At 40.0% G+C, this 203,858-nt stretch overlaps 3 protein-coding genes across 6 annotated transcripts; 1 reads left to right on the plus strand and 2 right to left on the minus strand.

Moving 5' to 3' along the window:
* Positions 1–589: 589 nt before the first annotated feature.
* lhx9 (LIM homeobox 9) lies at positions 590–15,835 on the minus strand. 3 transcript variants are annotated; one of them, XM_084723788.1, is made up of 6 exons: positions 15,681–15,835; positions 11,871–12,111; positions 10,723–10,925; positions 9,239–9,597; positions 4,109–4,311; positions 590–3,501 (listed from the first exon to the last, which is right to left on the minus strand). In XM_084723788.1, exons 2-6 carry the CDS (start codon positions 12,048–12,050, stop codon positions 3,247–3,249), a joined length of 1,200 nt encoding a protein of 399 aa, XP_084579914.1. In that variant the 5' UTR covers positions 12,051–12,111; positions 15,681–15,835; the 3' UTR covers positions 590–3,246. The 3 variants fall into 3 exon arrangements, with proteins under 3 accessions (XP_084579914.1, XP_084579915.1, XP_084579916.1); XM_084723789.1 differs by lacking the exon at positions 15,681–15,835 and having other exon boundaries at positions 9,239–9,594; positions 11,871–13,158; XM_084723790.1 differs by lacking the exon at positions 15,681–15,835 and having other exon boundaries at positions 590–871; positions 11,871–13,156.
* A 5,855-nt stretch (positions 15,836–21,690) lies between these two features.
* On the minus strand, positions 21,691–32,571 carry c7h1orf53 (chromosome 7 C1orf53 homolog). Of its 2 annotated transcripts, XM_084723792.1 has the most exons (4): positions 32,111–32,571; positions 27,043–27,144; positions 24,092–24,179; positions 21,691–21,731 (listed from the first exon to the last, which is right to left on the minus strand). In XM_084723792.1, the coding sequence occupies exons 1-3, from the start codon at positions 32,387–32,389 to the stop codon at positions 24,108–24,110; spliced, it is 453 nt and encodes a 150-aa protein (XP_084579918.1). In that variant the 5' UTR covers positions 32,390–32,571; the 3' UTR covers positions 21,691–21,731; positions 24,092–24,107. The 2 variants fall into 2 exon arrangements, with proteins under 2 accessions (XP_084579918.1, XP_084579917.1); XM_084723791.1 differs by lacking the exon at positions 21,691–21,731 and having other exon boundaries at positions 22,084–24,179.
* Positions 32,572–40,995: 8,424 nt separating this feature from the next.
* dennd1b (DENN/MADD domain containing 1B) lies at positions 40,996–197,375 on the plus strand. The gene is made up of 23 exons (XM_084723793.1): positions 40,996–41,311; positions 41,894–41,958; positions 74,072–74,115; positions 101,555–101,604; positions 104,133–104,252; positions 110,640–110,709; positions 112,560–112,640; positions 115,012–115,071; positions 119,912–119,965; positions 121,604–121,714; positions 134,218–134,318; positions 137,427–137,472; positions 140,628–140,729; positions 153,179–153,304; positions 159,347–159,448; positions 170,997–171,087; positions 173,200–173,240; positions 175,852–175,887; positions 176,389–176,445; positions 179,574–179,663; positions 193,413–193,498; positions 193,879–194,101; positions 194,704–197,375. The coding sequence occupies exons 1-23, from the start codon at positions 41,295–41,297 to the stop codon at positions 195,553–195,555; spliced, it is 2,625 nt and encodes an 874-aa protein (XP_084579919.1). The 5' UTR covers positions 40,996–41,294; the 3' UTR covers positions 195,556–197,375.
* The last annotated feature ends 6,483 nt before the right edge of the window (positions 197,376–203,858 follow it).

The raw sequence follows: 203,858 nt of genomic DNA on the forward strand, positions 1-203,858 counted from the left end.
GCAAAATGAGAAATCTCTTCTTTATCTGCTTTGTTTTTTTTTTTTCACTTCCTTCCCTCGGTACAGCCAGATGGCAAAGCTCCAGCTCTGCAGTCCTCTTCATACACTCATCATATTTGATGGGCATCCTGCTGCCGAGTTTCAAGGAGGCCATGTGTTTACGAAAATGACACTCGTGACAAAAGAAAACTTCCATTTAGCAAGCTGATTCTTGGGTGGGGTGCATGGGGGCAGCAGCGTGTGTGTGCAGTCGTGTGTGTGTGTGTGTGTGTGTGTGTGTGTGTGTGTGTGTGTGTGTGTGTGTGTGTGTGTGTGTAGAAGAGAGATTGTGGAGATGTATATAGTGTGCTTACATAGGAGCAAGGCAGTGGGAGAAAGGTTGTGTGTGTGTGTGTGTGTGTGTGTGTGTGTGCGTACCAGTAACATCCATACGGTCTCTATTTCACACTCCCGCCATGTTGCTGTCTTGATCTGTGATTTTTTTTACTATGTTACAATACATTTTATTATCATTTTTGTGCATTTATCATTCCAAAACAGAAAGATTTTTTTTTTCACATTGATATCATAAATATCATACATTGTGGGGGGGGGGGGGGTCTCCTCCGTTGATGGATTCAAACACTCAGGACAAACTTTTGCTTTTTTTAAAAAAAAAAACAGAAAATCATCTGTTGTACATTTGCAAACTGAAACAGGTTGTTTTATTGTTGGTTGTTTATTTGTTCTCAATATGCTATCATCTTATCCTAATATTGTCTTTGTCTTCAATGGTGAGGAATTCCCATCAAAGTTTTCCCCTTCTGTTAATACTTTAGGGAATTTTCAAACGTCGGGATGTATGGCTGTAATGCCCCAAGATTTGTTCTCCCTGAAAGAAATGATAGAGTAAGAATATATTAACTACAGAGCAACCTGGCTTTACGGGGTCTGCATTTACTCTTACTTCATTTTAGGTTTACCAATATGTTATGCATAAATATATACTATATATGTATAGAGATATCAATATATGCTTTGCAGCATTCCCTTGATTTAAATTTTAAAGCCATGTTCATGCATTAAAAAGCAATTTCATATTTTTTGACTGCAGGGTTTAGATGCAAATCCATGGGGCATTACATTAAAAACCATAAACATCATAAAATAGGAAATAGAAATTAAAAATGGAGGCAAAAATGAGGACGTTTAGCTGGTCATTAATAACTGAATGCTTTCTCGTTTGTTGATGTGATAAACGAAAAACTGTATTCAAGATAGAGAACACAAAAAATGGCAAGTGTAATGAAAAATAAAACCCATTTAAAGCAAAGTATTTTTTATTCACACAAATTTAATAAGATATATAACAACCGTTTGGTCCATAAATATTTAAGGGGAAATAGTTTCTATACACCATCTTTATCAAGAAACAGGGAAACATGGACAATCTTGATAGAACACTTACTGTACTCAACTATTAACACGAAGATCAATATATAAGGTTCTTGGATTTACCCAACTATATCTGAAAGAGTGCACAAATGCTTTCTATGACATCGCTGCCCCCTTTTTAACAGGATACACCATAAAAAGATCTTCGGAAATAAGATGCAAAACAGTACAAAACTAGTGAGGCGTCAAAAGGATGTGAATCAGTTAACAAAGAACACATATATCCTGAATTTCACAAACTTTCTCCCAAGTTATAGCATAAGGCACATAGTAGAACTGAGTTAGGCATCTACTTCATTAAGTAGATTTGGAGTACCACTTTGTTCTACAATAGAACAAATTGTGACGCTCACAATGAAATGTATCAACTCCATTGAACTCTTTCTTTTCTCTCTATCTATCTTTCAGCCAGAAGAAACATGTTTTTGGTCTGTTCAGTGGCAAGTGTCATTAAAGAAAGTATAAATATGGCCAAAAAGGAGAACACATGGACAACAATGATTTCCCACTGGCTGCCTCTTCACGACTCCACCTATCTGAGGTCATTTGAATGTTCATGTCAGCTCTACAAATCTAGTCTGCAGCGTCGCAACCACTTCAATTTCTCACCCCTTAACTCCTTTTTCCCTTTTTAAAAATCGCATCGTTACCCTGAGCAACATGATAAAAACAATAATGCACTTTTCACTGGGCAGTATATTGTCACTGTGCAATCGAGTTTATCTGTGGATCTATGGATATGTTTCCGAGGATTTATCCATTTGTCTACGGTTAATCTATGAGGCCAACGAATCTGAGAAAGTGCTCCGTCATGAAAACAATCGATTACAAATGTCCATAAACTGTTCTCCGATCAGAATTTCTCCCGCTGATTTCTAATTATTATTATTATCATCATGTGACTGCGTTACATGTTGAACAGTTACCACTGTACAGATTTTAAGATTTGCTTCTTTCTCTTTTTCACAGTAGATTTGTGAATCAAGACAAAATATGTGTGTGGCTTCAGCGTCTATACCTGCCATGTACAGTACGAGCTGCAATGGTTAGGTGCTTCTAATGCAATTTCGATGTTTTACATGTAGCTCTGTGAGATATTTCAATGTCTGATTCCATCCAACTCGGTCTTAAAGACCGAAACATTCGGAAATAATTAAAGCCTGTTTTCTGGAGTTATTATCCATATACAGAACATTCTACAAGTTTATTTCCCAAATTATTCCAAAACAGAACAAAAAAAATCTTTAAATCGGATAGTGCGAACACAGTGCATACATATACAGGTTTCTGAGGGCAAAATATTCATATTATTTTAAAATTTTAACCAATTAACCATAAATTAGGAAGGGCTTATTTGATCATAATTCAATACAAATGTACAAATAAAGTCAAATCAAGTCAAAAAAAGTCTAGTTTTCCAGACAAGCTTCAAGTTTAGTAATTTTTTCCAATGAAATTGTGGGATCCATGACAATTTTCTAATGCCTTCAACTTGAAAAATGTCCCGTTCCAAAAATCAATCTCTGCATACTGTAAGTCGACTACAGACACGGCTGCCATGCGGTTTCAAATGCTACACATTAAAATGATTTCCTTGTGTTTTAATGTGGTCGCTGCTGCTCTTTTCTTGCTCTTGTTGTTCTTGTTTGTGTACACAGTACAGCACTTTCTGTTCCAAGGAGCTGTCTCTGGTAGATTTAAAGGTGTCACTTAAAAAAATAAAATGTAAATTGAGGAAAGGAAATAAAAATAAAAAACAAAACAAAACAAAATCAGATAGAAAAAAAAAATCAGTCTGCTAGAGATAGCTTGTTAGAAAAGGTTTGTCAAGGTAGTTTGCGAAGGACTCCCCGAATCATGGCTGTCCAAACTAGAGGTGACGGAGGTCACTACAGTGATAGAGGGGTTTGTCAGGTCTGTTAGTGTGGCCGCGCTGGAGGGGGGGGTCAGGGCCCCACTGTCAGATGAGGGTGGAGGGAGTGAGGTGCCATCAGCCTTATCAACACCTCCATTCTCCTGTCGCAAAACGTTCCTTCTGAATTTGGCTCTTGCGTTTTGGAACCAAACCTGCAAACCAATCCCAATGTGGCTTTTACTTTTTGATTTTAAGATTAATTTTTTAAAAAGAAATCACTTGTACAGTCGTTTACATATCAAGTTAGCACAACTATCAAGTTGCCCTCGCCTTATGTACTGCATATAAATCTTTATATGGCAATTTCATACATTATTTTGAGCTCATGGGGCAGATAACAATGAACCAGTTAGCTCCTGAACACTGAATATAAGAATGTGGATTTTCAAATCAAAACAATAATCCTATCCTTTTAAATTTTTCATCTGTGAGAGCTGAATTACACCCTTTTCTGTTCCACAGATAAAAAGAACACGTGCACTCTCATTATTAATAATCAGCTACAATTTTAAGAACGACTTTTCTCCTTTCTGTCCCAAAAAAAAATAACATTTAAGAATCTGCAAAATTTCAGATTAAAAGCCCCTGGATATACATCTAATGACTAAATGGACCAACCAAACAAAGAAAATCAAAGAGATGACTTCAATGATAATATTGGTGTGAAATGAGGGGGACATGGAGGAAGACGTGGGGGTGCAGACACAGATTATGGGGGGGGTGATCAGATCAGTAGAAGAAGAATGGCTCTCTGCTTACCTGTAAAACTCTCTTAGTGAGGCCTGTTTTCTGGGCCAGCTGCTTTAAGTCCTTGGCATCTGGGTTGTGGTTGATGGCAAAGTAGGATTTCATTGTCCGCAGCTGATGGTGCTTGAAGGAGGTCCGCATGCGTTTGGTCTTCTGTGTTGGAGGGTAGGCCTGCTGGTCCCGGTCCAAGTGGTCGGTGTCATTCTCGTTACAGCCTGAGAGGGCAGAGAGCAGAGCACAGAGGAGGCTCAGAGTCCGGAGGGAACAACAGCAACTCATTTTGTTTCCTGTTTTGCTTTTGTTTTGTGTGTGTCTGAGTTCATTTCCACTGCGCTCAATTATTTCCTTGAAAGACGTGATGGACGACTAACTGGCAACAAAGCGGATCACTCCTCGACTATCAAGATAACGTCATTCAAATCAGCTTAAATCTAATTATTTGCTACTAAGACTAATGAAATGTTACCCTACGTTTACGGCTCGATATTAAACTGAATATCTTGTTATACAGTCTGGCTTTAAAGGGAAAGAAAAGACATGATTAAGAGCATTAGATGAAGGCGATCACATATGGACTTGATTGTGTGGGTCATACATTTCCCCTGACCTGCTCTGTTAACAGATGTATCATATGCTATCATGATGAATAATCAAAGTTTGGTTCATTTATGATATCAAATTAGAACATGCAAATAAGAACAGCTTGAAAAATCAGACACTGACAACAATAATATCTTGCTTTTTATTACTTTTTAATATCACTGCAAATACTTTTAGTTGATTCTCATCTTGCTTTTATTGTTATTCTATTTGGGAACTGTTTTTTACATTTATTCCTAATAATAATATTTATTATTCTATTTTGATAATCGATTCATTGGCTTTAGTAATTTTTTTAGAGAAAAAAGTCTACCTTCTCTGATTTCAGTGTCTGGTTTCTTTACTCCTCTCGGACGGTAAACTGAATATCTTTGAGTTGTGGAGAAAAAAAAAAAGATATTTGAGGACGTTATCTTGGGCTTTGGAAACACTGATCGACATTTTTCTTCATTTTCTGACAACAACTAATCAATTAATCAAAAATATGATACACAAATTACTGATAATGAAAATAATCATTAGTTGCAGCACTACTGTTGTTTTATTCTTGTTACTGTAATTATTGGCACAAGAATTTCGTTCGGGATTATCTTATCTTATCTTATCTTATCTTATCTTATCTTATCTTATCTTATGTGTGACAGTCAAAGTTGTTGAATTGACAAAATTAATTGAACCTCTATATATATTGTAATGCATTGTAAGTGATTATTGTGATTTTAATATAACCTGTGTTATAGAATAAAAAAAAGAAGTTAAATGATGTATTTTAACTGTACACTGGGACCGAGCTAAATTATTTCTGCTTGTGTTTGCAAAGACTAATAGGCCTAATGGGCCTCATTTGTCAGGAGCTTAGTACTGCATGTGCAAAATACTTAAAGATGGTGAAATGCAAAAAAAAACCAAACAAAAAAAACAAACAAACAAACAAAAAAAATGGGTCTACTAAATAAAAAGCATGTTTGGCTAAACAGTGCTGCTGAAACCTTAAGCGCTGCATTAATAATAAAAAAATAAAAAAATAAATAAAAAAATCACACTTCACTTTAGTATTATGAGGTTTTTGATTTTTGCAGAGAAATTTCCAATGACAAATAAATACTTGTGAGGTAAATGTGCATATGTAAGTGACTGTTGATATATATATCATATGCTTCAAACTAAAATATAAAACAAAATGCAATTAATTATAGTTGATTGTATACTGATTTTCATATTGATTACATTCATGTTAGAACAGGTCTCTTGCTTGATTGCAAAATGAGAGGAAATATATCCTGCAAAGAATAAGCATAGGTTTTCTAAATTATATAGTAGGTTTTTATTGATTTTCATGTCTCCTTGTAACCGAAATGCTGACCAGTTATTTTTCTCAGAGGCTGATAAAATATCAAACGATTTAAAGTAACATTTCTTCATTAGGATGCAAAGCAAACACATTCTCAAAAGATAATTCTAGGGTTAAATCACAAATCAGTCTGAATAAGGCAGGTAGGGATTGAATAAACTACGGGATTCATGTTTTCAATTTGTTATGGCATGAATTATGTTTTCTGTTATTTGAGACTTCTTCTTTGAGACACTTATACGCACCATTAACATGACAATCCTTGACATGTATGCTCCTCTGTTCCAGCCTTCACTGGATTGTGTTTCACTAGATATTACCCACTAGGGGTCTCTATATCCAAACAAGACCCAACTTTACACAGTGGTGTGGAATACTCAGTAGACCCACACCTTTCCCTGGTGAGAACTAACATGAATGTGCTCGCTAAAGCAGAAACAAAACCTCAAACAAAACCTCATCCTATTTGTCAGGAGTATGAGTCTCCTGATCTGCAGAGCGATATATTAACCCGAACAGTCTGAGGCTAATGGGAAGGATTTCATCGCTGTGTTTGGGAAAATTTTTAGCACAAAAGAGACAAAAGGGCAAATTTGTCAGTTGTCACCTGTTTTAATTAATTTTATTATTTTTTTTATTTTATTTATTCTTTTTAGTTGTAGGGCTGACTGATGTAAGGCCAGAAATTCATCACATAATTAGTGTTTAACATCACAATTTCTTCAACGTTAAAATGTTTTTTCTTTATGCTTTCGAGGGTCTGAGGGAGTGTCCCTAATTTAATTACTCTTACTTTTTATTTTCCATTGTTTTTTATTTAGCTTTGGGGTTAATTTAAATGTTGTAGGACATAAATTCAACACATAATCAAAACATGTAACGGTCCATTTTTTAAAAGGATTTTTTTGGGGGGGGTTTCGCTTTACTCTTTCATCTACACGACATGGGGTGTCCATTAATTTCATTAATCTTATTTTTTCTTTCCTTTTTTTTATTTATGAGTTAATTTAAATATTGTAAGTTCATATATCCATCACATAATTAGAATATTTGGTTTCTTCTTGAGGAGAGATTTTTTCCTCACCTTTTTGAGGGGGTGTCGCAGGCTGTACAGATTGTAAAACCCCCTGAGGCTGATTTTGATTTGTCATATTTTGCTGGATAAATAAAATTTGAACTGACATTTCAAAAATTACTCAAAAAAGCCATCACTTCAGCTGAAAACCCTCCGATATAAGCCTTTTTAAGTAAAAATATCCCAAATGAAAAATATAATATTCCCACTGTGACCTTTACTGCCTGTGGTGCTTAATAATGTCATCTTATTGTATTTTCTCTGTTAGATTTACGTCTGTGGGATTTTTTTTATACCTGTTGTGGCTGCATTATATTTAAGGCTTTGTTGCAAGAAAAAAAACAAAAACAAAAACAAAACACGGCGCTAAAACGGTTAATTTTCCATTAATGAATCCATGTGAACTTTAAGATTTGCATAATCTCTCAGAATTGTGTTTGCGAACAACAAACCGGAGCGCTGCAGCCTGGCTGTACAGTGCAGGGTCTGAGTGTTAGGGTGTTTGTGGAGCCCCTGCAGCAGGCCCCCTCTGCACGGCGCTGCTGGCTCTGTCCCTGCATGAGAACTGTGCTGACCGCCGCACAGGAGGCCAGGGATTCCAACGTCACCTTCAATTAACGGAGAACAATTAACGCGCAGATTACCCTTATTCCTCCCTATTCACCGGGAACAAGAGGAAACTTGGCGCACAATGACAAAGTTTCTCAACCGCGCACTAATTCGCAGAAAGCGACAACAAAATGGGGACGCTGCGGGGGGTGGGGGGGAGGAGGTCGGGTTATAACATTCAGCGATTCAGTGCAAGTTTTTTTTTTTTTTTTTTTTTTTTTTAGATGAAATCTACAATTAACAGCAGCACTGCGATTACACTTTTTCTGTCTTCAAACAAAAAGTCGAAGACAAAAACACGGTTTCACCATTTTTTACGCAACATCCACGCCCTTCACTGCCTTTCTACGTGTTTATTTTGCCCCAAATTAGTCTTAATTATAAAAGTCGATGAGCAAGTTGACGGCGAGGTCAAATTTCGATCATTCCCGGTGCAACACACGCACACACATTTTACAGCAACCAAAAAAAAAAAAAAAAAAAAAACCGTAAAAAACGCGTGGACAGAAAGCTGCAGATCAATTAGCCACGCACGGCTGCGGGCTCAATGTTCACCTACATTTGCATCGCCTTCAGGACAGATGTGTTCATTTCAGACATGTAAGGTGGAACCCACGGCTGGTACAGCTGTGGCACTGAGGAACCGTCTGGATTTAAAAGCGAGGAGGAAAAAATAGCCTGATATTTTTTTTATTATTATTTGTTTGTTTGTCAGTGATTTGATTAAATAATTTCGGCTGTCGCATTCAATAAAGTAGAATAATAAATCTGGCAACATTTTTGTTAGAAAAGCCTGACGAAAATGTAGATTTTGATGAAGAATACGTAAATCACTTTGCAGCGAAATGTTCCAAAACTAGGGACAACGAGCCAACCGGGGTGCAGAAGGGTTGAACCTACATGTGGAGCAGTTTAGTGTTTCATTTCGCAGTAATTTCATATTTAAAGGGAGATAAAAAGCTCAGTGTGTTTCACTGTCCTCTCTATTGGGCCTGTCCATGCATGATGTAGGGCAAACACTGACAGACACAATCAGTTGAATTTGTCCGAGGTGTTCACCAACGCACCAGAAAGATAGTTGATGATTGAGTCTCATTTACATGGCGTCAGATATTGTGCCTTTAAATGAATTTTAGTGAATACGACACTTTAGTCAGAAAGATTTGACTCGTGTAGATTTTAGTGAAGACTACAAGAACCACAATGCAGCAAAATGTCCCAAAACTGAGGTCAACTGACCAAACTGTCTTTGTCTTGGATTAAACCTTCATGAGAGGCAGGTTAGTGTTAAATATCGCGGTAAATTCACATTAAGGGGGAAAGGTGACGTAGTGTTTTTGCTGTTCACTGTCTCTTTGCAGTGTCGCTCTCCTCTCCATGAGGCCTGTTCATACGGTAAATGTAGGGCAAACAGTTAAAGGACGTGGCTACTTTTGCACCAAAATAACTTTGTTATAATATTTAGAGATGATTATCTGCTGCTCTCTGAGTGTCTGTGCTGTCTCACCTGAGTTGTAACTCGGTATATCTATCCCCATGGCCGGGCTCTTCCTCTTCCGCGGCCTGCCCTTCTGTGCCGTCCCGGTGCCGTTGAAGTACGGTAACGACAGACCGCCGCCCTTCGCTGCCAGCTCGGCGAAGTTGAGCTGCGGGTGGTAGTCCGGTCCCTGCACCAGAGTCTCGAAGTGCAGGCGGCAGTACACCAGGCTGTCCTTCATGCCGAAGTGGTCCCCGGTGGTCAGCGTCTTGTTGCAGGTGGTGCACGTGAAGCAGCTCAGGTGGTACACGGAGTCGCGCGCCCGCATCACCATTTCCGAGGCCGAGATCCCGAGGTGGCAGCGCGCGCACCTCTGCACGGAGAACCTTCTGGAACAGATAAATCGTCAAGACTCCTCATACACAGAGACAAAATGAGACAAGGACAGAGACAAGAGCACTGGACACGTCTGACATAAGATAACCTGCGATGTCAGTGGATAAAAGGCGGTATTTTACGGGGTATTTGCGCTTCTGTCGTGTATTTCAGTTACAAATGTGTGTGACACAGCTGTAGTACATATGGCACTAACAGGCCTATACACTGAGAATACATGTAACACATCTGGCCTACGAGTTAATGGCGGCTGATCGATAAATAAGCCACATTTTGTTTTATTGGTACTTCTATAAAAACCATCTCACCCTCTTGCAGCATTTGTCTTTGAAAAGAAAAACATGTTGTCTGAAAGCGAATATTTTCGCTTTTAATTAAGTCAGTATACATCGTCAGTGATGAAAGCTATAATTGCTAAGTGCAGCTGACATTAAATACAAAAGAGGACAAAAGCTGTAACTGTAATGTTAGAAACACATCTCGCATTTAAAATAATCTTTTTTCTTTTACAGTTCTCTGTACATGGCTTTATATGTTGCACATGCAATATATGTCACTTTATGGGACAACATGTCTGTCCAATAACATCATTTTATCATTGGTTGTTTTCCATGCAAATAAAAGTCACTAAATAGTTTATTTATATAAAAAATATTTTTTAAACGATAAAAATGTACAAATTCGGAACAGGCCAAATCCTTTGTGTCTGAGAGGGTGACTCATACTTTAAGTTAATGTAGTTTACATTACACTCCGAGCCAGCGAATAAAAGTACAATCTCATATCATAACTTATTTCCAATTAACACCACGCAGGGCCCCTGGGAGGCTGTTAAGATTTTACTCAGACAAGAATGGGGCCTAATTGGACCAAAAGGCTTCAACGTAATTCCAGATGAACAGTCACAGCCTGTTGAATCAGGGATAACAGCGGCTGTTTTTCCAAAATATTTTTTTTTTCATTTTTGTAAGAGTTGAAAATGCATTTTCCTATAAATCCGGAAGCATAAAAGCACCACAGTGTGAATGGGTGAGTGGGTGTCGGCTTGTGCGTGACAGACTGAATATTAGACTAAAAGCTAAAATTATAGCTGCATGATTAACCTTAATTTTTCTTACCTGTAGTAATCCTCCTTGCAATAGATACTCCCATCCTTGGCAAAACACGTTAGCTCCGACTCCAGCGCTAGTTTACATTCACAGCATTTGAGGCACCGCAGGTGCCACTGTTTGTCCACGGCCAGGAGGTAGTATCTATCCGAAATCTTGCCGCCACAGCCGGCACACAGAGCAGGCTTCTCCGGGCTCATTGAAGGCATGGTCTGATTCAGAGAGAGGGAGAGGAGGAGAGCTCAGGGAAACTCAGTCCTTCAACACACATCACGCAGAGACAGAAACAACAGGCCTGAAGTGGCTTTATGGCCGTGAAATTAAACTTTTTTTTTCTCCATCTATCAAAGCGAGGCCTTTTGAAGAGCACTTTAAACACGCTGTTAAACAAACGCAGGCTCGGTGCGTTCACGGGCCCCCTGAAGGAACAACCAGCATCTATTACACAACCGTGTGTTTCTGAATTTCACTGGATATCGAGGGGAATTAAAGAAATCTGGTCTGCTAAACTAACATTTCATTTGTTTAATTTCTCTTTTTCTTACAAACAAGCAAATTTACTTCTGAGGAGAAATATTGTTTTTACTTAAAATATTATAAATGAGCCTATTAAGAATATAGATATATATTTATTCTTGCCTAAATAAAAAAAGGGTAAATAATTCAGTGTAAATTATATTATTATTATGTGATATTAATAATAATACTTCACTATGTTTTTGTCCATAGTTAGCATATTTGTAGATGTGTAATTGCCTGTAATAAAATATGACTGCTCTAATGTACAATGTTTTATTTGATTTAAAGAGTAATACCGTGTGTTTTTAATCTATTTACATGCAGCTGCATGTAAAGTTGCAGCCAGTTTATTTCTAATTATTTTGTGCAGATAACTGAGCAGCTACTTAAATCATCTGAATTTTAAACTATTAATATCCAAGTGAAAATTAATTTTGGATAAAGGGATAGACTAAAATATTTTTCCATAATTTAACACAAAGAAGTGAGTGAGAAATCCTCCTCCCCTGATGTCCTACTTACCCCAGAACAACCGTGCGTTTCCTGGCACGTTCACGGTGCCACAGTGGTGGTTTGTGCAGTGACGGTGAAGGTTAAGTTTTAACATGAATTCAGACACAGCTCGACCGGGATCTTACCGACTCTCTCCCGTTCAGCTGCATGCCCTTCGCCAGGCGCGACTCCGTTTTCGACCTCCTCTCCATCTCCTCCATGATCCCTTGGATGTGATCCCCGGAGATCCCGTGGAAAAGCATGGCTCCCGGTCCTGGACGCAACGTGCAACTGCCTGCCTCTGTCTTGCAGCCCACAACTTCCATATACTGTAACTGCAGCGCTGCGCCCCGCTCTCTCAGCGCATCCAAATGTTGCTCTGAGGCTCTGAGAGGCAAAGAGGCACACAACAACAACAACACAAGCCCAGAGATTCAATTTAGATCACCTCCTCGATCAGGGTGCAACTGGAAGAAGAAGAAGAAAGAAAAAAAAAAAAAAACGAAGAAAAAGCTACAACATGGGTGGGACAGGAGGAGCAGGAGGAGTGCAGCTTTTTCCTTCTTCCCGTGAATGCCTCTCCTCCTCCAGAAAAAATATATAGTCCAAATGATGCGACAAACCGGTGTGGAAGAAGTGGTGGTGGTGGTGGAGGTGGTGGTGGGGAGGGAGGAGGGGAGGGGGGGGAGCTACAATGTGAACACTCGCCAAAAATAATGACACAAAGTTTTTTTTGTTGTTGTTGTTTCTTTTTGGTGATTTCTCTCTCCTTCCCGATTCTCCCAGTCAGTCAGTCAGAGGGGTTCCTTGGTGCTTGGAGGTCAGGTTGGGACTGCCTGGATTTGAGAACCGTGTCCTATTTGTGAAGAGCCCGCAAAGCCTGCCCAGTCTGAATAATTTGGTAGGAGGAGTTCCCCTCTCTCTCTCTCTCTCTCTCTCTCTCTCTCTCTCTCTCTCTCTCTCCTCTCCTCTCTGTCTCCACCTCTCTCTCCATCGCCACTGATTTCTATTCACCAACAAAGAGCTGTCACTCTTCCCCTCAAAAACTCCCGATTCTGGCTGCGCGAAGGACCACTATTTTATGGTATTGACATTTTCATTACTTTTATTCCCCCCATTTACAGGAGAGGATGGAGGATGCTGGAGTCAGAACACGCGTAAAGTCAAATGAAATGGGCTTAGAGTAAATTGGATGTAAATTTTTATTTATTTAACATGTCTTAAACAAATAATGTGCGTCTAAAGTACAATAAAAAAAACGCCTTGGAGTTTTATTGAAATGGTCAGAAACAGGCGTGACATATGAGGACTATTTATCTTGTTTCATTTGGAGCTTTTATTTTGAAAACCTCACAGTGTTAGTGGTTTAATTCTTCTTTATCAGGCTGCTTGTCCCAGAATAACATATTAACTGTGTGTGTGTGTGTGTGTGTGTGTGTGTGTGTGTGTGTGTGTGTGTGTGTGTGTGTGTGTGTGGTATAAATGTATTGTTTGGGGCGGGGCAGTGATCAGTGATAGGCTGGAGGGCGGGGACAGATTGTATTAAACAATTTTGAAAGACAAGGAATTTTTAACACACAAATGAATGAGATTTTTAGTTTAAAAAAATAAAAGCATCCCACGCCGTTACAACCTATCAGCTTGTTTTTTTTAACATATAGAAACTCTTTAGATAATAGACTTAATTGATTAGGAGACGAAGCAAACTCTGTTCTTTAAAATATATAAATATAGGCCACTGGTTTCTGTGCAAGGATCAATATTCTGTTCATGAAACAGGACAAAATCACTATCGCCTCTTGTCTTTTTTCTGTCTCTTAAATTAGGCCAAAAGCTTGTTTACTTGCAGGAGAATTAATTATAAACAAAATACGTAAATATATATATATATATATATATCTGTATATATATTTTTCATTAATCGTATATGCTAAGCAGCAATATCGAAATTGACGAGCTAAAAAAAATATAATTAAAAAAATATAAATTGTTGGTCATCAGAGGGAAAACAGCACCAGTTCTAGTATGTTTCCAGAAATTCACCTCCTTTAAATTCTTTATACTTGTTATAATCTGCGTTGTGGAGGCGACTGTGAAGCTCCAATAAAGATCTGTGTCAGTTTTAAAGGGTGTGAAGTCTCTGTCACGCAAATAAAAAACGCAGACTGGCTTTACTGTCCAGTCCACACAGGCCAAATATGGTGACAACAAACCAAAACGAGCCAACTCAAGGTCTGTATTTTTTTTTTTTTTTTTTTTTGACTTAACACAACAACAGGCCTTTAAAACGAGCCATGCATGTCGACTGCATTTATCCACAGAAACAACAGATTTGGTCCCATCACGTTAATAGATTTAGTGATGCTGCAGGAGGGGGTGGTGGGGGTGGTGGGGGGTTGCAGGTGTGGATGCTTCATCTCAAGACGTGTTATATTATCATGTGCACCCCCCTCCCAGCCCTCCTCCCTCCACCCCTCCACCGCCATGAAGTTGTGTTGACTTTATAATTGGAGGCCCCTTGATAGCAGCGCTATGAGACAGACGAGGCTTGGACCCTCCTGGACGGACTGACTGGACCTGCAGCTCAACGTTAATTTGCGCTCTGCCGGTGAAAAGAGACTCAAAAAAAAAAAAAAAAAAAAAAGGACACGCGGATTTCATTTCACCTGGACAAAAGACACCCTGAGAGGAGTGATCAGCTCAGCTCTGTGTGATACTTCATCTGGCTGCTGTTTTTTTTAACCTTCTGCTTCTTTTCCGAATATTAAAAAAGACGATTTCTGGTGTAAAAAGCAGATTCATCCAAATAGTAAAATTATAAATACTGTATGTGCATCTATCATATCGTTAATGTCGATAAAGGCGAGTGTTTTGACCCGTTGCCTCCAGCAGTGACATTTCATTTGACTGAAGAGGGTTTAACAATGTGTCAGTGAACACTAAAGGGACTGAGGGAATAATGTCTTTTGTGTTGTCGTTTTGTTTCCTTTTCTTTGCATCTAATTACCTGCAACTAAATATATATTAACGAGCCGTTTTTTAAGGATATTTCTATTATTTCAATTAATTAATAGTGTGTCATTTTGAGACAGTCTGCAGAGATGAACCAAAGCCAGAGCACGAAATCACGCTTTTACTTTTTTCCTAAAAACTAAAAAAAAAGTGACTTTTTTACTTTGGAAATAATAATTGATTTGTATAAATACATCATATTAATTAAGCATTCTAGTTGTCTATGTTACCCATCATATTTCATTACCGGCTTTAAATAAATTGAAGAAGATTAATCTGGGCGATTGTCTGTCATTTTTCGTTAGAATGATTTGCCCTAATTTAAGATTTGCGATCTCGTTTGACTAAATCAAAGCTTTAAAAGCACATAATGATGGCTGCTTATTCACGCACCGCACTGAGCTCCATTTCAAACGTTTTACGCTTTTTAAAAATGAAATAAAAACAGTGTTAACAACCACGTTTAAAATGGCGTGTGAAGGCAGGATGGCTCAGTGGGCCAATGACTTTTGTCATATAAATAAAGAAAAGAAAATTCCACGTCTCAGCCTCCAGTATAAGCAAAATTATTTACCCTACATTTTAATAAAGGCATCATATTTTTGTATGTCACCGGTGTACCGTTCAAATTGCATGATTTTGATAGACTGCCACTTAAAATATCTTGTATATGTGCACACAATTGAGATTGTGCGAATAAAAAGATTTGTTTGCAACATCCCGTAAATAAAAATAAAGGGAAGAGAGAGTTTAAATGGCTTTACCTTCCAACACATCCCTGTTTATCCCGCTGAATATCACCCATGCAGCCTGTTTGTCATGCATCAGATCTGTCGCGCATTGCTTCACGCAGTCTCCTCCGTCTCTTTCTTTTTCGTTAACAACACAACCTTGTGGGCTGTTATTATATTTTCCAGTGTGAGACATATAGAAAAGGGTCTTACCTGAGGCTGTGCTGTGCGTGAGATCCCTGTGCAGCAGCGTGCAGCAGGCTGAGGAGCTCCGGACTGTGCAGCAGCAGCAGCAGCGCGCCGAGGAGACTCACAGAGGAGACGCTGCCGGTAGATGGGGGCTGTTCCTCGTTTCTGAGCTTACACTTCGAGTTCGAGCGTCAATTAAAACACAAGACATTTAAATATTCCTCTCCCGTATGCAGGCAAGGCAGCCCTCAACACTGCACAACACACACACACACACACACACACACACACACACACACAAATGGGAAGCCGTGAGCCAGTGGCCTACTCAGCATGTAGGTTAAAATTAAAGGAGGTAAACTAAATAATCTGGAGTCAAATCATCGCCAAGTGGAAAACAACTAGCATTAGATTCAGGAAAAAAATTAAACACCACGTCTGCTTTTGGCTCTTTTTTTTTTTTTTTACAGCTCTAATGTGAATCCAGAGCCTAAAGTTTTATTTTAACGCAAAAGATGAAAGTTACAAGCGAGTTCAAGCACGTTTAGCCTTTAAAAAAATATAATCACAAAATTTACAATCATTTATCGCACATACATGAGTTGATTTAAGTGAAATGAGTGCGGTCTCAGCTCTAACTGTGAGGTTTGTGTGAATTAATAATTAGATATGTCTACAGTCAAAGTAGATCAATCAGTCTGACAGATATGCAGCACTGCAACACAAAGCCTGCTGAAAAAAGGATTTGGTGTTGATGCCAAATCGAAATCATATTTCTAAATAACAGTGCTAAACCGTTTATGAATTTTTACGTATTTTAATCACGTGGATTTAATGATTTAAACCAATCAGTTTAAAAAGACTGGAGATTTTTCGTCAATTTCAACCTCATTAAAACAGAAGGGTTTTTTTTGTTTGTTTGTTTTTTTTAAGGGATACATTTAATAATAAAAAAGGTAATTCTTATCAGAATGCACAACCTCTATTTAGTCACTGGTTCTATTGAATTAATCCTTTAAAAATATAAACAATATTAAGGTTCTGTGATGTCTCCACATCTGGAGAACCCAGCTGACAAACTTCATATCAATTCACTGCAGTATTGAGTGTGTTATTATAGTCAGGCAGGAACCATTCAACAACACACACTTGGCTTCATGTTGCAACATCTAATGAATAAAGGAATTTTGTTGATGAAAAATTTACCACTATTTAATAATGTCAAGTTTGTGGTAAATATTAATATTGTTTATGCTTTGAAGATGCATTTGATTGTGCCTGGCCTCTAATGAGACTGTATTCATCACCTTATTATTATATAATGTTCCTTTTTAAATTTGTAGTGCTGTAATTTCCTCATGCATTTCTGGATTATTATTCACCTGACAGGTGAAACAACACGACTACAAGCTGTTGAATAATAATAACAGTTTAAAGTGCATGATGCCGCCACTTGAATTTTATATTTAAAGGACAGGTCATCCAGAAGACAAGGACGCTGAGGTTTAGATGGATCTCAATTGACAACAAGTGAGTGAATTATTGTGTGGGGATGAGAGCAAAGGGTGACAATTAATTACACCTCTGTGCTGCTTGCATAAATGATCACGTGCCACACTGCTAACAGTCATTTTGCTTTGCTCCTTCCGCCCGGGCTGACATCACAATGTATCTCATCAATAATGCAACGGCACTGAGATCCATTTCACTGTGTACCACAACGCGTACCGTGCACACAGCGTTTTCTGAGCATGATACCCAGACAGGCTCTGCAGCAGCATGCAGTGAAGCCAGCATCAACCCGGGATGCCTGCCTGCCTGCCTGCCTGCCTGCCTGCCTGCCTGCCTGCCCCCCTGGCTGCCTGGCTCCTCCTAGGGCATGGTGGTTAGATTACCACACATCCAGGGTTCATCTGGAGTTATCATTTCTGGGTCACCTCAAGTGACACTCAGTCTCGCAGAGGGAGCTCTCAGAGCATGGCCAGAAAAAGGAGGTGGCAGAGGGAGGAGGAGAGGAGGAGGCGAGGAGTCGAAGGAGGGAGGAAGAGGAGGAGAGGAAGGCTCTCCCAGGATCCACTGTGGTGCAGGGAACCACGGGCTAAACACTGACAGAATGAAGGAGAGGAGTGGGGAAGGGGAAGGGAGAGGAGAGCGGGGGGGTTTGAGGAGGAGGAGGAGGAGGAGGAACAGAGGGAGGAGTGAAGCACTGTAAAGCTGTATCCCAGTCACATGTATCCCAGTCACATGAGCCAGGGTGGGTGGGTGGGTGGGTGGGTGAGACATCCTGGAAAATATTTACAAACACACAGTGGACATGGCTTCATAATTATTGGAGGGAAGGAAATATCAAAATTCACATAAGCATGGGTGAAATATGACCAGAGCGCTGTTTTTATAGCTGATACCTAGAATTAAAATGTCTAACAGTGATTTATAAAAAGTAATGATAGACAGAATAAGCCTATAAATAGATTTTTGAGGCGTCTCAATCCTCATGTATCCTGTTTTTCATTTCCATCCTTATTTTCTCTCTCCAGGTCCTCACTTTTTCCCCTCTCCTCCTCCAACTCCCCGCTTCTTCTTCCACTTTCTCTTTTCTGTCTCTTCCAACCATTGCCTCCCCCCCTTCACCCCCTCCACTACCTCTCACCACCACCACCACCACCCCTCCCCTCCATCCCCATCCCCTACCTCCCTCCACCCCTCCTTCGATCTCCTCCCTGCTCTGCTCTGCTGGAGCTCAAATCACAACCCCGGTCCCTGGCAGATGGAGGATAGGAGAGAGAAGCTCTTAACTAGCCAGCCTGAGCCTCTGCTCTCTGCACACCAACTGCTGCCTGCCTCCCCTCCCTGCCTCCAGAACGGCTCCAGCAGCACACCGCCACCTCCACCCGCCACCCCCCCTCCATCTCCTCTGGGGACAGAGTATCCTCCTGGGGAATGGTGCGCATATTAGTCCATATCTGGCCACACTAGAAAGGACATGGAAACATAATAGATGGATGTTCTTTATCGCTATTCTCTACTTGCACAGTGTAGTGTGACGTATATCCGTTTTACAAGCTGCACGTGCCTGTCAGTGTTACAGCAACATTACCTTCACCCACAAACTTTGTGATTTTTCATCTTTAGGTTAGTTACTTCACTTTCTACAGTTAGCTTGACTCACATTGACTCACAATACTATTTACTGTTCCTTTTGTGTGCAGTGTTTTTTTTTTTCACTAAGATAACAATTAGCAATGTTAGCTGCCTACCTGGGATAATCGTCTTCATTCAAAGTCAATAGAAACAAAATAAAACTTGCCAAAAACATCTTGGCCTGTCTTTTCCAACAATCAACAACTCTGCTCTGGTCAAAATAAACCCTGAATTCACAGGGTAAGGTATGAAAATATTCTACACATCTGTTTACTTCCTATCAATGCTTTAGCAACGTTGCCTTTGCCTCAAAACTCTGATTTTTCATCCTTTAGTAAGTTACATCACCGTTCACAGTCAGCTTGGCCAATAGTCTTAATAGTATTTAATAGGGTTGCATCATTTTTTTATACAAAATAATTCCAAATGCTTCTTTCCCTGTCGTTCAAAGCATATTCTCTGACAGCATCACACAGCCTATGAAACATAAAGATGTAAAGGCCTACATATTAAACACATGTACTTGAATATTAGATGTAGGGAAAATGTGGAGCGCACTCATAAAAATAATCTTTATTTGATAATAGACTGATTGAATCTTACTTGATCCATCAAATTTTCAATGATTATTAATCAATCCAGTCATCCCTAGTATTAACCATCCTTTTCATAAAGTGTTTTTTTTTTTTTGTTTTTGTTGTGTTTGGTTTTTTTGTTTTTCAATGTTATGTTACCTCCACCAGCACGCTTTGCGTTTTTTTATCCATAAGTAAGTTATTTTATGTTTTCACAGTTGGCTTCCTACCTATTGTTAATAGTTTTGTGGAGTTGTAGGGTTTTTGAACATTTCTTTATACTCTGGACTGTTCAGTTTTTATAGCACCTAGCACCGTTGTCTTCATTCAAACTGGACAGAAACAAAATAGAACTCACCAAAAACGTCTTGACTCGTTCTTCCAGTGCTCCAACAATCACCAGCTCTGGTTTTGGTTGAAATAAACCCTTGAGTCACCGTGTTAGATGTGAAAATATTCTGGCTGTGCGTGCGGTTTCTTGCAGCTGCTTCCCTGGTGACCGACCTCCCTCTCGTTCCTCTCTGCAGTGATGGTGTGGTGAATTAAGGGATTATTTGGACCAAACCTGAGTCGGTGATTGTTGGAGCAGTGGAAAGATGAGCCGAGATGTTTTTGGTGAGTTCTATTTTGATTCTGTTGAGTTTGAATGGAGCTGAAGATGCTAGCGAGCTAGCTCATGTTGCTAACAGTTACCTAAGATTTAAAGTGAAACACTATGTACAAAACAATATGTTAAGGTTGACAGGATGTAAACAGACAGATATATGTACTTGTTATAGGAGTAGAGATATAACCTCATGAATCAAAGCAGCTTTGAGGAGGAGATGCTGGTTTAGGTGATGTTTGTGTTTGGTGTAATACTGTCAAACACTCTCTTTCTTCCCATATCAGCCATTCATTAAAGACAGAGGAGAGCATAATGAATAAGTCAGAGGTTAGATAGTGTAAAAGCTAAAGAAAAATCACTTACATCACTTGTCTTTAAAGTGTAGATGAGAAGTCACAGATATGACTGCATAACCAGGAGGGAAATAAACAGGCCAAAGTGCTCCTTGGGCACTTAGGTGCCTGTGACTTGCCCCCGACTCTCCTTTTATCTGGGCTCATCTGGCGGCCACGACTTGCCCTGGCATGAGCCTGACCACCAGTTGCGGTCCGAGGGAGAAACTGCTCCTCTGTGCTATTTGCAGCCCCGTCTGTCCAAAGGAATCTGGTGCGCTGACTGTCACTCAGTGGCCATGTGTGTTTTTTTATCACTAATTCTACCACAGGGATCGGGTTGTCCATATGACCACTGTGGAAGCTGCTGCCCCGAGGCGAGCTGACATTGTCTGTGTAGAAGGACCAGACGTTGATGTAGGGGCTGCTCAAATGCTGCTTGAATATCAAGACACACGTGCACGAACGCCCACATGCACGCACACACAAACGTACGAAGCAGTGCTCGGCCAATTGCTGAGACTGATGTTCCTTTCAACCATCATACGGCTGACACTCAAGTTGTTTTTTTTCCCCGCCAACCCTATGTCAGTTCCTGGCTGGTCTGGCCAGCAGTGATGGAGACACTGTAACTGACTGTGGTCGGGGCCATTGGCCGCAGGGCTGCTGTGCTTGTTTGAGACGGAGGGGGGTGGTGGGGGGTGGGGTGAGGAAGGAGGGGCGGCTGGCCTGTCAACTGGTTGTGACTCGAGTCTGTCTGGTCACAGTTCCAAACTGGACAGCTCTCTCTTTCTCTGCGGCTAGTGCCACCGTCCTGTAGAAAGGCACACAGTATAGAGCTGCCACTCTGCTCCAGCACAGCATATGCTCCGGCTGAAGGTCAGAGATGTTCAGTCCAAAATGCCTGAAATAAACACCTCGCATGTCTGTTGGCTGTTGGAGCTGGGGAGCACATCTGCACTGAGGGAATACAGCTGTGTGTGTGTGTGTGTGTGTGTGTGTGTGAAGACCTACATATTTGCTTATACTGAGAAAGAAAATTTCTTCATTTTTCATCATTCTACTGGCATTGCATAATACAGACAAAAAGAATTTATTCATGAATAAAACTTTTCTGTCATTAATGTTATGAACATGTCAAATAAAATTAAAGTAGCTATGATTAACTAAAAACTGTGTATCACAAACAATTAACCGTAAGATAAGAAAAAACATGGATGATCAGACTTTTAGTTTAACGTTCCTTCATTGTGGAAGTTGAATAAATACTCAAGGGCACAAATGAAGAAAATATATTGAGACAAGACTGTTTCAAAATAAACTTTAATACAATTACAAAAACTCTTAGGCACTCTCTTTTAAAACAATAAAAAAGTCTTTATGGTCATGGATGAAATCAGCCCATGTTGGTACTTTAGACCTGTATCATGAGATAATAAGATACTTATTAACATGAATATGTGTCAATAATCACATAAACAATGTGAGCATTTGGTGTGCATTTATTAACAGTTAACTATGCATTTTGTGGGTACTGGATCTAAATTGTGAACCATGCTTACTAAGATTAATTGATGCTTTATTATGCATTAATTAACAGTTAATTATTTCAGTAAGTTAGTAGTAAGCTGCAGCTACCGAATGGAATTTGAGGTGTTTTTTTTTCTTCCATTAACAAATAAATGAAAATGTTTCAAAGGTTAGTTGAGTATCAGGGGGCAGCCCTTCTGGTTAAAGGCATCAGCTCTTCTGTCAGTGAGTCAGAAAGTGTGTTTTGTTTTTTTTTGTCTTTTTCAAAGAGTCTAAGGCTTGAACTGAAACCTGTTTGTTTGTTTGTTTTAGGGCCTAACATCACACTGTGACAAGAAAGGCATGTTAATTGTTTTTTTGTTTTTTTTTTGTGATGTTTGTGTACACATATATTCTCATCCAAAGATCCCCTCAGACAGACTCAGTTTGAGTCCAGGAAGTGTTTTTTGATACTTTAATATAATGATTGACCAGCCTGGTGTTTGGAGGAGGGGTCGATTTTCAAGTAAATTTCTCCATAAATCTGTCGAAAGGATTTCTGTGCTGTTTGTGTCTCAGTCACCAACTGCTAGGCTCGAACATGATGATAAGAAAAAAAAAAAAAACATTTCAAACTGTGCCATCACTGGATTGGGAAGACATGGAGGGATGAGGCAGACATGAAAGTTGGCCTATTTCATGGTCAGGCTGCGGGACCGCCGAGGCCCTGAATGGCAATGCATCTACTTTAATGTGACAGACAAGTCCCTAGGCAAAACCCGCAGAGCCGCGGCAGGCAAGCGGGCCCAGGTACTTGATGAGTGTGACACCTTCACCGTCCCGCTGTAGAAATGTTGCTGCCGCACGCTCCGCTGCCTCGGTTTAGAATAACACCAAATAAATTCGCCTCTCATCCCGCCTGACGACGCGTCCCCGAGAACCTGTCCTCCCCAGCACTGTTGGGATCATGAATCTCCTTGTAGCCGCTCACAGGGCTTTGCTCCGATCACTAAGCACTTGCCTTTGGGACCCACCTGCCGAGGAAAATTGTGGCCGCGCCAGTAGGCGGCTGCAACGGAATTCCGCGGCAGACACATCCTCTCATCCCGACGCTGTTTGCCCAATCAGGCGGAGACAGGAGAGTGTGTGTGGCAGGTTCAGAGCCAGTGCCTGAAGGCATCGCGCTGCCTACCCACATGCACTCACAAATCACAAATCAAGTGGCACATCTTTCCTCAACATCTCTTGCACGCACAGGTAGTGCTGCATGAGCGCTTGACCTTACCTTGTACTATTACTGTGGGCTACAGAGTCTGGTGTTTAGTGCAACCTTTATTCTATATTGGCCTATTAGGAGCCACAGGGTGTTGTGATGGAGGAAGCCTGCCTATGCATGTGTGCGTCTAAGCCTGAGCTGATCTATTGCAGTGCTGGGATAAGAGGGCCCAGGAGTTCATTAGGCTGCAGCTCAGGAGAGCAGCCGCAGGGAGCTGCGCTGTAGCCAAGTGTTGCCAGGAGGCTGAGCGCCGAGTCCGGTGGGGAGGGCTGCTGTTGATGTCCATGGCATGTTTGTTAACAGCCTGATTCCATCAAGTGGTGTAAAAGCAGAGCAGCCAAGTGTAAGGGCTGACCCTTGGCCCCTGCCTATTTTTAACAACACAGCGTTTCAGTCAAAGGTAGACAGTTCAGTCGAGCACTTGTGGAGTGTAAATGATGCTAATATTCATGCAGTTGTACATTTGGGAGAAAAAATAACAAGAGATGCAAAGCAAAAGAGCACCAGACTCCATCTGACTATCTACGGTTACTTTCGCTTATATGCCCTTTATCTTGAGGGCAAAGATCTAAAATGCTCTTTCAGTTTTCATCTCCATACTCCCACAACCCTTGTAAATGCATCAGAGGAGCGGAATACCACGAAATATTAAATACTCTTAAAGAGAAACGAAAAATGAAGCTCAAGGCATTTTCATTGGACATTCATTGGAAGAAAAAATATCAGAAAAATACAGCAAAACCAAAATGAGATAAAAGACTATTTTACATGAGGTTCTAGTGAACAAATCCTTTCTCCCTACTTGCCTGTCTTATGAGAATGAAAACAATCCTGAGAATAGTTGTGATTCATAGGAGGGAGGTATTGCACAGACACTACCCATATTTCATCATTTAGTACACTGCTAAAAAATGACTCTCAACTAGTCCAAATAATGACAGGCGGGAGATAAGCAACGTGTGACGGCTGGGTCCCGTTCTTCACGGGCGTTTTACCTCCGTCATGTCGGGCCTATACATAAAACAGAGAGTTAAACTGTTTCTTCATGGCAGGGTCCTTCACGTTGACTTGGCCATATGGACACTAGAGGGGGGAAATGAAATAATTAAATGGTGCTAAATGGCAGCATGTGGAGCAGAACTTCAGTCACACAGAGAACAAGACGCGGACATGTGTACAGAGCGACGCGCGCCAGAGGAGCGACACTCAAAACAAAGGAGAACAGGATGGAATCAAATCAGGACGGAACCACGGATGAGGGGAAGACGGACCGGGGACTGGATTGGACAAGGAAGGACAGCAGATGAGACAAGACTGGATTGGATGCAAGAAGCAGAACAGGGACCTGAATCTGAACGTACCCTGAGGCTGAGGCCATCAACGTGCATACAACTGCAAAGATTAGTCAATTAATCGATGAGTCGATGGAAAGAAAACTAGCTGCCAACTATTATGATAATAGATTCATTGTTTCAGTCATTTCTCAAGCAAATACATCAAATATTTTCTGGTTCCAGCTTCAGTAATGTAAGGGTTTGTTGCTTTTTTTGTTATTTATGATAATAAATGAAGAGTCTTTGGGTTTTGGACTGTTGGTTGGACAAAAGAAGCAATTTGAAGATTTCATTTTGGGCTCTGAAAATTTTCCATTTAGCTGTGAAATTCACAGGTAAGAGTTTGTTTTGTTTTTTTCACAAATTTTTAACATTTCATAGAGTGAATGATTAATCGACGAATCATGAAAAGCTGGAGCTTTAGGCGTGTGAAGGAGGAAATGAGTGCAGACGTCGAAGAATTTGTTTCTTTAAGTCTGTTATTTGTGTGCCTTGATAAATAAAGTGGTTAAATTCAATTTCTTTTGGTCTTCTTTCTTTTCTTTTATTAAAAATGGGTCATTAGTGTTCTTAAATAAAACATTTCATTGTCAGTTTCTTTAGCCGTGTCTTTTACTGGACTTCATTAACTTATTTGTTTGTGTGTCCTTTAAGTAAACAAGCTGGATTTTTACCTGCACTTCTTTTAACGTCACAACATCTGGTCAAAACACCTCTTTTCTTGATTTTTCAGCTCCCATTGCTGCTTTTTCGTTTGTTCTAGTTGTGTTGCTTTGCGAGAGAATTTCTTATAAAACTGACAATTTAGCAAAGAGGGTGTTAATTCAGGAAGTGTAATTTGACAACAGGATGACAACACCTGCATGAGTAGGTGATACTGCTCTCAATCAGGAACGTAAAGAATCCTCTATTTAAATTTTAAATTGTGATTTATGCTTGTGGGCAACATCTGGTTTCAGCAGCAGCCAAATCAACGTTCTAACACTTACGTCCAGCAGACAGAAACATGTGTCACACAGCACGCTGGAAGTGTTGACTACATTAAATTATTATGAAATTAATAATAAATTATTAATTTAAACTAAAAATATACAGTGAAATTAGCCTTGTTGCTTAATTAAATTAATTTGCAGTCCTTTTCAGCACCATGGACAGCTGAAGATCTGTGTTTTGTTCTCGTTGCTGGTACCAACGTGTGGCGTAAACGCACAGAGGAATGTCCAAAGTTTTTTAACACCATCTGTATTCATCGATCTTCGTTTGTCAGGACCCAGTAACCGTTTATCCGCAACGCTAGCAGAGACCAGAAAAAAAAACTTCATGCCACCTGAACTGAAGAGCAAACCTGTTATGTTAGCTCCGCCTACCCTGTCAGGTGGACCAACCACTGCTGGGCGAAGAAAAACGTGTCGCCACCACTGATACTTTCATCAGTGGGTCTTCTGTTTCCCTGTTCGGTGACAGATTTTCTTTATTAAAGGAAAATCTTAAGATTATTACTTTAAGAAGCAAGTCGGCGCGTGTAAACATAACATGAATAAAACTTAATTTATATTTTCTATTATGTTCATCATGTTCCTCTTGTTACACTGTTTTCATCTTGTCAGGTCTTTTTTACAGTTTTCACCTTGTTACTCGTCTCTGTTGTTCTCGTTATGTTCATCTTGTTATGTCCTCTAAAGTGCTTTTCTTCTTGTTTACATTTTTTACGGTGTTTTTGTCTTGTTACATCTTTTACGTCTTGCTACGTCTTCCACGTCGTTTTCATCATGTTCGTCTCGTTATGTCCTTTACTTTGTTTTCATTTTGTTACGTCTTTTACGTCATTTTATGTCTCATTACATCTTTTACGTTGTTTTCACCTTCTTACGTCACTTTTGTCTTGTCATGTCTTTTTTGCCTTGTTGTTCCATGTCTGCCTGAGTCACGTCAGATAGATTTCAGCCATGGTGGTTCTTTAAATGTGAAGAAGACATTCCCATGATCCCACGCTGCTTCTCAGTGTCATCAAACTATGTAGTTTATTACTGTTTCACTGTCAGAGAGCCCTAATGGCAGAATTTACATATTTTGCATTTATTGAAATTAATTCACCATCCTGGACAGCTGATATTATGATGCTCTTAAGTCATGCACTTAAACATTTTATATGGAGTTTTGGGCAAGAAAGAACAAAAACATTTGTCATGATTTCAATAATCATCTTTCTATCACAATTTTCTTTTTCATTGAAAAAAGTATTACAATCGTGAGATGTGACCTTTGTTGGAGTCTGTACCAAACACACGTTTTCTTACATCTGCAGAAGAAGATGTGCAGATCAGAGCATCTCTGCAGCTCTACAGAACTTTACCTTTATCCAAAACTGCAGCTTCTGTGATTTGGATATTGCACCTTGCCATATTGCTATTTTGACAGTATTTCAATTAATTGTGCGGCCTTACATCTAAGGTAAATTATCACTGGGGGAAAAGGACCTAGAACAGAAAAGAAGTGGAGAAGATGGGACAGGACGAAACCAAACAGCCAAGGCCAGATGAAGAGAAGAAACAAAAAAAAATGAGAAAGTGAAGAAAAACACAACCTGGTGCAACAGAAAACAAAGAGCTCACATGTCTGCAGGCGCTGCCACAGCATTTCCCTCTCTGAAGGTGGGCATACTCTGTGAACACCTTGTACCCACTGGAAGGGTCGACGTACATCTGCTTCTTTGCCTGAACATAATGAAGAATATTATTATTTAATTAGCATGACATACAAACACGTATGCTGGTGTGTGACCCCTGCATACATAACCATATACAGTACATATACACGCCCAAACACAAAAGCACCGGTAAGCATAATACTTAATATGAACATATACGTAGAGACAGATTGCTTTGGGTCGAGGAGAAGAGGGAACGGATGACCTCTGTGCATAGAAACAGATGTAAGACTAAGTCTAACTCTTATGATGTTTCTAATTAATTAGTGCTGTCCTTTTGTGAGCAATTCAGTAGGTGAAAATCTGCAATGATTAATCAACTGGTAGCAGAGGAGGCAAAAGTAAACAATCTTTACTCAAGTAGAGGTAAAGAACCTGATTAAAAAAACATGACTCTGGTACTGATTCAACTTATTTACTCAAGTCAAAGTGAAAAAGTCCAGACTGTGAAATGTACTTAGAGAATAAAAGTAATAAGATGTCCACTGAGGGACATTTTGACCAGCTGTTTCTGAGCGAAGCAAACTGAACCTCACCTTTTCTCTGCAGTCAGGTCTCCCTCTGTTTCACTCTGTTGCATTTTTTACATAGTTTTGTCTTCTTACATCTTTAATGCCTTTTTTAATCATAATCATCTTCTTTTACATTGTGTTCATTGTGTTGTGTCTTTCATGTCCTTCTTGCCTTTTTACATCTTTCACAGTTTTCATCTTACATGCTGTTTGTAATTTTCATCACACTCATCTTATGTCATTACGTCTTTCAGTCACTTTCATCTTTTACATCATTTTTATCTTATGTAATTTTCATCTTGTTGCATCTTTTACGTAGTTTTTGCCTCATTTATTTCTTATTTGCCTTGTTACGACATGTTAAGTCTTTTATTTAACTTTCATCAAACTCATCTTGTTACATCTTATTATGTCTTTCAGGTGTTTTCGTCTTGTTACATCTTTCAAGTCGTTTTTGTCATTACACCTTTGACATTTTTTACCTCACTACCTTTTTTTTTTACCTTTTTGCTTTATTACATCTTAAGTCTTTTAGTCGTTTTCATCTTGTTTTGTCTTTCAAATCATTTTTGCCTTGTTACCTCTTTTATGCATTTGTGCCTTCTTACATCTTGCACGTTGTTTTCGTCCTGTTACGTTGTCTTGTTATATCTTTTACATCATTTCTGTCTTGTTATGTTATTATGTTACTGTGTGTTATGTGTGTGTTCTTCATGCTCACTTTTCATCGTTTCCCCTCTTGTTGTGTCTTATATGTTGTTTTCATAGTTACATTTGTTGTCCATGATATGCACTGATGGACACACCAAGAAATTGTCTTCTTGTCTCATCTTTTTTGATTGAAATCGATCATCATGTTGAGAAAGACGCGCACAATGCAATATAAAAATAAATCATAATGAAATAAATAAAAATAATGCACTAAAACTAAAGTAACAAGCCTGTTTTGAAACTGTAGGGAGTAGAAAGTACAGATATTTGTGATAAAATGTCAGGAATAAAAGTGAAAATAAATACTCAAGTAAAGCACAAATATCTGAAAAATCAATTTAAAAACAGTAACAATAAGTATTTGTACTTAGTTACTTCCCATCTCTGACTGGTGGTATTGTGTTAAGTTTTATATTTGCTGCATATTTGCAAGATGCTTAAAAATGCACATATTTTAGACACAATTATTCTTTCATGTCGACCAATCGTTCATCTTCCACGGACACACAAACACCTTCTGTACGTGAAAAACACTGAACTCCTCTGCCGTCCCTCAGGAAGTTAGAAAATGTCATCTCTCAGTCTGTTTCAAACTGAGAGCCCACTAGCTGGTGAGCTTTGACAGGCCACAAAGGGAAAAAGGCCCGGGGCCCTTTGGTGACACGGCCTGTCATTTCACATGGCAGCGCAGGGGCACACAGTGAAGCTGGCATAGCTGGGCCCCCTCTGTATTGTGCTTTTCCCACCCAGGTCCTACCACTCTCCTCAGGTCGCGGCCAACTTGCCTCAATTTCATCCACACTCAGAAGCACAATATTTACAACAGATACGCCTAAAGGCACGCAGATGACACCCACTCACTGCTGTCATCAGCACAGAGCTCACTGGCTCAGTTTGATGGAAGAGCAGAGAAGATTTGGTCAATGTGACGGATCTGACAAATACAACAGTCATCTTTACTTATATGACATGAACTGTATATATAAGACTATACCTGTAAGGAACAATGGAAAGAAAACTGGTAAAGAAAAAAGATATCTTCCTAAAATATCTTCAGGCCACCATTTGGTGATTTTTTTTTTTTTTGCTCCACATTTGCCTAATCTACCCACAGTCTTTTTCATACTGACTTTTAGTAATTAAAATTACGATAAAATTTGACTCTGCCAAGGACCAACAGGGAACCCTGCCCCGGGGACACGTGGACTCTGGAGGAGCACCACAGCTGGCATATTATCACACTTTATGATGAATATCAGCTCAAATAAACAACAGTCTTGTTGGTCCAGTCCAGTCAAATGCACAATGTAGTATGATTGATTATTAATAATAATCATTTTACATCAGAAGTGTGATTTTCACTGAAAAAAACTATTAAATCATGATGATGTGACATTTGTTTCCTTCTGCAATTTGGATGTTGCACTTGGCCATTCTGCAGGTTTAATAGTGTGTCGATTAATTGTGCATCATTATCATTACATATATAAAATATATAAAGCACTGGGTGGCTGTTCCTCTCATTAAAACTGGAAGAAAACTGTTCAAAAAATTGAATCTTCCTAACATTTCTTCGGGCTACCATTAAGTTGTTGTTTTTTTTCTGCACAGAATTATGTGTAATCTACCCACACTGTCTTTGACGTTGACTTTTGGTAATTAAACTGACAGTAAAGTTTCACTCTGGCACACAGGGAGTCCTGCCCTGGGGACTGACAGGTGGGCTCTGAAGATGCACAACAGCTGGCATATTATCACACTATGAAGGATATCAGATTAAATAAACAATGATCTTATTGGCTGAGTATTATTTACACTATTGTGGACTTAAGACTGACATTAGGTTTATCTTTTTTTAAGTAGCATGAAACTTACTAGAAATGTGAACATGTTGGTCTTAATAAACATTTAATTACCTCAGTCATGTCTACATGATTATTCTGTTTTCTATTAAGATCCTCAAAAATTGATCTTATTCAAGCATGTACAGTGTAGAATATTAATATAATTATGGATGCACTACTTGGATTTTGTTCAGCCGATATGATGACTGATAATTTCCTGCTTCTCACGGCCGATGCCGATTAGGTAACTGATAATTTAACATTTTTGAATTTTAAAAAGAAGTTCATATAACCTTGTCCACAGCTCTGACCAAAACAAGTCTGACATCATTACTACAAGAAAAACAAAGTCAGTTCTGACTCTTCAAATGTTCAAATCATCGTTCAGTTAATCAAAAAATGCTTAAGCTTTTAAAAAGTATTTAGCCAATTAAGTCAAATTAAAATCATTTACATAATCTTTCAAAACAAATATTGTTATGGCTATATTTTCATCATTTAAATAATAAATAATAATACATATTTCCCATTATGGGCTGTAATCCCTGAATATAAATACATAATTGGTAATTATGTTAGAGAAAACACTGAAGATTTGAATTAGCTAAAAAAATCTTAACTCTGTGAGTGTGTGTGTGTGTGTGAGAGAGAGAGAGAGAGAGAGAGAGAGAGAGAGAGAGAGAGAGAGAAACCACCCACATGTTAAATTTCTTTGGCAAAACAGATTCATCTTGTGTAATTAAAGGGACAGTTCACCCCCAAAATCAAAAATCCATATTTTTCCTCTGGCCAACATCAGCAAAACTCCGCAACTCACCAAAAAAATTCAAAACTGATAAAGAGCGCTGCAGGCCAGAGTTAAAATACATGTTTTTGATTTGAGGGTGAACTGTCCCTTTAAACATACATATATTATACTTTAATTGTAGCAGTGAAGGATTATTTTTACACTGTGATATTGCTATTCCATTTTATGCTACTTTATAATTCTACTGCACTACGTAACAAAGAAAAAAATGTCATTTTTAATCCTCTGACAGCTTTAATTGGTAGTTTGCAGCTTCAGATTATTAATATAAAAAAAGCAAATCAATTATACTATGTTTATATATAATAATGATAAACTTAATGTATAAAGCACCTTTCATGCAGGGGGTGTGCCTTGCAACAAAGAATAAATAAAAACAGGAAAACAAGTGCAAATACTGGACAATAACAGCGAGCAATCAGATGAATAATTAATTAAAAAGTCTGCAAAGGGCAGGAACAGGTCTGCTAAGAGAAATCAAACATGTAAACAGAATTAAAACACAAAAAGACACAAACCAATCAACATAAGAGCAGCAGTTAGTAAAGAGTGATGCTGAATAAAGTGTTGAACACATTAATACATCAATAATATTCATCCCTCAGAGAATCAGACATTTTCTGGTAACTGTACTTCACTTTTACTCCTTGTATTTTAACACAAACATCTGTACTTTCTACTCTTTACAGTTTCAAAACAGGCTTGTTACTTTAGTTTTAATGCATCTGAAGGGAATTATTGATGATTTTTATTTTGCATCATTGCTCTCCGTTTACATGATGGAAGACGATTCCTTGTTGTGTCCATCAGTGGACATGGTGTGACAGATGTGACAAGATAAAAACGATGTAACAAAACGTAGTACTAAAGTACTAAAAATACAAGGGAAGTATATTTTGTTGATAATACTCATGTACTTTTTACTTAAGTCAGAGTATTTCTACACTGCAGTACTTTTATTTAAGTAATAGGAACCTGCACCACTACAGTATACCAACACGTGTGATCGCCTGGTTGTAATTAATCATCCATAAGTCCAATAATGAGATTGAACAGGACATGATTTGATTTCAGATGTGTGCAGTGATCCATCTTTACCTCACACGCCTCTCTGTGGATCCTGTGGATGTTCACCTCCTCCTCTGTGAACTTTCTTCCACTCTGCTCTTTTTCACCTCCCATGTCGCTGCTGCTGTTTGTCACATCAGTAAAGTCTGTTTCTGCATCGATCTGCGAGCCGCTGCTCGTCTGTCGCTTCCAGCTCTCTTCTTCTGACAGAGTCGCTATCGACATCGTTACAAGTCGTTTATTAAACCGAACATGCAGGAGAATCAATCTGCTGACAAATGATTTAGTCAGGTGTTCCCGGAGAAACATGATCCTGTAAAACTCCTAATGTGTCTGATATTTTTTTACAAAAAGATTCCAGACTTCTTCATTTAAATAAAGTGAAGACTGACTGTATCATTAACTCTTATCAAAGTCTGTCTATCCTGCATGTTTACTTTCTGCCTCCTCCTCTCACTTTTCTCTGCACAGACATGAGTTCCACTTCCTGGTTTGCCTCGTCACAGTGGTGGCACGTGACCAGTCGCTGATCCCCGGCGCGCGCACACACACACACACACAGCGCCCCTGCTGTCACACAAGAGACACCAGGGAGTCACTGCTGATGTGAGGATATCTACATTTTACTCAAAGATAACAGAAACAATATATTTATGGATAAATATGATGTGAGATTCATTATTACTGTTTTATTATTATTTTTATTACAGTGACTGATCAGCAAAAATAATTAAAAAAAACTGCTAAAAGTTACAGACAAACATCCATATTTTTAAGAATTAATACAAGCGTTATTTCTCTCTAAAATTAGATATTACACCAGTTTGACTTTAATTAAAGGGTCAGTTCACCCAAAATGAGAAAAAATAGTAGGGTTATCTTGTCATGCAGATAAGTGAGAATAGTTCAGAAGGAACAGTTCAGTTAGTCATTATCGACTCACCTCATGTTGACTGAAGGTTTCACAAGAAAAACTGTGCTGCAGTATCTTCCAAACAATTTAAGTGAACAGTGACCAAACAAAAAACAAAACAAAAAATAGCTGTTTGAAAACTGGTGACTATTCACTTAAATTGTTTGGAAGATTCTGCAACACTGTTTGCAGATTGTGCCATTTTGTGAACTAAAAAACTAAAACCGACCTTCAGTCAGCATCAGGACGGGTAGATAATGACTGTTTCTTCGTTTTTGGGTGAACTATCCCTTTAAGGGTAGGTTAAGGTAATGGCTAGTCAAATAGTGGTTATGGTTATAGTTATGTAAGTCCATGTAATGTCCCAAAAATGACAAGTAAATGTGTGTGTGTGTATGTGTGTGTGTGTGTGTGTGTGTGTGTGTGTGTGTATGAAGACATAACACATGCAGGTCCAGATTGTACAGATTTACACTGCATCAGTTTCTATAAATTGTTTTTTCTATAATGTTACCATCTTTCTACTGTATATAATTCTTACGCAGCTCTGACCACATGACTTAGCACAATATGGCAGGAATGGAATATAAGTTTTGCAGAATTTAAGCTTGGAGATTTGCGGCCTACAAGGGAGGGTGAGGTTTTAGGTGAGGTGTTTGCAATCTGCAAGCTCATTGCTATATTCCACTGAAACCTGCTTACTGGACCTTTAATAGTCATATAATCCTGTAATCATATATGTGGATAAACTACACTGCCCTCTTTAATGCCTGTAGTGTTGCTCTCCTTGGCTGCAGTGACACTGCAGCGCACAAACACACTTTCCTATGATATTAAAGTAATATAGTGACTTGGGCCGAAGCACTGAAAGGTTGATGAGTGGACATTAATGAGTCCTCTCAAGGTTATTCACCGCTGTAAGCCACCTCTGATGATGTGTCTACTGCAGAATTCTGGGTAATGAAACCTGACAAGTGTCTTTTGACTGACATTGTGGGGTCAATTTACCCACAGACAAATTACACATCACTGGTAAAAATATATGCAGGCTTAGTGTGAAAAACACTGTGCATGGAAACAGAGCAACATTTACAAAAACAGATTTATAATGAAATACTGCAAAAGCAACCTGGAAATGTAAGATAACACAGATGAATGGTAGATTTACAGTTTACTTTACTGCCTGCAGTATTTTCTCAAGCTAAAAAAAAATACTTTGTGTACTTTCTTGGGAGTGACATTTCAGTTTGATAAGATAAATCATGTGCACCAGAGCTAAGTCAAATGTTTGAAGCCATTCTTAAATATATTGTCAAGGCCTCAGAAGGACAACAGGACGCTGTATTCTTCTTATTTCACTGCTGCGTTCTCTTAAATGAGCATAATCTGGGACTGTTTACTGTTTACATTTCTCTGAAATGTGAAACCTCACTGGTTCCCAGTGCCCACAGCTCACCAGAGCTTTGTGTATGTGTCTCTTTGTGTGTACGTGTGTCATATTGCTTCTTTTTTTTTTTTTCATGTTAAGGCAGCAGCCCTGCCATTATCATTTCATACGGATGCCTGAAACAGCATGCCCCAGTCTGCTGCCACTTAATTACCTTCCAGTCAGCCTGAAGAAATCTGGCTCTGATCCAGACAGACTCTCTGGAGAGGGGAGAGAACTACATCTAAGCCATTGGTTTCAATTTACCATGGGACAAATATTGCTTAAACATGCAAACAATAAAAGGAAGGTCCACCCTAAAACTAAATTTGCATTGCACTGAATATCCATGATTTGTGCCAGTAACGTCATCGTCTACTAAAAGACAAGTATTCCCAGTAAAAAGGGGATAAAGAGCATAATGGTAATTGATTATGTCATCAGGTGTCACTTTAGGGAGCTGTTCCATCCACAATTAATTTGTTCCGGACTCCGTGGGCTCATATAATCTGTGGTTGAAGTGTTACATCTAAAAAAGGGTTGAACTTAATGAAGGTTTACAGCATCAGAAGGGCAGCGCCAGGCCACCGCCAGGCCACCGCCGTGTCCCTACAGCAGCCCAGAAAGGACAAACAAAACACTGGCTCTATAGGGTTTTTCACATTTAGGATGCTTGGAAGTGGAGGATGAGGTGATGTGTTTACAGTCTGAAATTATATCCATCCATCCATCCATCCATCCATCCATCCATCCATCCATCCATCCATCCATCCATCCATCCATATTTCTGATTTATATTGTTGAAATTGAACTTATTTTCCTTAATACATCTCTTTCTTGAATCCTTACCCTGTGAATGTTTTCAGATTGTGTGACGCGTTATTACAAAAAAGGAGAAAAATGATTATGTATAGGTTATGATGCAACGGTTTGACACTCTGATCTAGATGCTGCTTTGACCACTTTGGCCCGTTACTACTAATATGTCAATGTTGCCACCGTATTGGACCGGACAAGACTGTCCTGTAAATAAATAAATACATGTAAATGGGGGATTGGCTGTTTTTCTGGATAAAAAGTGCTATAACATTTCTCAACCAGTTCCAATGTGTCATGTTATATCAAGTTTATACACACAAACTGCAGCTCAGTTGTTTACAGCGTTGACATACAATCCAAAGGCCAATACGCCGTCTACATATCTAAATATGTACACATATCCATGCCTGAAGCAGATTACAGTAGTCACATACATACAGTAAACTCTTTCTATGGATGTTTTGTGTGTTTGACACAGACAGTTTATCTAAAAGCTTATGTAACTGAGTTATGTGTTGCGATTTCAGCATTTATTTTATGCATGGACTACTGTCGCCTAACGTGGTTACTCTAAGTAGCATTTACACACGACACACTGTAATTATGCAGGATAAAGTCAGAAAATTGTGCCAGTCTTTCCACCTCAGTCTGATCTGTTGGCTGCACTGAAGCATTGAAGCTTTGCTCAAATGTACTTCAAACAGGCAAATGTTACTCTTTCACTTTCCCCCCACAGATCAAGTCAACAACCCAGGGGTTCCCAGACTTTTTCATGTCAAGGACCCCCACAGTAGATGAATACCAGACCATGGACTCACAGTTCAAGATGATTTTGTCTTAAGCAATGCCAATGTTTTATTTCTAAGGTTTTGAGATAAAAAAAAAAAAAAAAGATCTAAGGCTGCACATATAATCAAATTATTATTAAAATCACAATATAAGTGCGTGATCCAAATTGCAGAAGCTGCATTTTTTGATAAAGGAAAACTTTATGACAAAACAACATTACAATGAAGTATCATAATGCCAGAGATGCCAACAAATGTCACATCATCATGATTTTAAGATTTTCTTCAGTGAAAATGAAAATTTGGCTGCAAAAATGATTATTACAACTAATCATGAACCATATCACATCGCATTATCTGTCACAATAATTAAAATATGGTTTACCAAATTGGGAAACCCCCCTATAACTCACTCAAGGACCCTTGCTGCTTTAGGCCACCAGTTGGAGATGAAGTGCCTTGCTCAAGTGCAAGTTAATACTGTTTAAAAAAAAAACATCTATCCTTCATAACCTCCTATCCGTTGTTGGGGTTACATGGAGCCAGTCCCAGCTGACACTGAGCCTGGACAGGTCGACAGCTCATCACAGGACGGATACAGACTCGCTCCTGCAGCAGGATGTCTAATATCACCAATTAACCTGCATGTCTTTGGGCTGTGGGAGGAAGCCAGAGCACCAGAACATGCGAGGCGACAGGGCTAACCACTGCACCGCCATGCCACTCTGGTCAAGAAATACGAGAGCATTTATATCAATATCCCAAATCCTCTCATTAGTGGATTTTAACCAACTCTGTGGCCAAAAGTCTGTCTCCACAAGCTCTGAGCTTGTTTTTGTGGCTCATGTTCGATAAACTCTGTGGTCGTGGTCGACTTATTCTGTGACCAGAAATTAATTTGCTGTTGGGCTTCTGCTGCCCACCCAAACCCAGATACTGCCCTCTGTGCGTTGTGTATGTACCCTGTCACCTCACACAGCAGACAACACATGGCAGCCTCACCGTTTTCTGAGAGACCCAGAGGACTCCTGTGCTGGAACAAAGCTACAAGCTTGTCTAGGTATCCGTTTGTGCTAATTTAATTAAACACACCTTTAATTAGGAATATGCTGTCAACAGACTGCACAATACACAATTAAAATTAAATTAAAGGCACAATATGTAACATTTCTATGTAAAAAGGTCTAAAAATGACTGATTATTTTGTTGAGCTGTGTACTTATATTTTCACAAATGTTTCCAACAAATCCAAAGAATCTGTCATTTTATTCACAGTAAAAGTAGTAGCCGCTATTTGCTGTGTATTCTGTTAACAATGAAGACAACAGCTCCCATGATCCCAGCTACTTGATGATGTCATCAGATGTGTTTTTTATTGTTTTGATTTAGAAATCCAGAGACAGAAATTACACATTGAGCATTTAAGGTCCTCAAATTACATGGTGACACAGGGGCCCGCTACAAGAAGTTAATATTCAGTGATGCAGATTCTCTAACATATCAAATTTGGGCCCCTGGGAGCCGGGGACCCTGAGGTAGTATCTAATACAGTTTGTTGATGTGCTGAATGTCATATAACATTGTCACATATGCTTTATATTTTTACTCATGCACTCAGCAGTGTGGAATATTTTTATAATAACAATGGATTAAACAACTGTTTTGTGTGAAAGGGAATTATCAGCCAGCTCCACAGGTCTATAGATTGTTTTAGCTTCAGTCAGCTCATTGTCAGCTGGTGGTTTTCACAGCCTGAAACTACTGTTTTGCTTCACTCTCACCTCCGTCATCAGCTTTGTTCCCAGAGGCAGCAGGCAGCTTATAAACACAACCTGCCCGACGACAAACAGCAGACGAAGTTAGTGACCTGCTGGTGAGGAGAAGTTGGTGAAGCTCAACACGCGACTAAAAAGAGAGCAAATACTGAGTTTTTTTGTCAAGTGACCAGAAACCTGAGTCAGAATGAATTCTAATGTTGCTTGATATACTCTGCAGTGATGGCAGAAGTATTCAGACCCTTTACTGAGGTAAAAGTCCTGCATTCAAAATGGTACTTAAGTAAAAGCATGTACTATCAACAAAATGTACTTAATGTTTGAAAAGTAGAAGCAGCCATTATGCAGTAAAATGTCAGTGGTTGTTTACTGTATGATGTTTTTGGATTAATATTACTGCTGGATTAATGTGTACATTGCATTGTACTGCTCTTTAAGGTTGAGCTTATTTCAACCTTACTGTCTCTGTGACTTGTGAAGATATCGAGCGTAGAGATGTCTGCTTTCCTTTGAATGGGTGAGAGATTACAGCTCAGCCAAGGACCCTATTAATGTTTACATCCTGCACTTTCACGAGCACAAGCCTCCCGTCCATGAGTAGATACATGCTTCATTCCTTTTGTGATACCGTTGTCGGGTGTAATCCATTGTGGTGAAGATATTTCCTTCATGAAACTGCTCACAGCAAAGGATGTGGGTTATCTTGAGCACTTAGGTCATGATTTCCGATTTCTGAAGAGACATCACTGTTGAGTTTTTAAATGTATCTTGAGTTTTTAAATGTATCTGTATCTTTAAATTGTATCTGAGTACAATTTAGTCCCATTATATTTGAGTGAAGGCTGACATTTTTACAGCTTATATCTCCAAAACTTGGCAACTCACGTCAAAACAATCTAGAGGGATGAATAGCACTACAAGTAAGAAGAAAAATATGTGTTTCTGACTTTTGGGTGAACTGTCCCTTTAAGTACAGTACTTCAGTTAATGCACTCAGTCATATTCCACCACTGATCTGGGTGTCTGGATGTATAAACAGCCAACTGTTTACTATCAAGTTCACCATAACAACTTTATAAGGTGATGATATGTCGTGTTATGATGTGTTCAGCCGGCAAGCGGCCAAAAAGATCCATTAATTCTGGTTTAAACTGCGTCTCGTTTTGGAAGCCCTCACAAGGACCCCTGATGGTTCCAGGACCCCACTTTGGGAGCCACCGCTGAAGGCTACTGTTGCCACAATTATTGAACTAATAATGCAGTCTCATAGGGATACAGGTTTTTCATCAGAAGCATGAATCACACGGCTCAGGTCTGCTGTGTTACTCATCTGAAGTAGAAGAAGAAGAAAGATGCTTGCAGGCAGAAGCAGCAACATTTCTCTGTCTCTCTCTTTTTTTTTTTTTTACTTTATTTATAAACATAGTCAGACATTGCAGACATGTACTTAACAAAATGATATCCAGAAAAAGGGGCAAAGCATTTAGATAAACAACCAAATAAAAAAAAATTAAAGAATAAATAAATAATATAAAAATTTGCAAGTAATATATTCACTACATTGGTGTAAAATTATAATTAAAAAAGCAGGAAGGAAAAAGATAAACAGACATAATTGTCCACTGTCCAGTTGGATAGTTGTTACTTTTTTAGTCTCTATAAGTTGTAGAGTCTTAATATATTCTTTAAATTCATGTAATCCCACCTTTCATGTATGTCTGTGAAACTGCTCATGCAGAATCAATAGGTTTAGCATGAAGTCAGTGTTATGTTTGTTGTGTTTGCATTTAGCACTCATAATGTTTTTTCTTTATTGATCAAATACAACATGTCAAACATTTCAACAACAAAAGTCAAAACAAAATAAAGAAATTCACGAAATTCATACATTCAAATCAACTGCAAATGAAGTACATAAAAAAGTAAAAAAAAAGTAGTAAGTAAAAAAAATAAGAAGAAGGGGAAAAGTGGGAATATTAAAGGCACAGTTTGTAAAGTCATAGCCTAATTTACACACACATTTTACAGGCACACACACCTTCACAGTTTTTTTATTTAATAGTTTTTTTTTATACAGGCCTGTGGTTCAAAATCTTTGTAAAAGACAGGATGAATGGACTTTTGCAAAGTAAATAATCTATAATCAATAAATGTATGACATATGCCTTTAACAAAATAATAATAAATAATACAAAATCCAAATAATAAGAAAAGTCATATTTTGATTATTTTGACTGGAATTGTGATTGCAATGTGTTACATGATTATTGGGGATGATAATTTTTGCATTACCATTTTCATTTTCTCTGAAAAGAAAACTTACATCTAGAAAACAAATATTTTTAGGCCAGGGCATTTCTGCAGCAATACAGAAATTATAATGCTGTTTTATTGCACATTTCTCCTATCAAGATCCCTGTCAAACACGGCAGGGTTCTGCGATTTGGATATTACACATGGCCATATTACATAAGGGATAATGTACAGTGATGATGCAGGATCCTGATGCAAAACAAAGGCATCTGAAATCACCCTGAAGGGGTTTATTTCACAATAATGACCTGCTCACTATACATTATCCTGCTTATTACATGGTTACTATTATTTGGCACACATTTATGTGACACAGAATATAAATTTTAAAATGATTTTATGGCTTTATTTTACAATGGTGACCTCCTCATTGTATATTATCCTGCTTGTTACATGGTTATGTTTACAAAATTAAGAATTAGACACAAAATATCAAATTTTAGATTATTTTAGAGGTTTAACAATCAGAACTGTGTCCATAGCAACGGTCTGCTGTACATAGCAACGGTCTGCTATACGGAAATAACAGATTTGAATGCTGTAATTGACCAATCAGAATAAAGTATTGAACAAAATCATGTAATAAGATGAAACAAATGCTCCCACATGCGGTGTGAGCAGGATTAAACAAAGAAACTTCAGTTTGATATGAGGTACCTTTACTTAAAATCAGAGCCGTTAAGAGTAGATCTTCTTACCTAATAGTGACAGGAAGAATTAAATGTAAAATTAATTCATCATAGTTCACAAAATAACCTTAAGTTCAACACGTTAATGGCATTTATCATCACAGGAGGCTGTTTTATTCTCAGGCAGCAGCAGCAAGGTGCTCATCATCTGACGCGCTGACGTCACCAAATCTTTGACAGCACTTCCTGGAGTGGTGTGTGTGTGTGTGTGTGCGTGTTTGTTGTGGGAAATAAACGCCGTGCTGCTGGACTGAACTGGGGGGGACACGGGCTACATTAACGGCAGAAGGACACGGACACAAACTACGACACTATCCCGGCTCCAAGCATGCGGTCGCGGCGGCAGCTCGCGACCGGTATCAGATAACAGAAGAAGAAGAAGAAGAAGAAGAAGAAGTGACGGAAGGAGGACGCGGTGGAAATATATTCTCGGAGCAGAGCAGAGCAGAGCCGCCGACAGCACGGAGTTGTCGCGATGTTGTAGCTAAACCATGGACAGCAGAATAAAGTAAGACCTCTGAGTTTTCAGCTCCACTCTCCTCCCTGTCGCTTCTTCGTATAACCCTGATGTGTGCAGGCACGTTAGCGTAAATACGCAGGAATGTTTGGCGTAATTTGAGCCATCATCTCCAGCAGTGGATTTAACGGCCAGGCCAGCTGGCTCGACAGCATTTGGGTCAGTCTGTTGCTCCGTCTACTAGCTGACCACCAATTAGCAGCTCCGCTAGCCAAGCAGGCAGATTTGAGCAGGTTACATGTGAACACGACGCCCAAGTTAGTCCAGATATGTTGCCACAGATGGGAAAAGTTCTCATTCTTACACACAGGCTGAATCAGCTTTAGCTAACCTGCTGTTACTCACCCTGTCTGGTGCTGACAGTGTGACTCATGTAAAGTAGGACACGTCCACTATGTGATCGATGACAAATATTATACTAAGGTGCATGAAGTGGGATGTGACACCGTTGGTGTGTGTGCTAATAACGTGGGATACACACTTGTTGCCCATGGTTGTGTGTAATAACACAGCTGGCCCTGTATTTATTTATTTTTTTTCCCTCTGAGTAAAACAGTGTTTTGTGTTTTTCAGGGAGAATCCAGAAAGAACATTTGAGCTGGTTCTACAGGTGGCATGTCCAACATCTGAAAATGAGGGTAGGTGATGTTTCTGTCAGGTGTTTAATGACACATCGATCAGGACTGATCAGTAACTGATTGTGTGAAATGGACCCATAATATTGTCTGATATCGATTGCATACCCCTGTATCAGAAATTGCATTGTTGTCCAAGCAATGTTGTGATTTACGCTCCAAGTGCAGATAATGTCAGTCTGTAATCTGCTTAGTGCAGACAGGTAAACAAATAAGTTTCTGACATGCATAATTAATAGAGCTGGAGTTTGTGTCAAACTCAGTTTCATCCTGGCTGCTCTCAGAGGCCCAGTTGTAAATCTATCTACTTGTTATCATGTTACATAATTGCTTCTGCATTCTATTGATTTTAGTGATAACTCAATGATAAATACCCAGCTCTGACTGCAGACTTCTAGGATAAATAGTGGCTGACATTGAAGTGAAGAACTATTACATAATTTATTTAAAACAATTAAATATTCAAAGTAGTAAACGTAATAACGTCATGGGTTGTTTCAGTTTGTGTTTCCTACAAACACGGTTTCAAATCCAAGATGTATATTTGATTAAAATGAAATGTCGTGCCAGCTGGGGACGGCTAAATGATACTGAGATGCTAAACAGTGTGTACTTACCAGTAGCTCAGTATAACACAGATGTTTCCACTAGCTGGTAGTGGACGCTTTCAGTGCATGGATAACAAAATCAGGATGCATTCTGGGACATGAAGTTTATAGATGCCATACTTTGGTATCACATTATAGAATTATGTTGCACAAAATATATACAGTGAGGTTCTGGGCTGGTATGAGTTTGACACATGGATTGGCGCCAGTTTTAATAATCATATTACAAATAATCACATGACCAAAATTACTTAATTACATCATTATGTCATTGTAAATTAAATATCTTTGGCTTTTGGACTGAACAAGACATTTGAAGACGTCGTTCTGCAAAAGTGTGATGGGCATTTTTCACTGTTGAGCAAAAGTAGAACTGCATATTCATTTTAAATGATTAAATGATTTATCAGTGCTGAAATGATTAGTTCATAAAATGAATTGTCAGTAATTCTAATAATGGTCCTTTAAGTAATTAATCATACAAATCATTCTTGCATGATTAATTACTTATATGAAGATTTTCTGCTTTTCTCTGTTTCTCTGTAAATTAAATATCTTTGGGTTTTGGCTGTTGGAGAAACAACTGTCACTTTGTGTTTTAGGAAATTTCTTACATTTTATAGACCAAACAATTTAAAAAAAAAAGGTCTAGGTAGCTGTGGCTGTAAAATCCATCTTGATGAAGATGTTTATGTGCGTTTTGCAGTTGTATCTTTTTGTATGTGAGCCATGTGTTTGTAAAAATGATTGTTTGTAGTGTAATTACAGTAATTGTAAGGCTGCACAGCCAAGACGTCATGTAACGTCGGCAGCAGTGTTTACCAGATGCACTTGCACAGTATTTTAAGTCAGACAGCGAGCGTCACCGGCCTGCAGTGCATGACTGAGTTCAGTCTTGCACAATGAGAGCAATCATTATGTGTGTGGTGTCATTATGTGTGCTCCACAGTGTACGCACAGGACCAGAGAGGGTCAACACTGAGTTCAGCTGTAAAATTGTCAGAGATGTTAGCTGCTGTAACATCTTTGTTAGTGTTGTACATTCTTCATTTGTTTGACAGATTTCCCAGTCTGCACTTTTCTCTTATAAAGCCTGACCATAAGTTAACCAGTGTGGGCATTTCTCTTGTAGCCGTGACCCCACAAAGATTGCTTTAGAAAGATCACGCTTGGGTCAGCAAGCTGCATTAGCTGTTCTGCTGTTTGCAGTGGTCAAACATTCCAGCAGCGGTGGTCAGGACAAAAAGTGTTCAGACTAGCCCAGGAAATGACTGTGGCCAATGAAGAACAACACCATGTTCTACCTTTTATGAATATGGGAAATACAGTAACCTATATTTCACATCAATATCCAGTGTCGCCCATAAGTCAAATATCATGTAAAAACATTTTCGCTGCACATTACACCAGCTGTCTTATTTTGCCCACTTAGTTTTGACGTTAAAGAGGTGTTATGTGGACGGTTCACTTGTGCAGCTGCTGAGCTGACCAGAGTAGACTGAAAGTTGTCCTTGGATGTAATTCTGATATTGGATTTTAAACCAAACTCATAAACCGCCGGCCTGCGCTGTAATAACTGACTTCCCCCACGTATGATCCAGGGTCAGACTCATATCCGGACTCCTGCTCCCTGGAGCACAGCTACAGAGCAATGTTTGCACACCCTTCAGGTCAAGTGGAACATACACATTCTGCTCAGTCACTGAAGTGCTCTCTTTGCCCTGTGCCGAGTCCTGATTGGATGGAGGAGTGTCCCTGTTGGGGACGTTGTTATGATGTAGGTGTATACTGTCTGCCAGCGGGGGATAACGGTTGTGGTGGGTTGTTTTTTAAAGCAGTGGTTTCAGAAAACCGAACCATACGAGGGAAGAACCACTTCTCTCTGAATCTGATGAATTTCCTTTTCTTTAACTCGGCTTTGGCCGAAGTCTGCATGAAAGGAAGTGCTTCTTCAACTGTGCTGAATGGACTGTTCCAGCACATTAAGCCCTAATGGATCAATTGTGTGCAAGTATTATATATGTATACATGTGTTAAAGGGATAGTTTGGATTATTTGTATTACATGCGGTCAGTGTGCCTCCAGGAGAAGCAGAGAGGAGCACCAGCGTGGAAACTAAGCAATGAACTGCTATGGGCAGGGTCAGCAGCTAAATGTCTTTTAGAGACTTAAAAAAGGGTCCACCTAAGAAGAAGAAGGAAAAAAAACCTTATCAGCAAGTGTAAGATAAATAAAGAGTAGTTTTACTGCTTTACCTTGCCGTCAGCCTTTTCCTACAGGAAACTGACATAAGTCAATGTGATACGTCACCTTTTCTTTTAACAACGCCCAGTAAGTGTTTGGGAACTGAGGAGTCTAATTGTTTAAAATTAAAGTCTTTCATATTTTGCACGATGTACAACTTCAGATGTTCAGCAGTCCAGGGTCTCTGTTGTGATATTTTGCACTGCATAATGCAACATACATTTTCAATGGGAGACAGGTCTGGACTGCAGACAGGTCAGTCTAGTACCTGAACTCTTTTACTTTAAAGCCATGTAACATGCAGAATGTGTCTTTGCATTGTCTTAAATAAGCTGGGACATTCCTGAAAAAGACATCGTCTGGATGGCAGCATATGTTGCTCCCAAACCTGTATGTACCTTGTAGCATTAATGGGGCCTTCACAGATGTGACAGTTACCCATGATGCCGTGGGCACGAACACATCTCCATGCCATCACAGCTGCTCGCTTTTGAAGTTAGCGCTGGTAACAATCTGGATGGTCCTTTTCCTCGTCAGCCCGGAGGACACGACATCCACGATTTCCAAACACAGTTAGAAATGTGGACTCGTCAGACCACAGCACATTTTTCCACTTTGCATCAATCCATCTCAGATGAGCTCAGGCCCCAGAGAAGTCTGGACGGTTTCTGGATGTTGCTGATACATGGATTTCTCTTTGCATGGTAGAGTCTTAAATTGCATTCGTAGATGCAGGGACAGCAGTTTATTCTTTTTCTTCTGTAATTAATACTGACTGTGGATAAGCACCTTACATTACTTATTTGAAACAGGACTATCCCTTTAACACTTATATGTGACCTGTCTTATTGTAATGCATGCAGTTTTCTCAATTCTGTGGTGCTCACTTTTATCAGGAGCTGAAAGGGTTAATGCTATGAGTCATAACAGAGCTGCTTTGGTCAGCTATGAAACCTCCACACTCAGTCACCACAAACTCGAGCTGTTTCTTTCTCCTACAGCCAAACATTAGGTGCTTGGCCAAAAAGCACCACTTCACATTCACACATTATCTTCCCACTACCTCACAGAGGCAAACAAACACGAGTGCAACCATGATAGACTATAATTAAATTGTCATAGCAACATGGTGTAGGACATTTGAGCATTTGGAGAAGTGGCGGAAGGTTTCGCCTTGCTCATATTTCTCATATCTCCTCCTCACAGTTTAGGGAATACAAGTTTAATTTTAGGTTGATTTTGGCTGCATTTCAGTTGTTGTGTACTCCCTCTACCAGACATCCAGTTTTCAGTAGTTTGCTTTAAAGTGACTGAAAGGGTGTCCTCTTTGAGTGACTGCTGGGAAGCTTGGTGTTTGCAGGGTTTGCTGATGCCGCGCCGCTGTTTTGCCACCCTCACCACATCCTGGTCCTGCAGGTCTGAAATGAGATCCATGTGTGACAGCACGACACGATACCATTGTAGTATAAAGGGTAGTTTCCCTTCAACGTCTTGATCAAACAGTAGACAAAGCTGCACAGTAGTCCTTTATAGATCGCCAGGTCACCTGTCCCTCAGTTTCCTGTGTTAACCTTGCTTTCACACATTCTAGTCTGCACTGTGTGTGAAGACGACGCCCACATGTTTGCAGACAGGCCTGCACTAAGCTTGTTTTTTATTAAGTTGTTTCACAGTGAACTTTGTAAACCGGTGGTCTCAGAATAGATTGCTCACTTGTTATAAAGTTAACGTTTTGGCATAGAAACTGTCCACAACTTCATATAGGCTCCGTTAAGCCTACACCAAGTGCTGAATTAAGTTGATAATACTAATGTTAATAATGAATCAGCAAATAATTAATCACGTTAAAGATGTGACTCAAAAATGTGTCAACTGACTAAGAGCAAAATTGGTGCAGAAAGCCAGTTTCCTCTGTGGGGGGGTAGTTTCGGTGTCTGGAGCGATGCTGACTGCACCGTTTGCACCATTAGAAAACTTTATCTGAACCGGTGATGCAGGCACGGTGTGACAGCAGGGTGAAAGGTGTTGCTTACCTGGAAGACTTGTTGGACTTTGACTTGACCCCCCTGCAGCTTTTCTCAACAAGCCCGACCGGGCAAGTGGTAAAAAAAGGATTAAACTATTTTGACTTATCATGCAAAAATGGCAGAAAATACTGTTTTCCCACTCTCAGATATGGAGATATGGAATATGGTTTTCTTTATTATCATATTAAACTGAATAACTTTGGTTTTAAACCGACAAAACATTTCCTGAGAAACTGGGATGGACGTTTTTCACTATTTTCTGACATTTCACAGTTGTTGCAGCCCCAAATTAAACATGACGATTAATTTTAATAATTTAATAATTAACTCTTTGATGTTATTTATTAACCGCTAATAAAACAATTTGTTCAGGGGAAAGTAAAAATAAACTTTGGTAGATTTCTGACCCACTTGCCCCATCGATCCAGTGGAAAAAAAAATCTGAATATGCACATATTTTAAAATAAAAACCACTGACTGATGTCTGAGGATTGGGGATATTTTATGTATGTCGTTTTATGGTACAGGCCTTTAACTTTTTTTTTTTTTTTCAAATATTTAGCAAGTTGTGCTACAAGACAAGACCATTTATTACTGATAATTATTTATCAAAAATCTCATTGTGTTAATATTTTGTGAAAACACCTATAGCCATTACTGCAGTAATATCTCCCAGCCCTGCTGTGAGGTGGTTTGATCCTCAGCAGTTCTATAAGATCATCATATGTTTTCACATTTAAGAATGTGTGGTATGTTATGTTACATAAAATGTGTATATCGAGATATGTATTGTCTATTGTTATCTAGCACAAAAATATTTAGATATTGGTTATAAGCCATGCCGTCGAGCCCTAGTGTTAATACATCAACATATGTGGAAAAGTGCCAGCAAAGGTAGAGAAGAAGAAGATAGCAAGCTCAGGATCATGGATGTAAACAACACTGACTTTAAAATGCTTTAAATAAAATAGGCATTTCAAACACATTCAACACGTTTGTAAGGTCTGAAACTTTTTGCTGAGTACACTGAATGTAGACTTAACTTTTGTTTTTTGTTTTCTTAAGGAAAACTCTACAGGGCACCTTTTAGGGTCCTGCTTTAAATTTACATCCATAACTAAGCATTGTTGTTTAAATATGCAGTTGCAATTCATCACATTTTATCACTTAGTATTTCCAGTAACAAAAACCTGACAGTGGTCCAATCTGAAATCAGTTCCACTAAAATACACTCTATTTATCTGGTCTTTGTACTTTGTTGTGAAGTGCCCACACTGTACAGATCTGACTGCTGTTAGCAAGGTCTCGCAAGATTCTTGAAGATCTGTGATGTTCAGCCAAGAGGACCATTCATCTACTCTGAATGACACGGGCTTTGCTGCTATTGATGTATGACCTTTTAGCCCAAACATCAAACCCCAACACTCACAGGCATCCAGATCAAGTTTTTGTCTTGTTGTGGTCGAGGAGAATACTATTTGTAAGTGTGTAGCTAAAAGCACTTCATTTCAGTCTGCCGGTGTTTTGAGTTTGGACAAAGTCCCAATTATTGCTCCCATGGGTGGTTTTGATTTTTCCCTGTCTTTTGGCAAACACTTTTGGTAACAACATAACACCAGCGGCGCAGGTAAGAACAGAAAAATCCCTCACCTCACAGATTTGATTATAATAGAGGAGAGATTGAGATTTGACAGGAGCATCAACATTCCACAACAGAAGCGTTGTTGCGGAGAAAAACAAGAAAATAAAGCTCACAGCTACACTGGTGGCTGTGTTCATATCTGGACTTGGCCCCACACTTCTAACTGTGGATGTGTGCATAGATGACAGACACTGGCCCTTTTTCCTCATGCAGGTCCACAGAGACCTGGCCTCCCTGTTCAGCCTGAGCTCAGTTCCGCTTAGCTCTGTTGGCTCAGTGCTCTGTGGATGCTCAGGCTGCGAGTGAGTGTTGCCTGAGAGCGTGACTGGCATGCTAGCTACTAGCGGCCCTGGCTACATAAAGCCATATTGATGTGCTTCCAAGATGCTGCCAAAGCTAGCAGATGACGCTAACGCTGCCAAGGCAGTAGGTGGGGACAGATGCTACCTGTCCTCGCCCGCTCCCTCCAGCCAGATTGTTCCCAGTAACAAAGCAATAAACTTAATAGATCGGCATATCAATTTTATAGCAACATTCATGCTGCAATTAGGGGGAACGATTTATTGTTTATAAATAAAAAAAAACTCATTGAGGGCAGCTTGGTTAGCACTGATGCATCACAGGATTATGGTCTCGGGTTTGAAACCTGGCCCTCTTCTTCTCTGTGTGGTTTGCTTCGCGTGCTCTTTCTGCATTCCTCCCTCAGTTCAGACAGACTGCAGGTCAGATAAACTGGGAGCTATAATTCCTGTTTTCTCCATGTCTGACTCCAAGACTAACATTCTTTACCAAGGTTTCCAAGGATCCTTAAAAAGTTTAACATCCAATAATCTGAATTTTGGGGTTTAAAGTGTCTTAAATATGAATATGAGGTCTAGAAATGGATTGGATCATATTAAGATTACTTTTATAAAGTTTAAAAATTTCACTCTTGCTTCTAAATGTGCTCTTTGTGTTTGTATTGATCACGCTGTAAGAACTGCAAAACAGAACCAACGTGGAACTGGAGTTGGGTGATATGTTAAAATTTTCAAAACAATTACTGTCAGCCCATCCATCAGTGCTTGGCGATCATCGCCAGATTATTACATTAGCAAAATAAAATGACAAATATTTCCCTAAAAATCGTCCGAAAAGAGCAACTGGCAATGGATTCAGCCCATCGTCGATAGACCATATATTCGTCCAATCACCCAACCGTACATGGAACCAATAATTACTATTACAAAGTGTGAAGCCGGGTCAGAATTTATCAGAACACACCCACCTAATGTGGCATCTGCTCTCATTAAAAATAGAAGGAATCAAAACTGTTTCTGTTATGTTACTTTCATCTGATATGAGTAAATGCAAGTTCAGATCTGACGTCTTTGAAATTTATTGAAAACAACTAATTTGAAGCCTGTGCAACTTGTTCAAGCAAATGCACAAATTACTAACTTTGTTTAAATAAGAAAAACTTTAAGCTGCTGTAAAAAGCCACCAACAAACAGACTGACATATTTTTGGGAAAGATGCTGATATTAAATATTCAAAAAAAGATTCTGCTATCGATATATGGGCCAGTTTTCTTTATAAAGACTATAATATAATAAACAATATATAGAATATATGTACACATACACACACATGCATATATATGTAAATATATACTGTATATACATTTTTGCAGTGATCCCTCAAAAGTGGTTAACACTTGTGATGAAGATGTTGAGGCTGGATATTGTGCAGTTTAACAATAAACTATATTTATTCTATATGTAACTCTGTTCTGTGGACTGAAACTGTAACTTTAACTAGTATTATTTTTAATAATAAGAAATGACTATAAAGAAAAAAGAGACATGTATAGAGCAAAATATGCTCTGTGTATTAAACCTGAATTAAGAAAAGGATCAAAAGATAAAATGTTGTTTATAGAACTAACAAAAACAATCTGCATTGTTTTTTTCATAGTGGACAACATAGGTATATGCAAATATTAGTTTATTATTAGTAGTATATTATTAATATATAGACCGATATAGCTGTGATATAGCTGTGACTAATGTTGGCTGATCAATATATCAATCAGGCTTCAACATTTAATAATCCTACAGTAACTCTATGTCAGCCAGTTAATGTGAAAAATATATTTATTTTGCAAGTAATTCTGTGGCTTTTTTTTTTTTTTTTACCAGTTTGGATGTGAAATATTCCTTAAATTACATTAATAATACCTTCAAAAAGCCTTAAATCTAACTTTTTGAAACCTACAGAAACCCTTTTCATAATATGCACAACACTTAACACTCTTTAGTCTTAGCGGATGGATGAAAGCACTTGATCTTATCTTATTTCCATCTCATGCTTGTGCGTGTCAGTTGTATACCACCGAACACTATTTTGATTGAGATAAGTGTCAGGTTAATCGTCTGTTTCAGTATCTCATGAAAGCTTCTTGTATTAGAGCACACATCAGGAGGTTTAACTATTAAAATAAGACTGTACTTGCAGGGTTTTTAGACTCCTCCTTCAGGTATACTAACCAGAAGATGAAAGTAGACACATTCTCCCCCTCGAATCACGTGGCCTTATTGTTTCACTTTGTCCAACTATGAACAGTTACTTTTGTTCTGTAACAAGAAGAGAATATTTTCACTGAGACCCCGAGGTCTCACAGTGTCACCGACTGTTCGCTCTAGTAGTCATCAATCTGCTTCCTTCTCTGCCGTGGTCCCCCTTTAAGCAGCGGTGTGATGCTCCATTTTTTTTCCCTTTGGTTTTCACACCTTTTCCTTTCCACCCGTCGCATTCGTAGAGCAAAACTCCCGTGTAGTAGAACTTTTAGAAAAGGTTGAGCGTTGACATTCTGCAAAATGTCAGAATTGCTCCTTGACCCAAGCTTTGCCAGTTCTGCAGTCTGATTGGATTCCGGCTGTGTGTTGAGTTCACGGCGGGCTCACACTCAGACGGGAGGCCATTGGAGTACTAACAGATGCCATGGCAGCGAGGAGGGTGTTGATTGGTCATTAGAGAGGCCACACTCCTGCACTCACACTCCTGAGAGGACCCCAGGGTCTCACACTTTGTTTATCTCACAACCCTTCTGCCTTTCTCTTTTGTCTCACACATATGACTTTGCTAAATTGGCTCTTTTACGCAGAATCAGATATCGCCCACGTCTTTGTTGTCTTTTATCTGTTTCCTCTGAAGTGAATTGAGGAAGTCTCTTAACTTCCCTGCTATGGTACTACTACGAGTTAACTTTGAGAAGTCCCCTCCCACTCTGTGTCCTCAGACTGACTATAAGATCATGTCTGACCCTCGGCTCAACTATTAGCACCATAACCTCTTTTTTTCATGCATTCTGGGTGGAGTTTGGTGGATATTTGGGGTAGTTTGTTTGTGTGCTGATGCATGCTGACTTTTCTTTTGTTAACACTGTTACGGTGTTCACAGTGCCCTGCCATTGTGATTACAGATGAAGCTTTAATATTGATTGTCAGTATTATCATGTTATAAATGTTCAAAAAGTACTGATACACACACATATATAATTTCACCTCAGTGATTTGAAATGTCATGTGCTCACTGTTTTCTCTGACACAAAACAAACCTGTGTTTCTGCTGCACAGCTGCATCTGTCAGACTGCATCTGTTAATGGTTGATGCTGGGTACAATTTACTGTGAGAATATTCACATTTAAGGCTGGAATCAGAATTTAAAAACAAAACAAAACAGGACATTTAATGACGACATTTGTGGAAACACTGATCAACATTTTTCACAATTTTCTGACATTTTATGGACCAAACAACGACTCGATTAATCAGTAAAATAATCTGCAGACTAATCAGTAAGGAAAATAATGAATAGTTGCAGCCGTAGTGTAAATAAAGACAGTGGGACACAGCTGAGACTGCAGCCTGCATGGAGCTGCAGACACAGGCAAGACAGGAATGACTGAAACGCCTTTTTTAATTCGAGTGTTGCAATATAGGGGCATGTACCACTATGACACATTATCCTCTTACATTTTATAATGACTTGGGTACTTCTGTGTTGTTTTGGTGAAAATAACACAGAAGTAGTATAACACATTACTCTACACAGACAGTAATATCGTAAGGTAACTTATTACTTTCAGATGACAGTAAGTAGTAATATGGAATAGGTCACATTTTAACTTGCTCAACACTGTTGACAATACATTTGAAATATGGTTGACTTCTGTGGAATAGTTGCATAATATCACAAATCAAGACTAGACTTGTTTTGTTTTTCCACAGTTTCATCTCTGTGTTTTTTTTTTTTCTTGTGTACGGGAACAATAAGATGTAACCTAAGACTTGTTTGTATTTCCATTTTGGTTATTCAGAGGACAAAGTTGGCCAGCTAATGTTCTCAGTGATCTACAGCCTTGTTCTTTTGTTGGTGTCTGGAGTCATTTGTAGCTCCCTACTCACAGGCACTCATCCATTCAGTAAGTGTGTAGTGGCCTGCTGCTTACTGGGTTTAGTTCCAGCTCTTTTCTTATTTAAAAGAGATGGAAGCAAGTGTTGTCCTCACATTTCACCCCGGCCTGTTTTATTTTGTTTCAGATTATATGGTGAAGCTCAAACTTAAAATATATAACTTTCAGCATTGTTACCTCTGCCAAGGAGGTTATGATTTCGATGCCGTCTGTTTGTTTGTGAGCAGGATTACGGAAAAACTACTGGCCTGATTTCCATGCAGTTTGGTGGAAGAGTGTAGCATGGGCCAAGCAAGAACCCATTAAATTTTGGAGCAGATCCGAATCACGGGATGGATACTCGAATTATTTTTCACTTGTGTTAACATTGCAAGACATGCCCTGGTGGAGCTCTGCGCTCTCAGAGAGCCCTTCCAGTTTGAGTTGGCTTTTGGTCAGTGCTGACACATGGCTGGTGAGTTGTTATCCAGGTAAGGGCAAGAGTGAAATTCTAAGCCAAAAGTTTATAAGTATACAAGTTTTTTTCAGTCTCTATATTTTACCTAACCTACAAACATTACAATGCATTCTTAGAATTTCCTCCACCTTTAAAGGAGCAGTAATAATTACATGTCCAAAAATATCTAATGATCTATGGTTGAAGCAAGTTGTTTCTTTCCCAAACTGGAGGAAGCTCAGGCAGGAGCACGAGACGAGTGCATCAGTGCCGTTAGGTCCAACATCGTAAGATGATCAGCTGTTTTTAACTGTCAGTTGTCTGTCGATGTAAAGCTAAGCCCGTTATCCTGAAAACAAAAGCCTGTATCTCTGAAAAAACACACTCTGGAATTTGAGTTCAGTGACTGCCTGCCTTCTGCCTGCCAGACTCCATTAACATATTGCTCAATTTAACTGTAATAAACATTTACTCTTTCTAAAAGATTATTAATGATTTCTTACAGCTCAGAAATGGACAATAACTCATTCAGCGAACATTCGGCATTAATTTGAACTTTAATTAAAGTGAAACTCACAAACTTAAGCAGTTATTCTGTCCCGAAATTGAGTTGTCAACAGAGGACACAGGGGCTTTAACGCTGTTGTCAGAGCTGGTCGTATTTCAGGATGTTTTCTTCATTTCTGATGATGTTTCATGATTTATTACAGTAAATATATTAACAAGAGAATTCAACATTGTCTACAAAAAGTGAAATTGTAATGTGTAATCTGGTTTTGTTGGTCTGGCTGCAGAGTTTGTGTGGACACAAAACTCACTGTCGTCATTATCCTTTGTTCACTCATTTTGTCCCGGAACAGCTGCCTTTTTCACGCATCCGTGTTTTACTCGCATCTTGCATCTCCTCCTGTCTCTGCCCGTTCTCCCTCTTGCATATCAACTTTTTTTGTGTGTGGTCACATGCTGTTTGTACAGTCGCAAACAAGGTGCAATCCTTCCTGTGCCCCTTTCTGATTATCACTCGTTATGACAGGGACAGACGGGCCCTACAGGGAGAGCGAACAGGTCACTGGGACTTTTCAGGTGGTGCCATGTGACCTTGCTACAGTCATGTTTTGGCAACATGCATCCACCACGTTCAGGACAGCTGTGAGTGGACTTCTCTGTTGTTTCTTCAGAGCACAGTATTATTGGCCAAACCTCGAAGAACTGGAGCAAAATGAGACGGGGTGGGGCAGGGAGGACGGGAGGATGAAGGGGGTTGTGGATATGCTGATGGCAGTAGTCTACAAACTGAGAGGTGAGATACTGTGGGGGTTGACACTGACGCAGTCTTAAACTCCAGGGGCAAACTGTTTTTTATGTGCGTTTGATACCAGGTACATGTTTAAATGTATAGTGTGTGTTGTGCATATATGGCTGTGTGTGTGTGTGTGTGTGTGTGTGTGTGTGTGTGTGTGTGTGTGTGTGTGTGTGTGTGTGTGTGTGTGTGTGTGTGTGTGTGTGTGTGATTGTGCATGAGAAAGAGTCAGAAGCTGTGAGAGCTGCAGGAGGCTCATCTGAATTCACTAATGCTGCCAGACTGGGAGAACATGGAAAGACTTCTAGGCACTGACGCTCACAGGCTATTTTTAGACTTCCCCTTTCCACGGCGAAAAAGTGGGGGGAAAAGTAGGGACCCGATCAATGATTTAAAATGAGATGATTTTGATGAATGCAGAGGAGTTTCATCACATCACGCTCACTCCTCACTAGCAGCCTCACAGCATTGTTGTTGGTGGCTTTTTTGTTTGTTTGTTTGTGTGCGTGTGCCGTGCATCTTTGTGTGATGGCAGATGAATTTATTCCCTTGTGACCAATCTTAAGTTATGCTCCAGAGAGCTGTGGGAATTTTATGTGTTTAAAAATAAAACCTACGAAGCAAAGGCTAGGATAACGTCCAGCTGCATTTAGCTTCCAAAAACCAGCAGTGTCATCTTGATGCTAAGCTCTTCGTCCCGTGTATCCTGTCAAAGGATGACGGTAGATGACCAGGAGTCTATATGTTTAGCTCAGCAGATGGTACGAGCATGTACAAGCAACTACACATCTATGCACACCCCCCACAAATACACACAACCAATCATTGTGACTCAAAGAACAATGATTGGCTGGTTCTTATGCATGTAATACCAATGTGGCCTAGTTTAGCCCACAAATGAACAGGATTAGTGCAGCTCCTGCTTTAATGTAGCTTTGGTGATGCTAATCTGTCCTAGTCGGGCAAATTGGATTTCATAAAAAAGCTGTGCTTAAAAATATGTTGACTGTCGTGACTGTCATGTTGAGCAGATTTTTTATGACGACGGGATTTTAATATGATTTGGGGTTGATTCACTTCTCATGACTACATCAACAGGCCCACTTCTCCCGCCATGACGTGCAGCGGGAATGATAGCCATAAAGCTCATAAAGCTTTTCTTGTGAAGGATTCCAACCGTATTAAAGTAGACGCCACATTCTCTGAGATTTTCCCACAGGAAGCTGTAATGTGGAATATTAGAGCTGTGAATTGGCAAGAATCTGGTGATGAGATGTGCATCGCAATACAAGTGTTACAAATCAATATTGTGAGGTACTGCAACACTGTAAGCAAGGAGATATAGTGCTGTTTTTAATCAGGTTTTAGGGAAACTGTCCTAAAGAACACACCTCCTTATGAATAAAATCAAAGCTAAAAGAAGGGAACTTTTTTATGCAATCAGAAAAGTGAAGACCGATAACAGCACAACACCACATGAACCACTTCCATGAATCTTGAATGTTAATGTTAATGTGAATGTTGAAAGGTAGTTGTGTTTGATTATTTTCCTTCTTTTATTTAGAGCCTTTGTGCAAATTTCCAATTTAGCATGTAGCAAAACAAAATATTAATGTATGAAATATAGGGCTGCAACGATTATTTTTATTGTTCATTCACCTGTTGACTGTTTTCTCAAGTTGTTTGGTCCATAAAATGTCAGAAAATGGTGAAAAATGTTTTCCAAAGCCCAGGGCGACGTCCTTAAATGTTTTGTTGGATCTACAACCCAAAAATATTCAGTTTTCTGTCATGGAGGACCAAAGAAAACAGAAAATATTTACATTTGAGAAACTTGAATCAGATGATCTGGACATTTTATCTTAAAGACCCATTTATCGATTATCAAAATAGCTGGCGATTAATTTGACAGAGAGGCTAATCATTGCAGCTCTGCTAAAATATAAAAGGTGTATAGAGAGCTCTTTTAATCGGGTTAAAAGAGGTTAGTGGTGTGAGTCTGTTGTGAGGATCGGTCTGCAGCATCATTTGCAAAATACGATTTTCTGGTCCGTAGCACTCATTTCATCCGCAAACAATGTCAGTGCAACAACAACAGTCCTCCTCCTGTTCATTCTTCGTCATGTTCACTGTCCTTCATGTTTATTTGTGTTGCCTTCATACAGATTTCCTGCCTGCGTCCGAACTGTGTGGAAGAATGCAAAGCGCCGTCCAAATGATGAAAAATATTGCCATAAAAAGTGTGATTCATGACACAATGAACTAAATGTTGGAGCATAATATGAAACAATAATTTTTTTTATTTTTTTTTTTATCATTACATGATATATGTGGTCATATTGTGGCGCCGTAATCTCCTGCATTCTGCAAACTCCACTTTTAGACGAACGGACCAGCAGATAAAGGCAGAGGCTGTTACAAAGGATGCAGCCTCTGTGTTTGTGTTCTGGTCTCGCGGGGCTGCTGACACATAGACTGATGTAAAATGATCTAAAAGATGAACGATGAAAGGACAGAAATGTATTTTCTCCGGCAATTAAGGAAATCAACCTAGTTATTGACATGATATGAGTACTGGTATCCTGACATCTAGACTGTTGTCTTTTAGACCTTAATTTTGTGGTCAAGGCCAAACCCAAGTCAAGCAGAACTAGTAGCACTGTCTGTGCTGTCATCTCCGCTTCTAGCCTCACTATTTACATGTCAACAGCTCTGCCCCGAGGCTACGTCTCTCCACTCAGGGCTGCTCCCGTGTTGCCTAACACCACGCAATTACAGTGAGGACGATGCCGTTTACATGCGTGTAGTGGCCCTGCTGGCCCTTAATTTGGGTTCTGGCCTATTTTTCAAGACAGACAATATAGGTCAGTCTTGAAGTCTTCGTGAATGTCGAAGACCATTTATTGTTACAAATCATGTAATTCATCCACAGTGTCTTTGTTTTCATGGAGATGGACACACACACACACACACACACACACACACACACACACACACACACACACACACACACACACACACTTATGTCTCCCTCATCTTCGTGTGTTGACTTCTGTTGTTGAGTTTATTCCTAAATGTGGAATAATTTCTGATTGTCTCGCTCCACTGGAATGGGTTTAGATGAGGAGTTGTATAAACATGAGGAGTTGTATAATCATTTAATACCATTTCAGACGGACAGAGAGATGCAGGATTAACCTGTGTTTGTTTGTGGTCACAGTAAATAGGTTAACATGCTTTATTCAGCCAGGCCTTAGGAACTGCTTCTAACCAGGGTTTAACTGGTCTGGCACTACTGCTCTTAAATTTAGTCAATTTTATTTATATAGTCGAAAATCTCCAATCCCAAAATTGCTTCAAAGGGCTTTACAATCTGTGCTGCCAGGGCCGTAGTGGGACTCATTTTCAGCCTGGGAGTTTCATGCCTCAGACCAGCCCGCTTTTATTTTATGACCTATTATACTGGACACATATGTGGTTTGTAGGCATTATATGTTATTTTGTTTTGCATGCTCAACATCTTGGCACTAGACATTTTAGCCTAAGCAAGCTGCAAACTTGTTTTCATCATAAACAAGTTGCTGAGTTTGGCATCTTTGGCTCCATTAGCTGTTTTTTTTTTTTTTTTATTCTGGCCTTCTCAGCTTCCCCTTTTCTCTTTCTATTCTCCATCTCGTCTTTTGTGTGTCTTATTCACAACATCTACCAAGTACCCCTCACTGCAGTGTGCAGTTTGAGGCGTTCGATGTGAGTGGAGTCAAAGGTCAAGCGTCATAAATCAGGTGACCAATTTTAACCTCCTGGGATTCTGTGAGGTTGTTGGTTTATTACCATGAAATTAATTGATCAAAAATGTAGATGATTGATTCATTTTTGAGATCATTTATCAAGCAAAAACAACAAACATTCTCTGGCTCTAGCTTCTCAAATGTGAGGATTTGCTAATCCCCTCTGTTTAAAGCATTGTAAACTGACTGTCTTTTGTTTTTTTCTGGCTGTCGGTCGTATAAAACAAGCAGGTTGAAGGTGCCACCTTGTACCGTTTGAAATTACGGCCAGTTTATCAGCAGTTTTCTGATATTTTATACCGGTGTTCCTCCAGTTCTGGTCCATGGGGCAAACTGCCCTTCATTTTTTTAGATGTTTCTGTCTTCCAACACACCAGATTCAAATGATCAGCTCGTCATCCAGCCTCTGCAGAAGCCTGATACCAACTGGTTCATTTGAATCAGGTTTGTTACAGAGGGAAACCGTTAAAACAAGCAGGGCAGTTAGTCCCAAGGACCAGGGTTGGGAAATGCTGTTTTATACACGATCAGTTAAAAAGAATCCCAAAAATCACTAAAAAAAAAAATCAGTTCCAGCTCTAATTAGGTCTATTGTAATTTACTGGTTTAGCAGTGATCTCTGTAGAGCTCCAGTAGATCTGGGTCCTGTGTGAATGTTGCTGACAAGGAATTAAAGCTGTGAAAACAGTCTGATATTAATGAGTCCAATGCGGGTGGAATGTGTGTTTATTAACCCACATCAAACACGGGTTTGTGTGTGTTGAAAGTGGGTGTAGTTCTGTTGACGTGTCTCGGCCTAGTCCTGTCTGCTGAATCACTCGTCGGCTAAACCCATTTTTCAGATTCCTTTGTGATTCGGTGAACTCATGCTGATGAGGCGAAGTGAAATGACAATGCCTTGCCTGGTTCCACGATAATGGAGAATCCAATAACTTGGTCACAAAGTTGTTTCACCGTGTTCTTGGTATGCAGTGAAAATAACCAGCTTATGTGAACAGAAACTTCAATATTATTGTCCCAAATACAGCTTTCAAGTTCTTAGATAGAACTTGTGTATATTTGGAGCTTTGAATTTACTCAAACTTGTGGTCATTATTTACTAAAATACTTTACTATGATTGTAATTATGAGGGACGAGGACAGGAGCGGAGACTGTTTAGTGGTTGCGAGCATGTAGGGAGGTTCGGAGTCACACTCATCACAGCCCTGTGCTCATGGGGAGCCATTACTTATTCCCTTGGATGGCAAAGTCATGATCAGCCTTAGTCTCAAATATTGCTCATAGAACTGCATTTGTGCACGTGGAGTAGAAAAAAAATTATTTATTTATTTTTAAATACTCCCACAGATGGTTGCACTAAGACAAATCGAACGCCAGCTTCATTTCTGTTCTGTTCTTTATCAGTCTTTGTTTTGTTTTTCGGTGCAGCAGATGCAACATCTCCAATGAAGCAGCATTTGAATACTGATTTGGACATCGATTACCATGGCAACGGTAGACGCTTTAAAGCATCTGGGTCAGTCCTGGCAGATATATGATTATAAATTTAAGGCAGTTTGTCCAACAACTTGCAACACTGACTTTAATAATAATAAGTAATGATAAATGCTGCATTATTTACTAATGACTGCAAAGGTAATTTTCCTCCATTCATCCTAGATAATTCCTGTAGAAAGTATTGTTTTCCACTACCTGACATCCTCTAGTTTTCCTGCTGAAGCCAGTTAAATTTTGGGCATGGTTGTGTTTAAGTTTCTGTGGTTCGACAGTGTTTGCCCTGTATGTTTTCTGTCAGTATTTTATCCGTCAGTCCTACAGAGCATTCAGACCCCTGTGAATGTGTTTAGGATTAGGCACTGTTGTACGCTTTTAACAGATACAGATGTATTGTCATCCCTGTGGAAACATTGGCTGACTGACTGTCTGCCTGCCTGACTGAGAGCTGTCTGTCTGTCAGCCTTTGCATGTGAACTTCAAATCACAGCTAGGCAGCACCGAGCATGTAGCCGCCAAAGGCAAGGCTTTACACTGTCATCAGCACCACGCAGCTGCCTCTGGGTGCTGTGCCATATGACATTAACTGAGATCGATCCTCTCCCTACCTCAAGGAGCTGCTGTGCTACACAGTGTTTCCTCTGATGCTGCAGCCACCACCTCAAAGACTAGAAAAGGAACTCTCCCCTAAGCATGTGTAATTGAGTGACAATGACCTGCTCACCAGCGTTCTTCAACTTTACGAGTTGTTCATTCAAAAACTACATTTTGTCAGACTTATCAGACTCCCATTTCTGTCACATGAGACCGCACGAAAAAACATGGATACCAACTTGTCTGTAAAACTTCTTTTACACTCTGTAAATGAATTCAATCATAACCAACATGATGATTTTGATCAATATTGAGGTCACATTTAGCTGTCATGATTATCGCTCTCTGACTGAACAGTTTGCTTTTCAGATAAAGAAATAAAGTAAGTCAGAGGGATTAATTGATTTTGCTTTTTGCACAAAATGAAGATGACGATGAACCTAGCTTGCCACTCTGTGTGTTTGGAGAAACAGCTTGATTCTTCTGGGCATAGATGCATCACGTTATGGCTAAACTACAGGAGCTGGCGCTGAGGGTTGCCATTATACGCAAGTATCTTTCCGCTCAGTGGAGAGTACGCAGAGTCAGTTTTTTTTTTTGGACGTTGCATCAAGCTGCTCAGAGCAGAATGAGCGGGCAGGAAGTCAGATACAGAAACAACACAGACGATCCCATCAGTTTTCAAAATAATAGACCCTGTTAAGACTCACAATCATAAAAAACAAAAAATAAACTCTATAACTATGTAGCCTGCTTACCAATGGTAGAAGCACAAAAAGCAAGGAAAAAAAAAATCACAGAATCAAGAAAATCTGAGCAAGTCAACATTATCAGGCAGGAAAAACGCTCCTCTTCTGAAACACTGCTGGTGGGGCATGAATCTGTGCGGAGGTCGGATCAAAACCACGTCGCAGACTTGACGTGCCCAGTGGAATCAAGGAGTTAGTGTGATCTGTCAGTTGATCTGGAGCGTGCCCTCTGATGGAACAGTAAGTGGGAGGCTAACAGACAACAACATGCCGGGAGGTTGCTGTTTCAGGGAGCGTTGGCTTGAAAACAAAACATAAAAAAAAAAAAAAGAAAAGGTTTGTATTGAAATTGAAGTTATTTGTCTAGTAATTGCTAGAGTGATTGTTTTATATTGGCTCAGCCAGGTTTTATCTGATGCCAAGTTTACTTACAGACAGGTGACACATTTTGATTTCATCTAATCATTGTGAGTAGATGAACTGACTCTGGAAAAGGTGTAACCGTGCATGTCACTCCTCTACTCTGGGCTGACTGTAACACTGAGGGAACAGGCTGCCACTGCAGGATGGATGGCTGTCAGTTTAGGAAGTGCTTAATTTGATGTACGGCAGAGTTTTCTGTGAGGGGAGCATGCATTTTAAACGTCAGTATCACAGTCGATCATGTTCATTTCATTGTGTGATTAATTATCAATTAAACGTTCAGCCCTGGTTTGTGGTAAAGTTAAAGCTATGCCACTTTGCAAATAAGTCACACTCTTTTTACAGATTTTTATTAAAATCTTTTTATGTTGATTAGTGTAATAACAGAGTTATTAATTTGCTGCGCTTATATAGATGTTGTTTTTTGACCGAGGCAGATGGTTGGACCATATGGAGAGAGGTATGCGATTATTTGAAGAAGTTTTTAAGCCAAAGCCAGAGATGAAATCATCACCATTAACTTGTGCTGTTACAACCAAAACTCTGCAGTCTACCCTCCTTTTTCCTCCATCTAAATATCTGGGTCACATCTCAGATTTCAGGTTATACCTCAGATTTTAGGGCACATTTCTGCTTTAATGTAAGCGCTTGATTTTTATCATTCTGCAGCAACTGAGCATCATGCAGTGTAGCAAGAGTTACAGAGTAGTCTGTCTAGGGAGATACTGGTTTGTTTTTCTTAGCTTAGGAGGCTAACACTCCCCCCCCCTCCTCAACAAACACACTGTCTGTGTGTTGTGTTGGAAATGCAGTCATGCGGAGCCGGTGTTTGACATAATGTTGGACCAGTATGGAATCTGACTCGGAATATCAACGCTGATATGTGGTGATACACAGAGGCTGTCACAAAGGTTGCATCCATATGCTGTGCCACTCATTCGTGAAGCTGTGAAATTGGGTTGCATCCCAACTAGCCTGGAGACAGTATCGCTTTCACTTCTCTCTTTCCGTCTCTCTCTCCCTCCACCTCCTCTCTCCCTCTCTCAGCTCATCCCACTGAAGCATTTTTCTGGGAAGACGGAACAACTAATGTGGCATTAATAGGGTCACATCATCTCCATGCAGCTCTTTCTTTCTTCTTCTTCCAGTGGCTCAGGCTGTTGTTTATCTTTTTCAGATGAAGCTGTAGAAATGGCTTAGAAATCCCCCAGGCCAGCATCTCTCACATGTGAAGCCTGCCAGTTGATGTTTTTGGCTGGTTAAGCAGGCTCTACCTTTAGAGGTTGTTTTCCTTTTGTTTTATTCAAATTTTCAACCATTGGAATTAAAATGCATCTCTCCTGTGCAGATTTAGACCTATTTTAAACATAATCTAAACCAGTGTGATGATGCATTTGCTAGGGATGTGATTAGTTGGCTGTGCGATTAAATGTTGCTTCCAACACTCGTCGGCACCACAAATGCTAGTTGGTTAACCTACACCATTTGGGCTACAGCTCTGGCAGACCGCAGTCCCCCCAGTCTCCCTTCACTAATGCCAAGATGAAAGCCAGTGAGGACAGATACCATCTCTTCAAACCAGCGTGGTTTGGCAGTATTTTAATGTAGAAAATGAAAATGAGGTTAACTGGCTTATAATCACTCGATTGCAGCAACCATTCAGCACAGGCATGTGGACGTTAACCTGCAAGGAGAGCAGGCTGCTGCTGCTAACACAGCTAATGTTGCCACACTATGTGGCAGCTAATGTTATGACATGGTTTGTTTACTGTCAGCAGCTGTGATGCTGCTTGGTATGAAAAGATGTGGATGTGCATGTCGTGAGTTGTCATCATGTTTTGTAGGATACTGTGCAACATGCTCAAAATGCACAGCACAAAGTGGCATACATATCAGCAGCTTCGAAAGCACAATTTGATTATTGAACAGCTTCAAATTGCTCTTAATACACACAGTATTTTTTCAGACAGTGTTTAATCTTGTCAATTAATAAATTGAGCTCAATTTTGTAACAAGTTGAGTTGTCAAACTTAAAATTCCTGTTTCATCAACAGGGAAATTAGTTGCAGGGAACATTCCTAGCATTTGTTAGTGCCTTTTACAAGACATTAAAGGCTAACTCTCATAATGGTACATAAATATACTCTTTTGTGTATTTAGTATCAGTGTTTTCTGTCACAGTTTAGTTTTACGTACCAAACACAAATCTGTTCTAATTTAATCCAAGTAGTTTTGGATTAAACTGCAGGCTTTCACTTTTCCTGTCAGACCCCAGTCCTCATTTGTAACAACTTGGTGTGACCAATCAGTATTAGTAAACTTAAGGACCATATCATCGTTTAAGAAGTTTCTCTTTTCTAAAAACCTCTGCTCACTAAATCAGCATGAAATGTAATACCATTTGCAGTGTGCAGTCTGAGACTTGATGGGCAAAATGGGGGAAAAAAAGGTTTTAAACGTCTGTGAGTGTGTTTTTCTTTCTGCTGGCCTTTGAAAGATGCCAGTTAATCTGCTTACTCCTTTAATTGTGAGTGTAGGGGTTGGGCCTCCTCCCGGCCAGAATAAGGCTACTGATCCAGAAGTAAAACGATGACCACCACAGTTATTCCTTCCTTTAGGTTATGCAACCCCCCCAGTCTTCTTTAGCCACCCCTCGTCTCCTCCTCCTCCTCCACCGTACCCTCCCTCTGAGGGAAGAAAGCTCCTTGTTCTGACAATAGACATTTTTTGCCATATGTTGGCTTGACATCTTCATCAGGTTCACAGCAGGTTACCTTAGTTAACTTTCACTCCACTGCCTGATGGGATTTTCTCCCTCTGTTTCTCCAATCGGCCCAGGCTCAAAGTCTAGACGGCCTCCGAGGCAGGGTCCTTCCAGCCCTGTGTCCACAATGGCCGTATTGTGGATGCTTAGTAGCGGTAGCTTCCTCCCGTTACAGCGAACAGGCCAGTGCTAAAACAATGCTTTTGTCCGAGGGCATACGAGGGGGGCCTAATCCACTACATACTGTGAAATAAATCTCTCTCAAAGATGAGAGAGCGAGCGAGAGAAACGGAGTGAATGAAATCATTGCCAAGGAGGTTAGAGTGCAGCAGTTTAACCCCTGGCCAAGAAAGAGGGAGGAGAGGAGGCAAAGGGAGCGAGAGAAAGGAGGAACAAGGAGAGGCAGGCGCTACATCCCTTCATCTCCGGAGCACGGATGGAGGAGAGGGGCTGCCGGTGGCTTTCACAGCCTCTCTTCTCACCAGAGGAGCTGCTGTTCACCATATGGGATTTGGCCTCTCTTAACAAACAGGCCCCCTATTCACTCACAACACACATTCAGTCGTTCATGGAATAAGGTGAAAAAAGTGCATTTTTTATGCCTTTAGAACATTGGATGGCCATGAGGGCTCTAAGTCTGCGTTTGATTCACATAGTATAGAGAATTATAAACTAGAGGCTTTCATCTAAATGTGTATTCACACTGGATTTAGGGTTAGGTCTTTTTGTGTTTTACTGGAATCTCTCTCAGTCTAAAAGCCAGAACCATGCATTCAGGCCACTGTTATTGAGCTGCAAAGGTGATCCTATAGAAACACAACCATAGGCCTGTGCACTATGGGTGCATTTCATTTTGTCTTATCATATCCTTTTTCTACTTTTGCAAAGCCTATTTTTATACAGCTTTATGCCAGAGCAAGTTGGGTTTTACTTTTGTAGTTTAGTGACAAAATGGGTGAAGTTGAATAACTCGCCGTGCAGCGCTGGGCAGTGAGAGGTTTCTGACACACTGGTGTTATGCGCCAACTTTTTCTTCCAGCCAGAAGCATTAGGGCAGCATTAGGAATGACATCCTCTGCCAACAGCTTCTTTTTAGCCTACTTGGAAATCCCAAGAAGCATAGATGTATGCCAAGATGAAGATGCCAGCATTTTTCATTTTTAGCCTACTTGGAAGTGCCAGTAGAGATAGATTTATGCAGAGAATAGAAGAAATAAGAGATGAAGGGGTAGGCTTATTTCTCTCAGGTTTCAGCGCACATATATCTCGATAATTTATTCTGTTTAATCCCATCACGTTTAATGATCCACCTGAGGAGGTAAGAAGGAAGTGGTGTCAGTGGAGAGAGAGAGAGGCCGAGGTCTACCTCCCACTCTCAGGCAATCCATCCATCTCTTCCCTCACCTCATCCTTCCTCCTCCCACTCCTTCCCTGTTGCCCCGCTCTCAGTTCCCAGCACCCTTCACCTATTAACCTTCCTTTCTCCTCGCTTACTCTCCTCCTCCGACTTTTAACGACAGGCATCTCAGGAATAGCCAAAACATTGATTTTTGACCGTCTCTACCACCACCAGCCCCCCTCTCCCCAGTTTCTGTGTCATGGCTCAGGGGCTTCCTGCATGTTGCCCCCATCGTGACTGCTGGAGATCAGCCACGCTTGAAGCCCCCAGAGATCAATGGACATGCTACTGTACAGTAAATATTCACTCCTGAGCTTGTTATCTATCTGTAAACACACATGCGCTTGTACAGTACACACATGCACTCTGCAGACGAAGACCAGTGGTCACTCCTTGAGCTTGTCGTCGCATTTGCGCGCCCCCATTTCCTGGGGTGTGAATGGAGGAATCTAACTCTGGATAGGTGATTTCAATTCAATTCTCACCCACTGGATCTGTTTACGCTCCACCAGGGTGAAATATGCTATAGGTTGTTTTCCCCTTGCCACTTTACCTGCCACTGGTGTCACAATCAAATGGGCTGTTTTCATACTGTTTGCAACAGCTCTTTGTGGATTTTGTCAACTGTAAGAAATACAATAAACACATTGTGAATCCTTTGCATTTTTGGGTTTGATGGAGATAGGTGATGGTGATGGAGAAGCTAATGGCTAACAACTCATGCATACTGCAGGCAGACCCAGCAGAACATGGTGTGCAGAGCAGGTGCACGGACAAACAGGTAGCAGGCAGAAGGGCTGTGTATTGTTCAAAAATTACAATACCAGAAGTACCCTGAAAGTGATACTGATACCAGTATATATTTATATTTAATACCTTTTGTCCTACTTCATTAAAAACCCATCATGTCAGTGGAAGCAGGTGTGTAGTATAGCCATATTTGGGAACATTTTGGTGGCATCTCAGATATAACACACAGTAGGGTTGGGTGATGTCTACCAAACTGTCCGAAAATTATGTCTACAGAGAAACAACACAACAGACGATGATATCTTTGGTTCTAAATGGGTTTCTGCACCACATGTCCATAATTTACTTGTGCTTAAAAAGGAAATAATTGTGGCCCGGTAGCTCAGTAGAATTGGTCTGTTTGCTGTTGAAGAATGCTTGTGATGACTGGCTGTGAGCAAAAACATACCAATATGTGCCTTTTTCACTAACATGGAACTGCCCATACCAGTTCACACACCTACTTTGAACGTTTCTGTGTATTTCGCCAAAAATAAATTGGTTCAGAACACAAAAAGTTCCGAGCTGGAACAGAAAAATAGCAGGTTTTCCTTTGCAACCAAAGTGGCTCTGTCATATTGTGCAGGTCGTTGTCCATTGTGCAGGCCTCTCTGTTCATGACGTCCTTGATTGCATTGGTTCCACTCAAAACCGGTGGGCTGCTTTGCTAAACAGCACCAAGGTTCCAAGTATCCTGAACAGTCTGATTCAAAAACCAGAGCTAATTTGGCGGAAAAGGGCCAACAGTCATTCTTTTCTAGATGTGGCTACAAAAAGGATAGAATGTGGGTATGTTTAACAGGAGAAGCTTTGATACTGCTTGGTACTAGGTTATTTTATTTGATACCTTGAGGGTACTGAGTACTGATACTCACTTCTAGCAGACGGTGTAGGCAGATGTATAAAAGGACACGTAGTGTTAATTAGTCTTTCCAAGAATTAGTTCTATTTGTAAGGTAAAATAATAATATCTACAACTTAACTGCCTATGAAAGCACTGCATTTCTACGCTTTGATGGATTGCAGTTGTGTAGTTAGACTGTAATTGTGTGTGTGTTTGCGTGGCTGTGTGTGTGTTTTATGTGCTTGTGCTTGCATATGCCATTGCTGGTGTCCTCCAGAACCCCTGTGTCTCTAACTTTGTCATATTTTATTGCAACTGACAGCTACCATTGTCTGTTGCATGCGGAGAATCTTTTATGACCTTGTGAGCAAGCCAAAACATTTATACAATGCGCTTGTAAAATCCACAGCCTGTGTTTTTTAAAATGCCCCGAAAAGTCCACAGAGACTGCAGACAGAAATGTATTTACTGAGGGCTCATGGCTGGGCAAAGTCTCTGAGTTGCAAATTGAGTAATGAAAAATTTTGATGACATTTAAATGGAGAAAATTATGATCGTGTCATTTGCACCTCAAATATACTTTATGTTCCGTGAAGGAAATGGTTCAGTTCAAGCTTTTTTTTTTTTTTTTTTTTCAGATTTTACAGTTGACATTGGCATCACAGTTTTCAGAAATAAATTGTCTTATTTTTTTGGTCAGTGTCTTTGAGCTTGTGTGTGTATATGTGTGTGTGGAAGAAGGGGAGGGTGGATTAACCGGTGCAGGATCTGTCATGGTGACATTTGTGTCCCCTGGCGGAGCAGCGGGGGTCCTCTTCACCTCTGTAACCTTCAACTTTCAGCCTTAACCCCCTTCAGGCCCCCTCTTGTGTCCACCACACGCCCCGCACATCTGAAGGGAGGGGTGTACGAACGTAAGAAGAGAGTGAGAAAAATAGAGGTGGGGGGATACAGAAGTGAAGAGGACATTGAGCTGCAGGGGGGGGGGCGGGATGAAGAGAAAGAAAGGTTGTGGAAGAAATAAAAAAAAATTAGGCAAGCATGGGAAACAGAGAGAGGCGAGAAAGAGGGCTGGAAGTGAGGCAGAAATGGGAAAAAACAAGAAAAGACTGAAAAAAGAGAAGCAAGAGGCGAAATGATTGGCAGAGAAACGTGGAGGTGGAGCAGAACAGAAAGAAAAAGAGCCTGTAGGTTAGAAAGAAAAGTGCACACAGGATGCAGAGGAAAGAGGAGCTATGAACGGTGAAGGAGGGTGTTTGGTATCGCTCTGAAGTTCTCACATGTCCTCACCTGCATGAAAAAAGTATTTGTGTGTGTTGTTACAGCGCGCTGGTTTCTGCCTCCTGTGCTTCTCTTTATTCATGCCTCTCTCGTGCGCTCCACCACTCTCCCTCTGTGTGACTCCATACTGATGTGAACATACTGGAGTCCACACAGGTACAATGTTTGACTTTAAGTTTGTTTGATTGTTTGACATGATTTTATGTCAGTCTACTTGTACATGGCATCCCAAAACAAGAACTGTAAAAAGTTCTGTCAGCCAAAACTGGTGTTTTTTTTTTATTAGTTTTACCGACAGTCAAAAACTCATATTCTTCAATTTATAAACTTGTGAGATAATTGAAGAATGTCATCTATTAATTTTCTATTGCTAGTATAGCTAATCATGCTATACTTAGGTTTCTCCTTCCTCCCACCCTTTTCACAGCCGTTATTTTGAATCTTATAATAAATGTCTTTTAAACTGGGTGTGATTTTGGGCTGTGCCGGATGAAAGATGACCAACGTGAAAGAAACATGGTGATATCTTTGCTTGTGGCTCTAAAACGGTGGTCCTGTGTCGCACTGTGAGGTTCAAAGATGGCCAAGACCAAAGACAGCCTGTGACAAATTTTAGGAAAGCCATCTGACAATGTGACTGCTGTTACAACCTACATCTGCTAACCCAGTGGTTCCCAAACTAGGGGGCGGGCTCCCCTGGGGCGGCGCAGAGCTACTGCAAGGGGGACGTGGATGACCAGGGGAGAAAAATAGAGTCAAATGAAGTTAAATGAATGTGAAATGAACATGATTTATGTAGGAGAAATAAACATTGTTGCTGCTGACCTTTACTTCCCTGAGTTTAACTTATTATTAGCTGCTTCCCCAATTATTGTTAATAACTATTAATAATCATGAGGTGGGGAGGCATGAACCTTTTTTGGGTTCTGAACGGGGTCTTTCCAGAAAAAGTTTGTGCATTACTTTTGGTTAGTTATTGCAGTGGTTCCCAAACATACGTTTAAGTATGTTATTTTAGTATCCTTAGCATACTGCAAATACTTAATGTTACCACACAATCTGTAGTCGGCGTAATATGGAACATTTTATTTATATATCACCAAATCAAAGTGATAATTTGGAGTCTAAAGAAATAAATTTATATGCAGCAAACGGCTACATTTGCTGGTGTGAGATGAATGGACATTTGAACCATTGACTATATACATAAAATATGGACGGGTGTGACATCATCTATAGGTTTCTGAAGCGCCAGTGTAAAACTCAGGGTACATTGGCTCTGGCTGGGGGCATCTTGATAGTGACCGACTCCATTAACTCACTGCTAATTCAAAAATGTGCAAAGAGGTGGAGCGTGGGTGCAGCTGAGGGAAGCAGATAGCCACCTGTAACGGTACATACGTGCTGCTCAAAGTGGGCACACCCTTGCCTATGCATAACTTGAAGCCTTAATGTAATTTAAATAGGTGAGTTATGTGGAAATTCAGTTGTCATGAACAGAGAAATAAACTAGAGAGACTGGAACTTTTTTTTGGACGAGGCAGGAAACCAGTGGCCATTTGAGGTACTGCAAGTTTTGGTAATTCTCCGCTGACTTAATTTTTCAGCCCCGGAGGTTTCTGCTTGGTGATTGATTAATAATGACAAACAAACAACTGCTTTACATTTAGGTGACCCAGTTCCAGAGTCCTGCTCCTGTGCATGCTGGCTTACAGTTTAGTTAGGATTAGGCATGGAAAGCTACTTGGTCAGGTTTTGGAAAAGATCATGGTTTGGTTTAAAATACGTACATCGGTTGCGGTACAAGTTATGTTAGATTTGTAAGTATGTAAGCAAAGGACGACTGTTGTATAAAGAGCGATTCCCATGATTGTCACAAGAAACGGAAATGCGGATCTACTGTGTGAAAAAACCATCACATTGCAATCTTTTGCATAATAATTGGGTAGGGAGAACATGTTCTCACTCTGGAATATGGCCACAGCCGTGGCTCCAGGTTTTGCAGTGCTGCTGAAGCACCCATGCACACCTGGCCAGTCACTGTGGGAAGTAGACAGAGCTGCCAAAAGTTACAAACACTGCCCCCCCCACCCCGCCTTCCTCTCTTCCGTAACTCCTGTCCCTTTTCCTGTGTCCTGTATCACACTCCAGCAGCAGTTCCCATCCTCTCACCCAGTAAATCAGCATAAAATAGCCCTAACTGTGGCAGATCATAGGGTAGGGAGGGGAGGGGGGTCGTAGTTGGAGTGTAGAGCTTTGAGCTCTGCTGCTTTTTTTTTTTTCTGTGTCGCTCTTTTCAAGATGGGGCCCATGAAATTATCCAATAGGATTATGTAAGGCATGATGGATTCTGCTGCGTCCTGTCATCCGTTTGTCCATTGTACGCCTCGCTCTCTCAGGCAGCCTGGTGTGATAGCCATGAAGCTACTCTACACATTGTGTGTTATTGCATGTCCTCTTTACTAAAGTAGTGGTTCTTTCCTCTGGATTCATGAATGTCTACATTAGTCTTTGTGAGCATATGCATAAGGAGGGATCAAACCTAAATATATTAAAATAGTCATACATCTTTCAGTTAAAATACTTAACAGCCTCAAAGTTTTTACCTGTTGAACTCACATTTATTGTTTTTATATCCAAAGGTTTGATAAGCTTCTTCTCAGACAGCTCTGTTTAGGCACACACACACACACACACACACACACACACACACACACACACACACACACACACACACACACACACACACACGCACACATGTGGGGGTGCGTTCATGAGCCTGTAGGCCTTTTGTATGTCCATGACAGTGAACCTGGCATGTGAGAGCTCGTCTCTTCAAACCCTCGCTGTTCCAGCCGAGGTCACGGGGTGACCTTGGAGCTGTGGAAGCCATGTTTAGCAGAGACCCCCGTGTTCAGGCTATGGCTCGATGGCTGCTTCTTTTCAACCACGTGTTATAAGCCTGCAAGAAGCAAGGTTCATGTTTTAGCTTGGAAGCCAGGCTTTAAGAGAGATGCAAACATGAGTGACACTGAAGTGACAGTAGAAGCGGTGTGCAACTCATTAAAGTACATTTAATGGTTATTTTGTATAGTTTGGTATATTTGATGAATAATTTACATTTTATCTACTGTAATATAAAAATAACATCCTGACGTATTTGTTCCGTGTTCTCCGTGTCTTTGTTATTCATAACCCTGATACCAAAAAAGTTGGGACGCTGCCAACTATTTTGGAAAGTGTTGCAGGCATCATTCAGGATATGACAGTGTATGATTACAAAAAACAAAGTTTACCAGTTGGAACTTTTCATATCTTATCTGTGTACTGTATTCATTTAAATATGGGTGAAAAATGATTTGCAAATCATTGCATTCTCTTTAAATTTATGTTTTACAACATTACTGCTCTTTTGTAATCAGGGTTGTATATTTTACATTAACAACCTCTTTATGAATTCTGAATATCTTTTTTTTTTAACAGAAATACCCATCCTAGGTTACCGAGGACTACAACTAATGATTGTTCTGCTATTGATTAACATATTAATTCTTTTTTTGATTAATCAGTTAGGATGCAGCCTGTAAAATGTCAAAAAGAAGGAGAAATGCCTGTCACAGCTTATCGAAGAAAGACGTTTTATCTTATGAGTCCTTATTTTATCGGATCAGCTGCTTAAAAACCCAAAAGTATTTGATTTATAATTACATTTTTGAAGCTTTTAACTCATCTAATGTTCTGTATTTACAAGGCATTTGGGCCTGTGAGAGGCTGAAATAACAAAATTTCAACATTTTTTTTCAAATCAATTAATCGATTATCTAAATAGCTGATGATTAATTTAATAGGTGACAACTAATTGATTAATTAACTGATTGTTGCAGCTCTACTAGGGATCTAACGAAATGTTGAGTATTTCAGTGTCTCAATGAAAAAATGTCTTGATACTGTACCGGACTGTGATGATATCTACTGCGATATTACATGGTTAATTCTTTTATTTATTTATTTTTTTATTTTAATAAAAGCAGTTCTACTGGCTGCTGCATTTTTTTTGTTTTGAAACTGTACATACATCATTCAAGTAATCTTTGCACTTTTTGCACTCGGCTACTTTTATTTAAAGTAGGTGAAAAAGGAACTTTAAAGGACTTTAAGTTATAAAAAAAAAAAAAAAAAAAAAAAAAAATATACAAACAAAACTGCTGAACACAGCAGGTTTATTATTTAATAAAGGTCAGTTTTTCAAGTCCTCATTTTTCTTTGTTTTTTAATTATTTTTTTTTCTTTTTATCATGGTGTTATTGTACCTTGAGTTTCTGGTATCATTACATCCCTACTGTTGATTAAACTGTCTTTTTTTTGAGAAATGCTCATCACAGCTCATCACCACTTTAACTTATCAGTATCGGTTGATTTCCAGTTCATTTCGATCAGTCAACCAGAGCTGCAATGTTCAGTCGATTAATTGATGAGTCAGTTGAAAGAAAATTTGATAGTAGATTAATTGTTTGTCATTTTCAAGCAGAAATCTCAAACACTTGTTGTTTCCAGCTTCTTCAATGTGATGATTTACTGCTTTTCTTTGTCATTTATAGTAGTATATGAAAAGTTTTTGGATTTTGGATGGCTGGTGGGACAAAAAAAAAAGAAAAAAAATTTGAAAATGTCACTTTGGACATTTTCTCATATTTTTTAAAAATGTATTTTATAGACTAAACGATTAATTTTGATTATAACCTGCAGATTAATTGATAATCAAAATAATGTGTAGTTGCAGCCCTACAGTTAACTACTAGCACTGTTATATTAAAAAAATCACAAACCACTATTATAAATGATAAACCTTTTAGTTTAGGTTTTACATGTCTCCAGCAAACAGCGGGGCTTGTATCAATGTAGGAATAATTAAGCAAATGAACCAGAGTATGTGTTGATACGACTCTCTTAAACGTGCGTGATTTGGTGTGTAATATAAGCTATCATATCTACACTGAGAGTATAGATTAGCATATTTACAGCACATACAGCCTAGACACTCTCTCTCTTGTCTTTCACTGTGCGCTGCTCTGTGTGTGTGTGTGTGTGTGTGTGTGTGTGTGTGTGTGTGTGTGTAACTGAGTGTATAAGTGTAAGTGTGTGTGCGTGCGTGCACAGACTCGCAGCAGCCACCCTTGCCCCCACCCCTCTCATTAATATGTATGTGTTCTGAGGCAGCTAGCGAAGACGGTGTGTTTCTCACCCGCTGATTAATGCTGTCTGTCAATTACCTCTAGATCCAACCGTGCTGTGGAGCTTCCCCCAGGACCACACAGACCAGGTTGGAACACACTCCGCTTTTTCATTCTTCTCTCACTCTCTTCCTCTTTCTCTCACTCCTTCACTGTTACAGACAACCTCTACCTCCTCCTCCTCCTCCTCCTCGCCCATCTCCCTTTCCTTGCCTAATGCCCTCACTCACCCTGCCATCCTGTGGTAACCTCCCCCAACACCTATCACCACCACCACCACCACCACCACTCTCCTCCTCATCCCTATCAGTGCCTCCTCTCCTCCTCCTCCTCCTCCTCCTCTTCCTCCTCTGTCTCTCTCTCATTGTACGTCTGTTGCTGGTAATGAAAAGCAGTGAGCAGGTCTTCAATAACCGACGAATCAGTAATTATCATGCAACCGTGACAGGAATGCACACCTCTGTTTTCCCCTTTCTCTCATGCTTTTTCTCTCTCATTGTGCTCCTGCTTCCTATTGTTTCACGTTTAGAGCATTATTGGGTTCATTTTCAGTCTGAAAGCAAAATCTGCAGCTGTTTTGCACTACTTTTTGGCACACCGTGTTCTTCCTAAACCAGTGAGAGGTAAGTATTGCAGAGTTATAGACACACCCCAGTGTCTCCCACTAGTCTGTATTGTTTAAGAATCATATTTTTGATGGTGCAAAGGATTATTCCAATATAACCTGGGTCCTATTTTTGCACCATTGGTTAACATTTCTATTGATTGTAATACCTTACTCACACTCATAAAAGAAGTAACTGAGATGAGGGAACATGGAAATATTGCCATGGTAAAAAAAAGGCTTCATGCCTTTTTTATTGATAGGACAGCTGAAGTGAGAACAGGAGAGGGGAAGAGAGTAAGAGGAATGACAGCAAAGGGCCACAGCCAGGAGTCGAAACCCACAGCTGCTCCTGACTCACAGGGTCAGTACATGTGGCGCACGCTCTGCCAACTGAGCCACCGGGCCAGCAAACTAAATATAAGACTACATTTTCACTGTGAAGCCTTATTGTGTGTGTGTGTGTGTGTGCACAATTGTGCATAAGTTCAGCAGGTCAAAGTTTAACCAGGAGGTTTGTTTATAACCTGTAATGGATGTTTGAAACTTATAGTTTAAGATTTGCAGGGTTCAACATTAATATTTTGGGGGGTTCAGAAATCTACTTGTCTAAAGTTTTTTTTCCCCCTTAATTATGTTTTTGGGCCTTTTATGCCTTTATTCTGACAGAACAGACACGAAAGGAGGTGAGAGACTCAGGGAAGACATGTAGCAAAGGGCCACAGGCTGGAATCAAACCCGTGGCTGCTGCAGAGGCTTCAGCCTTGGTACACGGGGCACGTGTTCTAACATCTGGGCGATCAGGGCGCCCCAAAGTCAATTTTTACTTGTCTCTGTACAAATTGTTATTTATTGGTGGTCAGCAAATAATAACAAAGACTAAAGTTCATTTTCATGTTCAATCTGGGGCTGCAAAATGAAAAATGTCTGTGAAGCTCATGTTTTCATTTGTTCTCGCGGTCTGGCGATGTCAGGGCAGCACTGAGGCATAAAGATTTTACATTTGGTTAATAAGAGAGCTCTGTTATCGTTTTGATTGACACCTTGATCCGAAATAAGTATCAAAACGAGTGTCAGGAGACTAAGAGTTAGATCGGTGCATCCCCAGTTTTTTCTTCCAAATAAGTTTGTCCAACCCGGGGGTTCGTTTTAACCTAGCTGCTTGTTGCTGCTTGTTTATTGCTTCATCTGATTTGCCTCCAGTGATGCCAGTGCAGTAAATTTGGGGGGTACAGTTTTACTGTTTCAGAATTACAAAATAAGACCCAAGTATAAACCCAAATGTTCATTTAAAGGTCCGTTGTGTAAGATTTACATTGGTTTATGAGCAAAAGATGGAGGAACTTGAATATATGATGTTTTTGTTAGAATGAATTATCTTATCTATATCTGCAGAGGTGCTCTTCCATGTAGTCCACCATGTTGCACCATCAAGAATGATCAAACCAAACACTTGCTCTATTTAGGGTATTTTGCATCCATCATAGGATCTCCTACATGCTGGGGAGGGTGAGGCAAGGTAACCTGCAAGCTCACCATTAGATGCTACTAAATCGTACACACTGGTCCTTTAAGACAATCCCATCTGTCTCAGGGGGATGGCGTGCACACACTTGTGCGAAAAAAAAAAAAATCTTTGGGATAATTTAAATCGATTTAAAATTCCTTTTATTTGAAAGCCTTGCTCTTTACCCTTAGAAAAATACACCACCTCAGCAGGGCGTCTTTGTGTTTCCTCTCTGGCTTCACCTTCAAAGAACAACAGTCGAGACCCAACTTGATCAAAACGATCACACAGCCTGTAATAGTATGTGTGTTAATCTCTATGTTGTGCACATCATGCTGTAAGTAGATCAGGTTGCATCATTCTCCTGTTGTTGCTCCAACATGTGATGACTCCATGACTCCTGGTCTCTGCTGCTGCTGTGCCTTCTCAGGCAGTGTGTGTGTGTGTGTGTGTACGAGTGTATGAGTGTGTGTGTGTGTGTGTGTGATTTTTGTACTGGCAGTTAGTGTTAAGAATGACAGAAAACAGATTTCACAGGAAAAAAAAACTCATGCCACATGTTGTTTCTGTTCCAAAAGTCGCCACAGTGCAAAAAGAAAAGGTCCTAAATGACAGTGGACTGAGGTGGTAAAATGACAATTTTTTAAGAAAGAAAGAAGAAAAAATAAAGAAAGACAACAATATGTGCATAAGCTAACTACCTCTCAACACAGCAGCCATACCGGTGAGTTTAAACAGCTCTCCTGCCTCTCTGATCCACTTTGAGGAATAAACGGGCTTGTAGAAAGATGCTTGAGGCGATGTCTGCCTGCCCCACAAGAACCAGAGCGTGCTATCAGAGTAAGAGGTAGAGGGAGTGAGGGAACGAGAGTGTGAGCAAGAAATTACAGACTTGTGGAGGTAGGCGCTGGAAATGGAAGTGAGGAAAAAGAGCAGCTCGATCCAAGAGAGATGAAATAAAATTTAAAAGTGTAAACACAGTGTATGTGTTGACATGGGCCCGTCTCATCCTTCTTCTCCAGCACGGCTCTCCTTTCAGCCCCCCCACAACCTCACTTTTCTTTCATTCTGTTGTCGACCAGATCGTTTGTGTGGATAAGATGGCCCTTAAGATGGCTAGTTAGCGTGCTGTGTACAGAGGGATTGGCCCTTTCGCCCGTATACATAAAGGCTGTATTCACGGGCCTCATTACCAGGATTAGGGCTCCTTTCCTCCTTTGTGGGGCTGAAGGCTGGAGTCCTCTGTAGCCACAGTCTCTGTCTCTTTCTGCGGCCCGAGCTGGCCAGCATATGGCAGCAGCAGCCAACAGTCTCCACCGAGGGGCTCAGAGCTCAGAGCAAGGCCTCCTTTTGTTTAGGCCGTTATTGTTGCTCAGCGTAATGACATTTGTAGGCCGTAGGATCGGGGTGGAGGGGTTAGTCTACCCCAGGGGAGAGGAGAGGGGGAGACAGAAAGAGAGAGGGAGAGGGATGGAGGGAGGGGGGGGAGAGGCAAAGACATGTAGACAGACAGGAGTGTGGATTATGGAAATATGAATTGATTTTTTTTCTGTGCTGTGGTAGAATAGAAAGCTCAAAGGAGAACAGACTGCAGGCTGGCTGGCACGCCGGGGTGGTGCTGGGGAAATGTGAAGTGAGAGGCGCTTGCTCCCTCTTTCCCTTTCTCTCTCTCCTCTCTTTTTCTTTTTCCCCTCCTGCTCCCCCTATTTCTCCCTCAGCCCCTGAGACTCTTGATGCCCTGGTCATCCGCAGATGCCACTTGGATAGAGAGTGAGAGATGGAGAGATGGAAGAGAAAGAGGGAGGGCAAGAGAGAGGTGGCTAAAGCATATATTTGAATCGCAAGAAGGGCTTTTTTTTGCAAATGAAGCAGACAGATGGAAATCTGTCCGTTTCCTCTCAGATCTCATCCCAAAGTTGTGGAAAAAACACAGCAGACAGAGCACACACACACACACACACATACATGCTGTCACACACACATACACACGCTGTCACACACACACATAAAATGGTTCTGCCAGTTAATTCTAGCTAACCACAGTGTGGTGTATAGAAGGCCTGCTCCTCTGTAGAGAACAGAGGATAATATGATAAACACTCAGCAAGTTCCACAAACAGACGACCATTTGAAATCTTAGAGAGACCGTGAGCAACTCCACAGTATTTAAAAATGTGAAGTTTCTCACACAGATACACCCTTCTGCAAATTGCACAACTTCCTTGGCCAAAACTCTGCAGACAAAAACATATTTTTTTAAGGTTGCAAGCTATCATTTTATTACTTCCACCAGGCAGGATATGTTTTTGGCAACATTTGTTGCTTTGTCTGTCAGCAGAATTATGGAAAAACCTACTGGTCTGACTGTCATTAAAGTTGGCGTAAAGATGTAGCATGGACCAGGGAAGAACCCATTAAATTTTAGAGTGGATCTGAATCACGGGGCAGATACACAAATTATTTTTTACTTTTGTTGACATTGTGAGGTGGGGAAATTCAGCCTTGGTGGAGGTCTGCGCTCTCCATGTGCCCTTCTGGTTTATTATGCATTTTGATCATCTTTGATTTTCTAATATGTATCTCTCTCTCTGTTTATTCATTTAGTTAGCTTTGGGCTGTAACAATGTCATTTCACAAAAGAGATAAGAATAGAAACACCTGAGTCTGGGAAGCTCAGTGTGCTCGTACCTGCCAAGATACGTGTTAGAAAAAAACTGATTTGTTTGTTTTAATAACGCCGAAGCAGAAATCCATATTTACTGGGAGTGCTCATGCTGGAGGGAGGGTGTGGATTACTGGTTTTTGGTATTGTCCGTAAACTGAGCTTTTTTGAGAGAAAGTGGAGCATTTAATGTCAAGGATAGTGGATTTAACACAGATGTTTTGGTTCTGTCCCTACAGTACATTTTGAGAATATCCCTAAAAGTTTGTGTGAATTTGACGTCTATTTTCCTGAAGATCCTTATGGCTGCAAGTACAAAACTTTGGATCTTTAATATGAAAATAATCAGAATAAAAGCCTGTTTACGATCAAACTGCCTCATGTCACTCACCTTATTTGGAAGAGTCTGATCAGATCCAGCCTGATCCGAATGAATCTTCAATCTGATTTAGAGGGATGGTGTTAACTTTTTCATAAACTGATCAAAAGCAATAACATGTAAACAATAATCTGACCTTTTCTCTCTGATTGGAAAAATAATCTTTCCTCACGTTTACTCCACGTAAGAGTAAGTGACGTTTCTCAGAGGGACAGAAACATGGCAGTAGCAAAACAGAACTTTTCTGTTGGGAACGTTTAAAGATTTGAAGATGCTAATATTATTCCCAGGTTATGATGTGGGGTTTGTTTACTTGCAGTTCTTCATCTTCTGATATATTTTCCCATTTGATTAACACTTTGTGGCATGTAACCAAAGCTGAACACTTTATTTAGTGTCCATGCAAACAGTTTAATCGGATTTTATTATCAGAATTATTTCAGTCAAATTGAATAAACTGCCTGTGTAAACAGAGACTGCCATCCATCTGTACTGTGTAGAAATGGATGAAATGGATGTTTTTTCTGCTCTGATTACACCTCATTCTTACCTTACACTCCAGCTGTACACCTGACCTTCTATTTATACTTCATCTACTAGTAACTCTTCTCCTCACCTCTGTGTCTCTCTGCTCTGCTTTCTTGCACATTCCTTCCTTACAGTTTAGACTTTACTTGCATTTCATAAATGTACATGCGCTCACATGCATACACACAGAGAGAGATAACTCTGTTTGCTTTCTTGGCATATCAGTGTTATGAGTCATTCTGGTTCAACCTCTTGGTGCTCCTGGTAATCTTTCCCCTATTTTTCACTCTCTGTCTCCAGTCCTGTCTTTTACTTTCTCCACCTTCGTTGCTCAGTATCCCTCCATCCTTTCTGTCTGTCTCTTTGTGTCTCCGGCTCCCTGCCGCTTCATCAGCCTTCTAGTTTCCAAACACCTCATGTCATATTTCCCTTCAAAAGACGATGTTGCAGGAAATTGCAAATTACAAATAAGCCACATTTCTTCCCGACAGCCTGGTTACAGCGTAATATCCAGAGAGAAATAAAGGAAATATTGAATTATGAATAGATTTTACTGCACAACCTTCTCTTAGCTGTGAACTAAAGTTCATGTTAACTCTCTATGGCCATTCCACACGTTTTAATAGGGAACCTTTGATCTTCCTGCTGCATACTGCATGGAGTTGACCATATAACATGCTGCTTTTCATTTATGCCAAGGCTACAGTAGGTGTGATTTGATCCTAAAAGGAAATATCTATGCTTTGATATGAACATATACATCGCTATGTGTAATCAGTTTGTGATATTTATTGCATGCCAGGACTTGGCGTTGTGAAAAATGTTGTAATGTACTTTCCTCTTCGACATGAGTAATTTTCTTGCGACTTCCTACATTTTCCTTGTAGGCCTTTTTTTTATGAGCTTGTTGCGTGTGGAACATGTAGGTGGCGAAGAGAGCCATCGCTGTAGCACCGACAGAGTTTCCCCAGTTGAGAAGAACTGAGTCACACACCTTATTTAAAACATATCATGTGCTACATTGCATTTCAGACTAATTAACTTAGGTGGAATAACAGTGGTATCTTTTCTTCTTCCATTGAAGGAGATTTCTTTGTGTGATTGTTACAATTTACTGCAAAACAAGGAGCTCAGATGTTTAACTGTGGTTTAGTTAGCCTGACGCCATCACCTGATGTTTGCAGCTGGTGTTTAAAATTGTGAAAGTATTCCCTTTTATCAGTCTGAACTGTAGCAGAGCGGTCAGTGTCACCTCATCTGCTTTTAGCAAATTAAACACGAATAAGGAATTTTCAGCAGAAGTGTTATCATCCTACATGTAGTTCTGTTTTTAACAGTTTTAAACAATTTCTGGGCTGATTTTTTGTGTATTTTATAAATATGTTACTCAGATGTTCTGCTCTTATGTGTTGATTCCACTGGGCGTGGCTGCATCAACAGTGGCGTAGCCGTCAGTGATTTAAAAAAAAAAAAAAAAAAAGCTCGGATTGTGACCCTAAAATCGAAAGTCAAAATGAATGGTGGATTTGAAGAAAAGTTACACCCCTACTGCCTCGTCTACTTTTGATGGAAGCTGCGTCAAGCAAGTCAGATACAAGAAAGGCATAGAGCAGCTTCTCCGTTTTCAAAATAAAACCCCCTATGCAAACTTCTGATCATAAAAAAAGACAAAAAAGGAAACTATTTAACCATGTGGCCTACTTATCCATGGTAAAAGCACAAGAAGCATGGAAAAATGACCAAACCAAGTTAACAAAACCACGTCAAAGACGCAACTTTATAGATCTGTGCCCTGTGGAATCAAAACACTAGTGCTTATTTAGTCTAAACCACTGTCAACTTTTTTGAGATGCCATGAGTTCAGGCTGAAGTTGACTTATTTTCTGTTCACGTAGTCCAGTACATCCATCTCTGCTCAAAAGCTCAGCGTGTCATCAGCCAGACAGGGAGAGAGGGAGGGACAGACAAAAAGAGAGAAGAAGAGAGGCGAAGGGTCTCTCGAGGCTTCAACCTCGGCAACTCTGAGTGTTGCTCTGACACCATGCTCCATCAGGACAGGCTGCCTGACATGCTGTGATTGGTGGTGGCCACAGCTCTGGATCGCCCCGAGTGGGGGAGGCAGGAAGGGGGCCCTGTGGAAGAGAGGTCGATTGGGTGGGTGAGGCAGCAGTGGTCTGAGGGACCGAGGTAACGGAGAGGCGCCGGTGGACATGATTGGTGGCTTCAGCCTTGAGGGAGCTGAGTGTTGACCCTGAGGAGAGGAGGAGATAGTGGGTGAGAGTGGTGTTGGAGGAATCAAAGTGGGCGTGCAGAGGTTTGGTAGCAGGGAGCCAGACATGCTAACGTATAAACAATGATATGAGACCATCCATAGCACCCAAAGGTGAGAGCGATATAGAAAACCAACAGTCATTGTAAGAAAAGGAGGTGAAGAATGGGAAGTAGATGAGTTTAAAAGGAGATTTCTGGCAAAATAGGGTAACAGGGAAAGTTGGAAGGAGGTGAAGAAGTCATGAGATTTGAGGGATAGGAAGGTAGAGAGATGAAGGCAAGGTGAGAGGCGTGTGGAATGACAAGTGAGAAAGAAACTGAGAAAAGATGGAGGGCAATGAAAAGCAGAGAGACTGAGGTAGTTTGGTTGTGTGAAAGTTTTAGGAATGCAATGCTGTGTTTGCAGCTATCCAAAAATGTAAGTTTTTTTTAAAATGTAAAGTATACATTCTGTGGCCTCGGGGTCTACAAATCAGATATTAAATTTTATCCTTGCTTCAGTGATAAAGTTGATTTCCCCCCCACCCCCACCAGCGAAGTTGTTAGGCCCAGCGGCAAGTATCTTTTAACGGGGGGCTGGCAGCCAAATGCTTCTTTTGACAAGAGCACCAGACTGAGAGCAGAATTAAGGCAGGGCCCTATAGTTTCTGTGATAACACAAGTCAGGTGTGAATCAGTGATTTGAGATTTAAAAAAAAACACACATTTCACAGGGCTTTACGTAAAGTAAGTACTAAAAGCTGACTGGAGATTTGAAAATTTTCAAAAATACATCCCCTGAAAATATTTAGTTTAACTGACAATTAAGGAGAAGGCCTAAAAATGCCACCATTAAGTGATACAGTGAGCGATATCTTCAGTGACAAAGTAATGCAGCACATGGTAAAGTTTGTGTGGGCCGGGCTGAGCGCGGATGACGGATGAATGACGTGATGCTGAAGAGAAAAGTACAGCACCTCTGTCAGACCCCAGTCTTTTCACGAGGACAAAGCCAGCGTCTCCACCCATCCTGCAGAAAGATAAAAGTGGTGATGTTTTGTGGAGAGCTGTTGAGAACGAGCGTATTTTGTCAGCTCTTTTGGTGCAGCTACAGCCAGTTGTGTGAAGCTGTAACAGCACGGCACAACGTGTGGGAAACTGAGAGATTAAAAAAGAAAAGATGGAAATTCATACCTTTCTTGTGTTTGTGTGTGTGGAAAGGTATAGGCCTGTGTGTGTGTGTGTGTGTGCATGAATTTGTGTACATGAATGTGTGTGATGTCTCAGGGTGTCACCCGGTCTCGTCTTTCCCCTTCACTGCACCCTGACAGCAGTGTCAAACAAGGCCTCATATGATCTGTGTATGTCTTTGAGAATGTGTGTGTGTATGTGTCTGGGTTGATAGTGTTTTTATTCTTCCTCCTAACCCTTTTCACCTCAGATCCTCCGGGTGTTCCAGGGTCTTGCCTAATGGACAGTCTCGCCCCGCTAAGCTGGCCTTTGGCTCGGGCACTGAGCTGGACGCCTAACTAGGCCCCTTTGTTGCTCATGGGTCCTGATTACGCTGACCTCTGGGCTGGCTTCCTGGGAGAAGCAGGGTGGTGGAGAGGGAAGAAGAGAGCAGGGGAAGTGTTTTTACGCCCCGCTGCTCACATCTCTCCAGCATCACCCAGTGACTGGTGAAAAGAAAGCGGTGGTGTGTTTTGGCAGAGGAGTAAAGAGCTGCTGGGCTGCTTGTGTTTCCCAAGCTGCAGGTGGACAGCAGTGGCATCAGCTGCACATGTATCCGTTCTATGAGTCTTACGTGCTGGCTGCACTTTGGCTGTGCTGCCAGTCCACCCCCAGGACAGACTGTTTCAGAAACGAAGCACAGTAAATGGATGGTGATTGTGTATTAAACTGGCTCCTACCTGGTTAACAGCTCATTAGAGAGCTTAACAAAAGCAAACCTTTCACTGGGCTCATTTCACACCATCCAGTAGACAACAATAGTATATGTCAAGTTTTACTGGTGTTAGTCCAGTGCAATCAAATTGGGATGACAATAATGGACAATATGTCAACATGACACTACACTTAGTGTTGCATTCAAAACCAACCAAACCAAGACCAAGTCATGATCAAGTCATGACCCAGATCAGAATGTACTGTGTCAGGGACTCACTCCAAAGTTAAAAAGCCTCATTAAGAAATAACCATTGAACCCCCCTTCTTCTTTTTTCAATACCAGTCTACTGAGTAGTACAGTGACAAAGCAACACATTCCTGTGGGATGGCAGTTTACTCTGACAGTCTTAATAATTATGTATTATTGTACTTTAGTGAAGCATATTTTTATAAGCAAAGTGTAACTCTTTTAAGGAAAAGTGTTTGTGGAGTGCAAATGAAGGAGAGCAAGCAGCAGACTGCCAGTGCTGCTCATAGCGGAGCAGAAACTTAAACTTAGCAGTAAGTTGTCTGTCTGACAGTAAATGTACAGTTCAGGTAACAGTGTGTCAGTAAATAAATGTGCAGCTTCTCAAGAACAAGAACAGTCTCATCTGTTTATCACCAACTGCTTGAAAAGTGACGAGGGTGAGCTCTGAAGTAAGCTGAGCAGGAATGATTAATGCTAATGCTAATGCTAACACTAGTGTAGTGCCTTCTCCTCCTAGTACCTCCTAACGTCTGCTCTGATAGGATCGTTTCGTCTTCAGAAGCTTTAAAGTCCATCCTTGAACGGTAGTGTCTTTTTTTGGCGACATGGTAATAAATCCAGCACTGAATGTCTTCTGTGATAATTTATCCATTTTTACATCTGACAAACAATTGTTGTTAGCATGTTGTTAACTGCCGCTGACAATCCCAAGATGCCTGTCTGTCGACCAATCAGAGGCTGTGTTCCTGACTTGTGTGTGACAGCGCAAATTTATACATGTATTCAGAGATCAGTGTGCTGATCTCAACTTGAGATTGACTTTTCAAAATAAAATTTGCTGTGATGATGGTCATGAGCTTCGTGTTGGGCGTGACATGGCTGTGGTACAGCAGTAAGGTGGTTATTGTCACATTGTTTTTCTGTTTATTATAATTTTAAGTAAATATCTTTGGGTTTTGCAGTAGAAGATTAAACATGACAATCAACTTCAGCCTTTGTTGTCAGAAAACCGCTAATAAATAATACAATTTGTACAGGGGCAAGTAAAAATTGACTTTGAGCTAGTAGATTTTGGGCAAGTGATGAAAAACATTAATGTTACTGTAAACCCTGTCACTGCTGGAGTGTCTGTTTTTGCACACATGGCTTCAGTAAGGGAACAGAGACTTTAGAATAGGGAACAGGGAAATTGCTGGTCATGTGGTTAAACGTGGTTCCACATTATTTTGTTTCATAATGAAATCTTGAGTTCTACACTCATTTGTCAGAGCTCATTGTTGATTTAATATATGCAAAAATGAAATGCACAGTATAATATATCTTTTTAAATCCTTCCAGACTCTCAGTATTACGGCTGCACTCACAGATAAGATAGCATTTACACTTGGAAACAGGTTGTCCCTGTCAACCAGGAAACTCATATTTACGGTATCTGATGCCAGACTTACCCAAACCACATGCTGCTGTTGCCAACAGAGCTATCACACATATAACGATGTGGCTTAATTGGCGAGCATTTTTCCTTGACTACACTCGCGATACATGGCACAACCAGCAGCCACCAGCCACAGACAGAGATGGAAGCAACGGCACAACAAACAGGGTGTTGTGTAAAGGATGGAGAAGAGGGAGGAAGAGGAGGAGGGTGCAGCGATGACCTGACCCCCTCTGCTAGACTCCATGTACATCTGTCAATGAGACGTCCACAGCCAAATGTTTAGGAGCCAGTGTTGCACTGCTGCTCCCCTGCTGAGCTTCAATGTATACATTCTTTGTGTGTGTCTGTGTGTGTGTGAGTGAGTGTGTGACGCCATGTGTTAGAGGCAGGCCCACATCAGGGTTCATACAGTCGAGCTAAGCCCAGTGGGAGCTGAAAGCTTAAAGAAGGAAATCCCCCCCCGGCTGCTTGGTGCGCGCACGCACACACACACACACACACACACACACGAAAACACACACGTGCGCTCTCTCCCTCTATCCCTCTCCCTCTCCTCCTGGCACGTCATTAATGAAGCCCATGCTTGTATGTTTGGGGCATATGCAGCTCTCTTGGCCCAACACTACAAGTGTGTGAGTGTGTGTGTGTGTGTGTGTGTGTTAGGGAGTGAGACATCTCCCCCTATCACATGATAATATATTCAGTGGAAGATCTCTGCAGAGGCATAATACTGCCGCTCTCCCCTGTCTGAGCCCATCTGTGATACGTAGAAAGGACATCAGCAGGACAGGTTATTAGCACTAGAATAATGCACACTGTTATTGTTGACGCCACATACTTATTCTCCGAGCAATATGCCCCCTCACCCCATAACATAAATACATCCATTGTGGAAAAAGAATTAAATAAATGAGTGCAATACAATGGATGGCATGTGTACTACCGCGGTGGAATGTATTGGAGGTGACTCATTAACAGCTGATGGACGCAGAATCAGTTTGGGTCTGGACGGTGGGGGGTTAAGGGGATGTTATTTGTTAAAACAAACGATTGAATTCATTCTACATATGCATTATAGCCTAAAGAGAAAACAAAGACTCCAAGCAGCATTTTACCTACGCTTATTAAACTTGAGCAAGGACAACTCTGAGGGTAAATGCAGTGGCTTCTGGGATGCTAATTTTCCAGAGAGGTTTACATCGAGGAGGGTTGTGGAAGAACATGCTGCTGCAGCACAGAAGAGAGACAGACTAAGGCCTTAATTTAGACATCTGTGATTAGTGATCCGGTGACTCCGATTTTGATTCAGATTCTGCTTATCGATTTTGGTTCTTAACGATTCTCGATTCTGATTCTTTGAGGGGTCGAAACAGGTCACATGCTTATTTCACTTTCATAGACAGGCGAAGTCACGGTCCTCTCAGTGGACCAGCCTGGGACCTGACTTTGGAAAAAACAGTTAAAGCTGACAGACGAAACTAATTTTTTTTTTTTATCCTGTTTGAATTATACCATGAATTACACATATGATCTTTTAAAATATTCAAAAGATAAATTTACAAGTCAAGAAAGTATTTCTCATATAACTGTCTGAAGTGTCAGACTGTGAAGATAATTAGAAAGACCACACACCCAGAAGTCACATAAGTGACGTCATGACTTTCTCCCTCTTAAAGCTAACGTTAGCCGCTGAAGCTAAGATACCCATGTTTTTTTTCATACTGGGATGTAGTCACACTCATTTTTTCACTTCCTGACTTTTAAAAGGACCAGGAGTCACTTATGAAACACTTCAGGTAAGATACAGGTGAGACACCAGAAGGGGTGGGACTTTGCCTCTCTAATGGTCACTTTCATGCAAAAAAAACCAAAAACATTAAATAAAAAGTCCCTGTTCATGCAGTGTTACTACAGTTCATCCTGCATTTTTCACTGCACTCTTTTGTAGTTTCTTGAATATTTTGGGGTTTACTGAGGCTACTTCACTGTATTAATAGGGAATATCCTGTCCTTTTAATGCATTTTGTAGCATAGCATTTGCTAAATTCAGGTGACTTTTAAGTTAATTGAGAATAATTCTAGACTCATGATTTAAGAAGACCAATGCATCAGGAGATGGGAAGACATGCATGCTTTCAACTCACCTGTCTATAGGTGCAGCCTGGCTGATATAATGTGGGTATTTACAGTAATCTTACACGCTTTACTTTGAGTAAATATGAGTGGAATTTGTTTGGGAACCAATAAGCTGTAACAAAAGTTCAATTTCTTAATGATTCCTTTGTAATAATCATTTTGGAATCGGTTCTAATTTGAACTTGTTTCTCAGTGCCTAACCCTCTCTGTGATCTCCTTAAGGGACTCGAAGTGCAGATTTGAAAATGACAGATATTTTCAGCAAACAGGATTTCTTCTTTCTATAGGACACACATTCATATATGAATATAAGTGCACATATACCTGTCAGGTGTTGGAAAGTGCTTGAAGAGGCCAGAAGATCAATCTGCCACCTTCAATACCTCCTGGAGAAGAGCTCTGGTAACACGGGCCGTTGTTAACCAAAATAACCTCCCTTAACACAGACACTCTGCAGCAGAGGGGTCACTGGGAACAGAAACTTGTGGAGGGGATTTAAAAAAAAAACAGAAAGACAAAACTCCCTCTTCTCCCCATTTCCCTCCCCTATCAGCCTGGGCAGAGTGAGCAAAAATGTGAAAATGTAACGCCCCCGTGTCAATTTGAAAGTGCACCTCATCGGCTCATGTGCCCCTCCACCTCTCTCCATCGCCCCCCTCCTCTGCACCTTCCCCCTCTCAAGCAGCTCTGTTGCTTTGGTCCGGCTTTGAAGGCCGTTCTTATTACTGGCACAGAGCGCAGGTCAGAATGGCAAGCCGGCAGCATACTATTAAAGCCTAATGAAAGAAATCTCTGCAGGGTCTGCGGTCTGCAGCGGCCAGAGGAGGCTGTGCCTCTGCCCATTGTTCTTCTGCTCCTCTCCTCACTATTCTGTAGGTTTTTTTTTTTATTCCTACAGAATAGTGTCTCTATCTCCATGTCTAAATCTGGCTTCTGTCTCTGCTGTCTCCCCTGTCACTGTCTTTGTCTTTCTCTGTCATTTTATGAATTTTTCTTTGTCTTATTCTCTTTCTTAAGTTTCACTTTACCTGCATCGGCTGCAGATTATTGTTTCTACTTCTATAAATTTGTTGTGCTGCCTCAACAAAAAAATAGGTATGTACTCATAGAGAGAGTAAGACAAGACTTAAAGGGAGAGATCAGATTATTTAATGTGAGGTTGTATGAAGTACTTATTGATAGTCAGTGTATTACCTACGGGAGAAAGTAGTTCCAGCATGGAAGCTAAGTACTGAACTGCTGTGGACAGGATCAGCAACAGATGGTATCTTAAAATTTGTGTATGCTATATTTAGAATATAATCACTGCTTCACTTTGCAGACAGCCTTTTTTGGTGGGAACAGCTAAATAGCTAAATACTGCTCTCTCCAAACCAACCAAACTTATTTGGTGAAATCCGTAATCATTAGGAAAATGGGATTTTTCACTCAAACAAATTAACAGATTGAGGCAGAGGCAGTTTTCTGCAGCAACTCCCATATTATTCCAGGTAAAATTGCTGATTTCACCTATGGAGTTTGGAGAGAGCGGCATTTGGCTAATGTGATGGCGGTTTCCTATCAGAAAAGGTTGTCTGACAGCAAAGTGAAGCAGTGAAAATATTCAAAACATAGAGCACACTTAAACCAATAATGATTGTTATCTTATCTTTTGCTGTTGACATTGTCCGCAGCAGTTCATTGCATAGCTTCAATGTCCAAACTATCCCTTTAAGCCTTGTCTTACCTATTTGAGCCCATAGCTAATCTTTTTTTTTAGACCTTGAAGCCAAACCTTTAGAATAAATAAATGTTTGCTTTCTTTTTCAACATATTGTCCCGATCGACTGTCTTATAATCATGCTGATATTAATTGAAGAAAATGAATTTACCACATTAATGCTCATCAAAGAGTTGTCTTCATTTGTGCCCCCTCATCAGGAAGGCTGGAGGTCAGGGCCACCTACAGAGGTCAGATCCAGGAGGGTGTCCTGCTCAGGACACAGATATGTCCTGACATTGGGGATTAAATCTTGTTTCCCACAATATCCGGTGTCTGTGAACCGCAGCAGCTCTGCTTGGCACTCAGGTTGCAAATTTCTAGCAAAAGTTAGATATGGTAGGAATATTAACATGTAGCATTGTCATTTCTGACATATATTTGCTTTGTCCAAGTGGGGTTTTCGTTAGTATGCATGCCTTTCTGTGGTGAAGCAGTTCCTAACTTAAATACAACTCGTGCAACACTTTCCAGTAACCACCCAGACCTGCATTTATTTCTTGGGCTTAGAAAACACTGATGATGTTCAGGAAAATGTAGTGGGCTTGTTAACATTATTGGAATAAGTTGCTCACATAGACGTTGAATTATATGCTTTAGTCTGTAATATGACAGTAGATAAATCTCTTGCGGCTTTTCCATATTATTGGTTAAATCTTATTGATTTCACAACAAGAAATATCATTTAGCCCCTTGTTTTGTTTGCCTGAGAGGAACAGAAACTGCTCATCATGACATAACCAATGCTACATTTCACAGTGCTAATGTTTCTTAAATGTTTTCAAAAGCTCTATTAAGTCATCGAACATTTACATTTACCCAGTTTATCTCTTCTCTCTCACCGTCTTGCTTTTCTGTCTTAATATCTTTGCGTCTGTGTTTCTCTCAGTAATTTCCTCTCTGTCTTTCTTGTTCATTAGTATCGCATCACACCCAGCAACCTTTCGGTATCTGGTGCAGTTTGGAGATCACTGAGGAAGCAGGAAGTTATTCAGGAAGTTTGCTGTTTACAGAATATTAGATCACAGACTAACTCACTCCCTTTTTCAAGTAAAATTGCTGATAATAATCAGCTCATCAGTTATGTGTTGCCAAAAATGTACAAGTCATTTATTTGTGTTTTTATCGGTTTTAAACCGAGTTTTAATCCACCCGTCTACCCAATCAAGGTTTCATACCATCATACATTTTTATTCTGCATTATTTATTTTTCCCCCTCTCTGTCTAAAACCAAGGCTCAGCTGTCCTTGTGCCTTTACACATTGCAAATGAATGCATATCCATGCAAATTCTTAAAAAAGAAAGGCTGAGAATTTGAATATTTTGCTTAAAGCTGCACCCAGGTCGACCCTGCCATTCGGCATTTGAAAGCAGTGTGTCTGTTTGAATACTGAGGATCTCTCTTTGTCATGTTCGCCAGAGGGGCTGGGTGAGCGAACCAGCACCGGCAGGATGGGCAGAGATCGGCTGGGTAGCTGCACACAGACAGACTAATTGGGAAAAGGGGGGCAAGAGGGGGGACGAGGGGTGTTGGTAAGGGTGAGGAAAAGGTGGGGTGTGCAGGAAGGGGGGAATCCAAGATGACGACAGGGGGTTTAGGAGGGAGGTGAAAGAGGACGGAGAGTGGGGGGATGGAGGGAACGCGAGAGAGGAAAAAGGAAGAGAGGAGGTGATGAAGAGGGCACGAGAGCGAGCGGGAGGAAGAGGTGAAGGAAGGGTGAGTGGAGACACTGTGGTTTCCAGTGCTGATGTGTTAGTAGCCCTGCTGACGATGTCATTATACTGTTGAAGCGCTGGCTGGATAACCAGGGTCCCCGCCTGCTGCTGCAAACCACTGTAGCCTTAAAACTCCATTATACTGCATGTTTGACACGTATGGAAAAGAAAACTGTGCACAAACTGAGTTGTTAAACATATTCAAAGAGGAACTACTCTCTCTCAACTTTACCTCGAAGTCTTAAAGCATATTTTTCCAACAGAGCAGGCATCAGATGGGGAACGATCTCATATACATGTATACTTTGAGCAGAAATATATTAATTATTATGTTTTAACTTATTAATGTATTTATGAAGTCAACCGCCCAGTGCACAGTGAAAGAATTGCAATATGTAGTTGCCATTATATTGGATCATGATAATGAGGAAACAGCTGGAAACAGTGTGTTATGTGAAGTTCAACTACTGTGTGGTGCCTAAAAATAAGCAGTTTCCTCTCAAAAATCTTTTTATTGAGGTTTTCAAAAAACATTCCCAGGGTTTGGAGGATATAAAAATAAGGAGTTTGGAAAAAAAAAAGCTTAACTCAAGCTTCATGCTCTACCTTTCTCTGGTGCTTTTAAGCACATCCCATGGCCTTCCTCAGTGGAGTTTGCTCAGTTGTTGTAATTTAGGGATTTTCAACAGCTGATGCAAATATTTAGAGAGCAGGGCACATGGTTATCTTTATCAGTAACATGTTGGTTTAGACAGAATTCCTATTTTAACAAAGTAGAAAATGTATTGGGTTATGCTGTATGATGTTTCAGATTTCAGACTTTATGTCAATGGCATGGTTCTATAAATTATAACATATATTCATTAGGGGTGTCACAATTTCCATATTATTTCAGAAATCAATCAAAATGGGCTTTCAGTTTCAATATCGAAAAACCAAAAGCAGAATAAGCAATTTTTTTTTCCTCGCCAACTACCATTTACTTGTGGCTTCTTGCGTTTGTCACTTCAAAGACGACACAGTGCAGCTCGCCGGCCGTTATATCTCACTTGATACCTTATACATTTATTTGGAGCAGAATTTGAAAATGTAAATGACAGTGACAATGATCTCTTTATCTCTGCAAACCAAGACTCAGTAGTCTACCAGTGGGAAAGCTGGAATAAAAAATCATATCAAAACGTGATCTTAAAATTGAAAGTAAAATCAAATCATGGATTTGTAGAATAGTGGCACACCTAATATTTAACGCTAGCTGGTAACCATTTTAGATCATATTTGCTGTTAACATTTTGGAAAGATGATGAATGAGGAAATTTAGGCACAAGTTTACAGCGGGACGCATGAATGTTAGAGTACAGGGCTCAAAACCAACTTTTTGCAGAAACTCACAAATGAGAGCGCTAACATTGTTCTGCAGCGTCCACACAGACACGGCTGCCTGCAGAAAGTTACTGTTTACTGGCCTCATGAGCACAGACTTAGGCCGGTCTAGATTATCGCACAGTGCCACATAATCAACCAGGTCAAGCAGCCGACCAATTAATCAGTCTATCATTATTTAATAGGACTCAAAATTTTTCATAATGTATAATTATTTTGACCATGCGATGTCGTTCTTGTCAACTTTTTGCAGCGTCTGCGAGTTATCTGGCAGTCACATACTTATAACACAACAGAATCTTTATTTGACCTAAGAAGTTTTGTACTTTTAAAAGGTTTTGCCCTGTTTGCAGTCATAAACTTCCTGACAGTTGTTGTAGTTATATTAGGTTTTTTTTTCCATGAAGGAGCAGCAGTTGTTCAGCAGATTTGTGCGTATAGGTCACCAGTTTGAATCATGTACAAATGTGTCATTCTCTGGCCTTATGCTTATGAAATTATACACAGACAGTGAGTTAAGACTATTTACATGGCTGGAGAGGGGTTGTTACCATGTAGAAAGACCAAAATAATTCAGAGTGGGTCTTGATTGCCCGGTGCTTTGATGACTTGTAGCTGCCCACGATTGATACGCTGCTCCAGAGCTGAACATAGTTCACAGTTGAATCATCAATAGAGATGTGCAGATGTGCAGCGTACCATGCTGTTTAAAATGCTTGAATGTGTTTTACTACCTTCCCAGCTTTAATTAATTTCTGCTCATTTCCATCTGGTATAAAAACTCATCTTGCAAAAACTTGAGTAAGGTATTCCATCACAGTGAACATCTTGTCTGCATTATTTTGAGTTATGTTATTTTTGTGTGGTAATGCAGCACAGGCTTTTTAAATCAGTCTGCGCTTACAATTGCATTACCAGGAAATAATAAATTAACTCTGACAAAAAAAATAAAAGCAGGCACAATGTGCACTGTGATGGATTATACAGTAAAGAACACGTTCAGAAATCTAAAACAGTGCGTTGTGCTTTGAAAACAGCTGACAGTAATGTAAAGTACATGTGAATTGTAGTAATGGGCTAACACATGCAAAAACACTGATGCAGTCCTTTTTATATAGTCTGCTTCTAATATGGGTATACCAGTGGTGCATTTACAAATTTGCCTGCCACCAGCCTCCATCCCTCCTAAAACTACACCCTGTATAGAGGGCTCTGGGGGCCAGGCTGCACTGAACTGGGTTGAGTTACACCGGGTAGCTAGCTAGATTGATCTGGCTGCAGTAGCCAGGGGAATATAAAGCAGGGCAGGGGCTTAAAGTCTGAGTCCCCCCAGGGAGGAGTCCTCGCTGCATGGGGAGAGGGGCATGAACTGAGCTGCTTCTCTCTGCCTCCCTTTCTTCCTCCCTCCCTCGCTCCTTCTGCTGCTGTGTCCGTCCATCGAGTATCTTCTCCATCTCTCCCTCCTTATGACATTCACTCTTGTCAGTTTCTCTGTCTGTCTCTGTCTTTCTCTCCTTTCTCGTTTTTTTGCTTTTTTTTGCCTCATTCTTTCCCTCCTTGCATCCATTTGCAAGCATATGGTAAAATGAATATTGCTCATGAAGTTCACACCCAAAATGAAACACCACGGCTGATGCTGAGTTTAGCATTTAATCCGTTAATAAAGGACACTTTTTTCTAACTGGTTAACATCACTCTGTCCACTTGCTGTGATCTTAAAGGGACAGTTCACTCCAACATCAAAATGCATATTTTTCCTCTTACCTGTAGTGCTGCTTATCCATCTTGATAGTTTTGATGTGAGCGGCAGAGTTTTGCAGATATCGGCTGTAGAGACGTCTGCCTTCTCTCGAATATAATAGAACTAGATGGCACTCGACATGTGGTGCGCAAAGTGCCAAATAAATACATATGGACAACTTAACAACGATGTCTCTTTCCAGAAATCGTGAGCGGGTTACTAAAGATAATCCACAGGCCTTGCTGTGAGAAGTTTCATGCAGGAGTTATTTTCTTTCTACAAAAGCAGTTTCAGTAGATTCTAGTGTAGAAAGTACTGTAGGGTTGTCACAATACCAGAAGTTTAAACTTCTGTTCAATATTCGTATAAAAAAAAAAATGCTTTCAATACCATGGCAAAAAGAAAAAATAAAATCAGAAGCATACAAAACAGGGTCATTTTAATTTTTTCCCTCTTTTTTGTAAATGAACGACCTGCACACAGTTCTGCTACAGAAAAGGTCGGTGTGCACTGGCTGGTTTTACTGTGCTGCAAGCCAAACTTCAGGCAGAACAATAAATGCTGAAGTCATGATTGACCATGTCGATCTTTATTTAATAGCTTTGGTACTTTTGATACTATTAAATATTAGTATTGTATGTTTTTTAAATGTGTGATTGAAAAGTATTAATACTTAGATACTTAGTAGAAACATTATAATGAGAAAGATTATCTTGAGTAAGCAGGTTATGGTTTATGCAAAGACAAAATAGTGTTTGCATTTTTCAGATGTATTTTTTGGTGCTTTTAGCACTACAAACTGAATGCTATTTAATCCCATTATTCTGGAGAGAGGACAGGTCAATATCTCCAAAACTCTGCTGCTCACACCAAAACTATCTTGGTGTATAAATAGTTCTACGGGTAAGAGGAATAATATGTATTTTTAATTTTGGAGTGAACTGTCCCTTTAAAGTAGGTTTTCCCCTTTTTAGTGATGGTGCATGGCCAAGAGGGGAGGTGCATGCATATACAGTATGTGTCAGAGACAGTGAAGTGTAGCCCACAGAGCACGATCTGTCACGTGTCAAATCCCCCCAGTACCGGCTGTACAGTGTGCCTCAACCAAATATAACTTAACCCGACACGATTACTTCTAAAAGAATCAGGGTAGAGCAGGAATAAAAGTGAAGTTTAGGCCTATTTTTTTAAGAGTTTAAAAAAAAAAAAAAGCAAGATTGTCGCCCTGTGCTGCAAAGTTTGTTGCTCCTCCCTGCTGTACCGTGCTATTCTGCAGGGGTACGGTGCAAAGCTGCACGGTGCTGCTGTGTGCTGTTGTACTGTTGTGGTGCAGTGATAGCAGGATCGTCCGCTGGGGGAACCCACAGTATTCTGTCTCGCTGAGTGATACCCCTGTCTCCACTCACGATAAACAGCACACACACACACACACACACACACACACACACACGCTCCTCTGTCTGCCAAGCCCAGCCTAGCAGCAGATTCCTCCCCACCCCTCCGCCCCCCTCTCCCTCGCAAAGCTGCAAATATATTAGCTGCCTCTTTTTCTTTTGTCTTGGGAAAATGGCAAGCAGGGGGAGTGTGTGTATGTGTGTGTGTGGTGGGGGGCTTACTGTACTAAGAAACTGTGGAAGAACACCCCCCTTTGTGCCATTCCTGTTTAGATATCCCCATGGTATAAGAGCCCAGTCATGGAGGGAGGGAGGTGGAAAGAGAGCTACAGATGTGAAGAGGAGTTATCAGTGATACAGGTATGATGTAGGAAACAGAAAACAGACTGACAGATGAGGAACGGAAAGATTATGAGTTGCACGTCTCATACAAGCAGTCTGTTTGGTTCGAACTGAAAGCAGTGCTGGAACAGGAATGCTGTTAAGTTCAGGATAAAGGGTCGATTCATCCAAATTACCAAAAAGCATATTTTCTCTCTTACCTCTAGTGACTTGTAGCCATGCAGATGCAGTCTTGGTGTTATCTGTTCTGAGATGTATGTACTTTTTTTTATGGTTTTATATATTTGCTCACATCTCTTTGTATATGGAACTACTTTTGTACTCTGTAGATTATCTAGAGTAATGGAGACACTGATTCCAAAAAATCATGTGGTGAATAAAATGCCATTTCCTCAATTTTATGACCACTACAAGTTATTTATATTGTTAGACTAGACTGTATGGAGATGGAGACAGAAATCTCAGAGAGAGGTATCTCAAAACCTTGTCAGTATTTGCTCATGGCAGCGCTTTATCTTTCAGTCAGGTTATACTTTTGGGTGTTTTTTCCTCTTCAGCAGTTTCCCCCCTCAAAGTTTGTATTGATTTTCTGTTTGCTCACAACATTATAGAAGCTTTTGTGATTAGATGACCAGTCTCCATCCCATCATCAGAAAAGAAGAGCAGTTGTCGTATTGATGCATGTATATTAGAGGTAAACCAATTTTGTCTGTTCATCTGTTAGTCTACTGACAGATAGTTCATCTGCAACTATTTTGACACACATTTAATTGACATTTCTCAAGCAAACATTTACTGGTTCTAGTTTTCCAAATCTAAACATGTATTGCTTTTTTCTGTAGTCTATCATTATAAAGGGAATATCTTTAGGTTTTGGACTCTTAACAATTTTCAGGCGTCACTTTGGAGTCTTAGCGTATTCTTATGATGATATTCTTACACTGTTTTTATTATATTTTTAGCTAAAAATCAAATTGATTATAGGCTATATCAGGCCAATAGTTTATTACCCTGAAAATGTGACATTTATATTATTATGTATTATTCCAAAAATATGACAATACCTGATATGGAGAGCAACTTGGCTTCACCGATTCAGTAGTTGGCGGTCTGCACCTTTTAAAGTTGGTTTGTGATCTGCCGGTAAGCACAGAGAAAGAGATAAGGCTGCAGATAAAACTATTATCTGCAAGTAATTATCAGTTATTGGTGTTGGTTGAGAAAAATCCATGCATACATCCTCATACAGTATACTGCTATAAACTGGTAGATTAAGATGAGGGTCGATCTTGTTTGATTTCAGAGCCATTTTGTCGCTTTCATGGAAAAAGAGAAGAGATTAGTAATGTCTATAGACTGTGTGGCGTTTATATACCTGAGGTACGCAGACTGATATATATATATATATATTGTTGTGAGGATGTGTGTATATATATAGAACATGTCTGCTGTTTCCATGTCACATTATAGACACACACAAACACATCACTTCCCACTGGTCCTGCATGAGATTAGAGTCTCCACAGCCCAGAGACTGTCACTCAAACACAGACAACTGATGTGGGCGGGGCTGTGACAACTCTCAAATCTGGCAAGTCAAATGTTTTTATTTGCAGGGAAAGCGAGTGCTTGCGTGCGCATGTGTGTGTTTGCGTGCGTGCATGTGTGTGTCTGTTTGGGTTTGTGTGCCATATGTAGTGCGCCAGGGAGGGCTCTCTGGAACATATTGGTGTGCGTACATAGTGGTTAATAATAGTAGCAAACGCATACAGCGATGGCAGCTCTGATGTGTGTGACAGTTTTACAGCCGCACACGCCAAGACAGTCACACACGTGTACACACACACACACACACACACACACACACACACACACACACTCCCACAGCAGAGATGGAGACCTCCTCTGCCACCGAGCCCTCCGTCTTTGTTGAGTTCTCAATTTTATCACAGATCCTGATAAGTAAAAACAACCTCTTCCCACCTACCCCGCCTCACGCCCCACGCCCCTCCCGTATGCTCCATATGTGGGCACATGCACACACAAACATATAGCCGAGTCAAACTCAGCCACCCGCCCACACACACACTCACACACACACACACACACAAACACAAACACATACAAATGTACATGCTTAACCACCCTCTCACATTGAACGCACAGAGTCCTTGAAGCAGGCAGGCACTCACATACATCATACACTCAAATACACACACACACACACACACACACACACACACACACATCCTCATCCCCCCTTCTGTCACAGCTCATTGTTGCTGTTGCTTGCTTGTCTGTGGCGATGGTTGTGTTGTGCTGGGGTGGCAGCTTCAAGTTTTGATAAGGAGGGGCGGGGGCGGGGGGGAATCAGTGACTGCTCCCCGCGGCGAGGTCTTAGCAACAGTCGGCAGCGGCAGCAGCAGCAGAAGACACCCAACCTGTCGTCCGGATCAGTCTCTGGGGGAGGCAGACAGAGGGATCTGTGCTTTACATGGACCCTAAATAACCAGAAAAACAGTCCAATCAGAATGAAAGTACCTCATGTAAACACCTCAACAACAAGAGACCAGGCCTGGAATTTTATCATTTTAGGGATTTGGTGTTGTCAATTTGAAATTTCGAAGGCCAAATACCAGGGAAGCAAGGTTATCAAATAAAGCAATGATTTTAAATCCATGGAAACATTGGATTTAACTTGAGGGTTCAGGATGGTTTTATTAGAAATGGATGAATGAAATAGATTTTATTTGATGTAGGCCTCCATAAATAAAAAAATGTTAATTTCACAAAATAATTTATAATTACCAATATTTATTCAAACTCCTGAGTCAGTAGTTCATACACGCTTAGCCTTGGACGAATCAGAGTCACTGGACTCGTTTGAAGACAGGAAGTCTGTGGGACTAACACTACATTTCTTACAAACATCAGGCTGTAATACTTGTTGGGCTCATAACACTTCTTAGGCCACTTGGTCGACTAAGTCAGCATAGCTGGGGCGAGCAGTGAGGGCGGGGCATAAGGGCCACTGTGTCTTTAGGGCAGATAATCTTTTGATGGGTATAAGGTCAAACTGAGGGGGCACGACGACCGTGGCCTTCATGGCCTCCAGGAAATAGCTGCCCTGGTAAAGACTGATTCAATCCGGCCTGATCGGAATGAATTTTCAATCTGATTGAAAGCGCCGGTGTGCAAAATAATCTAATCAAATGGAAAATGATATGTAAACACTTAATCTGATTGTTTCTCTCTGGTTGCATTAAATATATTCTGTCTGTGACTGTCAGCCCCACATGTGTGGAGGACTGGGTATTGAACTTCAGTACATTTACTGACCAGAGTGTTTCAATGCTATCGAGCTGTCATTCAGTTTCAGTACCTCAGGAGTAAATCACATCAATGTCAGCGAGCAAATAAGCATGCAGCTCTTACCAAGATCTAATAATGCTGGCAACTGGCTTTCTGATGTTATACAGTTTAGAGGCATGCAGTAAAAACACTATGTTGCATCCAGAGATGGAGATCTTTGTGTTTTTTGTTTCTTTCACCACCAGGATTTTATACAGCTTCTTCCTTTAAAGATGCTACATATGACATGTAGCCTGAAGTTTGCAGTCGAGCAGCAGCATCGCAGACCAAAACAAACGCACGCTTTGTTTTTTTTTTCAAGTCTGAACACACCCTTCTCACACTTAAAATGATTTTAGAAACATATTTTAGTGACTATTTAGTCGGAAAACAAGAAAGATTATCACCAGGCGGCCACCGTTTTGGCTCTCGTTTCTAGAAGGGAACCCCAGACTCGTGAAAGACTTTGCAAGTGAAATCCAAACTCTGATCTTTTCCTAACCTATCTTAAACAAAGTGTTGTCACTTTATGAAACATGATTAGTTTGTACGATGTGCACAATGAACAATCAATGTGTCTTTATAGACCTGGACATTGCCAAAAGATCTCACATTAATTTGATGAAGTGCTGTTGATCAGGAATGGCTGGATATTCTGTTATTGCATCACCTATTTTTTTTTTACCTAAAATGTTTTCATAAACATATTTCAGTTTACCGTTTGGCTGTAGTATGATAAAGTTTCTCACCAGGCCGCCATGTTGAAAGCAAACAGACTGTGAGGAACATGAACATGAACACACGGCTAAACAGAGAAGACTGAATAACAACACTACCACAAGGACTGTGACGTCATTCTCAGCTCATGAAGGTGTCACTTCACTTTATGTTTGCATTGCAAGTAGCTGTTTGCCGACATCTAATGAGGCTGAATGTTGCATTTAGCTCCTTTAAAATCTGAAAAAATAAAACTAATCACTAGGAATGTTATTGCAGTTTATCATTAAACTGATTATAGATTAATCCCTGCATCCTTGCAAACAGTTAAGTTTCTAATCAGAATGTTTTTTAAGAGGATTGTGGAAATGTTGTCCATGTAAACATAGCTACACAGCTCGGAGGTCTCCTATCGGAAAGAAGAGACAGACCTTGGGCTCAGTGGCCGAGCTTGGCAGACAAACCAAGAGAACGAAAGAGAGGCCAGAGCGGAGCAGACAGCCACCCAGTCCCCGGGATTAGTCTGTGAGGTTGGCAGAGCCTGGCCAGGACTGAGAGAGAGAGGTAACTGAAAGACAGACGGCAGAAAAGGGACCTGGTGCCTGGTGCCTGGTGCCTGGCGCCGACTCTGGGCCAGGTTAGCAGCCAGAGAGAGACGAGGGGGAGACAGACAGACAGACAGACAGACAGACAGACAGACAGACAAACAGACAGACAGAGCGGGGACCCGGGACTCGGTGGCTGTGTGGCTGGTCTGGAGTGGCTCACCCATATGGTGCTCCGCTCTGTTCCTGCTCCCTGTCTAAATCCATATGCTGCTGGTGGAAAGGTGCCCCCCCCCCCCCCCACCCTCCCCTCCCACCTCTCTTCAAGAGCATGCAGACCCTCGCCCTCCTCCCCACACTCCCCTCAACCCACAAGGGAGGTGTTGGGAGGTAAAGCCCTGAAGGCTTGTACCCCCCTCCTACCTCTTAACCCCTCAGAGCTGCTTAGCCCATTGTCACTACAATCTGCCACCATAGCCTTGGTGTTGTGTGTCCCCCTCTCCTTCGTTCTCCCTCTTTCTTTCTCTCTCTTCCTTCTTCATCTTTTTCATCTCCCTTTGGCACCCGATAATCGATGAACTTATTAACTGCTAATTATTCAAGCTGTGGATCGAGGATCCCTCCCTATCCTTGGAAAAAAAAGGGAACCTTTCCACTCTGTTCTGCCAAATGAAGTGGTTTATATTGCCCATTCATTTGGATTAAGAGCATTTAGGCTGCAGTGTTTGGGATGTGAAGACTTTGTCAGATTGCTATCAGCAGCGTTTAACATTAATCCTCATTTTGTTCAGCCAGTTGATAGCACCCACTTAGAGGAAGCCCATGAGATTTTTATTGTATTGAAATGAAATACACGGCTCTTATTTGTTTTCCCTGTGATGTGTGTTTTTCTAAAAAAAGGCGTGTGTGTGTGTCTCTCTCTCTGTTCTGGTTTCTCAGGAGGTCCTTCAGACGATACCAAAGTTCTGCTTTCCCTTTGACGTGGAAAGGTACGATTCCTCTCTGCTTCCCTGTTTTTTAGCACTGCAGCTCACTTTCACCTCCGTCACATGCGTGCGTGCGTGCGCACACACACACACACACACACACACACACACACACACACACACACACACACACACACACACACAGCCCTCCTCCCAGCTACATACACACATGCATTTGAAAAAGGAAATGAAAATGATGTGTACCTCACACTCTTGTGTTACGCTGAAATTACTATCATTCCTATGTTACAGTCACATGATGCTTTATTAAGTGTCATGGTGTAATGAGGTCATCGGTGACGTGCTCGCTTGACGTCACGTGCACAGTAGCATGTTTATAGCATGTGTGCTGCAACTAACGATAATTTTCACTTATTTTGTCAATTATTTTCTTGATTCATCCATTAGATGTTTGGTCTATAAATGTGGATCGGTGCCCTCAAATGTCTTACTTTGTCCAGAACACAAAAATATTCAGTTTACTGTCTTAAAGCGGTAAATAACCAGAAAACTTTTGACGTTGGGATCTTCGGTGATTAACTGATGATTAATCGACTGTTAAATCACTCACTTATTTTGATGATCGATTAATTGTTTTGAGGATTTTTTTTTTTTTAAAGAGAAAAAGTGTCAAAAATGAGATCAGAGAAATCCGAGAATTTCTTAAAAAATTACTCAAACTGATTAATTTTCTATCAAAATAGTTGGAGGTTAGTTTAATCATCGATTCATAATCCATTAATTGTTGTGGCTGTAGTGTGAATGAGTCCTGAGTCTGAGGAAGTCTGTCCTCGACTACATCATTCAGATCCCAGATCAGGCTGGCAGCTCAGAGAAATCCATTCTCTTAAGTATTGTTATTCTTTTTGTTTCAATTCTTGAATTGATATTTTGATTGCTGAATCAAATTTTCTATATATAAATAAATCATGTTAAGGCCGTTAGCTCAGTGGTAACACAGTGGAAATGGTCATTACGTGCTAACCAGGATGAAAGTAAAGATTATTTTTGTTATCGATTAATCTGCTGATTATTCTCTTGATTAATCGATTAGTTGTAAAGCCCAAGATGACGTCCTCGGATGTCTTGACCAAAGATATTCAGTTTACTTTCAGAGAGGACTAAAAGAAACCAGAAAATATTCATATTTAAGAAGCTGGAATCACAGAATTTTGACTTTTTTCCCCTCAAATCAATTAATCAATTTTCAAAATAGTTGTCAATTATTTTAACAACTGATTCATAATTGATTAATCGTTTTCATTGCAGCTCTAGTGTGTAAAGGGTCCAGAGTCAAAGGAAGTGCGTCCTCTTCTGTATAATATTGGTCCAATCAGGCCGGCAACTCAAAATATCAGTTCTTCTAAGTATCTGATTCTTATTGTTTCAATTCCTGAATTTACATTTTAATTGCTGTATCGATTTTTATACATATAAAATAATAAATAGTGCTTAATGCTTTAGCTTATCGGTAACACAGTGGGAATTACCTTAATGTAGTAACGAAAATTAGCATTGCAATCATGGTAATATCATCTTAACAAACAGATCGACTCTGCTTCACATGCTAAACATAAACACACACACAAACACTGTATGCACACGGCGCCCTCCTCCCACCTCCTGAACCACATGCATTTGAAAAAGGAAATGAGATGATGTGATTTTTGTTTGTTATGGTGAAATTACTGCCATTCCCAGGTTACAGTCAGAGGATGATTTATTAAGTATCGAAGTGTAATGATGCAGTAATGACTGCACATAACCTCTCTGGTCTTAAACCCGAACAAACCTGACATTGTGCTGTTTACATCCTGTTCTGACTGTACCTGCAAAGAACACGGCTGTTTGAAAAATATCCCCCAAAAATGTAAATGCTGCGATGGTGAGGCCACGCCGATAATTACGATGATAATGAAAACAACAACTTCCATTAAGGATGATGCTGATGAGGTCACCAGTGACCTACCCACTCGATGTGTCGTGCACAGTAGCATGTTTATGAGTCTATGTGTGTCCTAAGGAAGTGTGTCCTCTTCTACATAATATAGGTCCGATCAGGCCGGCAGCTCTCTGAAAAGTAGCGGCCTCTTATTTTCAGCCTGGAAAATGACATGTTCAAATTCCCATTGTAAAGACAGAGCGAGAGAGAGAGAGGGGAGAGAGGATGGAGGGGGGAGGAGGGGGGGCCGCACAGTCTTTTACTGAAGCTGAGCTGCTGCCATCTAGTGGTGCAGGGATGTACAGAGCTTCTGTGAAATTTACCTTGGGGTTAGAAAAGCTTTTTATAGTTTTTCAAGCAGCGGAAATATGTGACATCAGATTTGGACCTTGACTAGAGATTTAGCTCATGGTGAGATTTTATCTGTTTCTGATCCAGCTAGACCAAGTTCTGTTTTGTTTTTTTGTGTTTTAAAGTTACAAGATTTCTCAGATTTACTGCACCCCATTGTATTCAGCTGATTGTTAATTCATTATGTGTTTTTGGCCTTTTGTGAGCGTGTGTGTGTCTCCCTCATGTTTGCACTCAGGGTTTCCCACAATCAGGTGGGGCAGAACTTCACCTTTGTGCTGACGGACATTGACAGCAAACAGAGGTTTGGTTTCTGTCGACTCACTCAAGGCTGCCGGGTCTGCATATGTCTGCTCAGGTAACACACACACATACACACACACACACACACACACACACACACACACACACACACACACACACACACACACACAGCTCAGAGATCTGCTTTTTGTTAAATTATTAGTCTAAATGTTTCTTTTGTATTCTTCATTTAAAATCGTGTTGTCCTAATGAACTGAATCTTGCTGCAGCCTTTAACACTGGCTATCATCCACTCTGTGATTTTTAGAATAATAAACATATCCAGCTTCCATAAATTAAACTAATGTCAAAAGAGAAACTAAAAGTTATGCTGCACTTCACAAATCCAAACATAATAAAAGTCAGAATCAAGAGAAAAAGCCTCGTTCAAAAACCAGTGTCTTTATTTACTCCTTCAAATAAGCAAGACTTGGTCTGTTCTGCCCTTTTCCAAATTATCTATGGATCAGTCTCAGAACTGTTTTTTTATATCTGCATTTATTTCTCAAGTGTGATGAAAAAAAAAATTAATTTACCAGATCTTAGAAGTGAACACAGATTTTTTTGAGACAGCATTTCCATTCATTCTCACACTTCACACTGAGCTGCACTATGCCAGAATAACAAATTTATATTCTCATCTGCCCACACAAATATGTTAGTGATGTGCCTATAATTATCCAAAAGTTTAGCAGTTTTTTGATATTTCATAGGTGGATTTATCCTATCACCGCGTACATAAATGAGGACTCCAAACCCAGGAAGATTGAATTTCCCTTGCATAATTACTCTCCAACAAAGGCTATTATCATTTAATTCCCATGTAATTGCATGTTGACACAATGTTTTTACAGATGTAATTACCTTACCATTACAAAGAAGGAGCACTCCAGTGCTAATCTCAGTGGACAGGCTGGTGCACTTTACAAAAAAAAACTGAGGAAAATGCACAAAATAAATCCAGGTTTAATTAATGCATCAAGCAGTTTAGCAAACAACAAACTGGAAAAGGAGCACAAAGGCTTTTCTTTTTCTCTGTTAGCTCTCCTGTAAGTGCTGCTCTCGCCTCTGTACGTGTGTGTGTGTGTGTGTGTGTGTGTGTGCGTGTGTGCGTGTGTGTGTGTGGCTGTTGATGGACAGTCGTGGGTTTGTCGCTGCCCTGATGAGCTGCTGTGAAGAACGGTGTCCCTCCTCCCCACACCACCCACCCTTCCCGGCCAGCTTCCATGGCCTTTGTTTTTCCTTTCTCTCTCTTTCTCTTCCTCCCTCTGTCTTACTCTCTCTGTCTCTCTCTCTGTCTCTCTTTTCTCCTCGTTATTCGGCTACTGCCACAGTGCGACAGCAAAGACGCTCGGCCCATAATTATGCATGAAGCTTCACTGCCAATTAGCAGAGGTTCCCCTGTCCCTCTCGCTGAGTTAGACATGCTAATTCATTTGACATATGATGTATAAAATTCATTATGCATTCTGAGTAGTTTGCATGGCTTGCTTCATTTATAATAAAATAACGTATAGAAAGTTTTTTTTTGTTAATTTGAAATTGTTTGTGTGCTCCCCCAGCTATGTTTCTCTTTCTTTTTATTTTCTATCCTGATCTTTTTTCCTTTTCTTATCTTAAGTAGTGGTGGGAGAAGATAAGTGAAAAATTATTTAAAGCATAAAAAATCATTTTAGATGTCTTGTCGAAGAAATGTGGAAATTAAGTTCCTGTGCTGAACATCCTTGGTCATTCTTTGTTTATTATTCTTTAATAAGTTTTTCATTCAACCATCAGTTATACAAGACAGGATTAAGGAAGTTCTGTGTTACAAAATAACGAAAAAGAAAAACAGAAAAAAAATACAGATTAATCTGAGTTAAATAATTATCAGTTAAAATGTGTCTAAAGCAGGAAGGCCCAGGCCCCTAGTTTATTTTCATTTAATCTATAATTTCCAATGGATATAAAAATAAAAGTAATTAAAACAGTTTGCGTCTCTGTGATTGTTGAAGTGCTGGGACCGTAAAATTGTCACCTCTGCTTACAGGAGGAAGTGCCTTAATGAGCAGGACAGTTTTATGTGGACAGACCTTTGTAGTCTTATTGCTGAAGCCGTGGCCGAAAGGGCCACGCGCCCTTCAGGCAAAACTTTGAGAGGAAAAAAAAAAGAAATAAGACATAATTACTTGCTCTATTTTATAGTGTTATTCCTTATTTTCTGTCATTCTCTGTCTCTCACATTTGAAGGATTTTCAGTCGAACACGTCAGTAATAATGTGGATTTCCTCAGTTTTATTTAATGGCCGGGGCTTTAGGATACATTTTCGGGACTGCGTTGCTCTAGTTAGTGGTCACTTAGTGGGTCGCCGGAGGACGCTTCCTTCCCTGTACTTAACCCTTAACCTGAGAAAGTAGAGGTGTAATGAAATCTTCCACTGAGCCGTCTACAAAGTGTAAGATGACTTACGATTACAGGAGCCTGTGCAATAAAGGAGATTTAAGACTCATCTAAGGAACAGGAATAAGTGTCGTGCTTTGCACCCAACAGGTAGTTTATGGCTGCAAAAAGGGGCTGATATAAGTGCTCCAATATGAAGAGCTAATCAAACACTGTAACTACTGTAGAGCTGCAGCTAATGGTTATTTTCATTGATGATTAATCTGTCAATAATATTTAATAGATCAGTTATTTGGTTTATATAATGTGAGAAAATGGTGAAAAATGTCAATCAGCCATATATGAGGTCCTCAAATGTCTTGTTTTGTCCACAATCCAAATATTATTAGTTTATTGTCATAGAGGAACCAGAAAAATTTGGCTTTTTTACCCATAAAAATTACTCAAATCGATTAATTGATTATCCAAATAGTTGCAGATTAGTTGTTTGGTGTATAAGTTGTCAGAAGATGGTGAAAAATATTGATCAAACCCGAGGTGACATCCTCAAATGTCATGTTCATCTTAAAACCAAAGATATTCAGTAAAGTAACCAGAAAATGTTCACTGTTAAGAAGCAGGAATATTACCTTTAAAAAACTACACAAATTAATCAGTTGTCAAAATGGTCGGCGATTAATTTTCTAGCCGACAGCTGATAGATTATTCGATGAATTGTTGCAGCTGTAAATTACTGACACGTGTAGATAAAGTGTAGGCGTCCACGATTTTTGCAGATTTTGTAAATGGTCTGTTTTATTTCAGTCTCGATATTTTTCTTCACATTTCAGTCACATTTATGTCTGTGTGTGATCCTCTCCATAATAACATAATTGTAAGTTCCAAAGGCACTTCTTCCATGGCCCTGTCTCCTGTTAGATATTTCCCTTCTGTTAGGTGGTCTGAGTCTAGGATGGAGAGCACGACGGGCTGTGAGTGGGCCGCAGATTAACCGGTTCAATCTCTGAGTACATGGCACTTTGAGAAGACATGTGTTTAAAATGGCAGGAGAGATTGCGGGGCCCCCACGCACTGAGCACTCTGGTGATGGATGCCTCTCTCTCTATCGGAGGATTTGCGAAGCACAAACAGATCTGAGCAATGAACTGTGACGAGTAGGAGTATCTCTCTAAGCTTTCCAAACTTTAACTTTGCATCAACAGAGAGACGCAGAGCGGGGGGGTTGGTGGGGGGAAATAAGTAGAACAAAACAATGCATCTTTAAGTTATATTCATCCTCTTGCATTTAAATAAAAAAAACATTACCTATTGTAGGAAGATGTTAGAAGAATATTGATAATTTGTGGTTGGCTGCCTTCACCGGCGATCATGCGTTTTCCTCTAAAACAAAGGATTTACAGCACCTTGGTGTTGGAGTGTAATGACTGTGAGATCTGTGAGGCCTGACGGCTGCTCTGACAGCGAGAGTCCTATTTACATCCCCTTCAACTGTGAAAAATGAAGGATTAATGTCCAGAAGCCTGGCTTTTTAAACAGAAGGCAGATAATACAGAGGCTTTGTTCTCCCCCACTCAGTCATTATATCAGGCTGAACTTTCTGTGCAATGCTTAAACGTAAACTGACCCCATATATGCATATATTTGGCTTGTATGTTGGCAGAAATAGGTCTTCAGGTTGATATCCGGTCAGCATGTGAATTAACATACGCGTGTTTGATTCAGTTTCTGACCTGATTGCTGTAAATCTTCGCACAGACGTCAAAATATTGGCATGCTAAGAGGCTGATTGTTTCAGACTAATGGTCACTCAACCTCTCCGATTGGTGCGCTTGGCTGCACTTCTCCGGGAACCCGGCCTGTCATTGGCCCCTTGCGGATTTAGCGATATGAAAATTTGCATTAGGTTCACTTTATTGTTTTCTTGTTGTCTGTTAATTCCAGTCTACAGAGCAGCCAGTGACCCATGGCCTGGAAGCTCCTCAGTCTCCAGCCAACTGCCTGAGCAGGACTTCACTGACATATAAAGTCACACACTATCAAAGCTTCACTGATTTATTTATCCCTTTTTATTATATAACTAAGAAACCGCATATTTAAAACTCTTTGTCAGATTTTTAATTTGAATTTAATTATTATCTTAACGACTTTTCTGTATCACTCGTTCACTTGCTGAATTTGGAGACCAAATAAGAATCCATTTTTTTGATTGATTGGCTCATTTGGCCACTAATTTATTTTTCAACCCCTGCGTCCAGTCAAGTTAATGAAGCATTAATGGGAGTTTCTGTTTATTTCATTGCAATGCTAAGAAGTCCTTATCGAGAATCATTATTCATGCAGCGTTCAAAACTGCATGTTAAAACCCCAAAACTAAATAAAAATTCAATACCTTGATAGGACACCATGTTTTTATTATTTGATTGCATAACATTAAATGAACTGAGTCCTCGCAGCTTTTATGCCAAAAGAAAAATGTTGGCCATCTTCCACCCAGAAAGCAAGTCGACTTGGCCAAGAAAATGTCAACTTTGTAAAGAAAGCCATGCTGCAGATGCTTTTAGCTTATGGTGGGTGTACTTAGTGATTAGCTTTAACACAAACACTGCAGTATAAATTACTCTGTGTGTGTGCCTGTTAATGAATTTATTTATTTTACATTAATTGCATAAGGCATAAGATTTTTTTTTTAATGTGAAGGGCATAAAAAGAAGCACAGAGAGGGGGCAGAAGGAGGAGGTGGAGAAAGGGGGGGGAGGCAGGAGGCATCTTGGGGCTGCATTTTTGTTAAGCCTGTGCATCTGTGAGCAGCATGCTTGTAAACCATAGCATCCCTCCGCATCACATGAAAGCTGTGGTGGTTCTTTGTTAAAAAATCTAAAATCCATTGTTTTTTTCTTCTTCTACCTTACCTTCCTATTGGCTTAAAGAGCAGACATGTCAGGAATGCGTAGCATGTGGAGGGCTCGGGGTACGAAGAATGTCATAATAAGGACTAGATAGCATTTACTTTTTCTTTTTTCCAGCATATCAATGAGTCTGTGGTTTGGAGGAGCTGCAGCCAGGAACACAATCCATTATCAATGTCCTGTATGCACTTGATCTTTAAGCAGTAGGTCACTACAATAACCAGCAGACCCACACAGTAATATTATAAGACTATAAATAACAAACTCAGTGCTCTTTAAATTTTTACCGTCCAGCAGATGGTGAAAGTATTTATAGACATTAAGTGACGGGGAAAGAAAAAAAGTTGTCAGGACACTGAATTAAACTACATTTGACGTCCTTTTAAACTCAGCAACTGTTATTGTAGATGATGATAAAATAAATTAAAACTAACATTTTTACAACAATCTTAATGTTAAATTCATAGTTAATTCATCTTAAAGAAATCCTTACATAGAGAGATGGACCAGATATTTGTAACGCTTTGTTAACAATTAGTTTGTAAATCATCTATAAACATTATTTGGATCCTGTTATAGAGCTATTATACATGCAACTGATTATAATACCTGCGTCTGATGCTACATTATGTACATGTACTGAACATAAACAGTTATTTAAACCCAAAGCATGATCTTTACCTGATTGTATCCAAGTTGTTTTTTCCCCCTAAATCTAAGGAAGTAGTTTTGTTTCCTAAATCTACCCAAGTTCTGTCTGTGTCTGTATTTTAAAAGTCTACCCAGACATGGCTAACTAGACCATGGAGCGCTGCATGTGCAGAACTGACACTAGAAGAGTTATTATTTGAAGCAGCTGATCAAGCTGCCAAGCTTATAAAGCTGCAACTGATGTTTATAAAGCTTTCTAAATGGTTAATAAACAGTATGTTCTGATGTTTATAATGCTTTGTAAGTAATTAAAAATTGGTCATTATAAAGTTGCTGATGTTCATACAACTTCATAATGGCTTAATAAATGGTTTATAAAGCTTATATACACATTTGAATTTTTGTTCACAGTAAAATAAGTATAAACAAGTATGTATTAATATTGTTTAAAAGTGTTACCATTAAAACTTTTCCATTAATATGTTTTTCTCTCTTACTGTTGCAGTTATCTACCCTGGTTTGAAATCTACTACAAGTTGCTCAATACTCTGGCAGACTACCTAACAAAACAACAGGTAATCACCTCTTTTGGATGAATCAACTGTTTATAAGTATACGGTGCCGTGCTGTAAGTACAATACATGAAAAATAAGATATGGTGGTTTGATTTGACTGAGAAACAAGCACACAGTTTAGTGTTTTTGAAAGTGCACTGTGGTAAGATATTTTCCTCCATTCTGTTCTTCTTCTTCTTCTTCTCCGTGCTGCATGTTGTCTTTTGTGTGCAAGTTTTGTTCGCCGTCTTGGGCTCGACTTGGCTCCTGTTGTTAGCGGCAACAATGTTGACATTTCACAGACCAAACGCTGATCTGACACTGGAAGTTATTCCTGATGATTTACTGGAAAACAAATCGTTAAGAAAAAAAAAGAAGAAACCACACACAAACACACACACACACACACACACACACACACGTACATACACACGAATGTTCGTGCTTCACAAAAGTCTTTTCCCCTGACTATTCGCTGCATTGTACTAGCAAAGGGAGGGAAATGTAAAATATGCAACAAACTGGGGAGATGTGCAGCGTCTAGCGCAGAGGGTGTAGGTGATGTTCCCATGTTTTGACTGAAGAGAGAGGAAGAAGGAAGGGAGGGGAGGCAGAGCAAGGGAGAGATGCCGAGAGCTTTGGGACCGCTTTCAATTGTCATGTAGTCACTGCCTTTTCTTCTTCCAGGACCCTTAGAGAGCAATGATCAGGACAGAGAGCCTCACTAAAGTAGACAATCACAAACACGTCACATAAACATTCAACGTACACGCGCACTTTCCCGCTACTGAAATGCAGGACAGTCTAATATAGAGAGAGAGAGACAGACGAGTAGGAGAGGACAGTTTGTGTGTGAGGAGGAGAGAGACAGAAAGATTGCTGGAAATCCTGGGTGACTGAAGTGTTAGTGTGCATGATTTGGTTTCTATTTACCCCGCTGTCCGTTCCAGGCGAGAGGGAGATGTTGACAGACGAGGGAAGACAGAAGAGCGATGAGGGTTTAAGGCGAGGGGTAAATGAACTGTTTCCCCAGGCCGTGTTGCTGACCATGCGTGTGAGCATTGAGCCTCTCATGACAGGAGGCTGTTCGATTGCACACACCCTAACACCCACCCCTCCCTCCCACCCTTCTCCTTCTCTTACTGTATATTGCCGCCCATTCCTCTCGAGTTTCTTTTTCTCCCTGGCTTGCTCACACACACACACACACACACGCGCACGCACACACACATATACACACACACACACACACACACTCACATTTCCTCAAACAAGCAACGGCTCGTAGCCAAAACCAAAACAAAGTTCCCTGAGAGGGCAAGTAGAAAAAGAGTGGAAAAAACAAACAACAATGCCCAACCTCTGTGTTCACATTAGTAAGTTTAGTTTAAGTACAAGTTGCAAACTGTTGTCCCCATCAGAGGCCCGAGAGTGTAAATAGCAGTCTTGTCCTGGAGCTCATAAATGCTGCAAGAGTAATCTCGGGGCCTGTTCTGTGGTCAAGCTCGCTCTCCGACGGCTTCTTAAAGCCCCTGTCTTTGGAGCGGGGACCCCTGCTTAATTACTGACAGCCCGCTCACGGTCGTAAATCAACGCCGCTGGATAATAAGCGTCTGCAGCCCTACGCTCAGCCGTCTTTTTAACCTCACCATTGCTCGTTAAACATATGTCAGTCGGATGTTTTGGAGCCCTTCAGGCCTCGCTGCAGGATTGCCCTCTGGTCTGCAGCAGCGCCTGTCCCAGCACTGTTGTTAAGATTGACACATTACTCAGTGACATCAACAACAACAAAAAAAACCTAGTAAATAAAATTCATGTGTCCTATGTTTTTATGTCTTTTTTTTCTTTTGTTGTTTGTTTCTCTCCCCCAGGAAAATGACTTGAATGACATGCTGAATTCTCTCTATGATCTGCCTGTGCCAAAGCCCTTCACGCCAGTCAACCTGAGTGTGGTAGGTATAGATCTCATATTCCCCCTTATCAGAGGCAAGACAGCTGAGAGTAGAGGTAGAGAGAGGAAGGGAGAGGGACAGGTAGGCTGCTGCGCTAGTGTGTTGCATCAGGAAGGATACTGCAGAAAAGAAGAAGAGGAGGTGATAACAGTCGGCTGAAGAAGTTAAAAGTAGAACGAGAGACGCCAAAGATGAATTGTTTAATGGGAAAGAAGTGGAGACAAAGAGGGAGGAATAATGAGAAGTAAAATGAAATTGACACAGAGGCAAGAGGAGGAGACAAAGATGGCAGAAAAACAGACAGAAAGAAAATAGGGCAGACAGGCAGAAACTTGGAGAAATCGACAAAGTATTGTGGCTGAAATGGACGATATAAATAAACAACGGAGCAGGAAGAAGATTAAGATACACAAGGTAGTAATGTTGTCAGAAATATTGATTATCGATACATCGATTCTGAATATTTCGAATTTTTGTTACTTTTTTAGTTTTTGCTTTTGCTTTTACTTGCCCTTGTACAATATTTGTCATGTGCGATCTTTATTTAAAGGGGAAATCTGTAATATATTTACTGTAAGTAATAATAATTATAAAATGACCAAGCCATCAGAAATGAAGGAAGCTAAGCTAACTTTAAATACTCTAGATCCAGCATGTTCTCCTTTGAAATTTCTCTTCTGGGCTGGAATATCTGTATTAGTTTGCCCAATTCAAATTAATGCTGAATTAGTTAGATTAATAATAATCTTTGTAACGGTTAAATTGAGCAATATGTTAATGGACTCTGACCGGCAGCAAGTCTGTATTTTCAGATTTGTTTTCAGGATAACAGGCTGAACTTCACACTGACAGACAACTGACAGTTATAAACAGCTGATCAACTTACAGGGTAGGACTCGTCCTTGCTTATTACCGGCAAATCACAATGTTGCACTCATCTCGCACTGCTGCAGTGTCCCTGCAGCCTGCCTGAGCTTCCTTGAGTCTGGAGAGGAGGGGTGGAGGAAAACAACCATAGATTGTATATTTATTAGGATTTCAACCTATTTTACAAACTGTCAATGGCTCCAACTCGCTGTTTGGACTGCAGGACTCATTTTTGGATGTGCAGTTGCTGTGTACTGCTCCTTTAAGTAAAATAATCTCAACAAGGACACGGTGTGTCATCGATAGAAAGCAACACACATGCCTGCATATCAAAAATATGATGACAACTGACCCCGTGGACTTTTTTTTAGCATTTGCCCAATCAGTAACTGGATTTACTAGCCCGACGTGGTGAGATGGGTTTCGTTGCTCTCTCTTCTGTCCAACAACACTATTAACTTAATTTAATTTTAAGATTATTTAATGGTATAATTGAGTTATTTTTAAAGCCCTGATCTAAGGAGAAAACGAACAAGTGTTTCTAAAAACTTAAAAAGTTGTTATATTTATTTTTTAATACAAATCCAAAAAATATAGAATATTGATATTTTTGAAGGTATTATATTGAAGTTAAAAGGATTCCACTATCGTGACAACGCTGCAGGACTGACACTCTGTTTGGAGACAAGAAGTGGCGCTAACAGGTTTTTGTGTGATAAGGCCGAGCCGGACATGTTTAAACTTGAAGGGTCCTTTCACAGCTCGTCATGTCTCCTGCTTATCAAAACCTGAAACGGCTTAACGAGCCCCGGTCCCTCAAAGTCGGCCTGTGTTTGTGTTAACTCGCACACAGTCTCTCCCTGTGTGTTTCCAGCTCCTGCATAAAACACTCGCTCCCATAAGTCTGGCCTATATAAGTAGAATGTAATGGTTTTCAGTGGGACTGCTGAACTCATGATGTTTTGTTCACTAAATATCTCTATTTTTGAGTTGCTCAGACTCCACACCGTAATGGGATCAAAAGAGTTTCAGCCTTTGTCCTTGAGGAGCACCGCTCCTTTTTTTGGACCAATTAAACAAGCAACTCTGGGTCTTTTCTGCGGCGTAGGTCTCCGAAGGATACGCATCTAATTACACAGATGAATTTACAACATAACAAGACTAATGTGAGGTAATCAATACAACTCTGCGAAGGTTAACAAGGTCAATTAAGATTCCTTGTGATTTATTTTTTTCTTTGTGTCAGTTTTCTATCAGCTGCATATGTGAGCACAGTCTTTTCATCTGAATCTCGGAGCTTCATCGGAAAAGAAGCCCACGGAGAACAGAGGTGATAGCTTCATCTCTTTTCTGGAGAAGCCACTAGTTTGATATTTAATTGATGAAGCAGAATTATTCCCTAAAAGAGTGGTTTTTTGTTTTATCATGGCAGCCAAGAAGGATCATTGTCCCCTTTCATGTGTGAACCCTGTTTTGTTCTCTCTCCCTCTTCTCATTGTGCAAGAATGAGCAGTTGTATATTGCCACTGGGCAAGTACTGAGAGATCGGCGAAGCAAGGAGCCGGTGAGTGGAGGGGAATGAGTGAGCGGCAGAAACGGGAGGAGGGAAGGAGGCTGCTGTGAAATATGAAACCGCTGCTGTACTAATCGCATGGGAGCCACGGCTTTCCAATTTGGCCAAATAAGCTGCGCTATCTTTTTAAATATAACAAAAACAAACTATCCTGGGCCTTGGTGTATGTTTCTTCTCCTCTGGAAAACAATCAAACTTTGTAAATGATTAATGCCATTCCACACTGCTATATTCTCTCTCTGAATATCAAAAGTTTTTTTTTCCCCTCTCTATGTTTAAAGCAAAGGCAATTGTGCTCAAAAAATCTCCTTGATGCCTTTCCAGTTAACCCACTTTCAATGTTTTTATATAAACATGTCTTCGAAAGAACAAGAAAAAAGCAGATAAACAGCCAATGAAAGCCTGGGTTGAGTTGAGGAGCATGGCTTGTGATTATCACAATGCCATGAATTTGTAGACCAACAGGGAAACATTATTTTGCACACAGAGCACAAGAAAGAAAGACAGAGAGGTATACAATACTCTAGTTACTGTATGTATAGTTATGGGAGGTTGTCCTGTGCCTGAAGTCCCTGATCTTTGATAATAATTTATTTGTTTAGTAACAATTCCTCTTTTATTTCATTTAAATTATTACTAGTCGTCTTTTCAGTCGACTTTGAACAGGCCTCCATTCCCATATGCAGTTTTGTTTACACAGATCCGTTCCACGAATCCAGTCGCTCAGCAGCTGATGGACTATAAGTGATGTTGCATTTCGCTTAATGTAAAGAAAAATGGGTCAGAAATAAATACACTGAAAACAAGATTCAGCTCCTTTGTACCCTGATTCAGATTCGTAGCAGTGTTAGAAGAAGAGTTAGCCAGGTGAGGTAAAATCTAAGTATAACAGAAATATGATCCAACAGTTATTCAAATGTATATTTTTATGATCTACTGTCTTTTAATGATTTTACAAAAACTTAGAAGTCCTACAAGTGCCACTGAAAAGCCCCTTTTTAATTTGATCTGATTAAAAACAAGTAGCTCAAAGGCTGTGCACACTAAGAGTTTATTTAGATTTTATAAAGTCAACGGCTAACCGCTAACTGTTCAGCCATCTTCTGTGGATGTTTGTGTACAAGGATTTTTATTATTTGTATAATAGCAGTAATTGTTTCACAGTAAACCATCACCTATAATGCTGTTTCTTTTCAGCTGCAGTGTAACCACAAACTAATGTACCGTGTTTCCTTAAATAGAAAATAACATATGGTGCAGTGCATCAGAATTCACACTCGTCACCACCCAACATCCAGTAACTCATCAGTCATCAGAATAAGTACATCAAAAACATAAAATATTACTTTGCTATTTCCCTTTGCACATCTTTTCAGGGCAGAAAATCCCGCTATTTTTTCTTTCTGTCTTGTTTACTGGCAAAAAGAACAACATATAGATAAATAAAACAACTGGCTGGCTTCTGTTGGTAATGTTTACTCTGCCAAAAACTCATATTTTTAACATTAAATGAATTTAAAACTTTTATATGTAGCTTGTTGGTGCTCAGTTTTAACAAATTCTTAATGCGTGTTCAGAAGTTTTTAAAAATTTTCTTTAGTGCAAAGACAGCTGTGTTGGTTTTTTGCAGATACTTTGTTAAGGTTGTGCAAAATATGCATAAAAATATGGCTGTAGTAATTCAAACTTTTAAACAAAGTTACTGTAACAGAGGAAGAGGGAGTAGGAGTTGAGGAATCATCTGCTAATACTCAGATTCTATATCTTTTGCCCATGAAAAAAAAACAAACAAAACAGCTACTCTCAAACGGCAAAGCCTTGGAAGTTGGTTCCAGTTTAGTGTTTGTGCCGTATATTCATCTCCTCCAAGCTCGACTACAGCAATGACCCTCCTCTGGGAATATGACAATTGTTTACCCATGACAATTGTTTTTACATTTTTCACACTTAATACACATGCACTTAGGGAGTGAAATATTTTAGTTCGCTCAACATTAAATTAAACTTTCCAGTGTCAAACCACAGACAAAACGTGAGCAGTTATGTGCCGCTGTTGCTTTGTATTTATCATTAAAGTCTGTTAATGTTGAATTTGCTCAAATACTGTCACACAGGACTAATTAGCATCAATCATTTTACTGGTGGTAATGGGATTTTTAGTAGTTGTTAGAAGTGTCCCGCTGCCAAATGAATGTAACATGTAGGGAAATGTTAGTGTCAAACACCAGAACAATACAGACCAGCAGCACTTCGTGTAGAGAAACGTGCTCATGGCTGCAGTTATTGGATGTTAGGTTTAATCATTTAGATAAATAATGTCATGGGTTAGACTTCACACAGCTCAAAATGGCACAGAATCAAAACAAATTTGAATCATTTCACATAAACACAAGTAAAAATATCAGCTTTGTGAGTTGACCCTGCTGGACATATAAAGCTGATATTTTTCCAGTGTTATGATGTTTTCCATCTTTTCTCGTGTCCTCCTGTCTCTATAATCAGAGACATGTTTCTTTCTTGGTTGGGATACTTCTGCAGGGGTTGCTGGTTTTCAATGGTTCTTCTTCAGCATGTTGTTTGTTATGTGATGTATCACTGTTAAAGGGACAATTCAAACTAAAATCAAAAATGCATATTTCTTCTTGTCTGAAGTACTGTTTATACATCTAGAAAGTTTTGGTGTGAGTTGTAGAGTTTTGGAGATATCTGCCTGTTCTCAAATAAAAGGTGGCTCACAGCTTGTGGTGCTCAAAGCACCAAAAAAATATTGCTCAAAATAACCCTGTGAGCCATTTCATTTAGAAACTGTTTTGTTTTATCAAACTAAACCCACCAACTGCATCACTGCACCGGTGTGGTTTGGTAGATAGAAAATAGTTCATAAATGAAACTGCTCACAACAAGTCCTGTGGATTGTCTGAAGTAACCACGCTGCCGTTGAGTTTCAGATGTATTTTTTGGCACCACAGACTGGTTACCATCTAGTTCTATTCTATTCAAGAGAAGGCAGACAACTCAACGGCTGATATCTCCAAAACTCATCAACTCAAACCAAAACTATCAAGATGGATAAATAAGCAGAGATGGGAACAATTTGATCCAATATTGGTATCAGGTCCCGATATTGAGGAAAGACGTTCAGCGGATATTGGTCTCATGACACCAATCTGCTTTCAGATTTTAGTTACACAACGCCACATGCCTTCCATTTGTAAACACAAACCTAAGCAGCGCAAACTGCGAGCTGAATAGCACTTTTCACTTCTAGTCCACATTTAGATGTTATCTGTGGGAAACATGTTCCAAATTATTATGGTTGGTATGGCATTATTATTTGGTTTTGTGAGCTGCACAAAAATGACAATAACTCAATCACAAACCACCACAAACCACCACACTCTGAACAAACACATTACAAACACGAACAGTAACACTTGCATTTTGGAAAATAATAAACTCTCAGCAATGCATCATTCAAAATTATGTAAATTGGCGCTGTCTCTCATCTGCTGCACATGTGAAAGTCACAATCCAGAATCCTACAGCACAAATGGTTGAAGGACACCATTACACAAGTTACATTACACGAACTACACAAACTTTCAGCTTTATGCAATCTTATTACTACTAATAAACATCAGTGTAGCTTCTGTATCGGCAGATATCCAAATTCAGATAAAAGAATTAGATTGGAACTGAAAAATTTTATCGGTACATCTCTATAAATAATACTGCTGGACAGAGGAAAAATATGTGTTTTTAATTTTTGTCCCTTTAGGTTGTCTTCAATTTAAGGTATTTATTTGGCAGGTCCATTTTTTTCTTTTCAGACTGCACACCTCTTGATGTCTCTCAATCAGACTCTGGTCTTCAGTATGATGGACTTTTGCGTTACATTGCTCAGGTGTTATATGTCATTCTTTTTGCCACAGAGGCCACAAAATCAATGAAACTCCCAGCTACGAGAGGAAACGCCGACTGTGTAGTAGCTTGACATTATTAATTGATGATTTGCATAACAAGTAAAAAGTAATCAAACACTGTGAAGTCTTAGAAGATTAAATGAACTTTCATATTTTACTTAAAATACTGCGTTCACAGTGTCTACTGTAGATACTACAGTGGCTTTAAGCGAAGACCTGCAACAGATGGTCGAGTGAAGGCCTAGAGAAACGCAGGTGCATGAAGGATACAGGAGAATGTGTGTGTGTGTGTGTGTGTGTGTGTGTGTGTGTGTGTGTGTGTGTGTGTGTGTGTGTGTGTGTGTGTGTGTGTGAGAGAGAGAGAGAGAGAGTGTGTGTGAGAGAGAGAGTGTGTGTATGTGTGTATTTCAGTTGGTGGTTTGTCTACCTGTCTCCAAACAGCACCTCTCTCAGGCCCCTTTGATCTGAACACTGAACCTGCCCTGCTCTCCCAAAGTGAGACAGGCAGCCTTGTGATCCTTTAAACAACCTGAATGTGTGTGTCTGTGTGGATGCACACGTGTGCTCATGTGCACGTATACTTTTGTCTGTGTGTTGGTGCTCCGCAGGCCTATTTAATGCTTAAATAAAGACTCAGTTTTCCACCGGAGACATCACCCCAGTCTCTGTCTTTGGGGAGCTGAGCTGCTACTGAGCTTTCTCTGTTCTGTAGGCCTGATAAAAGCATTGCCACAGTTCAGACACCAGCTCAGCAATTCATATAGACAGAGCTGAAGATGAGCCATAAATCATAGAACAAAGTGAACGGCCTTTCCCCCCCCCTCTTCCCCTCATTCTCTTCTGTGTGAGTGGTATGCTTCACTTGTGACCTTCTCTCTTCTTTCTCCTGCGTGTTTGTGTTTTCGCAGCACTCCTACTTCATCGCCCCGGATATCAATGGACTGCCAACTATCCCTGAGAGCGTAAGTATTCACGGAGAAAAGAAAGGAAAAGAGACAGAAGGAGATAAAGAGAGATCCCTCTCTCCGAGAAACATGTCTGCCTCTAATCGTTTTTAATCAGATACACTTGTCACCTTTTGAAATTATTGCCTCATCCTCTTGTTTCAGTTTTATCTCCTGTGGTGCTCGTACTTTTAATGTCGAAGTTCAGTGATTGTCACGAGTATTAAGAAGATTCAGACTGAACACTTTGTTGAGTTTGTATTCAAATTGTAGCTGAAGTTGAGAACCCAAGTCTTCATGGCAAGTTGCATTGGATGAAAACAGTAAAACAGTAAAAACAGTAATCAGTCAGTCATTTTTCTTCCGGCCTGTAGTGCTGTTTATTAGAGATGCACCGATCGATTGGTTGGTTTGGATTGGTTTTCAGCCTGACTGGCCATGGCCAGGAACCGGACAGTCAACGCAAGATATTTGATTCTGAGCTGATAAAATTTACATGCAAGCAGCAGACGGTCATTCACATCATGGACTGAGCGACAAGAGACAAGAACGAGACAAAGAGACGGGAGGCCGTCTACATGGAGACAGACTGACTGAGAAGTTAATGGTAGACGGTAGACTTTCTAGCCCTTCAGGCTAACATTAGCTAATATGCTACCACTGACAGATAGTAAAACCTGACTGTTAAAATCTTACTTCCTGTTCTGGCCGAAGAATAAACACCCTACGTTGACCGCGTCCTCCCAGATGTTTTATCATCCAGACTTGTCTGTCCCTCTGCTTTGTTTTTTCTCACTGCGAGGCGTCGCTACATCAAGTTATTGCACTGCGTCAGTCTCTTCAGGCTTTTAAAAAAATCAGGAATTGGAATCATCCTACAGTATTACAGTAGGTGTATCTCTACTATTCATCCATCTAGTTTTGGTTTTTGGTGTGACTTGCAGAGTTTTGGACATATCGGCCGTAGAGATGTCTGCCTTCCCTCAGATATAATTGAATTAGATGGCACTCAGCTTGTGGTGCTCAAAGTGCCAAAAAATATATTTGAAAAACTTAACAGCAGTGTCTCGAAAGCAGTGTCTCTTTCCAAAAATCGTGACCCGGTTACTCGAGGTAGTCCACAGACAGCTGTTGTTGTGAGAAGTTCCATATAGCAACTTTTTTCTTTATATGGTATGAAGAAAAGTAACTCCTACATTAAACAGGTCTGTGAATTTTCTTGAGTAACTGTTTGAGCACCAAAAGCCGAGTGACATCTAGTAACCTTGTATCCCAGAGGAGGCAGACATCTCTACAGCCGATAACTCAGCAACTCACACCAAAACAAACAGGTGGATAAATAGCACTACAGGCAAGAGTGAAATATGGATTTTTGATTTTGGGGTAAACTTTCCCTTTAAACAAAATTGATTGATGTATTTCTTTCCAAACACGACTATGTCAGATAGTTTAAATCTGTGTTTCTCATCCATTTATTTTTTACTGCAAAACAGTACGTGCAGAGATGAAGTCCAAGTCCTTTTCCAGCCAGTACTGTATGTCTCTCTTTATGGCACACTCTGGCACTCTCAGCATTGACACTTTTTACTGCAAGCAAGTTGTGCAAGGACAGTTTGTTATGTACCTGCATATCCTTCTGTTTCTGTCTATCTCCAGAGGAACCTGACAGAGTACTTTGTGGCTGTGGACGTCAACAACATGCTCCAGCTCTACGCCAGTATGCTGCACGAGCGGCGCATCATCATTACCTCAAGCAAGCTTAGCACTGTGAGTCCGTTCTATCCAAGTCAGTCTGTGAGCCGCAGTCAGTTACCGGCTCTGCCCTGTCAGGCACAAGAGGAAAAAAATAGGCTGGAAAAAAGTTCAAATACTGCAACCACTTGACGGAGGAGTTTCCTAAACATTTAACTGAAGTCGTGGTGAAGCTTTTACTCTTAAAATGTTCAGCTTTGTGCTTCACTCTCCTGTTAGATAATATACACTCAACAAAAACACTTTTGTATTTGCTCCCATCTTTCATGAGCTGAAGTAAAAGATCTAAGTGTTTTTTTTTTCTGTGCCCACAAAAGGTTTATTTCTCTCACATTTTGTTAACAAATTTGTTAAAATCTGTGTTAGTGAGCATTTCTCCTTTGCCAAGACAATCCAACCACAAATGTGCAACTTATTTTATTAGGCTCTCAACTATGGTTATTTCTCGTAGGACCACAGATGCTAAATTCTTTTCTCAGGAGGGGAAATTTATGACTATTCTGCTTCTGATTTGCTGGAACTCGTTGCCTTCATTAGTTTGGTTGTAGGCTTGTCACCATACCAGAATTTTAAACTTCAATACAATGCTAATATTCTAAACAAGATAATTGATAACTCTTTTGATACTGCAACAAAAAGAAAAAGAAGTCCTTGGCAGAAAAATAGGATTATTATTAAATTAATAACCTGTGTGCAAAAGAAGTCACTGAACTTGGTCTGGTTTTGTCATGTTTTGAGCCAAATCAAGCTGAAGGCAGGACAGTGAAGACTGAACTGAACTGCGGTCTTGATATGGACCTATCACAGTTCTTTATTTGTTCATCAAACTGAAGGCACACCTGTACAATAATCCTGCTGTCTGCATCAGAATCTCTATATGCCACACCTGTCAGGTAGATGGGTTATCTTGGCAAAGGAGAAGTTCTCACTAACACGGATTTTAACAAATTTGTGAGCAAAATTTGAGCGAAATAAACCTTTTGTGTGCACAGACGAAGCCAAAGAAAGTCTTTTTTACTTAAAATTATCTTCAAATTATGAAAAATGGGAGCAAAAACAAAAGTAGTGCCTTTGCATTTTTGTTGCGTGTAGGGTTTTGAAGGCTATATCATTTACATCCAATTCAAAAATCCCCAGATTTTGCTAATTCACACTCAGAGAGAGTCCTGTTTGCTATTTTTGGCTTCATATCACATTCAGATGCCGATTTGTCCTCTTTAAAAAGTATATAAGTCAAACATTGGGACTGTTTCCTAGATTGAACATGATTCTCTTCATCAATATTCCAGCAGGATATCAAACCCTAAGTAGTATGATGAGAATATTTATCTGACATGGCTATGCTACTTGTACAGAGAGAGTTGGACTGATCTCTCTCCACCCCCCCTCTACCCCAGCCACCCCTCTTTGCCCGGGCGGGTGTCCTGCAGTCAGACACTCTGACAGGCTGTGAAATCCACACTAAAGCTGGATCACATTTGACTGTTTGTCTTATAACTGTAACATATTAATGACCTGAAAAGCCTTAAATTATCCGTTATTACATGTCTTAACTCTCTCACATAATTTAAAGTCCTTTCTGTCTGTCTGCATGAGGGAGGAAATCTCTCTGTGTCTTTCTCCCCCTCTTCCTCCCTCTGGTCCTCATCCCACCCCCCCCTCCCCGTTATCTTTGCGGCTGATGAGGCAGAGCCAAATGTTTATGACAGATGAGATGGGAGAGGGAAGTGATGTCATCCCGAGTCCTATCTGTATCTGTAGCGTAGCTGGTCCTGCCTTGGTATCTACAAGGCTGCAGAACACTGAACAGCCGGAGGGGCCTGTGGTGCTGATGGGTGCTGGAGGGAACGGTACCCAAGGGTCTCCCACAGGAGCTATAATCAGGAAGAGCTGTAAAAAATTACCCAGCCCTCAGAGAATTTCACCTGTCTCCCCTCAGCCCCTCAGACCAGCGGCACCTCCGCTCAGGGTGTAGCGCTGTGACACAAGAGCTACACGATGTAAATTATCAGACTCGGGGGTGAGGGTGTTTTTCTTTTTAGCAGGAAGACGGGGTGAAGGTGATTTTTGTCTGTGATTTACAGTTTTCTGCCGCTCTGAGACTAATCTCGGCTTGTTTTTCTTTAACAAATTTATGCCGACAGGATTTTTTAAGAGCTTCCACGTCAGACCTTTACCTCTGTAAGCCTTTTATCCTCTGCAATCCTTCATCCGCTCATCTGTCTATCCATCCATCTTCCTCAGGGAGAGGTGTTTTGGTTTGGTAGCGATGTATGTCAGGCACTGCAGTACAAAGGTATTTTTCACATCTCCGCTGGGATTACTCGCAGGCCTGATGATATTACCGCCCCTGTGATGCGATATTTTTTGCATTGACCTCCTAGTTCAAGTGGGAATGGCTGCCGTGATTCTTGAAGCCAGCTATTTAAGTGTATATATACTTAACAGCAAAGAGCCTGGCTCATTATCCACACCACTGTCTGCTGATCAAATATCTTTAAAGGCTGGGAAATATATAATCAATGTCAGAATCTGTCAAAATGTTTGTTTAAGGGAGTGTTAGCAGCAGAACTGACAAAAATACCCACATTCTTTACTGAAATAGAAGTACAGATACGTGTAGAAAAGGATCTGGTAAAACTAGAAGTACTTATGTAACTTCTTTACTCAAGTAAAAAAGGAAAAAGTATTGAAGTGTACTTAAAGTATAAAATTAAAGAGTACGTTATATTTTTTATGGGGTTTTTTGTCTCGTAAAGTCTTTTTAGTCTAGTTACATCTTATGTCTTTTGTGTCATTAGGTTTTTTGTCTTGTTACATCTCATTACATTTTGTTCCATCTTTTTTGTCTCATTTTGTCTTGTGACGTCTTGGTAAATCTTTTTTTGTTTTGTTTGGTCTTTTGCATCTTGTTGGGTCTTTTGTCTTGTTACAGCTTGATACAGTTTTTTTTTTTTTATCTTGTTACGTTTTTTTGGCTTGTTAGGTCTTTTGCATTCTATTAGATATTTTATAATTTATTACCTCTTTTACATCTAGGTATGTCTTGTTATGTCTTTTTTGTCTTATGTACTTTGCATCTTTAAGTTTTTTATTGTTACATAATTTTTGTCCTTTTACATTTTTCACGTCTGTTAGGTCTTTTACCCATTTTTGTCTCGTTCTGTCTTTTTTACTTGTGTCTTTTACATCTTGTTACCTTTTTTATCTCGATTTTCATCTTTTTTGTCTTTGTCATGTCCATCGTGTGTCATATGCACTGATGGATACACCGATGGATCGTCTTTTTTGTGTCCATTTAGGTTGAAATCAGTTTTATTGTTGGGAAAGTGGCATGTAATGATGCTAAAGTAACAAACCTATATTAAAAATGTAAGGAGCAGAAACTCCAGAGATTTGTGTTAAAATGTTGCCAGAAGAATAAATTCTCAAGTAAAGCACAGATACCTGAAACATGTACTTAAGTACAGTAACAAAGTATTTGTACTTTGTAACTTGCCACCTCTGGTTAGCAGTCCCTGCATGGACAGGTAATATTTCTATAGTCTGCTTGCCACAGATAGAGAGAAGGTATTGTTAGTAACATCGTTAGTACCATCCAGCTGCTTTTCACCACCTCCGCCTGTCCAGCCTCTCAGCCAAGCAAAGAGAAACAGGGAATAGAAAGTGAAACACACACACACACACACACACACACACACACACACGCACAAAGATATACTGCATTTATTCTGTCTGCTCTAGGTGCTGCCTGTGTTAAAGCCCCCGGTGAACCCAGTGTGTCAGTCTGCCGGTACATGGCCGGCGCGTCTCGCAAGCAGCCAACAGCAAAGGAATAAATCATGATCTTACAACAATGCGTCAGTTGACTTATTGCTGTTTCGTGACCGGAGGTGAATGGTACCACTGTTTTAAAAGGCCGTTCGGCGGTGGCGCAGGGGCGGGAGCCAGCCGAGCGTGCAGCCTTGTCATAGGGCCGTATAATAGGGCTGCATCGGCCCTTCCTCTAACTAGTCAGCGGGGAGGACCCCCACCACCACCACCATCGCCCCACCACCCTCCGTGTCTTTCATCTGCCGAGGCCCCCCAGCTCTCGAGCCCAGCCTCTGCCCTGCCTATCGCCCAAACTCACAGAGCCCGGCCGCGGCACTGGCTGACAGCAGCCCTCTCATCAGCCTGTCAGGCCTATGCTAACAAGGAGCTATCCATCCAGCGTGCCCTAGAGTGCCAGCTGTCTCTCTGTTTCCTGCCTCTCCTCTGTTGTTCTTCCCCGACTTCTCTCGACTTTTCTCTCTATCTTAGTTATTCTTTCTCGCTGACATATTATTTTCTGTCCATCTGTCTCTCATTCACCCCGCTCGCACCTCTCTTTCTCCCTGACTTTGCCTCCCTGTTCCTGGGTGTCTTAATGCGTCTCTCTGTTGTTGGGCATCTGCAGAACATCGGGACATCCTCCCTCCCTCCTTCCCCCTTCTTCCCCTCGATAGACTTATCTCAGCCCCGTGCCATGTGTCTGACTTAAACGGCGTGTCCGTGTATGTGCATATGTGCACGTTGTGGGTGTTTGTGTCTCTTTTGCATGCATCTGTTTGTGTGTCTCCAGCACTCACAGGTGTTTGTACCTTATGTCTTATGTCTTTCTGCGAGAGAGTCGGTGACTGTGTGTGCATGTGTGGGAGGCCTGGCGTTAGCTGTTACCCGTGTCGTCCTGTGTGCCCTCTCCCTCTCTCCCCGTGCCACCTACTTGTTTGTGGCACACCTGCGTCGTGCCGGGCCTGACACTGGTGTTTGTCAACAGAGGGAGAAGCAGAGCGCGGGTAATTGGTGACTTACTCTGTGCAGGGGAGGGCTAACGCAGAGATAAACCAACAGGAGGAACGAGGGAGAGGTGGACAGACGGACAGCAGGAGGAAAACTGAATAAGAAATGACGATTTGGGATGAAAATGAGGCTGGGAGAGGAGAAGAGAGGATTGAATTTGGAGAGTGGGTAGGGACAGAGTTGGAAGGAAAGGCTTAGTGGAGGGGAAATGAGTGTTTGAGGCTGGTGTGAAGAGGTCAAGAGCGACTCTGTTGATACCATTCCTCCTGTCAAATTGAATCACGTTGCCTGCAGCAGCAGCTATTTGTCTCACACTCTGCTCTTACTGTAGTCGAACATGTACAATACGTTCCCTCATCTGATAGCACGTACGCAGAGGGAATGAGTGTTATATTTGGAGGCGCTAAATCTCCATTACACTGCCATTTAAAGGGGCAGTTGGATTATGTGATGTAGGGGTGTATGAGGTACTTATACATAGTCAGTGTATTAGCTACAGCAGATGCTGGTCGACACACCTCCAGAGAGGAGTACGAGCATGGAAGCTCAGCACTGCTGTGGACAGGGTCAGCAACAAAAGGTATTTTAGAGCCACTGAAAAAGGTTCGCCCAAAAAAATCAATTTCAGTGTAAGTGTACTCCATATTTAGGATATTTTCACTGCTTTACCTTGCTGTCAGACGGCCTTTTCTGACAGGCAATCGCTGTCATACAGACCGACCTCCAACCCAACCAAACTCCACAGTCAAAATCAGTCATTTTACCTCGCAAAACACTGGAGTTAGTGGTCTACAGTTTCCTCCATCTGTTCATTTGTTTGTGTAATTGTGTGACTTGAGTGTTTTAAAAGGTTAGTTTGGATTCATCCAGTCACACATTAACACAAACAAAGTTCTATCCACAGTTCTGCAAGTTAAATGACTTTTTTCACTTTTTGACATTTTTAAAGTGGCTAAAAATACTTTTTGTTGTTGACTCTGTCCACAGCTTCCATGCTGGTATCCCTCTCTGCTTCTTCTAACTGGGGGGCACAAGACCCTGATACAACCCCACATCAAATAATCAGAACTGTCCCTTTAATATGTGGTAGAGGTGCATGTTGGCTTCCACAGTAGCAGTCTGTCTGTTTCCTGTCTGTTTCTCCTCAACATGTCCAGGTGTTCAGGTAAAGAGGAGTAGTGTGGGTGTAAGTCTGCAGACTTGAGAAGTTCTGAGGTCGCTGGTGGGTCCAGCTCTGTTAGGAAACGTCACTGTCGAAGTGTTGTGTTGCTGTTCAGGCATGTAGAGGGAAAGCTCATCTGAATATGATCATGTATGAATATAAAGAGCTGTGTGATGGTTTGTGAGCAGAGTTTGGTGTAGCTGCCTACATGTAAACTTTTTTGTTAACAGTATAAATCTGTTATTATTCAGCTTTTTGGTTGATTTCCTGCAGAAAACTAATCAGTTGTATCACTGCTTCATACTGCATACTTATTCTAGGCAGGTTTTGAGTGTGAAGTGAGTTCAGAGTCCAAAAGTGACACAGTTAAGTACATGAAACCAGGGTGGCTCATGTCCTTAAAAAGTAACTTACATTAAATTCACATTTACTAATAAAACACTTAAAAAGTATTTAATAGTCTTAAATTCTATTTGGGAAGGTGTTATAGCCAATGGCCATGGTCTTAAATTTAATTAAATGGTGGCATTAAAAAGTCTTAAAACATCTCACATTTAACTTGCTCATACATGTAGACACCCTGGAAACAAAAACAACCACTTCATTTTTTTTGTGTGTGCTGTTGATGGACGTTATTGTCCCACAATGCAATGCACAGAGGAAATAAAGGAGCTGCTCGCAGTTGGAAAATATTAAAGCAGATTTCCCAGTGGTGGTAAAACAGCTTTGAGGACACAACAGAGAACAAAAATTAACTATTAAATCTTTGAAAAAACATTTAAATGTCTATTTGTTTTCTGAAGTTTAATTGGTAGTGACATTCAAAGTCGCAGCTTGATTGACATCAATTGCAAACACATTGTTTAATATCCTCTTGGTATAAAATGACTGTTCTTTTGTACACTGACCGCAAAAACAGTGTGCCAGGACATTTCCTCTGTGGTGCTGCCTTCCAAGGATGTCAAACGTATGGCCTGTGGGCCAGAGCAGGCCCAGTAAAGGGTCCAGTCAGGCCCACACAAAGCAGTCATTAATTCTACAACAGAATACAAGTCTCTGAAAAACAATGAATTATTATTGTGGTCATATTTAAAGATATTGAACACTATCTAGAATCAGCAGGTTCAGTACAAAAGAATCAGACTTCTCTCTTAAAACAGTGTTGGTGGGACATTACTGCAAAAGACAACATTTCTGATTTGTAAATGGTTGGTTAGATAAGAGATAACTGAACCTTCCTCATCATCAGTTTCCTCTTTAGTTGTTGTTGTTTTGGGCTGTTCATCTTTTTTGTAAATGGTTCTTTAATTGTGAACATAAACAATCTTTTTAGAGAAATTTGGAGGTGTCGGTTGGCTGGTTATTGCATGGCTTTGTTGAATACTTTATTCTGATTGGTCAGTTACAGCCATCTGAGGTCTGTTATTTCTGTATAGCAGACCGTTGCTTTGAATAACAGACCGTTACCGTGAAGAACAGACTGTTAGTATGGACGCAGTTTTGATCAAGACTCTGAAGGAGCAATAAAATTGTTTTTAAATTCATATTTTGTGTCAAATGATTGATTTTTCTGTGTAAGTAGCTGTCTAATAAGTGGGATAATGTACAGTGAGCAGGTCATTATTGTAAAATAAACCCCTTCAGGGTGATTTCAGCTCTGATTGGGGTCCTGCGCGTTTTGCAATAATGACCTGCTCACTGTGTATCATCCCTTACTTATTATGCATGTTTTACTGTTTCAGCCCACTTGAGATGGAACTGGGCTATACATATTCCATGAACTGCTGGATATATTAGTATGTAGTATGAATGAGACACAGCAAATGACTCACTCTCAGACAACATTATTGACAAAACTGATGTGTGACCTCTTGGTTCAGGTTTACAACTTCAAAGTTACAATGCAAATTGTCTCCACATTATCTCTCCACCCTTTCTTCTTCTCCCACTTTCACCTCCTCCCTTCCATCTCTTTATGTCTCTGTGTCTCTCAGTCTTTCTGTCCCTGCGTCCTTTAGTCCCGTCGAATGGATCTGGGGAGACCAGTGTTAGTGTGGACACTTTATGTCTCGGCCACGGCGCGCTAAGAAAGCTCTCAGGGCAGAACCAAAGACCTTGACTGCTTTTTGAAGCAGGCTGTCGTTGTATAATCGGTTAGCTTCTCTCAGAGGAAGGGGCAACACACACACACACGCACACACACACACACACACACACACACGCACACACACACACTGTGAGAGGCAGGCAGCCCCTCATTACTGGGCAGAGCCCTGGTCCCTAAGGACTGGACCCAGCACCTAATCCTGTATTTGTTCTTGGGGACTGTATCTGTGATTCTCCATTGAATGGAATATTAAGCACCCAGGTCTTTTGTGGAGCGTGTAAGCCATTTGGCTCCACTCATCTATTATTTATCAGCCTGGCAAATATTTTATCAGCCTTAGCCTCTCATGACCCACTCTCATGTGAAGCCCCCCCCCCATAAATGAAGAAAAAAAAAGAGTGGTACGATTTCTCTTTTTTCCACTTATCTTCCTTTTACTTTTTGCCTCATTCGTTCTAAAACCTGAACAAGGACACAGGGATTTGTATTCGGCTGAATTAGAGAAGCAAATATGTGAACTATTCCTCTGGAGTTCCCTCCAAGTTGCCTTATCTCAGGCACACTGCCACCTCCATTGCTTTGGAGATAGCAAATAAAAGAAAACAGAAATCTAGATTTGCTTTATAAATCATTATCTTAGTTTCAGTAACCCCCCCCCCTCCCCTCCCCTCTCAGCCAACTCCCCCAAAGCCAGCCACCCAGCCTGAGAAGAAGAGAAGCAGGGAGAGAGACTCCTGTTTTCCCTTTCAACCTGAGAGTAAATCATGCCAGTTGGGGGGCTCACCTTGAGGCCTGGTGGAGATAATTGGAGTTGGTTAGCGAGGTGTTCTGTGCCATTACCTCCTGGTACCGGCGAATGGCTGGGGCTTGTCTCGCACTCCCAGAGGAGGAATACACTCGCCTGTTGGCTCTCCACTTAGTGTGTGCGTGCGCGCACGTTTGACACATGCACATATGTGTGTATGTATATCCGCAGCCGGATCGCTGACCTCTCTTCATCACGATTTAATGGCCCCCGTACCGTCACACCGCTTTGGAAAAAGGGAGATGGTTTTGATAGCAGCTCTTCCACCAAGTGCTTCACTTTCACGCATTAATATTCATCGCATTGATTTATTTTCAGAATTAACAAAAAAACAAACTGTTTGCCAGGGAATTAATCCTGACAGGAGTGTGGCATTGTTGTGTTTTATTTGAAGACGGCAGGCAGCGGAAATATGCATATGCAGATACACAGAGCAAGACACCAATTAAATGTTGATTAAGTCCTAACTATTGTGGGACTGTGTGTGTGAGAGACTGCACGGAGACAATAAAAAAAGGGTTTTTTTTCCAGCTGATATGAAAAATGAACGCAGTTAAAACAAACACACAGAGAGGGAGGACACATGGACACACACACACACACACACACTTTTTGTTGTGAGCTTTTCAGATGTCCAGGCTTGATGTTTGGGTGGATTCAGAGGGTGGGGCCCTCGTTTTCTCTTTCTCTGGTTTTCAGCCTGATTTTTTTTTTTTTTTTCCAAGCTCGCCCGCTTTTGGCCGGTCAATTGTGACACTGTGTGTGTCAGTGAGCAGGGGGTCTCCTGGTAGTTGCGCGCGTGTGTGTGATAGTGTGTGTCCGCTTCACACATTGACTGTGAAGCTGCAGCAGTATAACAGCGGCTGCTGCTCCGGGGTCCCGGCGGTATTGGCCTAGCCCGCGGTCTCTCTTGGCTAACTCATGTTTCATTCTTTGGCAATTTGCCCTAATGAAGTCCCGCAGGAGCCCCTCAGACCTCTGTTCTCTTTCCATATTTAATCATGTTATTTTAATCTGGGGGATGAGCTAACGCCTCTTTCTCCTGCCGTGCCTGTGTGTGTGTGTGTGTGTGTGTGTGTGTGTGTTGCAGGTCATTACTATAGCTGGGTTTTCATGAGATGGGATGTCAAAAGGGGGATGCTGGCTTTAAGACAATGGGAGACAATGACTTTAATTTTATGTGTAATGCTTGTTTGACGACATAGAGAGCTCCTTTGAAAGGGGATGTCATCTTCATGTGATTGCGTCTCATTATTTGCTAAAAAAGAGATTATTTTCCCTTTAATTTCTAGGTCAAAGTAGTTGTGGTAATTTTGATTTTTATGGTTACTGTCAGCCCTGTTTTGAGCTTCTTTTGTTGCTTTTGTGCAGGTCGCAGCACAATTCTCACTTTGACATTGAACTGGAAAGCAGTTAATTGTGGATATTTGTATTTTGCCATTCACTTTTGTGTTCAAAACAGGTTAGAATCTGTACTTTAAATTATTTTTTTGTCTTGCCATGTGCAGTACTAGCAATCTTCCTGCAGTGATGACCCACCACAAATGAATCAATATGGAGGAAACATCGGTTTCATGTTTTCTGTGTGTAAAGCAAGTGTTGCCTTTCTTCATGTCAGTCTTTTCTGTGCTTTCCCTTTCACCTCCTAATCAATCTTTCTCTCCTCTGCTGTGTTTCTGTCATGTGTTTTAAGACAAGTGGTTGATCTGCGGCTTTCAGCCTGTTCTTCTCTTCCTCCAACACAATAGCTTGCAGGTCGTGTGTTCATCACAACAGCACCAGGCATGTCAGCGTGTTGTGTTCTGTCTCAGGGCTTTTCTTAGCGAGCAAGATTAAAGGCTAACTCAATGAAATCAAACACGCAGTGCATCGACACATCAACACAAAGCATTAGCACCTTGATCAGACTTTTAAAAACAGGATATTAACAGTAGATTGTTTGGAAGGGAATAGAGCTGAACTTCTTCTGTAGACTTTGTAGAAACTTAGTTGTAGAAGTTGTAGAAAATGTCATAGAAAAAAAGATGAGCAGTGGATATAGCAAAAAGTTATTTTACTGTTTTCTGATGTGTTCAGTTCTTTCTTTTATTGAATACTTTTTATTTGATGAATTTGAACATTTTTACAGGAAGAAAGGAAATCAGTAAGAACAGATGAAACAAAGAACACAGTGCTCGGGGACGTCAGCTTAACAAATCACGGCATATCATGTCAGATGTCAATTTATATCCAAAGGAAATTGCATGAGGTTAGTGTCCTCTTCCTCTGTGGTGTAACTGGACCATTTCTCCCACAAAACCATCCTTTCCATTACAAATATTTCTTTGACTTTGTCCATCCACTGCTTGAGACTTAGAGGTTTGTACCAATTCTTTGTGTTTGTTTTTCTACCAGAAATAAACAGTATTTTGCACAGATAACAGTATTTTTTTTAATAATCACATCTTCTCTTATTACACCAAGACACAGAACCTTAACATCATTAAGGATTTCATATCCAAAAATCTTTCTCAGAGTCAAACTTTTCCTTAACATTTGAATTTTTGGACACGTCCAGAGGATGTGGGCGTGATTGGCGTCGACGTGCCCACACTGTCTCCAGCTCTGCCGTTGTGACTTTGTTGTGACTGTGTCTTTTAATGTGGTGTGTGATTGGGGAAATGGATCAAAATTTTCCAGTCTCTCCACGTCTTTGGGCTTGTGGATGAATGCTGTGCTGTCCAGTAGGGATGCACCCGCATTTGAATACGTCATTCAGAAAACATAAATAATGCCATGGTAGTTTCCTCCATCCCAAGTTGCTTGTTATTATTTGGAAAAACTCACGCCCGTGATTACCTTGGCACAGTGGAAAAACGTTGGATCTACCTCAGTCAACAACTGATATAATGCTCCAAGATTAGCTGAAGGATTTGTGCGTCTGAGTTGAAGAGCAGGTGGTGGTGGGTTTCGGGCACTTCATAAAACTGATTGATTAAAAGTACAGTGTGAGGATGTAGTACAGTGATCTGATTATTAAGACAAAATAACCCCAGACAGGCTCTGAGCTGATCAATAAGTTGACAAAAAATTAATTCAAAATGTTTTAAAAAGGATTATGTTGCTCCTCCAGAACCTACGATCAGAACAGCAGCAGTCTGTTATTCAGAAATAATAGACCTTAGAACGCCAACATCGACCAATCAGATTGGAGTATTTAACAAAGCGGCGTGTTAGATGCCAATATTAAATCATTTTGATGCTTTGTAGGGACAAAAAAATATTTGCAATCAGTATTACATTAGAAAATACAACATTTGCTCTATTTAATATGACTTCCAGTATAAACCATGTCCACTTCTGATCTTATTTCCGAATACAGACGTAGAGACAGATAATTTTGTTGGTTGAACAGATACAGATGTAAATGATAACGTCTCTGTGCACCTCTTTTCTGTCTAGTTCTGTTTCCCAGTTTGCTTTAATAAATCCAGTATTATCCCCTTTCTGCAGTTATTTCTTTGGGCGAATTCCTGAGACTGAAATCACACAAACCTTCAGTAACAGACTGCCAGTAAACAAACAGCAGTGTAAGTTGTGTTGAGATTGTCCTCTCTCTCTCTCTCCTCTCTCTCTCTCTGTAGTTAACTGCATGTGTCCACGGTGCGGCTGCTCTGCTCTTTCCTATGTACTGGCAGCACATCTTCATCCCCGTGTTGCCCCCGCATCTTCTGGACTACTGTTGGTAAGGCTGGCCACCTCTGAAACACACACACACACACACACACACACACACACACACACACACACACACACACACACACACACACACACACACAGCATCAGGATCATCACAATAAATGTTTACACCCCCTCCTTTTCTTTTCTGCCACTTTCTCTCCTTCTTTCTCTCATTTTTCCGCCACCTTCTGGCTCACACACACACACCTGACACATAGATATGTAAACACACACACACACACACCACACCACACCGTGTGTGCCGGTCATGCACCGAGCTCTGCCCCTAAAACCTCGGTGTAAAAGTGCAGACACATGTGTTCACACGTTCTCCCGCCCGTTCTCTGGGTTGTTCTCACGATTCCTCTCGTGACGCGCCTTCTCCTGTGTGGCCCCTCAACATAATGAACGGCCCGGATCACCTTGCTCCATATTTCATGCCGGCGCTAGCACCACGCTCTCATCATGTTAGCCCTCTCAGGGGTTCATTACCACCCATCCAACACAAATCCAACAAATCTGAATGGACTTCATTGAAAACGAATGGAGAGCAGAAGTAACAGCTCATCTGCGGGTCAACTTCAGATCTGTACGTATAAAAGAAAAAGAGAACGCAGAGTGGGGACGTCAGCTTTTGTAAAAGGAGCTGTTTCTTGTTGAATCAGTGCTGATAGCTCGTACAGTACAGCGCTTTACCATAAGGGACACATCGGCTTCAAAAAGCTATTCATCACTGACAGTAAAATGTGATTTTCAACACTCTGTGAAGACTCATCATTATCTTATTTAATCACAGGGATGTCCTCCGTGCACCGATGAGATAACTACATTATACGAGATGCTCTGTGTGCATGTATCTGTGTAAATGTTGATGAAACCTCAGTACTGTATATTCATGAAACGGAGAAAGCGGCGGCTAAAGTGCACGGCTACAGGCCTGCTGTTTGTTTTGCTGTTGCTTTAAGTCGATTACAAGCCTGTGGCTTCTGAATCATTCTGGCCAGGAACACACTGACCCAAAGCTATCCGATTATTGCTGCCTCTGTAAACCTCATCATAAAAATGGTTTCTATTATTTGACTGTTTTGTTGATTTTATTCATCATGCTGGATGGGAAACATGCTCCATGATTCAACATTTCCATGCCACTAACTGTCAGTATGAAGATAAATATCACATAAAATGAGATTGACATGATTATAACCATGCAAAACATATTTTTGTAGGGGAAAAAGAAAACTTTTGACGCTTTTACCCTTTAGCTTTCTAGGAAGCGTTCCAAGTCTTTCTATACTTTCTGAGTCTGCCATGTTGTTAAAAGAAAAAACACCAGCAAATATCCTGCAAAAACATTTATTGTTAATGTCACTTTTATCATTATAACAGGTTAGTAATAACAGTTGTAGCTTTTATGTTCTCAGTATTCTGTAATGCCTTTCTATATAGACTGGTGCTTAGTTGAGTTCAGAATTTTCAAATAGGGCTGGGAGATATGGCTTAAAAATTTTCTCATTATTTTCAGTCAATTCTGTGGTAAACAGTGTAAATCTCAATATACACAATTTCTCTGAAATAACATGCAGTAAATTCTCAAAAAGGTTTGGCCATATGGACAAAATTGTACGGATGACTGCTGGAGCTTGCATGAAATATTAACACGATGTAATGACTAAGTAGTTAAGGTCAAATGATTGAACGGCGAGAAAATTCAGAGAATTACGTCACTTTACTGTAATGCAGCCTTTAAAAGTAGGAAGAGACAACAGTTATGTCATATCAGGATGTAATAATATCCAAAATCTAAGACGATGTTTAGTCTCATACTGCAGAATCATTATAATATCAAAATACTGCCCAGCCCTAATTTTAACTCTTTAAGCTACAAGTCACTGACTGAAAATAAAAAAAAAACTCAGAATGAAGGAGAAACTTTTCTCTTTTTTAATTCTATTTTAAAATCCAGTCCAGTGTCTCCAGATCAGTTTGCTCGTCTGGCTGCACACACCAGTTAATCTAATGCTGTTTTCCATGGTGGTTGTTGGGAAAATAATGTTGAAGTCTGATTTTCAGCCAGCGGCTGTTCCCTACATGCAATGTTATTAGGTTAAAGAACAACAACATGGATGTTAATCAGCTTTACTGCCTATTTTAGAGGCTCCCAATTTTTTTTTCTCATCCAAGGACCACTTATTTCCAGGGGACCCCTTCATGGATGTCTCTTGGAATAATTTGATGTAGCCTATTTTTTTACGCTTAGTTATTTGAAAAAGCAACATGGGAAATATATTAGAAAGATATTAGACATGCGTTAAAATATTTTCACCGTGTCAACACAGAACATCATTGTAGAGAACGCTGGCTTCCATCAGTGATGGTGACGCGTGGATGCTTGACTTCGACATATATTTCTGAAGAGTTAAAGGTCTCTAGGTTAGAAAATAATCTGTGAACCAGTTTAGATGTAAAAATAAATTTTGCTGAACTGTCAGGATTTGGGGAAAAAGTTTGATTATCATAATTTAGAAGAATGAATGTAAAAACTTTTCATAGACCTCGTCACGCGTCACGGAACCCTGGGGGTCCTCAGACCCCTGTTTGAGAACCACTGGCCCGTATTAAGATCAAGGAAATTAAAAAATACATTTCTGATTTACTGCAATAAATCCAATATACATCTATTGCATCATAGTGGTGTTTAAATAAATTCAAGCTGTTGATAAAAATAGGATGTGATAGGATTTTGGGTTATTTAATTTAATTATTCTTTTTTTATTTTTATTTGTTAATTATCTATTGAAATTCTTCTAATGAATAATTGAGATTGTGAGATGTGATGGTATTTGTGTTATTACAGATGATTTTGTCAGAAACCTTAACAGTTTAAAATTATATAAGAAAAAAAACAACAAATCCTCAAATATCTAAATAATAATGAATTCATTTGTGTATATTGAATAATCTGTTAATCAAAGGATGTGATCAGTATTAAGGTTTTTACTTTTTCAGACAGGTGTGTGAAATGTGTCATGTAGCCTCCATACACATTTCTTTACTTGTTGTAACTTTCTAATGCTGATGTTGCTCACTGCTTTGTTTTCCTCTCCATCCACAGTGCCCCCATGCCATACTTTGTGGGAGTTCATCTCAGTCTGCTGGAGGTATGTTACTTGATCTTTTGAAACGTGTATGCATATAAATGCGCACGTATATAAATGTACATCATTATACTGTGTGTGCATAATTATATATGCAGCTGCAAATTGATGTATAGATGCAATACCTCTGCTGTACATCAAAAGTTAGATGTTGATGTCTCCTTATTTGCATCAGATATATATTATGAATTTCAGACTTCTCATCTGTGGATTTTCTTCAGAAATTATAGAAGATTTATATTGTTTATTTCCAGTTATTCTCAGGTCAGCTGATACTGCACTGTTGTGGTAAACTGTGGACTCAATTTTGGTTTAAAATCAGTGAAATTTCTGTAAAATAATTTCCTGCACGTCCAACTCTTTGAATCAAAAACAAATTGACAAAATGTTTTTATCTCTGAAGTACAAAAGACAGTGGGAGAAAGGCAGAAAAGTATCTGCAAACAAAGAGCGTTTCCTCTTCATTGTTAAACCCTGTGTGTTGGTTGGGGGGCAGGCCGTCACCACCGGCGCTGCTGTTGTGTGTGAATGCATGTTGTTGCAAGCACGCGCACATTTGCACTTGTGTGTAAGTGTTAGTATATAAGTGTTTGTCTGTGTGCGTGTGTAATTGTGCAAATGCATATGTCGTGATGCACATGTGTGTTTGTGTGTGTGTGTTTGTGTGTGATATTTGTCTGACAGTTGCGGCAGTGGCAGTATTTATCACACTCTGCATCCGTGACAGACCCCCTTTCCGCCACTACATAATTAGTCCAGATCAGCATGTGAGCCTCCACTGCACAGGCTGTCACAAAAGTGACAAACTAGAAATTCACACACTATGCTGCCTCCCCCCCTCTACACACACACACCTGCCTGCATCCTGCACCACACTGAAATAATTGTTGAATTTGTCGCCATCAGGATGCACACAGCACAGCACAGCAGCACTGTGTTGTTGTTGTTGATGCATGAGGTTTTGGTGCTGTGGAAAATCTTTGCACAAACCAAATGTTCTCCTCAGTGCCATTCTTCATTTCCTGAGCGTGTGTGTGTGTTATAGTAAAGATGTTCTAATATTTTTTTTCCTACACGCCATTTGTCACCGTTAATCGTAAAGGAGTGTGATGACAGTGTGGTTTTAAATGTGACCGCTGTGTTTTCTCCTTCCTGGAGCTTCAGGACTGAAATGACTTTGTCTACTGGGAAACACACCTGGGACACACTAACTTCAGGCCTGCAACTAACCTTTATTCTCATTATCAAGTAATCTTTTAATTATTTTCTAGTTGTGTGAAGGACACAGAGAGCAGGGTCTCAGCGACACACTGCAAAAAGAACTTGGTTTATGTGGCACATCTGAAAGGAAAATAAATATAAATACCTCATATTTATCGTAAATTAATGAGGTTTCTTGTCACTTTGGCAAAATTATGATTCAATAACCATTTGGTTTTGTTGAAATGATTCAGAGAGGTGCTGATTCAACTCGGTGGTCGATTTGGAGGCAGTTTTTTTGTGCTGTTGTGTTGAATTATGTTGCAGAGGGCTGCAACTAATAATTATTTTCACGATGTAAATCATTTTCTCAATGAATCAATTAGTTTTTTGGTCCATAAAATGTTGATGCCAATGTCTTGTTTTATCCAAAAACCAAAAATATTCACTTTACTGTCACAGGGGAGTAAAGAAACCAGAAAATATTCATATCAAAAAACAATTAGTTGATTATGAAAATAGTTAGTGATTAATTTAATAGTCGACAACAAATTGATTAATCACTGCAGCTCTAGTTAACTTAATGTCATGATGTAATAATTAATCAAACTATATTCTCTTTATTATATAAAATATAAAACATTTATGATTCAAGACAAATGACAATTATTTTCTAAAACATGCGGAATAACAAAAACCAAATATGTAAACCTTCAGTAATAATGCTTCAGATCTATTATGTGAAAGCAGAAAATTTATTTTAAATTTTTAATCATCCAAGAACGTCTGCATGTAGAACAGACCTGCATGATTCATTGATAAGTTGTTAACTGCTGAATTAACTGGCAGCTATTTTGATAATTGATTCATCCATTTAAGAAACTGATTCCAGCTTCTTAAATGTGAATATTTTTCGGTTTCTTTACTCCTCTGTGACGGTAAACTGAATATATTTGTGTTCTGGACAAAACAAGACACTGTGAACGTCATCTTGGAATGAGGCGACCGGATGAGAATGGGTGAGATTCGGGGCGGGGAGCTCGGGGCGGGGAGCTCGGAACGGGGAGCTCAGGACGGGGAGCTCGGGGCGGGGAGCTCGGGACGGGGAGCTCGGGACGGGTGTGTCACGTCAGAATCAAAAACACCAGAATCACTTTCTTCACCAAATGTACAACAAACACGGGAATTTTACTCAGTGATACAGTGAGCCAAGAAAGTTCAAACGCTTTCAAGTTAACAAGTTAGAAAAAGTTAATTTGATATAAAATTAAAGATGCTATACAGATTAAGAATAACATACAGTAAGTATAATACAATAAAACATAGAATAAAACATAATTTGTTGTTAATATTATGTGAAGTTCAGCTGTAGATTGTGAGGATGATATGAAGCACAGTGTCCTGACACTTGTGACAGGTGTCTTTTTATTTTAAACGTCTTTTCAGCAGCTAAGAATATTATTACAAGCACACTTTTTAGATTTTTTTTTTTCTTTTTCACATTTTCCTCCTGCAGTGGCAGCTACACTCACATCAACAGTCCGTGTTAATGATGGCCTAATCAGTGCAACAGACAAATGAAAACACATCAAAAATATATTTTTCAAAACTAAAACTAAAATAGTTTCCTGTTTAGCAGATTTGGATGATTCTGAATATTTTCACAAAGTCATATGTTGTTCATTTTTTCTATAACTGTACGGTTAATTTTCAAAAAAAAAAAAGGAAAAACTGCTTGTAAATAAAAAAAAAAAGTATTAATAATAAAATAAAAAAATAAATAAATAAATAAATAAAAATAATAAAAATAATTGTTATTTTCAGCCCTAATGCAGAATCTGACATGTTGTGATCATATTTACAGGTGGAGATTGATTAAATATTGTGAGATAAGGATTAAAATTGATTTAAATTAGCGTGGCAGTGAGACTGACGACACTGGATGTTTCCTCCTTTAGAGAGTACGCAGTCGATCACTGGAGGACGTGGTCATTCTGAACGTGGACAACAACGCCCTGGAGAGTCCCTTTGATGACCTGCACAACCTGCCCAGTGATGTGGTGAGACGCTCACACACACACACACACACACACACACACACACACACACACACACACACACACACCTTCCAGCCTTATCAACCTTTATTGTCTCATTACATGTGACACGCAGAAGGTTCGCTTCTTCCTCTTTCACATCGAGTCTAACTTACATAAATACACATTCTCTTGTCCTTCAATGTACTCTCACGCCTACGTGTACACACACACACACACATACACAGAAAAACACAGAGACCAGCACACACACACATGCAGAAACTTGTCAAAGTATAGCTCTGTCCCCTCCCCACATCATTAATGACTGCAGTACTGGCTCCTCAGATTGTGGCTGTCTAAAGTAAACTCCCGTCGCGTCGTGTGACGCTTGAAGGCAAACAGCATTCCCCGACCATCAGAGGCTTGTGGGAAAATGTGCAACTCCCTTCCCTTCATCTCCATCCATTCTAATCATTATTTCACAAAGTCTTGCATTTCTGCCTGCCCACTGGCACGTTTCTGAGAACGAGAGATAGGAGGAGGGAACGAGGCAGAGAAAAGAAAAGAAAAGGCAGAGATGGGTGATTTTCTAGGGGGAGAGAGTGGGAAGAAGGGGGCCAATTACCAGTGTGGGCAGTGAAGCCACCTGCCAGTGCAGCGTCTCTTTAATTAATGGAGCACTGACGCCGGTCAGTGCTACAGGAAGCATCACCACGGCGTCAGGGTCACTCGCACATTTATTCACACACACTCTTATATATAGTCGCACACAAGCCTGGAGAACAACACACGTGCTTGTGTTCGCCGTCTTTGTCGAGGCAGGAATCTGTTTGTTTAGCTGTTTTGCTGGGTGTGTGTATTAAAGCTCCTCTGTGAGGCATTGAGGCCCCGCTGAGGCTGCGGACGCACTATTACCCACACTGCTAACCGTATATTCTCAGGTTCCACCGCCTACCGGACTCCTGTCCTACCAGCAGTTTATAATTCAATCGACTCCAGACCTTCTCACACTCCCACACTCCTCTGTTCTCCTGATTTAACTGCTCAGCCTACATTAATGCCTCCTTACTACCTGCGATGATACCGTCTTTCCTACATTTTATACAATTACCTGCCTGCTTTTTAGCCTGTTTGCCTGCCTGCCTGCCTTACTGCCTGGCTGCTCGAGTTTCATGACACCTGTCTGCCTTCTCTCGCAGCACTTACCGCCAGCATGGACGTTTCTTGCACCCGCTGTTTGCCTCTCATGCTTCTTTGCCTGCGTGCCTGTCTGGCTGCAGTACCTTCTTCTCACTTCTTGCCTGCTTGCTTCTCTGCACCCAGGGACTTGAGTCCTAAATTAAATTGCAAACTGAGTTTGTCATAAAAAGGAGTCAGGGCTTTTGAAAAGCGACAGAAGCAGAGAGAAAAGCCTTTGTCTTTGCCGTGTGATAAATTAAGTGGCAGGCTCAGAGCCTTTTCGCTTTGATCCCCTACTCACCATTTTTCCTGACTAATGACAGAACATAGCCCACATATCATGTCAAATTACACCACCTGAAACGGAAACTTCACCGGCATTAATATATTTATCGCAACAAATTGTTGTTGTTGTTTTTATTCCTATTCAGATTTTTTTTTTCCCTGTCTCCTCTCATCTTTTCACCGGGGCTCGTAGATTAATAAGGAAGTGAGCAGGTACTAATTGAGTGGAATTCCAGGTCTCTTGTTAGTTTGCTTGTTAGTGATGAGGACATGCCACATGGCATTTGATGTTTGTGTTTACACACAAGGAGATGTTTGAGGCATTGTGCAGTTTGTCAAACAGAGGCCTGAAATCTTGATTAATGCTGAGCGATTCTGTGCCTGGGCTGAGCTGCAGCGCGTTGTTCCTGAGCTATTAAAATCTCTCTTCATTTCTCTCTAATTCTCACTGTAACACTGGCTACCTAACGCTTTATTCAGCGTGAAACCAAAGCCCTGAGACCTATGAAGTAATGATTATTCTCACTTTAAAAGCCCAGCATCACTTTGAATGAATATATAAAGCATGAAATGGATTAAAAGGTAAAGGCCACGGGCCATTTTAGTGCGTATTTTAAGTCTAACTAAGAGGGAAAACAAAGCGCTCTGATGTTGATTTAAGCAAACCTTTAGAGATCCGTCTAATTATGGCGACGCAGGCTGTGAGCACATGTGGACTCTATTACATGGCTCGGCTGACCAGTGGCCGTGCTTTTAGCAGGTTCAGAGTTCACAGTTGTCCTGAATTAGCCGCCCTCTCTCAGACAGGACCCCTACGCCGGCTCCACTAGTGCCCGCCCCTTAATGGTCTTTCCCCGCAACTTCACACATAATATTTTAGATTTATTGACTATTACAAATGCTACCATGCCAGTAGCGGTTCCGTTTAGCAGAAAAAGGAAAGATCTGAATAAGAGAGTAATTGGTAACGGGTCAAAAAAGGATGCACCAATCTTTTGAGAATAAGTTTTGACATTTTTTAAATTGGAAACATCAAAGGTCCAACATTAATTGTACTTTTGTTCTGGATTTGTCTTTTTAAATGCATTTTGACAGTGGAAACAAATTAATCACATCAATCTTTTTAATTTTTTGTTTTTAGATTTTTTTTCCCTTTGTCGGTTTTTAGTTGTAACTATTTATTAAAAGTCGATCTAAACATGAATCCTGTTTTAACCTGCATATTTTGGTGTCTTTGTATAAAAAAAATAATGCAGATCAAGGAACTTTTTTTGTTGCTTTATTTGAGTTTGTGCTTTCTTTTGTTTTCGTGATATTATTAGAGGTAGATCGTCTTTTTTATTTTTACATTGGGAATTTTTAGCAGGATTCTGCATATTTTAAGATATTGCCTAACTTGAACTGAAAGTCTTGATAGTTTTTACACATTAATAAATCATACTAATCTCCAAGAGACTGTGCTTGTGTCTGTAAAATCAATATGTTGACAAGCACACTGAAAAGAAATACTCAATAACAAAAAAAAAAAACAAAAAAAAAACTGTAGTTTTTCCCTGGAAGATCAAGGTATTTCTGTGTCTTTTTCTGAGATCCACAGCTCCTCTTCCGCACAGAGATTGTGCTGATAAAGTTATAATTGGCTTTTGGTTGGTGGAGCTGTTTACCGCGCCAGTCATTAAAAGTATCCAAGAATAGCAAATTAGAAGCCTGTTAATTCTGAAAACAAACAGTGTGTGACTGAATCAGATTTTTTTTTGATCCCAGCAATTGATCTCAAACCAATGACGGAAGAATTTTTTCATGTATTATTCTTTCTGTGCCACGTATTCAAGGTGAGGTGCTACAATGCAGCTTTACATCTTTATTTTCAGATGCTCTCTCTCACATCACAGCCTAATTCCTTCTATTCTCCTCCTCTCTGCCTCTCGCTACTTTGCTGACACCGTGTACCCATACATTCCTAGCCCTCATACATTTGATCATTTGTATTCCCAATAAAGGGGGAAATTTACAGCGTACACTCCTACTTCCTGTATTTCAAGCCTGCATTTGGAGGTTTACAAATGAATGAGGGGGTTGCGGTTGTGTCTGCGCGCCTCTCCTGAGATCACCTGGCACACTTAATCAAACATCGCGGCTTTAATTTGGTGTTCAGTTTCCGATGCTCCCAGAAAACAACATCTACATCATCGTCTAGAAACAGAGTGCAGCAGACAGACAGCAGGCAAACACTCGCACATGCAGATGCACACACACACACACACACACACACACACACACACACAGACACCTACACGGCGTCGGCCAGGAAATGTTCATCAGTGACATTCAGATCTAGTTCAGGAGTAAACTTCTGCTACTCACAGATTTTGGGGTTTGTCCACCAGATCTCTTCACTTTCAGTTTAGACAGAGCCGAGTGTCTCATTTCACCGCAGTATAGCGGAGCCACCTACAGTAAAGCCCCTCGCTCGCACGCTGTTCTAACTAGATTGTAGCTCGGTGCTGGGAATGTGGTTACTCCACCTCGGTTACATACTGTACTTTACCAGAAGCAGCCTCGGCGTCTACAACATAAAATAAAACAAGCAGGGCTGTAGCTGCTGCTGCTGAGGACACGGAGGTCATGTCCTCCTCAGTGTCTGGCTGATTTTAACTGCAGACATAGTTCTTTATTTTGTAAAGTTACACACAAACTGTACATGGTGTCTTTTTAAGATCCTGATCCTGGTATTTATTTAATCTCAGTATCTTTCAATTCAACATTCTTACATGGCAAAAACTTTATTGTTGTCTTTGAGTCCTGTTTTCGTAAAGTTTAATAGGAGTATTTGAACTCATCCCGATACAAATTAAGTAGTTTAAAGTATTTTGTAAAATTGTTCTAGACTCAAACTCAACGACTTCACAGCATTATTTATCCTTTCTTTCTTTAAGATGCACTCAGTTCGGGACGATTCTTGAGACAAGTTGATTTCTCCGGAAAGTGGAAGAAATATTATTTGTACTTTTTTTTTCCCAAGAAAATTTTTGTTTTACAGCTCAGGGCTCAACAGTAAGATTGCCTGCTTGACCAGGGCAAGGAAAATGCCATGTCGGGCAAGTAAATGTGACAAGAATTAAACTATTAAACTATTTTTTAGTAAATTTTCATGCAAAAATGGCAGAAGACGCTGTTTTCATTCTCTCAAATATGGAGAATTCCTGCTTTTCTTCATATTAAACTGAGTATCTTTGGATTTTAGACAAAACAAGACATTTAAAGACGTCACCTTGGACCTTGGACTGAAACTGAGATGGACATGTTGCAGCCCTGGATTAAACCCGACAATTAACTTTAGTCTCGGTTGTTATTTGATAACCGCTAATAAATAAAACAGTTTGCACAGGGGCAGTAAAAATGGACTTCTGGCCCACTTGCCCAGCTGGGCATGTGGGAAAAAAAGTTGAACCCTGCAGCTCAATTTAGAAATAAATTATTTAATAACACTGGGATTTTTTGCAGTGTAGACAAGAAAATAAATAAAAAATAAAAAATATGATTAAAGGTTTTGACACCCCATTTAGACCATTATGTGGGCTGATATGTTTTTTATTTTTTGCAGAAAATATAATTAAATTGCAGCTAAAGGTCCAGTGTAGCCCAGAATAGACAAACCAAACACTGGCTCTTCATACGGCCTTTTACTAGTTTGGTGGCCACACTTGGAAGGGGAGGGTAATGGCAGCTGGTTTCAAATTTGCAAGCTAACCGCTACATGCCACGAAGTCCTGCATAGTGGTCCTTTAAATGAGTTAATTAATATGAAAGAATGAATTAAATAATCATAATCAGGAACTTTGTTGTTTCTTTTTGGGGTCAAAAAGGGGAATTTTTGGCTCTTAACCTCAGTGCATCTGAAATCCTGCCTTCGAGCTCCAAAGTATTTGTTTCTGCTGTTGTGTCTGCACTTCACCGACTGCAAATGCCGAGATCTGCTCATTTAAAACACGATTTTACAGGTTATGATTGTTTTAAATGGCGCTGAACTGTGCATACACTCTCTCCGCAGTGTTAGCAGCCCTTCATTTACTCATGTGGAGTTTAAAAAGCTGCACTTCATTTTCACATACTCGGTCTGCCGGCGGTTCACTCCGGATTAGAAGTCAAAAAGGGAGAGCAGCATCACCCACTGCGTTAGTTATTGAAGTGAGAGATGACATTTAGCTGTAGTTAATTATGTATGCAAAACTCAGCCGCTCAGCTGCTATAAGAGGTCAGCTTGACAAAGTAACCCCACACCGGGGAGAGTCTCATGGCAATGAGATAGCCCTATTAAAACACACACACACACACACACACACACACAGAGACTTTTTCTCCCCGTTGCTTTCTCACTCTTTTTCATTTCGCCTGACTAATGTATTATATTGCATTTACTTAACAGCAGATCAACACACTTAATGACTAAGAATTATATGCCTCACTACGTGCTTTTATAGTTTATCTATTCCGGTCCTTCTCCATTTGTACATATTTATTTTATCACATTGCTTTGCTAATTTAACATTCACCAAAGTTAATTTTGCTATCATACCAAAGCGTAGAAGTTAATGATCTTCTGTGGTTATAAGAGATCGCACTCATCGGCCCCATTATAGTGCGGCGTTACCGTGACGCTAAAAATAGAGTTTAATTTAAAAGAAACCATAAAATATCTAATATTTGCTTTAAATTGAACGAATGAATGAATTTCACAGATTCCAAGTGCTCATTGTGTAGATGTGTGAGAGTGTACGCCGGCTCTCCGTGTGTCTTTGTTCAGATTTGTGTGTGTGTGTGTGTGTGTGTGTGTGTGTGTGTGTACAGTTCAGACTGCAGCACATCAAAAGAAAGTGGGAGATTTTCATAACTATTTTTTTTTCTTTGTAGTTCTTTAATTGCGTCCCCATGGCTTTCTTTCCCTGGACAGAATCTTAAACAAAACATTCTTTTTTTGTGGGAAGAAAACCCAACTTTTTATTTATTTATTTTTTTAACAACAGACAAGTGTCAGGGTCGTTATTTGGGAGGGTTTTTTTTATGCTCTAGTGAAAATTTAGTGGAAAATTCTAAATATATATTCAGAGTTTTGTGTTTAACTTACCATCTTTTCTTTTTTTTTTTTTTTTTCAATTACACAACAGTAAATAGAGCACTGTCAGCTCAGGCTTTTACCTTTTCTTATAATTCTGTTTTCTGTTGTTAACTAAAAGTGGAGGACAGTGATGTGGCCGATAGTTAAGTGACAGCAATGACCATGTTGCATATGGTCAAGTCCAGTTTAATTTGTATATATCAAAATCACAATTTGTCTCAAGGGGCTTTACATTCTGTACAGTGTGCAATATCCCTGGAAAGAATAAAAAAATGTTGTTCCATACCAAATTTCAAGATCTTAGGAGTAAATCTCCTCTCTCTAAGATCTCTAAGTCTCTAAGATTGTGGTTTATTTTTTATATTGTAAAACTGCTTTGAGTGGAAAAATGCCAAGTTACTGAAACACAAAACTAAGAAGTCGAAACAACTGAAGCTTATATGTTTATATTTATATATAATGCAAATACTGAGTGTGTCAAAGGCAGATGAAAGTGAAACTAAAGATTTGTACTGTCATGTGAAAAGTAATTTTCATTTTGTTAAAGCTACTAAAAGGACCTTAATGTTTTGTTAATTTTAGAGGCTCCTGTGTGTTTCCACTGTAATAACCACAAAATATCAATATAGAAATCTCTTCCTGCTTCTTTTAACTTGCCAAGGTGCTACTCACTGACTTTACCTGGGAACATTTAAACACAGGCTCATTTTATCTGATTTGAAGGAGAGTCCAACACGTTGGCAGCCATCAAGAACTATAATTATACAGAAATAGCCGATCTTCTTGCAGATGGTCTCGTTATTTTACGTGAGTCATATAGAGGCATCAATATTAAATTGAGACGAAGTTATAACCAGTTAAAAATTATAGTGGTAGCTTTAAAATGTACTTTATGAAAGTAGAAACACAACATAAAATGACAGAATAGAGTAAATACAGTTGCTCCAACTTTTAAAAAGACAGAGGTGAATGTTTTATTTTTAGTTTGAGCCTAGATGTGTAGATGTAAAATAACAGTTGGATATACAGTCAGGCTTGGGGAGTAATTGATTACATGTAACAGGATTATGTAATCTAGATACTAAAACGGTAACTGTAGTCTATTACAGTTACAGATAAAAAAATAAATAAAGAATGATTTACTAAAGAATAGCTGGACAAACTAATAAACCCAACAACAAACATAAAACATTTTATTAGATTCAACAGTTTTATCAAAAAGTAATGAAGTTACATCACATTAACACTGTGATAAGATTGTGATGAGGTTACTGACTACATTTTAACAGGTCATTTGTATTAGAATCAGGGCTGCACAATATATTGACATTATAGCAATATCATGATATTTGAATCATTGTCTCATGATACGACATCAGTCTTTCTTTTCCTTGTTTTAAAGGCTGATTTAATGTAATTTTCTTTATTTATCAGACTGTTCTAGCTGTCCTATTATGTCTGCTGTCCACATTGTACTCAGGATTATTAATCAAAAAACGTATTTTGTTAATATTTTAGGAAAGCACCAGTAGTTATTCCTAGAGTGGCATTTATTTTTGGCTGTGTTGTCCAGCCCCACCGGCAGTGACGGTTCATGTTTGTCATATTTAAGAATTTAAGGTATGTTATATATCACAATATGATCGTAATGATTTTTAAAGTAACCCTCTCAGCCCTGCATACAGTAGCTTCATGTTGAGATCCCTGATGGACGTATGTGTTCGTATCAATGCATCGAGACATCGTTTGTGTTTGCGCTCGCGCACACACACACACACACACGCGCTGACATTCACACAGATGCCTGGTGTCACCTACAGTGGTATCATCCCTTACAGTCAGGCAGGGATCATCATTGCACCTGCTAATTACCATCTCCAGCTGGAGAGTTAAATGGAGATCTGTTCTATGTCTGACCTTTGACCCCGTGCTCTTTATGTGACGCACTTCAAACCCTGTTTAGGCCTGGCTGGGCTGGGCCTTAATGAGGCCCCATGTCTGCCCTCTGTGGGCTGCGCGCTTTGGATGCCCCGCTTTCATCCCCGACCATCTTCCCTTGATGTAAATTGAAAAGATCACAGCTATGGGGAGAAGACCTGTACTGGAAAGGCCCCTCTGCATAGATTATGAATATCATAACTCAACAGTTTTTTTTTTTTCCTTCCTCCCTCCCTCTCCCCCAACCACCCACTCCCCTCTCTCCGTCTCTCCTCCTGCCACCCCTTCCCTGTACAATGCTATAGTTCTAATTGGACCCAATGGGGGACTCTCTGCCTTTGATCTCATCACCGCCACTGTGACTTTACACTAAAAAATGTCACTGCCAAATTGGGTTATCACCTGTAGAGCCTGGCCTTCCTCTGATGCCTGTACGCATCTCGTTAGCTTCACTCAAACTGTAGAAGTTAATTAGTTTGACAGAGCCATTACTGCGGAGGCATACCTGATGATTGTAGCGTAGGCGCCATATTCAAAACCCAACTACTAAACACACATTTATTTTTTGGCCTCGGATATGTGAAGAGCACACTTGCTTAATTTTTCTATTAGCAAAAACACCATTCTGATATTTGTCATGCGCTACCGCTATATTTGTTATATATGACAGTTTTATTAATCGCCACGTGTGACTAAAGGAAAATATTTTCCATTATGCTTAACCTCACTCGTGAATGAGCGTGAAACTTTGAACTTTATCGCTTTATCACCCATTTTTCTCCAACGCTGGGAAACAAAACGCGAGTGAAGTGGTGTCCCCACCTCATTAAAAAGTGTTTGCCACTGCAGTGCTCTCACCCGTTCAAAGCTGCCGTACAGAACTCTGTGTGCAGAGTAAACTCCGCTATCCCGTCGTCTCTGACAGTCTTTGGGGTATGCCTCCCCCACTTAGACTGACATTGTGTTCGCTTTGATTCCACCCCCCCCCCTGAAAAAAGACAGTTTAATGATTTGCAAGGATGAAAAAAATCAGTGAAAACGCACATAAACATGAAATATTAATTCCAGAAAGGGCTTTACATAAACATAAAAGCATTTAGCACAATGAGTGAATATGGAGATGACACTTGTTAATTTATCCGTGATAAACTTCCTGTTTGATGCCTGGGAGCATTTGCAATGGCAGCACGGGGACGTTGTGGAGAGTGAGAAAGCCCAGGGGAGAGGAATCGACGCTGTTCGTTTTGTCTTTGTCCCAGTTTAAGACTGCCACTCTCTCTGTCTCGCTCTCTCTCCTTCCTTCTCAGCCTCTCTGTGTCTTTCTGCCCGTCCTTTGTACGAGCCGCGCTCACGCTTTGCTTCTCCTCCCTGAAGTTTTCCACCGAGGCTAATTGCAGACGCCAGACCACGATATCCCTCCGACGCCGCCGCTGCACAGCGTGACATATTTGGCAACCTTCTGATTGAAATAGACCTGATCAAAATTTTATCACATTACGAGCTGCGGTCATTTAATGGTTGACAGGACCTCAAATTTTCTCCTGCTTTCATCTCTCCTTCCTTCTCTTTGTGCTGCGACCAATTAAAACTAATAATACCGATATATAGAATTTGATGTAAATGTTCTGTGTTGCTTTACAGAGCTGGACAAGCCTGACAGTTAACACATGCAGACCTGACACCTACACTGAACACAAAGCCAGCAGAGCACACGTCGCAAAATGTCGCGCTGTAGAAGGAGCTGATTGAATGGGCTGGTGAAATATGCAGCGCAGTGTTAAATGTAAGAGTCAGACTGCTAACCAGAAATGTTAATTGGTATGTTAATTACTTTATCAGTTCTACGGCCATCTTTTTTGCACCATATTCAGGCAGCAGAGTGGTGATGTGAGGGACAGCATCCTTACTGTGGTGGAGAGCTGTGGTTTAAAGGGATAGTTTGGATTATTTGAAATGGGGTTGTGCTCAATAATCAGTGTGTTACCTGCATTAGATGAGACCAGCACAGAAGCTAAACAATGTACTGCTGTGGACAGGGTCAGCAGCAACAAGGATTTTAGCCACTTAGATACTGTCCACCTAAAAAAATCAATATCATGTGAAACGTATGATATTTTTGCCACCTTACGTTGCCATCAGATAGAAAATCATCATTATAGGGATGTCTTAGTTCTTCTAATCAATGGTACGGTTTGACATTTATTTATTAGATATAAACATCTTTTATATATATGTATAACAACTTTTTTAGTAATGACAGCTCTGCCATTGTTGGACCATTGAGTCTTAATTTGTTAAAAAATCATTGTTTTGTCTTCTGTCAGCAATCTTTAAATTGTATCAGCTGTGATATAATGGCCACAAAGCTACACTGTGTCGTCTTTGAGGTGTTATTTAGGGCCAAAAACATCCTGTCTGACAGAGATGTAAAGGCTTAAAATTCTCTAAATATTGCGGACACTTAAACCAGTGTTTCCCAACCCACCAACACACCTGATTCAAATGATCAGGTTGTTATCAGGCGTCCGCCGAGGCTTGATGATGAGCTGATCACTTGAATCAGGTGTGTTGGAGCAGGGAAACATCTCAAACATGCAGGGCAGTGAGCCCTGAGGACCAGGGTTGGGAAACACTGACTTAAACTGAGTGTGTTGTGGCTAATAAACATTTTGCTGCCATCTCTGACCACAGCAGTGCATTTTTAGCTTCCATGCTAATACTCCTCTCTGCTTTTCCAAACTGTGGGCGTGTCCACTGCCATCTACTATAGGCAACTGACGATTGATAAGTACCTCACAAAACATCACATCAAACCCGAATTATCCCTTTAATCTGCCCTGTCGATGTGCCCATTAGCAAGATACCAAATCCTTACCAGCCACGGCTGTGTAGGCGACAAACTTTTGAGTTCTATATAGAGTGTTTAAGCATTGATTTTAGCATTTTTAGCTAATTATATGTTGGTAGACAGTATAGAATATAAGACAAAACAATTCAAACTTATTCAGTCAGGACTTATAATTAATCTGTTTGTCACTAATTGAGGTTGAAGGTTAAATTTATAGGTTTTTCTTTGAGATCTTGATTAAAATCGTACTCCTGCGAGCAGCCCACACCAAACTGCATTACAGTAACCGAGACCTCCTGTGCAACCCAATCAAACGTTGTGCTTTTGTGCTAAGCTGGCACAACCCACACAGAGAGCAGCAGTCCCTCGCTATCTCTGCCTCCTCCTCCTCGCTCTGCCACAACACAGTCAGACTACTGCTGAGCAGGTGAGGAGAGCCTCTTGACAACTTCCTTCCCAGACTCCCCAGGGCTCGGTGGCCAGGGTGAATCTTTTGTCATCCTAAAACAAGCTCGGGCCTGCTGCTCCTCCACTCTCGCCTGGAGTCCTGGAGACAGAGCCAGGAGAGGGGAAAATAATTAAAGACATTTTATGTCAAGAGTCCCTTTCTAGAGGGAGTTCGGGGAGAGCCAACAGGGGAGGGGAAAACAGGAGGACTGGGGAAGAAAAGAGGAGGAGAGTAAGAAATGGAGGGAGAAGCGAAGAAGTGAGAAGGTGATGGGAGGAGAGCGGGGGTGTCGGTGTGGAGGGGAAGAGGGTGAGAGAGGAAGAGCAGGGATGCGAGTTTCCATTTCCTCTCTGCTGTCCCCTCCCTCTCACCGCCCCCCCCCCCCGTCCTCTGCTCAATTAGCAAAGCAGCAGGTGCTCTCAGCAGCACAACAGATAAGCTTGGAGGAAAGGCTGAAGCTTTTCCCTTTCTTTTCTTTCCTTTTTTGAGATGACCTGCAAATGTGATACTTCACACCCAGAATGGGCTAGCTGTTTCCTCCACCAATTTCAGAGGTGATAATTTAACTTTTACCCCTCCATCTCTCCCCCCTTCCCACCTCTCTGTCTGTCTCTTTCTTTCTGTCCCCCACTTTCTCTATTTATGTTTTCCACCAGGTGTCCTCTCTGAAGAGCAAGCTGAAGAAGCAGTCAACAGCCACAGGAAGTGGGGTGGCGAGGGCCTTCCTGAGAGCGCAGGCCGCTCTGTTTGGATCCTACAGAGATGCCCTCAGATATAAACCTGTAAGGATGCACTCACTATTAATCCCTACAGATCATCCTGTATATAGTTGCGGTGTCACATTTTATTAAATCATTTATATATACCTTCCATCACACCCAGAGTGTGATCCAGAGTTTCAGCAAATCTTGTTTAAAGAGGCATTTCACCCAGATTACAAAATAAAACGCATTTTCTTAATTTCCTCTGGTGGTATCAACCATACTGTTATGTAAATTCTGCCACTAGGGGTCTCTCACATTAAAACAATGATAAAAGACGTAGTTTGACGATGCTGTCAAGTAGCGTGGGATCGTGGGAGTTGTTGTCTTCATTGTTTGACAACCACCATTGTCTATGAAAATCTATATGACATGATTCAGGCAGAAATGTTTATGAATGAGGTAACGTATTAAAGATTTATTCATGTTGCGTTTAGTCACATTTGCCAAACTCCCTCCTGTCACAGTTGTTAAGCGAGGTAACGGTGAAAACAGAGACTGGTGCAGGTCAGATTGATTAATGAACTCAAAGACAAAGTCAAAAAACAAAGGCTTAAACAGACTAGTCCACAGGCAAACAAATGAAATCCAAAGAAAGTCCAAAAACCACAAGGACCACAGGGAAAATGCTAGGACGGCTGACACAGCTCGCAACTAAGGAGGGAAAGACAAAAGACTAAATACTGGAGTGAGGCGGAGGATAACAAGACACAAGTGAAAAGATAGACAAAACCAGGAGAAACAAGAGGAAAGGTAAGAACTAGAAAATCAAACAGGAGGAAACAAGTGACCTAAAACCCAAAAAACATGACACCTTCCTCATGTTCTGACACATCTGACGTACCCTGCATTTTCCCACAAGTTAAAGCAACAAGTAACTAGGAGGAAATACAACGTTACCTTGAGTGAATTATGGATTTCTCTTGTTTTGACCGTTGCTAGACACATTTAGGATAAAAGTATATACCTCAACAAAATATTTAACATAGATCGAGTGATTTTAGACATTTTAATGAGTAAATGTTATATATTATACAGATGCAGTTGTAACTTTTTTTTTCAGACATCCATTGAGGACCTCTAATGACATTTCATTTATGTCCATTGTACTGAGGTGGCAACAGAAATATCAGAGATGAATATCTGGAGCTGAGTGAGACAGACAGTTTTCTTTAAGCTCATGTCAGCCTGATCTCTGAACTGAACAGCAAAGAAACCAACATATAACCAGCATGTTTCAACAATGCTCAGGCTCCACATGAGGAAGAAAAATAGGGAGCGCTGCACCGGGTCAAAAAAGTATTGTAGGTAATAATTAAAAATTACAGATCAGGTGTTCTTCAAGGATGGAGCCAGCAGTTAGATAAAACTAATAATAATGACACAAGCTTATGAGGAGTGGAAGTGTTGGTTGGCAGTCTAGAAAAATCAGAGGTGTGAATATGAAATTATAGAAGTTATTAACTGTGAACCTGTGTAACCGGTGAATATGAAAATCCTTTCCTAACTCATACAGTTTTATATGTTGGATTGCGTGTATAAACAAGAAAACTTGTTTAGTATATTGACCACAGGTTGTATTTTCAGCAGATACATTCACAGACATGAATACGATATATTTGCTCTTCAGCATGTGCAGCACGCAGTAGCTTCATCTCACTGTGGTTTAGGTGAGTCAAATTTCAGTCTGGTTAGACGGGGGCAGTTTTGACTGAAGGTAAAAGGTGTGTTTTCAGCTGGAGCTCGGAGCTGAGGTGGGCCTGTCTGAGGCAGTGAAATGTCAGAGGAGCTGAAAAGAGTCAGGACGTTCCCTTTGAAGATCCCTTTTAGCCACCTTTGGTGTTTTACTCTCCTTTACTAAGCCCCCCTAACATTTCTTTTCTGGATCTTTTCTGCTTATCAAGTCTGAGTCAGAGCACAGCAAACTACAGCATGTCCTGTTTGTCAAATAGCGAAGCCTTTGTTCCTTTGGCTTTGAGATTAATTGGACTTTGTGGACTCCCGGAGTCAAGATGCTACATTATTGATGCTGTCTCTCTTTTCTCTGTATACAGACAGTATACGAACAAACTGCCTCCCCTCTGACACAAGCACTGAGACTCAGTGTGTGTGTGTGTGTGTGTGTGTGTGTGTGTGTGTGTGTGTGTGTGTGTGTGTGTGTGCGTACAATATGCAGTACTTTCTCAGTTCTCTCACGCTCACACAGTGTTATCTTTTAGACAGGATCTGTATAAAATCCATGGACTTAACATACATGCACACACATAAGCATGCACAAATCTGCCTTCATGGAGTTTCTGTTGATTCTCTCCGTTCTCTGGTATTTGTGGAATATCACTCTGCGAGTTATTGTTCTGAGCCGAGGAAAAAGATCTTCCTAGACGGAGCTGAGCCGAGCGCCGTGGTTCACGGGCCCATATGCCTTGACAGAAGGAGGGGTGTGGATGCTTGGTGGGAGTCTTGCTGAGTTGTAAATGAAACAATACTGGAAAATGATAATGAGTTGAAAAGCAATCAGCTGATTAGAACAGCATTTCTTAGGTCATCAGTTTCAGCTGAACGTTGATGCTCCCCCAGGTGCTTCTCACCAGCTCGGAGCGGCACACGTGTCGGGCACAAAGAACCTGAAATAGCAACTCAAATTAGTTTTTACCACCACTGATGGAGCTACGTCGGGTAGGTGTGTGTGCATATTCCGAGGCTGTGTACTCGGTATTATTTAGAGGCAGAATTAGCTGAAGTTTTACTCAAGTAAGGCAAGTAACCGGTTCATATCACCCAGTCTGATGTGGAAACTGTGCGGTGGGCGAGGTCGGGGTGCCATCATGTAGTGAAGACTATTTCAGACACACTGCATGTTCTCATTAACAGCAAACCCATGTCTTACGTTCACATACAGTCAGAGTCCTGCACAAGAACATGCAGGTCTACATCAAAGTGCAATTTGTTTTTGGGAACATCTATTTAAAACATTAAAGCTGGTGCCGTATATTCAAACACACTTTTAAAAACAGCTTGAAGTCTGAATAAACAGCTCAGTTTGGTTTGGTTTTATTCAGCTTTAAAATAAGCTGCTCATATCACAAAAATATAATATTCATAGGTTTCCACTCACTGCAACCTCAGTTCCTCCTGCAGTAAATCAGAACATTCATCCACAGAGAACGTCCCACTTTTCTCTTTTTGTATAAATGACTCAGAATTTTGTCCGTTAAGCTGGATTTGATTGTTCAGTACGAAGATTTGACCGTTTGTTGCGTGAGTACGGTTTACCATTAAGTCTCTCGTTTTAATGCCTTTCTTGAAAACATCAGTTTTCAGAGAACGTGTATGTGAGTTCTGCTCATAGTCCATGTATAAAATCCTAGCGCACCGTGGAGCGTCTGTTCTGCTTACAGCCACTGGAGCGCGACACCCGAGCTCCGTTTCTGTCACTCCTGTCTGCTCCTGTCGCTGTTAGTTTTGTAGCTTGTGGTGATTTAGAGGCTCGGTTTGTAAAGTTTACAGCCTGTCTCAGGGTTGGACGGCTGTATGCAGAGACACAGCTAAGAAACAACAGCTGAAACTTGTTTTATCAGCCACTTGTTTCAGCTTGTCTCATCAGTTCACCACCAGCGCATGTTGTCAGGCTAAAATGAAACGCACAACCCCAGTTACAGTCATTTGCAAACAAACTTTACCAGCAACAGTTTTGTGAAGTGTTCCAGAGTCCGTGTAATAACAGCTTGTTTGAAACATGTTGCTTGCATCAAATTCAGAGTAGGCCTATATTTGCAAAAAATCCATGAAGTCGATGAGGTGAAACATTTGAGATATTTTGAGTTGAATGTAGGTCGAGAAGGAAACTGCAAAATATCAAATTCTCTTGTATTTATGTTTTAGTGTCCCAACTTTTTCTGTTTCCTGTTTTCCAGGATTGTGGTTGTCTTCATGTCTTGTCTTTGGCCCAATAATATCTTATCAATTCTCTCCATCAAGAATGCACCGATTCTGAAATTCTGATGTTAAAGAGTTACTTTTACTTACTTTTTAAAAGTCATTCAGCCTTTCATGACACTCTTTGAATGAACTTTGAATGAAACAGCTTCTCTGAATCAGGTGTGCTGCTGTCGTCTGAGTCCAACCAAATTACCAACACAACACATCATCATCATCACATCATCATCACATCACAATATTTCAGGCTATTCTGCGATAACAATATTCTTGATATTTTGGATGTAGAAATCACGAGAGCGGTTGAGGTTTCCTTGTGGGATTTTTGTCTCTCCTTGTACTCAGCTGGGTGCTTCTGCTTTTGAAGGGGTGAAATCAGTTTGTTGTATTGCCTCCTCCTGCTGTTACAATCTTCTTACACTTTTTAAATATTACTGTGGTTTATTGTACATCTGATATTTTCTAACCAAACCACGTCCACTCTACTGAAGTCAACTCCTCCACCGTGGAGCCGGTGTCAGAGTTACTTTCACTTTTAGCGATGCTTGTTGTTGCTGTGCGTAAAACTGTGACATCATTACATCAAGTCGAATTGTCACAACATGATTTATTTATCATATTAATAATTATGTTGATATTATAGTGACTTATATGATATGTCATACATCAGTGGATTCCTACTTTTCATTTCTGTGAAAAAGAATTTTCTGTTGTTTTTTTTTTATTACTCACCATTTTAAAATGAGATTTTTTATCAACTCTGCAACAGAATGAGTTTCTGCCTTTGAAGGCACCAAACCCTCACATTTTAATAAAACGTGCAGCCACATGTTGTTTCTCTAAATAAATTTCACTTCACTAAATCAACTTTATTGGCTACATATGGTTTAGACATTTTTTTATGCTTAAACTTCTTGTGTTGGACGTCCTTGGTGAAACTCTTAAAATAGTTCCTTCAGTCTTTTTAAAGTAGTTTAAAGACTAGTTTTAACTACTAGTTGATTCCAGCAGCAGCGGCAGCTGGCATCCGCTGCAGGTCCGTGTGAACCAAAGGATTTTGCTGCATACTGATGTAAACACAGAGAGCCAATCTTAAAGTTGACTTTGGATGTTTGTTTTTTTTCAGTAGCAGCTAGTTGTTAGTCTCAGCATGCGATTCAGTTTTGTTTGCTGCAGCATGGTCCGAGGCTGTAGCAGCCAGATGGAGACCGCAAAGCTGATTAAACTACAACAAGCTACTTTCGGCTCGGCTTTTTACGAGAGAATACGCCTTAAAAACTTTTAGTGATGTAAGTGGAGCAGTATTCCTGTGATGTAATTTGGGCCACTGGTATCATCCGCCCATCCTCGACAATGGGGGTTAGTCTTCGGTGTTGTTAAGTTGTTTTTATGTGCCACGCTGCGCTCACAGCCTCAAACAGACAAAGCACATTGTTTTACACTGGAAGAATTTAGAGCATCACCGAAATATGTGAGAATTATGTTAATTATGAGAAAAGATGAATTGGAAATGACTGTGGGGCTGTTTGTGATTGGCCTGCAGTGGTTCTGTTGTCATCCTCCGTGTCTATAGCTCACAGGCCAACAGACATGATGTAAGAAATAGTAATAATGTGATAATGTTTTCATGTGGAGTACTGGGGAGTTTACTGGGACACTTCACGTCTTCTGGTCGGGGGAGATCGTCTGTGCTCTGCCAGGGGAACTGTTTTCTGGTTGTTGTTGTCGTTTTATTTTTTCAGTACTCTTCCTCCTCCCTCTTCCTCTTCCTTCCTCTCTCCTTCCTGCCTCTCTGTTAGACTCAGTTTTCTGTTTTCAGACCCATTTAGCTCAATAATGAAGAAATCAGTTGAAATACTCTTCAGTTAGAGAAGACTTTTTACAGTGAAATAATGATAACAGACGTGCGCGTCTTAGTGCTGTGAATCATATTGTAAACAACATTGTTTAGTTTAGACCCCCTGCCTTTCAAGGCACCAAACGCATCTGCCTCCGCTCCTGTGGCTCATTTCAGAACTAAGTAAACATGGTGAAAAACAGATTGGCACAAAGAGAAGTGAGCCAAAATTAATTAGTATTAATTGTTTATTTTAATTTTTGCCAATAATGTCTCTGTGGACTCCTCAGGGGGAGCCAATCACTTTCTGTGAGGAGAGCTTTGTGAACCATCGCTCGAGCACCATGAGGAACTTCCTGTCTATGGCTGTCAACCTGCAGCTCTTCAAACAGGTACAAACAGCTGTCTACACACGTGTGTGTGTGTGTGTGTGTGTGTGTGTGTGTGTGTGTCAGAATTTCTTTTAACAAGCATTAACCACTCATTTTGGCTGTAACCAGTGAAATAATGATCTGACCGTTGAAAATGTTTAAAGTCTGGACATCATATTTATTTATGTGTGTCAAGATGGATGCTACCTTCAGGCAGCGTTCTGGTCCAGACCACCTAAACTGAGACCAGGTCATGACCAGAGAGTACTGAGACTGAGACAAGAGCAAGACTTGGAAGTAGAGATGTTCCAATATCATTTTTTTCCTTCCTAATGTTTTTGTAAAACATGAACAAATACACACAGATATCAGAACACAACTTTGCCATCCAGAGAAAAAAAAAAAACTGGGATGCTGCTGGGAGGTACCAGGTTCCTGCTTTGGGACGAATAAATTCTGCGACACCGGATCAGTGCCCAGACTTGTGTACTCGCTGTTACCGATACCAGAAATTTAGGCAGAATTGGATGCAGGGCGAGACCAAGTCAAGACCAGCACCAGTCACATGCTGCATGACACACTTAGGATATAATGTGGAACGTGCAAACTCCTCAAACTGATCTGAACGATCCTGTTAAAACACCTACAGAAAACAAATGAAGACTCCTCATCAGTCACCTTTTATTGCCATATATATATATATACAGGTATATGTATGTATCATACTTACCAATTTTCCCATGAGACTCCTGTTTTAATAAACCGTTCCTGGTTTCCTCCTGGGGTCTTTCACACCCTTTTTTCCCTTTTGTTATCACAACCTGTTTCGGGCACTGTACAGCTTGTGTAAGCTTGAGGACTCTAAAAGTTTGCCGTTTACCGGGATAATAATTCAGTGACACCAAATGCCGTGTCCTGGCATGTTCGTGATGCAGAAGAGATCATCACGCTGTATCCTGTCCTCCTTAATACATCCATGCTCACATCTCATCCTGAAGCAAATTTCCTGGAAAGAAGAATTCACATTTTTTACAGAAAGTCTTAAAGGAAATGGGCTACTTTATTCCCATTCTTTAAAAGTTACCAGAAATCAGGAAACAAACTTCATGAAACCTTTTTTCTGGACCACCAGACCTTCAGCTTTGGTTTCAAAATCCTCCCTATTTTTTATTTTGTTTCTGTGTGATTCTTATTTTCCTGCAGAAACCATCATTAAGTACAGAATGTATCAGACAATTGTTCAATTCAATACAAAACAATACAGTCCAGTCCACATGTTAACAAATACACAGACAGGTAATTTAGAGATGCCTCTGCAGCTGTGATCATGAAATAAAAGCAAAATCCAGAGTCTTCTTTCTCTGAGGCCGAGACAAAACTGAGTAAAAATGTGGTCGATCCTGAGACCATGACCGATCTCAGCTACTGCATTACCTACAGGTGCACATAAAGTCACCTGAACGTGAACTTTATGCATAAAAACAGAACTTTTACTCGTCCTGAGATCATAATTATGTCTAACAAATCTGCTGTCACTTACGTGGGTACACTGACAGATGCACAGCTCTATCCTGAAAGCTACAGATGAGCACAAACAGAAAAGGATGACAGAGTGTTTATGTGGTGGGTTTCTCTGTCCTCTCCCATCAGTGTCAGGTTATTTTTGAGCTGTTTATTTTTTGAGCTGATTTTTTATTTAGAAGGGTGAAAGTCTTCATTTTTACACATGAAAGTTTTCTCTCAGCACCACTTGTGCTCAACAAACTGTCAGCTGGGTAAAGTTAGCATTTAGTATCTTGACAGTTCAGTTGTTCAGAGCGAAGAGAAATGGAGAAAAGAGAGGCCTGGGATTACAGTCGGTTATTGACCCCTGCAAACTGTTTACTGTGGTTATCTCTCAACACACATCCCTGTGTCTCTGTCTATGCATTTTTGCCTCACGCACAAACAAAACCATGATAAATCAGCTCTGTTATTTTCTCCTTCTTTCTATCTTCTGCAGTGTAACTTTGAACTTTTTCACTCCAGTTGATAATCTAGCTGTCAGTTTTTCTTAAAGGAGGAGAAATTAGCTTCTGTGCTGAGCCATCATGAGTAGGCTAGCTAGGCTAACTAACTGTTTAGCTAGCTAGCAAACAATGCAATGTTTTAACTTTTACCTGGCAAGCAGACAATGTAACATTTTATTTATTTTTTTATATATATAACATTCAGTTAACTTTCTAGCTAGCAAACAATGTAAAGGTTTTGTTAACCTTTTAGCTAAATAGCAGATCATGTAAAGTTTAAACTTTTAGTAGTAGTAGGTCCTGAAAACACTCATATTAATTGTTTATATATTGATTTATTTTAATGTGGTTAAGCAAGCGTCTCCATATCGATTAAATTATTTAATTTCAGTTTAGTTTTAAATTGTGCTCCTGCTTCATTTTAAATCTGGGCTAGTTTAGCTAAACTCGGATTAGAACTACTCTTGGATTGAATTAATCTTTGTTGGTCCACTTCAGTCTAAAAGCAAAAACTGTGTTCTGAATTTTAATCTGGTCCTCGGAAAATGAATGTCCAGCACTGGTAGATACAGTATCATCAACTCCATTGTGCTCGTGTGTGTGTGTGTGTGTGTGTGTGTGTGTGTGTGTGTGTGTGTGTTTGTGTTTGTGTCTGAGTGTGTGAGCAGGTATCCTTTATTCATGTGTGGTTACAAGAGTTTCCCTTAAAATCACTCATGTATACTTAATATGTTTTTCCCCTCAAATCCCTTCAGCAATACTAAACTTAGCCGAGTGCACAGACACCTCTGGCTCTGAAGAAAATTTCCTCTCACCCCTTGAATTTTTCTTTGCGCTCTCTGACCCGTGATAATAGTGTGATTTACCCCCGAGAGTTGCAGCACAGCGGCCCTCAATCAGCCTTTTGTTTCTCTGGACACTCTGCCCCGTCTATAATTTTCCCAGGCAGAGGAGATAGTGAGCAGCAGTTCAAAGCCTCCTCCCGGCTGGCTCCTGCCTCAGCGGTAGCATTGGGAAACAGGCCCTTATCTTCCTCCTCCTCCTCCTCCTCCTCCTCCTCCTCTCCAGGACGGGGGATGGGGTGAGCTTATCTCCTCCACTCCTCTTTCGACTAAAGTGAGAGAGGCCAGCGGTCCGCCCGAGCTCTGCTCTGGCCATGACCCACATCCGCTTGCAAACAACACTCGGCTTGCATGGCCACACACACACACACATTAATTTTTATATGCATAAATACACAATGGAATTTTTTCCAGTAGGTCTGCTGCTTGTTTTTGCTGTTGTTTTCACATAAACTTATTATAATTCAAGCTTTTTGACCTCTTGCATCTATAATCCAATATATATTGTCTTTATTGTCAATATATTGCACTTTATTTATAGGCCTGTAAGGAGGAGGACTGCTGCCTTATTAGTTTTCTCACTAATTAAAAAACATAAATAGCATTTGGCCGCATACAGTGAGTAATTAACTTTGGCTGCAGTGTATTTGTCATATGCGGAAATGGATTAAAATCCACAAATGTTGCATTGCTGATATTAAGTGTTGTAACTAACAGTTATTTTCAATGTTGATCAATGTGTCAGGTCTTGTCTTGATTAATTGATTAACTGATTAGTTGTTTGATTTATAAAATGTCAGAAAATGGTCAGAAAAAGCCCAAGACAACATCCACAAACATCTTGTTTTGTCCAACAACCCAAAGTTTGCTGAGGAGTAAAGAAACAAATGGAAAATAGAATAGAAATATTTACATTTAAAGGGACATTTCACCCCAAAGGCAGAACTCCCAGTCTGCAGTGCTGCCTGTCTGTCAAGATTTTTCTGGTGTAAGTTTTTGGAGATTCAGCTTGTGGTGCTCAAAGCACCAAAAAAATACATTTGAAAAATTCAACACTAGTGTCTCCTTATGACCCAGTTACTTGAGATAATCCACAGACCTTGTTGTTGTTGTGAGCAGTTTCATGTAGGGACTACTTTCTGTCAGGAAGAAAAGAAAGTAGTTCTGGTAGATTCTCCTGCAGAAAGAAAATAGTTCCTACATGAAACTGCTCACAACAACAACAAGGTCTGTGGATTATCTCGAGTGACCAGGTCATGATTTTTTGAAAAGAGACACTGATTTTGAATTTTCTCAAAATGACATCTCTATGATCGATGTCTCCAAAACTCTGCAACTCACAACAAAACATAAATGCATAAATAGAATAGAATAGAAACATGCATTTTTCATTTTGGGGTCAACTGTCCCTTTAAAAAGTTTGACCTTCTTATATATGTACTTTCAGAATATTTTGGATTTTCAAAATAGTTAATGACTGATTTAATAGCTGACAACTAGTAGATTAGTTATTGCAGCTGTACTGATTTTACAGTAGGCGCAGGGATTATTAACCATTTACAGTAGATTTTTTTAAAAAGTTGTTATTTAGCTAATTATTCTGCTTGTTTGTTTTCCCTGTTCTCCAACTAAAGTAAACAGGTTGTGCCTTATTTCCCCGTGGGATTGTTGTCAGGGGGTAACACACAGGGCAGCACACAGTTGCTAGTGTAAACAAACAGGTGGGATTGTTTCAATTATCAAGCAGCCAATCATTAGTGCTCGACTAGACTACATCATTTAGTCACTCGCACACAGGAGTGCAGGATTTGTCACTGCCACGTGTGCATCAACAGTACAAGGTCAAACTTGAGCCAAACTCAAACCACATTTCTGGAATTGCTTGACCACAGCACACACACACACACACACACACACACACACACACACACACGTGGCAAAGCACACACGCATAATGCCGAGGTGTTACCTGAGATGGAGGTGTCGCCATCTCAGCAGGAAATTGCTTTTCTACAGGTGATGTTGATTTCGTTCCTTGTAAAGCAGCACTTTAGCTTCATAATCAGCCACAAGTAATTCCAGTTTTATAGGGAACAGGATGGAGTTGTTCATGCAAATTCAGGAAAACATTATTAATACTCTGGGAGCTGAATGGCCTCGTAGACAGAGAGACTATTGTGTGCTGACATGACATTATAAACCATCAATCACTTTCAATACCCCTACTGCAATGTGTTATTGTTAGGAATTACTTAATATAAGTTGTTTCAGAAAGGAACACTTCACCCCCAAATCAAAAATACACATTTTTCCTCTTACCTGTAGAGCTATTCATTCATTTTTTTTATTTACCCATTTTATCCTTTCTTTAGCCAAGGAAAACTTTGAGATCAAAGTCTCATTTTCAGTGGTGTCCTGGTTACATGCAGTTCATTTAAAATCATAAAATAATAGTAATATTACAAAAATAAAATAAAAATGTCAACCATCAACTTGCCACCATCAACCATCATAACAGTTATAAAACAAAGTTTGGTAGAGGCAGCGTCTGTGCAGATAGTGTCACCGTAGACGAGTTCAGGCAGGAACGGAAGTTGAACAAGCTGCTTTTCTAATTTCGCTGACTTAACTTTTTAGCTAGCTCATTAGCATGTCGAATGAGGGACAGTTCTTCATCAGTTAATGCCCTGAGGTACGTGAATCAGTTTCCCTGCAGGAAACCAGCTACACTGTTTGAGTGTGAGTTCCTGAGTTTTGGAAACGCCAGCGATGGAGATGTCTCGTATATAATTAAAGCAGGTGGCAACTTTTTTCTCTCTACACAAACCAACCACACCTCGCTGCAAACGGCAGCGTGCATCTGCTCATGGACGAGAGGTTACAGCTCAGCAGATGTTTACATCCTGTACTGTAGAAATAAAAATAGTTCCTCCATGAAGCTGCTCACCGCAGGGTTTACAGCTAATATCTCCAAAATTTGGCAACTCACACAAAAAAAATCTAGGCCAGAGGAGAAATGTGTACTGTACCTTTAAAATATTCTTTTCTAATCCACACAGATATAAAGGTGTTGAGTGTATTATAGCCTGAGTCAACCTTAAAATGAATACACACACACACACACCTCTTAAAACTGTCACAGTTTCCACCTCCTGACTCTCTTCTGGTTCGTTCCTGGATGTTGTCCTCTCTGCTCGGTCCTCCAGCCCATCCTGTGTTCAGAACAGAACAAGTGGGAGAAGTCTTCCAAAAGAATGCGGGGGAAAGCCTGTCGACATTAAACTGCTTCCTATCAACCATCCTCAGCTCCTACACACTCTGCACCCACACACACACACACACACACACTGTCATGTGTGTGTGTGTATTGTGCTAACAGAGACTGATTCAATGAAGTCTCGTTCTCTTATTGACCAAACTAAGACATACACCGTTTTATTGAGTCTGCAGGGGGACGTGTGCTCTGATGATTTACTGCCAGTAACCTTTGTAGACAATGTGCGTCTCATCAATCAATGATCATCCGTCATTCTCGGTGCAGATGAATTCAATAGCTGCCCCGTTTTTTTGAAAGGGGGAATGTGTGGCCTTGCAAAACCGAATTATTTAATTTCAAATATCACTGTGGTTGCTGCGTCCACTCCACTTAGTCCATGAGACTCAATATTGCAAGAGTCACAGTAAGCTGGAAAATTGAATTTTACTATAACCAACAGGAATAATGGATAAAACTAGTTGACAGTTCTATGGCCAAAAGTGTAACGAAATGTGAAGTGCTTTAAGATAGTGCTTTATTTTGAAGAGTTAATTCAAGATTGTTCCAACTTGTTTCTAAAGATTAAAAAATCTGTGTTTTTTTTTTACAGTAGTTTGGCTCTTTGGAGCTTATTTAAAGTCTTATGATTTATGGATATCAAAGCTTAAAAAGAAGTTTGATTGACATTTGTCACAGCCTGTCAGCAGAGATAATGGTTGTCACTCTACATTATCGATTAATCTGCTGATTATTTGGACAGTAATTGATTAATCATTTAATCTATAAAATGTAAAAAAAGTTGTGAAAAATGATCATCATAATTTCCCAGACCCCAAAGTGATTCTTCAGTCTTCAGATTCCTTGTTTTGTCCAACCAACAGTCTCAAACCCAAAGACTCTTCACGTACTGTTTTAAATGACAAAGAAAAGCAGAAGATTCTCACACGTAAGAAGCTGGAAACATTTAACATTTTAGCTTAAAAAAATGAATGAACACTTAACTGATCATCAAAAGCAGTTGGCAAGTGATTTTCTTTCCATCAGCTAATCAGTTAAAGCTGGAATATGTAACATTTCTACATTAAAATGTCTAAAAACGCTGGGCATATGTTTTTTCAACATATATTTTGATGGGTTGTATATTTACATCGTCTCAAATATTCAAATGCAGGGAAATGCATAATTTATTCAAGGTGATGATACATTTTCTACTTGCCATTGCTAGCTAGTTGCTAGTTATTTTAACTTACAGGAAATCACAGGATACACTGGAGAGTACACATCAGTACCTCGAGTGAGGAAGGAAGTCAGTGCACGTGACCAAATCTAACATGAATAAAACTTTGGTGGTTGTTTAAAAGTGAAGATAACAGCATCATCAATCTATGTCTTTTGTTATTGATTTAATGTGAGAGAGACCCCTGGTGGCAGAATCGACATATTGTGCCTCTAATTGACTAATCGTTGCAGATGTATTTGCCACTTGCTCTCCTTCCTTTCGGCTCATTTTGGATTTCCATGCTCTTGCAGCTACCAAAGATGGCTGTGAGTTTTAAAATCCAACTGCCAGAACTCCCCCTCAGAAACCTTTGAGTGACGTGATTTCCGTTATTTCACTGAGTATCTACACTTTATGGGCTAAAATTCCACAAATGAGTCCCAGGTTGCAAAAAAAAAATTACATTTCCTTTAGGCTTTCCATGTATATATCTCTGTAAATGAACCCCTGTAGAGTCTTAATCCTGATTTCTGGCTCCACAATACCAGAGTTTAAATAAATCTAGACCACTGTGACCGACCCATGAGTGAGTCAGTGTGCTGCTGGTAGCCAGATGGAAAAACTCTCCACTGTCTGCAACTAAAACATCAACAGGAAACAAGATGACATGTAGACATGAAGACATGGAGCAGGATTCACGTCCAAGTGTGGACCTCTGTGTGCCTGGATCTGTTCTGTGGTTTTTGGCTTGACTTTAATGACACCTAAAGTTTTGGTTGAATTTGTTTAGGACAAGTCCAAAACTATTTAAGCAAAATAATTGGAATTTTAATGTAGTAAATCTGTTCTTCATATGCATATATTTAAACTGGATTGCACTGACACAGATTGATTTAATCTAAGATTAGTTTTAAGAGTTAATTAAAACTAGTTTTAAAATGAGAAAATCCGTGTTTAAAATTAATCAGAGTTCTAGCTTTGGTTAATCTGAGTGATTTAAACTGAAATTACAGAGATTTTAATCAGTATGGAGGTGCTTGCTTACAAAATTTAAAATAAATAAACAAAAGATAGTAAGTCGGCACCTAGTAAGCATAAAAGAGGAGGAAATTAACTTTAGGCTTCCCTGTATTCAGTAACAAAATGTGAAATTGTTCGCTGGCTAAAGACTAAAGGGGAAAATAGTTATGCTGTTTGCTAGCTAGCTATAAAGTTCAAAAAAGTTACATTGTCTGCTAACTAGCAAAACAGTATATTATATATATATTATATTGTTTGCTAAGTAGCTAAAACGTCATTTAGCACAGTTAGCCCATTCACGATGGCTCGGAAGAGAAGCTCTAATTTCTCCTTCCTGTCAACTGAATTATCAACTGGAGTGAAATAAATAAAACTTAATTGGATTGACTTTGTTCCTTTACTTTCTTCAAGGATTAATTTCAAAGACTGAAAAAAATAATCCTCCTCAAGTTTAAAGTTAATACTGGGTCACATTTTAACACTGAGTGTAAAGTTATGGTGCAACAGAATTAAATTTAATCTCCGTTTAGAGTAAAAACTAAACTGAGGTTTAAAGAGAGGTTCAAATTGAACCTTTTTTCTGTTTTAAGTAGTTTAAAAGTTTAGTGCAACATAATTTCAAGTTAAAGCATGATTTACTCAGTTTTAAAGGTTAATTTTTGTTTGTATGAAGCCGGTCCTGATTTGGTCGTAACCTTCTTTGAGGGAGTCACTTTTTTCTCTATTTTTTGTTGTTTTGTTCTCAAAACAAAGAAAATGAGCCCTTGTGTTGTGTTTGTGTGTTTGTGTATGTGCACTCTTGCTTGCACGTGTGCACGTGTTTTTATAAGTGCTGGTTTGCGTGTGTGTGTGTGTGTGTGTGTGTGTGTGTGTGTGTGTGTTTGGTGATCACAGTCTGCCATTGTTGAGTAATGTCTAATTAAGGCCCACAGTGAGGCAGGTAATCTGGCCGTGTGTGTGGAGGGAGACGGGGGAGGGAGATGGGAGGGTGCTGGGGGGATAAGTGGAGGCTTTGGCTAGGTGATGATTTGGGTTGATTATGTGCACTAATTGGGCCAGCCGAGTAGCGGAGCAGTGGTTGGAACCTGCAGTCTCACCTCTCATTAAAATGATCTAATGATGAGTTTCCAGCTCTTCTGACCAGAGGAGCGGGTGGCCGTGTCGGTCGCTAGTTAGCAGGCTGTCCCCGAGGACACGCACCCTAAAACAACCTACACTGTTGTAACACTTTGGACACACTTGCAGAGGTGGGAGTGGGTTTGCCACAGTTAGGAAATTATCTGACAATATGTTGTTGTCAAGTATTTGTATGAAAAAAAGAACAGTGTACCATTTGTTGTTTTTGTTAAAAATACAAAAGAGCGCTTGAAAGGTAGGAGGTGTTGATTGTTAATTAATGCAATCATCAGTCAAAGTGAATTTAGCTTTAAATCCAAATAATCCTAATTATGTTGAATGACACCATTACTGATTATTGGCTGCTTTTCCCTCCCACCTTTACACAAATAAACATGAAGAGGTTACAAAACTGAATTTAGTTTAAGTTTGAACACAAAGATTTAGGGAAACGAAGCACACAAACTAATAGAAAGTAAGTTTTTTCAGGACCTTAGCAAACCTTTGCCCCGTATCTTGAATATGAAAGAAAAGTAGTGTTTTGCAGCTGCTTGTTTTTTTGTTTTTTAACACTAAAAACTTGCCAAAACTTTCACTGCAGACGATTATTTCCATGCAGAGATTTGCTAACATTACAAGTGATTGGACAGGAACTTCGGGGTCAGTGTGGTTGGATTTAGCTAATAGAAAACATCCCACCATGTGTGTGACTGACTGATCTACATTCACATCAAATTTTCTTCATGTTCAATATTTGGAAAGATACAAAAGCTATAATATAACATCAGTGCCTCCTGAGCTCTTATAATGGGCCAAAAATGACAAGAAATGTGTTTCAAACTGTTGTTGACATCATCGTGTTTTTTTCCTCTTCTTCTTTTTTATTTGGTTATAGTCTATAAAAAATTCACAAGATATTTCTCACATCTTCATGTCCAAGGAATGCTGTTGTTTTTATAGTGTTTTAATCACAAATGCTGAGATATGTGTGATTACTTGTCTCGCTTTAGTGAATCCAAGTTTAGTGATGTAAACCAAAATTAAGAGTTAATGGAGATGTTTGCTTTCCCAAATTAAAATATGTCAATAAATAAAAAAAAATTTGAGTGCTGTTGAACCTAGTAAGAAGAACAAAATATTACATTAACAAAACATTGCATCATGTGCTAGTTAGCTAGAAAATTAGAAAACATTGCATCGTGTGTTAGCTAGCTAAAAAGTTAAATCAAAGCATTGTAGCTACAAGGTTAACTAAATGTTATATTGTTTGCTAGTTAGCTAAAAAATTAGTTAGCCTAGTTAGCTTACTTGGCTCAGCAGAGAAGCTCATATTTCTCTTCCTTTTAGAAAAAACTTGATAGTTGAATTATCAACTGGAGTGAAAGAATCTTCCTTAAGTTTAAAGTTGATACTGAATCACATTTTAATTTGGAGTATAAAGTTTTGGTGCAACAGAATTAAATTTAAAATTAATTAAACTTAATCTTCTTCAATCTTAAGATAGTTTAAAAGTTTGGTGCAAAATAACTTAAAAGTTAAGCCGTGATTTATTCGGCTTTAAATGAATCCTGTTTGGTGCAAACCAGTCATAGTGCGCAAAATTTAGTTCTTTCCTTTCCTTCCTCTCTCACTCCTGTTTTTATTTGATTGTAACTTGAAAAAAGTCACGAGATGTTTCTCATGCTTTAATGTTTAAAGAGTGTTTTCACAAATGTTGAGATGCGTGTGTGATACTTATACTTGGGTAATATATTTATGTGGCTTTGCGACTGCTCATGAAATGTGTAGCTGTCTTGGCTATTAGCTCCATGTTTATGAGATGGAGTTTTATGCGCTCCACGTTACAAAGGGAGGAAATGAAACTTCCTCATGTCTCAGACAGTGTGCAGCATGTCGTCTGCTGCCCTAATCCCTCACCTGCTCCACATTACCAAATCCCTATTACCTGCAACCCACCTAATCTTGGGATGTAGTTTCTGTCAGGTAGGATTAATAACACCCCACTGTGGCCTGAGTGTTTGAATCTGTGGGTGTGTGTATGTGTATCTGTTTAACACACACCCCCTCCTCCTTTCTTTAATAAGCACATTGTAATTTATGGTTGCAGTTCATCGACGGACGGCTGGCCAAATTGAACGCAGGCCGCGGCTTCTCCGACGTGTTTGAAGAAGAGATCACAGAGGGGGGCTTCTGTGGAAGTGAGTAGTGCTGCTGGACCTGTCTATCAATTAGTCACATTACATTTATTTCCCATATTTCATGCAGTAGGCAGTGGTTAGAGTGCTTTAAGATGTAAAAAACTAGAAGAAAGTTATGAAAAATACAAGAAAAAACACTAAGAGCCTTTCTCTGTCCAGACAAAATCTAAAACAGTGACATGTAAAAAGTCTCCATGTGCACAAATTTGTGCAAAAGTCCAAATATTTTCTGTGCAGATTTGCACCCAGTTTGCTTTTTTGCATTCAGTTTGATAGTCTGCAGCTCCAACACCTCAGCAAAGACTGATACCAGCTGACATCACAAAAATGATTCTTAAATTGATCAAATGATTTAAATTATTCAATATACTGTAACATTCTATTATATGTTTAATTATATGTTAAATTTCTGGTCCTTATTGTTCAAGTTTTAAAAGCTGCTGTGAAATTTCTCCTGAACACATAAAACCCTTTAATGCACTAATGAACTGAACTGTCTTTGGAAGAACTGAATTTTATTGATTAAAAATTACAACATTATGCTTTGAATTACGCCTTGAAGTGACTCTTAGCCCTTTTTTAGATCTGTAAAAAAGACAAACAAAACAAAACAAAATCATCAATTCGACGTGAATCGTTTGTTGTAAAACTCTTCACTGGCACTGATACAGATGTTACTTGTAAATCTGATTGAATGTGGCAAAAGAGGATTGACAGAAGATTTACCCTAATAATGTTTTGGCAGGATTGAGTGTTATTACATGTGAATACTGTGTGTAAATCCCACAGGAGCGCTCAGACAAATTAAATCGTTTTGATCGCAACACTTTTCAAGTTTGAGTCACATTTTCAGGATCAGAAAAGAGAAAGAAATGTCATCCAGATGTAGCAGCTAAATATCCATCAGCGTATCAGTTCTGATCTCGACCCAAACCCACACTGTCATCTGTAATTCTGTTCTGTTCTGAGCCAAGTCTTAGTTTAATGTGTCACAGTGTGATAAAACACAGTTACCTTCAGGTTTGAGTCGGATTGACGGGACAAGAGAAAAGAAATGTCATCCAGATGTTGCAGTTAAATCTCCATCATATAATCAGACTCATCAGTTCTGATCCTGAAACCCAAACTGTCATCTGTAATTCTGCTCTTTAAATATTTGAGAGTGTAACATGACATTCCTCGCAAATCCATCATATCCACTTCGTCATGCTAATTTTACTTTCAACAGGAAATAAATAAGTCAATATTTTACTTAATTATTGTTGATTTTTTGACAAGAGGGAGACAAGAAGAAAGTAAATAAGACTAAGATTTAAGATTAAGCTGAGCTTCTGTTATGCAGTTAAAAACTAATCTAAGTTTAGTAAATCCAAGTTTAGTGATGTAAACTGATTGATTAACTGTTTAATCAATACAGAGATTCTTTCTTTCCCAAATTAGAATAAACCAGTCAATAAAAATAAATAAAGTGCTGTCGGGATTGACAAAGTGTAGAAGAGCGGTGAAAACCATAATCTTAAAGCTGCTCTGTATTTCTTAATGAAACATTACTTTGTCTAGTTAGATAAAAAGTTTAAAACTAAAAACAATATATTGTTTGCTCGCTGCCTTGTTAGATTTGTTATCAGCGGGAGTGAAGGGCAGAAGAGGTGCATCAAAAAACACTGGGTTTAATTTTTTACTTAACTTTCTTTGAGGAATTTGATTATTTTGCTCAATCCAGCTCAAAAAGGCAGCTGTTTAAAAAACAGACTTAAATTTAATCTAAGCTTAGAGTAAAAACTAAACTGAGGTTTAAATGTAATCTTTCTTGATTTTAAGGTAGTTTTAAAGTTTGGTGCAACATAATTGAAAGTTAAGCCATGTTTTAAATGAGTCCTCGTTGGTTCAGCCCAACCATTGTGCACTAAATATATTTATATTTTACAGTTTTTTATTAACCACGTTACCTGACGCTGGTTTATTCTGTTCAATACATAAATGGTTTTGTCTACAGTTTAAAATGTGTCACAGTATAATATACATAGTTATCCTTGCTTTGCAATGTTAATACAGTTGTATTGAAGGCAAAATGATTAATTCATATTTCCTGTGTTTTCTGCGTCCCTCCAGGTAACTCAAGGTCTTACCAGCAGTGGATGCACACTGTAAAGGTATTCAGTCCTGCACATCAGACCTAAATGTTTTTATCTGTGCCTTTTTCTTACGTTTCACTCATTTTATTCCTGAGTTATATTTAATTGAAAGTGTGATTGACACGACTCAGTGTTTGAAGTCCTGCTGTTGCTTTTGGAATGAGGAGGGGGGCTGAATGTACAGATCCAGCGCGAGTGCAGTTTGGTGTGTGAAGCGGCGCGTGCAGCAGGACAGTGGAGACAGACAGGGAGGGAGACAGAAGTGATTTGACGTGACAAGACGTCCTCCGACATGACATGTTGATCTGGCAGCAAACACAGGCGTTACTCCGCTGAACCGACCCAAGAACATAGATCTCTCCCTCCTTCTTCATCTCCTGTCTCTTTTCCTCCTCTCCTTTTCTTCTACCATCTATCTCTCTTTATCTTCCTCTTCTCATCTCTGTCACAGCCCCCCACCCCCACCGCCTCCCTCCCTCTCACTGAGCATCTCTCCTCACCCTCCCTCTTTCTCCCCACGCCGTCAGCTAAGGCTGAATTAGTTCTCTAGAGTGCTCTTCAAAGGTTTGTTAAAGTTCACATTTCCTGACTGACAGGGATCTATAAGAGGGGCCTTCACCTCGGCCCCTCTCCTCCTCTCCCTCTGCCGACTTCTGAAACGCCGTCTGCCATTTACTCTGTTTAGCCGTTTAGCCGACGCTTTGTGCTTACACTAAAGACCAAACAGAGAAAGAGAGTGAGACGCAGCAACTCAGAGAGAGAGAGAACAGAAGACACGCACACACAGATATTTGGTGCCATAATGTCAGTCTGCAGAACTCAAAGTAGAAATCAATCACGCACAGTCCTCTGCAACGCTCTCAGGCTGCTTCTAAATAAAAACCTCCTGAATGCTGTGAATCATGCAGTTTATCATGGCTCAGCGATATGATGCTTCATCTTCTGTCACCTTACTTATACTGAAGTTGTATTTACCGTACTGTTTTTAGGGCTGCAACTATTGTCATTGTTGATTAATTGTTTTAGTACATAAAATATCAAAAAACAGTGAAAAACGCTCATCACACTTTCCAGAGCCCAACATGACGTCTTTAAATCACTTCTTCTGTCCAAAAACTGACAACTCTTTATTTACTCTCATAAATCACAAAGAAAATTATTTTTTTTTAAAGCTATAACATGTAACATTTCTGCATTAAAATGCCTGAAAATGTTAGACACTCCATAAATATTTTGTTGAGTTGTGGACTTGCATCACCCCAAATGTTTCCAACAACGGTCAAACCCAGAAAAATCCATAATTTGCTCAAGGTGATGCTGCGTTTCCTACTAGCCGCTAGCTGCTGTGACTTCTGGGAAAACATGGGATACGTTGGATACGTGAGGAAGGAAGTTGGCGAACGAGATTAAACGTAATGTGAATAAAACTGAACAATGTCAAAATAGTTATAAACTAATTTTCTTTCAGTCGACTAAATGTAGCAGCTGTATGTTATGTACAGCTGCAGAGGGAGTTTTCTTCATGTGATATTGAATATGAGTCCTGTGTGACCGCTGTGATATGGTCAGAATAATTATCACAACATTAATAAGGATTCTGTACATCACAGAATGAGAGAAGTGTGCAAAAATCACATATAAAATAATCAAACTGATTGATAAAGCAATGAATAATATTTTACAACGTGAGAAAAAACTCTTCAATCAACCAGTTTTTGTTTCTTTGAGTTGCTCTGAATCAGAAGATAGTCGATACGTAAACAGACAGACGTGATAGATAAGAGATATTATCGACTTTATTGATCTCACATTGGGAAATTCTTGTGTTACATCAGCAGGTAATCCAAACAGGAGCAGAGTAGACAGTAAATATACTTATCAAGACTAGAAAAGAGAAATTACACAAGTAACAATAAATTAAAATACCTCAATACAGAGAAGAAGAGAAAACCTTAGTCACACCTTATGAATAATAAGATATATGGCAATATAATACACATAATATTATACTTGAATAAACTACAAATATACAAACGTGGAATATAAACATTCTATATACATTAGACAAGTATGCAAAGTAGATTTTTTTATTAAAAATGCCATGAGGTGATTGCAGTCCTACCTGTGTTTGTGTGTGTGTGTGTGTGTGTGTGTGTGTGTGTGTGTGTGTGTGTGTGTGTGTGTGTGTGTGTGTGTGTGTGTGTGTGTGTGTGTGTGTGTGTGTGTGTGTGCATAGTATTTAAAGCAATAAAGCTACGAGGAACTTTAATACTTTGTTGATTTGACGCCCCTGTGGACAGAAGCGCACATAACTTCAAAAATAAAATGATCTAAATAAATTCTTTTTAGCCGACTAACATATTCCTGACTGTAACTTGTCTGGTAAAATGTAAACAGGTTTGTTTTATCTGACTTCAAGGTGACTCCGACCTGGTGGCAGCCATTAAGATTAACCATATAGAAACAGCCAATCTTCTCTCCGATGGTCTCATTAACTTCTGTAGGTCATACAGAAGCATCAGTAATAAACTGAGAGTTTTATAACCAGTCAATAAACTCTTTGTAGTAGCTTTAATATTACAAAATAATGTGCAGATCTGTCTGACTGATAATTTTCTGTGTGTTACAGAGAGGAGGAGCGCTGTTCAACACAGCTGTGACAAAGGTACGTCCTCCTGCAACCCTGCACTTTATCTTAATGTAGTGATTTCTTCAAAACATTAAACTTTAAAGTCCTGAAAATCCCACGGAAACAGACCTCAGGTGACAGTTTGCAGGTTATTTTGTGAAAATGAATCCGTCCGTGTGAACATACAGCAAATTCATTTAAAAGTGTGTCTGTTTGGGGATTTGACAGTGGAAGGAATGGGAGCATTGTTCGTGTTTGATGAGCGGTACCACGTCGTTATGTGCTGTACAATAGGTGGTCAGGGTGCCCTTTCATGTTTTCGCCTCCTGTTAGTGTGCGAGCCTCTCTTATCCAGCCTTTTGTCTGCGTGTTTTTGCCACAGGGATCAAAGCATTTCTTGATGTTACATGAAACCAGAACAGAATGTTAATGCAACATGTTTTGATTAGTAATCTGTGTGTGTGTGTGTGTGTGTGTGTGTGTGTGTGTGTGTGTGTGTGTGTGTGTGTGTGTGTGCGCGCTGTTTTTCCCTCCTAGGCCAAGAGTCATGCCAGGAGGGGCATCCGGGACATTAAGGGCAGACTCAAAGCGAGGGTGAGCAGCACGGACCTTCACGCCTCTCCGACACACACTCACAGTAGCATGCGTGCACACACTCGTACACATAATTCTGTTCAGAGACTCACAGATAGACACACGCCCCCCTCATAGAAACAGACAGGAAGGCTGCTTTACATGGGGAGTGTGATTCTGACGCAGCGGCCTTTAATGACTGTTGAAGCCTGCTTAGCGCTTTGTTCAGGGCTGTACATTTTTAACCAACGCCCCTCTGGCTATGGCCTGTCATGTCATCCGAGCCCCGGCCCCTCTTTCTCTTTTATTGTCTGCATATTTCATCAGTGAGCCTGTGATTTCCTCAAAGCTAATGTAACGAGGTGTATGTTTCCATAAGCCTGATGGATTTGATAAGGCAATAGCAGTTTGATCTGTCAGTGGGAAACTGAGGAGAGAGGGCACAGATGATGAACAAGACGAGAACGCAGTGTTCTGCCATGTGTATGCACACACACACACACACACACACACACACACACACACACACACACGGCAGAGGCAATAGAGGTGTTGAAATCTGTTTGATTTTGAAGTTAAACAGATTTCATGTGCATTCATAAATGATTTTACAAACACACAAATGATTTAATTCAAGTTTTTCAGAATTATTCTGCATCGTATTTATTTTGCTTGTAGCCACAAACAAGACCTCTGTGCTTCAGCGTGTTAAAACCGAACTCATCAGAGGTGTAACCCGGAAAATATAATTGTTGTAATCTGTTGGAGAACGAGGCTGGTGATATTCTGTGTGTCTGTTAGCGTCAAACAATCCCACTGAAAGACCAAAATCAAGAGAGAAGAAACAAGGAACATTTTTAGAGCAGCAGTTGGTTGCTCTTTTGTCACATTACACCTGGAAAAAATCCCAGACAGACTCATAAGAGGATGAATCTCTTTGTAAAATTATTTTGGTTGTGAGCAAGAAAGCCATCACATGGAAACCCAACATCTAAAATGCATTCTGTGAAGAACTGGACCTTTTCTTTATGACTGCAGCCTGAACAATGTATGAAATACTTGAAGAAATGGATTACATGCTCCATGGGTCCTAACCTACTGATGGGTAGCTGAAAAACCTGGTTTTGTGCTGATGTGTGGCCCATACAGAAGCTTGTTCTTTTCTTCTTTTCACCTGTAACCACCTCGAAAAAGACAATTCCAAAAAAAGACCAAAAGCAAAAGTGCGTTAGTTCTTCTCTCGGTGCTTTCCAACTTTCAGTGCCGTGTCCGTGGCTCTTAAATCCAGACACACTTCTTTAAAAATGGGTCATGAACAGGGCTGCAACTAACCATCGTTCTCCTAATCAATTAATCTGCTCAGATTTTTTCACGATTAATTATTCAGTCTATAAAATGTTAAGAATTCTCTTCGCTGTTTCCTAGAGCCCAAAGTGACGTCTTTAAATCGCTTCTATTGTCAATCCAGCAGTCCATCCTCACTGATTATCAAAACAGTTGCCAACTAATTTTCTTTCCATCGTCTAATCAATTAATCAACTACTTGTTGCAGTTCTGGTCACAAATATTTACTTTAATTTTTAAAAAACCTCAGTGATTTCTTAAAGCAATATGGTACTGTCACTCAAACACATGTAAATAATACATTTGTTAGGATCTATTTTTTAAGCTGTGGATTTTGAGTTTACAGTAACAGTTCGGTGTTTGTGCGACTGACTGTGACTCAGGTGAAACAAACCAGCGACGTGTCAGTTTAGGTCTCAAGTCGACTCTAGAGGTTCAGTAACTTCTAGTTAGTTTGTAATAACTCAGCTACTAAAATTTGTTGCATCACGATTACTTTGATCATAACCTAACTAGTCTGGATGTGAAGTCATACCTAAGGCCAGTCAGTGATCAAAGATAGTTTAATCGTCATGGTTACCATGCGCATTAGTTTTCCGGCTGGCCTGAGCCACTTGGCAATATGGTGATCTGGATCGATATTGAGATATCTCCATAAATTATGTCTCTGCTGGATTTCTGTATCGCAAAATGGCTGCTTGTGTAGCTTTATAACATAAAACAGAATCTGTGATGGTTTAAATGTTGAGTGTGTATGAACCAGTGAAAACAGTCTCAATAAAATACAATTATCTTTGTGGCGCAACCACATTTATTTTAGTGATGCTTAAATCACTACAAGAAATAATTTACATTATAAGGAGACTAAGTTTGAACTTCCACATGGCCGGTGCAACAGGCTGCAGCGCCTTCGTTCATCGTAATGAAAGATCGGGTCACCAAACGCTACGACGTGACTCACTGATGTGTTTTACAGTTTGAGTCTGTGACACAGATGAATAAGCTTTTATCAGAAAGGATTTAAATACACAATTCTTCTTGGTAGGATCAATTAATCATTTCATGGGATTTGTTGGCAGTAAGAAAAATACAGAACAGGGTGCCCAAACTTTTTTTTTTCCCTTTGGAGGACCAAAACTGAAACTTAATGGTCGGCCAGGGGCCAAAAGCAAACACTTACTGTGCTGTAGTAGTAAGAAACAAAATGCTACTGAGATCCCAAGTGTCACTCTGCCTGCCGTGCTCGGATTATTGATAATTAGAGATCCTACATATGTAAAGAAAAAATAAAATATCATTAACAGCGATTTACATGATGATCTGTTTGCTCGAAACATCTGGCGAGCTAAAATCAAACCCTCATATAGAATATCGGCAGACTGATCCCTCAACTTTAGAAATGTCACTGAGAGATCAGCTGATTTCTACATTTCAAGATACTGGGTTTGTATGCAGTCTTCTCTGCTCATGAACACTTGTAACCGTGGCTGTATTGTTTTTGTTTCTCATTTGTTTTGTTTTGTTTTTGCTGTAAAAAGGCATAAGTTGACATGCGCAGTACTTTTGTTCATGTGATCAAATGAAAACCCAGTAAATATTAAAGTTTTAAAGAAAACGTCACTGAGAAATAGCAACAAACTGGACAAAGAGCATCATTGCTTTAGTTCAGTGATCTGTTTCATTCTTTAATTTGACTGAAATGAGAGATAAATGCAGATAATTCTCCAGCTAGCACATATTTAAGTTTGTTTATTTAATTTATATCACAAATCATCTGAGATTTACATTCACTGTTTCTCTCTCAGGAAGAAGAAGAGGAGGGGATGACGGTCTGTGCAGGGTCTCCCACCAGCACCAAGAGCCTGTCTCCAAGGAGACTGCAGAAGATGAGACGGGTATGACACACACACACACACACACACACACACACACACACACACACACACACACACACACACACACACACACAGATGCACATCAGTAAATGAGTTAACTACATGTACACTGACTGATCTACCAGAGCTCAGCTTTCACTTGACCGTCATGGATGCAGTCTTCCACTTCACTTCTCTCTTCGTCCACTTTTTGTTCTCATTTCTTCCTCTCCTCTCCTCTTCATCCCCACATCTTTCTCTTTTTTATTCCCACCCCTTTTTGCCCCCCCCCTACTTTCCTCTCTCCTGTAAAGCTCTCGGAAGTGCGGTACTTTGTCAAGGTGCCAAATGTAATGATAAGCATTTTTTTCTTTCAACACACTCATGTTGTACGTTCAGTATTTTTCTCTGAACAGCACGGACAGTAGAAGCAACTCATCTGCTGGTCAGCATTTCCTCTGAAGAATTCGCTTGTGCACCATAAGTGGATTTTTTTTTTCTTTGTTGTGTGCAGAGCTGGCGTACAATGTGCAAGAGCACGCACACTCACAAAACACATATTCATCAATAAATTCATCAAGACAGACACGAGAAAAAATGTAAGACACTGTAGTGCAGTTTTAATGAAAATGTGCACATATATTTGTTGGTGTAGAAAGTTTAGTTTTATGTAATTAAAGTTGCACACATCTGTGAAGTATGGAGTCAGAAAATGGTGAAAAATGCAGATCCTTGTTGATGATGATGTCCTGAAGTGTCCTGTCTTGTTCACAACCCAAAGATATTCAGTTTACTGTCAGAGAGGAGGAAAGAAAGCAGAAAATATTCACATTTAAGAAGCTGAAATCAGAGAATTCTGACTTTTATTTCTTAAGAAATTACTCTAATTTATTAATTGATTATCAAAATGTAATCACTGATTAATAATCAATTGCAGGTCTTGTAGGAAGTTTAGTTTCATGTAATTACAGCAACACACATCTATACATTATGAAAGTTACTTCAGAGCTGCAGTGATTAATTGATTAATCCATTGATTGTCACTATTGAATTAATCAGCAACTATTTTGATAATTGATTAATTGGTTTAAATATTTTTAAGAAGACAAAGTCAGAATTCTTAAATATGAATATTTTCTGGTTTCTTTACTCCTCTATGACAGTAAACAGAATATCTGTGTGTTGTGGACAAAAGAAGACATTTGAGGACGTCATGTCAGGGTTCAGTGTTGGTGAAATCTACTTGCCCAAAGTCAAATTTTACTTGCCCCAGTGCAAATTGATTTATTTATTAGAGATTATCAAAAAAACAACAAAGACTGCAGTTAATTGTCGTACTAAATCTGGGCTGCAGTGTCATAAAATAGTGAAAAAAGTCCATCGCAGTTCATCAGACCCTAAGGTGATGTCTTTAAATGCATCATTTTGTTATTCTAAAATCCAAAGATATTTGGTTTAATATGATATTTAACAAACCAAAGCAGGAAATATTTTAGAGCTAAAAACAGCATTTTCTGACACTTTTTCATGAAAATTAATTTTAATGATTAATCGGTTATTAGAATACTTTAATTCCTTTTTATCACTTGACCAGTGAGGCAAGTGAGTTGCCCATTATGCCTTTTAACTTGCCCCTGGCAAGCAGGCGATCCTTGTTGTTGAGCCCTGCACGCTGGGCTTTGGGGAAACACTGAGTGACATTTTTCACCGTTTTCTGACATTTTATGAACCAAACAACTGATCAATTAATCAAAAACATAATCAACAGATTTATCAACATGAAAATAATAGTTATTTGCGGCTCTAGCCACCTCATGTCTCTGCCTCTCTCCTCTCAGCTGGAGCTTTTCCACCTCTTATTGCTAAATGAAAACCAGCAAGTGGACTCCCAATTCTGTCTAAAGAAACACACACACACACAAAAACATGCCTGCAATGCACACACTGACATTTTGGTCACAGTCATGTAAGAGTGTGATTAGGAGAGGTTGTGCTGTCTCTAATTAGCGTTGTGTTTCCTGTGTGTGTGTGTGTGTGTGTGTGTGTGTGTGATGAGGCTGGAAAGTCTTGAGCGCAGAGGAAGGTGTGACGGCCGGGGAGAGGAGAGGAACGGCAATTAGAGGCTTTTCTAAAGGCCTCCTCGGACACCCTCCCCCCAGCTAGTGCACACACACACACACACACACACACATACACACACACACACACACACAAAGACAGGGCTAAACCCACACACACACACACACACACACACAGATTAACAGTTAACATGCAATTGATGTGAGCACACACCCACAAACACGCACACACACATACTCACACACCGTATTTAGGATATACACACGCTCACACCCCTGTCCCCGCCATTCAGGCCTGTTCATTGCCACAGTAACGGGTCCCCGGAGACCGCTGGAGGAGGGACAGACAGGACACAGGACAGCATGTCCCACAGTACTGGTTTGTGTGTGTTTGTGTTTATATAGAGTCCACACTGCTCTTCCCGTCCTGCTCTTTTCACATAGCATTACTTATAGTTCATAACCCAGGTATATTATTGTATTACCCGGGTCGCTACACATTAAAGACACAAAACTCAGGAGGAGACGGCAAGATTTTTCTTCTGTCGCCTGAAACTACGACTGAAAATTGAGAAGCCAAGAAAGCCTTGATAATTTATGGCCTGTCAGTGTGCAGTAACCCCTGAAAGATTGAAACTTTTAGAAGGAAATTGTACTGGAAATGATTGGTTCTTTCTATTTTTTGTCATTTTTTTCAGGATAGGTTTATGTCAGTATATGCACACATGAAAGCACATTACTTAAAATCTCATAATGAAAGAATAACTCATTCTCGCACAAAAAGTTTTTACCCCGGTTCAGTGAGAATGTTTTCCTGTTTATAAAGTACCACTGAGAAATCATTTGGCAAGTACAGAATGAAATAAGGACTCTTTTTAGGTTTCTGATGGATTTTTTTCCTCCGTGCAAGCCATTTATTTACTTCCACTCCGCTGTTTAAAGGACACCATATTTACATTTCAGTTCCAGTTCAAAAGAACGTTGCAGAAAAACATACCTATTGTTCCTGCTCGCTCTCATCTCTCCGTCTCTCACCGTTCCATCTTTTTTTTTTTTAAGGTTGTTTCCTATGAAATCTTGATACTGCGTTCTGCCCACAACTGTCTCGACCAGGTGTTCCTTGCAGGAGAAATTGCTCTCAGTGGGACTAACCTGGTTAAATAAAGGTTAAGTAAAATGAAAAAAAAAAAAAACGAAAACGTACCTTTATCCTCATACCTTCTCCACTTCTGGTGCCCACACACACACACACACACACACACACACACACACACAGACACGTACAGCAGCACCTTGGCTAACTCACTCTGTCAAACATGTCCCACTTCCTCTCTGCAGACAAACCTCAGTCCTGTCTTTGTCCAATGACTTTATCTTTTTAAAGAACAGATAACATATATAGAAAATATTACAATAATAGAGATAACAGAAAATATTGTTTTCTTAAAATAAAATTAAAATTTGTACTTTTTTTGTATTGATATTGTATTCTGTGTATGTCATAGAGGACAGACTAATAACTATTTTGATAATTTATTAATTGTTTTGAATCATTTTTAAGAACCCCCCCCCCCCAGAATTCCCTGATTTCAGCTTCTGGCATGTGAATGTTTTCTGGTTTCTTGAGTCTTCTGTGACTTTAAATGTAATATTGTAGGAGGTTTAGCTTCATACACACATGTACAAATATTAAACACATGAATACAGCCTCAAGGTCACTAGTTACATCTGCAGCCTCCACAACTGCAACTGCAAAGTCGATTAATCAATTGGTTATCAGCTATTAAATCAATTGCAAACCACTTTGATAACCGATTAATCAATTTGAGTAATTCTTTAAGAATCAAAAAGTCAAAATTCTTTGATTCCAACTTCTTAAATGTGAATATTTCCTGGTTTATTTATAACTAAATATCTTTGGGTTGTGGACAAAACATGACATTTTACGGCGTTGTTTTAGGCTTTGGGACACAGTAATCAATATTTTTCACCATTTTCTGTCATTTTGTGGAGCAAACAACTAATCAATTAATCTAGAAAATTATCAACAGATTAATCGACGATATAAATGATTATCAGGTGCAGCTCTGTCTCTCAGTATAATATAATATAATTCAACACAGCAGCCTCCAAAATGCTCACCAGCATCTCTAAATCAGTCCAACAAAACAAATGATTACCTTCATAAAGGAAGTACTTCACTGCAGTACTTTCAGTTACTGTAGGTGTTCCTAATAAACTGGCAGCTGAGTGTATATTGAAGCTGGCACTTTAGTGATTGAACCATAATTTGTGCCTAAGTGAAACTAATCTGTTACCTCGTTTAATTTGCGATAAACAAAGTGTTTATATTTATTTTCCTTCCAGACGTAGAGCCACAAACACCACATCACATTTTTTGCATTGTGTTCCTCCAAACCCTCGTCTCTGTGTCCTTTCCACGTGTCCACACCTCCGACCAACAGAGCTGCTTTTCACATTCAGAAACACGTTGCCATCCGACGCTCCAAAAATGTGATCTGATTAAAGACATTCCATCCGAGCTGTATGAAAGAAAAAGCCTGATACATTTTTATCATTCATCATATTTTTTTTTTGCAAACCCCTCTATGTTTGTCCTTGAAAACGAAATGAATGATCCTGGAGTAGCTCCTTTAATTAATCATAGCAAAAATAATCAGAGTTATGAAATTCAGATTCTATTTGATCAGCCAACACACGCACCAAAGTGAAAGTGCTGCTGTCATTTTGCGTACATATTTCAGCCGTACCTGGCGATGTGGGTGATTTGTTGTGTTTGGTGGGCTTGTTGATTAAGAATGTAGGAGTAATCCTTTCGTTTGACAAAAACAAGACGGAATTGGACTGCTGACTTCTCGTCTGATACAACAAACAACAACCATTGTTGTGGCTCCTGTATGGTTTCGTGTGTGAGTGCCACATCTGTTTTTGAGATTCCGTTTAAGATTTTGTATATCTGCTGGTGTGTGTGTGTGTGTGTGTGTGTGTGTGTTTTATGTGGAATTTTGCTGTAAGCATCTGCAAAGAGAAAGTGTGTCTGTACCTCAGGTGTTTAGTACATGAGCATGTGTTGTCAGTGTGTGTACTGTATGTACCCACAAACACGCATGCATTTATCGGTTCGCCTCAGGTTGGAGACAGCAGAGTGACAGCTGTTAAGAGAGCAGAGGACAGTAGAGGTTGGGACAGCGTTATGGACAATGACAGCCAGCAGGCGTGAGGCCGGGCTCAGCCCCAGGCTCCGGACTCTTCACCTGGTGAGGCAGGAGAGCTGCCAGGCCGGAAAACACCACACAGCTCAGCTCAGGGTGGAGGAGAAGCAGGGAGCTAACAAAGATGTAGAGCAGGAACAAAGTCACATGGATGCTTCAGTGTGTGTGTGTGTGTGTGTGTGTGTGTGTGTGTGCTCATGTGTTCGTGGCCAGTGGACACATATGTACACTGTACACATTACCTGTGAAGTGTTATAACGGGGGAGAGTGTGCATATTAGAGAGAAAATTCAGATTTTGAAAGGTCAGCTGATATTATAAACATCCTAACAATGTGGTTATAAACACTTCTGACAAAGATACATAAACAGAGGCTGAATATTTTACAGTTTCAGTGGTATTTTTTTAATAGTTATCAATAACTATAAATAAAAAAAACACAAATAGAAGAAAAGAAATGTATGTAAAAAAATTTTAATCAGTTTAAGGGTGAAATATACAGAAAATACTGCTTATAAAACTAAAAAAAATAACAATTATAATCAATAACAGTTTACATTATACTGTTAAAAAAGTTTTCACAGTTGCTTATCGGTCAGAATGTACCTGATACCAGTATAGACTGATACAGCTGTGATTGGTCGGTATTGGGCCAATAATATCGTCCAGCTGATATATCAGTCTGGCTCTGGTTTTGGACTGTTAGTTGGACAAAAGAATAAATCTGAAGACTTTCCTTTGGGCTCAGGATGTATCGATTAATCATTAAAATAGTCAGCAGATTAATCAGTAATGAAAACAATGTTTATCATTTGTTTTTGAGTTCAAACATGCTGATACCAGTGTGTATTTTTAATACAGTAATACTTGAAGTATTGCTCATATAGCATTATATCGAGTCTGTGTGGGCGTCATGTCCAGTGCATACTTATGAAGTGTCTCTGTCATAACAGGGAGAACCTACATGTACGTTTGTGTGGTTCAGAGCAGAACGATTAGTTTATTAATCGATTAGTTGATCGAAAGAAAATTAGTTGCCAGCTGTTTTGATAATCAAGTAATCGTTTCAGTTCTTAAATGTGAGGATTTGCTTTTTGTCGTCATTTATGTTTGGAAATGTAAACTATGGACTGTTGGTTGGACGAAAGAAGGAATTTAAAGATGTGACGTTGTGAAAATAACGGGCAGATGAATCGATAATGAAAATAATGATTAGTCACAGCTGTAGTGAGGTCATGGTTCAGGATGAAGGACGATCGTTTGTCTCTGAGTTCAAACACGTTCGTATGAAAATGCATTTTTAATTCAGTAACAGTTAACTTGAAGTATTGCTCTAAAGCACCACACAGACGGTGTGGACATGATTGAAAATGCTATAATATGAACAGTATGCTGAAATAATACTTTCTGGGTAAACTGAATAGCTAATAACTTATTTCACAGAGCACACACTGTATGTGTTATAATTCATAATAATGAATTTTTTTTATGTATTTGTAAATGGAAAAAAGCTCAGATATGCTCTTAATATTCACTGTAAGATTAATATTGTGGATAAATATTGTTAGATGAGTGGTGAAGATGCATCACAATGAACTTTAAGCACAGTGGTTGTGTCCTCAGTCCTCTGTGTGAGTGTGTGTGTGTGTGTGTGTGTGTGTGTGTGTGAGTGTGAGTGTGTGTGTTTACATGGTTATTTGTATGCGTTTGTAGTCTCCACTTCGCTTAGTTTCTCCTCACTTCAGAGACCCGACCGGCTTCCTGGCTGAAACCAAAGTGCCATCTCCTGGCACCGTCACAGTACTGCAGCGCACTCATTCACACAGAAAGACACCTGGTGATTTCATTGGATGAGTTTAGTTTAGTGTAACAGAATGAGCATAATGCACATTTTTCCGTCTTTTATATGGCTCCTGTTTTCAGTGAGAGGGAAGTGGGCTTTCAGCAACAGCCAGTTGGACAGACGAGTAGTGGATCTTGCCTCAAACGCTGTTTTTTTTTTTTTTTTTTTTTTTTTTTTCTCTCCCCCTCTTTCGAGTGAGCAGCTCTTAAACAGGCAGACACAGACTTGGCCGTACTTCTGCAAAGGCTCTGCCTCTCCCCAAGGTTTGTTTGCATTTTACCGGCATCTCTTTACATACACTGCCAAGCTGTGAGATCAGTGCCCACTCAGAAATACCATATGAAATGTATAATGTAAGACCGGCTATTAAAGTCCGCTAGCGTTTGGCCCCGTCACAGAGAGGCATAGTTGTTCCGCATAACCGGTCATGCAGGGAAGGAAGGCAAGAGGAGGGGAAAGTTTGTTTCTCCAAATGCAGCTACTAAAATGGATGGTGATGACTATTTTCCCCTCATAACCACAGAAATGAGATGTAATTTGTTGTATCAGATCTGTTTTTTGAGGCCCCTGAGATATATTCCTTACCTTTTGCTTATTGCATTAACAACCCCCGTGCATGAAGGGTCACAGTGAAGGATGGGTTTGTCATTTTTACCCTCATTTATTCTCAGTCCACCACTTTAAAGGCCTGAAAGCGATCCTGAAGATGGCAGTTCATGTGTTGCTTTTTATGTCTGAATCCTAAACTGGAGTTCAGGATTCTTTAACCCCTTTAAGCCACAAACAGGAACTTGGATCAAAGTTAAAAAGAAACAGAATGACTTCAAAATAATTAGTCAATTAGTTGCCAGTTACTGTGATAACAGATTCATCGTTTCAGTCATTTTTCAAACAAAAATGTCAAACATTTCCTGGTTCCAGCTTCTTAAATAAAAGGATTTGCTGCTTTTTGGGAACTCAGATTTTTCCCTCAGAGTGAGGCGACAATGATTAATTGATTAGTCGATCAAAAGAAAATTAGTTGTCAACTGTTTTAATAATCAATTAACTGTTTCAGTCTTTTTTCAAGCAAAAATGTCAAACATTTCCTGGTTCCAGCTTCTTAAAGGTGAAGATTTGCTGCTTTTCTTCATCATCTTTACGTTTTTACCGTGGTATGACTGTAAATGAAGACTCCTTAGTAATCAGGATTATTTTACCTCTTTAGCTCGGAACTCAGATTAAAGTAAAAATTATAAAATAGCATAAAAAAAATCAAGACACGTTTCCCTCCGTGTAGAGCTGCAACGATCAATTGATTAACCAAAAGAAACTAGTTTAATTTCAGTCATTTTTCAAGCAAAAATGTCAAACTTTTACTGGTTCCAGCTTCTTAAATGTGAGGATTTGCTGCCTTACTTCATAATTTATGATAGTGAATGAAGACTCTTTGGGTTTTGGACTGTTGGATAAAAGAAGCAATTTGAAGATGTAACTTTTTTTTTTGACATTTTATAGACTAAATAATCAATTAATCATGAATCAATAATGAAAATAAATGTTAGCTGCAGCCCTCAGAGTGAGTTTAGCGAGTTTACTGTTCAAGAGAAGCTCAGATGTAAACTACTATTCTGGATTTGAGGAACACACGAGAATTTTTTCCCTCTTGCAAAATGGATTGAGCTGCAGTAGTTTTACTGAAATAACCTGACCAGTTTTATTATTTTCATGACTCCTGCTCCTCTGCTGTATCTCCTCCTGACTCCTTCGCTCCCTGCGTTCTGTACCGTCTCACTTGTGGCGACGGGAAGCGAGAGCCAGAAGACAGACAGAAACTGTGACATCTGTCACCGACAGCAGAGTGACGGACGGAGAAAATGGGAGACAGGGAAGACACGGAGGGGAGAATCACTTTTTCATTTTCACCTTTCAGCTTCCCATTAGCCGACAGCGAGAAGCTAATGAAGGAGCGGTATGATAATCTGTTGTTCTGCCATATTTCGTGCGTTCTGCTGTCCTGTCAGGCCTGGGGAGATACGGGACGGTGGCAGTGCTGTCACAGCTTTAACACGGGACCTGTTTGCATCAGTTGAGAATTTCTCATTGTGAATGTCTAAATTTGAAGAGTCTCTCCATATTTTTTTTGTTGTTGTTGTTGTTTTTTACATTGACACACAGTACATCTAATTTTAGATCTCAGTTTTAACTGCTGTTGTTGGTTTTGACAGCTGTTGAGGAGGAGAATATTATGTTCAAGCACACTTTGTACCTCACATTACCACTAAAATGCATGTAATGTGTCGGACATTTTTAAATGCACAGTATGTAAGTTCTACCACTAAAGTCTATCTCATATTAAAGCCACTACAAGGAGTTTTAAACTGATTATGAAACAGTCTCAGTTTAATACTGATGCCTCTATATGACCCACATAAGCAAACAAGACCATCAGCGAGAAGATTGGCTATTTCCGTATTCTTAATGCATGTCAGCAGGTCAGATTATCTGTGAATTCAGATATAACAAGTCTGTGTTTACATTTTTCCAGGCAAAAGTTTCAGTGAGTTGATCATTAGCCAGTTAACAGGAAGCAGGAGGCGATTTTCCTGTTCAGATAAATGTATTTTGACGTTTTATTTTGAGGTTATTGTAGTGGAAACAGTACTGATTTTGTCCACAGGGGTCTCCAAAAAAAAGTTCCTTATAGTAGCTTTAAAACGAGAACAAAAGACGTAATATTAATGTAATAAATCATAAAAGACCGTGATATCAGATCAAGGAAACATGTTAAGTTTAAATCCTCACTTCTCAGCCGTGGTGTCCTTTGAAATTTCTATTCCGGTCTGAAACTTGTGTTCTTGTTTGGCTGTTTTACATTACTTGGAATTTAAATTAATGCAGAATGTTCACCAAATCCCGCAGCGTTCCTGCAGCCTGCCTGAGCCTCCTCAGCTCTGGGGAGGAGGGGTCGGGGGAAATAACTCACTTCAACCACAGACGGTATGTTAAATAGGATTTTAACCTATTTAACATACAGTCTGTGGCTCCATTCACTATTTGGACTGCAAGACTCATAGTTGGACACATATTGTTCCTTTAATCAACATTACTGTAAATGTAAAAGTGTTAACCAGCTCATTCATTACTTACTGGGAAATATAATAATATTACAGTAATGAGTTACTGAACAAAGTGCTGCTGCTCAACACTGACCGTTAATAAATGACAGATTTCTCTGTGTTTGAACAGTGTTGGAGGCATTTGGGATAATTTAAGTAAACAACTCAACAAAACAATTAACATATGTCCAGCATTTTTAGACATTTTAATGGTAAAATGTTCCATATTATAGCTTTAAAGAAGTGTGATAAACTCCACTCCTGCGCCAAATTTGGCGGTTCTGTCGTAAAATGCTCGGTTGTTGTAAATAGTTTCATCTTAACTGCTGCACTAAAGGGTCACAGTGAAGAGAGGGAATGACAAATTGATAAAGCCGTGAAGTGAGGTACCATCCATTTACTGCTCCCTATGGAACTTCCTTTCGTAGACGGCACCAGAGCTGTAACAGAGATCAGAGGGCCAGGCTTCATGACCTGTGTCTGGTTGTGTTTGGGTTCACCTTGCTTTAATAAACACCTAGACGCACAGAGAGGTCCCGCTTCCCTAAACACAGCCGCTCTCTCGCACAAACACGCGGGCTAAATAACTGCACACACCGTGAACATGCAGTGCGCGTGTTTGTACTGTTTGTGTGTAGCCGTGTCTGTCCGAACCCTGCCCTCTCCGAGTGTCTCACAGGTGCATCTCCGCTCTGCCGGCCCGCTCTGGCTGGCTGGCATGTCGGCCTGGCCCCAGATTTACTGCCCTGACACAGGAATCCATTAAAGGCTGTTTAGGGATCCCAGGCCTGAGCCCCTCTGAAATCTCTTTCATTATAGCTCCAAGCTACCATGGAAGGGGAGCGGCTCGGCCAATCAGCAGTGCCACCACATGTGTTCGTGTTTAGCCCGATGGCTGAGAGGCTTAAGTGGCTACTGCACACATCTCCTCCGCTGACTTTTATGGAGAAAATGGCACTTTAACTCTTTGTGTTTTTTTGTAATAGGGTGCGTATGTGACTGAGTGTGTGTGTGTGTGTGTGTGTGTGTGTGTGTGTGTGTGTGTGTGTGTGTGTGTGTGTGTGTGTGTGTGTGAGAGTGTGTGTGTATGTCCTCGCTGGCCGAACACAGGCCCTAAATGAGGCCAGGCCAGCCACACGTTACATTCCGCCTGTCTGGCTGGCACTGCGTCGGCTAATCAGGACCGGCTTGGGTCACGGTTCCAATACTGACCCCCCCTCCTCCTCCCTCCCTCCTCCCCCATTCCCATCATTCTTTGGGGCTTTGAGGAATCATTCCTCACCTCTCAATATTTCCTTCCTTCCCTTTTTCATTCATTCTCTTCCTCCTTCATTCTTTTGGTCTTTGGTCTAGTTTTTTTTTTTTTTTTTCATACAGACACACACCATCTTCACTTCTTAATGCTCCGCTCACTTTTAGGGTTGTAGAAAACCTTTCTCTCAGTGCTGGTCTTTGATAATGTGGCTGATGTGAGTTTACAGAGAAGAGGGCCAAGAAAAAGTAATTTTTGGAGGGCACATTATGAGTATTTCTACAAGTTTGTAATGGAGTTTTTGACTGTTTATGAAGCAGTCTCCGTTTAATTCTGATGCCTCTATATGTAAGCAGGAGGAGATTTTTCTTTAGATATTTTTATTTTTTATGTTATATTTTGTGGTTACTACGATGAAAACACTCCCACTTTTGTCCACAGGGTCCTCCAAACTCCAAAGTTTCTTCTAGTAGCTCCAAGTATGCATTACACAATGTAATCTGTTTAGTTACTTTTGAGTCATTATTGAGATCTGGGCACAGAGTGATTTAATGTCCAGATCTAAGTTAATAGCAAACAGGACAAAGAAAACATGACATGTTGATGAAAACTCTCTGCAGCAGGCAGAGGTTTGGAGAGGTGACCCAGTGCTAATGCACGCTGGTTGTTAGCAGTGTTAGTGTGTTAACTGTACTGTGAGTGTTTGTGTGTGTGTGAGACTGATGGACAATTTGGACCAAACAATAGACACAAGAGGTGTACAGCAATATGTAAGAAGGTAAATGGGGAAAAATGCAAAGAGATAGTATTAACACAAGTGAACATTTTCCTTGCCTTTTCATTACTTGTCTTTCTTCCTACCCTTCACTTTTGTGTCTCTGATTTCCTTCTACCACAACCACAACACAAACACGCAAAACACGACTGTCTTCACTTCTTAAACCCCCTGTGCTCTGCTCACTTTTATGCTTGTAAAGAACTTTTTTTCCTCAGTGCCTGCCTTTGATAATATGGCTAACGTGAGTTTAGCACAGAAAAAAAAGGAAAGCATTGCCCTCTAATGCTAACACATGCTGGTTGTTAGCAGTGTTAGCATGTTAACTGTACCCCATGAGTGCTTGTGTGTCTACAAGCTGAGGGAAAAGTTTTCCATCCTTTTTTTCCTCCTTCATGCCTTTCATTAAGTCTTTCTTCCTATTCTTCACCTCTGTCTCTGATTTGCCCTCCACCACAACCACAACACAAGTGCACAAACACGACTGTCTTCACTTCCCCCTGTGCTCCGCTCACTTTTAGGGTTGTAAAAAACCTTTTCTCAGTGTTGGCCTTTGATAGCGTAGCGAACGAGAGTTTAGCAGAGAAATCAGAGAGGTGGAGCGAAGCCAGCGTGGAAGAAAAAACAAAACAAGGAAGACATTACAGTGCTCCTTAAAGCTAACGGTTGTTAGCAGTGCTAGCATGTTAACTGTGTTCAGCGAGCGCTTGTGTGCACCGAGACTGAAGGACGATGTGAGATATTACTGTGTGCAGCAATATGTACGAGGGTAAATGGTCTAAAATGCAAAGAGTGTAAATGAGAAAGTGAGATAGTGTTAACATAAGTGAACATGCACATGCAGTGAGGGAGGAACATGTGCGTCGTAGTGGAAGGCATGTTAATAAGTGGCCTGGGGCAGATTTGGGCTCCCATGGGGAGAGTCCTGCCCTGCTCTGTGAAGCTTCTGTCTCTTCTTTAACCCGCCCATTAAATATGGTACACAGGTGGCTTATTAAACCCACTGTGTCAGACAACTACAGTACACACTGATCATTCAACTCCCTGCAATGACAAACACAGTCACATGCACTGCTGTGCGTAATGCAAATGATTAATGTTTTAACCCACGTCTTAACTCGCAGAGCGTAAGTAGCTTTTAGTTTGCTTATAATGCTGAGTTTGATAAAATACTGCAGGGGATCTTAAAGATTTTTATCCCTAGACCCAAATTTGACAAATTTAGTCTCAACCCTGAGGGTCCGGGCTCATTAAAACAAGCGAGTACTCCTCTCTTCTGGGGACCCACCAGACACAGACCTGCATCTTTTCTCTATCGCGTTCCAAGTCGTTGTTTTATGAAAAGCTACTCCTCAGCAGAACACCATATTTTGTCTAGAATCCATGTTTAGAGAGAACCCCCCCCCCTCTCTCTCTTGGGTCCACTTTTATTGTTTTATGTTATTCTTTAAGTCTAAACTGCATCCATTTTCTGTGTTGTTCTCATTAACAGCACAACTTCAACAAGTCTCCCATGAGCATGGGCCCTCGAGATCTGGGATATGGGCTTGATGATGATGAGCTGGACAATGCGAGCAAGTAAGTGCTCTTGTTTTTATGTCCTGTGACTTCACAACATTTTGTCACTGAAGACGTTCTGATGTTGTTTCAAGTGTGTATGTTATGATATGAAAACTTTGCTCGCTGACTGATTTGTTTTTATGAAGGAAAAAGTTGATAGCAGGTTCAAAGTTGCTTTTCCATGCAGATTCAGTCTGTTTTTACTCATGATAATACTGCCCCCAAGTGGACATGTAACGCAACAGCATTCGTTGACAGAAATGTCAGCCACTTTACCTGCTTCTACTGAAAGGAACTGGTAATCGCAGTGTAATTATTGGCTTGTTTTCTCTAATATTCACAGTGATACACAAATGTTTCCCACCATAGATACATTTATTAACCCCGTCTCTGTGCAGGATTTCGTCCGAAGACAGCGGGGACGTCCCTTCTTACATTGAGGACAGCGATGACTCCTACTCACTGGACCTCGACATCGACTCCTCCCGCTCGGGCCAGATGAACCTGCTGGAGGAGATCCTCGACTCTCTGAACACCACGACGGTGGAGAGCGGCAAACTCAGCGCTGCCAAGAGCCTGGACTTCTTCAGGTCCATGGAGGATTTAGACTACAAGCCCCTGGTATGAAAGAGAGACTGGAAGAAGACTAGACTCTGCCTCTACCTAGTCACTCCCATCTTATTTAAAGATATCTTTATAAAGGAAAGGAATGGAACTGGGCCCTTTCAAAGTACTTAATTTCATTGAGTTTATGTCCACAGTGTCTTTTAGCCTTTTCAGTCTCAGGCCCAAAGGTGTGTTTTTTCACTAGAGGTACCTTTTATCTAATCTCTGATATAGTTCAAAACTGGATTTAGTTGCAACTTTCATTCTTCAGGATGACAAGGTGTGTTGAAAAATAAAGAAATACTTGAGTTGTTGCACCCAAGTTTTATGATGAATTGTTTACTTGTGGGTTCAGCTACAAAAATTATGTGCTAAAGTGCATTTTAACACATTACATAAGACGTCCAAATGGAGACAGAAGAGTGATGCAATTAATATATTTTATATTTGCCTCCAGAATGTGGAGAAGTAGACGTAGAAATTAGCATAACACAGATATTCTTGAGTAAAGTACAAGTAAATTGAAATTGTACTTAAGTACAGTACTTGAATAAAAGTACTTAGTTACATTCCACCACTGGTTGTTTAATGAGACTTCCTTGTTTCTTTGGTTCCAGAACAAGCCCACAACTTCCAGTGAATCCAAACCTGCAGATGACGGCGGCAGCGGTGGAGACGAGGATCAGGGCGGCTGGAACATGGGCCAGGACGACAGCGCCATCCATGGGAAACACCTCCCTCCATCGCCACGCCGACAGCCCAACAAGAGCAGCCTGAAGAAACCGTCGACAGCTCCTCCTCCGGTGCCCATCATCACAGCTTCACCTCCAGCCCAGGACGCCGACGTCTCTAAGTTACATCCTCATCATCCCAACTCCAACCCTCGCCCTCTACCTCCAGGACGACAACCAGGAGACCGCTTCTCCTACTCGCCCTCAACGTCCCACAGAGTTACACCCATGCCGCCGTCTCCCACTCTGTCTCACACCTACAGTTCTCCAGTGAACTATTCTCCGGTACTGATCGGCCGCTCGCGGACCATCTCGGACCCTCAGGCCAGCACAGAGCCTCCTCCCTCTCAGACCCAGAACCAGACTGCCTCCACCAGCGTCCTGAGGAGGAAGGTGATGTCCAAGGAGACAGTGAGGCACTACCAGGAGAAGGCCCTGCAGAGGCAGGGCAGCAAGAACCAGCAGGAGGGTCAGGGGAGCACGTCGAGGAACAGCCAGTCAGCTATGCAGGTCCCGTGGGAGAAAGAGGTGTCCAAGGAGGGGCTCCTGGGGCTCGGCCTGTGTCTGGGTCAGGGGAAAGGCACGGGGGCGACCGTGGTGCAGGATCAGGGCCTCCTCGAGGAGATTGAGTCCATGTGTTGCCTCGGCCCGGTCCTGCACACCGGCCTGCAGCTGTCACAGGTTCACTGCAACAACAGCCACCACCAGGTCCAGGGCAAAGCTACAGACGAGTCGTAGGGACGTCAGAGACTCGCTGTCTGCAAAATGCCATAGTTCTACTGAAATATATTCACTTCTTCTATTACAATTAGCCACAGTCTCAGAGAAATTCTGACCTTTTTTATCTCAGCACTCAGCTGTCAGGAAGAAATCTGATGTCATACAGGCAGGAAACAGGAAGAGATGAACTGATGCGCTGCATAACTCTCCATCTTTAAATACGTCTGTGCTAAATAGAGCCCTAACAACCTTGTTTTTTAAGAAAACAAATCAAAATATCTGCCAGTGTAGTAAAAATATTTCAACCTGTTTTCAAGAATTAATAAACTGTAGTTGGTGGGTTCAGACTTTTGTACATTTAACAGAAGGAAGCAGCTCAATTGAGCAGAAACCAGCAAGTTTCAGGCTTCAACTTCAGCTCGTTTACATTATGTTTACCGAGGAGGAGCTGTGTCAACATTACAGTGCATGCAGTGCTTCAGTAATTACACATTCAAAGTTTAGTTGACTTTGCTCATTCATAAAAAAAATGTCTATCTTTGTCCTCAGTGCAGTAGAGGCAATGTGGCGTTGATACGGTCTAAATTTAAAGAATTATATTCATATTACTGTTTTTAAGTTTATGCTAATTACCAAAAAATGTGTCGGGTGAACTTTTCTGTTCCGAGGCCTTTTTGTAGAGCACTTTGAGCCACACTTGTGTGTCCAGTTTCAGATCAGTCAGACTTCCGGTATGAAGGGAGTGACCTCTCCAAAAGTGTGTTTCAGGGCTTTAATTGTAGTGCCGCCATCAGGCCAGTTGGGTTTATGTTTCTCTGGAAGCACACGAGCACACGGCTGTTCTTGGCTTCCATAGATTTTCTGTGGAAACTGGTTAAAATAATCTTACTGTAGTGGCAGATTTTTTTCACCTCCAATGTAAGATAAGTGCTTTTCCTCTGAGTGAATTGGATTCTCTGCTGAAATGACAACAAAGTATGAGTTTATAAGGTTTAATTTCTTAAAATAAGTGAATTATTTTGTGAGGGAGGCACTTACAAACAAACTGAGGCCATAGTACTGAACTGTTTTTATTTTGGGAGTGCCAGAGAAAATACAACTTTACAAACTCAATGACAAACAGAAGACTTGATAAGAAGGAGATTTCTGCAGTGTTTTTACTGCTCGTCGTAATATTTCTGTCTGTAATCATCTAAATTTATGGAGAACACACAGTTTCCTGTGTTGTATGTTTCATCTTGTAACATATTCACAACGTAATACCTGAAAAAAAGACCCAGGAATTAGATTTTGGGTAAAATATAAGTAGCTAACAGTTGATGGAGGAATTTTCCATCTTTACTTAAAGGAATTTAGAAAAGTCTCAGTAGTTTTTCAGGATTAAGAAGGGATTAAATCTCCTCGACACACCACTATGTCAGTCTTTTACTCACTGTGTTCTGAGCATTTCACACCATTGAATTCAATTTGCACTTGTAGATTAAATAATAAATAATACTCAGTCTTGACCACCTGGTACTAAAACCATTTGAGCAAAAACAAAGTGAGACAGACTGTCCAGACACAGAGTCCATCGGACCTTTGAAACTAATTCTACACTGTGTTCAGTTTTTTTTTATCACCATGCCTTAAACAGACATGTGATTTGTTTTTAATACTCTGGTGTCTTAATCTATAGATACCATAACAGGTACTTTGTAATCAGAATCTCAGATCTTTAGTTCTTAAACAGCACTGTATTCCTCTGGATTAAATGAATAGTTAATATATAAATATATAATAAGATGTGCTTTAAGCTGCTGTTTTAAATTGCATCCAGATAATGAGATGTGCATGTAGAGACCTCTCTGTCTGTCTCCCTCCTCTTCCTGTGTTCCTCAGGACACTTCTGTCCCTCTGAAGAGACGCAAATACAGTCAAAAGTTAAAGTGGATCATCTTTAAATGCCAGTGTCAATGCTTCATGTCCTCTTCTTCCTCTTTTTCCACCATCATCGCTCTTCCTCTCATGTTGTGTCTCCTGATTTTCTTCTGTCTTTTAGTCCTTTCAGCACATCTGTCTTTCACTCTTGACCTTAACAGTGGTGGCCAGTTGTTGCAGAGCTCGTGTGATTTGGAGCCGATGTGAACTTGACAGGATGAGTCTGGTGATATTTTCTGTTCCTTACTGTCAACAAATCTCATGAAAAAATGCTTTACTCTGTTTCCTGATGCTTTCAGACTTGTGTACAGATACAGAGGTGTATCACTGCCACGCCAGACAAAGACCATTATTATAACATACAAACTTATAACACTGTAGCTTATTATAACAACTTACTATAAGTAATTTGATAACTCAGTTCAGGGATCCCAAACTTTTTTCATGTCAAGGACTCTCACAGTAGATGTACATCAGATCACAGACCACAGGTTTGAGGAGATTTTGTCTCACAGATCCCCTCAGAGTTTTTAATAAAGTCTACAAGAGCTGCAACAATTAGTCAGTTAATCGATGTGTTGAAAGAAACAACTGCCAACTACTCTGATAACCGATGAACTGTTTCAGTCATTTTTCAAACTATACACTCAAACGTGTTGGTTGAAGCCTCTTCAGTGCAAAAAAAAAAAAAGAATGTGCTGATTTTCTTTGTCATTTAATGACAGTAAATGAAGAGTATTTGGGTTTTGGACACTTGGTTGGACAAAAAGAACATTTTGAAGACGTCACTTTGGGAAATTGTGATGAGCATTTTTCACCATTCTTTTTGACATTTTATAAATTAAACAATTCATTCATCGTGAAAATAATCTGCAGATTTATCGATGATGAGTTGCAGCCCAAAACAATTTCCAAAAAATGTAATAATAATAATAATAATAATATTAAAAACATTTAACATTTAAAGTTATAATAAAGATAAACAGTATGAAGTTCTAACAGGAAACACCAAACTTTTCACATTATACATTTTTCTGACGTGGCTCAAACAGGAATATGTTTTCAGCCACAGATTACCTGTAAATTGGATAAATATTATTAATTAATTATTTTATTTGTTGAAGTTAAGGAAAACAAACGATATCGCCAGACTTATCACAGACCTCAGTCTTTTCTCTCTTTCTCTTTGTCTCTCTTTGCTCACAGGAGGAAATGCAAACTCTGTCCTGGTAGGTTCGAGTCTCACACTGTGCCGCGCTGCAGTGGTTGATGATTGTACTGTAATGAAGCAATACGGTTCTCCTCAGAGAGTAACTACGTGGATGTAACGTGCTCAGACAAAGTATTTCTATAACAGACTCTCCTGTGGAGAGACGCGCCCACGTCCACAAGTCGTGGGTTCCCATCGTTCTCTGCGCGGCCACAAACCCAGAGAAGAGAAGAAAGCTTTTTCATGTGCTTGTGTTGGGATTATTACATTTATGGTTCGTTGTTCTCATGATTTATGCCAGACGCCAGTCGGTGTGGCAGTTTAATAGCAGCTATTTCTCCGCTTTTTGAGTGCTGCTCTGCGTTAACGATTTGCTCATAAAGTCTTTGGCGTGCTTCTAAAAGCCCAGGAATCAGTCTTAGTAATTCCAAAAAAGGAGAAAAAAAAACAGACTCCAGAACAATCACCGGCCTTAGTCATTGTAAACACTTAAAAAAAAAACTTATATACTATGCAAATATTTAAAATGATCCAAAAGGTCAGTTTTCTTTAACAGTAAAGTTATAATGCACAATTCTACTTGAAGAATAATCACAATCAGACTAGTTTTTAGTGGGAGCACACCTCACGTGTCTCCAGATAAATAAATAAATAAATAAATGTCAAAGTTTATGTAACTGTGTGTGAGCTGAGGTGTGTCTGTGAGCGTTAATGACAGGAGAGTGTGTGCGTTGTGCCTTATGCAGGAAGTGTACCACCCAGTATGATCACATCAAGGTGCAGTATTACAGACAGGAGGTGTATGCAATGTTTTCAGACCACCTTAAATCAGGAACATTATGGTATTTATATAATGAACAGTCCTTAGAAACTGACCTGAAATGAACTTGGGTACTCGTGTTGTTTTTATAGCCGTTCAGCTCTTGAGTTTCGGCTTCAGTCCAGCTGGAGTCGCTCGGTGTTTTTCTTTGCCGCGGTGGTCGGTGGGAATCTTCCTGCCTGTATTTAAGAGGAGATCTCTGAATTTCTCTGGGTTATTTGACTTTTTGTAAATTAGGTACTTTCTTTGGTTGTACTAATAGTTGATTCTAACTTGTATAGTTTTTGCTCTCTTTTTGTTTTCTCTTTTTTTTTAATGGAAAAAAAACATGAACACTCATTCTGAGCTTAACTGTATTGAAAAAAAGTGTTTCTCAGAGGAGTTTCTCTAGTTGATTTCATATTGATGAGAAATTATTTTCAACTGAATAGACGTGTATTTTTGCTGGCTTGAGTTTATTTTACATGGATTATATATGATCGGTGTTGTATGTTGTAGAACACCTAATAATTGAATGTTTTAGATTTTATTTTTGGAAGAAAAAAAACAATAGAGAGAGAATATTAACAAACGTCCCATGTAGCCATTCATGTTCAGAAGCATTTGACACCTTCTGATAAAGAAATAAGCAGAGACTGACGCTTGCTTGTACACGGTACAATGCTTATTGTTGTATCTGCATGTATGTACCTGTATGTGTTGTATACTATGATTTAGTTTAGTTTAGTTTTACAGACGTGCTCTCTTCTGTTCTCTTGGTATTAATTATTATTTCAGTATTTAGGACTTCCATTGAATCGAGGATGATGGAGTTAACGTTCAGTCTGGTACAGTACACTCATTCCGCCTTGCATTTTTGGGTGTTGTAGAGTTAACTGTCATCTGCCTTGCATTTTCTGTAGAAGGAAACATTTCTACTTTGGTTACAGGCTACTGTAAATCTAACCGGAGAGGTTTGTGGGGAGAAATACTTGAGCAGTCAGCTGCTGTTTAGGGTGACGTGAAAAGCTTTAGTATCTCTGGTCCTGTTTACACTAATGTTGTACAACAATGAAGAAAATATTGTCCAGGGATTCACAATTCAATGATACCATATACTCTGATAACAATGCTTAGATATATATATATAAGAAGTATAACTGTCCTGAAATTACAAATTTGGAGTGAGTGGGAGGTGTCAGATTATGTAGCAGCTTTTACTGAGGAACTTTGGAGTGAATTTAACAAAGATATTAACATCACTTCCCCTTTTAACCACACATTAAAGAGGTGTGTGTGTTCAGTGTAGTGAAAACCTTTGGACAAGTTACAGTTAGCAACTTTTTTTTTTCCAGTTTGTTTTTTGGGTATTGTAATGATGATGATGATGATGATGATGATTAACTCTTCGGTATGCCATTTACAGATTTTCTTGATTCTGTGCACACTTGCATGTTCTCACTGCAGAGAAAACAACTGTCTTAAACAACTGAGGTCAATCTAACGTGCTGTTCATGAGTAACTTGGTACAACTGCACATAATGTATGCACTGTGAACTGAAAATAAATTATACTGTTTCATGCTTATGCATCTCCAACCATTTTTGTTGAATACCAAAGAACAGAAATCTGTATTAAAGGGACGTTTCACCCCAAAATCAAAACTACAGGTTTTACCTCTTACCTGCTGTGCTGTTAATTTATCTCGATAGTTTTGGTGTGAATTTCTCATGAGTCTCAACACCGTGTGACAAAACACTGTGACAAAATCTACCGTAGTATTACATGGTTAATCATTGCATTTTATTATTTTTATTTTCATAAAGGGGCTGCTGCTGACTGGTGCATTGTTTTTGTTTTGCAGTTGTGCATATATAATTAATTGCCAAAAACATGCTATTCATGCTAATTTTTTTGCTAATGTTTTGCACATGTTTAGGTCATGGCTGGCTTATTTTAATAGAGAAACTTTTTTTTAATTAAAAGGAAAAGCAAATTTCATACAAACTAAAATGCTGTACACATCAGATTTATTATATAATAGAGGACAGTAGCCATTTTTTTGTTTTTTAATATAGTTATAAATATATCAGGGACTTTTTATCTTTACATCCCTAAAAAAAAATAGCATAAGAGGACATAGGAATAATAGTTTTTTGTTTTTTTTTTTTACTTTTGGGTGACCTGTCCCTCCTGGTTGGTGTTTTGTGCATTCAGTTTTCAGTTTTTATTGAGTAGGACAGTGTAGTTGTGTGTGAATATCTGTGGCTTACTGATTTGGCAAAAACCACATTGTTCCTAAATAAACCTATAATAGTTTGTTGACATAAAATAAATTAACACAAATACATTCACTTTAATTAACCGGCATATTTTCTATGTACATTTGTCACCAATTAAAGGCAGAAATGAAATTCACAGTTTAAAAGATAAAAAACAAAATCATCATTGAAATATATTCACTTAAAATCATACTGCAGTCTTGTTTCTAACAACGTACCATTCAGCCTGGACAAAACTAAGAAGCTGTTCTTGTCTGGTGCAACTGATCCTGGAACGTGATTCTTTAAGGACATGATTCTGTCGGTGAGGAGCTGCAGGATGAAAAGTCCAGTGGGAATATTCACTGAACACGAGACATAAATCAACACTGACAGCAGAGGCAAAGGCGTTTCTCCTGTACAATAATAAATACACATGGATGAAATTTCATCACTTTGAATGATGAGTCTGGTCATCTTATATATTTTTCTTATAGTCAACAAATCCTCTGAACTGATCTTACTTACACAGCTTGTCTGTCTGAGTGTCCAAAAACTGTAAAAAACACACCAGTCAGCGACGCTGTTACACTGGTCAGCATGTTCCTTCTCTACAGTGACTCTGTAGTTTATTTCCAGACAGTCCCACACACACGTTCCAGCTGCAGTAAATCCAGGTCTGAAAATAGTCCCCAACGAAATGCACTATTTACTCCTGTTTGAGTATTGCCTGCTAAAAAACATCAAAACTACTTTAAAGAAATAATTCAGCCTTAAAACAAAAAGAAAAAATGTGTATTTCGCTTTTTGAGTGACTAAGTCATTGTTGGCTTGGATCTTTTAATGGGATTTGTTGACAATAAAGAAAAATACACACTGATGCTGATGACTTATTCTTTAAAGGACCAGTGTGTATGATTTAATGGCATGGAGGTTGTAGACTGCAATCGATTGAATACCGCTTGCCTCACCCTCCCCTCACACACATGTAGGTGGCCATGAAACCTGGTGGTGACCTCCACGCCCTCTGCAGATATAAACAGCTTTTTCAAAGGTAGCGAGACACAACAATTCTTATTTTCAGATCATAAAACACTAATGAAAACCTGTTGATGAATGTTGTATTCCATTCCCGCCATTTTCTGCAAAGAGATCCCCATAAATCTTACACACTGGACCTTTAAACGAGGACCGTTCTGCTCGCTTCTGCATGAGACTTAAAGACAATGTCTTTGTGTGTCCCCAGTTTTGATCCTCTGATTGCTCAAAGGTCCTAAACAAAATATGGATCAGACACAAAGATGTGACAGAATCGATCAATTCTGACCTCCAGTCTTTTCATTTAGATGGATGTACTGCAGGATGGTGAAGCCAGGTGCAAAACATTACAGGAAGATGGATGAAGCACTGGGATATAGAATAAAAACGGTGTCACTAGATCTCATACAGGCGTCCAGCATGTGAATATGCAAATGAAGACAGACAGCTGTAATTTAAAATGGAGGTACTGCGAGAGGGAAGATCATGTTTACATGCAGGCTGCAGATATTCTTCTGCAGAGTTCAGGAAATCTCCTCACTTAAAACTTTTTAAAGGTCCAGTGTGTAAGATTTATGGGGTCTATTGGCAGAGAATGGCAGAAATGAGAAGTAACTTTATAATATTAATATCTCTTCATTAGTGTATTATTACCTGGAAATAAGATTTGACCTTTCTGAAGCCCAGCATCTTTTCACTCTGGGCTCCAATGACAGTTTTTTTAATATATTTTTAATTAACTTTTATGCCTTTAATGGACAGGACAGCTGAAGTGAGCACAGGAAAGGTGGAGAGCGAGAGTCGGGGAGGTGGGAGTTAAACCCACTCACAGCCTCAGAACATGAGGCGCACGCTTCACCAACTTAGACAGATGAGCAGATTTTCAGTGGTCTCCTTTCCTGTTTCCTGTACTAAGATATGTTAGCTGTTAAACTAATCTGTGCTGAAAAGAAAAACAAAGTTAGAAGACCTTTAAAAGTAAAATGTGTCGACATCTTAAGTTAGTTAATGTTAGCAAAATGTAAGCTAACGACTTAGCTAATCTACGTCAATCATTAACTAGTTAGTGAGCAAACTTTTAGCACTAACTCTC

The sequence above is a fragment of the Lutjanus erythropterus genome, chromosome 7, assembly GCF_056507025.1.
Source record: "Lutjanus erythropterus isolate fLutEry1 chromosome 7, fLutEry1.hap2, whole genome shotgun sequence".
In the NCBI taxonomy this organism is placed as follows: Eukaryota; Metazoa; Chordata; class Actinopteri; order Lutjaniformes; family Lutjanidae; genus Lutjanus; species Lutjanus erythropterus.

Bases quoted from the DNA above. Each gene is read 5' to 3' on its own strand.
- dennd1b (XM_084723793.1), top strand. The intron at 110,710-112,559 runs GTAATCACCTCT...TCTCTCCCCCAG, and splicing joins ACTACCTAACAAAACAACAG to GAAAATGACTTGAATGACAT. The intron at 153,305-159,346 runs GTAAGGATGCAC...TGGACTCCTCAG, and splicing joins ATGCCCTCAGATATAAACCT to GGGGAGCCAATCACTTTCTG.
- c7h1orf53 (XM_084723792.1), bottom strand. From the start codon at position 32,389: ATGTTTCTCCGGGAACACCTGACTAAATCATTTGTCAGCAGATTGATT. The intron at 27,145-32,110 runs GTAAAGATGGAT...CATTATGTTCAG, and splicing joins TCCACAGAGAGGCGTGTGAG to GCAAAGAAGCAGATGTACGT. The intron at 24,180-27,042 runs GTGAGCTCTTTG...TCCCCCCTCTAG, and splicing joins GTGGCAGCGCCTGCAGACAT to TGTCCATATGGCCAAGTCAA.
- lhx9 (XM_084723788.1), bottom strand. From the start codon at position 12,050: ATGGAAGTTGTGGGCTGCAAGACAGAGGCAGGCAGTTGCACGTTGCGT. The intron at 10,926-11,870 runs GTAAGATCCCGG...TCTCTGAATCAG, and splicing joins AGCTGAACGGGAGAGAGTCG to ACCATGCCTTCAATGAGCCC. The intron at 9,598-10,722 runs GTAAGAAAAATT...TATCTGTTCCAG, and splicing joins TGCAAGGAGGATTACTACAG to AAGGTTCTCCGTGCAGAGGT.